The following is a 211416-nucleotide window of genomic DNA, read 5'->3' on the forward strand; positions in this document are numbered from 1 at the left end:
ATGAAACCGCCACTTGCTGGCCACTCCCACAGGTGTGCGGTAGAGTGCAGCATTAACAACCTCACTTTTACTTCAAGCACCACCATAGTACCCCAAAAAAACATTGTCTGGAGCCACCCCTGCCTGGATTGGATTTGAATTTTGCGGCCCCATCCCTCCCAAGTTTTTCTCTATCTTCTCTTCATAACATTTGGTAGTCATATCCCAAAAAATTCTAAGAAGTATTTTTTTTTTTTATCTCATTGATGAAATGTGAGAAAGAACGTATATATCGTACAATCATTCCATAAACACCACATACACTGCATATACAATTTGAGAAAAATATGCTTATAAAATAGTTTACCATTAGCCAATAAAAAAATAAAAATAAAATATGTCCCCAGATTTCATTTTAAAAATCTGGTCACCTTATTCTAAAGTCGAAAATAGTTGACCAATTGTAGTTGTATCCCCCCCCCCCCACACACACTAAATAGTTACCCGAGTGTTCTCTCGATCCAGTGCTGTGCCCAACTGCAGTGGTGCTGCTCTCTCCCCCTTCTGCCGTCAATCAATATTAATTAGGTATGCATTCCAGGTCTTGTTCATTGATAGGCAATTTTTGTTTTTTATATTTGTTTGTATCACCATTACAGTACTTTGAGGGTTAAGACTTCTGTAGTCTAGAGCTTAGTATTTGAGCACAACTAACGTCATACAGTCAAGTGAACCATGGTGGAAGACTTGGATAAACAAACATTTGATATAAGGCAGTGCACTGAGCTAAAAGGGCTTATCTGTTTTGCGCTGTAAGCAATCTGCCACGTGGCCAGTGTGGACCTCAGCCAAAAACCTGAATGTGTTCAAAAGTGACATCATAGGTTATTTCTCTCTGATACTGTTGGGCTGCTCTGCAGGTAACTACAGTTCAAAGGTAACCCTGCATTTAAAGTGCAAGTCTGATAAGAATGCTATTGCCCAAGTATGTTTACAATAAATAATGTATATATTTTATAGACAGCAGCATGCTATAAAAAAATCCTTCTACCTCAGTAGCTTTATGCACCATAAACTAAAAATGCTATTTAATACATTTGTAATATTCAAAGCAAACCCATCTATGTCTCCATGCTTTATTTTGCTGAGAAATCACTTTGAGAAACACTTCCCTAGCATTTCTGGCTGTGGCCAACTTGAGTAAGAGCAGATGATTCATGTAGCAATTACTTCCTGGAATCCATTTGCCCTTAGCTCAGGCATGCTTGCAGGAAGGCATGCTTAGCTGAGAAAGCCCCTCCTGTAGATGAATGTTGCCCATACCTCCCAACTTTCTGAGATGGGAATGAGGGACACCTATTAGCAAAAGTATGTAGGCATAGGACACACCCCTGCCACGCCTTCCTTAAAGGAGAACCGTACAAAACAGAATGATTGGTTAAACCCACAAGTGCTTTTTTTATCACTATTATTCCTTTATATTGGCATTTGAAGTTTACAGATGCAGCAATTTAGAAATTGGATGAAATGTTTAGCACTGGGAAACTTTTTTATTGATAAAAAATGCATTTTATACACAACTATATAGATCAGACCAAAATGAGGGACAAATGAGGAGGAATGAGGGGCAGGGGGACTTTGTTCCAAATGAGGGACAGTCCCTCGAAATCAGGGACAGTTGGGAGCTGTGATTGTTGCCCACGAACACTCATGAGATGTATGACATCATTTTGGCCTAGGCCAGAAACCATGAAGCAACTAAAAAAATGCATAAAAAAAGTTGAAAACAAGTAAATTGAATATAAATTCCTATCTATTTACTGATGATATTTACAAAAGTTGTATGGCATAGGCAGGCTGCATTGTATGGCACAAACAGGCTGCATTGCATGGCACGGGTCAGGCTGCACTGTATGGCACGGGTCAGGCTGCACTGTATGGCACAGGTCAGGCTGCACTGTATGGCACAGGTCAGGCTGCACTGTATGGCACAGGTCAGGCTGCACTGTATGGCACAGGTCAGGCTGCACTGTATGGCACAGGTCAGGCTGCACTGTATGGCAACCCTGGCTGTTGACGGTACTTGAAGTTCATCCATTCATAGGAAACAGAATGAATGATGTGGGTGGGTATATAGGAGCATGTTACACAATACAGCCTTAAGCCCCGTACACACTATCAGAAAGTCTTTAAAAAAATACCGCTTTTGAAGCGATTGTAGTATAATCTGATCATTCGTACACAGCTTTTGTCCAAAATTATCCGAAGAGACAAAAACAAAACCTTTTCTCGTACGATACCAGATCGTATGATTTTTGTTTAATCGGTACAGTTTTTCGTCCAAAAATACAATACATTACATCACAATTTTTATTCTGTTGTACGAGAGTTTTTGTACTCTAGTAACCTCTTTATTTTCGGTATGGAGACTAGCATGCAAAAAACAATGGACAATCGTTTGTCCGATAATCTCATTGTGTGTACTAGGCTTAAAGGATAACTAAACCTTTGTTTTTGTTTTTTTAAATAACAAACATGTCATACTTACCTCCTCTGTGCTGGTGGTTTTGCACAGTGTGGCTCCGATCCTCCTTCTGGGGTCCCTCAGCCGAACTCTTGGCTCCTCCTCTTCTTGTGTGCCCTGTAGGAGAAGCGCTCTCCCTAGGGGCACTTGTGTCCTGCTGCTGTGTCTGTTGACACAGACATCGGGACTTGGCCACGCCCCCCAGGCTTCCATATCTTTGGCTGCACTGCTATCAATCTATCCAATCAGGACCCGAGACACCAGCTGGAGCTGGTGTGCTTGTTGTTGGTGCTGTGTTCTCCTCCTCGCGTTGCCTCCTGGGAAATGGAGGCGCATTGCCTTCACACAGGACGGTGTTCCCATTCACAAATAGCCGCGCGACTCGCGCATGCCCAGTAGGAAACGTGCAGTGAAGCCGTAAGGCTTCACTGCCTGTTTCCCTTAGTGAGGATGGCGGCGCCAGAACCCGGTCCAAGGCACGGATCTGCCTCGGGCGGCCGACATCGCAGGCAACCTGGACAGTTAAGTGTGCTTATTAAAAGTCAGCAGCTACAGTGTTTGTGTTTGTCAGTGCTTGGACAAAAAAAACTGGAAGCTGATTGATTTCTATGTAGATCTGCAGTAAATCAACTCCATTGTGTTTGTCTATACACTGAAGAGCATATGCCTTGCTACCTAATTTACCATTCTGCCTAATTTAGGGCGGTGAACACTGTATTTCTGTCTTTTGCTGAAACACAATATGTATGTATTCCCAGATTACAACACGGGTTAAGATTTTCGGAAAACGGTGAACCACTGTCCAGGTGACCTAAACTGATTACTAATATTTTTTTGCGTTGAATTTTATTTATTGAATTTTATTTATTTATTGAATTTTATTTATTTTATTTATTTATTGAATTTTATTTATTATTTACATTTTACAATGTAGAAAAATCCTTTTAACAGATAAACATTTTAATACAGGGAATTTCTTCCCCGTATTTCTCTAGTGTATGTAGACTAATGCTGGAATTTCTAATAAGGAAGGCCACATGCTGCTGCAGGGTGAAGATCTAGATTGGGGCTGTCAAACTAATGGCCCATGGGGCCTTCTTTTGCAGCACACAAGGTCCTAGGTCACCAGCTTGAGAATACCATTAAGTGGGGAAATGTGTTACTGAAGGGGGGAGTTTATCTTTATACCATGGAGACCAATGAAAAGGAATATTTATTACTTAAGGTGGGGGGAGTTGTTTTTATATGACTAACACCAAGGAATTGGTGGGATATTTATTGCTGATGGTAGTGGCGGTGCAACTATAGAGGGCGCTGGAGCGCCGCCCCCTCTGACTCTCGCACTGCCACTGATACAATAACATAGATTCATGCATTTGCGGACCTTGAGTGCCGGCCACCTGAATAACGGCAGCTGGTTGGCTGTCCGGAAGTGCCAGCGGCTCTGATAGGCTTTCTGAGTGCAGCCCTCAGCCTTCCGGATGCTTATCCAGGGGACGTGCGGGGGTACGTTCCTTGGATAGGACTGACAGGCGTCTCAGCCTATCAGGTTCACCGGTTCTGATTGGCTGACGCGTCATCGAGGGCGGGAGAAGACATCGAGGGACATGGAAGGAGGATGGCTGACTCCCAGAAAGGTAAGTGCCGGGCGGGGGGGGGGGGGGGAGTGTAAGGGGCATTTTACAGGGCACAGCGGCGACAATTGACACAGTGGCAACAATTAAAGGGCACAGTGACATTAATGGGCACAGTGGCGACAATGGGTACAGTGGTGACAATTAAAGGGCACAGTGACATCAATGGGCACAGTGGCGACAATGGGCACAGTGGCGATAATTAAAGGGCACAGTGGTGACAATTGGCACAGTGGCGACAATTGATGGGCACAGTGGCTGTGTTTGATGGCATGGCACAGTGGCTGCGTTTGATGGCATGGCACAGTGGCTGCGTTTGATGGCATGGCACAGTGGCTGTGTTTGATGGCATGGCACAGTGGTGCGAATTAATGGCACAGTGGCTGCGTTTGATGGCATGGCATAGTGACTGCATGGAACAGTGGTGACAATTGATGGCACAGTGGCTTTGTTTGATGGCATAGCACAGTGGCTGCGTTTGATGGCATGGCACAGTGGCTGCGTTTGATGGCATGGCACAGTGGTGCGAACTGATGGCACAGTGGCTGCGTTTGATGGCATGGCCTAGTGACTGCATTTGATGGCATGGAACAGTGGTGACAATTGATGGCACAGTGGCTGCGTTTGATGGCATGGCACAGTGGTGTGAATTGATGGCACAGTGGCTGCGTTTGGCATGGCACAGTGACTGCATTTGATGGCATGGCACAGTGGTGACAATTGATAGCACAGTGAGGCTGCAATTTTTTTATTTTTTATTTTTCGTTTGCGCCCCCCCAAAAATGTTGAGCACAAGCCGCCACTGGCTGATGGGGAGTTTATTATAGCTGCCACTGACGTTATTGTTGATACTTTCACCAATGAAAAGGGCATTATTATTGCTGACATTGCAACTGACACAATAAGGGGGGATTAATTAGTGGCACTGTCGCTGCCTCTCTCCGATCTGAACACCACTTCCCAGAAACCCTTGCACAGCCATGTCTGTGGCAGGGTGTTGCTTCCATACAAGTTTGTGGCAACACAGGTAAGCTGAGGACCCTTGAGGATGGAGCTTCCTGGAAGTGGGTTATGCCTGCTATAATTGTGTGTTTTTCTGTTTTTTTTAAAGCTCTTTTTATGGTGTATTAATAAATTAACGGTGCTCATCTAATGGCTTTAATACACCAGAATCAGTGACCCTGACCATTGTGCAGGCTAGGAATTCTGATTTGATTGGGTCTTTTCTTGAACTGCATACTGTACCTGTTTGAGGTATTAATGTGAGAGGATCGGCAAGACACCCAAGAAACCAGAACTTTATAAAAGTTATCAGCAAGGAGTGTATTCTTCTTGTTACACCTTTATTTTAACACATCCAAGCCCCCCACCCAATTCCCATTCACCTCTATGCTCAGCATGTGTTATCATGCATATATGAATGAATGAATGAAAAACTTATAAAGCGCGGCGCATGCGAACTGAATCGCTTCTGGGCGCTAGTTCGTGTCTCATGACATCAAAAGAGCAGAGTTTTGATCTGTCTTCTGAAAGTCAGGTGGTTTTCCTCCAACCGAATGCTGGTTGGTAAAGCGTTCCATAGTCTAGGACCCTGAAAAGCAAACCTTCTTTCTCCTTTGGACTTGTATTTGGTTTTTGGTACCCTGACCAGATTTTGGTCAGTGGATCGCAGAACGCGATTCGAATTGTGAGGTTCTATCTTGTCGCAAAGATATTGCGGAGCCTTCCCATGGATGCACTTATGTGTCAGGCAGAGTGCTTTAAATGCAATTCTGTCTTTTACTGGCAGCCAGTGAAGGGTTCTCAGTGAAGGTGAGATGGATTCCCATTTTTTTTTCCCAGTCACCAGTCTGGCGGCCGTATTCTGAACGACTTGCAGACGGGAGATTTGGTACTTTGGGAGTCTGAGGTACAGGGCGTTAGCATAGTCCAGTCTGGAATTCACGATTGTTCCCACCACGACTGCTACGTCTTCTTTGGGGATAAATGGAATAAGTCTGCGTAGTAGGCGCAACAGATGGTGCGCTCCGCTGACTACTGACCCTATTTGTGCGTCCATTGTCATGAAGGTGTCGAAGATGACCCTGAGACTTTTGACTTTGGAGCTAGGGGTGATGATTTGGCCCAGAATGGGCGGGGGTGTCCAGGTTGTTGCCAGTTGACTCTTTCGGCTGGCGTGAAACATAAGGAGTTCTGTTTTTGAACTGTTGAGTTTAAGATAACTCTTTGTCATCCAGTTTTCTATCAAAGAAAGACATTTCTCTAAACTGGGATGATGATCCTTTTTGTTGCAGATGCGAAAATACAGTTGCGTATCGTCTGCATAAGAGTGATAGAGTAGTTCTTGGCTACTGATAATATCAAAGAGAGGGCGAAGATAGATGTTGAAAAGCACCGGTGACAGGGGGGATCCTTGGGGGACTCCACATGACACCGTGCGCTTTTCCGATGTGAAAGAACCCAATTTAACTGTTTGTGATCGGTTTTCAAGAAAGGAAGAAAACCATGGTAAATCGCCTTCTGCGACTTCCGCTACCTTGGCTAGTCGCATCAGTAACAGTTTGTGGTCTACCGTGTCAAAGGCTGCGCTTAGGCAGTCAGCATTGCAAAACTCTGATTTACTAAATGAGTAGAGCATGTTCACTTTCCAAAGTAAATTTTCTATTTTGCAAGGAAAGTTTTGATTAGTTGGGCTTCATTACCAATGCGTTTTTTCATGCTTTTTGCCTTTTACAGAAATGCAGGTACATTTTTTAACATGGGTTCCTATGGAACATGTTCACATCAATGCATTTTTGTTTTTGTGCCTCTGCGTTTTTGGAAAGGGTCAGTGACTTTTTTTAAGGGCAAAACAGTGCTATTTTGGTTCAAAAGACTAAAATAGAAAAGCATGTAGTGCGTTTTATTTTTTTTTGCCGCGATTAGCATTTTTTAAATCTGCCAAACAAAAAATCCCCCCCCTCCAAAAAAAGGCATAAAAACGCAAATTGTGGTAAAATTGCAGTAAAAACCCACGGAAAGCATAGCAAAAAGCACTGTAGAAATGCTCAAAAGCAACATGCCTGTGAATCGAGCCTTGCTGAGAATTCACTTTGCAAAAAATCAAGGAAAATTTGAAAAAAAAAAAAAGATTGTTGCTTGCACATGATAGGATGATAGAAGTCTGCACTCTCATTAAACCAAAAAAAATGACTTCCTGGCAAAGTGAAAATTCTCTTTTTATACACTTTTAAGTATGGGTGTGGGCATTGGTGCCTGTGCAGCATGTTTCTGAGAATCAAAACAGGATATAGAAGAGCTGCTGTGCCCCTTCTGCTTTGGCATTTTCTTCTTATGCAAGAATGCTTTTTTGGCTTTGTCATTTTTTTTTTCTAGGCTTTAAAATTGAAAAGACACTTTTGAGACACTTTACATAAGGTATATTGTAATTCCCGGACATACAAATATTAATTTGCAGAGTCATTCTTCAAATTATTTAATATGGGTAGCTTTTATTAATGTTTTTTTCCGAGTCTAGCACAGGGCTTTTCAACAGGGGTGCCACAAAGAGTCCTAGCTTTTTGCTAGTTATACTTACCTTGGTGGATGCAGCATCAGACTGATGCTGCATCTGTCCCCTGGTGTCTCTGCACTGAGAACCGAGCCACCAAACATCGCTGATGGCCCAGTTCTCACTCCTCCCTGAGTAGAGCGATGCTGACTATCAGTCAGCATCGCTTCTGCTCTACTTATCTGCACTCATTGGAACGCTGAGCTATCGATGGGCGCGGAGCGGCTCGCTGAGACTGCCATCAATCAGGGCAGCTGTCAGATCCAGACTTGGAAGTCGGGATGACACGCCACCTCGACTTATGGTAGTGACGTCAGCAGACAGCGGACCCCAGACCGATCTCTGCTGAAAACGGGTCACAGGAGTGCAAAACGAATTACACTCCTGTGACCCTAAAAAGCTCAGGCTAGACTTCTCCTTTAATTCCTCTGCGTATTGACTCTGCGGGGGAGAGAGAGAGAGCCTGCCATCTCTATCCTCCTCCGTCTCCATACAGCTATTTGAACAGCTATGTAAAGCAAAAAGCTGTGCCAGCCAGCCACCCGTGTCCTACCAACCAGTAACGTCATCGGTTGTTAAGGACATGCCGGATGGCTCTACAGCCTTCTGCTTTGCTTCCAATAGTTCACATAGCTGTAGGAAGGAGGAGGGAGCAGTGCAGGCTGTGCTCTCTCTCTCTCATTGTAAAGTTGCAGTTCACAGGATTTAACACAAAGTAGCAGTCTCCTCTCAATGTGCAGGATTTGACTTTTCCCCTATCTCCTCCCCACACTGCTCCTGTAAAGGCAGCAGAAATTGTGGGTGAGGGAGGAGATAGAGGAGTGTGGGGGTAGAGTGAGCAGAGAGCACAGCCCACATTTGTGCTAGGAGTTTTTTTTTGGGGGGGGGGATTGGGGAGGAGGGGGATGTTGGAGCAGGGTTTGTGCTAGAAGTGTGGATTTGAGTGCAGGGGTGTTTGTGTTAGGAGGGGGGAATAAGGGGGTGGGAGAAGGTTGAGCAAGAAGGGGGAATTTGGGGGGTGCTAGGAGGGGCAACTTGTGCTAGAAGTGGGGGAAAGGGGAATTTGGTGGGAGGAAAGTTACAATCTAAGATCACTGAACTCTACTGCACAGACTACATATTAAGGCTTCTTCATGTCCAAAATCACACGTTTTCCTGTACTGTACAAAAATGTGCTGCCTTTTTCAGTTGCATGTGGGTGTCATTATTTCTCAATGACACCCCACACATCCTTCTCTGCCTTCCTTCACCCTCCCAGAGCAGTGTCCTCCTCTGCCTTCCTTCATCCTCCCAAAGCAGTGTCCTCCTCTGCCTTCCTTCACCCTCCCAGAGCAGTGTCCTCCTCTGCCTTCCTTCACCCTCCCAAATCCCGCTACAAATCTAAGGGAGAATGAAGATTTGCAGTCCAAGGACCGGGGCTCTGGAACGCTCTACCCACGACCATCCGCATGGAAGAAAACCATTGGGGCATTTAGGAAAAAAACTACCCTCCCCAGCAGTGTTCTCCCCTCTGTCCCTTTTCACTGACTTTCTTCTATATCATGTCTGCAGTCTCCGACCATCTCATATATCATGTCTGCAGTCTCCGACCATCTCATATATCATGTCCGCAGTCTCTGACCTTCTCCATATACCATGTCTGCAGTCTACTGACCTTCTCCATATATCATGTCCGCAGTCTACTGACCTTCTCCATATACCATGTCCGCAGTCTACGACCTTCTCGTATACCATGTCCGCAGTCTCCGACCATCTCGTATACCATGTCCGCAGTCACCGACCATCTCGTATACCAGAGCAGTGTCTTCCTCTGCCTTCCTTCACCCTCCCAGAGCAGTGTCCTCCTCTGCCTTCCTTCACCCTCCCAAATCCCGCTACAAATCTAAGGGAGAATGAAGATTTGCAGTCCAAGGACCGCGGCTCTGGAACGCTCTACCCACGACCATCCGCATGGAAGAAAACCATTGGGGCATTTAGGAAAAAAACGAAAGACCCACCGCTTTTGAAGGATCAGGACGACACTGGATGCAAAGCGCCTTGAGGCGATTTAGTTCGCAATTGCAGCGCTATACAAGTTACTCACTCACTCAGAGCAGTCTCCTCCTCTGCCTTCCTTCACCCCCCAGAGCAGTGTTCTCTTCTGCCTTCCACAGCAATCCCGGCCTCTGCTTTCCTACACCCTTCCACATCAGTGTTGGTCTCTGCCTCCCTTCACCCTCCCACAGCTTCTTCCTCCCCTACCCCTCCAGTAGTTCTTTTCCCTGCCTCCCTTCACCCCCCCCCCCCCAGTAGTATCCTCCTCTGCCCCCCCTTCTACAGCAGTGTCCTCTGCCACCCTTTATTCTACCACATTAGGTTGTGCTTCTCTCCCCCCCTCCACCCTCCCCGGCAGTGTTCTCCCCTCTGCCCCTTTTCACTGACCTTCTTCTATATCATGTCTGCAGTCTCCGAGCATCTCATGTATCATGTCTGCAGTCTCTGACCTTCTCATATACCATGTCCGCAGTCTCTGACCTTCTCCATATACCATGTCCGCAGTCTATGACCAGCCTCTGCTTTCCTACACCCTTCCACATCAGTGTTGGTCTCTGCCTCCCTTCACCCTCCCACAGCTTCTACCCGTCCAGTAGTTTTTTTCCCTGCCTCCCTTCACCCCCCCCCCAGTAGTATCCTCCTCTGCCCCCCCTTCTACAGCAGTGTCCTCCTCTGCCACCCTTTATCCTACCACATTAGGTTGTCCTTCTCTCCCCCCCTCCACCCTCCCCGGCAGTGTTCTCCCCTCTCCCCATTTTCACCGACCATCTCGTATACCATGTCCGCAGTCTCTGACCTTCTCCATATACCATGTCCGCAGTCTCTGACCTTCTCCATATACCATGTCCGCAGTCTCTGACCTTCTCCATATACCATGTCCGCAGTCTCCGACCATCTCGTATACCATGTCCGCAGTCTCTGACCTTCTCCATATACCATGTCCGCAGTCTCCGACCATCTCGTATACAATGTCCGCAGTCTCTGACCTTCTCCATATACCGTGTCCGCAGTCTACGACCATCTCGTATACCATGTCCGCAGTCTCTGACCATCTCGTATACCATGTCCACAGTCTGACCATCTCGTCTATAATGCCCATAGTCTTGTGCGTCTCTGACACTGAGTATTTACTGACTTTTATGTGCTGCGCTTGGGTGATGTTGGGGGCTGCACTTAAGGACCCCCATAGCAAGAAAGTTGACCACCACTGGCACTAAATTATCTACAGGCAGCCTGGAATCCCACGTCTAGAGGTATCTAGGTTTTTCTTGGTCAAGCATGATACATACAATTCTGAACCTGATAATCATACATTGGTGCTAAAACTAAAAACAGATACAATTGCTATACAAGTGGATACATAATATATATAGGTGTTCTCTTCATGGTAGGTTTCTTTGTCAGGCATGATACCAGAGCCATGTGTATATATAATATGTATTATCATTGTGTTTTTTTTATCAGCTCACATTAGACTGCTGTGCTGCTGCAGATGGTGATTGTGTGCTCCCCATCACATGATGTATTTCATCTTGTCATTCCATATATATAGCAGCAGTGGGTTTGCTGTGTATCTGACCCTTGCTATTGATGGACATGTGAGCGTGTCATTGTCTCTCCAGCCTGCCCCGTACAAGCGCTGGTTGTGCAATGTATCAGCTGATGTGCAGTAGGCAGGCTCAGCGCGTTTACTGCAGTTCTGGAAAGCTACCCTCGCTGTCATGCGCTTGTGTCTGCAAAGACTACATCCCCCAGGAGCCTCTGCGTGCGCCTGCGCACTTGCATTCGAGTTGTCAAAGTGCTCTTGGCGATCGGTCGTTCGCCAGCAGTAAGCAAAGCGAAAGAAGGACACATTGCATTCTTTTATCGATCTTTAAAAGTGGTCACAAAAAGGTAACTATAACCAATCACCGCGATCTAATGCATGTTAAAAAATCTATTTTCACTGCCAATACATTGGATTTAATTAGTGGGTAATCTGCTCTGGTCACCTGCTTAGAGCTGCTCGGAGGTGATCTTTCTAGATCGGTGTTCTAGGCAAAAGTTCCCGTTTGTCCGGTTCTAGAGCCCAGCACCAGGCTGTGTCTGATGGATGATGGGACTTGACCTTGAGGCTCAGGCAGGCGAGTTTGTTGTGGGAGATAATGAAGTGGATGATTACATATTGACCACTGCCTGCTATACTAGGGGGGCCACTTGCTATTTATCGGTAGAGGAATTTTCCTTTAGCTGTGTAAAGCATTATAGGTGATCTGCCAGAGACAGGAGTCACACTGTCACATATAATACATTGTTATAGGTGTTTTCATAGTTTTTTTTGTTGTAACAAAAGAAAAGAAAAAAAACAGGTTTTATTGGGTGGTGCATATACATCACCACCTGTCATTAGCCATCTAACCACAATACAAAAGCTTTATTTTTATTGCTACTTTGCACCTTGATGTTGGGTGTTGTTATTGACAGATGAGCATACACCCTATTAAACAAGTATGCAAGCTTCCTCTCATAGCATGCATAGTTCACGATGAGTAATGTCAGTGGAAAACTCTAGGGCTTAGGTTATTTTAAGTTCTAAATATTAAGGAAGCCGTAATGGAATGCTGCTGTATTCTGTGTGTATTACTGCATGCTTTTACATTCCACTGAAATGCCATCATTTATGCAAAACACAAATAATACAGACAAAAATCCCTTCCCTTCCCAAGCTGTTTAATAAGCAAAAAGGTGTGATTAGTGTATGGCTGTGTATAAACATTGTGGCTGTTGTCTGTGCTGTCACTGTCAAAATATTTCATAATAACAGGTGACAAAGCAGCTATTTGCATATCTGCCAGCATAACAGGGTTATTTCAAAGGTTATATGAATAGCAGCCCTAGTAAATGTGTGAGAGTTCATTACGCAGGACTTTGTCACAGTGAACTCCATGGAAGGTTTGTGGGGCCTCAGGGTATTATGTATACTGTGCCAGCATTGAGGCAGCTGATCCTGGTTTGCTGCAGTGTTGTACTGCAGCATGAAGATGTGAGAGGATCTCTCTATGTACTGTGCCTCTCTGCAGACCCATAGGACTTAGTCCCTGGCTTCCTCTCGCTGGATGCCCTTCATCTCGTACTAAACGCCAGCCAGAGCTAATGCCACCCAGGTCCTGCAGATTAACACATGTCTGCTACTGCCAAGAGTAGCATTGACAGATCAGTTTGCTTTGTCCAAACTCATGACTGCCAAGAGGACTAATTACATTTCTCTTTTAATTCCTACAACACATAGGCAGTCAGTTGAAATATGTGTGGGTAGAAGAACAAAGATTTAGCTCACAATTTAAATGTCCTTAAAGACATTGGTGATTATTCACTTAGATGGTGCTGACAAAACCATGTTTGTAAAGTGTTCCTAAACCCACAACTGTAAAATCAGTCTGTATATGCAGTAAAGCATGCTTGTTATATTCAAGGTGGAACCTAAGGGGTTAATCCTCTGCATTGTGTAAAAGGGCTGTTTGATCCTGTCTTGTCTAATCCTCCCCTTCTTTTACTGTCCCCAATCCATCTCCTGATAAGGTGGGGCCTTTGGAGTCACTCTACACATACTCAGTTTGGTGTGTATTGCAAACGTTTTTGTTTTTTTTTTCTTGGGAGGGTGCATGTGATCAGCACAGGGCCAAGCAGCGCTGCCCAGAGAGAGGGTCAGGGGTCCTACAGCCTTAGAGCCGGTTCACACTGGGGCGACTTGGGATCCGACTTGAAGTCGCCTCAAGTCGTCCCAAGTCGCGCTGTCGAGAAAAACAATGCAAGTGAATGGGAGCGGTGTTAATACACACGACTCGAGTCGCTCCGACTTCAAAAGAAGTTCCTGTACTACTTCAATCCGACTTGTAGGCGATTTGTACCCATTGATTTCAATGGAAGTCGCCTCCAAGTCTGATCACTGTCTTAACTGAAGCGACTTTCCAGGAAGATAACACACATTTCTCAGGCAAACCCCTCCCTCCCCCTCCCTCTCCTAGAGCTGATTGTTGTTTAATTGGCCACTGGAAAGTCTCCTGTCCTGGAGACGACTTCAAGTCGTGTTGTAAATCGCCCCAGATCGCCCCGTGGTTCATGCTCAAGTCGTGTCGGAGTCGTCTCTGAAAGTCGCGCTGGAAGTCGTGTCGCCCTAGTGTGAACCGACTCTTATAATAGAACATTCAGAGGAGAATGAAAACTTTACACAACCATTTAACGAAAGATTTAACCAGACACTGATAGAAGTCACAAGACTGATGTGTACTGCTGATGGGAAAAGGTATTTAGCAGTTTATATTTAAAAAAAATAGTTGCATTTCCATGTTTTGTGTACTGTGGGAGACCAGATATAGTGAATGCAGGGTCCTGGGTTTACTCACACTTTTTAAAGCACTGGTCTCAAACTGGCGGCCTTCCAGCTGTTGCAAAACTACAAGTCCAATGAGGCATTGCAAGGCTGACAGTTACAAGAATGACTCCCACAGGCAGAGCATGATGGGACTTGTAGTTTGACAACGGCTGCAGGGCCGCTAGTTTGAGACCCCTGCTTTAAAGCGGTGTTTCACCCTAAAAACAAATTTCTAGTATGCCATCAAGCATACTAGCGCGATCTACAGTACACCTTTCTATTATTTTTTGGCGCCGTACTCGATGTTTACTGCCGTAATGAAGTTTCAGACTCCCCGCGGGGAATGGGCGTTCCTATGCACAGGGAAGATGATTGACGGCCGGCTATGGCGCGTCACGCTCCCGAAGATAGCCGAAATAGGACTTGCCTCTTCACGGGCTTTACGGCGCCTGCGCACAGACATCGGAGATGACTGCGCAGGCGCTGTGAAGAGGCAAGTCCTATTTTGGCTATCTTCGGGAGCGTGACGCGCCATAGCCAGGCCGTCAATCATCTTCCCTGTGCATAGGAACGCCCATTCCCCGCGGGGAGTCTGAAACTTCATTACGGCAGTAAACAGTGAGTACGGCGCCAAAAAATAATAGAAAGGTGTACCAGATTTTGCAAACTGTGTTGAAGAGGTAATCATTTGTTATAATGGGAGGGAATTATGGACAGTTGGGAGTTATAAATATTGGATCTGTTGCTTTAAAAAAGAGTCCCCTTTGACATCACAAGGCAAGTTGAAGAATGTAGGTTGAATCCTAATTGGCTCAAATAAGCAAAAGCCCTATTCTGTTTTTCTGTTGATATTAAAAAAGGTCCTAGCCCCCACTCAGCTATAAGCACAGTTAACTAGATGAATCTGTAAAACTGCGGGCTCAAAGCGGGAGTTCACCCGAAAACATTTTTTTTATTTTTTTTTATTTTGTGCGTGTACTCGAGAGAGGAGCCAGACTGCAGTAGTTGGGAGTAGGCAGGCCTCCCCAGAGGCAATCTGCCATCTTTCTCCATGCCCCGGGTGGCAATGGCGGGTGCATAAGGGGGTCCTCCCACACAGCCCGTCCTACCTGCTCCGCTTTGAAGCCCAACGGGGCAGAGGGACTCCCTATAAGGGAGTGAGAGGATCTAGCCCGCTCAACCAGCCCCGTTAGTCCTTCGCCTCTCTTTTTTTTTTAGAGACCGCGTGGTCAAAGTGCGTGCATGTTAACCCAATTTCGAGTGCGTGTAAGTGTGGTGGTTTTTGTGGGAGGGGGGTGGGCGTACTAAGCGCAGGCTTACCTCGCATAGCACACCCACCGGGAGCCGGGCTGAGACCACCAAACTCAATTCACATGTAGCCGAGACCGGGATCCGAACCCCTAGCTGCAGAGGTGAATGGCTTGTCAGCGCAGTGCCAATCACGTTGAGCCACCGCAGCTCCTGAAAACATTTTTTTAACATTAGATTGATGCTCATTTTGTCAAGGGGAATCTGGTAGTTTTTTTTTTTTTTTTTTTAAATGGAAGCAGTACTTACCGCTTTAGAGAGCGATCTTCTCCGCCGCTTCCGGGTATGGTCTTCGGGACTGGGCATTCCTATTTGATTGACAGGCTTCCGACGGTCGCATACATCGCGTCACGAGTAGCCGAACGTCTGTGCGGCTCTATACGGCGCCTGCGCACCGACATTCAGCTACTTTTGGAAAATCGTGACGCGATGTATGCAACAGTCTGAAGCCTGTCAATCAAATAGGAACGCCCAGTCCCGCAGCCCATACCCGGAAGCGGCGGAGAAGATCGCTCTCTAAAACGGTAAGTACTGCTTCGATTTAAAAAAAACACCCGATTCCCCTAGACAAAATGAGCATCAATCTAAGGTTAAAAAATGTATCTACGCTTTTTTTTTTTCCTTTTTCATAAGTGATGACATATCTTCTGTTAGCAGCTGCATAAGAGATGGGGAAGAAGAAACAGCAGTACACTGCACTTGCCAGTGAAAGGCTGTGCAGGAGTGTGTGTCAAGATAAGTCTGATCATTCGGGCTGAGTTCCCTGCACAGCCAGAGAACTGACCATTGTGTGTTCTTTTTAGTGTGGTCAATTTTAAGTGTGGTACAGCAGGCACAGATCAGGAATATGAAGTGTTGGGGTAACAAACGCTCCAATGTGATTGGATATTCTCACCCCCTATGAACATTTGTGTATAGATTTAAAAAACATGTACACCTTTCCCCCCCCCCCTTTTTTTTTATAAGTGATATAAGCACACTGAGTTTCCCATTGAAATGCTGTGCAGGGGGAACCTGACAACGCTGTGCTCTCCTGCTTAGTGTAGTCAGTTTTTAATAGGAAAGCAGAGGGACTGGCAGGAACACCAGGGATTTCACACAAACAAAGCAATACAAGGAGAGGCAGAATATTTTTTTCATACAAGTACATGGTACAGCAGGCACATATCAGGAATATGAAATATTGGATCACAGGAGTGCAATTAGTTTTGCACTCCTGTGAACCCGTTTTCAGCAAAGAGCGGGCTGAAGTCCGCTCTCTGCTGACGTCACAGAAGTCGGTCCAGGCTCCTAGTCATCAGGACCACGGAGTTTGGATCCGCCAGATCGCTGGACTGACATGTTGATCAGCCTCTCAGTGAGCCGCTGAAAGACTGAGCCAGCCACTCCGCCCCCTCCAAAGCCCAGCGCTCCAATGAGTGAGGAGGGAGCAGAGCAGAGAGATGTGACTGACAGTCAGCAGTTCTCTGCTAAGGGAGCTGTGAGAAACGGTTGTTTGGTGGTGCAGGAACGCTCAATTCTCAGTGCAGAGGTCCCTGGGGACAGATGCAGCATCCGACTGATGCTGCATCTACCCAAGTAAGTATGAATCTAAATAAACAAAAAACCCATCCCTCTCCACAACGCAGCACCACCCGCGCCTAGCAAAAAAAAAAAAAAATCGGCCCAAAATATCGGCCGCAAAAATCTGCATTTATATATCGGCCATCGGCGGCCATAGAAAAACCCATATCAGTCGACCTCTAGACTCGACCATGCAGCCCATGTTTCTTCAAGTGCCTCCTTATTGTGCATCTTAAAACAGCCACACCACATGTTTTCAGAGAGTCCTATATTTCACCTGAAGTTATTTGTGGGCTTTTGTTTGCATCCAGAACAATTTTCCTGGCAGTTGTGGCTGAAATTATAGTTGGTCTACCTGACCGTGGTTTGGTTTCAACAAAACCCCTCATTTTCCACTTCTTGATTAGAGTTTGAACACTGCTGATTGGCATTCGCACTTCCTTGGATATATTTTTATATCCCTTTCCTGTTTCATACAGTTCAACTACCTTTTCCTGTAGATCATTTGACAATTCTTTTACTTTCCCGTGACTCAGAATTCAGAAACGTGTCTTTCTGCTGCTCCGTTCCTGTTAGCATGATAACTTCTGACAAGCTCTCCGAAACAGGAGATAAAAGCAGCTGAATATGCGTGTCGGGGAGGGTATAAATAAATTAGCAGAGAGCTGGTCTATTCACAGCACAGCTTTGCAAGTTTCTTCATTGCTCTGACTATGTAGAGTGGGGGCGTGTGCCTTTCTTTCAATCAGCTGTCACACAGTGTATGCCCAGACTCCCCTCCCACTGCGGAAACAGGAAGAAATATTTCTATCATGATGTGCACTTTCTAAAGAATATAGAAAGGGAAAGACAGCAGATGCACATGTAAAATGTATGTAGGAGGATTTGTTTCATCTCTGTGTGTCATCTGAGGCTGTTCACTTCACTAGTTATAGGAGAGGGTTTACATCCACTCCATGATCCCTTTTACACCTGTGACAATGAGGTTCTGCATTATATCCCATCTTATATAACCGTAAGGGAGTGTAATGAGATTGCAGCAAAATATACAATTGCAACAACTTTTAGGCCATGTTAAGAGAGCATGTCATCACAGCTTGATATGCTTCCTCCCATTGGTCGCTCGTCAACGGTCCAAGATCTTTCTCCCAGAGTGACGTGCCCTTTATGGAATTCGCACAATAGCATATTGTAGCACTGTGAAATTAAACCTTTAGCCCTGGTTCACACTGGTGCGTTTTGACATGCGATTTGGCATGTCAAAACGGCAGTATTTGCTGCAAATTGCTGGCAATGGCACCGTCCTAATCGGTGCGACGCCGCCCCTACTACTTTTTACGATTTCGACCCACGATTTACATTGACATCTGTGCAGAAACCTGCACAGATGTCTCTATAATGTCTCTGTCAGCGGGAGTGAAATTGTGTGAGTTCAGCTGAACTTGCACGGCTTCACTCCCGCAGCCCAGTGTGAACCTAGCCTCCGAGCAGGGGTCTCAAACTGGTGGCCCTCCCAGCTACAAGTCCCATGAGGCATTGTAAGACTGTTAGTTACAAGCATGATTCCCACAGGCAGAGGCATGATGGGAGTTGTAGTTGGAGGGCCGCCAGTTTGAGATCCCTGCTTTTATAGCTATCTGCCACTAAATTAGAATAAAGATATGTGTGGGGGATAAACGCCATTCATGCATGTCGCCCTGAGCCCTAACTGCATGCCGTAGCTGTATGTAAAAAAAAAAGCATGTGTGCAGGTAGCGAGTATAGGGCTTGCAGAGAGGCAAATGGCAGACAAGACCTTTTAATACACATTGAACTTGAAATTCTTTCATGTTGCATTTCTAGAGGCTCATTTGATAACAACCAAGATATCTTATTACGATACAGAGTATCCTAAAATGTGGGAAGGTTATTAAAAGAAGCATATTTTTTTAAACAAAATTGCTATATACAGAATTTTCCTAATGATGCGGTATTCTCTCCTGCATCTTTTCTCTAGTCCTATTCTGGTGCCAACCTTTTGATGCTCATCAGTAGAAAATGTAGGGTAACTTGTCTAGTTACCAACAGCCGCATACATTATCATTCTTACCGTGAGGTATGATAGGAGGCTGCATTTCAGATTACTTTTTTCGTGTCTTGCAAGTTCTCTCCCTTCCCATTCTGGTGCTATTTTTCTGCATGGTCATTGATAAAGAATGCAGAAGGATCACTTGTGTGATACATAAATATGTAGTAATGATTGGTTCCTCCAGTAGTGTAGCATACCAGTGACTAAAACGGGTATGTGGACTACACCGATGTAGGGAAATAATCTTGCATCTTCTACCATCTCTGACTTTCCAGTTGCAAGCTTATTGAAAGAAAGATATTTACCGTACTCTGCAGCATTACTGCAATGAGAAAGAGAGCTGGAAACTGACAGCAGAAATGAAAGATGTAGTAAAGCGTATTATTTTCCTTATTTAGCTCAGTTTCTATTGTTTATCATTCTGTCCTCTCTCACTTCAAAGAAAGCGAATAGTAATAGTGGTCACTGAATGCTTCCCTGTTCAGTATCATTTCCTCCCTTATGTATCTTGCTAGGTAAGGGGTGGCAATCGCTTGAGTGCATGTGATGCTTATGTGAATGTAGGCTAGTCATACCTATCACCCCTGTTTCCCAAAAGATGTCAGGAGAACAAATAGTCATTAAAGCGGAGTTCCGGCCACAATTTCACTTTTTAAATATAAATACCCCTGTAATACACAAGCTTAATGTATTCTAGTAAAGTTAGTCTGTAAACTAAAGGTCCGTTTTGTTAGGTTGTTACAGCATTTAGACACTTTATAAAATAGAAATTGACTGGGGCCATCTTAAGTGTGGGCATGACTGTATGACTTCCTGGATTTCAGCCTTGCAGATCTCGCACATGCTCAGTGCTGCACAAGCAGTGTAATAGGTTTCAGATCAGGTTTCAGCACCTGTACTGTCCAAGTCACATGATTCTTCTAGACTGGGGAGTGCACAGACTCCTGGAAAGTTACACCCACTACATTCCCAGGAGTCTGTGCGGTGTAGGTTAGGAAGCTTAAGCACCTAGGTGCAGGAAGAGGGAAGATTAACTATTCTGCCTAGCAACAACCTTTTGAAGGCATCTAAAAAAAAAAAAAATTCTTAAAAGACTAATGACATTTTTTTAAAACTACTGATGTAATGTTAAATTTATGGGTGGAACTCCACTTTAATATATTTATAATGATAGCAGCTACGCAAGGGCTGCTATCTCTGCATTCCTTACTATAATTATGTAGAGATAAAGAAATGTGGCTTTGTGGTGGTGTAATATAGGCCAGCAATACTTTATGCAGAGCCATAAAGTGCTTCCAACTGTTCCCACAGTCAAAACAGTATGAAAAGGTACAGATATAAAGTGAAACAATCATTCATTTTATAAGTCTGCATGAATGCATTCCTTGCATGTCAAAAAACAGCAACAGTCTTGTTTACAAAGCATTTCAAATTAATATGTAAAAGCAGTAATTTAGGCTTCAGTCATGGGACTTTGTAAGATATGTAATATGGAAGAATAAAGCCACCCTGCAGGCAGAAAACTGTCTTCTATCACTCAGACTGTACATCGTAATGATCAGGGGGGTGGTAGGTGTGATGCCGCGTACACACGATCGGTCAAACCGATGAGAACGGTCTGATGGACCGTTTTCATCGGACCAAACCGATCGTGTGTGGGCCCCATCGGTTATTTATCCATAGGTTAAAAAAAAGCAATCTAAGAATGGGTAGAAGCTCTTAAGGCTACCAAACCGGGCAAGAGCCCAGGCCCGGATGGCCTAACGGCGCAATATTACAAATGCTTCTCTGAACTTTTAGCGCCGGGGTTCCTTAAGGCATTCAATTCGCTGGCCAGCTCTCCCCATAATTCCAACACCCTCCTGGAAGCATACATCGCGGTAATCCCTAAAGAGGGCAAGGACCCCTCAGAAGTGGCTAGTTACAGGCCGATCTCGCTCTTAAATGTAGATGTGAAGATCTTCTCAAAAATCCTGGCGATGCGACTAGCTCTTTATGTTCCGACGTGGGTGGGCCTTGATCAGGTGGGTTTCGTCCCTGGCAGAGAGGCCAGGGACAACACCATCAAGGCTCTCAACTTACATCATTGGCTCACCTCTACAAAAAGCGAAGGGTTCTTTTTATCATTGGATGCGGAGAAGGCCTTTGACCGGGTGGCCTGGGACTACATGAACTCGGTCTTGGAAGCACTGGGCCTTGGGACCAGATTGAGGGGTTTTGTTGGAGCCCTGTACACGAATCCTCGAGCTCGGGTCCGGGTCAATGGTCACCTGTCAGAGGCCTTCTCCATCCATAATGGCACCAGACAAGGATGCCCCCTTTCCCCCATACTGTATATCCTCACACTGGAGCCACTTCTCCGTTGCATTCGGGCCCATCCTGACGTAGTAGGGGTTAAAGTACATCATAATGAATTCAAGCTAGCGGCCTTTGCCGATGACATCTTGCTTTTCCTCTCTTCCCCCTTGATATCCATACCGAACCTGTTACAAGTCTTTGAACAATTCCGCTATATCTCATACTTGAAGATTAACTATTCCAAGTCATTTGCATTGAATGTTACACTTTCTTCATTGCTGGTTACCCGCTGCCAGGAGAACTTTCCCTTTCGATGGAAAACAGATGACATTACTTACTTGGGCATGCGGCTCCCAGGTAAACTTTCAGACTTGTTTGATAAGAACTTTTCGCCGGAGTTGAAAGCCATACAGCAGGATATACGGAAGTGGGACTCCCCCACAATCTCTTGGTTCGGGCGAGCCGCTATCTTGAAAATGACGGTGCTTCCCAGAATGCTATATAAGCTACAGACAATTCCGATTTCCCTACCTCCTTCCTTCTTTGCAACATATAAAAGACTATGTAGAAAGTTTTTGTGGGGATCCAAAGCACCTAGAATAAGCTGGGCGAAACTGGTATTGCCAAAAGCGGAGGGGGGTATTGGTCTCCCGGACCTGCAAAGATACTACTGGGCTACACATCTAGCGAGAGTGGTGGACTGGCGGGCCCATACACGCTGCAAGGGCTGGGTACGGCTGGAAAATTGGATCGCCGGGGCTGACCTCGGAAAAATACCTTGGACCTCCAAGAGACACTGGACGTCTAACGTCCAATCTCATCCACTAATAGGGGCAACTCTGCTGGCTTTCACGAAGGCTTGTCAGGCATACTCAATATCAAGGACGGAATGCAGACTAACCCCTCTTAGAGGTAACCCGGACTTCATACCGGGACAAGATGGGCTCTACCTGACAGACGAGTGGCCACATGCAGATATGTTGGCCAAACACTTCTTTTCTGGGAATAGATTCCTGACTATAAAAGAACTTGAGAAGATATCCCGTACCAAGAAATTTCCCTTATTCGCCTATTTCCAGGTGAAACACTTTCTTGATAACCCAAGGGTAAGGGGAAGCTTTACAAAATCGCCTACGGTGTTTGAATCACTCTGTTCTAGTACGTCACCTCAGAGACATGTGATCTCGATGCTGTATGCGTCCATGTTCGAGGCACCCTTCGCGTCTCTGCAGACAGAAAAGGCTTTCTGGGAAGCTCGGTTAGACAGACCGATTGAGCCGAAGGCCTGGGAAAAGATCAACTGGTTTATCTTCAAAGGTTCACTGAGTGTGAACATTCAGGAGAACGGATACAAGATCAGGACACGGTGGTATAGGACACCGGACGTCGTCCATAAGTTCTCTCCCTCGGTACCCGACAGGTGCTGGAGGTGTGGACAAGACTTGGGCTCCTTCCTCCACATCTGGTGGGACTGCCCGCTGATTCAGCCATATTGGCAAAAAGTGCATGATGTGACAACAGCGGTCTCGGCACTTCCCCTGGAGTTTTCACCAGCACAGTACTTACTTCATCTTTCCAAAATTTCCAGGAAACGATATCGTAACTCGGTGGCGATACATATGATCAATGCAGCTAGACTATGTGTTCCTGTTCATTGGAGAGCCACAGTGCCACCAACGATAAAAGAATGGGTGGCACGCATTGACCATTTGGCAGCGATAGAGGAGCTGATATACACTGCACAAGACAGAATTCCCACCTTCACTTACGTTTGGAGCGAGTGGTTCGAATTCCGGAAAACAGCAGATTATCAAGCTCTGATGCGACACGTGGGCTGATTGAAATCCGGTGACTTTAAGCCCGATTGGTGACTGGTTTGTGACATCACTAGTCTGTGTTTCTTCCAATATGATGTGGACGGCGAGGGCAGTGGACCTCCCCCACCCCCCTCTTTTTTTTTTTTTTTTTCTCTTCCCCTCTCTCTCTCTCTCTCTCTCTCTCTCTCTCTCTCTCTCTCTCTCTCTCTCTCTCTCTCTCTCTCTCTCTCTCTCTCTCTCTCTCTCTCTCTCTCTCTCTCTCTCTTTCCCTCGTCTTCTATATCTCTCTCTATCCCCCTCTATCTTCTCTATTCCCTCTTCCTCTTCTATCAATGATGGGAGGGCGGGTTGGTTTTGAACTGACCCACCCACCCATCCTGTTCGTTATAAGTAGACCTTAATGACAGATATAGGACTTGACTCTGTGATCAAGGAGCCATAATTGGGTATGAGGTTGAATTTGTGGAAGCATTCAGAGGCCCTTGAACACGAGCATCCTAATGTCTTCCCTCTTTACCACTTGGAGACACATCCTCCATTGGTGATATGAAAAAGATACGAGTGTTCATATGGAGCGTGTGAAGATTACTTGAATTTTGTCATAGATATTCTGCTTGTACCTATATCTCATGTGTAGCTACACGTTGCAGCGCCTCTGGTATTCACTTGTCATATATGTTGCTGATGCTGTTTTATCTGTAAAGCTGTTCCTTTTCTCTCAATAAAATCTTTATGGATAAAAAAAAAAAAGCAATCTTGTTTTAAATTTAACCGATGGATTCATAACCGATAGAAAAAAAACGATCGTTAGTAGGCACAACCAACGGTTAAAATCCACGCATGCTCAGAATCAAGTCGATGCATGCTTGGAAGCATTGAACTTCGTTTTTTTTTCAGCACGTTGTTGTGTTTTACGTCACTGCGTTCTGACACGATCGTTTTTTTAACTGATGGTGTGTAGGCACGACGGACCATCAGTCAGCTTCATCGGTTAACCGATGAAAACTGTCCATCAGACCTTTCTCATCGGATGGACCGATCGTGTGTACGCGGCATGAGGCTACCGTATACACAGGTAGGAATTTAAAGTCTGCTGTGCAGGCGCCAGGATTTACATGATTGTATCACCTGTGGGGCAGTATCTTGGGTCAGAAAGTGGATACCGGCATTAGCTGATGCCTGAAAAGAACCACAAAATGCCTGCAGTTTTTACCTATTATTATGTCTTTACTAAACACAGAAAAACAGGTGATTTTTACATCTGCTTTATATTACTCTATAGACCAATTATTCAAGAAACCTAGCATAGTCCCAAAAAATAACTTTCATCGATTAAATTAACACTATTATAATCGACTAAAATATGACTAAAATGTCATTTTAGTCAAAAGATGGTCTGGAAATTTCATAGATGGGCAACTCCTATCCTCATATTGATTAGTGGTTCCAAATTAATAATACCTACTGCAGTAGGGAATGGACACAAAAAGATACACTCAGCATGTTTCCAAAATAACTGTAATGTTTGACCCAATTGAAGTTTTTTATTCACATGATTATGTCGATTATGTCTATGTACACTTATACGTTTATGGTAACAAGGGGCGTAACATAGGCAGGCTAATTCTAATTGGGACTCGAAAGAATAAAAACATGTAATGAAAACATTATTAGTGCCGTGTGAACAATGAGTGCAGTGTGCAATACATAGGCAAACTATACGAAAATAGAATACAGTTTTATACAGAATTTACAAATTTCCTTTAGAAAAGACTATGACTAAAATGAAACTGCACTACAGACACCGATAGATAACTTATCTATCACATGTAGTGCATGTTCAAACCTTAATATGATAGTTAACATGTTGTTGTTAGTTTTTTACTTCAGGAGTATATGAGTTTGGAAATTCTACAGAAATGCTTAAAGGGGTTGTAAAGGTTTGTTTGTTTTTTATTTTCCAAATCGGTTTCTTTAAGCTAGTGCATTGTTGGTTCACTTACCTTTTCCTTCAATTTCCCTTCTAAATGTTTTATTTCTATGTCGGAATTTCTCACTTCCTGTTCCTCCTCAGTAAGCTTGCCCCCATCATCCGAGCCGTTCTGGCTGGGCGTTAGTTAGTGTGCCTGATCCCTCCCTTGGGACTACATCCCTGCGGGGAGACGCTGTGAATGTACACGTGTACATGAAGCCTAAAATGTACTGAAGATTTTGGTCAACTAAAAAACGATTCAAACTAAAACAATTCAGATGATTAAAATATGTCAAGCTTTGACTAAAACGAAATTGAAATCTGACATCAAAATTTACACTGCGTTCTGCTGATAGGTTCTAATTTCAGGTCTCAGGATTAATATTTTTGTATTCATTTTTTTTTTTCTGTTGTCTGCAGCTTTGTATTTGTTGCTTTATGATGTGTCCATCATTGTTTTGTACTTTTTTACTGATGTGTCTTTTCAATAAAATCTTTTGTACAAGAAAATTTACACTGTGACCCAGAATTAACTGACAGCAAGCTAAAGCCCACTGTGGTCTGATGTTACAGAGGGACTTCATGCTTTAGAAGGATCCCAATCATATTGTTGGGATCCACCCAGATGCCTAATTGGCAGCTGGCTCAGCTTCTACGTGTGCGGCTGAGAGCCAGAGCCAACAGCTCCCACCCCCTCCCAAGACTGGCGCATTAGTGTGTGCTGGAGAGGCAGAGCAGTGACTGATAGTCACGCTCTCTGCTCAGAGCTGACTGAGAACTGAGTGATCAGTGGTCATGTGATCACACAGTTCTCAGGCTTAGAGCTAATGGGGGACAGCTGCAGTATCAGACTGATGGTGCAGCATGGAGGTGAGCATGTATGATTATGAGAGTTTGGTGAATCCATCCAAACATTGTCACATTTTTGATAGTATGATTTATCCAGCACACATGATGTTCTGAAACGGCCACAACAAATTTTGGGAATTGTAGTTTGTGGCCGCAGATGTTTTTTTGTTTTGAGCATGTCAGGAGCAACTGTCAGGCTCCTATCTCAAATGCATTAGGGCCGGGCCCCCACTGACCAATTCTAGACTTGGGCGTAACGCGTATGGGACAGGAGCATGACTGTTTTATTATCATCCCGCGGCCGTTCCTGGATATACTGTGGCAAGCCAATGTTGGTATGCATATAACAGCTGGCATGGCTCAAGTGCTCATTCTTGTGAGTGGAATTTATTATATTTTAGTGAGAATAAAGTGATTTTAAATAAAGGGCACTAGATTTTCCATCTTCTGTTATTCATGATTGCCATTTTGTGACTACACCTGCTAAGGAGAGAGTCAGGCAGAGGGAACGGATGGTTTACCAGCCACTGCGATTTGTTTTTTTCCCTAAGGGGAACAGCTTGTTATGAATCACTGGTAAAACAGTAGTCCTAATGTAAGGTGAGCAGCCAGTCGGCACAGGTGGTGGATTCCACGGGCACATTTGGTGTTGTGTTTTAGATCACTATTTATATCTTCACAGAGGTAGAAGAGGACACTTATATTTATACTTCCACTGATATGTTGTTGTTTTTTTTTCCAGCTTGAGCTTTTTATTTTTTTTTGTCATTTTCTTTCACTTTCTACATGCTTCTAAGAGTTATATTATTATGTTTTGTATTTTTCACTGATTATATTGACCGGTACAAGTATAACATTATTTTGGTAATCTAAGAAAATATAGCACTTTGTATTATGGAGTTGCGCTTAACTCTTATGCCGCGTACACACGACCATTTTTAATGTTCTAGAAAAAAAAAAACATTTTTCTCTACGTGATTCTTGTCAAACCTGCCTTGCACGATCGTGAAAAAAAAATGCGTTGATGCACAACACATACGACGGCACTATAAAGGGGAAGTTCCATTCGGATGGCGCCACCCTTGGGGCTGCTTTTGCTGATTTTGTGTTAGTAAAAGTTTGGTAAAAAAAGATGATTTGCGCTTTTCTGTCTGTTACAGCATGACGAATCTGCTATCTCCATTACGAGCGCTAGTTTTACCAGAACGAGCGCTCCCGTCTCATAACTTGCACGTTTTTTTTCACGTCGTTAAAGCCTACACACGACCGTTTTTCACGACGTGAAAAACGATGCGAAAAATTAGAGCATGTTCTAAATTTTTAATGCACGTCATGAAAAATGCTCTGGAGCCTACACCCAATCGTTTTTAATGACCATTTAAAAACATCATGAAAAACGGTCGTGTGTACGCGGCATTATAGTTATTAAGTAATTGGAGGTTGCGCTGATTAGTATATTCACATTTCATATTCCATAAACTAGCCTCCATGTATAAAGCACACCAAGATAATGAAAATGACAGTTAGTTTGAGTCAATAAAGATTTAAAGATTATGGCTAAAATGAAGATCCATATTCTTATGTTGGAGCTTTGTGAATTAAACCTATTGTATTGCATATGTAGTTTCTAATGAAAAAAAAAAAAAAAAAATTCTGTACGTGTAAATAGGGGGTCAGCAACCTACGGGCCAGCCCGCTGCCACTAAATGTCCAGCTTATCAGTGCATGTGATCAATTCACGTGCACCTGGCCCACGGACGTTTAAATCCCTTCACACCGACCTGTACCGGGGTGATGTGGCAAAAGTTCCTGTCGGAAATTCCGATCGTCTGTATGCAATTCCGACGCACAAAAATCCTATGCATGCGTGGAATTAATTTGACGCAATCGAAATTTCCGACAACATTTGTGTGACTGTGTGTATGCAAGTCAAGTTTTTAGCCAACATTCCGTCTGAAAAAAATCCACAGTTTTTGTTGTCGGAATGTCCGATCGTGTGTAAGTAACACTTTTTGGTGATTAGTGTCACCAGTGCAGTGATCGGTGCTTATACAAATGCACTGATCACTGTATAAATTGCACTGACAGGGAAGGGGTTCCCACTAGGGGTAATCAAAGGGTTAAGTGTTCCCTAGGGAGGCGGTTTCTAACTGTCAGGGGGACAGACTGGGAGTAGAGAGATCTCTGTTCCTGATTACTAGCAGCATCTCTCTCCCTCCCTCATAGGCAAATCCCTGTTCTGCCTCTGTGAGGAGCCATAGCTGTGGAACGGTAGCCACCGATACGCGCCGCTCCTTGAGCATCCTGGAACACCAAAACCAAATGTGCTCAAATATACAGATCATATTCCATGTGGTACCCCCTATGGTTATGTCAGTTTTTATTATTCTGGCAGGTTCTCCTTAAAAGTCAGCAGCTACAAAAACTGTAGCTGCGGACTCTTAATAAACACACGCTCACCTTTCCCACGAACCAGTGATGTGGCCACCTGAACCCTCGGTTCTTTTTGATGCCTGCATTATTAGTGTGGGCATCTGACTGTGTCAGCTTTCCAGGCAGTTGCGCACTGCTAATGCGCAAGTTTCGCTGCGCCTACTTAATGGCTGGCCAATTTTCTGGGACCTGTGATGTGTCCCAGAAGATTGGAGGGAGGGGGAGAGGAGAACGTCCGCTCAAGTTGCCCAAGTGGAAGTGGGAGCCTGTCAAAACTGGGTACCCACTCCCCCCCCCAAAAAAAAATGACATGCCAAATGTAAGGGGATGAGGAGTCCTTACAGCGGAAGTTTCACTTTTGGGTGGAACTCCACTTTATAGTAAAGCTTTGATCTCTCATTCTACATTAACTATTTTAAATCCTTATGCTGCTAATCTTATAAAATAGATAAGAAAGTATATTATATTTACTTGTGTTAAAGGAGAAGTCCAGCCTGGGCTTCTCCTCTGGGTCACAGGAGTGCAATTCGTTTTGCACTCCTGTGACCCCGTTTTCGCGGAGAGCGGTCTGAAGTTCGCTCTCCGCTGACGTCACTGCTATCAGTCTGGGCAGCACGTCATCACGACTTCCCAAATCGGGATTTGCCAGCTGCCCTGATTGATGGCAGTCTCAGCAAGCCGCTGAGACAGCCTCTCCCCGCCCCTCCACAGCTCAACACTCCAATGAGCGTGGAGAAGCAGAGAGGAAAGAGGCTGACTGACAGTCGGCGTCTTTCCTCTCGGGGATCTGCGAGAACCGAGCCAGTGGCGATGTTCGGTGGCTCGGTTCTCAGTGCACAGACGTCGGGGGACAGATGGAGCATCGGTCTGATGCTCCATCCACCGAGGTAAGTATAAAACTAAATTCCCATACTTCTCCTTTTTAAACAGTTTTTTTTTTTGTTGTACATTTCTTTAGTAGCTTCCTGGTTTCTGGCCTAGGCCACAATTATGTCCTAAATCCCAGGAGTCTTCATGGGCATTTTTTTTCCTTTCATCTGGAGGAGGGGCTTTCTCAGTTAAGCATACTGTCCAGCCTGCATTCATGACCTAGCAAAAGTGTACAGGCAGCTCATGTATAATGCACTAGATTTTCTAAGGTATCATACTATGATGATTAAAGTGGTTTTAAAGGCTCAAGGTTTTTCACCATCCTGCATTCTATGCATAAAAGTAAAAAAAAAAACCTTTGTGCAGCAGCCCCCCTAATACTCGCATGAGCCCCCTCCCGATCCAGGGATATGCAGCAGAGCTGAGGCTTCTCCCGGGTCTCTTATCTTCCCAGGTCTCTGTGGCTTATGGAAGTAGAGAAGCGAGCATGCACCATGGCCCCCAGAGCAAGCAGCTTGCTATTGGAGCACTGGCTGAAGAAGAGTAGCATGGCGCACCGATGGGGTAACCAAAAAGAGGAGAATTGGGGCTGCTTTATGCAAAACCTCTGCACAGAGCAGGTATATGACGTTAGTTGTTTGTTTTTTTATGAACTTATAATGTCACCCCATATGCCTGTCTGTGCTATTCTGCCGAGTGCCAAAAGTAAATAGGCGTGCAGCGGTCCTTAAGCGGTGAAAGCGGAGCTCCACCAAGAAAAAAAAATCAAAAATGCTGCAAAATTTTTTTTATTTTTTTCTTATAATACCTGAAGTGTCTGTTGCTAGGCAGATCGTCCTAATCTGCCACTTCCTGATCCACGGTCCGTCTTCTTTCTTCTCCTCCTCGCGCTGCCTCCTGGGGAATGGGGGAGCGGTGTCTTCTGGGACCTTGTGTGTGTCCAGAAGACATTGCCCATTCACGCTCGTGCAATGAGCAGTAGGGAAATTGGGCCGTGAAGCGCTTTACTTCCTGATTCCCTCACTAAGGATGGAGTTGGGGCAGCCGTGACCCGAGCGATGGCTTTGGCTGCCGTCTTCGCGGCACTGTGGACAGGTAAGTGTCTTTATTAAAAGTCAGCAGCTGCAGTGTTAGTAGCTGCTGACTTTTAATTTTTTATTTTTTCTTTTTTTTAAACCGGACCTCCTCTTTAAGGGCAGATGGATTTTAAGAAGTGAGTACTGCATAATTCATCTGCCCTTACCCAAGATGTTTGTGGCAAAGAAATGCTGACATTAAAATTGATTAACTAGCATTTTCAGTTTGTTTCTCAGATACAGTTTAATTCTGCTTTAAGAGAATTCTAATCTTAATGACTTCATTACTCCTGGGAGTTTCTGTAGTGCAAGGTATGTTAGGTGTTGGTATAATTATGTTTATTAGATTTTTCTTTGGTGATATCACGGCTGTCAGCGTTTTCTGAAGGACTTGTAATCAATGCCAGTTCTTAAAATAGAATTCTAGAAATAAACTATTTTGAAGTATAGTAAGGGAAGTTAGAACCTCTATCATGATGTTATTCCTGTGTCTGCCCCCCCCTCAAATACACATATTGTTTTGTAGCAGAAATCTTTAGTACAGTAAGTGAGGCTACCTATAGAAGGTGAAAAAACATGTGAGTGTTTTTACTATAGAGGCATTAAATAAAATACTGTCAATTTAAAAAAAGGATAAGCACTATGTCCAGCTTTCTCCTTGTGATTTGGATGAGTGGAGATAACCACAAGGAGAGGAGAATTTGAACCCAGAGGGGACCACAAGGGAGAAAACCACTTCATCTCGCCTATAGACCATTGGTTGGTCTTATCCCCCCAGATGAGGGCACATTGGGTGGGGGATAATCACTGCTGTATGTTGGAGCACATAGAGGTGGACACCATTTAAGGAGATGCATATTTGGATACATCCATAACGTGCATTTTAGAAGACGGAATAACAACAAGTTTTTTTGATTTATAGTTAATATTCGAAGCATTGTTTTTAATTGTATGATCTTAATGCAGATTTAAAGAGATAGTAACTCTGTTTTTAGGTGTGCGCGATCTACATCTACAGTAAATTTGGTAGATTGAATACAGAGTGATTATATCGAGCAAGTACACACTGGGCCAGATTCAGCAATAGATACGACGGCGGATCTCCTGATCCGCCGTCGTATCTGTGAGACCCGACGGTCGGATCTGTGAGATCCGACGGTCGGAGCTATGCGACTGATTCATAAGTATCAGTTCCGCATAGATCTCCCTTAGTTCCGACTGGTGTAAGTGACTTACACCAGTCGAATCTTAGGCTGTAAACTCCCGCCAGCCGCTAGGTGTCGTCGCTTTTTTTTACCCGTCGCATATGCAAATGAGGAAAACCGCCGATTCACGTTCGTACGCCCGCCCGTCGCTCGTTTTCTACGTCGTTTGCGTTCGGGTTTTTCCGGCGGATAGCTACTCCTGCTATATGAGGGGTAGCTAATGTTAAGTATGGCCGACGTTCCCGCGCCGAGTTTTAAATTTTTTACGTCGTTTGTGTAACGCGATCAGGAATCCCGATGGCCGCAATCGACGTACCCGCGGCAAACAATGACGTCCTAGCGACGTCATTTGGAGCATGCGCACTGGACTTTTTCGCGGCGGCGCATGCGCAGTTAAATCGGCGCGGGAACGCGCCTGATTTAAATTGTACACTCCCCCTAGCCGCGGAATTTGCATTCCGCCGGGGGGAGTTACGATCCAACGGTGCAGTTTGCGAGGTAAGTGCTTGCTGAATCATGCACTAGCCTCGCTAAATTGCACCAGCGGAACGTAAAAAACTTAGATCCAGCGGATCTAAAGATCCGCTGATCTACCTGAATCTGCCCCACTGTTTTTCAAGGTAGGGTTTTAACACCCCCCTTTTTTTTAACATCACCTTTTTGCGCCTGATCTCCCGGACTTTGGGCACCCGCTGCCGGCTGTAGGTTCCCCGGACCCCAATCTTGGCACACATGTAGCCCCACTCTTTCTCTACAAGTGTGCAAAGTTTGTTGTCAATGGGACTTACAGCCGGGGAGCATTGTTTTTTTTTTTCAAAGCCGAGCACCCCTTCCATAGACTCCTATGTTAAACGGTAATTTCTCCGGTGAATTTGGGGACCTGGTACTGGCCGGTCGTAGGTCCCCTGGACCCGGAACTTTTTCACAAATGTAGCCCCATTTGTCCTCCACAAGTATGCAAAGATTGTTGTCTGGGGGACCTACGGCTGGGAAGCACCAATTTTTTAAAGCCAGGGACCCCTTCTATAGACTCCCATGTTAAACGTCAGTCTAGTCATGGGCACAGTGAGGCATGGGCACAGTGAGGCATGCACATGGACACAGTGAGGCATGCAGAAGGACACCCTAGGCTTATACTCGAGTCAATATGTTTTCCCATTTTTTTGTGGTAAAATTAGGTGCCTCGGCTTATATTCGGGTCGGTTTATACTCGAGTATATATGGTATGTTACAAAACAGAGCCTTTGGGCATTCCCCAGCTCAAAAGAAAACATAATATATATATATATAAAATAACAAAACAATCCCAACTGTAGTCACAACTTCCGGGACCCCTTGATCATCAAGGTTCCTATGAGGAGGAAGGTGTTATATCTCCAGTTAAATTCTATGTGAGCAGGCAGAATCCTGCATAAGCGCTGACTGACTTTCTTTTTGGGTAAAAAGTCAATTCTTTTTGGTAAGCAGACTACATATTCAATCACTTTGGGTGACATATCAGTCTGGTGAAGGATCGTGTGTAATCCATTTGAAGATACCATCACAGAAGCACAAATTCTGTTGTTGGATTTTTTATGGACCTTGAATACCACATGTGTGTTATTATATAACTTTAGTCAAGCATAGTATTTTCTTCTAGCATTAGTGGTTGAGGAGATTCAATCCAAATGTCCCAGACCTTATGAATTAATTATGGACAACCTCAGGGGAGCTATGTAATTTTATACAAGGCAACCACTAAATTAACCAATTTTTTTCCAGCTCTCCAAAGTAGGGAGCCTATCCAATTTCCATGCCAAAACAACGGCTTTTCTAACATAAAAAAAAGTGTTCTGGAGGCCCTAGAAAAGGCTAGATAGTTGACCCAAGCCCAGGAGACGAATGGCCACAATTTGAGGGACAGATATTGTGGTTACTAAGCAAATAAATAGTAAAACATGAAAAAGACTGCAGGTGTATCTCTGCATCAGATTAAAGTGGTTTTAAAGGCTCAAGGTTTTTTACTGTCCTGCATTCTATGCATGAAGGTTAAAAAAACCTTCTGTGTGCAGCAGCCCCCCTAATACACACCTGAGCCCCTTCTCGATCCAGGGATATGCGGCAGATCGTCTCCCAGTTCTCTTATTCCTCATTGGCTGAGACAGCGGTAGGAGCCCTTGGCCTTGGCCTTGTCGATCACAGCCAGTGAGCCAATGAGAATAGAGTTAGGGAGAGGCGAAGCCACGGCTCTGTGTAGTTTATGAACGCATAGAGTGGGGCTCATGAGCGAGCATGCACCATTGCCCCCAGAGCAAGCTGCTTGCTATTGAGGGCACTGGCTGAAGAGGAGTAGCCTGGAGCACCGACGGGACCCAAAAAGAGGAGGGATTGGGGCTGCTTTGTGCAAAACCTCTGCACAGAGCAGGTGAGTATTGACATACTGTTTTATTTGTAATTTATTTAAAAAAAAAAAAAAACTCCTAATGTCACTTTTAAGTAGGGTTGTCCCGATACCACTTTTTTAGGACCGAGTACAAGTACCGATACTTTTTTTTCAAGTAGTCGCGGATACCATGTCCCCCACATATGCAGCCATGTCCCTCTAGCCATGTCCCTCACATATGCAGCCATGTCCCTCTAGCCATGTCCCTCACATATGCAGCCATGTCCCTCTAGCCATGCCCCTCACATATGCAGCCATGTCCCTCTAGCCATGTCCCTCACATATGCAGCCATGTCCCTCTAGCCATGTCCCTCACATATGCAGCCATGTCCCTCTAGCCATGTCCCTCACATATGCAGCCATGTCCCTCTAGCCATGTCCCTCACATATGCAGCCATGTCCCTCTAGCCATGTCCCTCACATATGCAGCCATGTCCCTCTAGCCATGTCCCTCACATATGCAGCCATGTCCCTCTAGCCATGTCCCTCTAGCCATGTCCCTCACATATGCAGCCATGTCCCTCTAGCCATGTCCCTCACATATGCAGCCATGACCCTCTAGCCATGTCCCTCACATATGCAGCCATGTCCCTCTAGCCATGTCCCTCACATATGCAGCCATGTCCCTCTAGCCATGTCCCTCACATATGCAGCCATGTCCCTCCAGCCATTTCCCCCATACCTTTGCCGCCGAAAGCCGCCGCCGCCGCATGGAGAAAATCACAGCATTCATTTGAATAGCTGTTTTGCCCGCGCGTATAGACACTCCCCCTTGCTCGGGATTGGACAGATCACGATCACCCATCCAATCCCGAGCAAGGGGGAGTGTCTATACGCGCGGGAACACTACAGCTATTCAAATGAAAGCTGTGATGTTCCCGCACGCCGTTTAACCCATGCGGCGGGTTTCGATGCAGCGGTGCGATGCGGCGGCTTTCGATGCGGCGGCGGGGGGGGGGAAAGTATTCTATTTAGGTATCGGGGGTATTTGCGTGAGTACAAGTACTCCCGCAAATACTCGGTATCGATACCGATACTGGTATCGATATCGGGACAACCCTACTTTTAAGGGCAGATGGATTTCAAGAAGTGGGTACTACATAATTTATCTGGCCTTACTCAAGATGTCTGTGGCTAGAAATGCTGATGTTAAAATTGATTAACTAGCTTTTTCGGTTTGTGTTGCTCAGATGCAGTTTAATTCTACTTTAAGAGAATTCTAATCTAAATGACTTCATTACTCCTGGGAGTTTCTGTAGTGCAAGGTATGTTAGGTGTCGGTATAATTATGTTTATTAGATTCTTCTTTGGTGATATCACGGCTGTCAGCATTTTTCTTGAAGACTTGCAATCAATGTCAGTTCTTGAAATAGAATTTTAGAAATTAACTCTTTTGAAGTATAGTAAGGGAAGTTCGAACCTCTATCATGATGATATTGCTGTGTGCCCATTGGGGAAAGTATCCCCCCCCCCCACACACACACATACACTTATTGTCCTTGTAGCAGAAATCTTTAGTACAGTAAGTGAGGCTACCTATAGACATTTGCCACAACAATGAAAAAACATGCTAATTTGAGATGACTGTTAAGCCTGGTACACACAATCATATTTTCATTGGACAAAGCGTAGGACTTTTGTCCAAAGGGCATTGGCCAGGAACTAGTATTGCAAACAGCAAAGAATTGTCGGCTAACAGACATGAAGCTACTCCACCCTTTGGGCAACTTCTACTAATTTTGTGTTATGGTGAGCATTGCTTCCGAGCATGCGTGTTTGTACTTTGGAGTTTTGTCTGATGGACCTGTGTACACACGCTCGGAAAATCCGACAACACACAATTTTTGGCGGAAAATTTTAAAGCATGCTATCCAACATTTGTCCGCGGAAAATCCGACATCTCAGTTAAGACTTTTGAAATTTGTTTCCATCTATGAGAAAATGTGGCTACCAGATAGAGCTGCACGATTCTGGCTAAATTGAATAAAGATCACGATTCTCGCAGTGTAACATCTTCTTTCACATTATACAAAAAAATTGGGCTGACTTTGCAGTTTAGTTTTTTTATTCATTAACCACCTCAATACCGGACACTTTCACCCCCTTCCTGCCCAAGCCATTTTTCAGCCTTCAGCGCTGTCACAATTTGAATGACAATTGCGCGGTCATGCTACACTTTACCCAACTGAATTTTTTCCCCACAAATAGAGCTTTCTATTGGTGGCATTTGATCACCTCTGCGGTTTTTATTTTTTCCGCTATAAACAAAAGAAGAGCGCCAATTTTTAAAAAAAGCAAGCAATATTTTTTACTTTTTGCTATAATAAATACCCCCAAAAATATATTTAAAAAACGAATTGTTTCCTCAGTTTTTTTTCCTCGGTTCCTATTCTTCTACATATTTTTGGTAAAAAAAACGCAATAAGCGTATATTGATTGGTTTGCGCAAAAGTTATAGCGGCTACAAAATAGGGGGTAGATTTATAGTATTTTTTTTTTTTTACTAGTAATGGCAGCGATTTTTATCATGACTGTGATATTGCGGCGGACACACCGGACACTTTTGACACTATTTTGGGACCATTCACATTTATACAGCGAACAGTGCTATAAATATGCACTGATTACTGTGTAAATGTGACTGGCAGGGGAGGGGTTAACACTAGGGGGCGATCAAGGGGTTAAATGTGTACCCTAGAGAGTGTTATAACTGTAGGGGGAGGGGACTGACTGGGGGAGGTGACCGATCTGTGTCCCTATGTACATAGGGACACAGCATCGGTCTCCTCTCCCTGACAGGACGTGGATCTCTGTGTTTACACACAGAGATCCACGGTTCTGCTCAGTTACTGGGCAATCACGGGTGCGCATCGGGTTCCCAGTAACGCGACGGGTGCAAGCGCGTGCGTGTGCCCCCTAGTGGCTCTGCAAGGCGAGGACGTCATATGACGTCCTGTCAGAACAAGAGCACTATCGTGCTGCCGTCAATTGACGGCGGCCAGTAGTAAAGTGGCAGTTTGCACTTTATTTGTGCACTTTGGGAACATTGATTACCCATTTATGTTATATATTGTTTTATATGTATACACATTCATTTTTTGTTTATCAGTTATTGGTATAGCATTGTGTTTACACTGATAGTTAACTCATCACTAACGACACTTTCGTATAGTTAGCACGATCTGTATTTTTTAGCACAGGATCATTTATTATTTATATTCCATTTTGTGTAAAGTGTATTTTTTTTAAAAATTATGCGTTTGAAAAACCGCTGTGCATATATGGTGTGACATAAAATATTGCAATAACCACCATTTTACTAGGGTCTCTGCAAAAAAATAAAAGTATGTGTGTATGTATGTGTGTGTATATATATTAATATAATAATCGTGTTTGGGTGTTCCAAGTAATTTTCTAGCAGAAAAATATTTTTTTAATTGTAAGCAACAAATGTCAGAAACGGTTTGGTCTTTAAATGGTTAAACTTCCTTCAACTACGCCAGAGTTCTTTCCTTTGATAAAAGAAGGAAGAGATACTTTGTTTCCACTTATTTATGTGTTGTATTAAAACTTGGCAGGCTGCCTGGATTTTGTTTATCCAGTAGTGTTGAGCAGAATACGCCATATTCGATTTCGCGATATATCTCGAATATATATAGTCGAATATTCGAGATATATTCGCTAAATTCGAATATTCGTGATATTTTATCGAAATGAAATGATTGCGAATTTTCGCTATTGCGAATGCGAAAATAATTGCGAATTTTCGATAACTGCGGTAGGAGTACTCTGATTGGCTCAGAATATTTGTGATATTTTATCGAAATTTCGCAAAATGCGAATGCGATATTGATGGCGAAATTTCGACAACAGCGCTAGGAGCACTCTGATTGGCTCAGAATATTCGTGATATTTTACAATACAAAATAATTGCGAATATTCGGCAAATGCGAAAGGAGCACTCTGATTGGCTCAGAATATTCGTGATATTTTACAATACAAAATAATTGCGAATATTCGGCAAATGCGGAAGGAGCACTCTGATTGGCTCAGAATATTCTTGATATTTTACAATAGAAAATAAAAAGTGTTTTGCATTGGTGGTGATTCTTTACTCTATCCATCTGTCACAGCCGTTTGTCAATCAAACACCTTGAAGATTGAACACGTTCATGCTGCATGCTTTGGACTTTTTTTCACTTCACATATCAAAGACATTTTTATGAAAGATTATTTTTCTATTATTGGGACTATATTTCTTTATATATTTGTTTCACTGTGTATTTCACAAGTTATTTGCGCTTGCTTATTTTATAATTTGCCCACATGTCTTGTCACTAGACATATTTTTTATTCTTGTAGAGCGACTCCATTTTCTGTCTTGTATTAATTTATGTTGTATAACATTTTTGAGTTGCTGCTGTATTCTCCCCTTTAAGGTATGCGCAATTTTTTCCTTCTTACAAAAAAAAATAATATCAAACATACAAATATTCATTTTTGCATCAGAGACAATCAGAGTTCTCCTACCACAGTTATCGAAAATTCGCAATCATTTTCGCATTAGCGAAAATTTGCAATTTTTTTTTTTTTTTTTTTTATATTCGGCAACATAAAAGGATCGCCTCAGCTTAGCTACTCGGCCCAGGGTCTCTAATCATACCAGCAATGCTTTTAGACGTCGATAGGATGTGATCTGTTTTAAAAATAAAATTGAAAAAATGCGAATATTCGGAATTGCGAATATTCACCGCGAAATTCGAAATATATCGCGAATACTCGAATATGCCATATTCGAGCCGAATATTCGCAATACGAATATTCGTGAGCAACACTATTATCCAGCTGTGAGAATTCTCTGCACTTGTTAGAGAGAACCCTGAAATGCTGTTTTGAAGATTGGGAAGGGAAAAAGATCGCAATTTTGATTCTTCACGATTAATCGTGCAGCTCTACTACCAGACCAGTTTTCCAACTCAACCATATGACAGTCCGCATACAGCAGATTTCCATAATTTTATTTCAGACATAATACAACTGACTGATGGGTTGTGGACCACAGAAGCAGTGGAAAGTATGCATTCAAAATGGAGAATGATGGGACATTGCCATCATTTGTGCTCAATTCACTATCCAGTTACCCAAAAATCCTGTTAAAATGTCAGGTTTAAGTAGGGATGCCTCTCCCTCTTTCACTTATGCATGTGTCAGTTTTCAAAAAAATGATTGGTTTCACATACTCACGTGATTGGGGAACCGTCCTCTGACAGCCCACACAGAGGACTGACCCTGTGTTTGTCAACTCAGCATTGGCAAAACACTTAAGAATTTTCAATTAAGAAAATTGCAACCTTTGACCTTAACTTAATTTTCCTCTGTGAGGTTGAGAAATCCCACCAGCTGACAGCATCCATCAACTTGAAAGAGGTCATTGGCCTGGTCTTGCCTAATGTAAATTTATTTTCACAGACTATCTTCAGTGGAGTCTAATCGCTAAACTGTATTTATTTTAAAACCCGTAAATTCCAGTCACATATAAATTATTCCATAGATAAGCATTTAATTTTTATTAATTTGTTTATGAAAGACTTATCACTGAAAGCCATTTATTTCTCATGAATTTTAATTTTATATCATGAATCATCATTTTAAAGTTATTGTAAAGGTTATATATATATTATAATATAGGTTGTGCACAAAGCAGCCCTGATCCTCCTCTTTTGGGGTCCCTCGTCAGCACTCCTGGCTCCTCCTGCCTTTCGAGTGCCCCATAGCAAGCCGCTTGCTATGGGCGCACTTGTGTAAGCTCAATAGATGCCTGCAGTACTGCTCAGCCCCCCCCTCCTGCTCCCTTGTCACTGGATTTGATTGACAGAAGCAGGAGCCAGTGCCTCACTGAGTCCACTATCGGGGGGATATTTTCTCACCTGCACCCCAAAAGCTGCTTAAAAAATGTATCTAAAACTGTGTATTGCGCACATGCTTAGGCGTGTTTAGGCAAGTCAAGCTTTTGAGCATTAATGAATTCCATTGGCCAGAATATTCTGGCTATTGGAATCCATTAACGTTAAATGCCTCTAAATCCATCAACATGCGTTAAGGTGCATCAAGCTTTTTTTCAGATTTTCTCCTAAACGTGCCTTTCATTTTTTATTTCTTTTTTCCAGCCTGTAAATGCTCATATTCTAATACGCCTGTAAATGCCCATGTGTGCACATAGACTAACCTAGAGGTGCTTACAGGGAAGGCTGAAATAAAATCTGCTAAATGCCTGCAAAAATAGCTTTTTTATAAGCTCAAAAACACAAAACAATGTTTTTTTTTCTTCTGCCTCTAATTGCATAAAGTGGTTGTATAGCCCCATTTTTTTTAAGTCACCTGTAAGGCAAAAGGCATAATGAGCTAGTATGTACCGCATACTAGCTCATTATGAAATACTTTCCTTAGAACAAGGCGTCAGTAACTCACCTGGTCCACGCAGCGGAGGGAGATGACATGTTGCCTCTGCGTGTCTTTCCGGGTATCGCGGCTCCAGCGGCGCATTGCAAGGGGAATATCTCCTAAACCTATATTCTTTTTACCTACAGGTAAGCCTTATTATTATAGGCTTACCTGTAGGTAAAAGTTAAAAAATTAGACTATACAACAACTTTTAACTACCTCCTGACCGCGCTATAGCCAAAAGATGGCTACAGCATGGTCGTCCAGTTCGGGAGGGCCTCCATGGACATCCACCCAAAACTGCGCCCCCAGCGCGTGCATCCAGCGCTCTCTGGGATAGCGGTAAAGGGCCAATGACAGTGGCCCTTTACCATGTGATCAGTTGTGTCCAATCACAATGTATAACATGTAAACTAACTTGCCAGTTATCAGCATTGCTTTCGTCACACACTGTCACAGCATGGGGTAAGGAGAACCGGTAACTGGCGATTCTGACAAGGCACATTAAGGGCTCTTTCACACGGAGCGGATCCGTATTGATCCGCCCCGTGTGTGTCCGTCGGGTCAGCGGGGATCATCCGTAAATCCCCGCTGAGCTGTCGGCGGACAGGGCGGTCCCCGATCTGTTCCGCCAGACGGAAGAAAAATAGGGTTTTCTTCCGTCTGAAAAAGCGGATCTTTGCGGAGGCGGATCCTTACGGACGTTAGCGGATGCATCATCCGCTAACGTCCACAATCCCATAGGGATGCATTACAAGTCCGTAAACGAACTTGTAAAACACAGTCTGTTCGTCCGCCCGTGTGAAAGGGCCCTTACACTGATTATCAGTGCAGCCCCAGAAGTGCCACCCATCTGTGCAGCCTCATCAGCGCACATCAGTGACAGAGAACAATTATTTTTTTGTAAAATTTTAGAACAGAAACTAAAACTAAGTTTGTTTGGAAAAAATGAAACCCAGTGGTGATTAAATAACCCTAAAATAAAGCTCTATCTGCTTCAAAATTCTGTATGGGTACAGTGTTGCATGACCCTGCAATTTGTTATTCAAAGTGTGACAGTGCTGAAAGCTGAAAATTGGCCTGGGCAGGAAGGGGTGAAAGTGCCCAGTATTGAAATGATTAAAACATGCCTCTAAATGTCCTGATGTGCATGGACACAGGTTTAAATTAGCTGATGAGAGGCAGCCCAGTAACCACTGCAGAACAGATATGCCCATATATACATTGTGATTTTAGTAATAAACTGACCTTTTTAATAACGGTATTCTATGCATATTCCATCCCAGAGCAGGAGGTCGTGGGCCACATGTGGCCCCCGGGCCACTGGTTGGGCACCCCTGGGTTAGGGGGTCACATAACATGTCTGAGTGATTGGGGAAAAAGAAAGAAGGGTAAGGAAGGTAAAGAAAAGAGGCAGAGAACTCATGAAGGGTGGGAAGAAAGGGGGTGTAGCTGTACCCCTGCAGTTGTGGTTTGTCTGTCACCCTGCCTGGCCCACAATCTTCAGTCACTCCTCAGACAGAAAACAGTCCATGCATTTTGTTTTTATTGGGGGAATTTAAACTTGGATGGGGATTTAGGATTCATGTGATGCCCAGTAGATTTCAAGAGGACAATATAGGGACAATATAGGGACTAAATTATAACTTCCTCTCTTCCTCCAGCACATCACTTGATTCCTCACTTCCAGGACCAGCTAGCACTTTAGGCCTGATACTGGCCCTGCCAGGCCTTAGCAAATGCTCTTTGCAGGCAGGGACTTGCGGGCCCCTTTTGTGTAGCAAAAATGTAGGTAGTCCTAGTGCTAGCTGTCCACGTGGCTTCTGATCCCAGCACCCTGCCAGCAGCTCCTTTCTCTATCTGCAAAGTAGAGTGTGTCCTGACTTGCATGCTCGCCCCCTCAAGAGCCTTTCTCCACACCAGGGAGAAAGCCTTGCATTACTGTGTGGAGTTACAGACAGAAGAACAGGAAGTGAGCATTTCTCAGAACAAAAAAGGACATTTAAAAGCAAAATGGAAGGATGAGGTAAGTGAAGGAGGACTGCACTAAGGTAAAGGAAGCTATTTAGGGAAAACATTTTTTTGCCTTTACAACCCCTTTAAGTTTCTCTTTTGAAGGTTAAAACAAACATACATGTATATATTGTAGCTTACTAGTTCTTAGATGCATGGGTTGCATTCGGTTTATTTTTTAGGTCTAGAACATTTCAGCAATTGCAGAAAATGCCTGTTTGATCGTGTCGCAAATCCTGCATCCCTATTGTTTCCTGTAAGCTCAGCTACAAATAAAGGAGATGAACAAAGGCAGAAATATTAGTCGTCCCGCCTGGGTGGGAACCACGGCTCTCCATAAATACAATGGAGGAGTGAGCATAGCCACCCTAGGACAGTAAGTGTATTATTGGCAGGATTCTCAAGTAAAAATAAAGGGGAGAAATAGCCTACAAAATGAATGTAGAAACATCACCCTAGAATTGGTAAACTACAATATTATAAATCTTTATTGTTAAGTTTTTTTATATGCTTTATAATATCTTTGTTTTTCAACTGAATGATTTAAAAATGCAGTGTTTAGAGACTTGATAAACCAGTGCATTGATCCATGACAACCAGTTAGGAATTTTCCATTCATTTAGAGCAGTACAGATCAGTTGCTATGGAATCCTGCAAATTGCACATTTCTCTTTTTTTTGCTAGACTTCTTCAGACAGCTATAATTGACATTTGCAGCATGACAGATTTAAAGGGAATAACTAATGGGTAGCAATAGGATACTATGGTGAACCCCACGTAAAGGACCAGGCAGGTATTAGCAGTGTAGGTTTGGGGGCAGTGGTGAATTGCCATTTTTTTTTTTTAACAGGGAAGAGAATTGCCAGGTGTACAAGGGGGTATAACAGTGGGAGCAGTGGTGACTTGCCAGGTCTGGGAGGATTACATAGTAGCAATGGGGGTGAGGTGCAATAGTGAAGTGTTGGGTCAGGTGGAAGATCACAGTGGGGTTTATTTACTAAAGCTGGAGAGTTCAAAATCAGTCTCACTTCTGCAGAGAAACCAATCAGCTTCTAACCTCAGCTTGTTTAATTAAGCTTTGGCAAAAAAAATCTGGAAGCTGATTGGTTTCTATGCAGAAGCGAGACTGATTTCGCACTCTCCAGCTTTAGTTAATAAACCCCATTGTAGCATTGGGGGTGGAGGGCAGTGGTGAATTGCCAGGTCTAGAGAGAGATTGCATAGTAACAGTGGGTTGAGCTGCAATGGCCAATTGCCAGGTCTGGGGGGGGCGTGAGATGCAATAGTGAATTGTCAGGTCTAGGGGGAGATCACTGTGTAGCAGTGGTGGTGTGGGCAGTGGTGCATTGCCAGGTCTGGAGAGATCACATAGTAGCAATGGTGCATTGCCAGGTCTGGAGGGAGATCGCTGTGTAGCAGTGGGGTTGGGGCAGTGGTGTATTGCCAGGTCTGGGGGATCACATAATGGCAATGTTGAATTCTCATGTCTGGGGGAGATCACTGTGTAGGAGTGGGTGCAGTGGTGAATTTCCAGATCTGGGGGCATATCACTGTGTAGAGGTGGGGGCAGTGGTGATTTGCCAGGCCTAGAGGAGATCGCTCTTTAGCAGTGGCAGTGATAAATTGCCAGGTTTGGTCTGAAGGGGGGGGGGGGGGATCACTTTGCAGCAGTGGTGAATTGCCAGGTCTGAAGGGAGATCACTGTGTAGCGGTTTTGCCAGGTTGAGGGGGGGGGGCACTATGTAGCGATGGGAGCAGTGGTGAATTGCCAGGTCTGGGGGGGGAGAACTATGTAGTGGTGGGGGCAGTGGTGATTTGCCAGGTCTGGGTGGGGAATCACTTTGTAGCAGTGGGGGTGGGGGCAGTGGTGATTTGCCATGTCTGGATGGGGGAGGAGATCACTTTGTAGCAGTGGTGAACTGCCAAGTCTGGGGGACGATCACAGTGTAGTGGTGGATTGGCGGGGGGGGTGACAGTGTGGTGGTGGATTGGTGGGGGGGGGGGGTGACAGTGTGGTGGTGGATTGGTGGGGGGGGGGACAGTGTGGTGGTGGGTTGGTGGGGAGGTGACAGTGTGGTGGTGGATTGGTGGGGAGGTGACAGTGTGGTGGTGGGGAGGTGACAGTGTGGTGGTGGATTGGTGGGGAGATGACAGTGTGGTGGTGGAGAGGTGACAATGTGGTGGTGGATTGGTGGGGAGATGACAGTGTGGTGGTGGATTGGTGGAGAGATGACAGTGTGGTGGTGGATTGGTGGGGGGATGACAGTGTGGTGGTGGATTGGTGGGGAGATGACAGTGTGGTGGTGGATTGGTGGGGAGGTGACAGTGTGGTGGTGGATTGGTGGGGGGGGGGGTGACAGTGTGGTGGTGGATTGGTGGGGAGGTGACAGTGTGGTGGTGGATTGGTGGGGAGGTGACAGTGTGGTGGTGGGGAGGTGACAATGTGGTGGTGGATTGGTGGGGAGATGACAGTGTGGTGGTGGATTGGTGGAGAGATGACAGTGTGGTGGTGGATTGGTGGGGGGATGACAGTGTGGTGGTGGATTGGTGGGGAGATGACGGTGTGGTGGTGGATTGGTGGGGAGGTGACGGTGTGGTGGATTGGTGGGGAGGTGACAGTGTGGTGGTGGATTGGTGGGGCGGTGACAGTGTGGTGGTGGATTGGTGGGGAGATGACAGTGTGGTGGATTGGTGGGGAGGTGACAGTGTGGTGGTGGATTGGTGGGGAGGTGACGGTGTGGTGGTGGATTGGTGGAGAGATGACGGTGTGGTGGTGGATTGGTGGGGAGATGACGGTGTGGTGGTGGATTGGTGGAGAGATGACAGTGTGGTGGTGGTGGATTGGTGGGGATGACGGTGTGGTGGTGGATTGGTGGAGAGATGACGGTGTGGTGGTGGATTGGTGGGGAGGTGACAGTGTGGTGGTGGATTGGTGGGGGGATGACAGTGTGGTGTTGGATTGGTGGGGGGATGACAGTGTGGTGTTGGATTGGTGGGGAGATGACAGTGTGGTGGTGGATTGGTTGGGAGATGACAGTGTGGTGGTGGATTGGTTGGGAGATGACAGTGTGGTGGTGGATTGGTGGGGAGGTGACAGTGTGGTGGTGGATTGGTGGGGAGATGACAGTGTGGTGGTGGATTGGTGGGGAGGTGACAGTGTGGTGGTGGATTGGTGGGGAGATGACAGTGTGGTGGTGGGGAGGTGACAGTGTGGTGGTGGATTGGTGGAGAGATGACAGTGTGGTGGTGGATTGGTGGGGAGGTGACAGTGTGGTGGTGGATTGGTGGAGAGATGACAGTGTGGTGGTGGATTGGTGGGGAGATGACAGTGTGGTGGTGGAGAGGTGACAATGTGGTGGTGGGGTGGTGGGGAGGTGACAGTGTGGTGGTGGATTGGTGGAGAGATGACAGTGTGGTGGTGGATTGGTGGGGAGGTGACAGTGTGGTGGTGGATTGGTGGGGGGATGACGGTGTGGTGGTGGATTGGTGGAGAGGTGACAGTGTGGTGGTGGATTGGTGGGGAGATGACAGTGTGGTGGTGGATTGGTGGGGAGATGACAGTGTGGTGGTGGATTGGTGGGGAGATGACAGTGTGGTGGTGGATTGGTGGGGAGATGACAGTGTGGTGGTGGATTGGTGGAGAGGTGACAGTGTGTTAGTGGATTGGTGGGGAGATGACAGTGTGGTGGTGGATTGGTGGGGAGATGACATAGTAGGAGGTGACTGGCCAGCTCCGGGTGTAGGAGGGGGGATGGCATAGCGGTGATCAGTCCTCTCCGGTGTAGCACAGCCCGGTAACCTTGCTGAAGGACGCACAGTCTTTATTGACGTATGCAAATGTGCGAGGGGACGGGGCGTGGCCTGGCAATAACAGGAACCAGAATGAGGCGGTGAGTGCGGACAGAGTTCCGGTAGGGGATGAGACAGACGTGGCGGACTGGCAGTGTAATGACAGCAGCACAGAGGGGGTTGTGTAGCGGAGATGCTCCTCGGGGCTGTGCGGTGTGATCGCTCTTGTGTATTAGGGGAGGCCGGCCATCGATCAGCTGACATTACTCACATCTGCTTGTTTTCTCTCCTCCTGTTGCAGCCGTACAAGCCATGCAGGATGATTTACTGATGGACAAAACCAAATCCCAGCAGCGGCAACAACAGCAGCAGTCAGCCTCCCAGCAGCAGCAGCAAGACAGCGTTAGTATCTCGGAAGCCCCGTGTGCCGCAGAGTCCCCCCCCAGCACGGAGAACAGTGTCAGCGCCCCCACCCTGAAGGAGAAGATGGAATCTCCGATCCTCCCGGGACTCAGCTTCCCCCAGCAGGAGCCCCCCGCCGGCCCTTCCCTGTCCCCATCATTCGGCAGCACCTGGTCCACCGGAGGGACGAGCAGCGCTGTGGATGACAGCTTCTTCCAGGGGATCCCTCCTGTCAATGGGACGATGCTCTTCCAGAACTTCCCCCACCACCATCACCACGTCAGCCCAGTATTCGGGGGCACCTTCTCCCCCCAGCTGGGGCTCGCCCACCACAATCAGCAGCAGAGGAGATCCCCAGTGAGCCCCAGCAATCATCCCCCCTACAACCAGAGAAACGCTTACAGCCATCAGGCCATCCTCACCAACAAACCTTCCTCCTCCTCTTCCTCATCCCCATCCAGCTGGAACAACCAGCATAATGCTGCCTGGAACAACCCCACCAACCCCTGGGGGGGGCTACAGCCTGGGAGGGACCCCCGCCGGGCAGTGGGGGTCGGGGTAGGTGTGGGAGTTGGGGTCCCCTCACCCCTCAATCCCATCTCCCCACTCAAGAAGCCTTTCTCTAGCAATGTGATCGCACCCCCCAAATTCCCCAGAGCCTCACCAATGGCCCCCAAATCCTGGGTGGAGGACAACGTCTTCAGGACGGATAATGGAAACAACCTACTGCCCATGCAGGTAATCAATAATGTGTGTGTGTGTCTTTTATACCTTGCCCAGCAGTGCCTGGCATCTCTGGGGTTCCTGATTTACTAGACACAAGTGATCAGCTCCTAATAGGGGTGGCTGCCCCCTAGACAGTGCTTGGCTTGCATATGGGCAGTGCGAGTTCAGCACTGAGATCCCTGACATCTGCTGCAGGGTCTATTTCCAGCCTATACACCATGCAGTACAGCTGAGCTGTCAGGTGGAATTTATTGTCTGCACTTTCCTGATGAAGAACACAGAACAGGGAATCTGCCGCAGAAAAGGGATGGTGGGAGAATACAATGGCGCTTTAATTTAGCCATGTTTGTGGTTTTGTAACGGGAAAACCCGGAGAGATTATTTACACTTTATTTTATTACAAGTACTTATGGAGTGCCGCTAATTAACACATTTATACATATATATTGTACATTCACATCAGTCCCTGCCCTCGGAGCTTACAATCTAAGGTCACTAAAGCCCCATACACACTATTGGATTTTCTGCAGATTTTTGTCTTTAGATTTACCAAAACCATGTAGTGCAAGGGCCTGCCTGATTGTATGGTTTTGATAAATGGAAGGCCAAAATCTGCAGAAAATCTAATAGTGTTTGGGGTCGAACTCTTTCAGTGCCAGTTCACACCAGACGCAGTTCCGTACAGTTTTGTGTGCATTTTTTCTGCACTAAAAATGCATGCACAGTGTTTTCCATGTATTCCAACGGCTCTAGTTCACACCATGCAGTCAGTTTTCAGTCAGTTTCTCCACCATGGTGTGAACAATTGGAATACATGGAAAACACGGTGCATGCTTTTTTAGTGCAGAAAAAATGCACACAAAGCTGCGTCTGGTGTGAACTGGCCCTCATACACATATCGGGGCCAATTGTTTACCAGCATGTCTTTGGAGTACCCGGAGGAAACCGGAGGAAACCCATACAGGCAGAGCATGCAAACTCCAGGCACTTTAATGTTTTAGACCCCATTCATACCCGAGTGCTTTTGCAGCTTGAAGCTCTAAAATGTCCAAAAACAAAGGTTTTTAATAATGCTTGTTAACGCCTGAGCTTAGTGTGGCTTGTAAGCCCCAGTAATTTTCAGTAGGAAATGTACAAAAGCATGCATCCCCCCCCCCCCCCCCACTTATTGGATCACCATTGAATAAAAATAATCCAATTTTTATCATCATCTTTGAAACGCCCAAAGAGTGTTAAAAAAAAAAAATACTCTACAAACGACCAAAGACACCCAACTCCAGTGTGTGTGTGTGTGTGTGTGTGTGTGCAGCCTTCTAGTATTGTTACAAATCTGCACCACGGCTGTCTATGGCTTGCTTTACAATTTAATGCATATTAACCATTAGGCAATCGGGTAAAATTCATTATTCACTTATTACACCATTATAAAAATGTTTTTGGCAGCACAATTACCAGTTAGCCAGAAAAAAAAACAAAATAAATGACACTAACAATTGATATATTTAGAAGCAGCAGTGCCTTGTCAGGGAGGTCCAATGATAGTCTCTGATGGCATATATACATAGTAATGGACGGTATCCCTGATGGCAGCCCATTTCTCCTTAAGGGAGCGTTGGACACGCCAGAAGCGCAGCAGAGTATCTATTGTGTGCCCGTGCTAAATTCGGCAAGCCAAGCACCCCAATATATAATCATTACCAATGATTGTGGTGTTGGCCTCATTCACACTAGTGCGATATCCCTTGCAAAATTATGCATACTCAGAACGCATGACAAATGTTCTTTGTGCTTGCGGTGTCGTCCACTGTTAATGGCACCCCCAATGTGCCAAGCAAGAAGCACGTCTTTTTTCCAAATGCAAAATGCATGACATTAATGCACAGGAGCGTCTTTGGCACGTAACACTATACTAGCGTGATTGGGGGCTTGGAGTAAAATGCAACTTGGTTTTTGCAAAATGTAATTATAGATGCTAAATGTGTATCTGCTGTACTTGTTTTTGTTTCCTATTTCAGCCCGTGTGTAGATTAGACAGCAGTACAGCTGTTATGTTTTTTGGCTATTGGGTTTACTAGAATGGAATTGAGTTTCTTGCCATCGCTTTGGTGTTACGAGTGTTTGGAATTGCCGATATGACGTTGGAAGTCAATCTGTGTATCGCAGAGCCTGCGATGGTACCTCTGAGAATCCAGCGCTTTAAATTGGTTGAGAAATTATGAGGACCTCAAGAGCAAAGGCAAATGTTTGTATAATCCTGTAACAGCTGTTGGACAAAAGCGGCTCTAAAAAGCCATTCGTTATATCTATCTATCTATATCTCACAGTGTGCGTGACGGTACACTTATATGCTTGTGTGACAGGCGCTTTCTAGGCCTTCTGCTTTAACAAATAAAATAAAAAATCCTGAATATTTCACTATGGTGCTCGTTTTCAAGGGGCATCACTTTAGAAGGGCAAAGGAAAGAACGTACCGTATTTTCCGGCGTATAAGACGACTGGGCGTATAAGACGACCCCCTAATTTTCCAGGAAAAATGTTGATTTTGGGATATACTCACTGTATAAGACTACCCCCTTCTTACTAGTCTTTCTGGAAGCTGAGGGGGAGCCAGAACCGCTGACAGAAACAGGCTTTTTCAAATCTCACTGTGCCATTACATTACATGCCTCACTGTGCCATTACATTACATGCCCCCTCTCTGTGCCATCACTTGCCCCCTCTCTGTGCCATCACTTGCCCCCTCTCTGTGCCATCACTTGCCCCCTCTCTGTGCCATCACTTGCCCCCTCTCTGTGCCATCACTGCAAACGGTGCATTTACGGTACTCACTTTTTTTTTCTGAATAGCAGGCCAGGTGGTGTGGTGCGATGCGGTGACAGTCTCCGGGTGCTGCCAGCGTCAAGGATTTAAAAGACGCGCCTTCTCCTCAGACTGTCCTGTGTTAGGCGGAACACAAATCTTCCCAGCAGCGCCTCTGTTCTTGTTTCGCCTATCACGGACGTCTTCTCATCTCGTCCGAGGATGAGAAGGCATCTGTGATAGGAGGAACACAGAACAGAGGCGCTGCTGGGAAGATTTGTGTCCCTCCTATCACAGAACACTCTGAGGAGAAGGAGCGTCTTTTAAATCATTGACGCTGGCAGCACCCGGAGACCGTACCCGGCGTATAAGACGACCCCCGACTTTGGATGCATTTTTTTGCATCCAGAAAGTCGTCTTATACGCCGGAAAATACGGTATGTATGGTCATATTTATATTTGTATTCTGTTGGCAAGCTTTATCGTGTTCATTTGAAGCACCTTTTTATACCGCTAGGCACTTCTAATGGGAAATCCTGCAGTGAGACCTTCATACTGGCTTTGCCTACATGCCACAGCTGTTACAAGGGGCTTTCATTTCTCTCTCTCTCTCGCCCCCCCCCCCCCCACCCCTACTGGAAGGTAAAACAATTTCTATTCAAATTGGCCATAGCGTGTGTCTATCAATAGGAATGTGGCAGCACTGCAGAATTTGTTGGTCATTAGGTATATCCAACCTATAAATAATATTGCCAGTCAAGATGTTCTTGTTGATAATTATAGGATAGTAGAGAAGCTGGCAGGTAATACTGGCTAATGGTGGCTTTGTAGAACTACGCCTGTGGTTTCCCAATGGTAAGAAAGGGAGGATGTGTACATTTCTCATTGGGTACAGTGGATGCTGCAAAAACCTGTACAGGTGTAATAGAAATTGGCAATCAATGCTATACTAAATATATGATCTGTCGAAAGCACCGTACGAACGCGCAGAATCCGCAGACAGCCCGTCTTAAAGCGGAGGTTCACCCTTAGAGAGCACTTTTTAGCCTTTGATTCCTGCTCGTTCGGTCTAGGGGAATCGGCTATTTGTATTAAAATATGATCCGTACTTACCCGTTTACGAGATGCATCCTCTCCGTCGCTTCCGGGTATGGGTCTTCGGGAGCGGGCGTTCCTTCTTGATTGACAGTCTTCCGAGAGGCTTCCGACGGTCGCATCCATCGCGTCACGATTTTCCGAAAAAAGCCGAACGTCGGTGTGCAGGCGCAGTATAGAGCCGCACCGACGTTCGGCTTCTTTCGGCTACGAGTGACGCGATGGATGCGACTGTCGGAAGCCTCTCGGAAGACTGTCAATCAAGAAGGAACGCCCGCTCCCGAAGACCCATACCCGGAAGCGACGGAAGAAGATGCATCTCGAAAACGGGTAAGTACGGATCATATTTTAATACAAATAGCCGATTCCCCTAGACCGAACGAGCAGGAATCTAAGGGGAAAAAAAAAAAAAATTAATAAATGGGTGAACTCCCGCTTTAAGAATGTTCCCTTTATAATTTTCGTATTGCGAGTATTAGGCCTTACTCTGTGCGTTTTGCACAGAGCAGCCTGGATCCTCCTTTTCTCAGGTCATCGTCTGCTCTCCTGGCCCCTCCCTCGTTTTCAGTGCCCCTCAGCCAGCAGCTTGCTACAGGGGGCACCCAAGCCGAGTCCAAGCTCTGTGTATCTATTCAGACATGGAGCCCCGACCTGGCCACATCACCTCTCTCCCCTGATTGACTGACTCTTAACAGTTTCAGGAGCTAATGGCGCCACTGCTCTGTCTCATCCAATTGGAAGTGTACTGGAGGGCTGAGCGGTTCATTGACATGGCTGGAGAGAGAAGGGGCTCAGCTAGGTAATTTGGGGGGGCTGCTAGAGGGGTGTTTTTATATTTTATTTTTTAACTCTATGCATGGAGATAAAAAAACCTGAACACAAGATTGAGAGAAGCTACTTGAAGCCCAAAAAACGATGACATCAGTATATATGTTGCAAGCAGGTGAATGACCTTCATGTTTGTGGCTATGCATGCAGCTTCTGATGGCTCTACCCAAACTCTCTCATAATATATGAAGGATCCTTCTCCTGTATAAGTCGTGTTTCATGGTTATTCCCTATTTGATAAAAGCAATGGCCCGGATTCAGGTAGAATTGCGCATTATTTACGGAGGCGCAGGGCAACGTTTTTGCCCTGCGCCCCCGCAAATTTGCTCCGCTGCCCTTGATTCACGGAGCAGAAGCTCCGTAAATTGCACGGGCGCGCCGGCAAAATGCCCGGCGCAAGAGCACACAATTCCCGCGCCGATCGTAGAGCGCATGCTCCGTCGGGAAACTTTCCCGACGTGCATTGCGGCAAATGACGTCGCAAGGACGTCATTTTCTTCAAAGTGAACGTGAATGGCGTCCAGCGCCATTCACGATTCACTTACGCAAACTACGTAAAATTCAAATTTCGCGACGCGGGAACGACGGGTATACGTAACATGGGCTGCCCCTGCTAATAGCAGGGGCAGCCTTGCGCGAAAACCGCCGTATGTAAACAACGTAAATTGCGTACGCAGGGCTCGCGTAACGTTGTGAATCGGTGTTGGTATGCAATTTGCATACTATACACTGAGCACAACGGGAACACCACCTAGCGGCCACCGCAAGAATGCAGCCTAAGATATGCGGGCATAAGAGCCTTATGCCACGCATATCTTAGGCTGCAGTCGGCGTTACGATGTTCCTGAATCAGGAGCATTCGTAACGCCGGGGCAAGTAAGCAATTGCGCTGTGTAACCTATGGTTACACAGGCGCAATTGCTTCTTGAATCTACCCCAATGTGTTTTTTATTTTCTGGTGGTTTGGGCGGTCATCACACATGGGAGGTTTCACTCAGAGAGGCAAGTAAAACTGTTGGTTCAGTGGGCCAGAACTGTACTAAAATGTGCCCTAGTACCAAGTATTTTGCATATTAACCAGCACTCTGTATGAACAATTTGTTGAGCATGGCTACAGATCTGGATGTAGCAAGGAGAGCGCCGGTTCAGGGCTTGAATAAACCAGTAACCTGTTTAAGTACAGTAATTAGAAAGCAGATTTTTAATGCAGTTACCATCATTTCAGTACCAAGAAATCTAACTTCCTCTAATGGAAACTGAAATGCTTATGGTTGTGCTATGGCTTGCCCCATACTGCACTCCTCGTACTCTTATCCATATAGTGCGATAGGTGCGAATAGAGATACAAAGAGATCAGGAGGGGTCAGACCACAGTGCAATTACGAAACGTGAATGCTGCCTTTATAATAAAGCATGGTATTGCTATGAAGCATGAATGCAAGCATTTGGGAGGTGCCAGCATTATCGTACTTCCACCCAGCTTTTGCACTTAAAGTGGAGTTCCACCCATAAATATAACATTACATCAGTAGTTTTAAAAAGATGTCATTAGTCCTTTAAGAAAAAAATAATAATTTTTAGATGCCTTCAAAGTGTTGTTGCTAGGCAGAATAGTTAATCTTCCCTCTTCCTGCACCTAGGTGCTTAAACTTCCTAACCTACACCGCACAGACTCCTGGGAATGTAGTGGGTGTAACTTTCCAGGAGTCTGTGCACTCCCCAGTCTCAAAGAATCATGTGACTTGGACAGTACAGGTGCTGAAACCTGATCTGAAGCCTATTACACTGCTTGTGCAGCACTGAGCGAGATCTGCAAGGCTGAAATCATACAGTCTGGCTTCATGATGCCCACACTTAAGATGGCCCCAGTCAATTTCTATTTTATAAAGAGTCTAAATGCTGTAACAACCTAACAAAACGGACTTTAGTTTACAGAATAACTTTACTAGAATACATTAAGCTTGTGTATTACAGGGGTATTTATATTTAAAAAGTGAAATTGTGGCCGGAACTCCGCTTTAAAAGGGCCTTGTGTTACATGTTTCCAGCATTCGTGATGATTAGACTAGGTATATGCAGTAACACACATGCAATATTGCATGTCATTTTTAACTAGGTGTGAAATGGGCCCAAGTCCTCTTTTTTTTTTTTTTTTTTGTTTGAAAAAATGCCTTTAGTATTGCGTTTTTTTTTTTTTTTTTTTTTTTTTTTTTTTTTAATATACAGGTTTACAAGAATAAGTATGCACTTTTATGCAGAGGCGGCTCTCTAATTAGGCAAATTAGGCGGTCGCCTAAAACCTCGCACTCACAAGGGCCTCGCGGCCTCCTAATTTGCCTGTGATCAATACTAATGTCGGCGCCATCGGATCTCTCTTGTACCCCTCTCTCTTTCTCACCTCCCCCTCTTGCATTGGCTGAATATGTCTGATGGGTGAGGAGGGTGCTCTGGAAGTGGTGCTGATCACCTGTGTGCTAGATCCTTGCATTTTCTGCAGCCATTTTTCTTGCTTGAATTATTTTTTCCTATTATGGGCGTAAGTGGGGCCTCATGTCTAAGCTTTGCTAAATGTATGCATGTATGAGCATAAACTTATTAGGAGAATACATTTATGCTTGTACACATACAGGCATAAAGTACACTGGAAAACTCTTCTTTGAACGTAGGTTTCGGCCATTTTTTTTTTTTTCCCCCTGTTATACGCCAGTAAACGACACTATGTACATATGCCCATTTAGATAACCTAGAACAGCTTTCAGGGGCATAAAAAAAACTCCAGATGCCTCCAAGGGTAGCTTTTTGTGTCTTTCCTGCCTTTCCTCTGAAGCCCATTCTGCATTTTATATTGTGCTTCAGTGGCTACTGGCAGGCGGTGAGGTACCACTGCAACACCTTCTCGCCTGCTCTTATAATCCTGTTTTTGGTGACCAACTTGTTGCAACTGGTTGTGGGGCGTTTGCAGCGCTTCCCCATTTGGTTGAATGTATAGCATTGCCACTCGACGATCGCTTTTGTTGGGTAAACTTTGCCATGGAAACGAAGCGAAGCATCATGTCCGCCACATGGTAACATCCACGTCTACTGGCTATTGCAGCAGACTCCACTTCTGCTAAAATGAGAAAAATTTAAGGGGATCCATCCTCCATCTAGGCAAATCCGATCGAAGGGCAATCGGGTGTAAACAGACAGTGGAGTCCTTTTATGCCGGCTGCCCAAAGAGCAGAGCAGGCTCTGTTCATGTCTGCTCTGCAGAATGGGAGCTAACCTGGACCTGCCAGCTTTGCTCCGAACAGCAGGTGATGAGCAGACAAGGTGACCAAAGCAGAGTCTGCCCCGTGTAAAAGGACCATATTGCCAGCTATGCTGTATTAAAGGGGTTGTAAAGGTACATTTTTTTTATTTCCAAAATGGCTTCCTTTACCTTGGTGCAGTCCTCCTTCTCTTACCTCATCCTTCCATTTTGCTTTTAAATGTCCTTTATTTCTTCTGAGAAATCCTCACTTCCTGTTCTTCTTCTGTCTGTAACTCCACACAGTAATGCAAGGCTTTCTCCCTGGTTTAGAGAAAGCGTCCTGACCCTCCTGCTTGCCCCCTCGAGGCTATCTACTTTGCAGATAAAGGAGCTGTGTGTTACTGGGCATCCTGACTCTCCTGCTCGAGGCTTTCTCCACACCAGGGAGAAAGCCTTGCATTACTGTGTGGAGTTAGACAGAAGAACAGGAAGTGAGGGTTTATCAGAAGAAATAAGGACATTTAAAAGCAAAATGGAAGGATGAGGTAAGTGAAGGAGGACTGCACTAAGGTAAAGGAAGCTATTTAGGGATTTTTTTTTTTTTACCTTTACAACCCCTTTAACCACTTGACCACTGGGCACTTAAACCCCCTTCCTAACCAGATCAATTTTCAGCTTTCAGTGCTCTCACAATTTGAATGACAATTACTCAGTCATACAACATTGTACCCATCTGAAATTTGTGTCCTTTTTTCACACAAATAGAGCTTTCTTTTGGTGGTATTTTATCACCTCTGGGTTTATAAAAAAAAGGGGAAAAAAAATAATTACCTTTACAACCCCTTTAATAAAACAGACCTTTTTATCAGATTAATGTTAAATTGTAACTTTTTTACTTCATAAAATGTTGCAGTTTGCATTCAAAGTGATACCAAGCACACCCTGTTTAATTTACATTGGCCCTTCTATTTCTGTATGTGGATGATGGCACGGTTATTTTAATTATAATAAAACAAAAAACACCTAAGTACCTTTTTTCTAATTGATATCCAGCTGTAGCATAACCCTGATCTTTCACAGCCCGTCTGCGAGGAAAAATAAGCTGGAGGAGCTTTTAGTTCTAGGCTGCTGGTCACGTGTTTAAAAAAAAATAAACAAAAATAAGCCTTTGGAATACAGAGTAAAAATAAATCCATCATATCAAACTCTTTTAAATGATCTTCAAATATATATTTGAAATCGCATCTTTATTATTATTTTTTTTGGCAATAACATGGTGTGGACAGATTTCTGCCAGTGACGTGCTACATCACGCCCTTCCAGCCTGTGTCTTAGAATAACAGAGAGGTGAAGCCTCCATCAATCTACATGTAAAATCCCACCTCCATTGTGTTGAGCTGGTTGTTGGGCATGGAGGAGGAGGGAGTGGGCTTTCATTTACCACTGTGTATACTTCAACATTTTTGACGCTATAGTCATATGGGCTGCTCCAAAGTTATAGGGAGAAAATGCTCGGCATATAAATTCACTGAAAACTGAACATGCCACCACAGCTGCAAATTCCCCAGCCAAATTGTAGACCGGAACAGAAGGTGGAGATGTAGAGCAGCAGGACCAACCTCTTCTTTTTTTTTTTTTTTACAGTAAAAGTCGCTCATCTATTCTTACAGAAGTGTTTATTTTCACTTTCATCACACTGGACTTTTTTTCCTATTTATATTTGTCCTCCCTTCATCCATTCACATTTATTTGTGTTGTCATAACTCACTGTTTTTATTATATGCACTGTTATTTGGGTGTTCATTTTATTTATTTGTTTATATGCGCCACACTTTTTATGTTTGTTCTGGGTGCAAATACCTGTCTTAGACCCACGATCGGTTTTCCCGGCGGTAAAAAGTCAGCCGGGAAAACAGAGGGGAAAGCCGAGAACCCTACACAGGGCCGGTTTTCCTGGCAGGAAATCTGCCATGAGAGCTTTGGCCGGGTGTGTACGAGGCATAAGAGTAATTTGTGTGTTGTCATAAAAGTAATTGTTAGCACGCTTGCTTATCTAATAGTGCATTGTAGATTTTATTTTTTTTCTGTCAAATTTAATGGACCAATTTTGCAGGGTGACATTGGAACCCTTTATTAAAGTGCAGACTGAAGTTAAAGGGTCACTAAAGGAATTTTTTTTTATTTTTTTTTTAGCTATATAGCTTGCTTCCTTTACCTTACTGCAGTCCTGGTTTCATGTCCTCATTGTTCGTTTTTGCTCTGATGTTGCAAAAGTTATAGCGCCTACAAAATAGGGGATAGATTTATGATTTTTTTTTTTTTTACTAGTAATGGCGGCGATCTGCGTTTTTTTTTTTTTTTTGTCAGGCCTGCGATATTGCAGCGGACGTATCGAACACTTTTGACACAATTTTGGGACCATTCACATTTACACAGCGATAAGTGCTATAAAAATGCACATATTACTGTATAAATGTGACTGGCAGTGAAGGGGTTAACACTAGGGGGTGAGGAAGTGGTTAAATGTATTCCCTGGGTGTGTTCTTACTGTGTGGGGGGAGGGGACTGACTGGGGGAGGTGACCGATGCTGTGTCCCTATCTAAAGGGACACAGATCGGTCTCCTCTCTCCCAGAGCTCCACGTCCTGCTGTGTCACCGACGATCGCGGGTGACTGGCGGACATCGGATGCGCCGGGCACGTTGTTTCCCCGCTGCGCGCGCCCAGCAGCGCGCACAGGGAACAACAGGACGTCCAGGGATGTCCACCCGGCACTTGAGAGCCGCGCTGTGGACGTCTTTCGTCCATAGCGCGGATCCCAAGTGGTTAAACTATTCTGTCTATTCATTGCAGAGAGACATTTTAGCCCAAAAAAACTCCTTTAAATCAACCTTCACTCAACAAATATGTAATTGCTACAAAAAATTAATGTATATATTGGAGTAACAAATAAACCTGTGATGTCATGAGCCTTATCCAACCAATCTACAATAATTTTCATTGTTGGGTACTTTAAAATCTGTATTGACTACCTTACAGCTCCCTGCCAATTGCAGTAATAAAAATCCAGCTTTGGGGATTATCTCCCCACATTATGTGACTGAATGGCAGGGCTCCAGCCTCCTTGTATACCTGATGTCAGCAGATAGTCTGACTGCACCAGTAGTTACCGTTGCAATGATTCCAGCAGAAGCACCTGGCTTAATGGTAATGCCATTGACTATCGGCTTCTTGAAGAAAACAAAACAAGGCTTCCTGAAATCGGTCAAGAGTTGCTGCGGCAGAAGCCACAGTGGCCTATGATAGATACAGGCAAGGGTTAAAACTCAAACTACCTGAGTTTCTTGTGCCTTTAGCACTTTCTGTAACATATTAAAACATCTTGCTATACAGAATATCCTAAAATTAATGGAGTTTATCATATTTTGTATTTAAAGTCTATAAAAGCAAGGCCAATAGACAACTTTAACCACTACCCGACGGCCGTACGACTTTTAAGGCCGCAGGGTGGTTCTACTTCTCTGACTGGCCGTGTTTTTACGGCCTGCGCAGTCGGCGGCGCGCGTGTGCCCGCCGCCTCGCTGAGATGCCGATGCGCGTGCCTGGCGGCCGTGATATCCGCCAGGCACTTGGGATCGGCGGCTACAGGGACAAGACGTGGAGCTCTGTGTGTAAACACAGAGATCCATGTCCTGTCAGGGGAGAGAGGAGACCGATCTGTGTCTCTTGTACATAGGGACATAGATCGGTCACCTCCCCCAGTCACCCCCCCCCTCCACCTACAGTTAGAACACAATTCAGGGTACACATTTAACCCCTTCCTCACCCCCTAGTGTTAACCCCTTCAATGCTAGTCACATTTATACAGTAATTCGTGCATATTTATAGCACTGATATATAAATGTGAATGGCGCCAAAAATGTGTCAAAAGTGTCCGATGTCTCCGCCATAATGTCGCAGTCACGAAAAAAATGCTGATCGCCGCCATTAGTAGTAAAAAAAATAATAATAATTCTATCCCCTATTTTGTAAGCGCAATAACTTTTGCGCAAACCAGACGCTTCTTGCGATTTTTTTTATTTTTTTTTATTGATTTTTTTTACCAAAAATATGTAGAAGAATACGTATCGCCTAGACTGAGAAAAAATATATATATTTTTTAAAAAATTGGGCTATTTATTACAGCAACAAGTAAAAAATATTGTTTTTTTTTTCAAAATTGTCGCTCTATTTTTGTTTATAGCGCAAAAAATAAAAACCTTAGAGGCGATCAAATACCACCAAAAGAAAGCTCTATTTGTGGGGAAAAAAGGACGATTTTGTTTTGGGAGCTACGTGGCACGACCGTGCAATTGTCAGTTAAAGTGGTGCAGTGCCACAAGCTGAAATTTCACCTGGTCAGGAAGGGGTATATGTGCCCAGTAAGGAAGTGGTTAAATGCCAGCTATTATCTCTTTTAGAGAGAGTACTTATTTGCTCTTCTAATTTAGTTAAACTTTTTTTACAGGTATCCATCCTTGTCAAATACAGTTTATACAATCTATTGTATAAACTCTTGTTTACAAAGTTCAGTAGCTCAGTCTGAAATTAATACTTGCAGATATGACTAGAAACTATAATCATTTGGAAGACCAATTTTCTTAATATTTCACATTGTATGTACGGCCTTTATTCTTCAGACTCTGCTTTTAGACAACTTTTGAAAGATCTAATTTCTAATTTCCTGAGCGCATAGCAAATTGCACAATTAATGGGTGTGTGCTCCGGAAGAACTGGCTTGTTTTATACTATATAAATAATAATAGTTTGCATTTTAATCTCGTTCTAATTTTGGCTATGTTAAGGACAAGCCAGTACAGGCATTGCCAGTAAAGCTGGCTATGCATGGATCTAAATTCAGGGATTGGCCGAATTTCAATCCATGTATGGTAGGCTGGTTGTACACAAGTCCATTTTATCTATTCTGTTGGAAAATGTAAAGGGGTCTTTTTTTTTTATTTTTTTTATTATTGTTTACTTCTATTAACTTTGTGATTTTTGATTAGACCGTCATACAGGAGCATTAAATATTTACAGTTTTCATTGAGAACCAACATGTTAAAAAAATTTGCAGAGAAGAAAGCGATTCACCCCAAATACCATACAGTTTACCCTTCAGGACTTAATTTATTGGTCAGCAGCCATTTGCTTCAGGGTTAGAGTAGAAGGACATTATTTATTTTTATTGTTCTGTTCCCATGCTCGTCTCCATGATTTCTCCAGAGCCTCTCCCATCCTCTGGAACTCTCTACCTTAACCTGTCCAGCTATCTTCTACTCTAGCTGCCTTTAGGCGATCCCTAAAAACTCATCTCTTCAGGGAAGCCGCCTATCGCACCTCCTACTAATCTTTTATCAGCTCATTCCCCAGTCGCAACCTTTTTTACCACCTGCCCCACCCTTTTAGATTGTAAGCTCTTTTGAGCAGGGCACTCTTAATCCTCTTGTATTGTATTCTATTGTAAAGTGCTGCATAAACTGTTGGCGCTATATAAATTCTGTATGTATGTAGAATATGCTTCACTGTGACTGTGATGTGGTAGTTTGCATTACAACCAGCTGGGCTGATAAAAGCACCTCATGATGTACTCCTCTTCCCTGCTGTCTTCTGGGACCTGTGTGTCTCTCAAAAGCTGGCGGAGGAGGGGCTGGACATGGTGTAGATTGCCGCGGATACTGTGGCGATCCATGCACGGAAGTGGGAGCAAATACCTGTATTGCACAGATATCTGCCCCCTAAAAGGGGCCAAATGTGACACCGGAGGAATAACCCACTAAGCTATTGTGGAGATGAGCGTAGCTTTAGCTTGATGTAACCATATGATGCCATAAACTAATTTATGACCACCATATTGAGATCACTGGAATTGCATAGATGTCTTGTAACTTTTCTTTGCTAGTCCTTTTATCAAGGGGAGTTATCTACAATATGCGCTGACCACAGCCTATCTGTAAAATATCAGTATCTCTGGTTGCTATCCAAGAAAGCCCTTTTTTTTTTTTTTCCCCTTATTGCAACTAGGGTTGTCCCAACCGATACTGGTATCGGGACCGATACCGAGCATTTGCGCGAGTACTTGTACTCGCATAAATGCTCCCGATGCTTAGCCGATACCTGTGAGCAGAGCGACGGGCAGAGCTGAGGGCAGCGCGTTGAGTGCAGCGTTCAGGGCGACCGGAGCCGTGGCATATGGTCACGGAAGTGACGCTCCGTGTTGACGTCAGACGCCCATCTTGGTACACCCTACACTCGGCCACAGTATGCCAGGAGCGGACATCTTGTTACACCCAGCCCATATAGTTTGGTATCGGTGCTGCAGATCAGTGCCACCTAATCTGTATTGTGCTTTGAGAAACTGTCACATGACATCTAAAACAAGTATCGGTATCGGCGAGTACTTGGGGGGGGGGGAGAGGGGGGAGTATTGGTACTTGGTCTTTAAAAAATGGTATCGGTCAACCATAATTGCAACAATGCTGTGTTTTAAAATGGTACAATAAGAAACAAAGCATTTTTCCATGTCTATTCATTATGGAGCAGCGATGGGAATAACCACCAGCGTAGTCCCACCGTGTCTGAGATGAATAGGGCCTTTAATTATTGATGTCCTAATGTAGAAGAACAGTAGTCCTGTCTGCCCCCCCCCCCCCCCCCCGGAAGGTGGCAAATGTGGCAGCACAGACTGATGTAGAAGGGATTGCCTAAAATAGACCCATAGGCTGACTCTTGATCAAGATTTAAGCCTCGTACACACGCTCTGTTTTCTCGGCAAGAACCAGCAAGAAAACTGCTGGCAGAGCTGAGTAAACCGAGCTTTCTCGTCGGCAAATCTGGCCAGAATCTCGATGAGAAAAATAGAGATCCTGCTCTCTATTTTCTCATCAGGGTTATTGTCTGCCTGTTTCCTGACGAGAAACCCGAGTGTCCGTATACTTGCCTGTCGCCGTGGAAAGCCGCGCATTCTCAAAATGACTTTGACGCATGCGCGGTAGTTTCCACGGCATAGGTAGGGTGAAGTATGATGGCAGCGAATGTGACGAGCGCATGCTTGTTGTATGCGATTACGTCACCGTATACCACGGTTCTTTTGAACGGACTGTGTGTACACTCGGGCGGCAAGAGATCTTGACCAAGTATTTTCCCAATTCTTCCTATGCAGAGAATTCTCTGCTGAAGCTGACGGCTGTCAAAAAAAAAAAAAAAACAGGCCAAATATCACAACATTCCTTAGCTGTGGAACTAACTATAAACATTGTTATGTTTTGTGCTTTGGATAAAAGGAATGAACTTCTGTGTGTAAATGAGGGAGGTTTAGCCACACACTAAACCTTTTTCGGACATTTGGTTCAAGTTAGTCATTATTTTTTGCTAGAAAATTACTTGGAACCCCCAAACATAATAAATAAATAATAAAGTAGTGTAAAAAAAAAAAGGCCTATAATACACTGCTTAGCGCCACTTGGATAAAATACCTACACAAAACCTAGAGTAAAGAAAAAAGATCTAAGTCTTAAAGCGGTTGTAAACCGAATAAACTTTTTTTTTTTTTTTTTAAACCTGCAAGGCAAAAGGCATAATCGGCTAGTATGCACCGCATACTAGCCGATTATGAAATACTTACCTCGGAACGAGGTGAACACCACTTACCTGGTCCATGCCGAGCAGGGTATCATCTTGTTCCGGCGTGTCTTCCGGGTATCGCCGCTCCAGCGCTGTGATTGGCTGGAGCGGCGATGACGTCACTCCCGCGCGTGCGGGAGATTTAAAATCGGCAGGGTCCGGCGGATGCCGGTCCTATCGCAGTGGATTTCCCCCTGCGCATGCGCCGCCCGCATTGCGAGGGGAATATCTCCTAAACCGTGCAGGTTTAGGAGATTTTCTCCTTACCTACAGGTAAGCCTTATTATAGGTAAAAGTCAAAATAGTGGGTTTACAACCACTTTAAGTTGGCTGCTAATTGAATAGCAGACAACCTAAACAGCAGCTGTTAAAAAAAAAAGCATATATAAACAAGTGGGAGTGATAAACCTATAGAGTAGCCCTGTTTGTGCTCTATTTTTGTTGAATGGACTTACCTTTTCAATAAGTGTTAGCGTACTTGTTTTTATATATAATAAATATATATAAAAAATTGGGAATAAAATATACTTTATATACTACGTTTTTTTTCTGCCCAACAACAAATTTGCCAAAAGAAGAAAAGTCTTGCAAATTAGAGCAAAAAGCTCTGCAGAAATGCTCAAAAGCAAACTGCACATAAGTGGAGCGTCCTGACTGAATTTTTTTTGACAGAAAATTCAGAGTATAGGAAAATGTATCTAGATTTTCTGATAGAAAAGCTATGATATTTCTAAGACTTCTGACGTTGTGTTGCAGTGTCGGGTGCCTCTCCCTGTATACAGTGCCAAGCCTGGATGTGACAGATTTTTGTTTTTCTAGGTTACATACTTGCCACTCCAGCTAATTTTTACAAAGCCGGAATATTTTGTCTATTTTACTATCCCCACAAACTAGCAAGTAGGTCATAAACGCACTAGTTTGAATATTTAATGCAGAGCCATGTTCCTTCAGAACTTGGCACTAGATGTATAAATAAATGAACTTCGACAATATTTTTTCTGGCAAATCAAGTCAAATTTGTGTAGCAGAAAGCTGGTGCCAAGAAATGGAAAATAAAATGCCATTTTATGGAGATTATTTCTGTTTTTTTAATGACTGCTGTTTATCATGCATGAGTTTCAAGCAGGCATTTCTTTTTTTCTTTTTGCTGTTGGGGGAAGACAGCTTTACATTCTAATGAGGAGGAAAAGAATATCATATATTTCTTAATTTCATTATTCTTCTGCTTTAATAAAGCATCTGTGACATATTAAGAGAGAGAGAGAGGGGGGGGGGGGGGGGGAGAGGAGGGGGGGAAAGGTTTTGTTTTTTCTAAGCCTATTTTTGTGATTCAGAAGGTCCTGATGAGTTTGATAGCCAGTGAAGTAGCATTTTCTGTATCAAAGATCAGCACGATCTTACTACCTTTTTTATGAAATAAAGAATGCAGCTAGCTTTTTCTTTTCTTTCCTTTTTCTTTTCTTTTCTTTTTCTTTTCTTTTCTTCTCTCTTTTTTCTTTTTTCTTTTCTTTTCTTTTCTTTCTTTTCTTTCTTCTTTTCTTCTTCTTTCTTTTCTTTCTTCTTTTCTTCTTCTTTCCTCCTTTCTTTCTTTTCTTTTCTTTCTTCTTTTCTTCTTCTTTCCTCCTTTCTTTCTTCTTTTCTTCTTCTTTCCTCCTTTCTTTCTTTTCTTTCTTCTTTTTTCCTCCTTTCTTTCTTTTCTTTCTTCTTTTCTTCTTCTTTCCTCTTTTCTTTCTTTCTTTTCTTCTTCTTTCCTCTTTTCTTTCTTCTTTTCTTCTTCTTTCCTTCTTTCTTCTTTTCTTCTTCTTTCCTCCTTTCTTTCTTTTCTTTCTTCTTTTCTTCTTCTTTCCTCTTTTCTTTCTTCTTTTCTTCTTCTTTCCTCCTTTCTTTCTTTTCTTTCTTCTTTTCTTCTTCTTTCCTCCTTTCTTTCTTTTCTTTCTTTTCTTCTTCTTTCCTCCTTTCTTTCTTTTCTTTTCTTTTCTTTCTTTTCTTCTTCTTTCCTCCTTTCTTTCTTTCTTTTTTTCTTCGTGTTTTTTCTTTTTCTTGTTTTTTTGATACAAAAGGAAAGGCTAAGAACCTCTGTCAAATATGATTTGTTGTCTGTGTCCCCAATTGAAAGATTTCTCCTTACTAGTTGTCTCCATGACAGGTGGCAGGTAGAACAAACATTTCTACCCACCATGAGAACACGGAAAGCAATAAAAACATTTTTGAGCACCGTAAGGAAGGCTTAGACCTCTGTTAGGATATTCTTTCGGTCTCTGTTCACATGAGGCAGACGCACTCGCCTCCTGCCCAGGTGATGGCTGACAGACAGAACAAAACATTTTCCTGCTCCTATAGATTAAAAAAAGTTTTTTTGGTTCAGGTTGGTATATAACGAGATCAGCAGCACACTGTGGGCAGGGCCTGAAACTTTACGCAAAACTGTTTTTGCACGTTTCCTGAAAACTGTGTGAGCTAGAGGCCAGAATCGAATTCTCTTAATTGTCTTATTCTCTCCACTCAGGTGTCTGTGTAGACAGGCTGTAACCTAATCTTACATTTGTGGAATGTAAGGCACATGGCCAACAGGTTCTTTATATATAATTTACAGAACTTTCAAATGCAACTGAAGCTGCCTGTAGACAGAGATATGCTTATTTATTTATTTTCCTCTCTAGTTTAGTAATACACTGGCTCTTTGTGTACTGTTTTGTTTCCAAATGGGAAGTCCTCTTCTACACCCCCCCCCCCCCCCCCAGTCTTATTTAGAATTCCAAAAACATTAGTATGTGTGTGAGATTTATGTATTTATTTATATTTTAAATGTTCTAAATCCTTAACCAGGCTGAGTTCACAGATAGAAAAATTACCATGGTGTGCTCTTTTGCCTAGTGTGGTCAGTTTTTAATAGGAAAGCAGAGGGACTGACAGGATCACCAGGCATTTCACACAAAGGAAGCAATACAAAGAAAACAGGATATCTTTTCATACAAGTACTTTGTACAACAGGCACATATTGAGAATCCAACATATTTGGTTGATATATTTAACAATTTAACATGTGTTGTACACTGCTGTTACCATAAGAAGTCTGCTCCTGGAAAACCATTAATTTATCATTGCAATGTACGCATCTCTGGCTGTCTCAATACCCAAACAATTGTTTCATCTGAAAGCATGTAGTCGCTGTTTGGCTGACAATAATCTAGCCGGCTCCTTCAATCTTTTATTCAAACTTTGTAGAGCTGCCAACCTGGCCACCCAGACTTCAAATTGCTTCCAATTAAATAGGAATAGGTTATAATTTGAGCCATGTAAAAAAAAAAAAGTGCATGCATTCTTTGCATGAAGATAAAAAGCTTTGTGTGTGTAGCAGCCTCCCCAGCACACCCTAATACTTACCTGAGCCCCTTCTCTGTCCATCGATGTCCACAAGTCCCTCATTCGTCCTTGACTCTCCTCCTGATTGGCTGAGACACAAGCGGTGCCGTTGGCTCCTGCGGCTGTCTGTCAGCCAATCAGGAGATGGAGGGGGCAGTGCCCAACGGCAGCTCTGTGTCTGAATGGGCACATGGAGCTGCAGCTCAGGTGCCCCTAAAGCAAACTGCTTGCTGTGGGGGCACTCGATAGAAGGGGGCAGGAGCAGCGAAAGACACAAGAAGAGGAGAAGATGGCTGCTCTGTGGCAATTCACTGCACAGAGCAGGCAAGTATAACTTTTTTTTTTTTTTTTTTCGCTTTAAGTTCTTTGTAGCACCAAAGCATGCTGTCTTCACACCTATTTTTTTCTTTCTGCTTTTTGCAGATTTGATTTCCATAGGAAACCATGTTAACTGTACTGCCAAACGTCTGAATCCAGTGTTCATTTGTCCTTCCATTGCATATATCCAATTACTATCTAATGTCTATGGCCAGGTATAGTAATTAAGCTTTTGATCTAAACACTCATATTCTTCCACAATTTTTCAAGTCCCTGGCTATATTTAGAGCTTTGGGTGAGATATGTGTTTATATTGTCCCTCTACATCTACCAGGATAATTGTAGACTTCTTTCAGGAGCAGCAATATTTATCTGTTCTCATTGTGTCTGGGTGAGTAAACCCTTTCAGCTGAAATCTTTTGTTTGTGTCAGCAGAGAAAGCTTTTAGCTTTTATAGCCTGTGCTTGCAGAGCACAAACTCTCTCCTTTCCATTAGGGGATCATAATGTGACTGACACCAAATTCTGCAACCCCCCCCCCCACTACTGACATTCTTTCAGCACAGTGCAGTACTTTCAATTGCAGACATCAACATTAACGCAGTTGTAGGTGACGTTGCATAGTCCAAAAAAGAGGAAAGCAATAAATAGGGTTGGGTAATTTTGCAGGCAAAAACCTTTGCACCAGCTTTTTTCTTTTCTACTTTTTTGGCCCCGCCCCCTGTCACATGATTTGAAATGACAGCAGCATTGACCAATGGCTTCTGCTCTATCTATCCAAAGAGGACCCGACACAGTAGTTGTGCTGGGCTTGTGCTCCTTGCTGGAACGATCGGGTTCAGGTAGGATAAAGGGTGAGCAGCAGCAAAAACGTTTTCACCTTAATGCATAGAATGAGTAACATGGAGACTTTACAATTCCTTTAATGCAGGGAATGAATATGTTTTTTTGTTTTTTTTAAACTCTGTCTTAAGAACCACTTTAATATTCTTCTGAGATAATTTGTAACTCCTTGCAAGGTGTATTTGATGGCCTGCAGTATACCTGGTTTTCTGACTGGTATTGACCACTTTCTAAGCTGCTCTTGTAGCCCCATAAACTTGTATAGCAGGAAAAGCAGTGCTAATGTGATCAAAAGCCAATCAATACAGGCCCCTAGAACTTCTAATGCTGTTTTTCTTTCTTTCTGTCCATTTACCAGGGCCGGACTGGGAGTAAAAACCAGCCCTGGAAAACATTTCATACCAGCCAATGGCATTATTATACCAGCCCAACATCATAACGTCATTATTTTCTTGTTCATAAAAGAGAAAACCATACATTTTAAAGAAACATTTAAAGAGCGTATTATATAAAGATAAGACAGATATGAAAGCACATAGGTCTAGGGAGATTATATATATATATACATATATATATATATATATATATATATATATATATATACATAATGTGTGTGTGTATATATATATATATATATATATATATATATATATATATATATATATATATATATATATATATATATATATATATATTTACAGTGGAACCTCGGATTACGAGTATAATCCGTTCCAGGAGAATGCTCGTAATCCAAAGTACTCGCATATCAAAGTGAGTTTCCCCATTGAAGTTAATGGAAACAAAAATAATCTGTTCCGCATTGACTTCAATTGCATGCAATACTGCATGTGACCAGAGGTGGGGGGCGCCGGAGAGCATCGGAGCCACTCGGAAATGTCACTTGCCACTTGTCCCTTGTCACCAGATTCAGCATGTCACTTGCCATCCGTCCCCCGTCCGACAGCAGGGGGACTTGGCGACAGCAGGGGGACTTGGCGGCAGCAGGGCGACAGGTTGACAGAAGACTTGGCGACAGCAGGGGACTGGGCGACAGCAGGGGACTTGGCGACAGCAGGGGGCTGGGTGACAGCTTACAATGAGGACAGTGCTACAGGAGAAACCAGATACCATCTTGATCTTTGTCAGCTATGTCTAAAGATAGAAGTAATAAAGTTGACAAAGATCAAGATGGTGTCTGTTTTTTCCTGTAGCTCTGTCCTGAGTGTAAGAAATTTGTCAACCCAATTTCTCTTAGTCCAGTAGCTACATAAAAAGTAAAACAACATTTTTAGAGCCCTTTTTTTTTTCTTTTTTTTTTTGTACCTCGATATTGTTCTGCTCAGAACTTGGGGACCGTGCGATCATCCCTGAGGCCGGCTGCTTCGCCCCCCATAACGTCACGTGTCCCGACCATTGTAATTGAAGGAGTCGGGCCAGCTCCTAAGCATCAGAGCCCTGAGCCGCCGAATGGCTCAGCAGCTGGAGGAGCCGGGGGAGGGAACTGTCGGTGTACTGCAGGCGATAGTTCCCTCCCCGCGCCCCCGCACAATCCACAGCAGACATTCCCTCTCCACCTCCGGTACACACTGCTGCAGGTGCGCCCTGGATACATCGAGCTGGTCTAGAAAGGCGGGACTTTAATCACAGCAGCGCGGCAAACGTTTTAACACTCAGCACGGTGACACAGGGAGATGCCCGCTGATTGTGTGTGACATCAGGTAGTGGAGGGGAAGGAGGAGGAGGGAAGCGGATCTCTGCGCTGCAGCCACAGCTTAGCTCAAAGCGGCCCAGGGCAGGCAGCCTGCCGGGAAATTTCTCGATATCCCGGTAGGCCAGTCCGTCCCTGCCATTTACCCACTATTTCTACCACAGGAGTCAAGACATGGAGTAATGGATAATCTCCACAATGCAACACTGTAACTGAAATACATTTTTTTTTTTTTTTAAATGTTTTATATCTTTTGGTGGTATTTAGTAACTGATGGGTTTCTTTATTTTTTTATTATAAAAAAGAAAACCAAGACCAATAAAAACCAATTGGTTAAAATAATGCCAGGACAGTTTAAACTATTTCAAGTGAAATTAATCCTGGAGTTCGGCTTTAAAGATCACTTTAGAAAATCTGTCTCCTGTGAGTAACCTGTCTGTAGGCATTCGGAGAATGAAGCCTGTCTTCTTTTTATATGTTAATTGAATTTTTCAGCCATCAAATCTTTTAAATGTAAAAGTTCTGTCTAAAGTCTCATAGGCACGATTGGATTATCCGACGGGAATTGTGTGATGACAGGCTGTTGTCGGAAAATCCGACCGTTTGTATGCTCGGACAATTGTTGTCGAATTTTCCACAGACAAATATGGGATAGCATGCTTTAAAATTGTTTGCCAACAACTGTGTGTTGTCCAGTTTTCCGATCGTGTGTACACTAGTCCAAAGTACAAACACTAATGGATAAAATACTGCGCTTGTTCAAAAATTAATAAGAAAAAGCTGCGACTAAAAAATTTTATACAACATCAAAACCGCCACAAATAGAAAAAAGTTGCGCTAAATAAGTAAGATGCACTGATGCCAGCGCAAATAAAGTGACAAAAATAAACACACTGTGAATAAAATTATATAGAAAAGGATCTAGTGCACACTGATGGGTTGACCATAATCTACCATAAAGTCCAAAACTAAAAAATGTTCAGTCAATGATCTCCCAGGTGAAAAATAATCCACAGACGTCCAAAAGAAAGGTGATGATAGAAGCACCTCCACCACGATCACGCACTGCCTCTTACCGGAAATATATGATCTCTAAGTTATAGGATCCCGTGAAACGCTGGGAGGCGACTTTCTGACGTCACTGCGTCAAGTGATCAGACCCGGAAGATACGGGCTGCATGTTCGGGGAGCCGGTCGGCTTGTCTTTTTTTATATGCTCCATGTCTACTTATCTGATGTAAGTGTACATCTTTTTATTTACAATAAATAACTCGAGGATTTTATGCTATGCAAGTTCCCTCTTCTTTCCTACATATCCCATACTGGCGCATTGTCTGAGGTAATCGACAGTGTGAGTGTCCCGCTCTGGAGATACGTTTCAAGGATACCATTGGTTCATGCTGTATATGATCTCCTATAACTTAGAGATCATATATTTCCGGTAAGAGGCAGTGTGTGATCGTGGTAGAGGTGCTTCTATCATCACCTTTCTTTTGGACGTTTGTGGATTATTTTTCACCTGCAAGATCACTGGCTCCACCTCCTGAAACTCCTCCTCCTCTCAGCATCTCTGTAGTTCAGAAGGCAGGCTCTGTGAAATGTTACACAGCAGTGACTGCTCACAGGTCATAGTGAATACATGTCACAGAATTCCAGGAAGTAAATGTGTGGGTATCTTCACAAAACAAATGTTATAAATTCGTTCAGATTTTGAGGACTTGGGGGGGGGGAGGCTAGAAATTTGGAAATGAATATATGATTTAACCATTCTATTCTCCAGACCAGATGCAGCCAAGCACGGCGCTGGATAGATACAGGACTTGGGTGGGGGTGCATGGTTGCAATTGGGCAAGTGATTGCCTTTAACTATATTTTCTCAGTCTCTTGCTCCTCAACATCTGAACCTGTGCTATGTCAATTTATGCCACGTTTTCCCAGCCCGGAAAGCTGAGGTACTGCATACAGACGCCCATAGGCATAAATGGATGTGCGCAGCTGTACTCAGGCACTGTCTGTAATGTGATTGTGTTGTCCATTACGATTTTCGATTATATTTTTTGCTTTCTTAAAAGTACCCGGACTGTCTGGGCAAAGGAAATGCAATGAGATTTACAATGCACAGGTGGCCCGTGTGCAAGTGGCCAAAGTTTCCAATTTTTGCCTAGGTCTTTTTAATATGCTCAAGTAAACATGAGTATAATAAACAGATCTAGGCAAAAATTGGAAACTTTGGCCACTTGCACATGCCCATCTGAGCCTGTGCATTGTAAATCTCATTGTGTTTCCTCTGCCCAGAAAGCCTGGGTACATTTATGAATGCAAAGAAATAGAAAATCGTAATAGACAACATTCACATTATAGGCAGTCCCCGAGTTACAAACTTCTAACTTGCGTAAGACTTCTACTTACAAATATAGGGAGACAACAGAAAGTGAGAGGAAATCTACCCCCCAGAAAAGGAAATTTACTCCTGTAAAGCTCGCATCGGAATTCCATCGGAGTAAAAGTAAACTCCGATGGAATTCAGCGGAATATCCAATGGAAAAACTCAGGTGGGCATACACACGGTCGGAATTTCTCATGGGGGGGAAGTCCTTCTGACTTTTTCCATTGGAAATTCCGATTGTGTGTACGAGGCAAGTTCTCATGGGGGGGAAAAAAGTGTATTCCACCAATCCTCATTTCCGCAAACAATCAAAATTTTCTCAAAATCCAATTGTCACAGGTACAGAAAGTGGGGCAAAATCTTCTGAACAGGGGCACAGACGGCAAAATAAGCATTAAAGGGGTGTTGACTCTTCACTGTGCTATACAAAGAAAAAGGAAACTTATTTATTTGAGTTGGAGTTGCACTTGTTTGAAATACGGGGACTGCCTGTAGTTAAAATACACACTTTTTTTATGGATGCCCTAACAGGTTTTGGGTATACCCTTTGTCTACAGTGCTGCTTTAAAATGAAGATTTGGGTTTCTTCCTAAGAGCCCACAAGCCCGATGAATGATGAGCAGTTGCACTGAAATGAATCTGTGACCACTCCTCCGCTTTTTTCCTTTGTATAGGTAGAATGAGGCCTCAGAATAACTGCATTGTTGGTTGTCATGGAGATGTAAGAAGAAATCTAAGGCCATTAATGTAAAAAAAAAAAGCCTCTAAAAATATAATTCTGAGCCTTTTTACATCTTGGCTGGATGCTGGTAACACGTTCTCTTTCTTTTCACTGGCAGTGCCAGCCTTGACCTAATACAGTATTGTAACGGAATCTGAAACCTCCTCATCTCCATTTATAGCAATCTGTCTTGTCTGAAGAACACCTTGCTTTTTCACTTCCTGTGTTTAAAATAATGGCGAGCCTCTATTTACCTATCGTCCTGTCCCAGCAGTGAATAATAACCTTGTCATAAGCGTATATTTGAACAGATTTGGCTCCGCTAATTTCCAGGTGCATTGGAAAAATGTTACCTGGAACCGTCCTGCTAGTTAGGAAGGTTTGTGTATGGTGTCTGTTTGTTTTTTATTGTTTTTTTATATTTATCTCTATTGATAAAGCGGAAACAAAAATTGTCTCTGGACAGCCGCACGCTGAACAAATGGTAGCCTTTATTAAAAGGACAGCACTACAAGTCACAGCAAAAATTTAAATAAAACCTGGCCTTTGACGCGTTTCGCACTGAAACTAGTGCTTAGTCATGACCTGAGTTATCTGCAACGGTGGATCTTCATCTGGGTTCCCACCTGGAGCGACTACTCCCTTTTCCCGATCTCGATTTGACATATAGACCAATGAGAATTACTTTTACAACTACTCTAAAGTAACACTAAACTCTGGTTTAAAAACAAAATCAGTTTAAGGATGTATACATAAAGCCGCACTAAACTCTCTGTCAACATTAACAATTTTTAATCCTTATGCAGCTAGCCATAGTAAATGGATAGGAAAGTATATTCTGTTTTTAACATTTCAATAATTTTTTTTTTTTTCTCTTACATTTTACATCAGTTGCTTTCCTGGTTTCTGGCCAAAATAAATCATTGAGGCATGGATGGGTGTGTTTAGTTTTGAATATTGAAAACCAAGTACCGTATATACTCAAGTATAAGCTGACCCGAATATAAGCCATCTAATTTTACCACAAAAAAATGGGAAACCTTATTGACTCGAGTATAAGCCTAGGGTGTCCTTCTGCATGCCTCACTGTGTCCATGTGCATGCCTCACTGTGCCCATGCCTCACTGCGTCCATGACTAGACTGATGTTTTAACATTGGAGTCTATGGAAGGGGTGCCCGACTTTGAAAAATCCATAGGTCCCCCAGACAACAAACTTTGCACACTTATAGAGAAGAAATTGGGCTACATGTGTGCCAAGTTCTGGGGACCTATGACCGGCCGGTACTGAGTCCCCAAAATCACCAGAGAAATTACCATTTAACATGGGAGTCTATGGAAGGGGAAGGGGTGCCCGGCTTTGAAAAATCGGTGCTTCCCGGCCGTAGGTCCCCTGGACAACGAACTTTGCACACTTGTAGAGGAAGTTTGAGGTCCAGGGGACCTATGGCCGGTCGGTACCGGGTCCCCAAAGTCCGGGAGATCAGGCACAAAAAGCTGACTCGAGTATAAGCCGAGGGGGGGCATTTTCAGCACACAAAAAATGTGATGAAAAACTTGGCTTATACTCGAGTATATACGATAAATGGAATTTTTCATTTTGTGGAGCTCAACTTTAGATGTTCCCATATTAACTCCATGTTTTTTATTTTTTTGCTTCTGCAATTTGACTTTTTGTTTTAAAGGGTTAGTCCCAACAGTATGTAGGAACGTAGCCACCCTCTTGCGCGCTTCTGAGATGGACTAGGGCAGGAATATGCAATTAGCGGACCTCCAGCTGTTGCAGAACTACAAGTCCCATGAGGCATAGCAAGACTCTGACAGCAACAAGCATGACACCCAGAGGCAGAGGCATGATGGGACTTGTAGTTTTGCAACAGCTGGAGGTCCGCTAATTGCAGAAGAGGGGACTAGGGGGTCTTGTCTTTTGGGGTAGTGTGCACCTAACGTATTGCTTGTTTTGAACAAATGGAAGAGAGGGGGTGAGAAGAAGAGATACAGGAGCTCAGAGGACATTACAAGAAGGCAGACAAATGGTAAGAAACCATTTCATGAAAAATAAATTACAGGGCTATGCATTGGTGGATGTGTGTGGATTAATTTTAGAAAATAAGGATATAGTATATGTAGTTTCACTCCATGCTGACCAAATACTATACAGTCTAATTGTTCAAACCTCTCTTGGTATACTATCGGCTACGGTATGTAGTATAATGCCAAACTCCACTTTCTGTTACTTTTAAAATAATTTTTGACCTAGCTTGGTCAAATCTATCGAAGTCCTGTACACACGACCGGGAATCCCGTCGGGGGGGGGGGGGGGTTTTACGGACGTTGGGTTTTCCCGACTGGATTCCTGGCAGGCTTGCTCTGACAAAAACCCGCTGTTTTTTTGAATGGCAAGAATGCAGTGACATCGACTACGACGAGCTGGTGTCTCGTCACATTAGATTCTGTCGCCGCCATCTTGCTACACCCCGGACTAACGTTGTATGCTACCGTGCATGCGTCGAAGTGTTATCGAGCATGCACAGTTTTTCTACACTGCAGATAAGCATGCGGTGCATACTAGCTGATTATGCCTTTTGCCTTGCAGGTTTGAAAAAAAAAAAAATTGTTTACAACCGCTTTAAGTGATTTTTAAAGTTGATGCCAACATTTGTAGAACAAACTACTTCATGCCATTTGGTGTGAGCAGATAAGCAGGCCCTTTGAAAAGGCCCTTTTTCCGGAAGTCTTGGATTTCTTAAAATGAATGCTTATCTTGATGTTCTTTTTGAGCTATCTGGAATATAAAGTTTATTTTATCAAGCAAGACTCGAAGCTCCATTGGTGACCCTTTGTGGGCCCCCCTGCTGCCCCCCCCCCCCCCCCTTCTTAATTCAAGCATGACAGCCTCAGAAAAAGAAACCGATGGTTGATTTTTAATAAACGGCTGACCAAGCTTGCAACATGTTTTCTTTATGTGCACTCTATCCCCTGAGGAAGAAATTGAGACTCTTTGGGTTTTCATAGGCTTATGCTATACATTACATTGTAACTTTGTTGTCCTGTGCAATATATATAATATTATTATTTTTTTTTTAATCATCTCTGAATTGGAGACTGAAAGATCCTTCCACAGAAAATGTGTTTTTCTGGTCAACTTTACTTTTTGGATGTTGGTACAGTCCTCCATGTATGTGCGAGTTTGATTACAAACAAGATGACGACTGCACAATGGGGTTCGTATTTGTGTTTTTTTATTGAAAACCATTATAAGCGGGCAGTTTTCTTGAATGTTTGTTTCTATGCACAGCTGTGGCCATATCTTTTTTGTTCATGGATAGGTTTAGTGTTTTAACACTGTCATTCACTTCAAACCAAGGTTTTCTGCTGTAATCAAAGGTTAATAATTAATAAATGGCCAATTATGATAAGGTTGCTCTTGTGGAGACGTCTGTCTGCTGGATGAACTAATATATTTTTTATTTTTTTTTCTCCAGGCAACAATGGCCTTAAGATGTCAATGTTATTTCTGTAGCCTTGGGCTTTAACCACTTCCCGACCTCCTCATGTACATATACGTCAGCAGAATGGCACGGACAGGCACATGTACGTACCTGTACGTCCTCTGCTAGACGTGGGTGGGGGGTCTGATCGGGACCCCCCCCCCGGTACATGCGGAGGTCGGGTCCGCTCGGGGAGCGATCCGGGACGACGGCGCGGCTATTTGTTTTTAGTCGCGATCGCTCCCCGGAGCTGAAGAACGGGGAGAGCCGTGTGTAAACACGGCTTCCCCGTGCTTCACTGTGTCGGCGCATCGATCGCGTCATTCCCTTTATAGGGAAGACACGATCGATGACGTCATTCCTACAGCCACACCCCCCTACACTAGTAAACACACACAAAGTAAACCCTAACTCCTACAGCGCCCCCTGTGGTTAACTCCCAAACTGCAACTGTCATTTTCACAATAAACAATGCAATTTAAATGCATTTTTTAGTTAGTTGTTAGTTGTCCCGCGCGTGTTTATCTGGCACTTCCCTTTAGTTCTCCTTATTTGATAATCGCGCCGTCTGTCTCCTTTAGTCATGTGACGTTTGAGTCACATGGTAACCATGATCCTCTTGGGGGTGAAGATAGCTGCCTAACCATCGCGGGATGTCGGGGCTGACGTCAACAGGAAATGACGCAGCCCCGACATAAACAGAGAATGTATCCGGCCGGGTCTCGGCTTGCCGGATTTAACAACGATACGGCGCCTGCACATGTCTACGTCATCACTCGGAAATACAGCGATTTATAGGGAAACAATGCAGGTAGGCAAAAATAACACATTGCATGTGATTAAGGAGATTAGGAGACGTATTTAAATGTAAAGTTAAATTTTGGGGTTTACAACCACTTTAAAGGAACATGTGTGGGTAGAAATATGGGCACTGGCATTTTTAGGGTCTGTGTCAATGAGGTTTTTTTTTTCTTTTTTTTTTTGCATCAGAGGGGTTTTGCATTTTCATACAAGTCTATGGGAATGCAAACCCCACTCCAAACAAGTCAGATGTTGTGAATGTACCATCTACCCAGAAGCAAAGCCCATAAACTCCGGTTCTAACTTGGACTGTAACTCTGTTCATGGCTTCACTACATACAGTAAAAAGGCCCCAGAGCAAGCATGTAGGATAGGAATTCACTGGAGTTCAAACTTTACTGGCCTGTTTGTTGCAAGTCGATAGGAAGGGAACTTGATTGCCATTATTAAAATGTTGTTATACAACTTTTTTTTATTCATGTTAGTCTGATGTCATGTGTCACCACTGACACCACCAAGTGTAGAGACTGATGTTGCAGCATCATTGCCTGCTGCAGACTGGTCCCCTCATAAGGCCTCCCTCATTTGGTCCTGCTCCGGAGGTGGCCCCCCAGGTCCGTGAGCTGGGATTTGTCCTAGATTCAGGTTTAACTTTGGCTCCTGTAGGTAAAAAAGGTCGTTGGTGCATGTCACTAGCAGCTAAAACTCCTTAGGTGGCTGTTTAAATATCTGGATATCTCGGGGGTGAAAAACTGTCACCTGTGCCACGATAGGTAGCTGCCTAGACTACTGCAACTCTCTTTATCTGGGATTGCCAAAGATTTTAGTGTAGAAGCTTCAACTTATTCAAAATGCTGCGGCTAGGTTACTCATGGATGTCCCGCTGAGGGATCCTATCGCCCCTGTCCTCCGCACCTTGCACTGGCTGCCGGTCCACTATCACACATTATTTAACGCTGGATGTATTATGTTTAAGATTGAGAGGCCTGGCCCTAAGCTATCTGCTCTCGTTTTCATAAACAAGCTTTTGTTAGATCACTCAGATCTACCGTGCCCAAGAAGATCCGGCGTGGTGGCCAGGCCTTCTCCCACCATGGTGCCGTTCTATGGAATAGCCTCCCTGTCGAGCTCCACGAGGCCCCTACTATTTCGGTCTTCCGCGGGTTACTGAAGACTTGGCTTTTCACGCAAGACTTCCCTGCGTAGCCTCTCTTCCACCCTTTCTGCCGCTCTGTGCTGCTTCTGGTTCCTGGGTCCTCTTTTCCCATGAACTCTTCTATACGCGTTGCGACCCTTCGGGGTAAGACCGCGTTATATTAAGATACCTCTCAACTCACAAGTGATGTCCTTTTTTATGCTGCTGCGGTCTTCCAGGGCAGTGGTTCTCAAACAATGAGCCCTGGCCCACTGCCGACTGCAACATCCCTCCTGCAAGGTTGTGGCTTCCTGTCTGATGGATGTCCAGTGTCCTAAAACTCTCACTTCCTGTAAGCCCAGGGTGTCAAGTCATCTGCCAGACTGTGACTGGCTAGATATACATTTTTCTAAGCCTTACATCACACAGTATTTAACTACCATGAGTTGTGGTACACTGTGTTGACAATAAATGGTGCAGGTCTGGGTTTCTGGGTCTGTTTTGATGCATTACCAGCCAAATCAAATGTTTGCTTTACCTCGCAGGGGACTGCATAGTCCTGAATGGGCCTGAAAGATATTTACTGCATGAAAGCTCACTTTGGATTAAAGTTTAACGCTCAACTTTGCAGCGAGAACCACATCGAGATAAAGTAAAGCTTTACAAGCTTAAATCATTTTTGTCTTTGTGTCTTTTTGAAAATGACAGTAATTCATTTCTGGCAGGTTACTCCTTAACACATTTTAAATTTCTATTTTGCATTTTATTGTAGGATTATAAACTAAACTTTTTTTTTTTTTCCTTCCCCTTTTGGGGCATGAAAGATTTTCAAAGAATTTACAAGTTCTTGATCCCACTGAGGTTGAGAACCACTAGTTGTTGAGAGGCCCCCATCATTGGTACAATCATTGGGAAGTGTTCAGGTCACACAAACATTGATGTAGGCAACCGAAGAAGGTACCTCCCACTCTGCCACCCAGAAAATGTATCGCTTGGAACACAATGTGTCACAATACTGTTGATAGTTTTAGGGCCCATTTATACCTTTGCTTGCATTTTTGTTGCTTTGTGTTTTCCCATTTTACAGTGCATCCGGAAAGTATTTGTGCTTCTTTTTTCCACACTTTATGTTACAGCCTTTTTCCAATATGGATTAAAATTCAACAAACAATACCCCATAATCACAACGTGAAATAAATTTGTTCTAAATCTTTTAAAATGTAACAGGTGCATCCTGTTCCCACATCCTTGAGTTGTTTTTACAACTTGATTGGAGTCCACCTGTGGTAAATTCAGTTGACTGGACTTGATTTGGAAAGGCACACATCTGTCTATATAGGGTCCCACAGTAAGGCTCTGTTCACATCTAGGCGTTGCTATTTTACAGGTGTTTTTTTTTTTGGGGTGTTTTTGCAGAATTTTTGTACAGGCATTTTCAAGGTTAAAAGGACACCAGCGTAAAAGCAGTAAAACCCCTGTATTATGCCCAAAAATAAGCTCCTGTACTTTATTGAACGACGGGCATTTTGCTTCAGACGACAGGATGTTCAAATGGTGTGTTTTTTTTTTTTTTTTTTTTTTTTTTTTTTAAATAAAGCTGAGGATTGCAGCAGTAAAATACCGAAGTGTGAACAGAGCCTTACCAGTGCACGCCGGAGCAGAAACCAAGCCATGAAGTCCAAGGAATGGTCTTTAGAGTTCCGAGACAAGATTGTATAGAGACACTGATCTGGGGAAGGGTACAGGAACATTTCTGTAGCAGTGAAGCACCCAATGGCCACAGTGGCCTACATCATCCATAAATGGAAAAAGTTTGGAACCACCAGGTCTCTTCCTAGAGCTTGCTTCCCGGCCAAACTGAGCGATTTGGGGGAGAAGGGCCTTAGTCTGGGAGGTGACTAAGAACCGATGGTCACTCTGACAGAGCTCCAGCATTTCTCTGTGGAGAGAGGAGAACCTTCCAGAAGAACCATCTCTGCAGCACTCCACCAATCAGGCGTGTATGGTAGAGTGGCCAGACAAAAGCCACTCCTCAGTAAAAGGCACATAACGGCCTGCCTGGAGTTTGCCAAAAGGCACCTGAAAGACTCAGACCATGAGAAAGAGAAACTTCTCTGGTCTGATGAAACTAAGATTGAACTCTTTGGTCTGCATGGCAAGCAATCATGTTTGGAGGAAACTACTCATCACCTGGTCAATACCATCCCTACAGTGAAGCATGTTGGTGGCAGCATCATGCTGTGGGGATGTTTTTCAGCAGCAGGAACTGGGAGACCAGTCAGGATCGAGGAAAAGATTAATGCGGCAATGTACAGAGACCTTAAAGTGGAGTTTCCATCCCAAAAATTTGTTTTCATTATTGTGCTCATTAGACCTTTTAAAAAGACTCATCTAGAAATGCCTGTTGCTATGCGGTCCCACGAAATCTGCCTTTGGAATCACCTAGGATTCTGACATCTCCCTCTAATGCTCCTGGGAAATGTTTGTCGTCATTTCCCAGGATGCAGTGCGCTACCCAATTATCGCTCCCCATCCAAGACTTCCAGGAAGTAAGTGCTTGTGGGCTTCACAATGCCCACAAGTGAAATGACAACGGTGTGGACATAGTTATTCAAAAAAAGATAGTTTATAAAACTATGCGGAGCGGCGGCGGATTGTATAATAGTAAGTGACCGGATTTAGATTTTAAAAAACGCATGATGAAAGGACATACATTTAAAAAATGCTAATTGTGGTTGGAACCCCGCTTTAATGAAAACTTACTACAGAGTGCTCTTGACTTTAAACTGGGGTGAAGGTTTATCTTCCAACAGGACAACAACCCTAAGCCAGGGTTTGACAAATTTGCTTGGAATCTAGGAGCCAGCTAAAAAAGTTAGGAGCCAGAAAACACGCCCCGTCCCGCCAAGCTCGCGCGCAGAAGCGAACGCATACGTGATCATTTGGTTACCTATTCTGTTACAGATGTACTATACCTGTCTGTAGTTTAAAATGTTCTCCTTGTACCTGCGTGGGTTTCCTCCAGGTACCCTTGTTTCCTCCCACATTCCAAAGACATGCTAGTAGGTTAAAGCGGAGGTTTACCCTCAAACTTAACTTTATAACAATCCTATCTGCAGCCTTAATACATGCCTCTAGCGTTGTCTTTTTTTTCCCTATGTGAACCCTTACCTGTCTTCAGCCTCACTTCCGGGTCTTCTTCCCTGCGGGGAGTGGGCGTGTCGCTCCTTTTCCCCGACGAGGCGTAATTGGAAGCTGTGTGCAAGGTCTCCTGGGAGTGACGTTTCAACACTCACAGGAGACCATCCGAAATAGCTAGGCGTGTATTCTCGCGCTAGCTGGAGTGACACGGGAAGCGGGTCACATGACTCGCAAAGCGCGTCATGTGACTAGGAATCCGGGAAGTGTTTGCTTGTGGGATTCAAAATGCCCACAAGCAAGATGGAAAAGGCCAGGACTATTTTTTATAAGGTATTATTTTTTGCGAAAACGGAGCGGACGGACGTACGAGCGGATAGCAGGTGAGTAGTAGCCTGCTAGCTCTATTACCATGCATTGGAGATTTAAAAAAAAAAAAAGCAAAACCCGCGGAACCTCCGCTTTAATTGCCTGCTGTCTAAATTGTCCTTAGTATGTGCGTTGGCAACCTTGGATTGTAAGGGCAAGGACTGATGTGCATGTCATTTGAAGTGCTGTATAAATTGACAGCGCTATAGTATCTGTAATAAATATGGGGTAAAGGTATAGCGCTAAAAAAAATATATAATTTATAGCGCTACACCTTTACTCCATATGACTAGCGCTACACCTTTACCCCATATTTTCTTTATGGCACCCAACAATATTGTGTTGGCAGCTTTTTCTTTTTAATTTTTATCTTTTTATTAGCGCAACAAACCTGTCTTTTCATTTATCTGTAATAAATGAGGGGGAAAAAATATATATAGTTGCGCTAAATCCTAATCCACCCTTGAGAGGTAGTAATATGAGTACTTCCGATAAGGAAGTATCGCATGTGCACATACAGTGTAAGAATATTATAAATGGTACAATTTATCATTAAGTGACCAATGAAAAAATTTGGAAATCAAATTCATAAATCACAAGTGTAAAGACAAAATATAAATCACAAAGTGAAAAAATTAATGGACGTCGACACTAAGGTGACCATGTATGGTATAAGTCCAAAGCAATAAATAAGTCCATTAGTGACTTCAGTGAAAGAAAAACATCCATGTGATAATCCAAACAGCTGGACTCTCTTGACAGTCTAGAGCCAAAGTGAAATCCGCCACCATGTGATGGGTAAACTGCTTACCAGAACAATTGGTCCTGTGGACACAAACCAGCGTGTATGTAGTACCCAGCAGGCAAATGACAGCAACTGTATCCGCAGTATGGTAGACCATCAGGTAGACCCCACGGCTTTCATTCCTGTTGGTATGGTATATCATGCAAGGAAACGAATGCCTCACATAGTGTAAAACCAATGATGTTTATTTGATAAAATTAGTAAACCGTAAAAAACTAAAATTTTAATCGAAAAAAAAAAACAGCCTCCAGCCTGTTGCGCCAGCCGGACGCAAACAGGCAAACCCGTCCGTATGGAGATCGAGCAGATGAGGGTGATGACGTCAGCAAGGAACCTTAATTTAAAAACTTTAAATTTAAACTTTTAGCTTTATGCTCCCCTTGCTCTTAACTTTATTTTTTAAAGTGCTATGGGCATTAAAGATTCAAGATGCCACACAATTGCATTATTTAAGCTGTCGCCGCTTTTGAGTAAAATCTGTGACAGAGCCTAATTGTTTGGCAGTAAAACCTACTTCGACTTAATTTTTTGTTTGTTTAGCAGTATCTGATTGCTGTATCCTAGCGTTATCATCTGAAGCCAAGGGATTGCTCTTTGAAATGGCTTTTTTCTTCGATTCAATGAGTAGATAATAGTTTATTGATCTGTGCTGGTTTCAGAGGTTGAAGATGGAATATGTGACTAAAATGCAGGATTGCTGATTTATTTGTGAGGCTGCCTGCAGAGATGCTGAACCTATACTGATAGAACAAAATGTTCTGTGAAGTTGATTGCTATTCTAAAGGAGGACTTGCTTTTGTCTGACCTTTAGTGTGTTATTTGATTAGGCATCTATGGATTGTGTGATAGTGTTTGCTGCCAAACACCAGCCTCTTCACAGTAGGCAAAATCTCATTTAGCAAACACCTATTCTATAAAAGAGTTTTATAAGTGTTTAAAAGCACAGCTGGAGTACTGACCCCAAGCACAATGAGATTTCTTGTGCCTGTGCTTTGTTTTACATTTCTCTTCCAGTTATGCTATAATGACCTGATAAACCTTTCGGGTACAGTGGTGGTGAGTCCATTATGGGCGCCGCCCCATCTCTCCTCTATGCATTGCATGAATCTATCCATGGCCGCCGCTGCCACCTCCTATTCAGGCGTCCGGCCCCTTTCCGTGCTCCTGAATTACAGCGGCGGGGGTGTTTTTATTATTATTATTATTATTATTATTATTATTATTATTATTATTATTATTATTATTATTATTATTATTTTTTTTTTTTAAGCACCGGATTAGAGCCATGGGCTTAAAAAAAGGTGGACTCTTGGCGCAGAGCATTGCACTCGCAGTTAACCAAGATGTGTTAGAAAAGCAAACTATTATTTGCTTTTCTAAAATTGAACCACCTCTCCGCCAATCAGACAGTGCGGGTCTGATACTCGTTACATGATTGGCTGAAGGCACAGGCGCCCCAGTTGGACTCCTAGCAGAATGAGAAGAGATGCATTGGAGGACACAGGAGCCATCCCACAGCTCGCCGCTGCCTGACCTGACACTAAGATGGGGTAAGTGCCAGGCAGACGGCGGGGGGGGGGAGTGGCTGCATATGATGGGCACAAATTGCTGCATATGATGGGCACAAGTGGCTGAATTTATTTATTTTTTAGTTTGAGCACCAGCTGCCACTGCCCAGGTATGTGCTCTTCTGTGTGCACTGGTATTTTTTTTATGTAGAAGTGCACTCAAGTCTTGACTAAAAGGTGCCGATTTTTAGAAAACTCAAAGGAGGCGGGGCCTGCTTTTGAGAAAATATGGATTTGATGCTCATTCTCTGCCCCCTTTTTCATGATTGGCACACTTTTCCAGTATACTTTCAAAATCGATTTGTTAAAACGGTATCATCTGAATGTTTAGGCTGGCTTTGCACTGTTGCGGTGCTTTAGCACACATCAGTTGCGTGAGGGTAGCACATTTACGGTGGACTACCGTTTGCACCAAAAGGAGCCAAAATGATGTAAGCTCCTTCTTTTTTTTTTTTTGTAACCCTTGTGACAGGTAGTCCGGTAAATCTGTGGGTGTTGTCACAAACGGGACATACATTTCTGCCTTGCTTAGACAATACACTAATCATTATTGGGCGTCGGCTGCGAGAAATAGCCAGGAAAGGTTGGAAGACTCCAGCTGTTCAGAGTGAGGCAATTTAGGCATCTATAAGTAGTCCAAAGGATTACCACTAATTGGCTGCCTCACTCTTAAGGCTGTGTGAGTAGGAGAGCAGTGCCAGAAGGTTTTCTGTGGAGGTGAGGAGAGGATTGATTTTTCTGTGTGATAAAAATCAAAAAACTATTGTTTTGTGCTGTATGACCAGCACTGTCTACCCAGCAGTAGGCTGTGTTAGACTTCATAGATAGGTTCCTGTGTGGAAGGTAGACGCCCAAATTGGCTAGGATTTATTTTATGTTTGATTTTGTTTGTGCTGTTTGGATGCTTGCAATTGTTTTCCAGCAAGATGGAAAAATAAACCAAAACATTTGTTTTCAACCGTCTTTGACTGCCAGTCTGTATAAATTCAGTGTGTGGTGAACCCATCCAAGGGGTCACACACCCCGCTACCGAGCTAACCCCTCACACCCTGCACACTAGAGCGCCTGGTAGTGCATTGCCCTTGAATCCCACCTTCTTGTGTAATGTTCATTACAGTGTGTTACTGCAGGGCAATGGTATAAATGGAGCCTCCTTGCCAAAGTCGAGCCTCTGTATTTTGCGAGGAACAATGCAGTCAGATCTGCCAAATGTTTTCCCCAATAAAACCTTGCTATACAGACCGATTTTTGGTTGGATGGAATCGTAATTTGTATGACTAATCTTTTATATGTGTAAAAAAAAATAAAAATAAAAAATCTTGAATCTGCAAAATATTCAGCTTGTTTTGGGTAGAAGTAATATTGTGTAACTAAATAAATATTTTAGTTTGCTGATATCATCTTAAAGATAAGTGTCATCAGAACCGGTGACAATGCGGATGGCGACCTTTATAGTTCATTGAGAGGGCACATGATGTGCTGCACAGTCATGAATGATCTGTTGTGACGGGGGGCTGTATTCCCAAGCAGCCTTCCTAAATAAAGAATGCTCAACACTAATTTACCGGAAAATAAATAATTAAATGGGTGTACTGTAGGTAGATTGAGTAATTTTAACTTGCAGATTCTTGGTTGACATTAGCAACTCCTGAATGACTTTTGTTTCCTGCATTTGCTTTAATCTGTTTAATCTGTGATAATTCCATGCTCTGCTTTCTTATGTGGCTGTGTAGCTTTTTGCTAAGAAGTTTCCTTCTTGTTTAGTGAAAAGGTTGTCGCGCACGTCATGGTTTGTAATTATTTACTGAACTGTTTACTTGCCATTGGCTTGCTTTGCTCACACAGTGAGTGGGCTACAATCATTGATGAACTTTACAAAGTGATGCAAACTAAATGGTAATTCTGTTCTTTTAAAGGTCATTAGGTACTGTTACATTTTGAGGAACACAGGAATTCGGAGACTGTTATGCTGCCGGATACACCGTCGTATCTCTGAGTGCGGGCCGTCGTATCTATGCGACTGATTCAGAGAATCAGTTACGCATAGATTTCCCTAAGATCCGACCGGTGTAAGTGTCTTACACCGTCGTATCTTAGGCTGCATATTTACGCTGGCCGATAGGTGGCGCTTCCGTATATTTACGCGAGGAATATGCTAATTGGGTATATACGCCGATTCAGAAACGTACGTCCGGCCGGCACATTTTTTTACGTCGTTTACGTTAGGCTTTTTTCGGCGTATAGTTACCCCTGCTATATGAGGCGTAGCTAATGTTAAGTATGGACGTCGTTCCCGCGCCGAGTTTTGAAAATTTTGCGCCGTTTGCGTAAGTCGTTCTCGAATAGGGCTGGACGTCATTCACGTTCATGTCGAATCCAATACGTCCTTGCGGCGTACTTTGGAGCAATGCACACTGGGATATTCCACGGACAAATACGTCAAATATGCGAGGTCACAGTTAATATACATAAAACACGCCCACATCATCCCCATTTGAATTAGGCGGGCTTACGCCGGACCAAATACGTTACGCCGCCATAACTAAGGACGCAAGTTCTTTCTGAATACGGAACTTGCGCCCAAATTTACGGCGGCGTAACGTATCGCAGATACGTTAGGCCAGCAGATAGATAGACAAATCTATCTGAATCCGGCCATTTAGGTTTAGGTTGACCTTTCCCAAGTCTGGGTTTGGAGTGCCGTAGCTGGACCCCGCTAGGCAGAGGACGTATGGGGTTCACCTGAAATGTGATTCACTGGGTTCTGCATTGTGGTGCTTTTTAGTACAGATTGTGCTGGGTTAGCCATAGAGTGCTCTCCAGTTCCAGAGCCGTGGCACAGTCCCAGGAGTGACCCACTCTTTATCTTTACTCTGTGAGTAGGCTGAGCACCAGTAGCTGTCTCATTACTAGACTTGTTCAGCACCATTTACACTACCCACTCTCTGTTGGTTTACCGACAAAGAGGTAACACTAAAGGGGTGACATCAGCTGCTTGCATGATTTAAAACCCACCCTAAGTGAGAATGTGGGCTTAGAGGAATAAAGCCTTGTTAAAAAAATAAAAAAATACTCCCTGCAAGACAAAGGCATAATGAGCTAGTATGCATAGCATACTAGCTTATTATGAAGTACTTACCTGAGATTGAAGCCCCCGCAGCCATCCTTGTTCGCCTCCTCCATCGCCGCCATCTCTCCCAGAGTGACTTCCGGGTATCGCGGCTCCGGCGCTTTGACTGGCTGGAGCCGCGATGACGTCACTCCCGCGGGTGCCGCCACTAACGGCATGATCGCCCTTAGAAGCAGCACACTCAGTGTGCCTGCGCGCCATTGTCGGTGCATGTCTTTTGCAAATATCTCCTAAACCGTTTGTTTAGGAGATATTCTTTGCACCTACAGGTAGGCCTTAATCTTTACAACCACTTTAATTTCTTATTACTTAAGATTCCCTCTGTTAACTTTCGAAGCCGTACCAGGGCACAAAAGCTTAAATAAAAATATTTTTTTATCGCCACATCTACATGGTGGGCATCAAGTTCATTTGCAAACTCAGATATTACCTTACCTTATAAAGGAACAGTGGCATCACTGTTTGAGCTCCGGGGGGGTTGGGGGGGGGGGTTGGGAACAGGCACTGGATGTAGTCGGAGGCATACCTCAAGGCTACTATGAAGTAAACAGACCCTCTTTGTCCTGTTCTCTGGACTTCATAAGGGACACCCTACTTAAGTCACCAGTGCATAATGGATGCAAAAAACCTGATTGTAGAGAAATCCCGTTCCACCAAATCGCAGGTTCATGGGTGTTTTGGCACCAAGGCCCTGTAGCTGTGTGTGTGTCGCGCCAACACCTGGACTGCTGTTTATACTTTTTCTGCTGATGCAACTTTTGGCTGCAAGATTCTTGCCTCAGCTGTCTGAGGTTGGGTCGCCTTGACCCTTGTTGGGCATGTTGGCTTAGTTCTGTTTGCCTCGTGGTTGTCCACCCTTCCTATTGCTTGGTGATTTCCCATGGTGTATAAATATACTGTCTCTGTTGTCCTGTACGGTGTAGGAAGAGTTTTGACCCTCTTGTCTCGAAGTACAGGCCACAGACCACCCACCCCCCTTTTGATTCTTTGCTTTACTTTCCATTACTTGCCACAAGACTGAGGACTCGCTGAATGGGTTAGTTTTATAGGGAAGACACCCAGGGGCTGATTTTCTCCAAAGCTTTGCCAGTGTCCAGTCACTGTACAGGACTATAACCAGTTGTATATAAATATCCTGTATTATACACAAAGATATGAAAGTGTTACTAAACCCACAACAGTAAAGTCAGTCTGTATATGCAGTAAAACAGTAAAACTCAGTGTGGAACCTAGGGGGTAATCCTCTGCATTGTGTAAAATGGCTGCCTGATCTGGTATGCACAGGTCCTCCCCTCCCTGCACTGTCCCCCTGGACAAGTCCAGATAAGACAGCCTTTGGAGTCAGGCTGCACATGCTCAGTTTGGTGTGTATTGCTGGAGATGGAGATTTTTTATTTTTTTTGGGAGAGTGCATGTGATTGGCACTGTCCAGACAGAGGCTGCATTCACACCTAGGCGTAGGCGATTTGCGGAGTTTACCACTATTTGCCGCGACAAATTGCAGTGTTTTTTTTACCGCCATTTGCCGCGACAAAACGTGGCGTTTTTAACCGCGGTTTTGTATAGGTCATTGTCGGGCATGGAGAACGCCGAAGCCGCCCGATATGCCGCGACAAAAAAGGGTCCGGGACTTGTTTGAGCTTCAGGCGTTTCGGCGTGGAGATGTGAACCATCTCCATAGAGAATCATGTTATTTCTCCCCTCCAGCGTATTGTAGCGTCACGCTTTAGGCGTTTTGTCACCTAGGTGTGAATGCAGCCAGAGGGTCAAGAGCCCTGCAGCCTTATAGGACAGCTCAGTGCAGTATGAAAACCTCCTACAAGCCTCACCAGAAACCTATAGAAATCACAAGACTGCTGAAAAAAATATCCGTTTATATTCACCAAAATGGCGTTTCCATGTTGTGCACCGTGGGAAACCAGATCTAGTGAATGCAGTGGCCTGGGTTTAGTAGTAAGATTATTCAAAATGTGTTTTTCTTACTGTATTTGTTCTTCTTGGATAAACTTTACTTTTAGCATCTTTACCCCTGTAATCAGGGCAGAAAAAAAAGAAATATCCCTTAATAGAGACAGACAGCAATAGAAGACTATCCCTTCTCTTTACTATTCAAAACTTGCAACAACAAAAAACTCTTTTGGCCAGGGTTTGCTTTCATTTTTTGTTTTATTACATTGTCAGAGTAATATAGTGCTTTATTGTGTAGATCAGTATTAAGTTCTGTTCTCTCCAGTAATGTTCCGTGATTGGTTGCCCTGAATTGCCCTGTGTATTTTTAGAGTTTGACATAATGTTCTTCAAGTAGCTTCCACATCCTTTGCAGTCTTTGATAAAAATGAAGAAATAGAGCAAGTGCTGTCCTCTGTAGTTCCAGCACCACGGACAGCGATTTAAAACGGATTTAGATTTTGCTTTTGTTGCGTTGGTTTTAAAATATTTTATGATGCTAAAAGGCAATATTGTAAAAAAATGTATAAAAAAATGATGGTTTTGCGACACACTAGTTTCTTTTTATAATGCTTTGTAAATTTCTTTTTTTTTGTCCTAGATCTGTATTATGAGTTTCAAAACAAATTTCTGTTACATGCCACACACAAAGAAGCAAAACAATACGATATATTTCAGAGAGCTGAATCATTTTTATGCTCCATTCACACTAGTACAACTCCACATTCGCGACTTTGAAATGCGGCTTAGAAACTCTATTCACACTTGTGTGACTTGTCAGACAGCTTTGAACACTATGGGCACACCCTATGTTTTTCTATGACAACCGGTCAAATATGTGCAACCTAAAGTCGCAGCGACTTTAAAAAGGTTACTGCACTACTTTAGTCAAATTTTCATGCTAATTGACCATAGAATGCAATGTAAATCATCAAAAGTTCCATTAAAGTCACAACCTACAACAGTTGTCCATTATCATTGGTCAAAGCAAAAGTCGCATCCAAGTTGCACACTTTCAAAGTTTAAAATAACACATGTTATACTTGCCTCCACTGTGCAGTTTGTTTTGCACGGAGTGGCACCGATCCACGGCTTCTGGGGTCCCTCGGCCGCTGTCTCTGGTCCTCCCCGCAATTACTGGCCACAGTCGCGCGAGAGCTCGCATGGTGGTGAGTAATTGCGGGCGCTCTCCCGTGATACAGCGAGCGGTCATAGCTGCTCACTGTATCAATCGGCTCCGCCCCTCGGCGCGCCGCGTCACTGGATGTGATTGACAGCAGCGCCAGCCAATGGCTACGCTGCTCTCAATCCATCCACTCTAGCCAATCAGCGGCCAGGCTGAGTGGCGAAGAGGATCTCGGGACCGCGCTTGACTTTCGACGGGTCAGGTAAGTAAAACGGGGGCTCGGGGGGCGGCAAATTCAGATGTTTTTTCACCTTGATGCATAGATTTGCATTTCATTTACAACTCATTTAAATTGCACTCCAAAGTTTGATGCAACTTTGGATGGGTGCAACTTGGCTGCAACTTTGGCTTTGATCTATGCTAATTGACAATTGTTGAATGTTGTGACTTTTGAGGGTCACATTGAATTCTATGGTACTCGAGTCGCATGAAAGTCAGACTAAAGTAGCGAAAGTCGCATATATTTGAACGGTTGTCATTCAAAAATATGAAATGTGACTTGTGATGCGACCTTTGTTTCCAAAGTCACATCACCGGTCACACAAGTGTGAATGAAGCCAAATAGGCAAGTAAAATCAGTTGGTAAATTGCTCATTATTTCCAGAACATTTTAGCTGTTTTTATAGCTTCAATTTCACTTGGTTTTACACTTTTTTTCGAGCTTTAATCTACTGCAGCCAGAGTTGGCAATCTTTGGGCAGTTCTAAGCAGGTCAGCAGCCTCCTGTTTGATCACCAAAGCTCTAGCCTTTCCTCTTCCTCCTCCCATTCTCTTATTGCGATTGCCCACTGTGCTTCTTCTTTTAACCCCTATATATTCCATTTTACAATTTAGGATCACAAGGAAGAAACTTCTGTATTTATTAAGATTTTTGTTTTTCTTTCTGAGATGTAATTTTCTTAAAAATCTCTTATTTTTTTTTTATCTTCCAGGACCGGAATAGGCCCTATGACTCCTTTAACCTGCACTCTTTGGAGAATTCATTAATGGATATGATACGGACTGATCATGAGCCTCTGAAAGGTAAATATTCAGTGCCCTATGTCATGTTACACCTCAGGATGGATGTTTAGGACAGCAGTAATGACTAAAATGCCTGTTTTGACTTATGCATTTGATACCTGTGCTGGGGGAGGGGGGGGTGAAGCTCAACAAAATGGGATGCCTGGATTTCTTCCAATGCTGCTTTCAGGAATAGGACAATAAGGGCACAAGTGTGCTTGAAGGTTCCCATAAACAATTGTGGGGTGGTCTTGTCTGTCCTAGTAGTGTGAATAAAGATTACTTATGTGCCTTTAGCTTTAAAGGGTAACCCTATTTAGAAATATATCTTGTGCAGAATCTGCCATGTTACAAGACTCGCCAGCTGTTGCCTACATATTTATGCAGTGGAGAAGGCCACCAGTTAAAATGATTAACAGTCAGCCCACAATGAGGGCTCCGATACTTTCAGAAAGAATAGGCACCGGGTTTCATTTTATTTATTCATATTACCCTTCAACCCCCATGCCCCCCCAAATCCCTGACTGAGTCTTCTACAACTAATTGTTGGACGTTCTTGAATAAATTTACCATGTCATACTTGTACAGGGAGTGCAGAATTATTAGGCAAGTTGTATTTTTGAGGATTAATTTTATTATTGAACAACAACCATGTTCTCAATGAACCCGAAAAACTCATTAATATCAAAGCTGAATATTTTTGGAAGTAGTTTTTAGTTTGTTTTTAGTTTTAGCTATTTTAGGGGGATATCTGTGTGTGCAGGTGACTATTACTGTGCATAATTATTAGGCAACTTAACAAAAAAAATATATATACCCATTTCAATTATTTATTTTTACCAGTGAAACCAATATAACATCTCAACATTCACAAATATACATTTCTGACATTCAAAAACAAAACAAAAACAAATCAGTGACCAATATAGCCACCTTTCTTTGCAAGGACACTCAAAAGCCTGCCATCCATGGATTCTGTCAGTGTTTTGATCTGTTCACCATCAACATTGCGTGCAGCAGCAACCACAGCCTCCCAGACACTGTTCAGAGAGGTGTACTGTTTTCCCTCCTTGTAAATCTCACATTTGATGATGGACCACAGGTTCTCAATGGGGTTCATATCAGGTGAACAAGGAGGCCATGTCATTAGTTTTTCTTCTTTTATACCCTTTCTTGCCAGCCACGCTGTGGAGTACTTGGACGCGTGTGATGGAGCATTGTCCTGCATGAAAATCATGTTTTTCTTGAAGGATGCAGACTTCTTCCTGTACCACTGCTTGAAGAAGGTGTCTTCCAGAAACTGGCAGTAGGACTGGGAGTTGAACTTGACTCCATCCTCAACCCGAAAAGGCCCCACAAGCTCATCTTTGATGATACCAGCCCAAACCAGTACTCCACCTCCACCTTGCTGGCGTCTGAGTCGGACTGGAGCTCTCTGCCCTTTACCAATCCAGCCACGGGCCCATCCATCTGGCCCATCAAGACTCACTCTCATTTCATCAGTCCATAAAACCTTAGAAAAATCAGTCTTGAGATATTTCTTGGCCCAGTCTTGACGTTTCAGCTTGTGTGTCTTGTTCAGTGGTGGTCGTCTTTCAGCCTTTCTTACCTTGGCCATGTCTCTGAGTATTGCACACCTTGTGCTTTTGGGCACTCCAGTGATGTTGCAGCTCTGAAATATGGCCAAACTGGTGGCAAGTGGCATCTTGGCAGCTGCACGCTTGACTTTTCTCAGTTCATGGGCAGTTATTTTGCGCCTTGGTTTTTCCACACGCTTCTTGCGACCCTGTTGACTATTTTGAATGAAACGCTTGATTGTTCGATGATCACGCTTCAGAAGCTTTGCAATTTTAAGAGTGCTGCATCCCTCTGCAAGATATCTCACTATTTTTGACTTTTCTGAGCCTGTCAAGTCCTACTTGTGACCCATTTTGCCAAAGGAAAGGAAGTTGCCTAATAATTATGCACACCTGATATAGGGTGTTGATGTCATTAGACCACACACCTTCTCATTACAGAGATGCACATCACCTAATATGCTTAATTGGTAGTAGGCTTTCTAGCCTATACAGCTTGGAGTAAGACAACATGCATAAAGAGGATGATGTGGTCAAAATACTAATTTGCCTAATAATTCTGCACTCCCTGTAGTGTACAAACATCTTGGCATATTATTGTTGTATAAATAACACTGGCATTCAAAATAATGTCTAATCAAATCTATGATGACAAATGTTCATCAGTCAGCCACTACATACTGTGTGTGTGTGTGTGTGTGTGTGTGTGTGTGTGTGTGTACAATACAGGATTTGTATAGCGCCAACAATTTGCGCAGCGCTTTACAACATTAGAGAAGACCGTACAATTGCAATACAGGAGGATTCAGAGGGCCCCACTCGTTAAAGCTTAGAATCTAGGAGGTGTGTGTGTGTGTAGTGTATACACAAATGCGCACTATCTCACAAATATATTATTATATCTTTTCATGTGACAACACTGAAGAAATGACACTTTTCTACAATGTAAAGTAGTGAGTGCACAGCTTGTATAACTGAAAATTTGCTGTCCTCTCAAATAGCTCAACACACAGCCATTAATGTCTAAACCGCTAGCAACAAAAGTGAGTACACCCCTAAGTGAAAATGTCCAAGTTGGGCCCAAAGTGTCAATATTTTGTGTGGCCACCATTATTTTTCAGCACTTCCTCAACCCTCTTGGGCATGGAGTTCACCAGAGCTTCACAGGTTGCTACTGGAGTCCTCTTCCACTCCTCCATGACGACATCACAGAGCTGGTGGATGTTGGAGACCTTGTGCTCCTCCACCTTCCGTTTGAGGATACCTCACAGATGCTCAATGGGGTTTAGGTCTGGAGACATGCTTAACCAGTCCATCACCTTTACCCTCGGCTTCTTTAGCAAGGCAGTGGTAGTCTTGGAGGTGTGTTTGGGGTCGTTATGTTGGAATACTGCCCTGCGGCCCAGTCTCTGAAGGGAGGGGATCATGCTCTGCTTCAGTATGTCATAGTACATGTTGGCATTTATGGTTCCCTCAATGGACTGTAGCTCCCCAGTGCCGGAAGCACTCGTGCAGCTCCAGACCATGACACTCCCACCACCATGCTTGACTGTAGGCAAGACACACTTGTCTTTGTACTCATCTTGTTGCCGCGACACACGCTTGACACCATCTGAACCAAATACGTTGATCTTGGTCTCATCAGACCACGGGACATGGTTCCAGTTATCAATGTCCTTAGTCTGCTTGTGTTCAGCAAATAGTTTGCAGGCTTTCTTGTACATCATCTTTTAGAAGAGGCTTCCTACTGGGACGACAGCCATGCAGACCAATTTGATGCAGTATGCGGCGCATGGTCTAAGCATTGACAGGCAGAGACCCCCTTCAAAGATAAACTTTGGATATGACGCTGAGCATGTGCACTCAACTTCATTGGTCGACCATGGCGAGGCGTGTTCTGAGTGGAACCTGTCCTTTTTAAACCGCTGTATGGTCTTGACTACCGTGCCGCAGCTCAGTTTCAAGGTCTTGGCAATCTTTTTATAGCCTATGCCATCTTTATGTAGAGCAACAATTCTTTTTTTCAGATCCTCAGATTTTTTTGCAATGAGGTGCCATGTTGAACTTCCAGTGACCAGTGTGAGAGCGATGACACCAAATTTAACACGCCTGCTCCCCATTCACACCTGAGTCCTTGTAACAGTAACAAGTCACATGACACCGGGGAGGGAAAATGGGCCCAATCTGGACATTTTGACTTAGGGGTGTAGTCACTTTTGTTGCCAGTGGTTTAGACATTAACAGCTGTGTGAGTTATTTTGAGGAAACCACAAATTTACACTGTTATACAAGCTGTACACTCACTACTTTACATTGTAGGAAAGTATAATTTCTTCATTGTTGTCACATAAAAAAGATGTAATACAATATTTACAAAAATATGAGGAGTGTACTCACTCGTGTGAGTGTGTGTTTTATGTGTGTATTTTTTATATATATATATATATATATATATATATATATATATATATATATATATATATATACACATTTGATACAACCCTCCTAGGGTATTCGCCTAGTTTACTCTAGCAAACCCGAATGGCCAATATCAAAGTAGACCGTTTTAGACCCTATTTGGCCCATAATCGGCCCTTTTATATGGGGTTTAAAATGACACTTGACCTTATAGCTGGTTACTAATAGAAAACTTTTAGCAGTAGAAATACTTGGTCAGATTTGAAATAACAAAGCTTTCCTACACTGTATAAAAAAAATAGCTCACTCCTACATTCCAAAGCCATCAATATTCTTTCTCTTTATTTGGAGGGGGGGGGGTTCTATAAGGAGGTTTTGGGTTTTGGAAGAGAAATTTTACAACTACTATGTCTTACAAGGACGTGCTTACGATGAACATATTGAGCTTGGGATAAGCAGATCTTTGCTGAAAATCACATGATTGCGCCTGGCCTTTCACCTGCTGTGTACAGGCTCGGCTCATCGATTGATGCCGGATGATTAGACAAAAGCACAGCAATGTAAACTTTGTGCTCAATATGTTCTAGCAGTGGCCAGCGCCTTATTTTAGATGCCTATTTGCTTATAGGAGAACTTCAGAGCATTAGAGGACATGAGCATACATCAGTTGACTCCTGTGTCTGACAGTGTCTGGAATAATGTTATAATAGATATTATATTGGAAATATATTAGAATTCTTTCTAGCTACCACTATTTTAATGCTTGCTTCAGCTGCCCAAGCACAGAACAGTAAAAACAATCCTGCTCTAGGTAAACTGGCAATGATGGTGTCTGTAATCCAGCTATGCATGAGGTGCACGCCCTGTTATTGCTGCAGAGTACATGTTTCAAAAAATTGGACGGATGCATACCCATATAATGCAGATAAAAGCTTCTTTATTCAATAAAAACAGGCACAAGGCATATTGGCAGGGGGAAAAGTTTGACACGTTTCACGTGCTAAGTACGTGTCAAAACCGCATTGAACAGTGTCGGGATCTTCTGATTTTGTGTTGTAGTTGAATGTGACGTTTTAAATAAAAAAAATCTAGAACTGATTTTGCTGTTTATTAGTACAGATAATCCTGTATTGCTTTCATTTGCTAATTTGGAATAAAGCGATAGAGAGGGACATGTATTGCAATGTGTCCATGCTAAGAATCCCTGTTTTGTAATCAAGTGTTAAAGTGAAGGCATGTCTGATGTTACTGTATTTTTTGATAAAGTTATAATATTTTTATTATGTTGCTGGTCTTTTTTGGGAACACACTTTTTTTATGTTTGTAGATAACAATTTTTACTTGCTGGTGCTGTCCATCCTGTGTGTGTGTGTGGGTGTGTGGGTGTGTGTGGTCGGTGGTAGAAGCATTATTAGTGAGCCCACGCCAGTCCGAACTGGGGTTTTTAGGCTTACCAGCCCACTTTTAATAAAACAAAACTAAAAGTCCACAAACAGTTGCCCATGCAAGACATATTCACCAGCCAAAACAGTAACAGAAAATGCTAAGCCACCTGGCTCATTTATCATCAGCACATCTGTTCTCGTCACTGGTCCCTCAGATCGTCTCACCCAGTTTCTCTTGGCTCTCTTGGCTCTCTTGGGCTTTTCTGGCTCTCTCAGCATGTAGGTACAGCTCCTTGATGTGAGGGCCCATTCCTGGTGTCTCGATAGGGGTTCTCCTTGACACCCCGGGCTTTCTCACTTTTTTCTGTGACTTAGACTGTCTGTCTCGGTCCACTCAGTTGTCCTTGCTCTGTATCTCACAGATTCGCTTAAGCCCCGTACACATGTGCCAAATATCGGGCGGTATCAGCTGGTTCAATAGACATTCAGCCCACGTATACGGCCGCCAGTCCGACAGAAGCCGGCCAAACTTCCAGTTTCTGTGGCAGGGGCAGAACTGAAAAAAAGTCTGCCGATTGGCATTCGATCAGCACACTCAGCCAATGGCTGTGAGCGCTGACCAGTGTTTTCTGGCTGGAGGGAACACAATAGCTCAATGGGGATATCTCTGTACTAGCATTGGATTGTTGGTACATGATCTCCTTCCAAACCCTAAAGTTTTTTTTTTTTTTTTTTTTTCGTTCAGCCCACTAGATTGAATGAAAAGTACAGCTAGTTTGTACTAGACTTTAGTTGTCTCAACTCACTCGGCCTGATGGACATGCAGACACAAGAGCACTTCTGTCTGCTAACCAAGCACACCTAGCTCCTGGCTGGAGCCCTTGGCTTTACCACGACTCCCTTATAAGTGTGCACACCTGCACACTAAGAGTCGGTTCACACTAGGGCGAAGCGACTTCCAGCACGACTTTCAGAAGCAACTCCAACACGACTTGAGCATGAACCACAGGGCGATCTGGGGAGATTTACAACACAACTTGAAGTCGTCTCCAGGACAGGAGACATTCCAGTGGCCAATAAAACAACCATCAGCTCTGGGAGAGGGAGGGGGAGGGAGGGGTTTGCCTGAGAAATGTATGTTATCTTCCTGGAAAGTAGCTTCAGTTAAGACAGTGATCCGACTTCTGAGGCGACTTCCATTGAAATCAATGGGTACAAGTCGGATTGAAGTAGTACAGGAACCTTTTCTGAAGTCGGATCGCCTTAAGTCGTGTGTATTAACTCTGCTCCCATTCACTTCCATTGTTTTTCTCTACAGCACGACTTGGGACGACTTGAGGCGACATGAAGTCGGATCGCAAGTCGCCCCAGTGTGAACCGGCTCTTACTGTCCTACAGGTCTCTAAGACCTGGACACAGAATTGAAGGCTTTGTCCCACCCAAGACACTTTTAAGCCTTCAAGGTCCAGACCCCGATCCAGGATTACAAAACTGAATATCCAGTTTTCTCCACTCAGTCACAATGCTCTGGAGCTAAATATCTCAAGCTCTGTCCAATTGGATGAAGAGCATCTGTGAACAGCAGTTTTAAAGTCTTGCCACAGATTCTCAATTGGATTTAGGTCTGGACTTTGACTGGGCCATTCTAGCACATGAATATGCTTTTGATTTTAAACCATTCCATTGTAGCTCTGGCTGTATGTTTAGTGTCGTTCTCCTGCTGGAAGAGATTTCCAGCGGACCAGATAGTTGCCGGAGTCTCTATGATCGTTAGAGGCTGGGCAGGCGCGATGTTATGACATCACACCCGGCATCTGCATTTAAAAAAAACTGCGCCGTTTCCCAGCCTAGTGGTGAGATCTGGTGTCTTATTGACCCATATCTCACTGTAAAGAGGACCTGTCATGCCTTATTCCTATTACAAGGGATGTTTACATTACTTGTAATAGGCATAAAAGTGATCAAAATGATTATAATTTTGTTTTTTTTAAGTACCGTGTGCTCGCACATGAAAGCGAACGCATACCTAAGTCCCGCCCACATATGAAAACGCTGTTTAAACCACACATGTGGGGTGTCACCGCGAACGTTAGAGTAAGAAGTGTTCTAAACCATGGCCTCCCAAAAATACATAATACCTTCATTTATAGAGACAATTACACCTGAAAATCAGGAGAACATTCATCAAAATATTGCAAGAGTAATATATGCTTCTGCATCAGCATTGGTAATAATTGAAAATGCAAAGCTTGTCATGTCTAGTTTTAAAATGTTCCAAACATATACAATCCATTTGTAATACAAAAATATTTTCAAAGCAAATTTTTAGTATTTTTTTTTTATTTATTTTTTTAAATAAACTGTACTTTTAGTTCAAGCCTAATACTTTTATATAAACTGCATTTTACCTTCCAAATGTTAAAATAATGACTCTCAATGTGTAAAACTAATCAACAGTGAAGTTGTTACATTGTCCAGGAAAAATGTAAAAAAAGATTTTCCCTATTGCTTAAAAACTTCTGGAAATTAAAATATGTGGGATCATAGTACAGGCAACAACACTAAGGCTGTTTCTACTAGTGCAACTTGTCCTATGACTTTGGACACATAAAGTTGCATGACAAGTCACAGCCCATTGATTTAAATGGCACCTGTTCCCATCTATGCGAATTAGAAAATCTGCGACTTTGAAAAGGTACACGCAGTCCTTTAATGCGACTTTGATCCAGAGAGTGTAGAGTTGTATCAAGGCTGCACTCAAAGTTGCATCAGTCATACTCTAGCCTTGGGCTACGTTTCCACTATTGCGACTCCAAAGCTGTGTGATTTAGCGTGCGACTTTGAGGGTAGCTTTGTTCCAACTTTACACTCTGGATCAAAGTTGCATCGAAGTAGTGCAGGCACATTTTCAAAGTCGCAGTTTTTCAAAGGCGCATAGATGGGAATGTTTGCTTTTGAAATCAATGGGCTGGGACTTGTCATGCGACTTAGAAATGGAGCCTTAAACTAATTTCTCACATGTAACGCCCTCAGCTGGTTTTCCAGCATGCTGGATTTTTTTGTTTTGTTTTTTTGCTAAAACTTTTGTGAATTGGTACTGCTCAGACCTTGAAGGGGATTTACCATGAAAGCTTGTATTGAAATGTTTTATGTTCAATCGAATAAAAAAAAATGTATCACGGATAGTACCCAATTGTTTGTCGCAGGTGCACTAATACTGCTACAATCTCAATCCAAATATTTCAAATTTTGACTCATCGGTCCAGATCCTCTGCCATGTTCTGCACCCCAGTTCCTATGTTTTCATGCATAGTTAATTTGCTTAGCCTTGTTTCCACTTCAGAGGTATGGGGTCCCCCCCCCCCCCCCCCCACAATTCATCCATGAAGACCTCTTTTAGCCAGACTTCTCAACAGTAGATGGGTGTACCTGGGTCCTTCTAATGATCAAGAATTCTGTGCTGATGACACTCCTGGACATCTTCCGCTGTCAAAGGGAAGCAAGTATGATGTCTTTTTTCATCTGCTGCATTACGTTTCCTTGGTCAACCACTGTGTAAATGGTTCTTTACGTTGCCTGTTTCCTTGTGCTTCGTTAAAACCACAACCTCATCTTTGTAGAAGAGATTGGCTGTTCCTCACCCAGTTTTTAAGCCTCCTAAACGGTGGATTCTGTTAATGACTGTTTGTCTTGGTATACACCACTGGCTCAGACCCTTGGAGGGGGGGGGTGGGTGGGCAATGCTCGCCACAATCACTTGTAAACACAGAAGTCCAGTTTCTGTGTTTACAAGTGACAGCTCTGCACTCTATGACTAACACTCCTGAACTCGGTAATGCAATCCTGGTATTTAAAGTGGATGTAAACCCACTCTCATCCTTTCTAAGCTACTGCCATAGTGCTGATCTATAAGTCTATAGATGCCTCCTGCATGTATCCTTGCCTGTCAAATGTCTCCCCTCTGTCTGTTATAAGAACTGAAAAACTGCAGATTCCTTGGGTGGATCTGTTGTCTGGAGCTCTGTGGGTGGAGTCGTGATGTCAGACTCCCCGCCCACCTCTAACCTTGTCAACATGCATTTTTTTTCCTGTGTATTCCTTACACTAAATTCTGCTATGATCACTAACATCCAGTAAAAATCCAGAAAAGTAACCACATGACTTCAGAAAAGGAGTGGGGGTGGGAATTGAAAAAGAATACCTGTCGGGCGTGGCCTGGCGGAGAGCTGGAAAGGACGCACTGCTGCTGTGCTCCGGCCATCCAGGCTCCTATCTGCGGCTTCCAGGAGACCCATCTTACCACCAGCGCAACGCGGGAGCTCCCCGGGCGAGAAGTGCACCCCACAAGCCCGAAATCGCAGTGTTCCAGGCACCCGGGAGATGGATCGTGGCTCCGGCCTGGCCTCGGGATCGGCAGCCATCTTCATCCACCGGCCTAAGGTACCTTCGTCCACTCCCGGCCTCACAGGTCTCCCCGGGCTCGGTCCTCCCTCGGTGCGGACTCCGGAACCTGGCTACAGGCCGATCGCCACCTCTGGTTCCTGGTGATCCTCACCCCCAGCGGCCTGCAGGAGGATCTGTGGCTCGGGCCTACTGTCTGACGGCCATCTTGCTCCACCCGGCTGAGGCACCAAGGCCTGTTTCTAGTTGCCTGGACTCCCCACACGCCTACCTCTCTCAAGATATGGCCATCGGTGCCTACCCACAACAATCGGCGGCCACCCTTGTTGGCAGCCTGCAGGCGGTGGACCTCATGCGGCCCTGTGTTAGGCGGCCATCTTGCTCCACCCTGGTGTCCATCTCTCGGACTCTCCTTTCTCCTACAAGTTGCCCTTGAAATCCAAAGTACTTTAGCTGACCAGGCTATGACCCCGTAACTGGATAATTGGCTGCATTGACTTATGCTTTGTACTGAAGCCATAGCTCTGGGGGGCACATACGCAGGGCCGGGAAGGTTGACAGTATGATCTCCCTGCTCCGTGCTGTCGGACCACCCAATCTCAGCGAATAAGGCACATCTTGCTTCCTGACACCCCCACATAAGCTCCCTGAGTAACTGACATTACCTGGTTCCCGGCGGGTATGTACAATACACCCCGGCACCGACCTCGCTACCGCTCCCAACAAAAGGCCTCTCCGCCGGGGGGAAAGGCAAGGGCAAAATGTCCGGAGTCTGATGATACCACGCAGCATTCTGAGGACAGTTTGCTTCAGTTCCCCACTGATTTGACAAGCCCCACTGATGCCTTGCTCCAGAAGTTTCGCAGTATAGTGCGGGATGAAATAACTGCTGCTTCCCTTAAACCTTCAGCAGAACTGGTGAGGGGCCTTAAAGAGCTAGGCCACCGCACCAATCGGTTGGAGCAGCGGATGGATCTAGCAACAGTGCTGGAAGGTCATGAGGACGAAGTTGAGAAATTGAATGCTGAACTTTTGAGCCTGCAGGATAAATTAGAGGACTCTGAGAATAGGGCCCGCAGGGATAACCTCCGCATCCGTGGGCTTCCAGAGGCCATCACTGACCTGCAGGGGACAGCCATGTCCTTCCAGGAGCTGGCGCCTGATATCCCTCCGGAGCGCTTGGAATTTGATCGCATAGGTCCTTTGCTCCCAAACCCACCGAAGATCCCCCCAAAGACGTTATCAAATTTCACTTTTACAGGACCAAGGAACAACTCCTGCAGGCCGCAAGGGATCTCCCGGACCTCTCCTTCCAGGGTAATCCCCTTCAACTATTTGCAGACCTCTCTCCAGTCACTATAGCCAAACGGAGGAGTCTGAAACCCTATTTGCAGATCCTTCAAACTCGGGGCATACGATATAGATGGGGGTTCCCCTTTAAGCTCTCCTTCTATCACCTTGGCCGTCAGTATCGTGCCTCCTATTTGCCTGACTTACAGACACTATTTCAGGATCTACAATTTTATCTCCCTCCCTCCCCAACTGCAGTTTTCCTCGGCTCGCCCACAGCCGTCCCGGGCACCCCACGGATCCTCGCAGATGTCTCAGCAGTGGTACCAGGCTCTTCGATCACTGCAATCACGATTCCAGGATGTCCCCAAGGAATGACAGCATTGACTCTCGTTTGATGCCTGAGAAGCTAACCTGACCGGTGTCGGTTTTGTTGAATTGCCGATTGACTTTCATCTTGAATAATGGGTATGACTGCACGTTTCACCCTTGACATTTTTCTTTGAGGGACCAGTCGCAGTTCAAGGGCATTTCTGCTTCTTGATCTATAAGACATCTGGACTGCCCCCCCCTTTTTTTTGTGGCTTCGTAGCCTTATCCTGTCCCCCCCTCCCTTACTCCAGGACACCTTACCATATGGCTGCCCGGTGTTGCCCCAATTGTGTCATGGCGGCATTGGGCTTCTGTGATGGGGCCACGTTCACTTGGTCATTTGGCCCACCTTGGTTTACGTGCCTTGTTCCTCCTCTCCCCTCCTTCTCTTTTTTTTTGCATGTTTTTGATCTGTAGCTCGAGAGGGCTATCCTTATACTGTGCTGAACATTCCCATTAGAGTTGTGGGTGGCTCCTGCCCATCATGGGCCACAGTTAGTGGCCCTCATGGTCTCGGGCCGTAGTGTGTATATTTTGTTATTGCACTTCTGCACTCGGTCTTGTGCTCTGGACTCCCCTGACTTTGAATGGGGGCTCCGGGGGACGAGGTTGGCCACGACCTACAATTCACAGTTCGCAGTTTAAATTGATATGTTATACAATTTAGGTTAAGACTGTTTTGCTCTTTATTTAGGTGGTGTCTACCTAACATGTTTTTCCATTGTTTAACATGTTTTTCTGTTTACTCTGTGCCACTGTTGATTTAATCTCAGTTTTCTGTCTACTTTAACCCTGTGCTGAGTGGTTCCCGATGGACCACTGCTCCCCCATGTATCAGAACTTGGCCGATCAGAGGTTTTGGCCAACTTTTGACCCTCCAGTGGGCTTTCTGTCCCACTACCAATTGTAACCTTGAAGACAGGACTGTTTTTACTCCATGTTTTACTTGGTTATTTTGTTTTTCTTGATCTGATGCCTTTAACTTTCTTTCTACTTCCTGGTCTTTTTTTTATCCCTACTTTCCTCCACTAGGTTCGCGGGGTGTGTGTTTTGGGGAATGGTCTTCTGCTTATTGACAGATCTACTATGACGCTAAATTGTCTCTCCCTGAATGTACAGGGCATGAATTCCCCTCAAAAAAGGGTGAAGGTTTTCAAGTATCTTAGGAAGCAGCGGATTGACATCACCTGCTTACAGGAAACCCATTTTTCGGCCACTTCCTGCCCTAAATATTTTGACGCTAAGTTTCCTCAGGTGTTTTTGGCTAATGCCCCAACCAAGCAAAAGTGGGTGCTCATAGCTTTCCGCAAATCTGTCCCATTTAACTGCACTAGACAGATTATCTGCCGCTTTTGAACAATCCCCCCACCGCTGGCAACCGTAAACTCCTGGAGCAGGCCCGTTCGGAGTTGGATCTTTGTATTGCCGAGGGGGGTTAACGTGTCTTACGTTGGTCCCGCCAGAGATGTATTCTAGGGCAAACAAACCAACTCGAATGCTGGCTAACAGACTCCGGAATTTCGCTCCCAAATTTACCCCCATGACTTTGCGCAACCGACACAGTGTCCTTGCGGGTAATCCGATGCATATATTGGAGGAATTTCGATTCCGCCTCACTAAATCGCATGTTACTCTTATGGACCGGGACATACAAGTTTCAGAGGTCCTTCAAGGTATTCAGGATCTTAAGGTGGGAAAACGCCCGGGGGCCGGATGGCTTTACAGCACTTTTACTATTGAAAACTGGCCAGTGTGGTAGCTCCGCATTTAACAGCCATGTATAACTCTGTTTTAAAACTGGTCGCTCCTTTTACCTCGGACCTCTTAACGGTGAACATTGTGGTGATACCTAAACCGGATCGCGATCACTCCTCCTGGGCCAACTTTAGGCCTATCTCTCTAATTAATATTGATATGAAAATTTTTACCAAAATTCTGGCAAATCGCCTGAACACTTTTCTTCCTCGGTTGGTTTTATACCCCAGAGACATGCTGGTGATGTCATTCGGCGTATATTGCAACTCCAACACATAGCTCACACTCTTTTGCTGGAATCCATGCTCTTGTCTTTGGATGTAAACAAGGCCTTTGACACCCTGTCGTGGCCTTATCTTATGTCAATTCTTCTGCGTTATGGCTTCGGGTCTTCGTTTATGCACTGGATGTCAGTTTTATATGACTCCCCTCAGGAAAAAGTCAAGTATTATGGATTTTTAATCTTCTCTCTTTAATATCAGGAGGGGCACCCGTCAGGGATGCCCCTTATGGCCTCTTTTTGTTTCTGGCGCTGGAGCCCCTGGCGGAGGCGATTCGTTCACATCCAGACATGCGTGGCATTGAGAGGACTGTACCCATAACATTTCCCTATTTGCCGATTGATATCCTTTTCACTTTGACCTCTCCCAGAACTTCCTTACCAAATTTTCAATCCCTTTAGATACCTTTTTGCTTCCCTTTTCGGGACTCCGGGTTAATCCCTCCTAATCAAAAGCATTATTGATTAAGCTTTCTCCTAGTTTGAGGGATTTACAGTTGGCGTTCTCCTTTCAATGGGTCTCCTCGCTGCCCTATTTGGGAATAAACCTTACCCCTACGTACTCTGGACTATACCAGGCTAACTTTCCACCTTTGTTCAAATGACTAACGGACATGTTCCAGGCTAACTTTCCACCTTTGTTCAAATGACTAACGGACATGTTGTTGTTGTCTTGGTCTCATTTGCCTCTGTCTTGGTTTGGCAGAATAACGGCCATCTGTATGTCCTATCTCCCGAAACTACTATATTTTTTTGTGTCTTGCCTGTTCTGGTTCCCCCGCATATCCTCCGTATACATCAAAGTAGAATTATGCAATTTATATGCGGTTCGTCCCGCCCTCGAATTGGCAAACAGGTTTTGTTTGCCAGGCGAATTAATGGTGGTCTTTAGGTCCCTAATCTACGGGCCCATTATATAGCAGCTAATATAGCCCCACTTTCACGTCTTCATGAGACTTATCAGCTTCCGCTCTGGGCTATGCTTGACCTGGTTGACATCGATGCTATTCCTATCTCCTCATTGTCCTGGCTCCCCCCTGTGTACCGTCCGGCGGCATTGGGACCCTATTTTACCCACTCCTTGCGAATATGGGACTCTATAAAATATTCTGCTGGGTTGATCTCTCCTCCTCTTCCACTCTTAAAACTTTTACGCTTCCTGCTATTTCCTCCCAATTCTCATGGTGGACCACGAACGAGTTCACAGATGTTCACTCGTTGTTGAGGCCCACTGGGATTTTGACATTTGAAGCTTTACGCTTTTCTCACACTATTCCCTTGCGAGAGCACTATCACTATATACAACTTCGCCACTTTCTTCAGAGTCTGATTAAGTCTCAACCTACCCCTTATACTTTGAACCCCTTTGAGGGCCTCTGTAGAGCCAGACCCCATTCACTGAGCCTAATATCGCTGATATATTCGGCTGTGATATCCTCAGAGACCCCCACTGAGGCCTTACCACCCCCAATGGGAGGAGTTGGGGAAGCGGCTGGACCCTGAGGACTGGCGGGTGATGACACTAACTTTGTCCAAGTGCTCACGTAATGTGTTAAATTTGGAAAATGCCTATAAAGTATTGTACAGGTGGTACTACACACTGGTTAGGTTGGCTCGCTTTATCCCAAATTATTCTCCGCTCTGTTTTAGGGGGTGCTCCCAGGAGGGCTCCATAGCACATATTTGGTGGTCTTGCCTGTGGGCGTACAGACTGTGGATTAGGGTATACACTCTCCTTCGTAATCTATTTTAGATTAACATTAAAAGGGACCCTTATGTAGCACTCCTTGGTAAGCCCAGCATCTTTTTACTGCAGCTCGGTTGACAATTGCGAGAGCATGGAAGACCCCCACACTTAGCTTTGAGGCAGTCAAAAACCGCCTGAATGATGTCATGGTTAATGAGAAACTAACGGCTGTCCTTTCTGACATGCACAAAGTTTCTCAGGGTTTGGCAGCCTTAGATCACATACTACCACACTTCTAGGTTTGACACCACATTACTATCAATGTAGGACTCCTCTTGCGTGCACCCCGTGGACCTTCCACTCCCTTCTTCTTTTTCTCCCACTTCACCCTCCACTCTTCTCGCTCTGCTCCATTTTTCTCTTTTTCCATTCCTTTAAAGTCTCTTCCTTGGCTGTTAATTCTTTGTACTCATTCTAGAGGATGCTAACCTTCAGGGTTTTTTTGTTGTGTATTGCATACTCATTCTACAGGTTTACAGTCAGCCGGGCGATGGCCGGGTTCTAAACCACCTTGCTCTAAAGGCTTTTTTCATCTCGCTTTTCAATTGAGTATAGCATAAGATCCTGCTTCCTTTATGTTGGGCTTTCGGGTCCAGATTTACTTAGTACATTGTATGCTATAATACTGTTGTGAACCTGTACTGTCGGGTTTATATGACTAAAACTTTTGTAAAAGAAAAATAATGCCGGTCTCCAGGCTAGTGCATGAGATATGTAAATAACCTGTCACTCACAGCAAGGGGACAGACCGGACTAAGGTTTTTCTCTGTAAGTTTGTTTTATTTCACTGAACAATAAGAGGATTTCTCAGAGCTGGATTAACTCTGTGTGGCAAGACTGGGTACAGATGATAGGAAATCTTATACTCTACATTGTGACATCAAAAAATAAATAAAAAATTGGGGTTTACATCCACTTTAATGCCCCTTTAACACCCGCCTACTGTTCCTGAAATTTGACTGACCACACCCACTATTTAATGTGATTTGGAGGGTGTGTATGGGTGGAGGGGTTTTAGAGGGTTGTGGATGAGTTCCAGCACCTGTTTGAGAAAATAAGCTCTATTAAGAATTGATGCTGGTTTGAAGCCAAAGGGTAGTGGCATCAAATATTTAAAAAAAACATATTTATTTTTGTCTGTTGGCTCACTTTGCATTTTGTAAATTTGATATACTAAGCAACTCATCTCTATTTTTGAAAGCATTTTTTTTATAGCATTTCTGTACACCTGCCTAAAACGTATGCACGGTGGTGTGTTTGTTTGTGTGTGTGTGTGTGTGTGTGTGTGTATGTATATAATTTGTGTGAAACTGTCTCCCGGCTGCTCTCCTTCTCCGATCCAGGGCTACAGTGGGAGGGGCCGAGATCTCCCTCTGACATCAGCCGGGGAGCTGGGCGCTCAGCCCCTCCTGCTGTATCTTTGGATTGGAGGAGAAAAGCATCAGGGAGTCACATGACCGGCCTGAAGATGTCTGAAAAAAGTTATTTAGAGGCATCGGTTTAAAAAAAATAAACACTTGCACTGTATTATGGCTGGCTAAAATAGAGGTGCTGGCAGTGAGTCTTTTTTTTTTTTTTTTCTACCAATTTTTACTACTAATTGCGGGGGCTGGGCGAGATGGCTCACACAAACCTAGGAGCTGACAGGCAGGGAGGGGCTGCAGGTGTCTGAGGCACGTAAACTGACCATGGTAATCGGGACTCGGCAGCCATGATTATCGTAGTTGGCACACAGGTGGGTTTTTTACAGCTTGGAGATAGGCAGGTTAAACAGCACAAGCACTGTGCTGTTTAACCTGCTATAAGGGACAGGATTTCTTCCTTTTTATTTTTATTTTTTGTTACAACCACTTTAAGCTAAAACATGTTTAGGCTTTATAACTGCTTTAATTATAAGTGTTAATTGTTCACTGCTAATCCAACAAAAAACCTGTTAAGCCTGTCAGTAAAGTCAGCCTCATTTAGCTGAGTGTAATAATGCTCCACTTCTCCTGAATTCAGGGGAAAACTGCCATTCTCATGTAGGCTGTGCCAACTACAGTAAAACCTTGGATTGCGAGCATAATTGGTTCCGTAAACATGCTTGTAATCCAAAGCATAAAAAATAACTCCAATGATTCATTCCACAACCATTTATTTAGAGGTCTTTCAGTTCATAGTCCATATAAAAAAAATAAAATAAAAAAAAATTCTAGCAATGTGATTTGTGTAACCATAAAATGTCCATCCACAAATGCAAGACTCCACAAGGGGATTAGAATAAAAATGCAGCAGGAGCTACAGAGTATAAGAGAGGCGCCTCTATGTGTAGCAATATGGTTACATTTAATAAAGGTACAACATTTAGAAACTCGCATGGTTGATGATTAAAAGAGGCACATCTAAGTATGAAGGCATCCAGGGTAAAGCTGTCCACGTAGGCCATCCCCCACACTGCCGACTCTCTCCACTGTCGGTCTGCAATCGTGACCGGGAAGACTACCCTGCAGTAGAGCAATCTGAAAGTGAGGCTTGAACCACTCTTAAATGTGCCTCTTTTAATCATCAACCATCTGAGTTGCTAAATGTTGTACCTTCATTAAATGTAACCATATTGCTACACTTGGAGGCACCTCTCTTCTCTTGTATACTCAGTTGTGACATGACACTACTTGTATATCAGGACATCGCTTGTATATCAAGTCAAAATGTATTTATTTAAAAATGTTGCTTGTCTTGCAAAACGCTCTCAAACCAAGGTTTTATTGTATTGTTAAAGTATACAATGCTGGTCTTTAAAAATCAGTGCAACGCATGACCTTGATCTTGTGCATCATAGCAACATTCTTTACTGCCCTGTGTACAAATGCCCAGCAACTCCTAAATAATTAATACTAATTTGTTTAATTGCAGGTTCTAGTAGAAGTTTCTGTGACCCAGATAAGGTCACAGGAGCTGACCTACAAAGTGAAGCAGAAGTGCTGCATTTGCCCATAACTTAAAGTGGTTAAACCACAGGTTTAAATTTACATAATTTTCTAAGTTGATTCACGTTATGTCCCCCTGTGAGTGTGCTTTATATAAAAAAAAAATGCAGCTATATACCTGTTTACAGAGTGCTAATCTGCGCTCATGTGACCCACAGTCTCTCTCATCTCTCTGCATTAACGCTGCAACGGGCATGGGCCCAGGATCCCCCGACAACATCAGTAGAGGAGGAGAGATATAGGGCCACACCCACTGCAGCTGTCCGGCCGAGAGAACAACAAAAACCTGGGGAATGCCCAGGGAAAAACCAAGCCTACTTACTGACCAGCTTGCAGAACAACCAATTATAACCTGTCTACCAGTATGCGTTGGAGGAATTCCTTCCCCCCCCCCCCACCTTGCCCCTGGTCTACATGCTAGAAACGCAAATATATCCCGTAATAGGTTGCTCCCATGGCAGACAGAAATAATAGAGCAATGGGATACAGTCACACCTCAAACGATCTAGCTCATACAATGCAATGGTCCAGCCGTTGGAAAGGTGGAGTTTATTTATCTTCATATATTTCTTGAGGGATATGGTTTATAAATATTACTGTCCCACTTCCTCCTTTCAACACAAACCACACATATTACCCTGTATATCAGGGATAACACGAAATATTGAGTCCAGTGTAGTTGTAAGGTGAGCCTGGTTAATGCACACCTGACTGGGGTTCTCGGTCACCCTATCCCCCTAACAGACATAGGAGGGGCCTGGGGGAGCTGTACCAAGATAAGCTGGGTTCCACAAGCCCCCCACCCAAATTGACTCCTGACACAGTACTAACGCGCCAAAGCGCTAGCAAATAAACCAGCTCTGGTGAGCATTTTGTTTTATGTCAATTTTTAGAGCGTCTCAATTTTTTGGGGTTGTATTTAGTTTGTATTGATTTGGGTTCTGCTATATTTAGAGCTCTTCTTTAGCTTTGAATTTTTTTTGCTGGCTGTTGAATTGGCTGAAAGAAGCAATTTCTAAAAATAGCAGGCCAAAGGCAGGTGACAGATCTCACACACAAAAACAGCACCTGGCATCAAGACCTGTATGGAAACCAAAATCTCCAGATGTCACACTATCAATTCTATTTTTGTCATAGTAGTGACATTCCAGTATTTGAATACATTTCATGTGCTCAACTGAAATGACATATTTCAAGTACCACTGCTGCTAGTTATAAATTGTGGTATTCCGTTTCCACAATGGAATTATTTTTATTTTTATTTTTGCGTCTCAGTGGTGCTCATTTCCTGCAGTCTCTATGCAGTGAATTACGGCCAATGGCTGCATTGAATTTCTCATGGCCCTGTCCCAACTTTTGTGAGACATGTTGCAGCCATCTCCTTTCCCGACAAGGACTGTGCCTGTGTTATCGGAACTAAAAAGGTCACTTTTCTCTAAGGTAAGTATGGACTTTACCCAAAAAATTAGATGGAATTTTTTTTGTTTATACTCGCCTAGGTGGATGCAGTGTTGATCCGATGCTGCATCTGTCCCCTGCTGCCTCTGCGCTGAGAACCAAGCTTTCAAAGACCACCTGTCAACTTTTTCTGTGAGCAGAGAGTCGGGGGCTGTCTGTCAGCCCGCTGTCAGCTGAAAATGGATTATAGGACTGCAGAATGATCTGGACTTCTGTGATCTATAAGCTTTGGCTATATTTCTCATTTTAAAGTTTGTGTGGCAGGGTGACAACACAGGAGCATAACTGGGAAACAAGGCTTTCAGCCTGTCACCATAGCAGGGGGCATCAAGCATTCTTTAAAAATTGGAAAAATGCTGAAATTATACAAACATAAATTTTTAGTGATGGCTGTCTACGAGGAGATTTCCATTAACGCCTGGTTTCTGCTTATATTGAGCATGTGGCAAAGCAATAGACTTTCACATATTATCTGCAGGCTAAGAAAAATATATACTTCTCTCTCATATTTTTTTTTTTTTTTTTACTACAGAGCTCTGTTGGATTAAAGAGCTATAGGCCGCATTCAGGCAAGCTGCATTTGTTTTGGTGTCTGCATGCACCCTGAGCTGCTTTCAGAGGTGAATGCAGGCGCAGCAGCTGCATTGACATGCAGGAGCAGCTGTCAAATTATGTGTCCCTGCAGCTGCTGTGTCTGCATCCACTTCTGTAGGCTGCCTGCCCAGCTCAGGACAAATGAAGATGCCAAAACGAACATGGCTTTCATGCAGTATGGGTGCTAGCACCTGTGAGGCCTAACACGTGTTAACCTAAACAGGAGAGTAAGAATAAGGCCTCATGCACACTGGACGTTTTACAGCTGCTTTTTTTGGCCTCAGACTTTTTTTTTTTTTTTTTTTTTTTTACTGCAGCCAGTAAACTCCTTAGCATGTTACGGTCCATGCACACATAGGCTGTTACCAGCATTTTTTGGCCGGGGCGTTTTCTGTCTGATTTATCAGAGAATTGTTGAGCCATAAGCTTCTGTGGGAGTAAGTGTAGTTTTGCTAAAAAATACAACAGCTAAATAAAAGTAAAAAAACTGGAAAACTCATTCTATTTTATAACCTCCAGTGTGCATGAGGCCTAATGGCTTACTGATGCATTACCTGTAGCAAAAAAAGAAAGTGGTTACATTGCACCATTCCAGCAGGGCATTTCTTGCTCTTGCTGAAAGTGCTGTTATGCATTTCAGTGCTTCTCCCTGGGATCCTGTCAAACTAGCAGAATATACATCCTTTTTATTTGTATTTCAGGATAGTATGTAGAAAAGATAATTTGTAATATTTTGTAGCATGTTCATTGTTCCATTTCCTGTTTTGCACGAAACTATCCAAGGTGTAGGACAATGGGCTGCTTCTTGGCTGCTCTTTTTCCAGTAAATGACTTTAAAGTGAAAGCCCCCTTTCACATGTGCGGACCGTATGTCCGCATTTTCATCCATCAGTTTGGTCCCTATGTGATTGCGGGTGTCCGCTGACACCCATAATCGCCCGCCTCCGCAAAGCTCCGATTTTGCGGACGGAAGAAAATCCTTTTTTTTTTTTTTCTTTGTCTGCAGATCGGATTGGATGAACACGGACACACCGATCACGATCATCCGATCCCCCCCCCATAGGGGAGAGCGGAGAAAAGACAGGGCGGTCCCTGCACAGTGTGCGTGGACTGCCCTGTCAGCCGACGGCTCAGCGGGGATTTTACAGAGGATCCCCGCTGAGCTGACAGATACACGGAGGCTGATAATTACTGATTAGCCCTGTGTGAAAGGGCCCAAAATGGTTTAATGTTTTTTAAGTCCTATTTTTGTACAAAGCCCACCGGCCGAATCCAGACGCTAGGCTGTTTTACGTGGCCCTCACATCTATTCTGTCACATACAGCTCTAACCCTCAACTCCCAACTGTCACTTGTGAACACAGAAGCCTTCTGTGTTTTCAAGGACCGCTTTCCTCCCTGTGACTCAGGACAGGGGAGGTGCAGTATGGGTTGCGGCATCATGTGCTAAGCTGCACTGTGATTCCCATCTCTTATTGGGGGCACAGATGCCGACCAATGATCTCCCTGCGAGTGAAAGGCAGAGCCGAGCCTGATGAGATGTGAGGTTTTTTTTTTGTGGGGGGGGGGGTGAGAATGTGTGCAGAGGTGGGAAATGGGCAAGAGTGGTGCAGCGCCAAGGAGGGGTGGAAGTGAGAGGTCGACAGCCTGTGAAAGAGAGCTTAACCCTGCACACTGTGCATAGCACATACCTTAACCCTACATTAAGATGTGTGCTATGCACACTCCTTAGATCTGCACTCTATAGGTATTACACCCCTGAACTCTTCACTCTGTGCATAGGGTACCCCAGAAGCTGCACTCTGTATATAACACACCCCTGAACCCTGCACTCAGTACGTAGCCCGCAGCTGAGCTCTGCACTAGGTACGTAGTGCACCCCTGAATGGACGCCCCTGAGCTCTGCACATAATACACTAGATTTTGCCCCTTTAGGATCCTCCCACTGTTAATGAAATTTGGCCACACCCACTGTTCGATGTGTTTTGGCCAGGGGGGGGGGGGGGGGGGGTTGAGTTCCTGCACCTATTCTCTGAGACAAAAAAGCTTTGGGTACATTTCTGTAGTCTAACAGATACAACTGGCCCTTTGAGGGAAACCATAATGTTGATGCGGCCCGCAATGAAACTTAAATTTTGACACCCCAGGTTAGAGGTGGGTGTTTGTGTGTGTGTGTTCCTCCTCTGATCTTTCATCTGTGTCTGTGTTATGCAGTCTGTTCTGGCCATTCACTGTTTAGCAGTAAATCACTGAGCGGAGAACTTGAATGACGTTCTCTAACATGTGGCTGCAAATGGTAAATATGATAAATCCATATATAGTGACTCCATATGATGCCTATTCTCCCATGGTACTTCAGAAGTTCACCCTCCAGTGTTGGATGATGTCTGTCATCACACAGGTGGCTAACTTCACTACTCCCACCCCCCCACCCCGGCCCAAAAACTACCACATGGTAAAGATCACATGATAACCTATACCTGGAAGCATCATTGCATTGACAATAGAAACATAAATGGAAGGCGCGCACACCTAGTGCATTGCCAGAGATAATTTTAATAAGAAACTTTTGATTGTGCACAGAAAATATGGTATCCCCCCTAGTTCTGGGGTACCATATATACCTTTCACACCATCATTTTATCTGACATGTGTTACCCCTCACCTTGGAAGACCTATTAGCGCTGGAAGCGCTTTGTACCTCATTGCATTGAAGCAACAGAGCAAAGGCCTGACCAGAACTGGGAGGCGTCAATGGAGCCCAGGTCCATTAAACCAATGGGCACCACTAATGGTCAAAGTGACAGTATTTCTTTGAGAACTATAGGCAAAAAACTTTATGTGCCCATTAAAAACCTTAATTGTATCGTGAGTGATTTGAGCAATTCCTCATTTTAAAACCAAAGTCTACTTTTACTTTAATAACTGGATTGTAACCAGGATGGGCAATTTGGCAGTCTTTTGAAGCACAAAGTCAACAATACCCACCAACATGCAAATTGACACTTTTCTTTGGAATCGCGAGGGAAACCTCTCTTAACCGCTTTTGTGGTTGAGGGTCACTAACCACAGTTGACTGCTGCAATGTTTTGTGCTGCACAGGATTATGTGTGGTTTTTCTCTGTTAAATTCTTGCCAATTCTTGTTCAACCGCAAGGCCTTTAGCAGTTTCCTTAGATGTGTTTTCTATGATTTTTATTTTTCATTAACAGCGGTTGCCATGTGTCGTAGGAAAGCTATATTCAGTATAAACTTTTTACCACGTGTAACTCTTGGGGAAAAAAAAAATTCTGCAGACAGCAATGAAATTATCCATCCTAGCTGCACTAAAAATGTTTTTTTTTTTTTTTGTCTGTTTCTTCTTTGGACAGTAGAGGTATAAACCAGTAAGACTTTACCCCCTTCTCTGCTCTATTAAAACAAACAATGTCTGTAGAGTTCCACAAATCAAACTGTTGGTGAAAGGCAAGGGCAGGTGGGTACATATAAACGCATACCAATGAATTGTAGGTCCCTGGTGGAGGTCCTGACCCAGTATTACACAGGATTTATATAGCGCCAACCAGGGCTCGACAAATCCCGGTCGCCATGGCGACTAGAAATAGCGTCCTGGCGACTTGGCTTGGAAGGTGGGCAAAAAAATAAAAAAATTTGTTCCATATGACTGGCGCTCCTCGGGCTAGGCAGCGGCCTCGCCTAAATCATCCTGCCCGCAGCTCGCCGCGATCCTGGGAAAAGGCAGCGAGCGGCCTTTCCCCAGGATCGCTGCGGGCAGGATGGTTTAGGTGAGGCCGCGGCTTCGGCCTAGTCCACGGAGCGCCTTTTCCCCAGGATCGCGGCGGACTATGCCCCCGCCGCTCGATCGCGAGGGGCCCATGATGTCTGGTAATTGAGGCCACGGCCTTGTGAAGTCCCCAGCTCTTCCTTGTGTGAGCTGGCGCCATCTGGTGGTGGCCGTTGGTATTACAAGTTAAGCATTACAAGTTAAACAGCAATTCTAATGTAATTTTTCACTATTTTCACTGCCATCTTCTTCCCTCTAATTAGAACCCCCAAACATTATATATATTTTTTATCCTAACACCCTAGAGAATAAAATGGCGATCGTTGCAATACTTTCTGTCACGCCGTATTTGCGCAGCGGTCTTACAAGCGCACTTTTTTGGGAAAAAATTACACTTTTTTTATTTAAAAAAATAAGACAACGGTAAAGTTATCCCCATTTTTTTTTAATATTATGAAAGATAATGTTACGCCGAGTAAATTCATACCCAACATGTCACGCTTCAAAATTGTGTCCGCTCGTGGAATGCCGACAAACTTTTACCCTTTAAAATCTTCATAGGAGACGTTTAAAAAAATCTACAGGTTGCATGTTTTGCGTTACAGAGGAGGTCTAGGGCTAGAATTATTGCTCTCGCTCTACCAATCGCGGCGATACCTCACGTGTGGTTTGAACACCGTTTACATATGCGGGCGCTGCTCACGTATGTGTTCGCTTCGGCGCGCAAGCTCGTCGGGACGGGGTGCGTTTTCTGGCTCCTAACTTTTTTAGCTGGCTCCTAGATTCCAAGAAAATTTGTCAAACCCTGGCGCCAACAGTTAGCGCAATATTGGGGGGAGGGGCAGTACAATTACAATACAGTTTAATACAGGTGAGGTGGTACAAAAGTTATTCGCTGCAGGGGATGGTCTGATGGAGATGATTTGAGTAGAGTTTTTAGGTGGAGGTGGGGTAGGCTTCTCTTGGTAAATGAGTTTTCAAGTATTGCCTAAAGCCAGACCGGGTAGGAGCTGACAGGACATGCTATGTTAGGGAGTTCTAGAGGATGGGAGACGTCAATGGGGTTCTAAATGTTCGCGCGAATGGTCGGTCCGTTCGAAGGTTCTGGTGCGAACCAAAAGGGGGGGGTGTAGGCTCATCCCTAGTATTGAGTACTCCAATGATTTCCAGTTTCAACAGGGATCTGCCAGGTATGGAATATGCATACTTTGGCCCAACTGCACCAAAGTAACTATGCAAAAATATTCATATCTGGAATCCAGCTTTAAAGATGGCTTTGATGTGATCTGATCTGTAACATATGTGCAGTGTTTTTTATGTATGCGGATTTGTTTTAAAGCATTTCCTTTTTTTATTTTTTTCTACAGCTCGAATGGGGTTAAATTTCCATCATCCAGCAACGGATAACATAATGGCACTCAATAGTAAGTATTTATCTTGTATTGCACTACTATCCTAGTGTGGATTGTCTGTGATAACATTGGTGTATGTATCTTTGCTTTCTTCAAGGTGTGCTTCAAAATTTTTACTGTGTGCACAATCTATCTTTGTGTTAATCATAACCTGTCGTATTTTGTTCATATTTTATCTTTCAACCTACAGTGTTAGAACTGCTGATCTCTAACCTAAACCGTAGACCACACTGCTGAAGGCATGCAAGCCTTGATGTCTCGTGGGTTCATTTATTAAAACTGATAGAAAAAATAAGCTCTTGAATAAGTTTAGCAAAGCCCTGCTGATGTCTGCTAGTGTGTTCTCTCCACCAATCACGTGCAAGCATTGCTGCCATTGATTTAGGAAGGTTTGAAGAGCAGATACTTGTTTGTTCTCACTGGGCCAAATCCTCAAAGATCCTGCCTAACTTATCTTTTCCCATTTAAGTTACACTGCCTTAAAATTTCTACCTAAGTGCCCGATCCACAAAGCACTTACCTAGAAATTTCAGGCCGTGTAACTTAAATTCTCCCGGCGCAGGGGGCGATGACAATTTAAATGAGGCGCGCTCCCACGCCGGCCGTACTGTGCATGCTCGTGGCGTCATTTTCCCGACGGGCAGCGCGCGAAATTACGTTACGTCGGGCTTTGTGGATTGCGACGGGACAATAAAGTTGCGTCGGGTAAAAAAAAAGTTACGCGCCGAAAAATAGAATTCAAAATTTAAAAAAAATTGCGGCGATCGAAAAAAAGGTCTGTTTTTACAAGGTGTAACTAGTTTACACTTTGTAAAAGCAGAACTAATTTTACGTATGCAAACGTAAACTTACGCAGAAAACACAAAGCTGAAAAGCTTTGTGGATCTCCGTAAGTCCTCATTTGCTTACGCGAAGCGGCATTTCGACTCAAAATGCCCCCAGCGGCGGATGCGGTACTGCATCCTAAGATCCGACAGTGTAAGTCTCTTACAGATGTCGGATCTTCTGCCTATCTTTGGAAAACTGCTTCTGAGGATCAGTTCCAAAGATAGGCACAGGGATACGCAGGCTGAACAGCAGTTCCGCCTGCGTATCCCTTTTGAGGATTTGGCCCACTGTGTCTGCAGTTTCAGTGCAAGCTGAATGTAAACAAAGCAATGTTTACACTGGGCTAGGCCTGTGACATAAAGGCTTTATAGGCTTTGTTGCTTGGTGTCCTTGGCCTATTTGTAGTATGTATGTGTCTTTTAAAAACTATGCCTTTCATTTTTGGATAGAGTAGGGAAGGGTTAGTACCCTGATAAGGAGTTAATGCTTTTAGGGGTTCTACAGTATTACAGAGATTTCCCCTGTATCGGTGCCAACAGTTGAGCAAGACAAGAAGTTACGGCAACCCATGACCAATAATAAAAAAAAAAATGTCACTAATAAAAGCAAAACTTTAACTAAAATTAAGCAGAGGAAGGCTTTTGCTCCCGGCAGCTTGTTTTTTGAAGTCTGTATGTTGCAGATTTTCTTTCGCTTCCTTTCTGGTAAAATTATCACAGGGCCAGTAGGTGAGGGGCTTCAACGGTGCCCTGGATAGCCGTAAAAACCTGATGGGTTTCTAAAGCCTAGTACACATGATCACAAAATCGGATGAAAAATACAGCTCTCAAATCGATCGTACAATAGTACACAGCTTTTAAAAGCTGACAGTTTGGAAGGAATAAAAGGGGAGGGACAAGTTCTGACTGTCAGTGTAAGAGTCCATTTTGGCTAACCTAAAGTCCTGGAGTTTCCATAGTTAATTGTGCTTGTCCAAAGCATTATTTATTCTGGGAGAGTGGTAATTTGCTTCCCTTTGAGCTATCGGACAACAACTTGCTGCTAATATGAGTGATCGGATTTCTAGTGAGCTTAGTTAAAGCGGTAGTATAGATTCCAAATAAAAGACGAAAAAAAAATCTTCTTTCAAGATAATATCATGTGCTAGTATGCATTGCATACCTTAGCCTTGCCTTTTAAAACAAAACCCTCCAGCTGCGCACTGTCACCACTGCAGAGCCTTCCGTTTCACCCGGTTTTCCTTCCGGGGTTCACTGGCTGCGGCTGCTTGAATGGTCGTGCTGCGATGACACTCCCATGCATGCACGAGTCACGGTTTACGCCACAGAGCTCTGAAGGAACGGCATGGGTATGCTGTTCTTTCAGACACGTGCCGGTGACGTTACCTGCAGCTGGATTATCTGCTAAATGGTGCATGTTTAGGCAATATTCATTTTACCTACAGGTAAGCCTTATCGTAAGCCTACCTGTTGGTAAAAATAGGCGGAAAGAGTTTACTGACACTTTATAACTAATTGCGCAAATGGCTTCCTTTGGTGTAAGCTACATGGCCACATGTAATGACAATTGGTCACATGCAATTGTGGTATAGTGTGATACTGTGCATTTCATTGCTGCTGTGTAGCTTACAGCATGGAGAGCCATTGGTTAATTTGCTTTTTTTCAGTGTGAGTAGCTCAACTTACTTAGTTACATAGTTAGTCTATGTAACGGTGTGAGTTGCTCAACTGAGTTTCTTATTATCTCTACGTGGTTTAGAGCTAAAGGCACCTTTATTGCATATGTGTTGCAGAAACCTATGCTAAGGTCACAGAAATACACAAAATAATGCTCAGTCTTGTTACTATACATTCATCTTATAAATGGGACCTTTTTTAATAGAGCCAGTGGGCCAGATTCAGGTACAATTGCGGCCGTGTAACGTAACCCGTTTACGTTAAACCGCCGCAAGTTTACAGTGTTAGTGCCTGATCCACAAAGCACTTACCTGTAAACTCGCGGCGGTGTATCGTAAACACGTCCGGCGCAAGCACGCCCAATTCAAATGGGGCGTGTACCATTTAAATTAGGCGCGCTCCCGCGCCGGACGTTCTGCGCATGCTCCGTTCGCAATTTTCCCCGACGTGCTTTGCGCGAAATTACGGCGGCGCGACGTGTTTGTGAATCGCGACGTGCGTAACGTACTTACGCCGAAAAAAAAGAAATTCAAAATCGACGCGGGAGCGACGGCCATACTTTAACATGGCTGGTGTAAAGTTAAGCAATGAAAAAGATTGCTTAACTTTGCAAAGGGAAACTAAGACTTGCGCCAACGTAACGACCGCGAAAACCGTTGTGGATCGCCGTAACTGCTAATTTGCATACCCGGCGCTGGAATACAACGCAAACTCCACCCAGCGGCGGCCGAGGTATTGCATCCTAAGATCCGACGGTGTAAGACAATTACACCTGTCGGATCTAAGGGCTATCTATGCGTAACTGATGCTATGAATCAGTCGCATAGATACTCTGAGAGATACGACGGCGTTTCAGAGAAACGCCGTCGTATCTCTTCTGTGAATCTGGCCCAGTGTTCTTTATTTCTGCCAGTTCCAATGAAGAAGCCCATTATGTTATATCACTTGTTTCCTTTTTTCTTTGAATAGTTTGCTCTATTTTATGTACAAAACATTACTCCATATCTCTGTGTCATCAGTAGTCTTAAGTGCTTCTATTCTGATGAAACACACAGTGATTGAATTTTTTATACCAAAAGCAGTATCCCCAAGCCAGACTGAGGGATTACATTGCAGGATACAGGGGGAAGTTACTTGCCTTGTCCCTGGATCCTGCGATGTGTCCCCGTTGTGTGTGAGGGCTCCTCCGCTGTGTCTCCTCGCTCGATTCACAGTGCCGCGAGCGCCGTTCTCTGCGACGTTACGACGCACGGGGATGGAGTTCGGCGCCAAATTCAAAAAGTGAAAAACAGAATACACATATAGTATACTGTAATCTTACAGATTACAGTACTGTATGAAATAATTACACCCGCCCCCCCTTTGTCCCTAGTGGTCTGCCCAGTGTTCTGCATGCACTTTTATATAATAAAAACTGTTCTGGAAACTGGAGATTGCCCATAGCAACCAAAAAGTGTCCCTTTACATCAAAAGTGCTTTTAGACCGGCTAGAAAACAGCGATAATAAATTAGAATCACTTGCAGAATTAAGCGATAGTGATTTGTGGGGAAATTCGTCATCAAACAATAAAAGTAATGACAGCGACAATTTTGCAACTGAGCAAATTTCAGTGTTTTTGATTTGATTACATTATTGAATAATTTTTATTATAATTACATTATTATTATTATTTGTTATAATTATTGTTGTTTATTATATTATTTATGATTTTGTGTTTCAAACCTTCATACCTGGGATGTCTACTAGACTCTTGTTTGGACAGATTTAAGTGAGTTATTCCAGGCCTAGAATAAGAATTGCAGGCCTACAATGGAAAACGCCAAATTTCCATGCAAAAAATTGTACCGCTTTTGGTACAAAATTCCAGACATAATCATACCGCCAGGGAGGTTAATAGATTTTTTTTTTTTTTTTTTTACGGTTCTTTAAAAAGTAATTTCACTTTTTGGATTTTTTTTTTCTCCTCTCCAGAGTTCCCGCAGATGATGTAATTTCTAGTTTGTTAATTTTTTTTTTTTTTTTTTTTTAATAGTTCCACTTCAGGTTGTAAGACATGTTCTCTGGGTCTTTGAAGTGTTATCAGAATAATTCAGTGTTCTGCATTTCCACAGTTTCTTCTGTCATCTGCTTTATTCTGATAAGCCCTAGCTACAGATTTTTTTTTCTTTAGCAAGCCCATAGGACAGCTCAGTTTTTGTTCTTCATTTTATCTTTATGTAACATGCATTTCACAGGTCTGATGTTCATTAATATACTCTAAAGTCATATCCATCCCCTTGCTAGACTTTTCTTTATTTCTTTTTTCCATCATTAAGTTGTATGTTTTGCTTCTACATTTGGTGTCTTGTAGGATGTGTTTACAGTCTTTCCGCATGACAAAATTGGTTCTGTATCCCTATTTTAGAAGCCCTGTAAACACGGAGATGGATTAAAGTGTTAGTAAAGGAAAAAATTGTTTTCCTTTGTACAGTTAGTTTTGCACAGAATGGCAAATCCACGTCTTCTGGGGTCCCTCGGCGGCTGTCTCTGGTCCTCCCCGCAATTGCTCACCACAGTCATGCGAGAGCTCGCATGGCGGTCAGTAATTGCGAGCGCACTCCCGTGACACAGCGAGCAGCCATAGCCGCTCACTGTATCACTCGGCCCTGCCCCTCGGCACGCCGCGTCACTGGATGTGATTGACAGCAGCGCCAGCCAAAGGCATCGAAAAATGGTGGCCGTCAGCATTCGATGTTTTTTCACCTTAATGCATAGGTGAAAAAATATTTTTCTTTACAACTCCTTTAATGCAAGCGCTGAAAATAGTTAAAATGTTGACACACATTACCATTAAATAGATTTGCGGCGGAAATTAAATTTTGCTTAAAGCAAACCTTGAATCTAAAATGTAAGGTTCCCTTTTAGATGTGCCCCCCCCTTTATGAAATGCGTAATAAACAATAAAAACCTGCAGGGAAGAAGGTAGATGGCGTGCTTCCGCATGCGACACCTAGACATGGTGACAAAAATCCTCCTCCTGTTGAGATCTAAGGAATATAGAGTACTCCAGATTTTCTTTTCCAGAGCTGTGTTACAGCATCATCTTGGGAAATTTGAAGTACTTTCCTTTCCCTGGGATCTCATCAGCAGATGGGCGACATCGCCCTCTGCACCATGGAAGACAAAGTAAAGGTGAGTTATATTTTAATATAATATATTTTATTTAAGACGAGGTCTGGGCACTTAAAATGCAAATGGTTAAAAAATATCCTCTTACTTTTTTTTGTATTGCTTCCTGTGTGCGAAATCCATGGTGATCCTGCCAGTCCCCCAGCTTTCCAATTTCAAACTGACCACACTAGGTATGGATGAACATCTATCCCAGAGTGGTCTGTTTCTGGCTGTGCTGGGTGAACAGACTGCCTGTCCTCCAAAGATCAGACTTGTGCTGACATTCCCCCCCCCCCCCGTTCTGTACAGCCATTCACTTGGACGATTAGTGTCCTGCTGTTTCTCCCCCCACTTCTCTAACCCCCTTTATACAGAGCTTATGTAATCAGTTTATTAATATTATAATTATAATTATTATAATACACAGGTTACAAACAAGATAGGTTCCGTAGGTTGAATTTGTATAAGTTGCAACAGGTCCGGCTGTGTGTTTTGGCCAGAGCTGCGATGACATCCCTCCCAAGCCCTCAGTTCCGTCACAAAGCTCTGAAGTTCCAGGAAGGTATGCCGGACATTCAGAGCGCATATGTCGGTGATGTCACTGGCTGCACTCAGGGAGAATATCTCTTAAGCGGTGCTCGTTTAGGAGATGTTCATTTTAACCTATAGGTAAGCCCTATTTTGTATTGCTGTAGATAATAATTACAATACAGGCTTTACTACCACTATAAGTGTAACTCCAGCCAAAAAATATTTTATTTTCGTTTTGGATAGCTAGCATAGGGAAGAGTTGGCACTCCTGTAACGTTTGTTTTGCTTTTTGTGCCCCTGTTGAGAAGATTTCACCTCACTTTCTGTCCCTGTGACAATTTAATTTTGAAATATTTGTGCTGCCATGGAAACAAGAATTGGCAATAAGACTTCAGTGGAGACACCTTTCTCCCATGATAACTCTAATGCCCCGTACACACGATTGGAAATTCCGAAATCTGACCATGTGTATGCTCCATCGGACTTTTGCTGTCAGACTTTCCAGCAACAAAAGATAGAGCGCTGGTTCTCAAATTTTCCGATGGAAGAAATTCCTATCGGAAAATCCGATCGTAGCAATTCCGACGGCTGCTTGGAAGCATTGAACTTGATTTTCTCGGCTCGTCATAGTGGTGTACGTCACCGTGTTCTTGACGGTCGAAAGCCCAGAGAACTTTTGTGTGACCGTGGGTACGCAAGCCAAGCCTGAGCATAATTCCGTCGGAAAAACCATCCACGGTTTTCCAGACGGAAAATCCGATCATGTGTATGTGGCATTACAGAAGTGAATTCCCCTTCCATGGGGTAGATTTCCTTTTAACTTCCTTCGTTTTGCAAGTACGAGTCAGATGTTTCTAACCCAGGGATTGCCTGTATATATTTCTAGGTATACTGTGTGAATAGCAACACGTAACCAACGTAGTATAGTTGTCTCAAAATTTTACTGCAAAAGTGAAATTACACTTCAGGCATTTCACTGTCTATTGATTAGATTGGGGTGATTAAATGGTTCATAAGGAAAGAAAATGAGGACCCTGCCCACAAGAGCTCCTAACCTAGAGGAAATGGTGATGCGAGACAAGCCAAGTGTAATAAAATGTAATTGCCTTATGGAAATGCTGCATTAACCAGTCACTAGGTTCGACTTTGTTTATAACTGAAATAAAAAGCATATGGGAAAGTTGATGGCAAAGAGGATAGTGCTAACAGGAAGAGAGGCGACTTGGATAAGAAACTGGTAATGGGAAATAGAATACAAATTCTGAAGTTGTGAAGTAAGCTATTTAAATATACTTCAGAAAAACCTGGTAGGTAGGTCATTTTGGTAAGTGTTTTTAAAGATGCCCGAACTTTGGAAAAATATAAGCGCAAGCAGATGGCAAAAGACTAGTCATTGGCATTGCCTTTTATACTCTTGCTGCTGATCCTTTCCCCATTAATGACTTACTATGCCTTGTTCTGCACTGCGTCTGTGTGGGGCGGCCATCTTGGTAGAGGAATAGGACTTGCTTCAGAGCCGTCAACTGATCTTTGTGATCTGATTACTGACAAGGGAATATTCAAAAGGAGAGCTTCTCTTAACCCAGATCCACAGCATTTCAGATTCCTCTACAGTAAGCGGCGCAGTTGTGATATCACCAAATCTCTCACAAAGTCTTAAGAGGCTTAAAGGGTCACTAAAGGCAAACTTTTTTTTTTTTTTTTAATAACAAACATGTTATACTTACCTCCACTGTGCAGCTCGTTTTGCACAGAGTGTCCCCTAACCCTGTCTTCTGGGGTCCCTCTGCGGCTGTCTCGGCTCCTCCTCGCAAAAGCTTTCCACCTTCATGCGAGAGAGCTCGCATGGTGGAAAGCTTTTGCGAGCGCGCTCCCGTGATACAGCGGCGGGCATTAGCCGCCAACTGTATCACTCGGCCCCGCCCCCAGCCAATGGATGCGCTGCTATCAATTCGTCCAGCCTAGCCAATCAACGGCCAGGCTGGGAACCGAAGAGGATCACGTGGACGCGCGCAGGATTTTCAAAGGGTTAGGTAAGTAAAACGTGGGTTCAGGGGGGGCGGTACCATCGGATGTTTGTTCACCTTAATGCATAGGATGCATTAAGGTGAAATAACATTTACCTTTACAACCCCTTTAACAGGCAGCATTGTCTCTCACCTGCCATCTGCAGCTATGAGTCTGCTGGCACAAGAGTGCCTAGGCACACTCCCATACCAGGAAGTGTAGTAATGGTGATTATTGCTGATTCCACTGGGAACAGCTGGGGATAGAACATGGATCAAAGTATTTCTGCATAAACATTCATACCTGCACTTTAGCTTTAGGGGGCACCTGTACACAATAGAAGTATGATCATTCCTGTTATCCTTGACAAATATGGACACCTCCTGCTCTGGCAGCTTAAACCTGACAAATTGCATATGCTGAGGATATTCCAGGCAAAGCAATATGTTTGCTTTAATCCCCTGTATACCCTCAGCACAGGGCTTTTCTTTGCTCCCACTAGCTGAATGGAGCAGTTGGGGAATGATGAGGAAATAAGCTATATTCATATTTATTCAAGGGATTAAAGGGCATCTAATTAAACAATTCAGATATATCCGTTATAATTTGTGTATAATTGGAGATTTATAGAACACCTTGACCGTTCACAATCCTTACAGATTTTTTTGTAAATTTTTGTGATTATCATAGGATTTTCAAGAACCTTTGGCCCCTTTCACATGTACGGATCCTGTGAGGAATCCGTACATGTCTCATCCGCTTGCTCAGCGGGGATCGTTTCGTTGATCCGCGCTGAGCTGGCAGGGCACACTGTGCAGGGACTGCCCTGTCAGATCTCCGCTCTCCCCTATGCGGGGATCGGATGAACACAGACTGTCTGTCCGTGTTGACCCCATCCGCTCTGCAAACGGATGGAAAAATATAATTTTCCTCTGCAAAATCGGACCATAGCAGGGACCGATGAGATCGGCGGTCAGCGGATGTTCTTCTGCTGACACCCGCTATCCCATAGGGATTAATGTATGTCCGTATTTCATCCAAAAATTGATGGGTGAAATACGGACATACTGTCCGCATGTGTGAAAGGGGCCTTTCCTGTTTATTGTGTTCTGAAAAGCCCTTAGAGTTGTTAAATTGGACTATAAAAACAAGCGGAACTATGCTGCATTGAGCACCACAGAGCAAAAATGCTATCTTAGACCCCTTTCACATTGAGGAGTTTTTCAGGCGGTACAGCGCTAAAAATAGCGCTGCCATTCCGCCTGAAAAACTCCTTCACTGCAGACTCAATGTGAAAGCCCGAGGGCTTTCACACTGAGGCGATACGCTGGCGAGAGACAAAAAAATCTCCTGTCAGCAGCATCTTTGGAGCGGTGAGAGGAGCGGCATGTATACCGCTCCTTCACCGCTCCTTCCCATTGAAAACAATGGGAAACCGCGGGAATACCATCCGCAATGCGCCTCTATAGAGGCGCATTGCGGGCGGTATTAACCCTTTATCGGCCGCTAGCGGGGGTTAATACCGCACCGCTAGCGGCCGAATCCAGCGGCAATCCCGGCGGTATAACGCTGCTATTTTTGCGGCGTTATACCGCCACCGCGGCGCCCGCCCCAGTCTGAAAGGGGCCTAATTGATTTTTAATGTTCAAAGCAAACTCCCTAATCCATCCATGTTTTTTTTGCTTGGGCAAGAGACCAGCTAGTACCTGGAGAAATGTAAAAAAATAGTTTAAAAGCAGTAAATGAGACGTTCCTATCCATTTACTAATGTTGGCAGTATAAGGATTGAAAAGCGTGAATGGTTGAGGGAGCGATGTTCCACTTTAAGTGAACTTGGTTTTCTCCTCTCTGAGCATGTTAGTGGTATTAAACCCAAAATGTTAAGTTAACTCTGTATTGCAGTCTAAAAAAAAAAATATGTGGTGGCTGCTTGTGTGTGTGTGTGTGTGTGTGTGTGTGTGTGTGTGTATTTTTTAAACCTTCTTTTGCTGACAAACCATTTTATACTAAAATGGGTGCTTGCAATGGTCAGCTTGTATTCATTTATTTAAAATCTTTACCCCCAAAAGGAAATAAATGTTGCCGTAACTGCTAAAAAAAAATGTCCAAGAGTTGCTCCATTGCTTCTCCATATAGTAGAGCCACCCCAAAGCAGGAAAAGTATTACTGGTGGAAATGAAAAGAAAAGCAATAAATAAAAATAAGATAACTGCAGCCACCATATGGAAGTAATGATGAGCTGTAATATTTTAGACATTTTGTTTTGGGGATTCATATCACTTTTAAGAGTTTCTTTATCTGTTAGCAAAAAGTTGATGTCTTATTTTTTTCCCATATGAATTTTCTAATTAGTAATTTGCTTGCTCATCTTAGAAACCAAGCTGTGTTTACTGCATACAGCTCACTTGTTGCTCTATGGTGGATGTAGCTATAGTGTATGAATGAGTCATTTGTGACTCACACAAGCATAGCTGCAATCTGTGTCAAATTTATTTTTACCAGACCCAAATCTGAGATTTCCAATTGAATTTTAATAGCTTATACCAAGGGCTGCAATCTCTGAAGGGGAACAAAATGTGTGTTTGAGCTGGTTAGTATATTACCCGGTGAAGGTGCAAAGTGGACTTTAGACAGTACTCTGCAATTCATTCATTCATATTCTCATTGATTTTCATTCTAAAGCTTTACAGCCGCTGCTGTCTCTCCAATATGAAAGCCCCGAGGGCGCTTCAAGCACTCCTCACCCTCTTGCATGCCACATTTGGCCTCTGCGACTTTCTTTTCCCACCTTAGGCGGCCCCTCCCTTTTAGGCGATCTCCAGGGACATGTGACAGGTCCCAGGAGATTGCCTGTCCACTCATAGAGTGCAGCACGACTCGTGCATGCGCAGTAAGTGCCCGGCCATGAAGTCGAAATCTGTCACGGCCGGGTGCCCACACTATGAATGGAGGCGCCGGCCGGAGAGGAGCGGAGCTCCGGGCAGCCCGTCGCTGGACCATGGAGCAGGTAATCGTCTGTTTATTAAAAGTCAGCAGCTACACTTTTTGTGGCTGCTGACTTTTAATAAACACTAAAAGGCTGGAACTCCGCTTTAAGTCCTCCAATGAGTCACTTCTTTAACCCTTTGTTAAATTGTCCCATTTTATTTTTCAAGTTTAGGTGAAAACCAAGGAAAATGTGTTTTGATATTTAATATTTAATTCTTTTTTTGAGTGTACCATTACAGAAAATATAGCTTCATGCTCAGACCAAGGCTAAAAAGTCTAGGATTCTGCAGAATGCCTAATGAGCGGAAGCTCTGCAGTCTCCTTACATCTGATACTTCCCACTGACTTACTTGAGTCCTCTTTTATCTTGTGCAGAGAATGGTTTACTCATACAGGATTTTCTAGGGATGGTGCCATGGGCACTGTCCAGCCTAACTATTCAATAGTGCTTTGAAGCGATAACATAAGTGTTGTGCAATCTTGTAGACTCTGTAATGCAAGCATAAACATACTTTGGAAATATTTTCTACAGTACAAATTTACTTGAAATGGAACCAAACTGTATCTGAGCACCACAAACTAAAAACACCATTTAATTACTTTTTAATATTCACAACAAACTCCCCCATCCATCCATGTCTTTATGCTTTATTTTGTTCAGAAATCACTTTGAAAAAAACAAACACCTAGCATTTCTAGCCATGGCCATCTTGCATTAGAGCAGATTCATGTAGCTGTTACTAACTGGAATCCGTCTGCCCTTAGCTCAGACATGCAGGTTGGAGGGTGTGTTTAGCTGAGAATGCCTTTCATCCAGATAAAAGAAAACCATGCCCTTTCCTAGGATATGGCGACATTTGACCTAGGAAGCAACTGAAGGAATGGGGGAAAAAAAAGTATAACAAGTAAACAATATACCTTTCTATTGGCAGCATAAGGATTTAAAATGGTTAACAGATACATAAACCCAGAATTTCATATTTCTGACACGTACCTGCCATATGTATGGTATTAAAATATATATCCTGTTCACTGTATTGCTACCTTTGTGTGCAATACCTGGTGTTCCTGACAGTCGCTCTGATTCCCTACTAAAAAGTGAGCACACTAGGCATGAGAGCACACCATGTTCAGTTTTCTATCTGCTGAGAACTCTGCTCTTCCAATGATCAGACTGGTGCTGACACACACCCCTGCCCCCAATCATTCACTGGAAAGGACGGTGTGCTGCTGTTTCTCCACCCCTAGCTCTCTAAAGCCCCTTCCACACAGGGCAGGCTCTGTTAGGAGACTGCTCAGCAGTGGATCTCTCTTCCAATCGTTGCTGAGCAGGCGAATGGCTGGAAGATGTCCACTCTGCCTATGCACAGCGGACACAGACACAGCCCGCTCTCCTCTATAGGCAGCCAGATGTAAATAGACCGCCTATCCATTTACACCTGACCTTCATCTGATCTGCTAGACGGAATGGGAATGGATCCATATCTGTCTGGTTCTAGCTGAGCAGATTAGATGTTCAGTTACACCTGCCGCTCCATAGAGGAGCATGAAGGCTCTGATTGGGTCTGCCTAAAATATTTGACAGGTCGACCAATCTGTCCGCTTGTGTAAAGGGGCCTAAGATCCCTATGCAGCTGAGAACAAGGAGCTATGTGATGACTTCTAAAAAAAAAAAAAAAAAGGTATTTGTAATGTTTTTTATTATATTTACACAAATGTTGTGCCTTTCCGTTCCTTTTTAAACTGAATGGGTTGTTTTACAATGTGAGGGTTTACATATATTTTATTGTTTTGAGTGAGTTTAGTTCCGCTTTAAGCGTACATGTTTGGAGCATATTGAGGTTTTCTTTGAGAAACTATTAATAGCCTTCAACCTTAACTTTAATTTAGTCAAAGATCATTTTTGACAATTATAAACTGTAAATTGCACTGCAGTGAAGTAATATGTGAATTTTCTGTATACTCCATGTAATTCGTTATTGGTCCGGGTACAATGGGTTACAGTACAATATCCATTCAAAACGCCACTCCAAAATCGCATAGGTGGATAATAAAGCAGGTATAGGAATATGCAGAGCAAACAATGGACCATTACCCAATAATGTAGAACTACCTACAGGTTATTACAGTAGGTAAAACCGAGTAAAAATGGCAAACAAAGGATAAACGCATAAAGGAGTGTGCATCGCATGTTGTACAAAAAATGTCAAAAGGATTGAACATGTTGTGTGCTTTCATGATTCTGACAAGGTAGAAAGCAGAGAAGGGCATTTTCAGATAATGGCTCAAAAAACAAAGCAAAACAAAAAAATGTTTTATGTAGCCAAAAGTATCAGGTTTAGCCACTCGCCGCAAATCTTGATAAATTTGGACTAACCGCCCCCGACTTCATATGTCAATTTATAAAGTACCAAAGATGAATTGATTTTATTTTTTTCAGAAATTAATATGAATAGGGTCAGTGTGTGTCAATTGGAGTACAACTGTTTTCCTAACAAAATGCAAGAGTTCTTTAAAAAAATTAAAATAAAATTGTGTTCCACTTATAGCTAGGTTTTCGAAAAACACCCAGTATGCACCACTTAGGGTTACAAATATTGGGGAGGAATATGTGCATGTTTAATGTCTGCCATATTTAGCTAACCTGACAGTGCTTGGCAAATGTGCTGGGCTCAAGGCAAGTGTGGACCGTGTGGGATATAAAAGACATGCATATTGCGTTTTCCTCCACTGGTGACCTATTTACTGATGCCAAGAGCTGGGAACATATTTTTAGAGTTGGTATTTAGTGTTTAAAAAAGATAATTCTAGTCATTGGGTTTACTATATAATACTAATAGCCAGGATGTGTGTGTGTGTGTGTGTGTGTGTGTGTGTGTATATATATATATATATATATGTATATATATATATATATATATATATATATATATATATATATATATATATATATATATATATATATATATATATATATATATATATATATATACACATACACATACACATACACATACACATACACATACACATACACATACACACACACACACACTACAGACCAAAACTTTGGACACCCCTTCTCATTCAAAGAGTTTTCTTTATTTTCATGACTATGAAAATTGTAGCTTCACACTGAAGGCATCCAAACTATGAATTAACCCATGTGGAATTATACATAACAAAAAGTGAAACAACTGAAAATATATTTCATATTCTAGGTTCTTCAAAGTTGCCACCTTTTGCTTTGATTACTGCTTGGCACACTCTTGGCATTCTCTTGATGAGCTTCAAGAGGTAGTCACCTGGCGCAGCACCCATCACTCTCCTTCTTGGTCAAATAGCCCTTACACAGCCTGGAGGTGTGTTTGGGGTCATTGTCCTGTTGAAAAATAAATGATGGTCCAACTAAACGCAAACCGGATGGAATAGCATGCCACTGCAAGATGCTGTGGTAGCCATGCTGGTTCAGTATGCCTTCAATTTTGAATAAATCCCCAACAGTGTCACCAGCAAAGCACCCCCACACCATCACACCCCCTCCTCCATGCTTCACGGTGGGAACCAGGCATGTAGAGTCCATCCGTTCACCTTTTCTGCGTCGCACAAAGACACGGGGGTTGGAACCAAAGATCTCAAGTTTGGACTCATCAGACCAAAGCACAGATTTCCACTGGTCTAATGTCCATTCCTTGTGTTCTTTACCCCAAACAATTCTATTCTGCTTGTTGCCTTTCTTTAGCAGTGGTTTCCTAGCAGATATTCTACCATGAAGGCCTGATTCACACAGTCTCCTCTTAACAGTTCTAGAGATGTGTCTGCTGCAAAAGGTGGCTACTTTGAAGAACCTAGAATATGAAATATATTTTCAGTTGTTTCACACTTTTTTGTTCTGTGTTAATTCATAGTTCTGATGCCTTCAGTGTGAATCTACAATTTTCATAGTCATGAAAATAAAGAACACTCTTTGAATGAGAAGGTGTGTCCAAACTTTTGGTCTGTACTGTATATATAATCAGTTGTAAAACTACCATGCTAGACGGTTCTAGTTTCTTTAGCTGCCTTAGGAAAACTGAAGTTGGTTCATGGACTTCTTAACAGTAAGAAGGGCACATGGAAGGGCGACACATGTCAAACAAAGAAAAATTCCCGGCTTAACTTGCCAGCCTGCAACAAACCGAATTGTCCTGTCTAGCAGTTTATTAATAACAAAAAATGCATAAATGTTTGCAAGCTAGACCCTTGTTTTTAAAGTTAACTGCAAAGACAATTTTTGTTAGTTGAGCTGGGAATTTTTCTTTGACTTATCCAAAATGGCAACCAGGGCCTACACTTGAAGAAATTCCTACCCACATTGTTGTCAACCAAGGTTACTGAGAGGAAGATCAAAAAAGTCCACATATAGTTGGAACCGGGTCTCCATCCATGCTTGAACTGTTCTTCACTAGTAAAAGTCTAAACTTAAGTAAATTAAAACTTCTCCACACTGATGATGTGACTGGGTTCAGATCTAAATCTGTCGCTATCGTTTTCAGGGCCTTATTTAATGAACAGTGCAAAAAATAGAACAAAATATGTGTTTGTGGGGCCTTTGGGATCTAAGATGAAGTTGCTTTTCCATTTTTCCTGTGATCTATGTAAACCAACAGGGTTTTAATAAAGGCACATCTGAGCACACAGGGGGAGATTTATTAAAACTGTGCAAAATCTGGTGCAGCTGCGCATGGTAGTTGACTTCTAGGCTTTATTGTCAAAGTTTAATTGAACAACCTGAAGTTAGAAGCCAATCGATTGGTTACTATGCACAGCTGCATCAGATTTTGAGTGCACCAATTTTTAGTAAATCTCCCCCAGTGCTTTGGAATACCTAGAAGTTAAGCTCGAATGATTTGTTTTTTGTTCTCTTCCTCCTTTGGCTCAAACTGTAAAGGGGGGTTGTCATCTTCTCCAATTGTTTGTTTGAGGTACTTAGGCATTTTGCAAATGAGTGTGTAACTGAAGGCCATTTCCTGGATTAGCAAGTATATCTAGCTCACAGGTTTGCGTCAAGATCCTTTTAGCGTACTAAAAACCATAGTATGACTCATGGCAACTGTATCTTTAGAAATATTTCCTCCTGTAGTCAGAACCTTAAGCCAAAATATGTTAATCAGGAACATTAATAAGAGTGTCTATGTATATGTTTTAATTTTCCAACCGTTTCTCTGTTTTCATGCAGCCAGGAGCTATGGTCGCAGACGAGGTAAATACATTGAGAATTGTTTGGGTGTTCTTGCTTGCTAGATTCTTAGGGCAGAAAAAAATCAAGCTTTTTGGGGTGATGCAATAATTGAGTTCTAATGATTTTAATTATATATTTAGAATTACTTAATTGCTATGTGATTGAAAGGACTAGAAAATCTGAAACGCATGCTTGCTCGAAAAGAGTTCTGAATCACATTTACATATTTATACAAATTTAAATATACATGGCCGACTTTTTGTTCAGTTTTCTAGTCAAAGCCTGAAATGGCTAAGGACATACAAAGTAGACGTTACTGTTATGGGAAATCGCATATCTCTTCAATTTATGGTCCTTTAACATGTATAAATATGAAGCTTCTTTGGTATGTGCAATCATGGGTTTTAGATTTTAAAGACCTTTTTTAATTTAAACATTTCATCAGTGATCTTCTAACCATTGGCTTTGAATCGCTTGCTTCTTCAGTGTAAATTTAATAAAATGTATATTGTTCTGTTTTTTATTTATAATTTTTTGTATGTTCTTATTTTGGCATGAAACATGCTGTTTCATTAGGGTTGCTAAACCAGGATTGCATTAATTTGCTTCAAAACAAACATTTCTAAAGTTTTCCCTTCTATCTCTAGTGGCACCTTTCTAGGGTGCATTCACTCTGGGTTTTGTTATCCAGGATTGGGGCCTAGCGCTTGAAGGTTTTATAGTGTCTTAGTTGGGATGGAACCCCAAATCCTGTGTCCAGGTCAGGTTGTAGATGTATGTTAAATATGCCGGTGTGCATGCTCGTTATAAGTCAAACCTGATGATCACTCAGGGCTCCCATTTTGGAGACTGAGCTGTGTGCTACAGCCTGGAGGGATGTGTGTTCCTGCTAAGAGACATCACCCAATGTTGGGAATATTCCCTGCCCACAGGACTGGGAGAGTCAGGACAGCTGTGTATATCTGTGGAGAGTGAGAAAGCTGAGGCAGCTGGTGAATCCAGGGGCTTGGAGGGAGTCAATTGGTCTCAGGGGGAATATGGGAGCCCAGGTTGCCTGGGGACCCCATTTTGAGCGGCCAGGGAGTGGGCCTGTGTAGCAGGCATGCTGCATCTGAGTCATCCTGGGAAGGAGTTGATGAGAACAGGTCTTAGAAACCAAAGTAAAGAGTGCAGCAGTGTTGCTGAAGACAAGAGAAGCCAATTGGCTTAGTATTTTCTGTTGACTGTTTTGTTGGGAAAACCCCAAGATGGGAAACTGTGTTTTAACTTGGTTTTCCACCACTGAGCATAATTAATTGTCTCATATCTCTCATTTATGTGTGTGTGTATGTATGTATGTATGTATGTATGTATGTATGTATATATATATATATATATATATATATATATATATATATATATATATATATTACAGATAAGTGTCCTTGTATTAAAAGTCTGCAGCTACAGTATTTCTTGTCCTAATCCATGTTTCCAGACGGTTCCGTTTGTAATCTCTTTCTTCCTGATCAGACTTGGGTCATGATACAGGAAGGAGTTGACCAGCTGACCTCATTGGCACACACCCTGCATCATCCACCCACCCAATCCCAGGTGCACATTTTTTTAATGAAATCAGTGAGCACCCTTCTCACTAAACACACAATCAGATTGCATAGTGTATGGCCATGTTTATACACCTAAAATTACTAGTTGAGCTTTCAGTGCCATTAATTGTTAATGGAACTCCAAACACAGAAGCTTACATACATTTTGCCATGTGAAAAAATGAGGGGCATATGCTGCAAAACGCACAGTAAAAAACACAACCAACAAAACGCCAAAGTGTCCCATTAACCACATGTAGTGCAGCCAATTTAAATCAACAGGCTTCCCTATGCATGTCACAGGAAAAACGCGACAACAAAATGTTGGCTCAAACTATGCTAGATGTGAATCTGTGTGTTTTCCTTACATTTCAGAAAATCATAGTAAAAAATGCACCTAGCTCCACTCGAGTTCCCACTATGCAGAGTTGTGAACAGGGCTTGACAGCTGAGTGTTTCTGTCCACTGATTAATTGCATTTTATTTAAAAAACGTGCATATGGGAATGGATGGGTGGATGATGCAGGGTGTGTGCCAATGAGGTCAGCTGGTCAACTCCTTACTGTGTCATGACCTCTAGTCTGATTAGGAAGAAAGACCCTACTAATGGAAACCTGGATTAGGACAAGAAAAGTAAGTGACTGTAGACTTAATGGAAAGCTTTGATATTTTTCCATATATTGGTGCATAGGGGAGCTGGAATTTGGGGGGGAAAAAAGTGTACAAGGGGAAAGAAAACTATCCAAATCTGCCTGGCCCTATGTGAAAAAGTAAATTTTTTAAAGGTTTGTCTTACATTTGCCCAAAACAAATCTTGATTATCCCTAAGGCCCCATACACGCGGACCGTTTCCACGGATAAATCCTCTCAAAGATTTCCGCAGATTTCTATGCGATGGAGTGTACACACCATCGCATTGAAATCCGCACGGAAATCCTCTGGCGATGACGTGTCGCGCCGTCGCCGCGATTATGACGCGGCGACGGGCGCGACGCTGTCATATAAGGAATTCCACGCATGCGTCAAATCATTACGACGCGTGCGGGGAATCCCTTTGGACGGATGGATCCGGTGAGTCTGTACAGACGAGTCTGTACAGACGAGCGGATCCATCCGTTGGGATGGATTCCAGCAGATGGATTTGTTGTGCATGTCAGCAAATATCCGATCTGCTGGAATCCATCCCAGAGGAGATTTCTCCGCGGAAACAGATCTGCTGGGATTTATCTGCGGATGGATTCTATCGTGTGTATGGGGCCTAAGACTTTTGGGCAAATATTCTGTGGACTAATGAGCGCAAAGTTGAACTTTTTGGAAGGTGTGCATCCCATTACATCTGGCATAAAACGAATACAGCATTTCAGTAAAGAACATCATACCAACAGTCAAACATGTCAAGTCCACTTCTGCAAGGCATCATAAAACAAACAAATTAAGGTTTTGTAGTGGCCTTGTCTGAGTCCAGACTTGTATCCATGTGAGGGGCTGTGGCATGACCTTAAACAGGCTTCTCCTGCTGTAAATCCCTCCAATGTGGTTGCATTAACCACTTGCTGACTGCCTCATGTACTTATACGTCGGCAGAATGTCATGGGCAGGCAAAGCAACGTACAGGTGCGTTGCTTTGAATCTGCCACCTAGCGGGCTCGCGCCCAACGCAAGCTCCATGATCGTGCCCGTGGGAACTGCGTGTTTGTATATAATATATATATTATATACACACACACGCTATAATTTTATGACCCACCACCTAGTATCTAATGTTGAGTAGGTCCCCTCTTTGGTCACCAAAATAGCCCAGACCAGACTTGATTTTTTTTTTTCAGTACATCCCACAAATACTCTATTGGATTTTTGTAGTGTTGCAGGGATTTTTGTAGTGTTGCAGGGTGAATTATCCTGCTGAAAGATGCCCCTGTCAGGAAATGGTTTCCATGAAGGAGTGTACTTGGTCAGCAACAATGGTTAGGTAGGTGGTATGTGTCAAGTAACACTCGCATCAATGGCAGGTTTTCCAGCAGAATATTGCCCATAGCCCACTGCCAATACTGCATGCTTATGCTCTCTCCTTCCCAGGTAAGTTACTCTCACACCCCTGGGCATCCACATGATGTAAAAGAAACATGATTCATCAGAGCGGGTGAGCTCCTTCCATTGCTACGTGGTCCAGTACTGGTGATCAGGTGCCCATTATGGGCTCTTTTGACTGTGGACATGGGCCTGGCCAGTCTGCGGCTACGCAACCCCATACGCAATAAACTGTGATAACTATTTTTCTGCTTTCAACACATCAACTTGTGGGACAATAGGGCAGTGAGTTTTTTTGGGGGCAAAGTCTTTGTGCTGCCTGTCCTGTCCATGGCTGGCACAGTGTTTACAAGCCCAAATGCCAGTGCTACTTTAACAACTTGCAGACCGCCCGCCGTCATTGTACGTTGGCTGTTTGACATTGAATACCGTTTGTTTATGGCAGCAAATAGCTGCCATAACCCCAGTATCTTTTTAAACAGCGGGCGGTCCGCTTTCAGATAAAAGTGGTCTCTGCAGCGGATTTGTCGCAAGATCACTTTTATTGGGAGCGGAAGAGAGGGCACTGCCCTCAGTGGTCTCTGCCACTTACTGGAGCCGTCTGGGTCCTCTCCCCTGTGAGACATTGAGCCGAGTGAGGGAAAGGTGGCGCCCACTTGTCTCGGCTCCATATTATTGGATGATGAAATCTAAATCAAATGTCACTTCCGCCCAATGGTCTTAAAGGGGATTTTTTTTTTTGGGGGGGGGGGGGGGGAGTTGCACCTGCATATGAAAACTATGTTCAAACCACTGTAACTCAAAACTTGTAACCTGTAGAAATTTGTAAACGTCTATGAAGATTTTTAAGGGTCAAAGTTTGTCGCCATTCCATTGAAGCATGACATGTTGGGTAACAATTTACTTGGCAAGATCATCTTTTTCAAAATTGGGCTAACTTTACTGGTTGTCTTAATTTTTAATGAGTCGTTTTTTTTACCCCAAAAAAATCACTTGTAAGACTGTTGCGCAAATATCGTGTGACTTAAAGTATTGCAACGTCCGCCATTTTATTCTCTAGGATGTCTGAAAAAAATATATTATTATGTTTGGGGGTTCCAAGTAATTTTCTAGCAAAATTATTTTTAATTTCAACAGATCTCAAAAAGAGGCTCAGTCTTTAAGTTGTTAATAAGAGTTGGCATTAAACTGTAGGGTTGGGGGGGAATCTGTATTCATGGATTGTAATGTAAAATATCCAGCCTGACACCGACCCCACCATCTGTTATTCTAACAGTATAATGCCTACTCAGTTTAGTCTGGGTACTTTAGAAAAATGTTTTGCTGATGTCTTTAGTTGACCATAAACTATATAGTACAATCTGACTGCGAAACCTCCTTTCACTTTATGGAAACCTTATAATAGGAGGTCACCCCCTAAGCAATCCATTCACATTTGTATCCAATCAGGCAGTCCGTTGATGAAAGAGCTAAAGGAGATTGTACAATAAGATTGTAAATACCCATTTATATGAAGTGTTAGATCAAGGTCTACTTCCTGCCCCCCCAGCAACTTTAGCAAAAAGTGCAGTTTATTATATGAACAGTTCCAGTTTAATAAAAATGAGTATGGGTTTTGAAGATCTTTTCACTACTACCCCCCCTCTTCTTCTTTTTTTTTTTTTTTAGCTTTGTGAGCATGTGGAGAATGTCAACATTATATGGTATAGAAATAGTCAAAGCGTTGTTCAGAGGAGTGCCCTTATTTCTGCACTCCTGTGACCTAGATTCAGCCAACTCATTCAGCCGTAGACTCAAATCTGCTGACGTCACAGAACTGATCCATGCTCTGCCCAGATCTGCTTAGACTCTTGGAGCATCACTGAGAGCTTCAGCCAGCCATTCCTGCCTGGTGCTCTAGTGAGCTTTGGAGTTGAAGACCAAGAACTGAGCGATCAGCAGTCATGTGATCACTCAGTTCTCAGTCTTGGAGCCGGTGAGTATGCATGTTTGTTTTTTTTTGTTTTTTTTTATAACCCACACTTCTTCAACCTCTACAGACACCTCTACAGACTTTTTGTAGGAAAGCTTGAGAGTGTGGAGCAGTTGTTTGCAAACCCCATACAATCTACCCCCTAATAGTTGCAAATGCTGCTGAAACTAGTAGTATATCATTTTAATTTGTTTTTTTTTTATTAATGCGTGTGTCTCTAACATATTTTTTTTAATAATTGCTTCTTTTCTTTATTGTAACAAATCACAACACATACAACAAAAACAAACAGTAAGCACAAAATTAAAAATATAAAGAATGCCATATATACATAAAAATACATATAAATTACCCCCCCCCCCTCCTCAAGAGCCCCATCTGATTATTTCTCTTACTACTTTTTCCCTCTCTTCAACTCCCACTCCCCCCCCCCCCCAAGCGCAACCCTCCACCTACCTGAGGTAGAGGGAGACAGGGGGGTGGGGAAAGAGGAAAAAAAAACTCCCTATTTCGTGTCTCTTTAGATTCCACCACCTTATGACCTCCATACTATACAAAAAGGAGGGACTTAACACCCTGTAAACCAGAAAGAACTTAATAGTTCTTTATTTCGTGCCTGTGACATCTCTTTGGAACCCCACTTCCTATTCCTGTGACCCCCCCATCCCACCAAAATCATTAATAAGGTTAAAAAGAGAAAAAATAAAAAAGGGGGGGGGGGACTACTTCTCCCCTATTTCTTTCCTTTTCCCTACAACCCTCGGTGCTCTTCATGAAGTGTTAACTAATTTAGTTAATTCCCCCTCTCTACTGTGCAAATAATCCAGATACATTAGTGTTGTGGGAAAAAAAAAGGGGGGGGACCCAAAGTCCCTTTTTTCTTTTCCATATACGAAGTCCTCTCTCTCTGGTGCCCCCGTGGGGGGGGAGAAAAAAAAGAGAAGAAAAATAACCCCCACATAGTCTCACCCTCCCCTCCATGCCCGCCCCTGAACCTCCCTGCCCCAGGTTAGTCCATCCCTATTTCAGAAGAGTAATATATACATCCCGCCCATACATCTTGAAATTTATCCTGTTGGTCCTTAACCATATGTACCCATCTCTCTGCTTCCATTATCCTCTCTACCTCCCTTTTCCATTCCATTATATTGGGGACTCTGGATTGTTTCCAATATGTAGGTATCAATGCCTTTGCTGCATTTAAGAGGTGTGGTTTAATGCTTCTTTTATAAAACTTTATAGATAATGGCATCCCATGAAACAGGAAATGTAATGGGGATTGCTCAATAGGTCTTCATGTCAATTTGTTTATCCAAGGGGATATCTCATCCCAAAAACTCCTAATCTTGGGACACTGCCACTATATATGAAGAAATTAACCTCTTTGGTTACACCCCCTCCAACAATTGGCATCCATCGATGGATAGATCTGTACCAAACGAGTCGGTGTATGGTACCATCTAGTCAAAAACTTATAAGACATCTCTTGTATATAAGAACTTATTGAGGACTGGTGTGTTGTTTCGATCAACCTCTTTATTTGTTATGCTGTAAAATTGAGGCCCAACTCCCTCTCCCATTCACGGATATAGTATGGAGTCGTCTTATTTTGAGTACTCTGAACCAATCTATGCATCCGGGATAACATATGGCTCGGTTCCACGAGGTTAGCACACCATTCCTCAAAAGTAGTCATAGAGTTTACTGATCTAATTTGATGTTTCCATTTGTTAAACGGTCTGTCAGCTGTCGGTATTTCCAATCCATCATTGATACCTCCCCCAGCTTTTGAACCAGATCCCCCAAGGAGAGAAATTTCCTTTGTGGGGTCACCCCTGCACAATCCCCCCCCCCCAATCCTCTAAACTTCCCTTCTTTTCCCCAGGGGAGAACCATGGGAACCCCTCCAAAGGAGTTATAGGCGATATTGGAGGAGCAATCTTTCCTGTCTTATTCATTCTGTCCCAAATGGATAACATTGTTACCGTTAATGGTGAAACATATTCCGACAACCCCCTATATGCAGTCTGGACCCAAGGTGCTCCCCCCAGGTCCCTTCCTGCCAACGTTTTCTCCAGGAATACCCATACTTTACCCTTCGAATCATGTCGCCAATTCATAATACGGACCAGGGCCATGGCTCTATATAATAAAGTGCCATGTCTGGGAGACCTACCCCCCCTTCCCTCTTTGATCTTTTCAAGATATCATACGCCAGCCTGGGATGTTTATCCCCCCAGACAAAAGCCCTAAAAGCTTTCCTTATTTGTTTGAAAAATATTTGTGGGAGAGTTATAGGTATGACATACAGGACATAAATAAGCCATGGAATTACACTAGTTTTAAGGGCACTTACTCTCCCAAACCATGTCAATGTATGGCTTCTCCATTTCTGTATATCTCTTAGTATTGATGAGAGCAGGGGTACATAATTCAACTCGTATAGGCGTTTAAAATCTGGGGCTATATGTGTTCCCAGATAAAATATAGAGTCTGAATGCCACACGAAGGGAAAGGATCTTTGCAACTTTTTTCCTCATCCCCAAGGGCACCTGATTCGGCATCAACACCGAATTTCTCTGTTTATTTTAAAATTAGAGATACAACCAAACCTGTCTCTCTCTCATCAATTCCGTCAGAGACTCTTGAGGCGTGGAAAGATATAACAATAGATCCTCCGCATATGCGGATATCTTGGGTTCCATTGATCCAATAACTATCCCTTTAATCCCCCTATTCCCTCTAATCATACACAAAAATGGTTCCAGTACCATAGCAAACAATGGGGATAATGGGCACCCCTGCCTAGTCCCATTCCTTACTTCGAAATAGTCTGATAGTCCACGGTTAACTTTGACCCTTGCTCTGGGTTCTGCATACAATGCCATCACCCATCCCATCATTCTCTCCCTCAGGCCCATCTCCCTCAGAACTCCGAATGTCTCTAACATATTTAAGTGCCTGCTGTTCCTTACTTTTATGTATTGTATATTGTTTTGTTTATTTTCTATAGGCTCCCTCTAGTGGATATCTATATATACAGCAGGGTATTTGACATACCTTTTGACCCACTGCTGAAAAGAACATAGAACATTTGTTAATACAAGTCATCCATGGTTGATTAAAATGAGAGATATAGTACTCTAATTTATATGTGTTAGTCTTGTGAGCTGCTATGTGCAATTAATATAAAAAAGAAAAGCTGCCAACATCCCAACTCACTCCCTTTTAAAATGCGTACAAATATCACTTTTCAAACTAGTTCAGTGCTTTCTCAATAAATATAAAGTTCAACAATCTGTGTTGTTCCTAAAGGTATACTAACATTGTTCGATTTTGCACGATGTATATTTTTTCACAATTTGTTAGTATTTTGTGTACTTTGCTACAGTTTGATACACACTACAAATGGGCAAATAATTTTCTAATAGTTGGAGAAAGCCCTGCACTAGTTGGGGAAAGGTAATAAGAAATAGTTGTTGCTCTGTGTGCATATATAATTCTAGACCAGTGTTTCTCAACCTTTTTTCAGTTGCGGCAAAAGTTTTAAAGCTGTAAAGTTCTGCAAAATGTTAAGGCACCCCATTCTAAAATGTAAAAAGCTAAACAAATGGTTTTACTTATCACAGCATCATCCACATACATAGGACACCCAACATTAGAGGTGATCTATTCTTAAAATGCACACTGGTACTGAATAGTATTCCAGCATTTCTCTTTCCCCTCCTTTTCTCTTCCTATCTTGGCTAACGTGACCTTAGTGCTGATGGAGAGGAGCAAACAAGGAAGTACTCGGGCATTCGACATCCACCTTATCAACCTATGAATTAATTGTTTGTTGGGCACCATGCAGGTCTGCTGCCAGTATCCTAAGTTGTAATGTTGCACAATAAAAACATGTGTAACAAAAAAGCAGGCTTGATCCACCCACTGGCTTGTTGACATTTTTTTGAGCAATTGGGGGCAATTGTCTGGGCATTTTTTCAAGGCACGCCAGAAACATTTGGCCTTCTGGTTGAAAAAAGTTGGACAATAAATAAATTTTACCTCTGAATAGGCATTTCCTTGCCTGGAATGTGGCAATTCTCCTGGAGAACAGAGTTCATCTATGACCGTGTACACTTTCCCCCAAAAATTATGGAGAATTTGGGGCAAGTTTTTAGGCATTTTGTCAAGACCCCTGAAGAACCCAGAAGGCACCACAGGGTGAGAGAAAGAAAGGAGAGGTGATCACCATATCATTGAGCCCAATGTGCTGGCCACATCCCTATAATATAGAATAAACAATATACCCGCTGGAATGGGACTTTAAAAGGGATGTACATAGAAATGGTGTTTATTAGAATCGAAAATGTCAACAGACATGCGTACAAAAATTTAAAAAACACATGAACCAAGGTGACTGTAGCCCATGTAAGTAACAATACAGACGTCAATAAGACATATAACAAAAGACAAAAAACAAAGAAACACAAAAAGAATGGCACTGAAACTCTCCTATAAATGATGATCCCTGGTACCCCCAGAAGGCACCACGGGGTGACACGGCACCCTGGTTGAAAAAGGCTCTTCTAGATTATGCATACACAATAATGATTTTGTTTATTTAGGATAACCATTAGACCTAGCAGACAGTAATGGGTGGGTGGACTTGGCACTGAGCCTTTACAAACTTGTGAAATCAAGGTTTTGCACTGAATGGGCTCATTCACATGTGCTTTGTTTAGCAACGTAAGCAAATGGTACAAATTTGTGCCTGGGCCTGTATTTTGGACCATATTTTACCCTGAACACAAGTGTTGGTACGAACGTTTGCATATATCGTATATGGGCTGTTGTGGCCGCCACCTCTGCTCAGGACCAAAACTGTAATATTGCAAATAAGGTAGCCAGCGCCACCGCTGATTACACACAGATTATATGTCTGCTCTAAATGAGTCATCCGTGTGGCGCGGCATGTGCAGAATGATCTGTCTTCAGCCAGTCAGAGTCAACTGAAGTTAGCTAGTTGTGCATCAGCAGCACACTTGCCTAATTCAGGGTTAATCTGTAAACATCAATGGTATTTAATCAGCAGCGGCTTTGTTGCTGTCTACACATGTTGATATTTACAGAACGCCCAGTGCAGGAAACTTTGCAATTTTGCACATATCGGCGCACCTGGTATGAACATACAGTATCCTTAAAGCGGGGGTTCACCCTAAAAACAATTTTCTAACATTACTGTACGTTGAGCTCACTCTCGACATTGACAGTATGACCTTTTTTTTTTTTTGCTGTACATACCTCGTATAGCTAATTTCGTTCCTATGCAGCAGTTAGTGATTGACGTGATGACAAAAACTACCCCCCCCCCCCGTCACATAAGGAGCGTCACGAGTTAACGAAAGAAGCCGAACGTCGGTGCGCAGGCGCCGTATAGTGCCGATTCGACGTTCGGCTTCTTTCGGCAATTCGTGCTTAGGTTGAGTCTGGGAGCTGCTATTTCGGGTTTATTTGTTGTGTACTGCAAAGACTGAAGTCTTACTAGATTTTGGCATTTATGGAACCGAGAGGAAGTAAAAAGCTCTCTATACATGCTGAAGCTACACTGATATGGCTGGTTTAGAATGTGCTACTTTTCAAGGGATAATACAGTAAAAAACAGTAAATTCCGGAACAGATATTGGCAATAGTATTCATGGTATGCAAAATTGCTGCATTACTTTTAAATTGTATAATAAAGGTAGTATTCAGCAAAAGGCTTCACCTTACCGGGAATGGCGGCGGCAGTACCAGGGAGTCCATCCAAAAACTGGCTTGGTTGCTGACATTACAGCTCCCTGGACAACCAAGTGTCCATATAATAAGTCAGCAGCTACAGTATTTGTAGCTGCTGAATTTGGTTAATTTTTTTTTCCTCAGGCGGAACACCTCATAAAGTGAAATTTGAAAACCTATATAACTGTTGCCTGAGGGTTAATTTTCACTGCTTTTGAAGCAGTATGCATTGCTTTAATACACGCTGACAGACATTTTCAAATATGCTGCATTGAGTTTTGAAAGGATCACAGTCTGTTAATTTGATGTATTCAGCAAGGCAGCTAATTTAAAAATAAAAAAAGTTTAGTTCTTGCACAGTGTTTATATGAGAACATGCTCAACTTTAATTCATCGGTTCCTGTAGTTACAATTTTTTGCTTTTGTACCAATTTCATAGATTCTTCATGGGTCAGTCTGTCTAGTAAGCCTGAGTGTACTAATTTTCAATGCTGATTTATGCCATATTTTAAAGCATGTGTAAGGTCTTTGATTGTGCTTGTCTAGATGTGCTGTGCACTGTAACCTCTTTGATCCAATAACTGTTATCAAAGATTCTACCAGTGATAGTATTAATTTCATGTATTTTAGTGAAATCATGACTGCAATCCATAATCTACCAGTTAAAGGTTTCCTCCTTTTCACACTACTTTTTTTTTTTTTTTTTATCCCAACTTTGCTCCAAATTACAGTATTTCCTATTTTCAAAATATTGTGCAATTTACATGAAAAGATGTATATACAGAAAGTATACTGCTTTACGAATTGTAAAGAACATCTCCAAATACAAGTTAATTTACAAACTCCTAGAGACGAATAGGCAACATGTTTAAAGGATAAGTTCACTTAAAAAAAAAAAAAATCACAAATACACTTTTACAATTTTTTGCAGGTAAACGAAAATGTGCATATATTTATTTTGAGCCTGTAAAGCATTGCGCCAGCGATCAGCAGATTGCTGGTGCCATGCAGGTCTCCTGCAGATCTGTCGGTGTATCTGTGTGCCCATACGAGCAAGTGGATACACTGACAGGAAGAATCGATGAACTACCACGGTACTTCATAGAGCTGTGGTTCGTTTGGAACTACAAGCTGACAGACGCAAAGAATGTTGGGGCTTGTAGTTCATTTACACACACAGCTGTGTGAATGGCACGGCCATATGGGCGGAGAGGATTTCAAAAAGCGGCAGCTAGTATGGGGAACTTCTCCCTGTACTGCTGTCAGGGTGGGGAATGGTGGAATCGGGAAGTGGCTGCAGCATTGGGAACATGTTACATGTTCCACCCTAAAATGTGTGAACTTATCCTTTAATTTGCATCATGTAATACAATGGGAAGGAAAGCTGAAAGTTTGGTTAACCCAAAATTTTAAAACAGTGTTTCAGTTTAACTCAAAATGGTAAATGAAGCCTCTTTCTGAAGAATATGAGACTATTTTTATTATGTGTATTTGTAGGATTACTGGAGCATTAACCATAGTTTCTCTTGCCTCCCAGGTCGATCTTCACTCTTCCCATTTGAAGATGGCTTCCTCAGTGATGGTCATGGAGACCAATCCTTGTCGTCTGGTCTGAATTCTCCAACTCACTGTCAAAATGGTGAAAGGGTCGAGCGCTACTCTCGGAAGGTGTTTGTTGGAGGGCTACCTCCTGACATTGATGAAGGTACTGTTGCTTTCTTTGATTTGAGCAGTTCTAACTGTACATTTTGAAGCCATCACATGTCAATGTGGAAAGCTTGTGGATGGCCCATTCTCCTGATGATCAGACCAAATGCTTCGAAAACTAAAACATTTCATTGGGGAGGGGGGTTTAATACTTGGCAATATTTGTTGGTGCATGCAAAAATGTCAGTTCAAATTAATGTTAATTAAGGGTGGATAAATTGCCATAGAAATCTTGAGCCATCCAGATTTAAGCTGGACCTGGCCTCAAATAGTGAAGCTTTGCCATGTTTTATAGAATTGTTAGTATGGCTTAAGGTGATAATCAAACCAAAAGCACACATTTTATTATATTGCAGCCACCCCACCCCACACTGAGTGGCTTTCCTAAGAGCCGGTTCACACTTCCGTGGCACGACTTCGGGGGCGAATCTGCAAGTCGTCCTGAAGACGACTTCAGAGGCGACCTGCAAAACGACCTCTGTATAGAAGTCAATGCAGGTCGCCCCGAGCCGCCCCCAAAGTCGTGCAAGAACCTTTTTCTAAGTCGGAGCGACTTGCGTCGCTCCTATTAGAACAGTTCCATTGCATCGAATGGGACGCGACTCGTCAGGCGGCTGAGCCGCCTGATGAGTCCCCCCAGTGTGAACCGGCTCTAAATATGACAAACCTCTGGTCTAAATTAACAGTCTTCATCATTACATTAGAAACTACAGAACAATTTTATGCTTAGCCTGGAGTTTATTATAATAATCTGTCTTTAAGATAGTTACCATTTTATATTTTTTGCTCTCTGTTTATAGTTTTGTTGTTGTTTCCAGATGAGATCACAGCAAGCTTCAGACGGTTTGGACCGTTGGTTGTGGATTGGCCACATAAAGCAGAAAGTAAATCTTACTTTCCACCAAAAGGTAATATATTTGAGTTTAGCAGTGCAGGTTATTTCACCTAAACTTAATGCACAAAGTATGTGTCGCTGTGCTTTGATTTTTTGTTTTAATTCACTGAAGGTGTTATTCATAAACTTAATTTGCATTCACCAATTTTTTTGTATGTGAAAGTTCCTACATGATTATTGCACTCCAAAACACCAGCTTTGTCTTGTCATTAACCCTGAGGTTTTATAATAACGTTCCATGAGAAATTATTTTTCAAGGGTTAACACGCAACCACAGTGCATCTGATCACCACAGAACAAAAACTCTATTTCAAGAAATTTTTAGTATTCAAAGAAAATTCACCCATCTCCATGCTTTATTTGGCTGATAAATTATTTAGAAAAAACACCCACTAGCATTTCTGGCTGTGGCCATCTGAGTAAGGGTATATGATTCATGTAGCATTTACTTCCTGGAATCCATCTGCCCTTGGTTCAGGCATGCAGGCAGGAGGGTGTGCTTATCTGAGAAAACCCCTCCCTCCTCTCCTGACGACTCCTGGCATGTATGACATCATTTGCCTAGGCATGGAAAGCAGGAAGTAGCTGAATAAATGTGGGGGGGGGGGGGTTATAACGAGCAAGAATGATATAACTTTCCTATCCATTTTAAATAACTATTCATTTAAAGAACTAAAAATTGCCCAATTATTATTATCCACTTCAGCTCTGGAAGATTTTACCCCCTTCATGACCAGGCCATTTTTTTTAGATTTGTCACTGTGCTCCTTTAACTGATTGCTCGGTCATGCAATGCTTTACTCCAAAAAAAATGGTATCATCTTTTCACACAAATTGAGCTTTCTTTTGGTGGTATTTGATCACCTCTGGGTTTTTGGTGTGATATAAATAATAAAAAAAAAACAATTGGGGGGGAAAAAAAAACTTTCTGCTCTAAAACATATTCAAAAAAACTAAATCGAATTTCTTAAAGCGGTGGTTCACCCTCCTTCACATCATTAGACCATTACATTCGGCATCGTAGCGCGAGCTACGGTATGCCGGTCTTAAATTTTTAATCCCCGTACTCACTGTGCTATCGATGATTGAAGAATCCGACTCCCGCGGGGAATGGGCGTGCCTATGGAGAGGGAGGATGATTGACGGCCGGCTCTGGCACGTCACGCTCCCCGAAGACAGCCGGAGTAGGTCTCGGCTATTCACGGCGCCTGCGCACAGGCGCCGTGAATAGCCAAGCCTATTTCGGCTATTTCCGGAGAAGCGTGACGTGCCAGGGCCGGCCGTCAATCACCTTCTCTCACCATAGGAACGCCCATTCCCCGGATTCTTCAATCATCGATAGCACAGTGAGTACGGGGATAAAAAATGTAAGACCGGCATACCGTAGCTCGCTCTACGATGCCGAATGTAATGGTCTAATAAAAAAAAACATTTTTTTTTTTTTTTAACAGGGTGAACCCCCGCTTTAAGTTTTGGCAAAAATATCTTATGCTACATGTTTTTGATAAATAAATCCCAACGTGTATATTGATTGGTTTGTGTGAAAGTAATGGCGCCTACAAACCTATGATCTAATCTATATACTGGATTTATTTTTTATAAGAATGGCGGCAATCGGCATCTGATAATGGGGCTGACGCTGTGGGGAACCACCAACATCAGTGCCATTAATACAGTGATCAGTGCTAAAATATACACGGTCACTGTACTAATGACACTGGCGTTGGAAGGGCGTTAACATCTAGGGCAATATGTGCCTTACTATGTGTACTGTGTATAAAGTGTGCTGCTTTTTTACTAATGATCTACCTGTGTACTGAGCTCTGTGTTGCATGTCAACGCAGAGCTCTCGGCGTGAATGTACAAAGCCGATCAGCAGGTCCTGGCCATGCATCGTTGTCCGGTATTGTTGACAGGCTACCGCTGTGTATAATCGTAGCAGGAGCTGGCCGTGATGCATGCAACGTACTAATACATTGCTTTGCCTACAGCGGTAACCTGTCCGCATTACAATGTGGTTGGTCATTGAGTGGTGATTATTATTATTATTCATATATATTATAAACGGAGACAGTAAAGTTACAATACAGGAGAGTTAGGAGGGCCCTGCTCCTGAGCATTTGCAATCTAATTTAGGAGGGGCAAGTGAAACCAAAGATAATAACTGAGCGGGGTGAACTGATGGGGGGAATTAAAAATAAAAATGTAAAAAAATAAATAAATCGGTATATGTATGTAAATTAAATATTAAATACAAAGCTATAATGGTGGGCAGAATGAAGGGAACTCATACTTGGTCAGTTGACCCAGTGGTCTTTGGCTTATTTCAGATGAATCTTCCATGCAGAATTTTCTGATATGTATGGTTGGTGCTGCATATGCAGTTATTTTTTGCAGATCCCTCTCTAGGCTGAAAATTCGTTTTTCTTTGTACTATGCTTTCTTGTATTTTTAAGTTACCAGCAGAATTTCACTGTGATAGACATTAGTAATTGACTTTAGTAAGAAACCTCTCTGCACTCTGTTTGCTTTTACTGTTTATAAAAATATTGCAGCACCAGCCACGTGAATGGTGAGCCTGTTTTCTATTTCTGTCCCGACTCTAATAAGGGAAACCACTTTCATATTCTCTGCCAGAAGCCTGTGTCGTGGAAGGTACCAGACAAAATGCTGTATGGCGCAGCTGTCGGCATTTATTAATAACTTTGTTGTTTTTCGTCAGGCTTCAGGAAAGACTTTTTGCCACTACATGCTTGTTGTAGCAGCTGTCTTACTTGTGTTGGGCTTTGTTTGTACATATGAATTAAAACCTAAACTACAGTATGGAGGCATTCCCTTTGGACCTCATAAACCTTTATTCCAGCAGTTAGATTTACTTGCGGGATAATATCTATTCTCCCTTGCAATACTTTTGACAGAACTTTTCTGCCAGTTTTCCCTGAGGAAGTTGGTTTTGTCCCTGCGAAACGCATCACAAGCCTTTGTGTGGCATATCCCATTTTACCATCTGGGGGTCTGTTCATTTGTAACTGGCAATACATGTAACTGCATCTCTTTTTATAATCACCTATGTGTTAACATGATAAATAACAGTTTAACATACATTGTGCTTTTTATTTTTGTATGTGGATGATGGCGCTGTAGTTATAATAGTTGTAATATGGATTACGCGTAGCTAATAAGCACGCATCCACTCTAATGGTATAATGCATCTTGCCTATCGCTCTATTTCCTGCATATCCCCAAGTAAACGGACACAGGACCACAGCTTGCTTCCTCATCTCGGTACCATCGCACGACTGCCTCCACGAGCACCGCCCTTGTTTGTTTTTTATTCATAGACAACAAAAGCAATAACAGGAAGTCATGGCCCCAACAGCCAATCGCTTCCTCCATGGGAAATGACTTCACAAGATATGACCTCACAGGGTATGACTGTCAACACAGGAAATCCTTCCAACAGGATGAGTTTATACAACAACCAATGAACAATGACTAGGGCAGTCTAATGGGCGTGCTTGGGCAGGGACAACGTGTATGTTTTCCCACAGCCTGTACCTGGAAGTCATGCTTTTCAACCAGACAAAGGAAGCCGCATGGTTTTGAAATAGCATCCATGTTTCCAAGCCAGGCGGCTTCCTTTGACCATAACAATTTAAATGCTCCCGTTTTATCATTGGTATGAATCCTTATTCTGCGTTATTTAGAGAACACCACATTCCCGGATTAAACTACCGTTTCTGCTGATGGAAGATTATCTGCAGGGGCATGCCCTGGCCCCCCGAATGTGTTGATCAGGCACACAGGGGTGACATGAGTATACATCTACTTATAACCGATCATGTCTTTGCAGAAGGAACACATCCCCCCCCCCCCCCAGACGAACTTTCTGTGCACAGGGGCCCTTTCGCTGGCAGACATATTCCCACTCTGCAAACACCTCTCTCCAACCTCAAGAAGTTTTCCCACTACCAGACGGGACTCAACCCGCGTCAGTCTGCCCCAGTCAGCTCTTTAGAGCGAGCTGCGGGAGTACTAACTCTGGGAGACACTATGACAATACATATTAAATACATCTTCATAAAATTTCCACAACATAGCGCCAACAGTTTACGCAGCACTTTACAACTTGAGGGTAGACCGTACAAATACAATACACTTTAATACAGTAGGAATCAGAGGGCCCTGCTCCTTTTAAGGGCTTGAAATCTAATTATCTTTTTTAATTTACAAAAAAACTAAAACAAATTCAATTGACCTTTTTCTTAATCAATATTCAGCTGTCACATGACCCAGCTCTTTCCCAGCCCATCTGCAAGGAAACATATGCACGAGGAGCTTCTAGTCCTCTGCTGCTGATCACATGTTCAAATAAAAAAAAAATCTTGGAATACAGAGTAAAAATAAATCTCAAACTGTTTTAAATTGGCATACAGTGTGTGTGTGTGTGTGTGTGTGTGTGTGTATATATATATATATATTATGTATATGTATGTGTGTATATATGTATATATATTAGGGCTGTGCAAATTAACTTTTAATTCATTGATTAATCTTTAATTTTTTTGATCGATTAAAGTTCTTTTGATTGGTACTCACCTCTCCGCCGGCTTCTGGGCCTTCAGGGAGTTCCGTCGGAGATCCAGTAACGTCACTGACACCGGCGGGGCTTGCCGTGTCCATCTGCTCCTTTGCTGTGCCTTCATATCTGCATGCCGGCGGGACCTTACTATCTGCCACACGCAAGGGCTGTTACACTTCCCTCTATCAACCTGGGATTGTACAACCATCCACTGGGAGTTGTGATGGTTCCCTTCATGGGACATCTACATGCCGACGGACTGATGTTAACCTCTCCTCATCTGGATTCAGCAGTATCATACTTGGCTACATGTTTTTATAACTGCTTTTGGTACCGTTTGGTATTACTCGCACCATTTTTTACAGTTTATGTAGCTACATCGATTTTATCTCCAGTGCAATATTTATTTGGTTACCTACTTGAAGACTATAAAAGTTTTAATGCTATTCCCATCGAGCGCTGCCTTTGTGTGTTTTTTGTATCCTGCTATCCATTTTTCCAGTGGTTGGTAGCTGCATTGGGAATAAGCCTGCAAGGAGGACATCCGCTAAAAGTAGTTGGATCTGTATGTGCGTTTTATAATTAATCGAAATTAGTCGATTAATAGATTTAAAAAAAAACGATTAATCGAACAGAAAATTTTTGATCAGTAACAGCCCTTTTATATATATTTATATATATATATATATATATATATATATATTATATATAATTTTGTTTTTTGTGGAAATAACATGGTGTGGGCAGATGCAGGCTGTGTCATGCCCTTTCAGCCTGTCTTGGAATAACAGGGAGGTCAAGCCACCATTAATCTACATGTGATCTTCTGCCCCCATTGTGTTTAGCTGGTTAGAGACCATGTAAGGAGGGAGGGAGTGGGCTGTCATTTACCACTGTGTATGCACTGTGTATACACTCTATAGTACTATGGGCTTCTCAGATGTGATGGGGAGGAAATACTCAGCATAGAAACTCTCTGAAAACAGACCACCACAGCTGCAAAATCCCTAGCTGAATTGGGGATATGGACAGAAGGGAGCAGCAGCATCAGCCAGTTTTTTTGCAGAATGCAAATGGTCTTTTATGATACGGGTTTAGTGGCACTTTACGTGGTAACCTCAGACACCTCTCGCCTTTTCCCTTTTCACCCCACTATGGAACAACCCTACCCTAACTCCCTTCCACATACTTCCTGATCCCTCAAAGCTGGGCTAAATTCAAGGATACATCGTGAGTGATGGGAAACTGATGTCTTTTTGAAGCCATCAGACCTAAATTTAACCTACCTCTGTATTACCAATTTGGATATGCAGCTATCCTATGCCTTCTGTAGTCAGGACTTGTCTCTAGTCTGTTCTCCCATAGAAAATCTGCTACACATCGACTGTCTCCTCAAACCAGCTACGTCATTTTACTAACTACTCTTTAATACTTTTTCTGATATTTCTGGGATATTCCGGTCATTGATGTCGGACTGACATTTGGAACTTCCCGTTTACACAATTTGTCTTTGCCAGGGATAGGCTGTTCCAATTCAAAATCCTCCACCATGCATATATCGAACCCTTTCCAGGTTTCACAACTTGAACCCAGCCTTTTGCTGGCACTGTCCCCAACCTGAGGGAGACTTTGTTCATGTTTTGGGCAGAGGTGCTGGACGTCATCAACACCGTTGCCTTGTCTCACTTCATTGATTTTGGATCCAAAGCTGTATCTGCTGGGCCTTTGTGGAGCATATGGCCCCTGCAGATGTTGACAGAACATTTCTAGGCTTGCTTTAATGTAGCACCAGGAAATTAATTACGATGCATTGGGGAAAAAAAAGCAGCTCCTCCCCTTATAATCTTTTGAAAACACTTGGTCAACTATAACTTCCCACTTCACCTTGTCTATGAAAATTGTATATGCTCACCCCGCCCCCCCCCCCCCATGTGTGGGCTCAGTGGCTGGAAGATCCCTACACAGCAGTGGCTATGAGCCACCCATGACCCCTCCACCCCCTTTTGGCTCTGGAAGTCAGATCCCATTCTCTTGTATCCCTACATTCCCAACCCTCCTAATGTTTTAACTATGAGATGGCAACTTGTACCTAAACCAATTGTTTGTTTTTGTAATTGTCAACCCTCCCTCGGTTTTTCACAAGTGTGCTTCCTTGCCCAGGTAATTGCACTAGCAGTATGTGTTTATTTCTTTATCGTACATCACGGGACACAGAGCGGCATTCATTACTATATGGGTTATATGGAGTACCTTCAGGTGTAGACACTGGCAATCTCAAACAGGAAATGCCCCTCCCTATATAACCCCCTCCCATAGGAGGAGTACCTCAGTTTTTACGCCAGTGTCTTAGGTGTTAGTCATGGTTTAGCTTGCCTCCGCATCCTTGGGATTAGGTGAGCTACCGGTTCTGTCCAAAAAAGCCTCAGCGCTAAAGTGGTCAGTAACCGGACCCCAAACCCTTGGGGTATAGCCCATAATGCTTTTCTTTTTAGAGAGCTGGACCCTGGGCCCAGAACTTAGAAACCTTTGCGTACCTAAAGTTTTCTGTTGCCAGGGTGCTATATGGGCCCAGGACAGTGGATCCTTCATAGGAACCCAGGGCCTGAAGGTCTAGACATCCCCACGGAGATGGGGGAAGATTGGGCCTCTTGCTTGGCAAAGTCCTGCGGCATGGAGCAGGTAAGTGAGGGGAAAACTTGCGGAACTTGGTTCTTAGCAGGTTTTTTTCTGGGGGGTCACAGGGGACATGCCTAAAGTTATGCACTGCATCTGGCAAACTAGTCACATATCATAAAGATAGGATGGCTCTCTATGTATTATTCCCCATAAGATGTGACCTCCCTTGTAGTGTTGGAAAAGCATTGAGTGGGGCCTGTGTTATATAAAAATATATGTGTGTGTCAGAGAGCTTTGCTTACCTGCAGGCCTCCAGGCGATGCTCCATTCAGTCTTCCTCCTCAGAGCCTGCAAGCAGGCAAAACGCTGACCTCCTCATGGTTCCAAGCTGCAGGCTGCAGTTTGCTGGAACAGAGAGGTCCCTTCCTCCCAAAATCCCCCCCTCCCCCTGTCGGGAGGGGCATTTCCTGTTTGAGATGGCTGGGGGGGAAGGGCGGGTCAGTGGCTTAAAGGAAGGGGCGGCCCTTCCTTGTTTGTTTGTTCCATTCAATACTTTGGAACTGAGGAGAAAGACCAGAGCGGCAGCACGGGGCGCCGAGGACACACAGTGGCCAGAAAGGATATTGCAGTCTTCAGAGGACTGTTTTTTCAAGCCTAGAAATAGGCTGTTTCTTTTCCATCTCATAGTTTTTCTTTGCAATACTACTCAGGGGGACAGAATGTTTTTTCTTTCCTGGATTTGAAACAAAAAACGAAAAAAAAAAAAAAAAAAAAAAAAAGTCATCTAGGGGAGAGGAAGCATTTTTTTATCCCCCAAACAGGTGTTTGGACAATTAACTTTTATAGTTCCAAATACCAATAGGTAGCAGGTGTACCTCGGTATTGTACCATGGTATGCCGCTGTTTTCCCTACAGGGAGCCTTGGGGCCATCGGGATCTGGGGCTGGAGCTGACGCGGGTCAGTCCAACCCTAAGATGGTCACGGAGGAGGTATTACTCACCTCTTTAAAAGAGGGCAGTAAGAGATCTCCGTCGCCCGAGCGCGGACCCTCAGAAGAGGAGGTCCTTTCCTCAGGGGAATTGGACGACCTCTTGGACAAGGACCAAGTAGGTTCAGGGATCGAAGACCCGGATACAGAGGAGTCTGGGGCAGTCTCCCTGAGGGAGAGCTGGTGGATTCAAGGATTGTCGGACTTGGTCCATAGGGCATTCAACTTGCCAGTACCAGATCTCCAGGTATCGACGGTTTCAGCTTTGGGCTCACTGAGGGCGCCTCAAAGCAATGCTGTGTTTCCGATCCATCCTCTATTAGAGGGAATTTTGTTCCAAGATTGGAACAAGCCAGATAAGATCTTCTTACCACCTAAAAGGTTCTCTGTCCTATATCCTATGGAAGAAAAATTTTCCAAAAGATGGGCTACTCCTGCAGTGGACGCAGCCATCTCATGTGTTAACAGATCGTTAACATGCCCTGTAGAAAACATACAGGTGTTCAAGGATCCAGTTGATAAGCGCTTGGAAGCACTACTTAAGAACTCCTTCACTACTGCAGGGGCAGTAGTACAGCCAGCTGTGGCTGCGATTGGGGTCGCTCAAGCATTATCGGATCAATTTAAGCAGATGCTTAAACTTATTCCGGCCCAGCAGGCAGAAAAATTTTCGGATGTCCCTAAGGCCATATGTTTTACGGTAGACGCAATCAAGGATTCTATCCAGCAAGCGTCACGTTTATCGTTATCCCTTATCCATATGAGAAGACTCTTATGGTTAAAAAGCTGGGAGGCTGAGCCCCCATGCAAGAAGCTCCTGGTAGGGTTCCCCTTCCATGGAGGACGACTCTTCGGAGAAGACCTAGATAAATACATTCAGACCATTTCAAACGGCAAGAGTACTCTCTTGCCAACTAAGAAGAAGGTTCAGGGACCTGCGTTTAAACGACAGTATTCCCCTGGGCAGGGGCCCTCTAATGCCAAGCAGTATCGACGGCCTCCTGCAAAAGCAAACTTCGGCTTCAACAGCAGATCACAAGGACAGGCTGTTAGAGGCAAAAGGCAGTGGTTTCGCAAACCAGCAAAACCAGCCCCCAAGCCAACCTTATGAAGGGGCGCCCCCACCCACGAAGGTGGGGGGAAGGCTGCGACTCTTTTCAGAGATTTGGGAAGCCAGCATTCCCGACGAGTGGGTACGGTCTTCCGTGGCCACAGGCTACAAATTAGATTTCCTAAGGTTTCCTCCTCCTCATTTCCAGAAGTCGAGGATTCCAAACGATCCGGAAAAGGGAGCCGCATTAAGATCGGCATTAGATCATCTACTTTCCCAGGAAGTAATAGTAGAGGTACCAGTCCTGGAACAGGGGCTGGGTTTCTACTCCAACCTATTCATCATCCCAAAATCCAATGGAGATGTCAGGCCAATTTTGGACCTAAAGATGGTAAATGCATATCTAAAGATCCGCTCAATTCGGATGGAATCCGTGCGGTCAGCAGCTGCCACACTCCAGAAGGACGACTTCATGGCGTCCATAGACATAAAGGATGCCTACCTTCATGTTCCAATTTATCAGCCACATCAAAGATATCTACGCTTCATGGTGGCTTCGCGTCACTTCCAATTCGTGGCGCTTCCCTTCGGGTTGGCTACGGCCCCCCGGGTGTTCACGAAGGTCCTAGCCCCAATCCTAGCCAAACTAAGGATCCAAGGGGTCACGATCCTAGCATACCTGGACGACCTCCTAGTCATAGATCACTCGTCTCCCGGCTTGGAGCGAGCAGTGGCCCTCACGGTCCAATACCTCGAGAGGTTCGGCTGGGTCCTAAATCGAGAAAAGTCAGCTTTCCAGCCCACAAAGCAGTTGGAATATCTCGGCATGAGATTAGACACAGAACAACAAGGAGTGTTCCTACCTCTAAGGAAGGTAAAAGCCATCAAGGAATTAATCCTACTGGTTCTAAGCAAGAAAGAACCGACTATTCGCCTATGTATGAGGTTACTAGGCAAGATGGTGGCCACATTCGAGGCGGTACCATACGCCCAGAGCCACACTCGCATCCTACAGGCAGCCATCCTGTCAGCATGGAGCAGAAGGCCACAGGCCTTGGATATCCCGTTGCCGCTCTCATCAAGAGTCCGACAAAGTCTGTGTTGGTGGTTAGACCCTCAGAATCTACTGAAGGGGAGGTCTTTCAGCCCAGTGGCTTGGAAGATAGTGACCAAAACAGACGCCAGCCTGACGGGCTGGGGAGCAATTTTGGATGGTTGCACTCGCCAAGGTACTTGGGCAAAGCCAGAGAAGCAGTTGCCCATCAACATCTTGGAGCTCAGAGCTGCTCGACTAGCCCTCAGGGCTTGGACGTCAAAATTGCAGGGGTTCCCGGTGAGAATTCAATCAGACAATGCCACGGCCGTGGCATACATAAATCACCAAGGGGGAACCAGGAGTCAAGCCGCTCAGAGAGAGGTGAGCTTGATTCTTCTATGGGCAGAGGCTCATGTGCCCTGCATATCGGCAATATTCATTCCAGGAGTGGACAACTTTCAGGCGGACTTCTTAAGCCGCCAGACTCTATGGCCGGGGGAATGGTCTCTGCATCCACTAGTCTTTCAAGCACTCTGCCAAAGATGGGGAGTGCCGGACGTGGATATCATGGCATCGAGACTCAACAAGAAACTAGACAGGTTCATGTCCCGCTCAAGGGATCCGATGGCCTGCGGAACCGATGCGTTGGTTTGCCCTTGGCATCAGTTCAAACTTCTTTATGCGTTTCCCCCGCTCCAGTTACTACCCCGCCTGCTGCGCAGGATCCGGGTGGAGCACATACCAGTCATCCTGGTAGCTCCAGCATGGCCCAGAAGGGCATGGTACTCACTAATCTTAAGGATGGTAGTGGGAGACCCTTGGACTCTTCCTCTACGGCCAGACCTGCTATCGCAAGGTCCGATCCTCCACCCTGCCTTACGGCATCTAAAATTGACGGCCTGGAAGCTGAATCCCTGATTCTCAGGGGTAGAGGTCTGTCTCAGAAAGTAATCTCTACCCTAATCAGAGCCAGGAAACCGGTCTCTAGGGTGATTTATTACAGGGTCTGGAAGGCCTATGTAGGCTGGTGTGAGTCCAAGCGATGGCTTTCTCGCAAATTTACCATCGATAGAGTATTAAGTTTTCTCCAGCTAGGAGTGGATAAAGGATTGGCATTAAGCACAATCAAAGGACAGATTTCTGCTCTGTCAGTGTGGTTTCAGCGGCCGCTGGCCACCCACTCGCTGGTTAAGACCTTCCTTCAAGGGGTCTTACGTATTAGACCTCCAGTTAAATCCCCGCTTTGTCCGTGGGATTTAAATCTTGTTCTGTCAAGTTTACAGAAACAACCGTTTGAGCCGTTGGCTGATATTCCTTTGGTTCTACTGACAAGGAAGTTAGTATTTTTGGTTGCCATAGTTTCCGCAAGAAGAGTTTCGGAGCTGGCAGCCTTATCCTGTAAGGAACCATATCTTGTTTTTCATAAGGACAGGGTCGTTCTCCGCCCTCATCCTTCCTTCCTTCCGAAGGTCATATCCAGTTTTCATTTGAACCAGGATTTGGTATTACCATCCTTCTTCCCTAAACCTACTTCCAGAAAGGAAGGGTTGCTGCATACCTTGGATATTGTCAGGGCCATGAAGGCCTATCTTAAAGCTACAAAGAAGATCTGGAAGACAGATGTGCTGTTCATTCTACCGGATGGGCCCAAGAAGGGGCAGGCAGCTGCAAAGTCCACCATTTCTAGGTGGATTAAGCAATTAATCACTCAGGCCTACGGCTTGAAAGGGTTGCCTCCTCCAGTATCATTAAAGGCTCATTCTACTAGAGCCATGGGCGCCTCCTGGGCAGCACACCACCAGATCTCTATGGCTCAAGTTTGCAAGGCGGCAACCTGGTCTTCTGTCCACACGTTTACAAAATTCTACAAGTTGGACGTAAGAAGGAATACTGATACTGCCTTCGGGCAGGCAGTGCTGCAGGCTGCAGTTTGAGACCCTCGGATTCCGGGGGCTCCTCTTGTTCGAGTTAAATTTAAAAATTTTATTTTTCTCAACTAAGTTGGATTTATTATGATTTGAGTATATCTCTAAATTAAATCCTTTTGTCTTGGAGATGTTCTCCCTCCCCTCATTGTAAGCATTGCTTTGGGACATCCCATATAGTAATGAATGCCGCTCTGTGTCCCGTGATGTACGATAAAGAAAAAGAGATTTTTAATACAGCTTACCTGTAAAATCTTTTTCTTGGAGTACATCACGGGACACAGAGCTCCCACCCCTCTTTTTTGAGGACCATTTTGGGAGGCATACTGCTTGCTACAAAACTGAGGTACTCCTCCTATGGGAGGGGGTTATATAGGGAGGGGCATTTCCTGTTTGAGATTGCCAGTGTCTACACCTGAAGGTACTCCATATAACCCATATAGTAATGAATGCCGCTCTGTGTCCCGTGATGTACTCCAAGAAAAAGATTTTACAGGTAAGCTGTATTAAAAATCTCTTTTTTTTTTCTATGTACAAAAAAACAAAATCTGATATTTATTTTTTGAAAATGAGGAGAAAAAATTTGTCATCTTGCATCTCTTTCCCAGATTTGCACCACTGAAAATAATGAATTGGTCCATTTAGAAGTGGTGACGATTATTGTCAAGTTGCACCAAACGCATGGACAGTCTATAAATCTAAACACAAAAAATATATTTTGATGGAATAATTTGTAGAAATAAGTACAGAAACTGGTCGTAGCGGTTAAAATTGGCAAAACTGTCAGATTCTGTGTCAGAGGTGACACTTTTTCGGGACTGCAGATGTTATTTTTTTCCTTCAGGTTTTTATGAATGCACCCAAGTCTGTGCTGACAGGGGCTTAATGACTCAAACTGATGGATGTGGCCAATTGTCAGGAAGGAAACCACTTATGCTTGTCCTCAGTATAGCAAACCTTGGTAAGTTTTTAAGGTTTTCATTGTTGGAAGTATGGAGGCGGATTACACAGTGCACATGCGGCCACGAGTGACTGTGCTGGTACATGGCCATGGTGAGGGTTTTATAGTCTGTTCAGAAAAGCGGTTCACCAGAAATAATAAAGAAATGTTGGAATGCTTTGTGCATTCCTACTGCATTACTTGACAAATTGTTACTATTTCACTCTTTAGACTTGGAAAAATCAGTTCTAGGGCCAAAAGACCGTAGTCTGTTGTAGCTAAGTGTTTTGCCATGTATGCAAAGTATCTAATTTTTTTTCACGCAGAGGGAATAGTTTCTAGGCTTTGGCAGAATGTAAACTTTTTAAAATACGTTTTCCAGTATGATTCTTATATTGCTCTAAGCTGTGTTAGATTAACTTGGTGAATTTGTTCTTGGAAAAGTACAGTAATAGGTTTGCTGAATAGCCTTTCCAGTCCACTTCTGATACCTTCCCTGCACATCTTTATGCTGCATTTGCCCACCAGAACCAAACTCCTGCGTATTTGGGGGGGGGGGGCGGCAGTATGCATGCTGGAGCTCAGTAATGTGGGCAGATGCTCTGTAAAACTTTGTTTGCTCTAACCAGAGACATGCACAGATTTTAAAAGGGGCTCTGAAAGCCATATGGAAGATCAAATCCATAGAAAAGTTGAATAGACTGTCCAATGAACATGTTACTTTACCGCAAATGGGTGAATTGGGTTTGCTGTAAAGGTTAGTTGTGAATAAGTATAATGACCACGAAACTAAATAAGTGTCCAAAATAAGCAGTGCATAAGTGTACAAATAAAGTATTCCAAACAGTGTATATATAAACATATATTATTTCTGCCAAGCAGATTTATCAAAAATACTAGCAAAAGTATTAGAAAACCTATAGAACCTGTGTAAATAGTGAAAAGAATTATTCAAACATAAAGTTCATTAATGATGACTGATAAGTGTTCTTAGGATCTTCAAATCTTCCACCACACCAAAGTGTTCAGTGAATCTTTCTCCCATTAAATGTAACACTCACCAGAACACTATGCCTAACACTCCCGTGCTTCGGCGTGCAAGCATAAACAAAACCTCTCAAATAGGTTTAACAGAACTTCCACTTCCAAAATAGTGATATCCAGATTGCTCCACATATAAATTATGAAAAAGTAAAGTGCACAATTGTGTAATACCGAATGGTCAGTCTTAATAAAACACTGTGCAAAAATTTTCAAACATTACACTCACATAATCTCTTAAAATCGAGCAGTAAAATCACAGCAAATCATCCAAAATTGCCTCAAACCGGTGAAGGATGGTTACAGCGGGCCCAAGATCAGCAGGATATGCTCTCACCACTTACTCGCCCTGTGTGGAATCTCTGCTTCCTAGTTTAGCCTGGGGAGTCACGAGTCACGTCTCACGTTGGTTCAGATGCTCACTGTAACCACGCCCCGACATGTTTCGTCACAAGGGACTTGCTCATGGGATTGGCTTCACAGCCTTACAGACCCTCCCTATATACTCCCCTTCTGATTGGTGGATCAAAAACTCCTGTTAACTGTGCATGCGTGCCACGTTGGTTACGCCGGAAGCACTGCTCACGTCAGCAGAATCTCAGGGCCGAACTCTCGTAACCTACAGAGTTTTGTTGTACTTTTAAAGCATAGCTTTTATAAATAATAATAATTAAAAAAAAATCTATGAATATCCAAAACTTTGCAAACATTACCACTTATGTGCTTATCTTTTCATTGTGCTTTGATAGTCATCAGTTTTAGAGGAGTGTAAACATTGCTCTGTTTATGTTCAGCTTGTCTGTCTGCCACTGTAGCTGCAGACCAGGAGTGAGACGTACATCAGCTTAGCTTCTGCCCCACATAACCTAAACTTTCCACATGCTACTCCTGGTGACATTGCTCTCCATACACCATGTTTGATTCTGTTTCTTCACCAACAGGAGTCCTAAATAATTTGCAGTTACTGGAGAATACAAATTCCTACAATCAGGGAGTCACCTTGGCTTCTGGCAGTGAAGTTATTAAAAGGGTATAAGGAGCAGAATTATATGAATTACATTTTGTAAGCTTTGCTCTGAATCGGCTGGGCTTTTAATGTGGTTCTAAAATGTTCATCCTTGAATCTGAACAAATGCATTCACTGAAGACACATTCCTCCTATGTGCATTTTCCGTTTCAATAAAAATAAAAAATTACTTTTTTTTTTTTAAAAGGCTTAAACGCATGCAGTTTTGGGGAAATGCAGCCTTTAATTCCTTATTCAAAGCAAAAATGAAAACCATTTAAGTGCTGATGGAAATCTATATTTTTATACAAGATATAGCTAAATGCCAGCTCTGCTCAAATTTTTTGGGTTGAATTGGGAAGGGGGTGTTTTGGTGGTCTACAATAACTTTGGGTGTAAAGGCCGCTGCTCCAGATTGGTCCACTATAGCTGAACCTCATACACCCGACCAAGTGCCAGCCCAGCTGGCAGAGCTACTTGCTCTGGGAGCTGGCTTATGATTAAGTGCTGAGACAAGCATGAAACACGTCGACCTTTTATTTTCCCACTGTGGTATTACTGCTTGTGTATGCTGAATTACATGGATTTGCTTCATTTTAAAGGGCTGGTTCACACCAGATGCAGTCCAGTGCGTTTTTTAATCTGCATCACAAATGCATGAACAGTGTTTTCCATGTATACATTTTCTTCATGGAACACCTCTGGAAGGCGGCAAAACGCATCAAAAATGCTCTGGAACACATTAATTACACCCATAAACATGCATGCAGAAATTAATCTGGAACACATTTCTAGTCTGCAATAAATAGAAAAGTTATGAAAGGTGTGTATGTGTGCGCGTGTGTGCATTTCCCCAGTCACCTAGAAACAATAAGGTCCCTTTCTTACTGATGTGCCTTTGATGCAATCCTATTGACTTGCAAAGGAAGGTACACTTTTGAGCCCCCTGGTTTCTGGCAGTGAAGACAATTGGGAAGTTAGAGTGGAGTCCAAAGACTATATAAATTTTCAGGAAACGCACAGCTTTTAGCTAGTGGCAGATTTCAAGAAGTGTATTTTTATAATATGGGGGACTTTGTGGGCAAAAATTCTGTAATCATTCTCAACACCATAGACGTTCAAAAAATGAATGTTTAATTTTTTAGTATGGATATATAATGTATCGCAGCTATTATAGTTCTAATGCTGCAAAGTCCATGAGTGCAAATAATCATAAGAAATAAGAAACAAGACTGCGGTTCCTGACCAGCCTGTTTAAAATGCTAGTTGCCTGATGGGCACACTTGCCCAAGTCTCTAAATTACTTTTCGCTAATCTGGAACATGCTTGAAGCCAATGAAGTCAGAGCTCATTATTGCATATTTGTTATTTGGCCACTGACTCTGGAAGTATCAAAGCCACTAGATCAGCATGACAGCCAAGTTACATGTTCCACAAGGAGCATAGAGGCTATCTTTCTAAGCTCTACACCTGAATGTAGTAGTTTCCTGTCTCTAATATTCCGATCAAATTCCTATCATTACTTGGATTTACTGACCTTGCATGTTTTCCTTTAGGTTAGCCAGGGATTTATTACTGTCTAAAAGAGGTGAATTAAGGTGTAGTAGCCACGCTTCTTTTAGTTTTGGTTTGGCGGTTAAAAAATGTTCCTTCTTGATTGTATTTGGGAGCTAAGGCTAGAGTAGATTTGGGCATTGAATAAACACCCCAGGGATGAATGGCAGTGTGTGACCATATACGCCTCATTTGTTTCCTGAGTTGATTCAATTTTACAGAAAAAAAAAAAAAATTATGGTGTACTCCAGTACTCAGCGCTTTCTGGTTCTTGGGATTCTGGAGATCTTGGTCTGGCTTGGTTTTCTAATTTAAGCTTTAGTACATTGTAAATTTACAGTTTTTTTATTGTTTGGATAAATGAACTAGCCCTTAAAAAAAAAAAAAAAATCCTCATGCATGGTACTTTATCTAATTTAATAGGCAATAAGTCTTATTCTGGACTTGCATGCCTGCAGTTGTGGCTTCCAGGACACAAAGCCATAGTCATACATTCTCCGTTACAGCTTATGGCTGCAGTTCTAACACAGGCAATTATCTCTACATAAACCTATTTATGTTCTTTAAAATTAAGGGGAACTTGGAGCGTGGCACACTAAAGCGGATAAATTAAGATCTCTGGTAGGAGATCCATTTGTGTTGTTTACTGTGGAAAAGCTAGCATACACTCCGAGCTCGCCATAGATTGCTCCCAGCGTGTGCCTTTTTTCCAATTTCACTAACTTGTTGTTGGTTAAACAATGATGAGAGAGTCAGCAGGCAGCAGCGGCTGTTAGTGAGAATTGTGTGTACTGTAACTACAGTGTAGCATAATAAAGATGGTTAGGGGGGGTAAACTAATTTTCTATACAAACTGAAGAAAACCAGATCCATAGGGGGATGTGTTGATATTAGTGGTATGTTTTTTTAGTTTGCCATGCTATAAAAGCTACCTAACATTTTCCACGTGTATAAACCTAAACCCAGTACAGTTATGATAAAGTATCACAGTGGATTTACATTTTTTTATTTTGCTTTGCTTTAAACACATTGACATGAAGGTCTACTTCTCTTGATCAAACTAAAAGTTAAGTGATTTTTTTTTTTTATAATCAAAATTTATTTTATTTTGGATTTCAACATTTCCATTCAGTATTACACGTCCTTGTATTCCATATTTCAATAGTTTGCATTAAAAACACAAAAAAAGCATTACAAGAATGAACTGGGTACACAACTAACTTGTTGAAAATTCACCAATTATACTACCCCCCCCCCCCCCATCACAAACATATATATACACACACACACAGAGAAAACAATAATTAGTAGTTCCCTCCTCCTATTTCAATGGAATGGAGTGGCAGGCTCAGATTTTTAGCATTTTCATTTTAGCAGAACTTTGGATGTCAGTTTTTACCAGTGTTGGCGAGTTTGGTCGTCGTACATTATTTTTTATACCTCCTGCTGTATTTTGTTTTATTTTGATGTCTTATAACTAACCGTAAACCTGGCCATAGATAAATTTAAATGTTTCCGGTTCAGCAGGGACCAGCCAAATTTTGATCCATCTATGGCCAGTCCTGTTAAAGAGCAGTCGGTCTACTGATGGGTTGTTCGTGTAAACTAATTTGGACTTATTTGGTCTGATGTTCCTTCCATTGCATTCCATTAGGGTTTGTAGTTGAGGCCCCCTATACCCCAAAAGTCGACAACCACTGCCTCAGAGAAAGATGGTAGGGTGCTAGTTTTTTTCTAGCGATCTTTTGGTAAATTCCTGGAAAATTCACATACATGTAGAGAAATGTTATTGCTGACAAAATTAACAAACATTCCTTTTTAAAGAACATTTATTGTGTTGATGCCTATGCTGTAGTTCACGGACCGGTTTTATTGTCAAATTGTGTAAAACATTGCATCTACTTCTATTAAAGTGATTGTAAAGTGATTTTTTTCTTTCTTTTTTCAATAACAAGCATGTTATGCTTACCTGCTTTATGCAGTTGGTTTTGCACAGAGCAGCCTGGATCCTCCTCTACTCACCGATACCAATTACTATTACCTTACTCTGCTTTTGCCCTGGTGATTTAGGGGGTAGCCCAGCAGGGTATGAATTTAAATATTTATTTATAAATTAAATATTACATATATTAAGTTTTTAACTTCTTTACTTCACTCTACACTTATTTGCTGTGCCTCTGCCCAGGTGGTGGTACGCCAGTAAACATAAAATCTATCATTGCCCCTTGGATGCATTTATGTTTTACCCATAACACCCAGCTCACCTGCCTCTGCCCTGGTGGTGCAGCAGTAGAGCACTTGCCAGAGCTTCTGCCATCTGCATGTCACATCTAACACTGCCGTGCCCTTGCACGACGTCCTCCTGTGTCTCTCTATAAAGACAGTGGTTACAGTCTGTGGACTTGAAAGTATTGGTTTTAGTTTTGGAGCATTTGCACAAGTGCTTGTGCAAACGTGTAGTATTGGTATCGATACTGGTATGCAAGTAAAGTTAAGTCCTGCTATTTCATTGAATTAATAAGACCTAGTCATGCAGCTGTTTTTCTGTGGAACCTGCCATGTGTCTGTCTTTTAGCCTATGCGTCCATTCCTCTGGTATCCAATATTTGGTTTAACTTGGACAAGCAACTCTATTGTTTTTAGTGTCCTGTGTGATTTCCACAAGATCTGGAGTTTTGCTAGCAGTTAGAAGGTGTGGCATTATTCACCTTTTTAATTTTCTCATTTGGAACTGAGAGTTGTGAAAACTAAGGGATTGTCTAGTTTCTGTTAGGCCCCGTACACACGACAGAGTTTCTCGGCAGAATTCACCGAGAAACTCGGTCAAAACCCGGATTCTGCCGAGAAACTCTGTCGTCTGTACAGTTTTGGCTCGATGGAGCCGCCGAGGAGCTCGACGAGAAAATAGAGAACATGTTCTCTATTTTCTCGTTGTTCTATGGGAGAAGGCGGCCCGCCGAGCTCCTCGGCGGCTTCATCCCAGAACTCGACGTGCTTGGCACGTCGAGTTCCTCGGCCGTGTGTACGGGGCCTTAGTGTCACTATTTCAATTAAACTCGGCACTCCAAAAAAATATCTAATTGTTGCAAGTCCCACCTTGGGTATGTGTTTTTGTGGCAACATTCCCTCCAACAATTCACAAAAGGATTAGGATACATCTTTGAGAGTTTCTCTGGAACTCTGTACCACCTCGAAAGTTTGTAACAAGTCTCCTGTGTTTTAAATTTAATTCAGGAGTTATGTGTCAGTTCGGCAAGCTGGCTGTTTTTTATTGCATTACTTTCGAATCACGGACAAGGAACTACTATGTAAAGTTAGATTAACGTCATTACTCCTGCTCTGCACACTTTATTCTTGGTTAGTAACATTAAATATTGCACAAAGAGGGTTGGCAAGCCATCCAGGCTGAAAGCACTTGTAGGGTGCAAAGTCACCAGTCAGGATGGTTCCTAAGACCTAATCTTGTTGGGATCTCTTGCTTAATAGGCTCCTTCTATTTATCTTGAACAGTGATCTTCCAGGCTCTTGGGTGATGTTACATGTTTCACCCATTGTGAGACACTTGTTCTGCATTTTTTTTTTGGGCAAATGAAACGCAGTTATTCCCTACAAAAGTGCTCATAGAAGTAAATTTTTATCTGTGTGAAAGGACCGAAATACCTTTTTTCTGCTGTTGCAGGTATTTCTACAGATTTTCTGGAAATGGGAGCTGCATTCTACAGTTTAAAACATGTCTATGAAAGAGGGTATCCCACTGAGTTGCACTATGGTCCCTTGAGTTCCTGAGATTAGGGTCGCAATATCCCAACATCATTTATTTTTTCTGATTGTCACAGGGTATAACATTCATTTTTTTTTCTCTTTAATAACCCATGAGAAGCTCAGAAACAATGCAATATATGCTATCAAAAATAGGGATTTATGAATCGAAATTTAAAGCATTTGTTGCTGTGTTGATTTTGGTAGTAAAGCTTATGTGCTGGAAAATTGGATTGTTCTATTAATAGTGCAGTGTGGTTTTGACATGCCTGACGTGGTTTTCCCTATTCTCTGTAAAGGTTATGCGTTCCTGCTCTTTCAAGAGGAAACGTCCGTACAAGCTCTGATTGACGCCTGCTTAGAGGAGGATGGCAAGCTTTACCTGTGTGTATCCAGCCCCACCATCAAAGACAAACCTGTAAGAATCATTTGATCTAACTTGTTATGAAGGAAAAATAAACACTTGGCATGATAACTTGTAATATCCAGGGCCTTATGTCCTCCTGTTTTTTGTTTTTTTTTCACTTTATATGGCCACCTCTTTATATGTACACATATCAGATGATCTGAAGTTGGATTGCAAGTTTATCTACTTGCTGTCCAAGCTAATTCTGACATTTCTCACATGTAAAAATATGCATTTTTATATTTTAATTTTTTTTTAATGCTAGAAAATTACTTGCAACCCTAAAATATATATTTTCTGAAAGGAAAGTCCCTGGAGAATAAAATGGTGGGTGTTGCAGTTGTTTAAGCCACACAATATTTGCACAGTGGTTTATCAAAGATCAAAGTTTGCAGGAAAATACTTTAAAGCATTTTAGTGCACACAACCACAATATTATACCCATTTTTTTTTTGAAAATACAAATGATGATGTTGCATCAAGTAAATGGATACCCTACTTGCCACGCTTTAAAGTGGTTGTAAACCCTTTACAACCACTTTTACCTACAGGTTAGCCTAGATTAAGGTTTTTTTTTTTTTTTTTTAATTGTTTTTATTGAGTTTCCGAACAATACATCAACACGACAGAAGACAATACAAACATATACAGCTCATATGCATTGAACATGAATCAATATATAGCCTAGATTAAGGTTTACCTGTAGGTGCTCATATATCTCCTAAACCTCCAAGGTTTAGAAGATATTTGCAAAAGAGACGGGCGCCGGTCGATGTCTATGGCGCATGCGCCGTAGACAGTGCCACAGGCGCACTTTAGAAATGGCGATCGTGCCGTGACTGGCAGCTCATGCGCGGGAGTGACTTTATCGCAGCTCCGGCCAATCACAGCGCCTGAGCCACAATACCCAGAAGGGTTTCAGAGGTGGAGGAACAACAGACTTTCTTCTACACTTCCTCATGCATCCAATGCGACAGGTCAGCGGGCAACAGTGAGAGGGGGACCCCTTCCGCTGCCTGTAAAAGTGATTGGGTGGTGGTGTAGCTGCTTGAATCACGTTTACTTTGTAGAAAATCGCTGGCTGAAAATAATACCAGGATCATGACTGCAGCCATGATCCTGATATTCCAACCCCCATCCAAAGACGTATAAATACGCATGGCAGGCAGGAAGTGGATTTGCTGATCTAGAGCAGTGATGGCGAACCTTGGCACCCCAGATGTTTTGGAACTACATTTCCCATGATGCTCAACTACACTGGAGAGTGCATGAGCATCATGGGAAATGTAGTTCCAAAACATCTGGGGTGCCAAGGTTCGCCATCACTGGTCTAGAGTAACCTAAAGTCCTCTGTACCTCTGCAGATTTTGATCAGCAAACGAATAAACAGATTTTCATATAAACCAGACAATATGTGAAAATTTGTTGCTCCACTCCAGGCTAACCAAATGCTCCATTGAATCCAGCCACTGGTGCTAAAGGGTCCATAGGGCTCTGTCTCATTCATTAAGTCTATAATCCAAAGGAACAGTCCACCGCTATTTTGTAAATTTATCAAGCCATACACTGGCTGCCCCTGTGGCATATTATGCCCTAACACAAGGCTAAGTTGTAGTAGCCTATGAGCAAGTCCTACTTTATGGCAAAATGCATCAGAGGAGCCAGGGTCTGGCAGGGTCTGAAAACTGGTTGAATAAGTAGCGGTGGTGCAGCCTTTCTTTGCATTACAGACAGTCGTAAATTCTGGTTTTAATTTTTACACTGGTATTTATTTAACATGGTTGAAGATAGAAGGGGACTGTACGAAGAAGCGTTACCATTGTGGTATGCCTAGGGCAGGAAGTTCCTGAAATGTGGAGCTACCTAAACATGTGAAACAGCAGTTGGTCTTTAGTGAACTTTTGGGTATCAAGTGAACAAGATGATAGTGTTGCGCATATTTTTACCTTGAGAACAGTTAGGAAAAACTTAAAATCTCATCCCCTACAATCATCTAGTAGTGTCACACCAAGAATACCTGCTGTAGATATTTGTCCCATATGTTTATGTGATAATATTTGAACCTCTGCATGGATGATGTATATCTGATGTGTATCCTTATCATTAAACATTTTTCTTCACCGCTCCGAAACTGCCGGCACTAAGGAGGTCCTTCCTAAATTTCTCCACCTTTTCAGAAGCCATCTGTCTGCTGAATTGTTAGCATTTTACACATCTTGGGCCAAATCCTCAAAAGAGATACTCCGGCGTAAGCCGTCGTATCTATGGTTCTAACTTTGGAACTGATCCTCAGAAGCAGTTTTCCTAAGTTTGGCAGAAGATCCGACATCTGTAAGGGACTTACACTGCCGGATCTTAGGATGCAGTACCGCATCCGCCACTGGGGGCATTTTGAGTCGAAATGCCTCTTCTGGTATGCAAATTAGCACTTAGGGCGATCCACAAAGCTTTTCTGCTTCGTTTTTTCGCCGTAAGTTTTAGTTTGCCAAGTGTAAAACTAGGGCTGCTTTTACAAAGTGTAAAGTTAGTAACACCATGTAAAAGCACATTCAAGCGACGGCATTTGGTATGCATTCCCGAGGGAGAACTCCACGGCAATTTGTAAAATCCAAACCGGCATGGGTTCCCCCCCAGGAGCATACCAGGCCCTTAGGTCTGGTATGGGTTGTAAGGAGACCCCCCCTCCGCCGAAAAATCGACGTAGGGGGTCCCCCTACAATCCATACCAGACCCGTATCCAAAGCACGCTACCCGGCCGGCCAGGAATGGGAGTGGGGACGAGCAAGCGCCCCCCCCCCCTCCTGAGCCGTGCCAGGTCGCATGCCCTCAACATGGGGGGGTTGGGTGCTCTGGGGCAGGGGGGCGCACTGCGGGCCCCCCCACCCCAGAGCACCCTGTCCCCATGTTGATGAGGACAGGACCTCTTCCAGACAACCCTTGCCGTTGGTTGTCGGGGTATGCGGGCGGGGGTTTATCGGAATCTGGGAGTCCCCTTTAATAAGGGGGCCCCCAGATACCGGCCCCCCTCCCGTCCCCACTCCCTTTCCTGACCGGCCGGGTAGCGTGCTTTGGATACGGGTCTGGTATGGATTGTAGGGGGACCCTCTACGTCGATTTTTCGGCGTAGGGGGGGTCTCCTTACAACCCATACCAGACCTAAGGGCCTGGTATGCTCCTGGGGGGTGAACCCATGCCGGTTTTTTCTTTGAAAATTGGCATGGAGTTCTCCCTCAAGAATGCATGCCGAGCGACGCTGTCAATTTTTTTTTTTTTTTTTTCCCGACGCAACTTTTTTAAGCCGGCGCGATCCACAAAACTCGGCGTAACGTAACTTCGCGCATGCGCAGTACGGCCGGAGCGCGCCTCATTTAAATGGGACTCGCCCCATTTGAATAGGAACGCCTTGCGCCGGCGGAATTTTAGTTACATAGCCTGAAATTTCTAGATAAGTGCTTTGTGGATCGGGCACTTAGGTATAAATTTTAAGGCAGTGTAACTTAAATGGGATTTTTTAAGTTGCGCCAGGTTTTTGTGGATCTGGCCCCTTATGATCAGCAACAAAGTAAACCCAAGCTTTATCCCAGAGCCTCCACATATTTTTTTCTGAAATGCAGTGTCGGGTGCCACAAATTGCCTGTCTGCCAAAACAAAGACAGGTTTATGTTCCTTTCATACCAATGAAAGATGGACTATTTGCTATTGGCAATGGGTACATACTTTACATGCTAGTCTGAAATCATCTGCTCTTTAAGAAAAGTAGGTTAAAACAATACTGTTTATAGCAATTCTAGTTTTACTTGAATAAATATCTGTCATTGCAGGTTCAGATCCGGCCCTGGAATCTTAGTGATAGTGACTTTGTGATGGATGGGTCTCAACCTTTAGATCCAAGAAAAACGATATTTGTTGGGGGTGTCCCACGACCCTTACGAGCTGGTAAGCACCATGTTTTTCCGGGCTCTGATGTTTTTAATGTATTTGCTGCTTAAATTTCATCAAATATTTTCAGACATTATAGTTGCATAGTTATTCAAGTTGAAAAAAGACACAAGTCCATCTAGTTCAAGGCAGATGGCTGGTCCATGTCTGCTCCACTTATGGAGAGTGGGCACTGATACAGCCACTCTCCTCTATGGGCGGTCAGATGTGAACGGCCCGGCCGCCTGTCCATTTACACCTGTCGGCCATCTGATCTGCCAGATGGATGGGGAATGGATCCCCCATTTGTCTGTTTTTAGCAGATAGGACCGGATGCTGGCGCTCCATAGGGGAGATTGAAGGGGTTGATCAGGTCTGCCTGAAAATCTGGCAGGCGGACCCAATCGATCCATCTGTGTTAAAGGGCTTTGAGGCCTTCAATAGACTATGGAGGTAAAAAAAACTGTACATGTTTGCCAGTAAGTGCAGATGGTGTGTTTTTTTTTTTTTTTTTTCGTTGGATTGCATAGAACCTTCATACATGATCAATAAAGATTATTAAATCTCCACATTTTAGAAATCAAGCAACATTTGGAAAATGGATATTGGCCTTTAGGCAGGGTTCACACTGCTTCCGAATGCGGCTCACAGCAGGGGGTCATGTGAGTCCCTGTTCTCCATTTCAGGGACAAATCGGGGACACATTTTTGCCTGAATTTAACCCTGAAACAGAGCCAAAGACGCACAGGACTCCTGTGCAATGCACTCTGCAGCCACAACGGAGATATGTGAACTGGCTCCATAGAGACTTTCACAATCTTCTGTTCATGCAAATTGGATGAAAAACCCACATCCAATTCACACTAGTGTGAACCCAGCCTTAGAATGCTAGATATTTTACCTTTGTGCACTCCTTGGTGGATTGTACATGGGACTCATCTAGAAAGGAGCAATCAAGATGCATTTTCTTTTGATCACCATTTGTTTTGTTAACCTGTCTCTGTTTGACAGCTGAGTATTCAGGCTGAGCACTGTGCACTTTTTGTTCGACTCTGTTTAAGACGCTCTATATAAGAAGTTGCTTCTATAGTAGTGAGAGTGACCAAACAAAAATTAACTGAAAGGAAAAGTGTATGAACCGTAGAAAAAGCTGGCTAAAGAGGAACATTAAGTATAATTGAGGGTAAATTGACTAATGGATACATTTTAAACATGCAATTTAAGTGTTTAAATGTCTTTCTAATATGTATTGTCTTTCTGCTATAATTTTAGTTGAGCTGGCAATGATCATGGATCGTCTCTATGGGGGTGTCTGCTATGCTGGCATCGATACAGATCCGGAGTTGAAATATCCAAAAGGAGCTGGTCGGGTGGCGTTTTCCAACCAACAGAGCTACATTGCTGCAATCAGTGCTCGTTTTGTTCAGCTACAGCACAATGACATTGATAAACGGGTAAGATGCTAAGCAAAACAGAGCTACATCATATAGAGGAGAGAGCCCCACACATTCAGCGCCCCCTGGCCAGCCAGCTCACAGAATAGCTGTAATGTCACCTGGCAGATGACTACTTGCAGAACAGTAGCATCCCTTTATCTATATACAGTATCTCACAAAAGTACACCCCTCACATTTTTGTATATATTTTATTATATCTTTTCATATAACAACACTGAAGAAATTACACTTTCTACAATGTAAAGTAGTGAATGTACAGCTTGTATAAAAGTGTAAATTTGCTTTCCCCTCAAAATAACTCAACACACAGCCATTCATGTCTAAACCGCTGGTAACAAAAGGGAGTACACCCCTGAGTGAAAATGTTCAAATTGGGCTCAAGTGTCAATATTTTGTGTAGTCACAATTATTTTTCAGCACTGCCTTAACCCTCTTAGGAGTGGAGTTCACCAGAGCTTCGCAGGTTGCCACTGGAGTCCTCTTCCACTCCTCCATGATGACATCACAGAGCTGGTGGATGTTGGAGACCTTGGCTCCTTCGCCTTCCATTTGAGGATGCCCCACAGATGCTCAATAAGTTTTACGTCTCGAGACGTGCTTGGCCAGTCCATTACATTTACCCTCAGCTTCAGTGGTCATCTTGGAGGTGTGTTTTGGGTTGTTATCATGTTGGAATACTGCCCTGCGGCCCAGTTTCCAAAGGGAGGGGGATCATGCTCTGCTTCAGTATGTTGGCATTCATTCACAGTACATGTTTGCATTCATGGTTCCCACAATGAACTGTATCTCCCCAGTCCCAGCAGCACTCATGCAGCCCCAGACCATGACACTCCCACCACCATGCTTGACTGTAGGCAAGACACACTTGTGTTTGTACTTCTCACCTGGTTGTCGCGACACACGTTTGACACCATCTGGAAAAAAAACGTTTATTTTGGTCTCATCAGACCACAGGACATGGTTCCTATAATCCATGTCCTTAGTCTGCTTGTCTTCAGCAAGCAGTTTGCAGGCTTTCTTGTGCATCATCTTTAGAAGAGGCTTCCTTCTGGGACGACAGCCATTCAGACCAATTTGATGCAGTGTGCATCGTATGGTCTGAGCACTGACAGGCTGACCCCCCCACACACACACACACACACACACTCCTTCAACTTCTGCAGAAATGCTGGTAGCACTCAAGTCTATTTCCCAAAGACAACCTATGGATATGAAGCTGAGCACGTGCACTCCACTTCCTTGGTCGGCCATGGCGATGCTTGTTCTGAGTGGAATTTGTCCTGTTAAACCGCAGTATGGTCTTTGCCAGGGGTCTCCAAAATATGGCCCGCGGGCCACATCCGGCCCACTAGGAGGTTTTGCTGGCCCACAGCTTCAGTCATCAGACTTGCTGCAGGGACGGACTCTGCTCGAATTGCGGGGCTTGCCTTCTGACAGGCATTAAGAGTGTCCCAACAAAGCCTGTGTTTCAGTGCAGACCTGCTGCACCTCCCAGCTCCTCCCCCGGAGTTAGATTAAGTTTCATTTTCTCTGTAACAGCTTGTCTGTGTAAGAGGGGCTGGACCTGGGAAGTGCAGTATGTCTGCTCTAAACCAGCTCTTCAGAGAAGCAGCACAGAACACACTGATCTACGGGGAAATAGCAGAAGGTGATGGGGAAAAGAATGTGCTGGGGGAGGCTGGGGACACAAGTATAGAGGGGGGACTCAGATGGGGGACAAAACTGTGTGTGTGGCTGCTCTGATGGGGATGTAGATGTTCAGGGGGGTGTGGAGGGGGCTCTGATGGGGGACACGCATGTGGAGGGGCTCTGATGGGGGACACACATGTGGAGGGGCTCTGAGAGACACACACATGTGCAGGGGCTCTGATGAGGGACACACATGTGGAGGGGCTCTGATGAGGAACACACATGTGGAGGGGCTCTGATGAGGGACACACATGTGGAGGGGCTCTGATGAGGGACACACGTGTGGAGGGGCTCTGATGAGGGACACACGTGTGGAGGGGCTCTGATGAGGGACGCACGTGTGGAGGGGCTCTGATGGGGGACGCAAGTGTGGAGGGGCTCTGATGGGGGACGCAAGTGTGGAGGGGCTCTGATGGGGGACGCAAGTGTGGAGGGGCTCTGATGGGGGACGCAAGTGTGGAGGGACTCTATTTCATAGCTGAGGAGTCATTTATAAATAGCTTCTTTTTTTTTTCGGCCTGCGAATATCTGTGAAATATACAATGTGGCCCTCGAAGTAAAATGTTTGGAGACCCCTGGTCTTGGCCACCATGCTGCAGCTCAGTTTCAGGGTCTTGGCAATCTTCCTATAGCCTATGACATCTTTTTATAGAGCAACAACATTTTTTTTTTCAGATCCACTGAGTTCTTTGCCATGAGGTGTCATGCTGAACTTCCATTGACCAGTATGAGAGAGTGGGAGCGATCACGCCAAATTTAACGCGCCTGCTCCCTATACACACCTGAGAACACTAACGAGTCACATGACACCAGGGTGGGGAAAATTACTAATTGGGTCCCATTTGGATTTTTTCACTTAGGGGTGTACTCACTTTTGTTAGAGGTTTAAACATTAATGGCTGTGTTGCGTTATTTTTAGGGGACAGCAAATTTACACTGTTATGCAAGCTGTACACTCACAACATTGTAGAAAAGTGTAATTTATTCAGTGTGGTCACATGAAAAGATATAATAAAATATTTACACAAATGTCAGGGGTGTACTCACTTTTGTGAGATACTGTATATAATTTAAGAGTTGTACGATTGAGTAATATGATCACAGATGGGCCATCCCCTTGCCCATTATCCCCAAAAATAGGACTACCAGCTGTCCTCTTGGTATATCCTCTTTTCCTGATTATGTTTTTTCTTTTAAGGTTTACTGGTCCTTTAAGGCCAAATGTAGGTATAGTTTAACTTCAGCCTTATGTACACTACTGCTGGTAAACGGACGTTTAGGAGCAGTTGGGCATTTTTTTCAGCTGCCCCTGAACTTTCCTCTGTTATCTTATCCGTCCATGTACACAGGGTCGTTTTATAGGTAGTTGAGTTTATAAGCATATTTTTTATTTTTATTTTTTACAAACACTTCTAGACGCAAACGTGCCATTTAGACACCGGTTCCTAACTGTCAAGTTAAATTGTTCAGGAGAGGTTAAACAATGTCCTGTATACATGATAGTCTAAATGAGTACCACATCCAGTTACTTTGATGTACAAGTGTCAAAAAGTAAACTAACTTCCTTTACTACTCTGGACTGACACAAATCCTGAGCCTATATGGCAGTGGTAACTGCTGTAAATTGGGTTTAGTACCATTGCCGCACCCTCACAAGAAGCTACATTAGGTGGACATTCCCGACAGGCTCAACAGGCATTAGGGGGACTTGCAGAGGGGTTAAGAGAAAATTAGAAGTCTAAGGGGAGGCCATAGTTATACTTTAACTCTATCAGCCAATGTGCAGTCTTTTTACATTCCATTATATACTTATGAAATGTGACACCCATTTTGAATTGCCTTATAAGTGCAGATAAAATTGATGTGTGCCCAAGTCCCATATGCATATTCTGTGCAAAGGAAATCCTGTGAAGAGAAATGAGCTACTGTTGTCCGTCTTTTATGCTGTTCCTCAAGTTCGATATTCTTAAAGTCGCTGATCCAGGACAGTTTAGGAATTCTGACATTACTCTATGCTTTTTCTGAGTTAGTGACTGAAGATATAGTTGAAGACGACACACAGCATTTGCAGAAGTTTAGCAAAAGTAGCCCACACGTACATTTAAAAGTATATAAAAGTGAATTGACCATAAAAAAAATAAAAATAACCTGTAACCAGTTAGGGCCTACAGTTTTAAGAAGGTGGGGTTTATTTACTAAAGCTGGAGAGTGCTAAATCAGGCTCCATTCTGCGTAGAAGTCAATCGGTTGGTTTATATGCAGAACTCAGCCTGATTTTGCGCTCTCCAGCTTTAGAAATAAACTCCGGTGTATGGCGATTTTGTTTCAACTAAATCTTCTGTCAGCAAATTTCTAGAAAATTAAAGATTTTTCTCCTTACAGCTTCCCTTTTGCCAGTCTCTTCTACTTGCGTATTTTTGTGGCTTTTTAGCTATCTAAAATACCAACCCCAGCAGCACACATCTAAGGATTAGGACAAGTTCTTTTATATTTAGAATTGTCATGCAGCTCACTTGAACTCATTTTCCATCACCTTTAGAGCTTCTTATTGCCAAGATTATTAGATCTAATCCTGCTAGCATTACACATCACATCCACACAGGAGTAAACTTTAATCCACTCTCATGTCCCCTGATAACACGATGACAGAGTGCCCACACATGGTTGAACTTAGCAAGTGAGGCTCTTATTTGTTGCATTGTTTGCCATGTCTGAGCAATCTAGAAGATTAACAAGTACAGCTGAGCTTCAGAAGCATCCTTCGTGCTTATTTTGTTGGAAGATCTTAAAAATTGGGCACAGATGATTTCCCCTTTTAATGAAGGAGAGAGAACAACGTGTTCAGTAAGCACACTGTTCATGTTTGGTAATTTACCACTCCCAAGTACGCCTTACAATGGATACCAAAGTCCATCCACAGATTTTCAATAATACTTCAGCACACTGAAGCTTCCAATTGAGAAAAAAAACTAAAGTAAAAGATATCCAAATGTACTGACATCATGAATTTTATTTTAAAATTGCATTTATTTTATTTTTATGTCTGTATCTGCCTCAAGTAGTACTCAACAGAGCAACCTTACAGGAGTTGTAAAGGGAAAAAAATGTTTTGCCTAAAATTAATGTCTGCAAGGTAGACAGACAGAATAGTGTAATGATTCTGTTAAAAAACTAGTAAATACCTATTAAATTCCTTCATCTATATCACCTCCGGCATTCTAGTTTCTGTTCTCATTCACTTCCTGGTTTGCATTGTTCGTTCATGTAAGAACTACATTTCCCAGTATGAATTGTGGCACTCCCAGTAATTCACACCTCCTTGAGGTCGCTAACACGTAGAGAGCGTCCTGCCGCACAGATGTAGTTCCAAGGAGGAGGTGAGCACGTTACTGACCACCGCAGTAAACCCTCCCTTCACGGTGGTCAGTAAAATCAGACAAGCAGGAAGTGAACAGGAACAGAGAAGAAATAGAGAAACCTCTGAGCAAAAACAAACAATGAGGAAGTGAAAAGAGGAATGTCTGCAGGTAAAGGATGCTCATTATGAAAACATTTTTTTTCCTTTACAACCCCTTTAAGAGCTAATCATTATCCAGTAGACATGATAGCAAGGGGCATGTCCTCTTGGTGTGTCTCCTTCATGTGTATGTTTTAATTTTCTATTAATTAAAAAAAATATTGTCTGTGGAGCCCCTGTGTATCCTGGGTCGCATCGCTCCTGGAATTTGAGATCCGACGGCAGAGCCTAGGAATGGCAAGCGGATGGAAGGTGGCCCCTTTCTTCCACCCACAGAAGTGAATACCTTCTGCCTTAGAGGGAATCGCCAGCTGAAAATGTTGATACTGGGATGATGTTGTATAACTACTTCAATACCATAGGACATCTATGGATGTCCTTAGGTTGATCTTCCCTTTCCTCTGTCCTGCCCCAAAACGCGACAATAAAATTGCCACACATTGCCTAGATGTGGTCAGGATCCACAGGGTCTACCTGAAAGCTGCAACCTCTATTTACAGGAATGAGTCTATTTGTCTTGTCTGTGGGCCCTCGTAAAGAACACCCTGTTTCCTACTCCACCACTTTCAGGTTGATCAAACAACTCAACTGGCCTACGCCATTAGGAAAAAGGTTTCTCCCGTTCTCATCGGAGTCCATTCCACCCAAGCTGTTGGTGTGTTCTGGGCTTTTTAGCATGAATTATCTGTATCTCTTTGCAAGGCTAATACCTGGTCCTTTTGTTCGAGTTTCCCAAGTTCATAAGTGGATGTTCAGACCTCAGCAGATGTGAGCTTCAGCCGCAAGGTGCCTTAAATTGTTGCTGAGTATTTTGTTTGGGTATGATTAGGTTAATGGCAATTTCGACCTTCCTGTAATTTATTACCTTGGAGTACAGGACATCAATAATTGTAAGGATTTGTATTTAATAAAAAATTCTTAAAGTGATAAAAAAAATATTTATTTTTTCTAGGTGGAAGTGAAGCCATATGTGCTAGATGATCAGATGTGTGACGAATGCCAAGGCACTCGCTGTGGTGGGAAGTTTGCCCCCTTTTTCTGTGCCAATGTGACCTGCCTGCAGTATTATTGTGAATACTGCTGGGCTAGTATCCATTCCCGTGCTGGCAGGGAGTTCCACAAACCACTGGTGAAGGAAGGAGGTGATCGACCTCGTCATGTCCCTTTCCGTTGGAGCTGAACACTGCACCCATCACTCAAGGTCTGGGAGATGTGCATCATCTAGGCTCCTCAAGATCTACAGAAGAATTTGGTCTTTATGTTCTTTTGTATTATAAATATTAGTTACAGCCACCTTACTTGAGTGTAACTGTCCTGAATTTTGCACTTTGATTTCTACCTATATATAATTGAAAACATCTGCTTGGTACCTTAACTTTCCGTCACAGGAGTGTTGTGAGTAGAGACATCTCATTAGGCTGGTGCAAGTTCCTCTCTCTGCCATGTTGTTGTGGGTGTGGTGAAGAAATTCTCAACTGGAGCATGCACTTAAATATCTGATTCACAATGTATCTTACTCTCACCCCATAGAAGATGACTTACCAAAGGCCTCATAAGTGGATAATGTAGCAAAAACCTTAGCAATCCATCAGTCTTATCTCATTCATGCAGTGAAGTATAGTGAATGTCATCACTGCTTTATAAACCTACAACATCTCCAGCTTGTATGGGTATTTAAGAACCATGTATTTTGTAACCTAAGTTAAAAAGAAAAAGTATATCTTATAAAGTGAATCAGATTTTTTATATGTATATTTTATTTTTTATCTTATTTTGCTGTGTTTTATTTTTTATTTTATTTTTTTATTATTGAGCAGGTTATGTTTGAAAGATGTAGACCTTTTTAGTGTTATGTACATGTATGCTGCAATAGCTTTTGCTGCTATTTAAACAAAAATGGTGTTGGTAATTCCAGAATACTCTATTCAGGCTAGGGTATCTGTGATTGAAAAATACAAAATGAAGTCAATAAGAGCTGCTGGTAAATTGATTTAGAAACTTCCGAGGAAGGTCGTCTTAATTTTTATTATTTTTTCCTACTGCATGTTTGATAATCTGATAGTTGCATGCAATAATAAACGACATCATATTCAACTTGACCACAATGCACAAATAAAGTGTCTATATAGACTAACGATGCTAAATAATGATATAAAATAAGACTGGAGGAAGGCATGTCTGATTATCTGTAATGCATCTAAAAGAATACGGTTAGTTCATTACAGATTTTTTTTATTTACAACCAGTAAGTAAAATAAATGTAGGAAATTATTAAGTAAACGAAAAAAGTATAGTAGAAAAAAAAACATAATTAAAGATGCGGTGCTCTGTTATATTGTGCAATTTATTTTATGTAGTAAAGTGATTATGTCCTGTACTGTGATCAGATGTAACTTAAGGCCTCTGTGTTTATCTGACAGCTTGTTAGTTGATAGTTAAACAAAAACATGAGCTCTTTGTTAGTTACAAATCCCTATTTTGTGTTTTGTTTGTTTATTTTTTATTTTTTTAATTATATTTTCTGTAGAGTATTTTTGTAGTTATTTTAGCCCAAGCTCGGCACACTAATTATTCCGTAATCTATTGTTCTCAGACACTACCAAAATGATTGGATATATTATCTGTTGGACATGCAAGGCACAAAAATGCTAAATTAATGTCTGCCTTGAAAATGTATCAGGGTAAGGTTTAGTATTTTTTTTTTTTTAAGACAAACTAAACTTTTATCCTACGTGTATCCTGTGAAGCTTGAAGATTTAGTCCTGCTAACAGTGGGCATTTTTTAGCACAAGGCTGTTCTGCAGATAGTATTTATTGGTGTACAAGTCTTGAAAGTACCCCGACTCCTTTTAAGAAAGGAGCCTCCCAATTTAATAGATTTAAATACAGGTAGTTTACCTGCAAAAGATGGCATGTCTGTGCACAGAGAGCATAATAATTTCTTGTGTTCCCTGAAGGATTTTCTGCAATTTAATTCTTTGTGGGCACAAAGTATTTATTTTTCTCATATTTGTATGTTAAGTTGCAAATGTAAGACATAAAGTAATTATTTTTTTATATTTTATCTTATTTTTTTTGCTTTTGAATAATATATTCAAGCGGGAAAAATGTGGGAGCTACATCTTTATGTGCCCTCTGCATTGCATATCCTTTTGGAGCTATTTGAAGCTATAACTTTTGTTAAAAAAAAAAAAAATAATCTGTCATCTGTAAAAATGTTTTGTTATGCACTACTATTTGTACCTGGGCAATTTTTCACAGTCCACTTTTGTTTTTGTTTTTTTTGTTTTTAATAGAATCTTTTTTTTGACATGATCTTTTGCAATACCTCAAATTTTGAATATAGGAAAAAATATTTTCTAAGTAACTTTATTCAGAAATATATATTAATTTAAATTTTTCAAAGATAATGATTTAATATTACTATTTTTTTGTTTGTTTCCACGCTTTATTTGCTTTTTTATGTTCAGATCATTTGGAAAAAAAATTAGAGCTTTGTAACTTTATATGACAATTTAGTGAGACAAAAAATCTACCCAATTGTGAGAATAAAGCCTTGAGATCGTTGGTCAAGGAAAAAAATAGCAGAGACCCACAAAATTATATATAATAACCATGTTATAGTTGGTGCTCAAAGCAAGGACTGGTAGATTAAAAAAAATATAAATAAAATTTGTATGTTAATAATCAAGTGTTGATTATGCATGACTGACCAGAATTGTGAAAGAATTCTTCTATTTGTCTTTTTTAGAAAACCTTTATTTTTTAGTTTGTTAAATTATGGTGGTCTTTACTTTTTTGTTTTCCCAATTTGTAAACCTGTAAGCCCCAAATTCTGTTAATTCATGTTAACCTATTTGCTGTAAGAGGAATCCGCAATTAGTTTTTTCTTTGCCTGACCCTCTTACAACTAAGTGGTTTAGCAGGGTCCTTTGCGCGAATAATATTTTTTAAAATGCATTTTCGATTGCAACTTAACTAAAATGTTGGATGTATCAGTTCAGTTGGTTGCCTTTCCTTGGTGTTAGACTTGAATTAGTCAATATTTTGAAGGCAGACTTAATCTTGATTATTTGTTGTTATGTGCAATACTGTTTGTACTGTTTATATAAAAAAGAAAAAAAAAAAGAGAAAAAAATGCATAAATCTTATTGCAGATTTATTTTCATTGCAAACATTGTGGGTTCCGTAAGATCATTTTTCTACTGTCAGATATGTACCTTTTTCTTCATGCTGGTATTTTTTCAATAGTAATGTAGCCTTTGTACTGAGACAAGATTTTCATTGTTATTTTTAGAAAGATTTTTTGCTAAGAAAAAAAAATGAAAACATATTTACATATTTTTCATTTTTATTTTGTATTCTCCCTAGAGTGCTTTCTCAACCATAAATAACTGTTGTTCCTCGGAGGTACTTTCAGATCTGGTCAATGTCATTAATATTATTTTGTATTTTTACTTGGAATAAATTAATTTTATTATGCTAATTGTTTAAAAAGTTTATTTTTTTCATTTCCGTTATTTTTGACGCTAAAGAAACCTTTGTAATATTGTTACTAAAGTGTCTAATTTTTTGAAAAGCAAAGCTTTATGTATTAACATGCTGATGTGGTTTACAATGGTGTGGCAGTGATGAAAATGGTTGGTTATGTAAAGTGATTTAAATAATGTAATGAACAATTGGGCAATAAAAAATTGAGTGAAGCAGAAACACATTGTACTGTTTAGCAGCATTTAATTTCCCTTATATATCTTGGAGTAATATGGTGGGCTTGTTGAAGTTTTTATTTTATTTTTAAGCTTTCCCCACATTTGCCCCAAAGCTTCAGGATGCTGTGATAACATACAATGAACTTCTTAAGACAAACTCAAAAGAAGACTAGCATAAAAAAAAAAAAATCTTATCAAGTTTGCATTCCTAGCTTTTTTCTAAGGAGTAGGATAAAGTTAGAACTTATGTCATGTTTTAACTGGGAGACAAAAAGCATTGCACGATATATAAGCTGCTCCTTTTAAATAAGCCCTTGTGGCCCAATGGGGCCTTCCAGTGGAAAACGGAATGTGGTGCAGCAAAAGGTACGCACCTCAATCTAGAGGAACAAAGTATACTACAAGTCAAGGTGGATGAATGGTTCTTATCCAATGCCTTTGTTTTTTCATATTACTCGGAAGATCTCCTGCTTGGAAGATTTACTTTTTTATTTTTTTTCTGTTTCTTCTGGTCACCCTTGTAACTAAGACGGAATTTGACAGGGTGGCAAGTCGGAAAGTCCTCTGATTTTTTTTTTTATGGTGACAACTAGCTCAATTCCTGCTGCATCTCCAAGACAGGAAGTGAAGGAAATTCTTCTAAAAAGTAAATATACAGAAACAAAAACCTCCTTCTCTTCCAAAACAAACCAAAAAGGCCTATAGATAAGTCATGTGTGTATGAAAAGGGAAACGGCTAGTCTATTTAATGCTGCCTCTTTCAATACAATAGACCAGGGGTGTCAAATTCATTTTCAGCGCGGGCCGCATAAGCATTATGGTTGCCCTCAAAGGACCAGTTGTATCTGTAAGACTATCAACTTATCGGGTGTTTTTTTACTCGGAGAATATGAGTTGGGACTTGTAACGAACCCCCGTATTCGAGGCGAGTCTGTGCAACCCCAACAGTGGGAGAAATAAATGCGTACGTTATGTTTTGCGTTCAAGGATGTGCTATGCACAGAGTTCAGAGGTGTGCTGTGTACAGAGTGCAGGGTTGAGAAGTGTGCTGCGTACAAAGTGCAGGATTTGGTTCTTTCACAGGGTGACAATCTCACTTCCACCCCTCCTCGCCTCTGACCTCTGCACCACTCTCCCCATCCCCCAGCTGGATAAACATCTGCTTCCACAGGCCTCATCTCTAACTCCCCCATCCCAAAGCTTCCTCTCCTTTCACCTACCCAGCCCTGCTCTAGTACCTCTGGCAGTATAGGAGGTTTCGCTTCTCGATCATATCTGTAGGGAGATCATTGATTGGCATTTGCATCCCGAGCAGCTTACCAGGTGATGCCCCATCCCATAGTGCACCTGCATTTTTTTTGTCCATGCCGTGAGTGCAGGGCAAGCAGGGACTTGTGAGCCGCTGAGAGGAAAGCTATCCTTCTGAACATAGAATGTGTGTACAAGTGACAGTGGTGAGCAGGTGACAGAACTGAAACGTTTGACTGAAAAAAAAAAAAAAAAAAAAGCCATGTGTTTGACACATGTGCAATAGACAATTTATGTCTGGTGTTTTAGGTACCGTATTTATCGGCGAATAACACGCACCCCAAGCTTAGAAGGGAAGTTTAAGGGGAAAAAAAACGTACATTTTAAATGCCCATCAATGCAGCCTTATCAGTGTCAATCTGCTGTCTTGCCCAGCATCCATCAGCAGCCTTGTCCAGCATCCATCTGCAACCTTGCACAGAGTCCATCCAGCCTTATAAGTGTCCATCTGCACCTTGCCCAAAATTGCAGCATTATGTATTTTTAAATTTAGCGCCTCAGCCGAGCTATACAGAGCCGGATTTCCTGTGTATTCGGCTCCTCTCGCAGTCCTGCCCAGTCCCGCCCCTTGGCCCGGCTCGTATGACGGACACCACAGCAGTCCAATGGTGAGACATAAAGGCTAGGAGGCGGGACAGGGCGTGACTGCGAGCCGAGCTTAGCCGAGTACACAGTACACTCGGCTCAGCTCGGTCTTTGTCGCGGCACTCAGAGAGAGTCGGGATCGGCGTATAACACGCACCCACGATTTCCCCCTGATTTTAAGGGGAAAAGTGTGTGTTATACGCCGATAAATACGGTAAATGTTTAAAAAAAAATGTTTTTACCTGATGTTTGTCTATATATAAATGCTTTTTAATTGATATGATGGAGTTCATTATTTTAGCTGCATTACAAACACATTGAGAGTATTTCCTCAACATTCACATCTGGTTTTGGACACAAGTGAGAAAATGTGGAAACATTTTGACATTGTCGGTAGTCCATAAACATCGAAGACGACATAATAAAAAAAAAAAAGAAGAAAATCTGTTCCCCGCTATCATGGCAGGAAGAGCCTCCAATAAATGTAAACCATTGCAGAGGGTAAACAGTAATTCCAAAAACATGATGTAACCGATAATTCGGGTGGAGCTGCCTAATGTGTCTTCAACATGTATTGTGGAATTATTCACTTCCTCAGGTAAAGGCATCAATATTGATTCTGAATGAGAAAACACATATAGGTAAACAAATTCACAAACCTGTAAGAGCCGAGTCACATACGACTTGCATACGACTACACGGTTTAGGAGATATTTGCCAAAAGGAATACACCGTTGTCTACGGCACATGCGCACTGGGAATGCCGGCTTTGACGTCTCCTGCGCGCATGCACGGAGTGACGTCATCGCAGCTCCGGCAGCACCGGAACAGTGATACCCGGAAGTAACCTTCTGGGGAGATGTCTGTGGCCGGAGGGGGAGACTAGGACAGCTTCAGGGGGCTTCGATCTAAGGTAAGTACTTCATAATAAGCTAGTATGCTATGCTCATTATGGCTTTGTCTTGCAGGTTTTTTTTCTTATTATTATTATGGGTTTACAACCGCTTTAAGGGCTGGAGAGTTTTCTTGGCCACGGACCCAAAATGTTTGTTTTGTTCTCCAAGCCACATGGCTATCACTTTTGCCTTATAGCAAGGTGCTCCATGCTGGGAAAGACATTGTTCCTTACCAAACCGTTCTTGGATGGTTGGGAGAAGTTGCTGTCAGGGGATGTTTTTGTACCATTCTATTTTTCATAGCTGTGTTCTTGGGCAAAATTGTCTCTCAATACTGTTGTACAGCCAGATAGAGCTCTGCCTGAGTTGGTGGATCTCCAATCCTGCCCTAGACTTGGAAAAGTCTTTCCTTGACATGCCCTGGAAAGTGCTGTTGGGTCCAGAAGCCAGCCTACGCCTAGGAGAAACCATCTGATATTTTCCTAGCTGGAAACGCCCATTAAACGCTCTCCGCTATCCACATCCCTGGAGTGGACAATTGGCAGGCAGCCAACATCTAGATTCGGAGGAGTGGTCTCCGCAGCCAGAGATCTTTCAAAATCTATCAATGGTGAGAAAACCCAGATGTGGACATCCTGGCCTCCAGGTTCAACAACAAGCTGAACAAATTTGTAACCAAGACCAGGGATCCTCTAGCCCAGGGGTAGGGAACCTCGGCACCCCAGCTGTGGTGAAATTACAAATCCCATCATGCCTTTGCCTCTAGGAGACATGTCTGTGATTGTCAGGGTCTTGCAATGTCTCATGGGACTTGTAGTTTCAAAACAACTGGAGGGCCGAGGTTGCCTACCCCTGTTCTAGCCCTTGCAATAGATGTTCTGTTGTTCCTTGATCTCAAAATAGGCTGGTTTATGCCTTCCCTCGACTGCTGTGTGAGATAGAAGTGGAAGATCCTCCTATGTTTGCTGCAAGAGTTCCAGTGGTTTTCACTAACTAAATTGACCCAGGAGAATGTGTGTTCTTGGAGTACAGTATAGGACACAGGCCCCTCCCTTCTGTCTTGATCACACCTCATTGCTCGCTACAAAACTGGAGTTTTATATAGTGGGCAGGGTATATGGTTTGCTTTATGGACGGCTCTAGCAGTTTTATTATTTTGTTGTCGGTATTCAATCCCTAATCTTGGCTGCATACAGGGCCGCTGATAAGCCAGTACAACTGGCCCTGTTGTAGGGGGCCCCGGGCCAGCAGGGGCCCGGATGGCAACCCCCTTTTTTTTTTAGGGGTCCGGAGGCCCACAGGGTCCCAGATGACAACTCCCCTTTTTTTTATTTATTTTTTATTTAAAAAAAATATATTTTTTTTAATATATTTTTATTTTAATTTTTATTAAAGGGCTATTTTTTTATTTATTTTTTTAGAGGTCCGGGGGTCCCCAGGGGTCCGAAGGCCCCCAGGGCCCCGGATGGCAACCCCCCTTTTTTTATTTATTTTTTATAAAAAAAAATATATTTTTTCTAATATATTTATTTTTTTATTTTTTATTAAAGGGACAATTTTTTTTTCTTTTATATTTATATATATATATATATATATATATATATATATATATATATATATATATATATATATATATATAATTAAAGGTCCACAGGGCCCCGGATGGCAATCCCCCTTTTTTTTTATAAATTCTTTTTTTTTTTTCATATTTTATTTCATTTTTTTTCTTCTTATTCCTTATATATATATATATATATATATATGTGTGTGTGTGTGTGTGTGTGTGTGTGTGTGTATATGTGTGAATATATATATATATATATATATATATATATATATTAAAGGGCTCATGAGGACTCCATGTGGCAAACCCCCTTTTTTTATAAAGGTTTTTTTTTTTTTTTAATTAAAGGGCCCAGAGGTTATTTTATATATTTTATATATTTTTTTATTTTTTCATTTTTATTAATAATTTGTAAAGGGCCCCCCTCCGCTTCTCAATTCGCGGCAGCCCCCCCTCCCGCTTCTCAATTTCAATTTCAGAGGGCAGCCCCCCCCCCCCCCGGTTCTCTGCTCCAGGTGCCTACCAATGCCGCCAATCCCGTAACGTGCTGCAGAGACAATTTCAAGGCGGGGCCAGGGGTGGAGCTAAAGGCGGGACCAGAGGTGGAGCTGAAGGGGGCCCCGTCAGGTAGGCTGTACGGGACCCCATGATTTCTATCAGCGGCCCTGGCTGCATATAACCCATGGTCTAAGAATAAGACCTCATGCACGCTGGACCTTCTTACAGCTGCTCCTAGGGGTGTCTCTAAACTCCCTTGCATGTTATACTATGTGTCCATGCATACTACCAGTACATCCAGGGGCAGCAGAGTTCTGCCAGAAGAAAAACACTGCTAAAGGCTAGGCACGTTTAGCACTTCTAATAAATTTAACGTTCTGCCAATGAAATAAATGCCTAAACGCCAACTGCTGCTAAACTGCTTGGTGAGTTTTTAATGCTGATATTCTCCTGTCAGGAGAAACCGTGTTTTCCAATAAACCAGTGAGCATGAGGCCTAAAAGTCCTTTACTCTAAGATAAGGAATTTTACAGGTAAGTCAAAATTCTAATTGAATGTGATTTTTGACACTAAAATTGGAAGAGACAAATGCAGGGATCAATTATGATTTATTTTTGTTTATATTGGGTTTAGTGACATTTTAGGATGGTGGTACTTGCATACTGTTGGAGATATTGGGCAGTTGCCAGGTAATCTAGCTAAAAAAAAAATTTACTTTTTGAGGAAACATACAAGATATACAAAGTCTACACACCCCTGTTAAAATGTCAGGTTTCTGTGATGTAAAAAAAAAATGAGACAAAGATAAATCATTTCAGAACTTTTTCTACCTTTTTAACTACTTAAGGACCGGACCAATATGCTGCTAAATGACCCAAGGGGTTTTTACAATTCGGCACTGCGTCGCTTTAAAAGACGATTGCACGGTCGTGCGACGTGGCTCCCAAACAAAATTGGCGTCCTTTTTTTCCCACAAATAGAGCTTTCTTTTGGTGGTATTTGATCACCTCTGCGGTTTTTATTTTTTGCGCTATAAACAAAAATAGAGCGACAATTTTGAAAAAAATTCAATATTTTTTACTTTTTGCTATAATAAATATCCCCGAAAAACATATAAAAAAACTTTTTTTTTCCTCAGTTTAGGCCGATATGTTTTCTTCTACCTATTTTTGGTAAAAATCGCAATAAGTGTTTGTCGGTTGGTTTGCGCAAAATTTATAGCGTTTACAAAATAGGGGATAGTTTTATTGCATTTTTATAAAAAAAAAATTTTTACTACTTATGGCGGCGATCAGCGATTTTTTTCGTGACCGCGACATTATGGTGGACACTTCGGACAATTTTGACACATTTTTGGAACCATTGTCATTTTCACAGCAAAAAATGCATTTAAATTGCATTGTTTATTGTGAAAATGACAGTTGCAGTTTGGGAGTTAACCACAGGGGGTGCTGTAGGAGTTTCGTTTCACCTAGTGTGTGTTTACAACTGTAGGGGGGGGTGTGGCTGTAGGTCTGACGTCATCGATCGTGTCTCCCTATAAAAGGGATGACACGATCGATGCAGCCGCCACAGTGAAGCACGGGGAAGCCATGTTTACACATGGCTCTCCCCCGTTCTTCAGCTCCGGGGACCGATCGCCGCACTCCAGCGGCGATCGGGTCCGCGGGACCCGCGGTCCCGGAGCTTCGGATCGGGTCGCAGGCGCCGTACCTGTACCCAGCCGTGCCATTCTGCCGACGTATATGTGCAGGAGGCGGACCTTAAGTGGTTAATGTGACCTATAAACTGTACAACTTAGTTGAAAAACAAACTGAAATCTTTTAGGGGGTAAGTAAAACTAAAATGAGGTTGCGTAAGTACGCACACCCTCTTATAACACAGGATGTACAGTGGATATAAAACATATGTACACACCCCTGTTAAAATGTCAGGTTTCTGTCATGTAAAAAAAATGAGACAAAGATAAATCATTTTAGAAATGTTTCCACCTTTTAATGTGACCTATAAACTGTGCAACTCAGTTGGAACAACAAACTAAAATCTTTTAGGTGGAGGGAAGTAAAAATAAAAAAATAAAATGGTTGCATAAGTGTGCACACCCTTACTCTAATACTTTGTTGAAGCAGCTTTTGCTTTTCTTACTGCACTCAGGTTTTTGGGGTATGAGTCTATTAGCATGGCACATTTTGCAAAAACATTCCAAATATTTCAGATTGTGAGGGTGTCTACTGTGCACAACCCTCTGCCAATGGATTTTCAATTGGATTCGGGTCTGGGCTCTGGCTGGGGCATTCCAAAACTTGAATCTTCTTCTGGTTGAGCAATTCCCTTGTTGATTTGGATGTAGGTTTTGGGTCCTTCTAATGCTGAAAGATGAAGTTCCTCTTCATGTTCAGCTTTCTAGCAGAAGCCTGAAGTTTTTTTTTGCCAATATTGACTGGTATTTGGAACTGGTCATAATTCCGTTGGCCTTAACTAAGGCCTCTGTTCCAGCTGAAGAAAAACAGCCCCAAAACATGATGCAAAACTTTGAAGAGAAAATATGGACAGCCGCACACCAAAAAACCCTTGAAAAGGTGGCCTTTAATGGTAAAAGGAAAAAAGGCACTTCAAAGCACAGCAAGCAGTGGCGTATATGTGCTTTGTAGTGCCTTTTTTCCTTTTACCATTAAAGGCCACCTTTTCAAGGTTGTTTTGGTGTGCCGCTGTCCATATTTTCTCTTCAAAGTTTTGCTTCATGCATTGCCGACACCCATTTGGTTCTGAGAGGACACTGATTGCATAGTGCACTCACCTGGAGCGGCAGTTTTCCCCTCCCTAAAACATGATGCTGCCACCACCATGCTTTGTGGTGGGTATGGTTTTCTTTTGGTGATGTGCAGTGTTTTTGCTCCAAACCTATCTTTTGGAATTCTAGCCAAAAAAAGTTTAAGCTTGGTTTCATCAGACCATAACACATTTTCCCACATGCTTTTGGGATACTTCAGTTGTGTTTTTGCAAAATTTAGCCCGGCTTGGATGTTTTTCTTAGTAATTAAAAAGGCTTCCGTCTTGCCACTCTACCCCATAGCCCAGACATATGAAGAATATGGGAGATTGTTGTTGCATGTACCACACAGCCAGTACTTGCCAGATATTCCTGCAGATCCTTTTAATGTTGCTGTAGGCCTCTTGGCAGCCTCCCTGACCAGTTTTCTTGTCTCCTCAAATTTTAGAGGGACGTCCAGTTTTTTGTAAAGTCACTGTTTTGCCATATTTTCTCCACTTGATGATGACTGTGTTCCATGGTATATCTAATGCCTTGGAAATTCTTTTGTACCATTCTCCTGACTGATACCTTTTAACAATGAGATCCCTCTGATTCTTTGGAAGGTCTCTGCGGACCATGGCTTCTGTTGAACGCATCTTCATGGCAGCACACACTGGGTTGTGACTCTGCCCCCACAGCCTGACAGGATTGGTTAACTATAAATTTGAAGGGGAGACACCCGGCATCATTCTCCGTATATATCATCATTGAACAATAGGGTGGGCAGCTGTGTGCTGCCATGAAGATGCGTCAGGAAAGGAAAATTACGGAAAGGTGAGTATACAATTTTCCGTTTTCCTGACGCATTCATGGCAGCACACACTGGGAAATAACTCGCCAGTCGGGAGGGTTCAATGCAAATAGTATTTATTCCCTATAGTGCAGAAGAATTGGCCCTGATGACAGATCTGCCAAATTCGGCTGTAGCCAAGTGAGCGGCGTCCACTATGTAGTGGGAGATAAAGGTATGCCTGGAAGACCAGGTTGCTGCTCTGCAGATAGTTTCCGAAGAAACACCACAATATGCTGCCCAAGAGGTTGCCACTGCCCTGGTTGCGTGCGCCCTGACGCCTTCCGGGATCTGCAGCTGTTGAGTGGAATATGCTTTTTCAATAGCCTTGACTAAGCCAAGAGGCGATGGTACGGGAAGTGGCTGCTTGGCCTCGTCTGGCTCTGTGAGGTATAATTAGGAGTGCATCTGTCGACCAAAAGTGGGTAGTAGTCGACAGATAGTTGGAAATTGTAGACTTAAAGCGGGAGTTCACCCATTTCTGTTTTTTTCCCCCTCTTTTCCCCATAGCTGGATGCTCGTTTTGTCTAGGGAAATCGGCTATTTGTTTTAAAATATGAGCAGTACTTACCCGTTTTCGAGATGCATCCTCTCCGTCGCTTCCGGTTATGGGTCTTCGGGAGCAATTGTTCCTTCTTGATTGACAGTCTTCCGAGAGGCTTCCGACGGTCGCATCCATCGCGTCACTAGTAGCCGAAAGAAGCCGAACGTCGGTGCGACTCTATACTGCGCCTGCGCACCGACGTTCGGCTTCTTTCGGAAAATCGTGACGCGATGGATGCGACCGTCGGAAGCCTCTCGGAAGACTGTCAATCAAGAAGGAACGCCCAGTCCCGCAGCCCATACCCGGAAGCGACGGAGAAGATGCATCTCGTAAACGGTAAGTACGGATCATATTTTAAAACAAATAGCCGATTCCCCTAGACAAAACGAGCATTAATCTAAGGGGAAAATGTGTTCTCCATGGGTGAACCTCCGCTTTAATGTCCAAGGCATGAGGTTCGCCATTCTCGTTGGAAAGGCATGGCAAGATGATGTCTTGGCTGTAGTGGAAGGCCGAAGTAACTTTTGGAAGGAAGCGATCTGAAGGCCCCAGTACCTACCTATCGGGCAGGATGACTAAGTATGGTTCTTTAGACATGAGAGCTTGTAATTCCGACACTCTCCTAGCCGAAGCAATAGCAATGAGGAAGGACAACTTTAGGGTCAGGTCCCATAAGGAAATTGAGTTGAGTGGGAAGAAAGGTGGATTGTAAAGTGCCTCTAGAACCAGCGAAAGATCCCAAGCCGGAAAGGATGGTTTCCTGGGTGGCCTGATTTTAATGCATGCCTTCATGAACTGGATAATCAAAGGATGCAAGGCCCATCTGGGGCCAGTCTTGGCAGACAGAGCAGAGATCTGTACCTTTTTATGGTGCTTGAATTTAGGCCTTTATCGACTCCCGTTTGCAGGAACTCCAGGATTTGGTAAGGATCAGGCGAGATGGGATCCCAACCTCTTAAGTTGTGCCAAGTGGGCGAATCTTTCCCAAACTCTGGTATAGATGTTGTTTGTGGTGATCTTCCTGGCTTGCATTAAAGTTGCTATAACCGCCTGGGAACATCCCTTTTCTCTTAGTCTAGCCCTCTCAACCTCCAGGCTGTCAGGTGGAGCCTATATGGGGCCGGATGGAGGAACGGACCTTGGTGTAGGAGGACTGCTGATACCGGTAGATGGATTGGAGGTCGGGTATTGACCTCCCATACCTGGGACCATTCCATTATGGGGTGAACCTCCTCTAATAGTGTGTGGCTTCGGGTACCGCCCTGTCTCTGAATGTAGGCCACCGCCACCTTGTTGTCTATCCGGATTAGGACGCTCTTCCCTTGTAGCAGAGGTGCGAAGGCTAAGAGGGCCTGGAATGCCGCTCGGAGCTCCAGTATGTTTGAAACTGTGCCCTGAGCAGGGAAGTGCCACTGTCCCTGGGCTGTCTGATCCAGGTAGTGTGCTCCCCAACCCTTCTCGCTGGCATCTGATGTTACTATCTCTGGATCTGGAGGAGCTATATGCCTGAATCTTCTGAGGTTGGGACGATGAGTCCACCACCAAAGAGCGTGCTTTACTTGGCTGGGGATACTGATGGGTTGGTGCATTGAGGCTCTGTCCCATTGTTTGAGAAAGGCGTTCTGTAAGGTTCTCATGTGCCATTGGGACCACTGTACCATGGGTATGGTTGATGACATAGAGCCCAGCATGCTGAGGCAGGTTCTGGTCGACGTAAGTCTGGAGGACAATAGATTCCGCACCTTCCGCGCTAAGGGTTCTACCTTTTCTAAGGGCAGCTGCACCCTGTTTTGTATCCAATTCTGCCCCCAGAAATATCATAACCTGTGAAGGCTGCTCTTCCGCCAGTTGATTAACCAGCCGAAGTTCTGGAGGGTCGAGATTAGGATCTCCCGCTGGAGGAGCAGAGTCTCCCGATTCGCTGCTAAGAGCAGGATATCGTCCAGGTAGTGATGTACCCACAACCCTCTCTCCCTGAGGAGTGCTATGAGAGGGAGAAGGACCTTTGTGAACGTCCTGGGTGCCGAAGAGATGCCGAATGGTAGGCATCGGAACTGGAAGTGATGTTGGCCGATGGAAAATCGTAAAAATTTCTGTAATGCGGGATAAATTGGCACATGAAGATTGGATGCTGCCAATAGATTTATCAGACGCCTATCTCCTAGATTCACTGCCAGAAGAATGGACTGGAGACTCCATCTTGAAAGCCTCTATCTGAATTCTTCTGTTGAGCCGTTTGAGGTCCAGCACGGGCCGTAGGTCCCCTGACTTCTTTCGCACCAAAAATAGAGGGGAATAAAATCCCCTGCCCTTTTGGTGCGAAGGAACTTCTACGACTGCTCCTTTCTAAATTAACTCTGAGACATATTGAATGAGTAGCTTCCTCTTGTCTAGGGACGATATTATTTTGGTGGGTTGGAAGACAGTGTGAGGCCATGCCCCCATAAAGTTTCATTTGTGGCCATGTTTGATCGTGGAGAGAGTCCATGGATCCTTTTATGTGTTCTGACCATACTTGTGCAAAACTCCTGAGCCTGGCGCCCACCTGAGCTGGGTGGGCAGGCAAGACTTCAAAAGGACTTTTGTTGGTCCCCCGCAGTAGTGGCCTTGGTCTTCTGAACCCTCGCAAAGGAAGAGCGAGTAGGTCTCCAATCTCTCCTGAACTCCTTGCCGGGGCGATAGGATCTGGCTTCTCTGTATCTATCAGGCAGATTACGCCTGAAGGTAGGGTCAGCCCGACTTTCCCCCAGTGACTTTGGAGATCGCCGAGTCCAATTTTGCGCCGAACAGGTTCGTGCCATCATACGGTATTTTGCACCAGTTTGATTTCGAAGCCGTGTCAGCGACCCAAGGCTTCAGCCATAAGGCTCTGCGGGCCATCACTGAGGCTAACATAGACCTAGCCGAGGAGCGAATGACATCTACTGAAGCCCCTGCCACAAAGTCGCCTGCTAGCCTGATCTCTTGCAAAGAGGATATTACGTCCCCCTTCTATGAGGGCTTTTTCCCATGTGGAAATGGCCTTGGCGACAGCCGCTGTGGCAATAGCTGGTCTACATGCTCCCCCCGCCGTAGAGTATGCTTTTTTCAACTCCAAGTCGATCTTACGGTCGAGAACATCTCAGAAGGAGACTGCGTCTTCTATTGGCAAAGTGACGTGCCTGGCGAGCCGCATTAGGGACGAATCAACAATGGAAGCGTTAATGAGGGAAGAAACTTTAGACTCCTTCAGAGGGTACAACTTGGCAAGCTTATTGGACAGACCAGGTCGCTTATCTGTTTTTTCCCACTCTTCCTTAATGAGGTCTTCCAACTCTTCAATGAAGGGAAACCGTTCGGGATCCCTCCTTAACTCGGGGAAGTACTTCCCAACCTTCAGTGGTTCCGCTACGGGTTCTTCCCAACCTATAGCTTCCTTAACAGAACGGGCAAAAGGTTCGACCAAGCCAAAGTCAAATCCCGACACCAGCTCACGTTCTTCATGATCGGAATGGGTCTCTGCTAGCTGGGCATACGGACCGGAAGCAGATGAAGTGCCTGGGGTGGGATCATCGCAGGCCAGAGGAGCCACGGTCCAGATTGATTCCCGCACTGACTCCCTTATGAGATCTGTAGCCACTCTAGCGTCCGCCTCTTTCTCTCTGGTTGCTTCATTAAAGCAGGTGCGACGAGCTAGTTTTCCTGGCAACGCAGTAGCACCGCACACCCAGCAAGAGTTTGCTGCGGGACGGGTATGGTAATGTTTGCGGTGCAATGAGGGTGACCGTCTGCGGTGAGACCGGCTATGCCTCGATCGATGGTAGCGGGAGGATGATCTTGAACGACTTCTGCTGGACCTCCTGCTTGATGTGCATGTCTGGATCTCTCCCTGCGCCACGGGCTTGCGTCTTTTGACCTGATGGGACTGCAAAAAAAAGCAGTGTTTTAGTGACCAGCTCTCTTTTGTCTCTTCACTACTTACCTAGTCCTATGACGGCCTCCATACCTTGTTTGCTGGTAGTGGTCTGTGAGGGCAGTGGGCTCCATGAAGTGACCAGAGACAGCAGCAGATGTGGAAACTAGAGGAAAGTACAAAAGGTGGTTAAAATACAAGCAGGGTAGCCCACCCGCTTATCTACCCAACTCTAGTAGCTTTCAATAAAGCGGTTTCCCAACATAACATCTCCTCCCATCTAGGCCCACTGACGTCACTAAGGGGGAACCCGGACTTCCCCCCGGGCGACCCCTCGTTTCTCCAGAAAGAATGGCCACACTCGGATATCTTCGCGAAACACTTGTTTCGGGGAGGGAACCCGTAGCCTTATGAGAGACTGGCAGCTGAGTCGCGCACGCAGTCTATCCCGTTTTGGCCATACAGACAAATGAGACACTATCTTTTGTCTAAAGCCCCGAATACGACCTGGTCCAGGCCCCTTACCTGCTTCGAATCTCTGAGCCTTCGGCAAGCCCCACAAAGGCACCTCATCTCATCCATCTACACCTTCCTCCAGACAGACTCCTTCCCATCCTCCTCCAAACACCTACATGAATCCTGGGAGAAGGATCTTAAATTGACCCTCACAGACGAGGACTGGACAAACATATACACGACGGCCCACAAAAGTTCATTAAATGTAGCGATCCAAGAAAATGGGTATAAAATCATTACCAAGTGGTACAGGACCCCTTCACGTCTACACAAATTCTCGCCCACAATCCCTAACATTTGTTGGCGATGTAACACTGATGTGGGATCCATGATTCACATATGGTGGGAGTGTGGGTCCATCCAACCGTTTTGGGAGAAGGTGCACTCCATCATTAAGACGGTAACAACATACGAGCTAGACTACAACCCTGCCCCGTACCTCCTACACCATTCAACCCTTCCGAAAAGCTCTTACCACAAGTCTTTAGCCATGCATATGGTGAATGCAGCCAGGTTATGCATCCCTAATCATTGGTGCTCACCTGATGCACCAACCATCAGAGAATGGCTATCTAGAATTGCAAAGATTGCAGAATTAGAAGAACTCATTTACACATCCCAGGAATGTTTACAGAAATTCACCCTAACATGGGCATGCTGGACCCACTTCACATTTTCTGACAGCTACAGATCCTACTTCCCCCCCTGAACAAATGCGTTAATGACTTGACCACATCCTGTAGGGTCCATGCTCTTCCCATCCCTATGTCCAGACCCTTCACCCTTTAGGACCATCTGAAGGAGGAGTGACTTTCATTCCCTCTCTCCATCCCCTCCCCCATCTTTTTCATCTCTTTTTTCTTCCCCCTCTCTTGGATTACCCCAACCCCCCATTTGATAGTATCGTTTGATGGATATTTTCTGTTCATTTATTTTTTGCAATGTATGCATGTCACTGAAACCAGTTATACTTCTGTTTTGATACCTGTCTATTGTGACTATCACATATGCTTGTAATGCTTCTTTTTACACCAATAATAAAAAAAAAATTGTGGAAAAAAAAAATACAAGCAGGGTGGAAAATCAGGTAAGCCTTGAAGGGGGAAGGAGCTAGGGTACCTGGGAAACAAATCCCTATGGAATTCGGGCAAAGCAGCAGCCTGAAAAGTAAAAAGGAAAATTTGCCATTTCTAAATTTGGCGCCACTTTCGCGGCGCTGATGACGTATACGCGCATGCGCAGTAGCGCCGAGCGCATTCCGGCGCCATCTTGGATGAGGTCGAGGGAGACCGCCGGCGTCTTCACTCCGCGCATGCGCAGAGTGGCCAGGGAGATGCGGCGGAGCAGAGGGACATGGCACAACATTGCCCAGCAAGCACGCTGGGTCTAAAGGTACAAACAATCACAAAGGAAAAATGAAGGGAGAAATATGCAAGAAGAGACAGCCCTAGGAAGGATACTGGGGAGAAAAGAAAGGGAGCCACTGCCTAAGCTAAGCTCATTTAGAGCTTGTCCAAGTGCCAGGTATTTTGCCGGGATTAACCCCTGAGACCACCAGAGCGGGGTTCCCCCCATAAAGCTCTATATTAGAGACTGTACAAGGGGGACTTCCAAACAGGAGAGGCTGAACCTGCTGGGGTGATAGCGGTAGGAGGCAAGCTGTACATTTACGTCCTGTCAGGTGAGGATAAAAAAAGAGAATGATGCCGGGTGTCTCCCCTTCAAATTTATAGCTAACCAATCCTTTCAGGTTGTGGGGGCGGAGTCACAACCCAGTGTGTGCTGCCATAAACGCGTCAGAAAAGTCAGTTTACATATTTACCCCTTCCCATCTGCACTATAGCCAAATGACGGACCGACTTTGTGGGAGCATGTCAATAGACGTCTTTTCTGTGCTTGAGCGGCCTATGATCAGTGAGTCTGAGACTTAGTTGATTGAAGTAAGGGGCCGATCCTGATGTGACGGCTACAGCGCAGACCTAATTTGCCAGGAGGCCATCAATAGACGTTCTCCCTTGCTTGAGCGGCCTGTTTGCCCCCTGCAGGGTGCATGCGGCTCCTTCTGTGATCAGCGAGTCTGAGACTTGCTGGCTCACAGATCGGATCCTGACAACTTACCATGTGATCAGCTGTCGGCCAATGACTGCTGATCTTGTGATGTAAACAGAGCCGGTAATTGGCAATTTTTTCTACTCACGCTGAGTGTGAGAAGAAAAATAAAACCGACCACCGGTGGCTGACAGAGGGACATCGGTCCCGATCAGGGAGAGGTGCCGCCAGCTTATCTGTGCCAATGAGTGCAACACATCAATGTCACTAATCAGTGCCTCATCAACACTGCTGCTCATCATTGTCACCTACCATTGCCCATCAGTACCAGTGCCTACCTATCAGTAGTGACCATAAGGGCCAAGTGTTGTATGACCGCACAATTGTCATTCAAAGTGCATCAGCACTGAAATAAAAAAATTGGTCTGGGCAGTAGGGGGGGGGGGGGGGGGTTTAAGTAAGCAAGTGGTTAACCCAATTTTTTGCAGACAAAATGGCACAGCCATGTGCATTTGCAGCACTTCCGCATTCCTCTGAATGTATTGTATTGTGTTTGGTGCTGCATATTGGGTAGACAGTGGCATGAAAACACCCCATCTGCTACCTTTTGCTGTTTCAGGAAGAGGTACCAAAAATGCAGCTCAACCGTACATTTTGACTGCCCCCCTCTTCCCCAACCACACATATTAAACTTGGCCTAAATGGATATCTTTTCTGGATTATTTCAGCAGTTTGTCTTTTCTTTTTATAGCAGCTTTATATCTGCATTGTTCTGTATCTGCTATGAACATTCACTAGAGCCTTGACAGAGATATCTCTTCCTCCTGGCTGTTCTAGGCAGATTTATTATGTGTGGGGCAAAGTAGAGAGTGAGTGGTATTCTATATACATTGGCTAGCTTTTTATTTAGCCAACCCTACCTTACTTTTGGCTCTGTGGTAATCCACAGTAAAAGGGTGCTCATATTTTCCCCGGAACAGAAGCAAAGATGATAAATCCTTAATACATTTTATAGTTTGTTTTTTTTCCTTTCCTTCTCAAAGCTGGAGCTACTCGTAAAATGAAAAAGTTATAAAACAACACTGCTGCACTGAAAATACCTGTTACTCTTCATGTTATTTTGCATGGGCTAGAGGAGTCCCTGGATCCTTTGTACCTTATTAGAGTCAGCAAGCGCTGTCCTTTCTGATCGGCAGTCTCATACCAAAGCCTAATTTGCCAGTAAAGGTTCGGATTATGGCCTATAGAAAGGGGAGGTTGGGGCACCATTGTTGGCTTACCTACTTCCTAGGACTTCACAGATTCACTTTGTGATGGGTGGGTGAAGAGCGAGTAGGTTACTTGGATGGAGAAAGTACGTTTTTATTCTATTAAGTGGAAATGTTTGAGCCATAAATGCTACATATGGTGGTTTAGGAATTGTATTTGAATCTGGCACTGGTTTTTCAGCTGATAAGGCTGTCCTTTGATAATCCTCTACTAGATTTAGGGTCTTTAGCGCAATCCCCTGAATTCCTGATGATGCCTACTATAGAGGGGGGCTTGACTACATGACTAAGTCCCCCTTTTTAACAGTCCATTATAAGAGGACTTAAAGGGGTGTTCCAGACTTTTTTTTTAAGTTTATTAAAAGTCAGCAGCTACAAAAAGTGTAGCTGCTGGCTTTTAATAAACAGACACTTACCTGCTCCAGCACGCGCCGGGGCTCCGCTCCTCACCGGCCGGCGTCTTCATTCCTAGTGTGGGCACCCGGCAGTGACAGCTTTCGGCTTCACGGCCGGGCACCCACTGCGCATGCGCCATCCGATTGGACAGGCGCTCGCCTACAGGGAGGGGCTGCAAGAAGGCGATTAAGCTAATCGCCTTTCCAGCCCCTCGGCGGAAGGAGGAAGTGGGACAGGAAGTCCCCTTCTCCTGAAGCCCCCACTCCCCCCCCCAAAAAAAATTACATGCCAAATGTGGCATGTAAGGGGGCGAGGAGTGGGTTAGGCGGAAGTTCCATTTTTAGGTGGAACTACGCTTTAAGGGGACAGCTGTCTCAGCACTGCGGTGGAAGGAGGGCAGACTGTGTCCTCCTTCATCTCCCCCACTGTCATGTGACTTGTCACATGTCCGGGGAGAGGGAAGAGACGCTGTGAGTACTGATCTCTCAGTACAAAGGGGGGGGGGGGGCGGCGGCAACAGCTCAGGAGCATAGGGGCACCTGATATAAAGGGGGATTTTATTGGGGACATCCAATGTTAGGAGGACACAAGGTAAAGGGGGGACTCTATTGAGGACACAAGGTAAAGGGGGGACTCTACTGGTACTCCACCTGATGGCGAGGGCACGTAATCTACCATCTTTGCCCTGGGTGCTCTTGTCCCAGCAATGCATACCATCTACATGCCCACCGCATAGAAAGTGAAACGATATCTGTGCAGCCATAAAAGATAAAACTGGAGGACCTTCCTTGTGACTGAGCTGCAGCTCATTCGTTATGTGAACAGCTAGTTAATTTACCATAGAAGAGATGATTACCATTCATTTTCTATGCTGCTTAGGATAAGTGACATTAATGGCCTGCTCTCATTGGAGGTGGCCACATCGGTTTTGTTCTACTTTAGCTTATTTGCCTCAAAAAAGAAGACACAACTCGGGAGGAATGAACACAGGTGGCACAGCAGCATTGTCAGTGTGGGGGAAGGCTACAATTAAAGGTATTAGCAGATTTAAATACACTAAACAAATTGAAGCCAAACTCCAGCTCACACTTTATAACACTTTAGTGATAAAGGCTTTGCATAAATAAAATGATAATTTTAATCACCCCTGCCAATGTTAAGTGGTTTGTTTCCATGTAAACTGATATATTCTGCTGGTGCTTTGAAAAAAACACAGATTTTCTGGCTGGATCACCAGATAAATACAGTGGAACCTTGGATTGCGAGTAACGCGGTTAATGAGCGTTTCTCAATACAAGCATTTTCTTTTTTTTTTCTTCAAACTCCTAACTTGGTTTGCAAGTTTTGTCTCGCAAATGAGCAGGATTCAAGTCTCTGAGGTGTGCAGTGTCGCATTTGGCCAGAGGTGCCGGGGCACCGGTGACACTCTGAGCCATTTGGAAATACTCCAAGTATCTCCGTGTCTTACCGGCGCCCCCCCCACCTCTGGCCACATGCGGTATTGCATGTAATAGAAGTCAATGCAGAACTAATTATCTTTGTTTCTATTGACTTCTATGGGGAAACTTACTTTGATATGCGAGTGCTTTGGATTACAAGCATTCTCCTGGAGCAGATTATGCTTGTAATCCAAGGTTCCACTGTATATAAGAAAGAAAGCCTAACAAAGGAAACGAATACAGCCATCGCTCTCTAAGAATTGATAAACATGTTTGCTTTTGGGTTTAATACTACTTAAGGGATTTTTTTTTATTTTACACAAGAGCTATTTCTGAAAACTTTAAAAAATAAAGCAGTATAAAAAACTGTCACAGACAAGATTACAATTACAAATACATGTTCCATTTTATGGGTTACACCACTTTTTTCTTTACAGGCAAGTCCACCTTTTGAAAAAAATAAATAGGTGCATTTATTTCTATTTTTTATTTATTAGCTTGGCATTGTAAGGGTTCATTTGTTTAACTAATGTTCCATAATCTAACGGCATAGCCTCTTACAAACCAGTTGTAAATCCAGTAAGACTAAATCACCAGTTATTTGGTTTGAAAGATTACTCATGCTGTAGATTCTAAAAGTTCACAGAGTCTGCTGTATTAGTAGTTGTGATTCCTGGTGAGAATGAGATCCAATAAAAGCATCCGGAATTCACTACTTCAAGCCATGGTGATAAAAGTTACTTTTTTCCAGCCAAAACCTTGGTGAAGCAGGCATAGCCTAGAGGTTAAGTACTCTGACGGTCAAAGCAACCATGGGAGACTTCCTGAACGACGTGGGTTCTAATCCCCATGTCTGCCTTTCACCAGTGAAGGGGCCACAACTCGCAGGTTAAGTACTCTGAAGGCCAGTGTAGCCATGGGAGACTTCCTGAAAGGCGTTGGATGTTATTCTAGCGTCGGCTCCTTGTGACCTTGGACAAGTCACTTTATCACACTGTGTCCCAGCTCTCAATCCTTAGATTGTAGGAAATAATATACTTGTGTTGCTGCTGAAGGCATGTAGAAAACATATATATGTTTCTATATGTTTCTATAAAACAAGCTGCTCCCTTCAAGGAAGCAGCTGTTATAAAACATTCTTACACTACTACTTCAATATATTATGTTCCTCCTTCTTGTCCTCACAGCGTACCACTGGGGTCCTGGAGAAACACTGACCGGGATTTGAACCAGCGTCAGCTCCCAACCTTGGTGAGCTGATACCTTCATAGGCTGGAAGCTTAACCTCTACACCAATCCTTTAGACAACTTTCCAGTCTACTACTTACTTATTATAACGTTTGATTCATTATTGGCAACATTTCATGGCAACTTTCTACCTTTTTTTCCCCCCCACATTATTACCATCAACCCTACTAGAGTGGAGGTTACATGCTTTGACTCTTAACAGATTTATGGGAAGGTATAGGTTCAAATCTATGCTATTTACCTTCGGGTTAAGGTCAATAGTTAATTTAATACCATCTTTGCCATTTTTTTTAAATCAGACTGCACTACTATTTAGAAAGTACACAATTTAAGTGTAGCTATATTAAAACTTATAAATAAGCTCAGTAACTAACATTTTTATATTATCCCCGCTAGAATTGCCCAATGGGTGCCGGGAGCCTCCCCTTGTGTTTTCAAGAGTGCAGCCATGAGGGAACAGTGTATCAAATATGGTGGATGTGCCCAAAAGCTTGTCGATTCTGGATCTAAAGCTAAAACGTTATCTATTCTCTCACGAGGACCAATCTGATTAAGTCCCCGCAACAGGCACTCCTCGGACACCCTATTAGGGGAGACTCACCCTTAATTTTTGCAGAAGCCAAAATAATGATTACAAGAGCCTGGAAATCCTCGGTGCTATCTTTTGACTTCTTAAAGAATAGGTTTTCCTGGATATGTAAATGAACACCTCTCTGCCATCCTGCAGGACAAGCTTCCCCAATTTGAAAAAATATGGGACCCCTGGATTCCATACCTGATGGGCTCAACCTTGTCAGATCTGAGGATAAGCTCTTAGTGTGCCAAGAGAGGCTCGCTGTCTCTTTCCCCTTTCTTCCTTTTATCCCTTTCTCACTTATGAAACGCTTTAATAGTTTGGGGAGCTATCTAGGACCACTGGTCGATCGCCATTGGTCCCACTCCCAGTTTCGAGCTGTGAATGCCAACATAATGACCAGCTGTCATGATCGATTCATGGCTGAGATAATCTGACCAATTGTCTAAGATAGGGGTGCCTCCGATCATGCAGTTCTTCTTTGGAGGATATATCTCCTGTTCTTCAGAACTATAATCATAGCCCAGAATTAATAGTCAATAATGGCTGTCATGTACCGGTACTTCTCTATACTGTCTTGTACAGTTTTATATCTGTATTGTTTATAACCTTAATGAAACCAATTGGAAAAGAAAATTCAAATATTAGATGCATTATTAAATATGTTCATATTTTATTTGAGGAAATAAAACACAATTTCATGCTCCATACAGGGTGACGATACCTGAGGATATGTTGCTGTTCTAGATTGTATAATTCTAGACACTTGATGGCCATCTTCCCTAGCATATTTGGTAGAATAAGATAGCTTTAAAATAAAATATATAGAACGCTGGATGTTTTCTTTTCCAAGAAATTGGGATGCTTCTTTAACTTGCAGCAATAGAAAATTTGAAAGTTTAATAGGAATTAAATTTGTCTTTATATTTTATGGTTAGGAATGTATGTTTATTAAAATTTACATACCGTATTTTTCGCCGTATAAGACGCACTTTTTCTTCCCCAAAACTGGGGGGGGGGAAGTTGGTGTGTCTTATACGGCGAATAGACAAGTTTACCTGTCCGATCGGCGATCCGAACGGGAACAGAATGCCGCCATGGCCTTAGGAAAGACCGCAGCTTTGGCCTAGCTCCAGGGCCCGTCCTCCATCTTGGTACACCCGGCGGCGGTGTGCACTGACGTCATCACCCCTCTGCGCGCGGATCCTAACAGAGCACGCATCGGAGGAACAGTGAGGTGTGTTGGACTGGCTATTAGGGGGCAGGGCAATGTAATGTTACTGGCTGTTATTACTATGTTGGGGGGCAATGTTACTGGCTATTATTACTATGTTGAGGGCAGTGTTACTTTCTGTTACTGGCTATTATTACTATGTTGGGGGCAATGTTACTGGCTATTATTACTATGTTGGGGGCAGTGTTACTGGCTGTTATTACTATGTTGGGGGCAATGTTACTGGCTGTTATTACTAATGTGGGGGCAATGTTACTGGCTATTACTAATGTGGGGGACAATGTTACTGGCTATTACTAATGTGGGGGCAATGTTACTGGCTATTACTAATGTGGGGGTGGTGTGATGGTGATGACCAGTGGGGGGCAAATATTTTACTACAGTATTTGGTTCAGAATCTTTTTTTTTCTAGATTTTCCTCCTTTAAAATTGGGTGCGTCTTATATGGCAAAAAATACAGTACATACTGTCTCACTTTCCCTTTTAAAGAAAAAACAAAATCTTCCTTTTATTTTATTCACGCTAATCACTTGTTTTCTTGAAATAGAAATATTTTTTCTAACACATTTGTGTTTGATGTTTCTATGGGGGTACCCAGATTTTAATCAAGGTGGATTCATATTCTAGGTCTCTAGATTTATTTGAATTTTTTTAAGTTCAAGCTTTATTTTTCATAAAAGGACAAGGCCAAAGTATGCATGCTTAAAATGGACAGCTACCCTTTATGGATCAATTTGGTGATCACTATTTGTAGAGTTCTTCTCATAGCCCGTAGGCCAATCCTGCTAAAGTGGACCTTCCCTCATATGGGCGATTACCGCTGTCACCATACACTTCCGAGATTTTGAATAACACTGCCTATTTTAACCAGTTGTATTGTGAGTACCTTTTTTAAAACTAAATAAAGTACAAAATATAAAACGGTATCACACCATTGGGATCCCTTCTCTCTACATATGTTTATTGTTGGTTGTGGTTGAACTGGATGGACTTGTGTCTTTTTTCAACCTGACTAACTATGTAACTATGTAACTGAAAGTGGAACAAAGGGAACGAGAAAACACCAGAGTGCAGCACAGGGCATACACTGTGAAAGCTTTCCACCCCAAGAGGGGGGGCTGGATCTGGTGAGTGTGGTAGCTATCAGAGCACAGAAGAAGGTGTCACTGCATGGAACACAAACACAGTTTTTTTCTAGCAATTTTCTGGATTCAGCACAAAGCACTTTCTTCTCCTTTTTAATTATCATGGACTGATTTAAACCCACTATTAATATTTATTAATTATTTATTAATTTGTCACGTATTTAATATAACTTCACGCATCACCTGAATTTAATCATTATATTCACTGCATGTTTGCATAGCAATTTATCACTTTATTTTATTTTTATTATTTGTATTCATATAATTTATATTCCAATTTAATACACTAGCATGAGTACATTATAGTTGTTAGTTAGTAGATTTGGCACCTACCTAATTCCTATTCATTCATTAACCCATCCAGGTGGGATAATTAAAGTAGAGGCAGCCACCTAATAAACTGTTCTTCCCTTTTACTATCTGCCTTATATTTTATCATTTTAATCACATTTCTAAATCACATTTAATTGCATTTGCAAATCTTATACTTTCCCTGTCACATTTTAACATATATTTTTAATTCTGTAACGCAAGTTCATTTTTTCTTTTCAAGTGTAAACAAACCTTTCCCCGTTCTTCCTAGTGTGACTGCCACTGATCAACTGTTCCCTGTCATAGGGAACGACGATCAGTGACGTCACACGCCAAGCCACACCCCCACACAGTAGTAATCACTCCCTAGGAAACACTTAACCCCTTCAGCGCCCCCTACAGATTAACCCCTTCACTGCCAGTGTCATTTTCACAGTAATCAGTGCATTTTTATAGCACTGGTCGCTGTAAAAATGACAATGGCCCCAAAAGTGTCCGATGTATCCACCATAATGTCGCAGTCACGATAAAAATCACTGATCACTGCCATTACTAGTAAAAAAAAATTTTTTTGATAAAAATGCTATAAAACTATCCCCTATTTTGTAGATGCTCTAACTTTTGCGCAAACCAAACGCTTATTGCAATTTTTTTTTTACCAAAAATATGTACAAGAATACGTATCGGCTTAAACTGAGGAAAAAAAATTAATTTTTATATATTTTTTGGGGATATTTATTATAGCAAAAAATATAGCATTTCTTTTAAAATTGTCGCTCTATTTTTGTTTATAGCGCAAAAAATAAAAACCGCAGAGGTGATCAAATACCACCAAAAGAAAGCTCTATTTGTGGGGGAAAAAGGACGTCAATTTTGTTTGGGAGCCACGTCGCACGACCGCTCAATTGTCAGTTAAAGCGACGCAGTGCCGAATCGCAAAAAGGGGCCTGGTCCTTTAGCTACAAAATGGTCCAGGGCTTAAGTAGTTAATGAATACAAAAGCATGCTCAGATTGGCAGAGGTTGTAATATCATCAGCCCACGCCTCTCTAAATCTCAAAGCCAATCCAAGCAGGCTTTGTATTCATTAATAGAATACATCGCTTGCCGTGATTAGCTCAGTGCGGTATACTGTGTAATACTGTATATCATACAGTAATATGTTACCGAATGCTGCTACCACTCGGTTCCTCTTCATGGCCACCTCGCCATCCACCACCAGACCCTGGTTCGAAGCACTGGTTTGAAACACCAGACCCTCCATCTAAAGCAGTGGTCATCAACCCTGTCCTGCAGGGCCCACTAATAGGCCAGGTTTTATGTATTACCTTGAGGAGATGCAGTCTAGAATACTGCAATCACTGAGGAGCAAATGATATCACCTGTGATGTATTTCAGTTATCTTGCAAACCTGGCCTGCTAGTGGGCCCTGCAGGACAGGGTTGATGACCACTGATCTAAAGCACCTGAAGGGGTTCATCTTATACGGCAAGTATATCTCAAAACCAAAATTTTAGCTGCAAAATTGGGGGTTCGCGTTATACGCCGGTAAATAAAATCTGTCAAGGGAAAAAAATAATGAATAGCTACAACCCCTTGCAAAGTATGGAATCACCACTCTTGGGAGAAAAAAAAATGGAATCACTCAATTCTGAGGAAAATATTATGGAATCACCATGTACGTTAAATGTCAAAATTCTCAATATAAATGTGTGCATTTATTGAAGATTTAATGACCACCATCTCCCCTGTACTGTTATCTGACATGAAACCCTATATCAGTGATGGCGAACCTATGGCACGCGTGCCACAGCTGGCACGTCAAGCCCTCTCTGTCGGCACTCCAGGAGAATCCCCAGCCATGCAGTCACTTGCACTGACGGTGCAGGCAGGGAGGAGTCGGCTCCCTTCCTTGCATCAGTGCCAGTGATGTCGGCAGGGGGGTGGGCAGCCAGGCATATTGTTCCATGTGTGCTGTTTAGGAGGGGTGTAAAATTCTTCCTCCACCGTCCCAGATTCCTTTCTGCAGACACCCTATTTCATTTCCCCTTGCTCCAGGATGACTTTGGTTCAGTCTGTCCTAGTGCAGCCTGTGAAGAAGTGGAGTAGGGGGGACAGTGCTTGGAGCTAATCATCCATGGGAAGAGATGCAATGGCTGCTAGCTGACATCCTGGCGGCAGGGAAAGGTAAGGAGGAGGATAGATCATTGTACTGTGTGGGGGGATGTTAGTAGTGCAGAAAGCACGAGTCAGATAGGCGAGTGTAATGGTCAGATAGGCGAGTGTAATGGTCAGATAGGCGAGTGTAATGGTCAGATAGGCGAGTGTATGTTGCACAGTGCATTCTTTTTGGTTCCTTAGGGCTCATTCAGAGTGATAATTAGTCCCATCCTCTGTACAGAGCCGCTGATAGGTTTAATTCTGTATTGGCAATTTGAAAGAAATAAGTTGGTTTTGCATCGCGGTTTGGGCACTCAGGCTCAAAAAGGTTCACCATCACTGCCCTATATCATCAATGATTGTGAAAATTTGCATGATTTCATTGGAATGGCACCAAGCAAAAGTTCCAGCATCATCACCCTGCCCAATACAGATACGTAATTCATCACCTTAAAAAGGGGTTGCAAAGGTTGTTTTTTTTCACCTTAATGCATCCTATGCTGCATCACTCGCCCCTGACATCCTCGTCTCCACTCAGTCTGGCCATTGATTGGATGCATTGACTCGCGCTGCTGTCAATCACATCCAATGACGTGGCCCCCGGGGGGGGGGGGGGGGAGTGATACAGTCTGCGGCTATAGCCGCCTGCTTTATCACGGGAGCATGCCAGCAAGAACTTATCCCCATGGGAGAGCGCTCCCTTAGTTCTTGCGGGGAGGAGCCAAGACAGCCACCAAGGGACGCCAGACCACTAGGATCGGGGCCACTGTGTGCAAAACTAGCTGCAGAGTGGAAGCAAGTATAACATGTTTGCCCCCTTTTTTTTTTTTTTAAAGGGAACCCTCTGCCTTAACTGCAAAAAACAGTTGCAACTGATTACAGTTTTTTTATTTCTTAAATGCTTCCTACAAGAAGAAGATTGGAATGTTAAATGAGAATTGTTTTGGAGGCATGTCTGTGATTAGCTTTTTTTTCTACACAAACACTTAAATGAACATTTTCCAAGAGTGGCAATTCCATACTTTTTGCCAGAGGCGGTACAATGATGTCTTAGCAAGGAATCAGCCAGGTAGAGGCAAAATAGGAGGAGGGAGCAAGAAACAGGTATGGAAAGAGGGGGGGGGGGGGAAATAGGATCGGAGGCATGAGTCTATGTAGGAGTGTGCAAGTATTTAAAGTCAAAGTGAAAGGTGTACAGCCAATTAATTTCACTGTATAAAGGGGAGCCATGTATTTCAACCAGTAGAGAGCTCACACATTTTTCATTGCATTATTTTTTAGGGAAGCTGTGAGATTTTTCAAGTGGCTATTGGAGAACCACAACGTGAGAATAGGGGGTGAAACCTGCTTGCAGAGAGCTAGGATACAGGATCGAGCTACAGGGAGAAGGTGAATCACAAAGAAGTACTCTGTTTCTGGAGACATGGGAATGGTGGAGGAGAAAGGCAGCAGGGTCAAGACCAAGATCAGGGGGGTCCATTCACAAATCACCATCTATTGCTTTAAGATCGACCAATAAAATACCACTTAATGTTTTCCCCCCAAAAAACGATGTACTATGTGGATTAAAGCGTGGTATTTGTTTCTTCCAGGAAGAGTGGGGTGTATTAATTAACGCCACACTTTTGATTTTTAACAATCATAATTATTTTTTAACATAAAAGCCAACATTTTTATCAAAAGGGGTTGTAAAAGGTTCGTTTTTTTTAATTTTCTAAAAAAGTTCTTTTAAGCTAGTGCATTTTTCCTTCTAAATGTTTTTTTCCTTTGTCTGAATTTCTCACTTCCTATTCCTCCTCAGTAAGCTGTTCTGGCTGACTAACCACCGCTCGGATGATGGTGGCAAGCTTACTGAGGAGAAACAGGAAGTGAGCAATTCAGACAAAGAAAAAAAGAAGGGAAATGGAAGGAAAAGGTAAGTGAACCAACAATGCACTAGCTTAAAGGAACCCATTTAGAAAATAAAAAACGAACCTTTACAACCTCTTTAAGTCCAATTCTACTCCTTTAGCTTATTGCCTGGAAATACCCATTTACCAATATGGAATACACAGGGGGGGGGGGGGGGGGGGGGGCAACATGTAAATGGTTGCAATTGCTTACAATAATATACTTTTGTAATGTGTTTATAATATATGTCCATGAATTGGGTCGGTATGTACCAACTAAGACTTCTCTGGCGTATGCCCATTAGTTTCTACTGTGTATCATTTAAATGGTCCTGTGTCGGCTCACATGTCCAGGAAATTCCCACCATGAACTGCTTCACGTCTATTTACATTCAGTTTATTTGTCTATACTGAACCATTCACCAACAATTCCTTATGCTTTGCCCCTCTGGGGTGGCGGCAGTGATGGGGAACCTTGGCACCCCCAGATGTTTTGGAACTACATTTCCCATGATGCTCATGCACTCTGCAGTGTAGTTGAGCATCATGGGAAATGTAGTTCCAAAACATCTGGGGTGCCAAGGTTCGCCATCACTGTTCTAGGGGTTCCACTGCCCCAGCAAGATGTGGGCGGCAGTCTTGGAGACAATACGTTTTGTCTCATTGGCCCCTGCACTCTAGGAAAATACTATTGTATTCTCCAGCTATTCGGTCGCCAAACCACTAGAGGGAGAAAGGTTCTGCAAACTAGCCAGCGTGCGCTTGTCTATGCCAAACCAGAAATGACATGAAACCGCAAGTATCGGAGTGGTGGAAGTGGCATTCGCCGAAACCGAAGTGGCGGGTGGATCGCAAATCCACCCACACTTCCTGGTTACAGTGCGCACTGAAAATGGCTGTGAACTGACACTCCCCATCCAACCTGATAGAGCTTGAGAGGTTCTGCAAAGAAGAATGCGAGAAACTGCCCAAAAAAAAATTGGTGTGCCAAGCTTGTAGCATCATACAGGTGAAACTCAAATTCAAATATTGTGCAAAAGTTCATTTATTTCACCAATGCAATTTAAAAGGTCAAACTAATAATAATATGAGATAGACTCATTGCAGTTTTACCTGTACTCAAAAAGACTTGAGGCTGGATTTGGTGCCAAAGGTGCTTCAACAAAGTATTGAGCAAAGGCTGTGAAAACTTGTGTACATGCGATTTTTTTTTTATCTTTGCAAAGATTTGAAAAAAACTTTACACATTGTCATTATGGGGTATTGTTTGTAGAATTTTGAGAATAATGAATTTAAGCCAATTTTGGAACAAAGGCTGTAATGTAACATAACAAAATATGGAGAAAGTGAAGCGCTGTAAAGTACAAGTGTTCATGTATTTTCACACACCACAAGTCCCATCAGTGTATATAATTTCCACAACACAAGAAAATAAGTACTTTTTTTTTTCTTTTTATTCTCAAAGTTTTA

General features: G+C 43.3%; 1 protein-coding gene across 4 annotated transcripts; it reads left to right on the forward strand.

Moving 5' to 3' along the window:
• Nucleotides 1-11493: 11493 nt before the first annotated feature.
• CPEB3 (cytoplasmic polyadenylation element binding protein 3) lies at nt 11494-182831 on the forward strand. Of its 4 annotated transcripts, none has more exons than XM_040361804.1 (11): nt 11494-11614; nt 46498-47336; nt 90776-90866; nt 116239-116295; nt 132683-132706; nt 145569-145736; nt 146557-146646; nt 167432-167550; nt 171360-171474; nt 172729-172910; nt 179072-182831. In XM_040361804.1, the coding sequence occupies exons 2-11, from the start codon at nt 46509-46511 to the stop codon at nt 179297-179299; spliced, it is 1902 nt and encodes a 633-aa protein (XP_040217738.1). In that variant the 5' UTR covers nt 11494-11614; nt 46498-46508; the 3' UTR covers nt 179300-182831. The 4 variants fall into 4 exon arrangements, with proteins under 4 accessions (XP_040217738.1, XP_040217739.1, XP_040217737.1 ...); XM_040361805.1 differs by lacking the exon at nt 11494-11614 and adding an exon at nt 46192-46297; XM_040361803.1 differs by lacking the exon at nt 11494-11614 and having other exon boundaries at nt 46315-47336.
• The last annotated feature ends 28585 nt before the right edge of the window (nt 182832-211416 follow it).

Source organism: Rana temporaria, chromosome 8 (genome assembly GCF_905171775.1).
Source record: "Rana temporaria chromosome 8, aRanTem1.1, whole genome shotgun sequence".
NCBI classification, from domain to species: domain Eukaryota; kingdom Metazoa; phylum Chordata; class Amphibia; order Anura; family Ranidae; genus Rana; species Rana temporaria.

Coding starts and splice junctions, on each gene's coding strand:
- CPEB3 (XM_040361804.1), top strand. CDS start 46,509: ATGCAGGATGATTTACTGATGGACAAAACCAAATCCCAGCAGCGGCAA. Junction 116,296..132,682: donor TAACATAATGGCACTCAATA/GTAAGTATTTAT, acceptor GTTTTCATGCAG/CCAGGAGCTATGGTCGCAGA. Junction 145,737..146,556: donor ACCTCCTGACATTGATGAAG/GTACTGTTGCTT, acceptor TGTTGTTTCCAG/ATGAGATCACAGCAAGCTTC.